The sequence below is a fragment of the Colias croceus genome, chromosome Z (genome assembly GCF_905220415.1).
Source record: "Colias croceus chromosome Z, ilColCroc2.1".
In the NCBI taxonomy this organism is placed as follows: domain Eukaryota; kingdom Metazoa; phylum Arthropoda; class Insecta; order Lepidoptera; family Pieridae; genus Colias; species Colias croceus.
Genome location: NC_059568.1, coordinates 1,262,865 through 1,506,531, shown reverse-complemented (window position 1 = coordinate 1,506,531; position 243,667 = coordinate 1,262,865). Strand labels below are relative to the sequence as shown.

General features: G+C 34.6%; 8 protein-coding genes across 17 annotated transcripts; 4 read left to right on the top strand and 4 right to left on the bottom strand.

Annotated features, from left to right (window-relative positions):
- Positions 1 to 5,234: 5,234 nt before the first annotated feature.
- Positions 5,235 to 125,400, top strand: LOC123705321 (dynein axonemal heavy chain 6; the record flags this gene model as incomplete). The annotated part of the gene is made up of 69 exons (XM_045654061.1): positions 5,235 to 5,323; positions 6,241 to 6,325; positions 6,673 to 6,772; positions 6,930 to 7,146; positions 7,924 to 8,065; positions 8,788 to 9,027; positions 9,410 to 9,627; positions 10,124 to 10,307; positions 10,449 to 11,020; positions 11,327 to 11,559; positions 12,083 to 12,231; positions 12,584 to 12,712; positions 12,947 to 13,053; positions 13,165 to 13,315; positions 13,711 to 13,920; positions 14,398 to 14,610; positions 14,886 to 15,032; positions 15,148 to 15,324; positions 15,668 to 15,922; positions 16,819 to 16,965; positions 18,463 to 18,566; positions 20,253 to 20,402; positions 22,678 to 22,796; positions 24,227 to 24,400; positions 24,694 to 24,853; positions 25,215 to 25,360; positions 27,293 to 27,444; positions 28,184 to 28,376; positions 29,320 to 29,459; positions 34,126 to 34,311; positions 39,953 to 40,108; positions 43,196 to 43,423; positions 43,653 to 43,873; positions 44,106 to 44,317; positions 44,507 to 44,619; positions 44,720 to 44,862; positions 45,083 to 45,275; positions 45,473 to 45,696; positions 46,000 to 46,255; positions 47,110 to 47,300; positions 48,027 to 48,199; positions 48,651 to 48,834; positions 53,133 to 53,298; positions 54,376 to 54,537; positions 59,017 to 59,103; positions 66,849 to 66,938; positions 68,005 to 68,201; positions 77,126 to 77,288; positions 79,768 to 79,850; positions 88,516 to 88,627; positions 90,737 to 90,862; positions 92,352 to 92,512; positions 93,989 to 94,130; positions 94,883 to 95,068; positions 95,388 to 95,560; positions 96,086 to 96,266; positions 97,048 to 97,227; positions 97,712 to 97,945; positions 98,911 to 99,057; positions 99,555 to 99,745; positions 114,003 to 114,204; positions 114,529 to 114,769; positions 114,877 to 115,077; positions 115,951 to 116,192; positions 117,166 to 117,456; positions 120,342 to 120,494; positions 122,051 to 122,248; positions 124,370 to 124,493; positions 125,153 to 125,400. Coding segments are annotated over 69 exons (12,246 nt in total), but the record flags the coding sequence as incomplete, so codon positions are not given.
- LOC123705323 (uncharacterized oxidoreductase YtbE-like) lies at positions 102,178 to 106,823 on the bottom strand. 2 transcript variants are annotated; one of them, XM_045654063.1, is made up of 5 exons: positions 106,292 to 106,823; positions 105,934 to 106,014; positions 104,377 to 104,484; positions 103,500 to 103,795; positions 102,178 to 103,104 (listed from the first exon to the last, which is right to left on the bottom strand). In XM_045654063.1, the coding sequence occupies exons 1-5, from the start codon at positions 106,374 to 106,376 to the stop codon at positions 102,751 to 102,753; spliced, it is 924 nt and encodes a 307-aa protein (XP_045510019.1). In that variant the 5' UTR covers positions 106,377 to 106,823; the 3' UTR covers positions 102,178 to 102,750. The 2 variants fall into 2 exon arrangements, with proteins under 2 accessions (XP_045510019.1, XP_045510020.1); XM_045654064.1 differs by having other exon boundaries at positions 103,500 to 103,780.
- LOC123705322 lies at positions 108,329 to 110,793 on the top strand. Its single transcript, XM_045654062.1, has 2 exons — positions 108,329 to 108,472; positions 109,664 to 110,793. The coding sequence occupies exons 1-2, from the start codon at positions 108,354 to 108,356 to the stop codon at positions 110,508 to 110,510; spliced, it is 966 nt and encodes a 321-aa protein (XP_045510018.1). The 5' UTR covers positions 108,329 to 108,353; the 3' UTR covers positions 110,511 to 110,793.
- A 5,788-nt stretch (positions 125,401 to 131,188) lies between the features above and the next one.
- On the bottom strand, positions 131,189 to 158,992 carry LOC123705320 (WW domain-containing adapter protein with coiled-coil homolog). 4 transcript variants are annotated; one of them, XM_045654056.1, is made up of 10 exons: positions 158,821 to 158,992; positions 158,680 to 158,713; positions 157,957 to 158,191; positions 155,999 to 156,319; positions 148,010 to 148,186; positions 137,026 to 137,171; positions 136,165 to 136,372; positions 135,541 to 135,683; positions 134,282 to 134,409; positions 131,189 to 133,106 (listed from the first exon to the last, which is right to left on the bottom strand). In XM_045654056.1, exons 1-10 carry the CDS (start codon positions 158,859 to 158,861, stop codon positions 133,031 to 133,033), a joined length of 1,509 nt encoding a protein of 502 aa, XP_045510012.1. In that variant the 5' UTR covers positions 158,862 to 158,992; the 3' UTR covers positions 131,189 to 133,030. The 4 variants fall into 4 exon arrangements, with proteins under 4 accessions (XP_045510012.1, XP_045510015.1, XP_045510014.1 ...); XM_045654059.1 differs by having other exon boundaries at positions 148,010 to 148,171; XM_045654058.1 differs by having other exon boundaries at positions 157,957 to 158,188.
- A 2,441-nt stretch (positions 158,993 to 161,433) lies between these two features.
- On the top strand, positions 161,434 to 162,255 carry LOC123705576 (prefoldin subunit 1). Its single transcript, XM_045654428.1, has one exon. The coding sequence runs from the start codon at positions 161,555 to 161,557 to the stop codon at positions 161,936 to 161,938; it is 384 nt and encodes a 127-aa protein (XP_045510384.1). The 5' UTR covers positions 161,434 to 161,554; the 3' UTR covers positions 161,939 to 162,255.
- Positions 162,256 to 170,269: 8,014 nt separating this feature from the next.
- Positions 170,270 to 196,995, bottom strand: LOC123705575. 2 transcript variants are annotated; one of them, XM_045654426.1, is made up of 10 exons: positions 196,617 to 196,995; positions 196,395 to 196,520; positions 196,108 to 196,313; positions 195,701 to 196,027; positions 191,488 to 191,682; positions 180,001 to 180,136; positions 178,677 to 178,816; positions 177,494 to 177,756; positions 175,898 to 176,107; positions 170,270 to 175,583 (listed from the first exon to the last, which is right to left on the bottom strand). In XM_045654426.1, exons 1-10 carry the CDS (start codon positions 196,725 to 196,727, stop codon positions 171,172 to 171,174), a joined length of 6,126 nt encoding a protein of 2,041 aa, XP_045510382.1. In that variant the 5' UTR covers positions 196,728 to 196,995; the 3' UTR covers positions 170,270 to 171,171. The 2 variants fall into 2 exon arrangements, with proteins under 2 accessions (XP_045510382.1, XP_045510383.1); XM_045654427.1 differs by having other exon boundaries at positions 191,488 to 191,664.
- A 4,534-nt stretch (positions 196,996 to 201,529) lies between these two features.
- LOC123705082 (ras-specific guanine nucleotide-releasing factor RalGPS2) lies at positions 201,530 to 232,933 on the top strand. Of its 5 annotated transcripts, none has more exons than XM_045653686.1 (13): positions 201,530 to 201,750; positions 209,169 to 209,334; positions 209,750 to 209,880; positions 211,602 to 211,875; positions 216,214 to 216,377; positions 219,498 to 219,640; positions 222,934 to 223,144; positions 223,426 to 223,629; positions 224,672 to 224,725; positions 227,079 to 227,210; positions 227,796 to 227,960; positions 229,291 to 229,431; positions 230,460 to 232,933. In XM_045653686.1, the coding sequence occupies exons 2-13, from the start codon at positions 209,284 to 209,286 to the stop codon at positions 230,560 to 230,562; spliced, it is 1,773 nt and encodes a 590-aa protein (XP_045509642.1). In that variant the 5' UTR covers positions 201,530 to 201,750; positions 209,169 to 209,283; the 3' UTR covers positions 230,563 to 232,933. The 5 variants fall into 5 exon arrangements, with proteins under 5 accessions (XP_045509642.1, XP_045509648.1, XP_045509647.1 ...); XM_045653687.1 differs by having other exon boundaries at positions 201,543 to 201,561; XM_045653688.1 differs by lacking the exon at positions 201,530 to 201,750 and adding an exon at positions 202,302 to 202,372.
- Positions 206,477 to 206,962, bottom strand: LOC123705360. The gene has a single exon (XM_045654105.1). The coding sequence runs from the start codon at positions 206,960 to 206,962 to the stop codon at positions 206,477 to 206,479; it is 486 nt and encodes a 161-aa protein (XP_045510061.1).
- Positions 232,934 to 243,667: the final 10,734 nt, after the last annotated feature.

Sequence of the window (243,667 nt, the reverse complement as noted above, 5' to 3'; positions counted from 1 at the left end):
TCGTTAGGTCCCCTTTAGTTTTTTTTAAATAATTTTTTAAATTTTAGGTATAAAAAATGCAAATTTAGCACCCCATCCATAGAATTTTGGGTCAAAAATGACCTTAATCGATAGGTCTCCGTTAGGTCCTATAAGTTCCCACAATTTTTCCGTTAGGTCCCCTTTAGTTTTTTTTTTAATAATTTTTTTTTTTCAATTTTAGGTATAAAAGAGTTACACTTTAGCACCCCATCCATAGCAAAATTGGCAAATTTTATCAAAATCGTATTCTTTACCGTTAGGTCCGTATAGGCTCATCATTGAAATTGTTGAATTATTTATTTTATTAAAATTATAAAATAATAAAAACCTGCGCATGCGCCTTAGAGCATTAAGGCATGCGCACATCATACATAAACAGCGCAAAATTTAAAATGGTATCGTTTCATTAATTAAATAAATCTATTGTTCTGAGAGTGCTTATTTATTAATATACGTATATGTATAGATTGACACTACTTAATACACTAATAGTTATTTTAATTCTAGGTTGAAAAGTAGGTTTTACATAATACTTAGTACATTATTTTGATAAAACTCGTAGGGTTCAGCCTGCGTTTGCAATGTAAGCGGAAAACATGTAATTTTTTACGACATCACATTAGAAACCTCAAAAATAACAGTACTTCTTCACTATTTAATGGATGTTATTATACTTATAAACCTTCCTCTTGAATCACTCTATCTATTAAAAAAACCGCATCAAAATCCGTTGCGTAGTTTCAAAGATTTAAGCGTACAAAGGTCAAAGTGACATAGGGACAGAGAAAGCGACTTTGTTTTATACTATGTAGTGATAGTGATAGAGTCCGGCTAACGAATGAAAAGGCGGCAAATTCAAAAAATCATAATATGGTAACTTAGGTTATAGTTGGAAATAAAGTTTTGATACTTTAATTTATTATTACGACCTTTGTTTTTTTGAGAGATTAACAACATCTTCATCTATATAATATTATATATATGTAATCTGGTACAGTTATCTGATACAGATAAAAAAAGAACAGCTAGTGAAAGTAAGAAAAAACATAATAAAATACAATTAAATTTTGTTTAATCAATATAATCATATTAAATCTAAAAGCCGCGTTCAGTCGCGAATAAAGAATAAGAATCACTATCATTATCTCTGACATCATTAACTCTTCCATGTCTGCAGTTATTCCATCTTGTTTTTTTTTGTACTGCTCTTCAACATGAATAACCGTTTGGTCCTAGAATAAATCTCGTCGAGATACTGATTTTGTGTCTTTAAACATTTTGAACGGACAGATCGTTCAATTTTGTATTGTTGCTTGAATAGTTTTTAACTGGATTACTGGTATCATCCATGCAAAATAATAATAATAATATTAAACAAATCATACCTACTTATAATAATGTGCAATGCAATCAAGATGAAAAGCATCAAAATATCAAGTCACACTTAACAATGCATTGAGATATTTCTCGTAAACACTCTTGTTTTTCCTTGAAAACTACATCTCTTTCAAATTGTTTCATTTTAAATTTATTAATCATAGTTTAAAGTTTTCGTCATGTTTTCAACTCAGTTTTCAATAATATTTTTTTTTTAGTTTTTTTTTTTTAGAAATCACTAAAATCCTAAGCTAAAATCGCAGAAAAAAAAAATCACTTTGACAAGCTTTGACACATCAACAACTCAGGTTTTAATGACAGATAACTGTCAAGTGTTGCCAAATAAATTTTCGAAATAAAAAGCCAGTTTCATCTTTCGAACCAGACGTGACTAGTATAGACACAAGATTTATTTATTGATTTAAATTTAATAAATGAAACGATACCAATTTAAATTTCGCATTGTTTATGTATGATGTGCGCATGCCTTAATGCTCTAAGGCGCATGCGCAGGTTTCAATTATTTTATAACTAGTGGTCCGCCCCGTTTTCGCCCGTGGTACATATTTAGTATCCTATATCCTTCTCCTGGCTCTAAACTACCTCCCTGCTAATTTTCAGCTAAATCGGTTCAGCCGTTCTTGAGTTATAAGTGGAGTAACACGACTTTCTTTTATTTAATATATAGATTTTAATAACATAAATAATTTAACAATTTCAATGATGGGCCTCTACGGACCTAACGGTAAAGAATACGATTTTGATAAAATTCGCCAATTTTGCTATGGATGGGGTGCTAAAGTGTAACCTTTTTATACCTAAAATTAAAAAAAAATTATTTAAAAAAAAACTAAAGGGGACCTAACGAAAAAATTGTGGGACCTTATAGGACCTAACGGAGACCTATCGATTAAGGTCATTTTTGACCCAAAATTCTATGGATGGGGTGCTAAAGTTGCATTTTTTTATACCTAAAATTTAAAAAATTATTTAAAAAAATCTAAAGGGGACCTAACGAAAAAATTGTGGGACCTTAAAGGACCTAACGGGGACCTAACGATCAAGGTCATTTTCGACCCAAAATTCCATAGATGGGGTGCTAAGTTTGCACTGGTTCGAAACAGTGATCTAGATTCAATTTCTACCTTCATGAAGTTTAACTATTTTAAATTTTTACATCACTATTTGTCAAAACCACTCAAGTGGTCACAGACTATGTAATTTATTAGAAACAGTTCATATTTTATTATTATTTTATATACAATTATAAAGGATTCATCCTTGAAATAATTAGATACATGAGATTTTCACCTGAAATGTTAATTACATATTTTAATCTTTTGATTGCTTAATTATGTTCTGTTAGGAATCAATTAGTATATAATAAAAAATTGATTTTTAAAGTAGTATCTCGTAAAATGAATATTCATACCTTTATAATATACAAACAGCATTTCTACAATGCATAATATAGAAAAAATATTTAGTCATACCTTGGTCATACCACATACCTTAATATTACAAAATTTATGAGCTTTAAGCAGAACAGACTTCACCAATGTCACTTGACGGAATGACGGAGGCCACAGTTGTCAAATTAGTATTGACGTTAGCCGTACTCTTGACAAGAAATCACAGAACAAATTGTAACGGTGAGACGACTACAAGTCTTCAACGACAACAATAAGTTGAGTTTTTCACCGGCTTCAAACTGGCTACTTCAAATAATTTCAACATGAGTGAAACGGAGACGAGCTTCGATACTTCTGATGAAGATATATTGCTTCTTCAAAAAGTAGTTGCTGAGCAAACTGCAAGAGAGTTGGGACAAGAGCCGAGCGAGTCCCGCGATCGTTCCACCTCCACTTCTTCGCAAAGTTCTACATCGAGCTCGAGCGCCGAGACTTCTTCTTCTTCGTACGATGAGGTATCCGACTTGGAACTGGCTCTGGCATTGAAGAAACTGCACGACAAGGAGCTGAAGCGTCTGCGGCAGATGATAGTTAGCCTCCGCGAGTGCCGCAAAAAGCTGATCGAGGTGCTGGTGGAGAAGAGGAAAATGGAAATCTTGTCTGACAGGGCTAAGGCCGCAGCAACTGAATAAATTCTCCCAGGAGAAACCACTTATTATCTTTTCGGTGTTTACATGTATCTCATATTGAACACAAATCTTCTATGTGTAGCGAGATCTTAATATAATTGTCAATCTAACCACTGTACTTAGGTAGGTTTTAAATAATTTTAATAATTTACAATTTATTATGTTTGTAAAGTGTTTTGTTTTTGCATATTGCGAATTTTTTTTTATTGTTGATATTGTATATCTTAATTTATGATTAATGTTAAGTGCGTTTAGTTTAAGCCTCAATTGTGTTATTTCAATTTTTATTACTTGTGTGTTTGTAAAATTATTTCAGAATTAAAAATTAAGAATTTAAATATCTGGTAATGTAAATTTGGCCCAATCATTTAACCTAAACCCTATACTCCTCAACTGGGTTAGAGACATTTTTAACATATTTGATATGGGAAAGTTAATGGGTGCTAGCGATAAAATCTTTGAGTATAAATTTGATAGAAATTGATAGTACAGTATCCCTATAAGGTTGGTATCATCTAGAAATCGTTAATATATGAACAAAGTGGGGAGGATAGGTTTCAATAATACAAAAATGTAAAGCCAGGCTAAAAGTATATATAATGTTTTTCACATCAAGATTTTTGTTTGCCAAATGCCAAGCCAAGTCGCTGTGCAAATGTTGATTTATTTGTTTGAATAATTTTAATATTTTCTTGTTGTATTTCTATAGAATATAAGACAAATATTTCATAGTAGTAATTATTAAAGGCATTTTTAGTCACATATGTTAAGTATTTCTTACTTATCTATGATAAGTTTCTCATTTTGGTTTTTCAATTGTGATTTTAGTTTATTTCTTGCCTATTTAGTAAATATTAGGCCTGCCATTGGATATTGTTACTGACATTACAATGCTCTGAAGATGATTTAGAAGTGTTTATTAAAATATGTTTTTAAATTTTTTAAACTTTGTAATTTTAAAATTCTTGCCAAAAAAAGTATATTTTTATGTATTTTCTTATAGTATATATATTTCTGTGATTATTATATAAATGTATGCGTACTGAAATAAATAAATGAATAAAACATTGGTAGTTTTATTTTCCCTTATTGCAAAACATTCATTTTCTTGTTTCAAACCAAAATAAAATATTAATGTGATATTATTGCCACAAGCTACTGCTAGGAGAGGATGAATAACAAACAAACAAAAAATATACTAGATAAAACCCACAGATAAAACCATAGGTAGTTTAGACAATTTTATAATATCATAATATGACTTGACTGACCAGTTGGCTTGGTTGGTAGTGGCCCTGCCTTCCAATCCAGAGGTCGTGGGTTCGATTCCCACCCGGGGCAAATATTTGTGTGATGAACATAGATGTTTGCTGTCTGGGTGTTAATTATCTATATAGTTAAGTATTTATTTAAAATTGTATATGTATGTTTATCAGCCATCTGGTTTCCATAACACAAGCGAAAGCTTAGTATGGGATCAGATCGTGCCGTGTGTGAAAAAATAAGCATTTTCTTACATTCTATAACTCAAATGTAGTTAACTGTGATTGGCGGCAATGAAAGCTATCTGACAAAGCGCTCGAAAATTCAAAATTGTTTATTTTTGTTACGCGTTGCTATAGTAAATAATAAACAAATACATAGTCTTGTGATCTTATTTTGTGGATATTGAATAATTAATTTATAGATTCCTTAAGTTGTTGTAGTAATAAATAAAAATCATGACTAATTAAATAATCAAATAATGCATCGTAAGCCATGTACACTGCCAGCGATAGAAACTCTTCAAAGGAATGTTAGGAAGGTTCCTACTTGTTACACGAGGCAAGTTGCTCTTATTTATTCATATTTTTATGAAGAACTGAGAGAAAAGAGACGCTTCAAAGGGTCGCATTTAAATGTAAAATAGACTTAATAGCTCGTACCTAATTACTTTTTCCTTAACCGTTCCGTCTTCACAAAGGAATAAACCAGTTCTTCAGTTGACAAAAGAGCCTCTAATTAATTTATTTTAATATCTACATGAAAGAGATTGTAGTAGGTAGTAAGAATAACATTATGTTAATTTTAATAAGGTCAGGATTTTTTTTTTTTTTTTTTTTTTTTTTTTTTTTTTTTTATAGGACATTATTACACAAATCGACCTAGTCCCACAGTAAGCTCAATTAAGGCTTGTGTTGTGGGTACTAGGCGACGATAAATATAATATTTAATAAATACGTATATAGATAATAACACCCAGACCCAAGAACAAATAATTGAGTTCATCACACAAATATTTGCCCTGACCGGGGATCGAACCCGGGACCGTCGGCTCAGTAGGCAGTTACTTTACCACTGCGCCAACCGCGTCGTCAGGATTAGAAAATTTTTGAGTTGTTTAGCTTTTCAGTTATGAAAATACAGAGCTACCTAATTATTTCTGGGGCACCCATCGATTGTCGTTAAGTCACCAGACATATTTGCCTCCGTGCCCTTTAAACAATTACTTACCACACAAGATTAGGCTAAGTGTCTTGTATGTATAATCTAAAGTAGGTACTTAACTTTGACGCGACTTAAAAAAGGAGGAGTTTCTCCGTTCGATTATATTTTTATTTTTGGCTTTGCTTTCGCAGAACTTTTCGACTGCTTGAACGAATTAATTTTAATAATTGTTTTTTTTAAGGAGAGGAAGGCGATAGCTCCCGGTTCCATTTATATTTGTTTTTTTTTAGTTTACGTAAATTTTTTTTTTTCAGAAAATCAAAAGATATCGGTTTTCATTTACCTCACAGGAAGCTGTTAGATAAGATTGAACATGTAGAAAAAGAACCAGAGCCTTTGGTAAGATTCTTTTTTAAATCTTCAAAATTTGCTAATATAGTTTTGACATCTGTCTACACCACCGTAGCTGTTAAACGGGTGAACTGGTTACGATGCGATTCATAATAGATTTAGCTATTTGCTACTTCTGATTATTTAAAATATAATATGAGGGATGTTTAAGTTGAATAATTATAATTCCTATACTATAATGACCTACGCCAGAACAAATTAACTAACGAATCTCAAATAAAATTAGGGATAGATAATATTATTGTGTTTGAAACTCATGTTAGATAAGCGAAAAGTATATATCCATCTATCTAGAATGTATAAATAAATATGTATTTAAAAAAAATTCATAACAGACCGGTTTTGGTGTGGCTCAAGAAGAAAGATTCAAAAGGGAGAGGAAAACTCATAACTTACATCTTGATCCTATTAAACTAGATGAAGGTAAGATTAATTGTTTTCATTTCAATAAGTAATTTCAAATTAAAGTTGTTCTAAGTAACAAACGTTAACATCGAATTCAGCAAAAGATTACCAGCTAAGCTTGTCTAGTGAGTATTTTCAACTATCTTTTCTAACGAAACTAAGAAAATAATACGTTTTTTTGCTACAGGTAAAAAGAAAAAAGCTATTAAAATACACGAGTCCCGTAGTGACTCTGACGTGGTGGAGCGGGCGCAAGCTACCACAGACCCTCTTAAGGTGAAGCCCGTGGTGGCGTCGCAGAAGGAGGTCATAGACCATGTCCGAAACAACCCGGAGTGTGGCTTTCTGTATATGGTCTACGCTGTGCACCCGCAGAATGTGTATTTCACACCCTATTATCTGAAGTAAATTTTTCATACTTCTTTTGTAGGATGTAATTTTATTAGTTATAATTAAATACACATAGAATCCAGGATCTCATAATCTATCTAGCTATTACATATTATTATAACAAAAATAAGACACGACTTAAAAGTAAATAGGTAATAGTAACGAAAATAAAACAAAACAAATAAGGTTTTACTCAAACATCTGTAAGTTTATTGAGATAAATTCAGTTTATATTCTGTCATAAAGGGCGGGAGAAGTGCATCCTAATTCACCTTGCATACGGTGTCTGTTTTGCTCGACTTATAATAAACTTTATCTGGCTATTATTAATTTTTATACTTGTTCCTTTGTGTCTACATTTTGTAAAGGTAGATTGGAAATTGCATCAGAATGAATAACAATGAGTATTCTTAATGTATAGTAAATATCAAAACATGCGTTGAAATAAAGTCCACATGGTCCAATTTCTTCAATTGAATATATGAGAATGTAGGTTTATTTGTTAAGTAATTCTAGGAATATCGTGCTTTGGAAAATATTTAGTGGTAAACAGATATTTAAAGATTTGACATTATAGGACAAATGGCCATTATGGTTACATAAAAATTAATGATAATGCCATAAACACATAATATTATGATTAAAAAGGAGATAAATTCATTTTGCAAAATATTTCATCTCTATGCCACAATGCTACGCTACTACGCTACGCTATGCTACGAAGGCTACGCGCTCTCTAGACGTTAATTTACTTATAGAAGTACGTAATAAAAAATAAAATACTTATACAGGGTGGTACCATATGAGCAAATTGATAGAAAAAACTACTTGACGATAAGTCCCTGTGGTGTGACGCACTACACCAGTGAAATGGTGTTCACCAAGCTACCAGATTGGGAGCAAGAATATACTATATTTGTACAGCTTACCGATGTAAGAAATTTTTTAAATAATTATCTTGTTTTTCTCGAATACGCCTCTGTATTATATTATGTTTTGATCTCACTGAGACGTGTTGTGGGCGTCAATTAGTCTGATAATGAACGAAGAAAATATCAGTAATCTTCAATATAATTTAGAGGTATTACAGAGGTGTATTGTATGATTGGAGACGTATTATAAGCCTCATTATATTTCCATATTTCCAATTTTTCTTTTCACGATGAAACGCGTTTGATGTTTCAAAACACAATGTGGGTATATTTGTTATTGATGTGCTTTCCTTTTTAACCGACTTCAAAAAAGGAGGAGGTTATCAATTCGGCCGGTATGTTTTTTTTTTATGTATACGTACACCGATTACTCCGAGGTTTCTGAACCGATTTACGTGATTCTTTTTTTGTTCGATGCGGGATGGTGTCGAATTGGTCCCATAAAAATTTTATTCGGATAGGCCTAGTTTTAGTCGGATAGGAAACTAGTTTTTATTTTATGAGCATTTTTGTCTGTATTTGTAAATGTTGCAAGTGCAAGTTTGAAGTCGGTTGTTTTTAACGCAGTTATCACTTGTTCAATCAAAAATATAATCTCTCCTGCCAAACAAATAATTATAATAAGTACCTACTAGCACAGTTTAAACAATAACAAGTTAAAAGTTATACGATTTATGTTTTATTATCAAATGTATATATTAATAAAATAATATCTTTGAACAGATAAAATTTTTCCGAAACTATCGCTACTGGAAAGCGTTTTACGTGTGGCGAAAGTCGATATTATTCAGGAAGTACAGTAGGATACGCAAGAAGATCGCTAAGAAACTGTTCATTCTGACCCCAGTTTTGGGCAAAGCGCTCCTGAGCATGCAAGCAATGTGCTGCGATATGTACATGAAGAGCTTTGCTGATATTTCAAAGGACATGGATATAGCATTCTTTTACTTTATTGAAGTTCAGGTATGCAGAACTTTTAATTCGCTGAGCTATTTGTTCTTTGTTTTACGTAACTGCAAGAGAGTATGAGAATTTGAAATGAAATTTGTACTTCCGTTATCCTATTCTAAATGAAATACAAAAAAATATTGAACAAAAACATAATTCCTTGGTTTTATAAATTACTAGCTGTGCCGCGCGGTTTCACCCGCGTGGCTCCGCTCCTGTTGGTCTTAGCGTGATAATATATACTTAGTCTATATTACTCGTGGATAATGTAGCTTTCGAATGGTGAAAGAATTTTTAAAATCGGTCCAGTAGTTTATGAGCCTATTCATTACAATCAAACAAACAAACAAAGTTTTCCTCTTTATAATATTAGTGTAGATTACAACTCATATTTTAGATGAAACAAGTGGAATACATGCGTACGAAACTTTACGAATTTCGTGCAATAGTACTGGATGTCATAACTACAGCATGCCATGCTGCTCTGTACCAACAGGGCTTTATATACGACGATCGGAACATAGCGCCCTTTCAGATTATACGAGGGAAGCCCCAGGGAGGCATGTCGTATACCGAAAAGGCGAATAAGAGGAACTATTGCGAAAGACTTGCTTGGTATGTGCGATTTACGCAATGCTCCTTTTTATTTGTTAAAACGTGTGTTACGCTCAACGAAGTTGCACAAAAAGCTAAGGCTCTAAATGCTCAACACGTTGTCACTTAAAACAATGGTTTCACAAGAAAACATTCATGAAGCTTTGTGAAACATAGTGACATCCAATAGTGAAATTAGTTGACTACCACATTGCAATATAGCAAAGAAAGAAAGCTAGCTTAAAGAATCTTACGTGCATACCTACTCAGTGAGCGTTTTCTGACTTTATATTCATATCATTCTTACTAAATATTATAAGAATTAATGTATGTTTAATTGTCTCTCTTTCACGTTGCAACAGAGCGACTTATATCATGATTTTTGTGGCTAGAGATAGTTGTGAGGCTAGAGCTTTTTTACCGCGGGTATCTTATCATACTCATAATTTCAGTCCTTCCCTGTAGTTTTCCAGAAAAATAGTATATTATGCATCAAAAATCTTTATATTTTGTTAAGTTTCATAAAACTAATGGACTACATGACGAACTACATGCTGTACCGACTGACGAAGCTGTCGAACTCAATGATGGCGAACATGCTGAGGACGCACGTGCAGTTCGTGCCGGCGAAAGAGTTGCTCGAAGGTTCCGACTTGGATGAGGTGCTGGAAGTATTGCCTAGGGACACTGAGACGTGCAAGGTGTGGGTTATGCTGAATAAAAGCTTCTGTAATTAACAGGATATTGTTCTTCTAACATTTCACTATTATAATTTGTTGTTATTTTCGTACTTTTTGCTATGCTCGCCATTTGCATGGATACATTTATTAAACATGTTTTAGTGGGCTCTCTTTCAAGTTGACGCTTATGTCGTACCCTCGGGAGAAGTAGAACTGAATCCAAGCGAAAAAGTAATATCAAAATATATGCAGAGAATAACTGACTATTGGGAAGAATACGTTCGAACCTTCCACAACTTTCTCAATGAAGATTCATTGCAAATATTCGTTCAGCCAACTATAATGGGGAAGCAAGTCGAGTGGTCCGCTGGCCAGTCACCGAATTTATACTTCTTAATGCACCAAGACAAGCAGATGTTAGAAGATATCAATTTTATACCTCTATGTGTAAGAAATGCCTTCGAAAACTTGTGGACTTTCCTCAAGCGAATGAATAAGTTTATGGATAACTTTAGAGAGGCTCATGAAATGGACACTAACATAATAAGGGAAGAGAGGGACGTGAATGTGTTTAGGAAGTTGTGTGAGAAGTTTGTTAAACAAATAGAGGAAATTGAAGATGTCGTCAGTTACCAGCCACTGGGATTACTGTTTCTCTGCCTGTCTCCATTCCAAGAACTATTCAGACCTCAACCGAGAAGACTATTTGACGTTGTTCATACAACTACACCTGAGTAAGTTTCCATTTTGGATCAATAATGCGTAATAGTAATAGTAGTATTTGTCTGTTAGCTTTTAGCGCTAAACGCTTATAAATTTAACACGCAGACTGATGTTATTGATTTCTCTAAATTTAAGCCTAACCACACTAACTGAATGTAGTGTAGGAGTCCGATTTTGCGAATTTCAATAAATTATTATTATCTTCGCTGTTGAATTGTGGCGTACTACAATCATATTTTATCAACATAAATTTTAAATATCGAAGGTTAACTCCTTTGAGATAATCTAGACAAAAAAAGATACGTTTTTTTTTTCAGTATCGGAAGAACGTGTATAGACGAAATTCTAGAAGGAATAGAAGGCATCAACGATGATATAACTAAAGAGCCAGAAAGCGCGGGTGAACTCGTGGCTTATAACTTCTTACTTGATGGATTAGAACCTCGAGTTGCTAAATTGGAAGAAAGGTTGGAGTATCTAAGGGAATTGTATGATTTGATGGGTGAATTTAATATCGCCATACCACCTGATGACATGACTGAATATTTGGGTAAGTTATTCGTAAAAATTTTAGAGAAGCAGTTCTCCAACTGAATCTAAATAAAGTTGGAATGTAAATAAAGACAGTGCATATAAAAGTTGCTACATGTCCGACATGTCTAGTATTTCAAATAATAGTTCAGTGTTACGAAAATAGGAGGATTGGTTGATTTAACACTTTAAACCATACTATTGATAGAAGGCTGTCATTTGTTCGGTTTCGATATACATTTTTAGCTTTTTAGCAATATTCTTATGATCAGATATTATCATAATAGCATTTACATCATAAAATTTTGAACATTCATTATAAACTTAAGTAGTAAACAACAAAAATGTAGACGACTCGTTTATTAAAGAACTGAAGCATGATTGAATATTTGAAGCAGAATTTTAATTGATTAATTTATCTAGCATTGATACGACCAATAATTAAAATCTACTGTTTTAAGTGTCATATTCAAAATAATATTTATTCTATTTTATCTTTATCTGCCTACTCTTTTATCAACCGAAAAAAAATATATATGCAGGTCTCAGCGTTGCCCTTGGCAACCTACGCACTAATGTAGACGCTAGACTGGAGACCCGGGGCAAATTAGCGGGAATGTTTGCCAGTCAAATAGGAAAGGATATCATGGAGTTGATGCTGGACGTTAATAAACTGCGAGATGAAGTTGCAGTATGTACCTGAAATTATTACTTTGACTTTGTCAATAGAGTTAATGAATATCTCATATCCAAGTCTGCTTTCTAGTCTCTCTAGGCTTTTAGTAGCGTTAGCACTGTCTTGGTCTGTTAGGTGTCAGGTAACAACTCTTCTATAAATAAAATAACATAATACTTTACACCTATATCGGAATAACGTATTCTTTAAATATTAAAAACACTTATAGTGATGTCATCGCACGTTTCATATGCTTTACTCAAATCATCGAATGTATTTTAAACGTAAATAAACCAGTAAAACTAGATGTAGTATGTGTGTGTGTGTGTGTGTGTGCACAAGATTTCTGAATAAATGTCTATTACAGCAACCTTGGCTGTACGATGAAAAATCTGAATACGAGAAGGTGTTGGAAGTTCTAGATGATTTAGCTGAGAAACTCCAAGTTTGTACCGCAAGGGACAAGCAGATACGCGAATGGCAGAAAATATTTAAGGTATGAAAAAGATGTTACATAAAATAACATATTGTAGTAAAATTATTAAATGAATATGCCTAATACTTGTAGAAGATTTATCTTTAAATCATTTTCTTCTTAATTAACGTAAAAATAGATAATGTTAGTGTTGGCTGACGGTTTATAAAATTTTGAACCATAATAACATATACAATAAAGGGTCCTTTAAACTACTAGCAGTAAAAGATATTATTAATTTCGTAATACATTTAGATTCCACCAGCGAGACTGGAGTCGCTGGATGAAGCCATAACAGATGTGCGGCTGCGTCAGATGCTGTGGAAGAATTCTAAGGAGTGGAACGATCTATTTGCAACATGGTACATACCTATTGTTTTCTTTTAAATCGTAATAAATTTAAATACCATATAATGCTTTCTGGTTTCATCCAACTTCAAACTTTTATTATTAATTTTATTTTTTTTCTAAAGGTACGAAGCGCCCTTCAATACGTTGGATATAGATGAGATTCAAACAACAACCATCAATTTCGGTAAAGCTTTCAACCAGCTCGACAAAGGTCTGCCACCTAACAAGATAGTTCCCGGTTGTAAGGAGACTATTGATATTATTAAGGATAAGGTATTTCACAAAATGATACGATAAAATTCAAACTGTAACATATATCATCATAATTCATTCATTCAAATACTGTGATACGTAACTTTCTATTGTATCGTACTTACAACACCTCATTTTTTTAACACTTGTGTGTGTAAATACTGTGCACAAACTCCAGTCTAGAAGCAGGTTCTAAAAATGCTGTCCTACAATTGCAGATACGTCGCTTGTACTCGTACTTGTGTCAGGGACGTAGCATAATATAGTATGCGAAACTTCGTTGCAATTATTTTGTAGAAAAATATCATATAGTTATGACAATTTCAGTGAACGATTGAGATGATTAAAACTGAGTATACCTTACTAGATGTATTTCAAAAATATCAACAGTATTCATTCAAAGTTTTTTATTCTAGTTACCAGTCATGTCATACCTTCGGAACCCAGCGCTTAAACCTCGCCATTGGGTCCGTATAGAGGAGATTCTTCACACACGCTTCACACCAGACATGGTGGTGACCCTGAAGATGCTGGAAGACTTGCAGGCTTTCCAACATGCGGAGGAGCTGATGGAAGTCGCTGGTCAAGCGAGCTCGGAAGCTGGTTTGGAAGCTCTGCTGAAGAAGGTGAGTAAAAAATAATTAATGTATGTCCTCTTCATTGGTTGCTGCTAAAAGAGGATCTGGATTTTAAAATTAGGTTTTGGTAAATTATTTGCATTTCATATTCCGGTGTAGGGTTTGATGATTCACTAAATGGACTACTTAAATATAAAGGAAAATAAAATCAGATAATTTTCTTTACAACTTTTAAATTTGAATCTATACTAATATTATGAAGCTGAAGAGTTTGTTTGTTTGAACGCTCTAATCTCAGGAACTACTAGTACGATTTGAAGAATTATTTCGGTATTAGATAGCTCATTCATCGAGGAAGACTATAGACTATATATCATCACGCTAAACGCGGAACCACGCGTAGCGGGTGAAACCGCGGAGCTATTATAAAATAAATATGAACAGAATCGATTATTTTTAAAATGATGAATGAGCGTGACATTTATAGGTATAACTTTGCGTCACACAAAATATATTGTTTTGTAGGTGGAAGAAATCTGGGCCGCGTTAGAATTCCCCGTCATACTTCACAAAGACGCCCGAGATGTCTACGTCCTAGGTGGACTCGATGAAATCCAGGCTGCTGTTGATGAGAGCAATATCCACATCAGCACAATTCTAAGCTCACGAAACTGTGGACCTATTAGGAGCAGAGTTGAAGAGTGGGCCAAAAACTTGGAGCTGTTTGCAAGAACTTTGGTAAATCGAATATCTTCTTTATCAAACATAATTAGGTTTTTTGTAACTTTCTGTTTTGGTTTTATGCGATTAAATTTCATATCCAGAGACAATATGTATATTCAATTTTACGGAGTATGGATTCAATTTTACGTGTTTTATTTAATTTCGCTTTTATCAACAATGTGTGTTTTTCATTTATTTTTTAAGTATTTTTTCGTATATTTTAATCTTTATCCTTATGGTATCTTCTTTGCCAAAATTCCATACTGATTTTCCAAATCTTGTTATAACAGGAAGAGTGGTACGCGTGCCAACAGACCTGGATATATCTAGAAGTGATATTCTCAGCTCCGGACATCCAACGCCAGCTGCCGAACGAGACGCGGCTCTTCACTATTGTTGATAAATCGTGGAAGGATATCATGAGGAAATTGGCTAAGGTTAGACCATATTAAAGAAATGTATTTGATATCTTTAAGATTTGGTGGTGAATTTAATTTAATTATAATATGCGCTGGGCGATACTAAACCTTGAAGTAACCCTCGAAAACGTAGGTGCCTCTAGCAATGCCAGCAGCGACTCAGCCGAAGCTATACGACGAGTTCGTCCGCAACAACGAGATGCTGGACCAGATCATGAAATGCTTGGAGGCGTATCTCGAGACCAAGAGAGTGGCCTTCCCGAGGTTCTTCTTCCTGTCGAACGACGAGCTGCTGGAGATCTTGGCACAGGTATTGGTCCATTAATATTTTTTTTAAATATAGGTTGTTGTTTTGGATAGGCTTTAGTTTTAATGTTTTTATTTTTTATTTTTGGCGGATAATTCGATTGGAAGATTCTGTAGGTAATTTAGTAAAAGTGCCTGTAAACATTTTTATTTTTATTTTAGTGTGAATTTAATATTACTTACTTAGTCATGTTCAAACGCATAAAAGTATGTTATTTTATAGGTGTTGAAATTATTAATGCATTTGATCTCCGTACAATAAAGAAATTAATCACCAATTTGCAGTATAATAGTATCAAAATACTCAAAATGTGTTAAATGATAATAATGATCAATTCTCTTGGCAGACACGTAATCCACACGCAGTACAGCCACACTTACGTAAATGCTTTGACGCGATCGCGAAACTAGAATTCGGAGTGAAATTACCAGAAAGTGAAATGGAGATAACGGAAGATGGGACTCTGGTTGAGAGAGAAATGTCGTTCGCTACGAGGGACGCTTTGCAGGCGAAGCTGGCTAAAACAGCCAAAGCTGAAGATCTGACTACGGATATTATTGCCATGCTCTCACCGGAGGGAGAAAGAATCAATTTGGGCAAGGTATGTTTATATCTACAGGTGTATTTTTATACGTTTATGTTCACTGAAAAAAATAAGGGCATAGGAGTGGTTCAGAATATGAATATAAGTTATACTATTAAAATACAAAGGGTAGTCTATGATATATTTTTTACACAAAAAACACAAAAAAACATCACATAATAATAATTAATTTTATACACAAAAATTTTACCTGTTTACAGCATTTTAATAAAGCCACAAGTTCATTCACAAATAATGTGTTTCCAAATATTTTGCAAGCCGCTCCCTTTGTTATAGCTACTTGTTTAGAAATGTCAACACATGTAGCGTGACTTTCTGCTTTTTGTTTTTTTTTTGTGTTTTGTAAATAAGTAAGTAGAATCTCAATTTTTTTTCACGATTATTATGTAATCTATTTTTCAGTTTTTTAGTTTTTATCCATTTATTAATGTAAATGGATAAAAACCTGATCGGTAACCTTATTCTTTCATTATTCGATTAAAAACCTAGGAAGTTCTCAATTCGACTGTATTTTTTTTTTATCAGAACTTTCGGATGGATGAATCAATTTTGATGATTTTTTTATTTGAAAGCTAGTGCCTTTCAGTTGGTCTCATTTACATTTTGTTCAGTTTGTTTAGAACGCGTTTTAGTTTTTTGTTACAAATAATTATTTTCATTAAATTCCTCAATTAGAAAAGCTTTTTTCGTCTATACGACGAGAGTTGTCCAGAAGTTATCTTTATAAAGTAAATTTTTTTAATCAGTTTCAACCCGGGCAAAGTGGGAACGAGAGTCTAGTTATCTATATTCTCATTTTATCACTGAGTGAAACTGACGATTGAAATATAAATTATACTGTGCTCTATTTTGTACCAATATCAAGAAAACTCTCTAAATATTGTTTATTTAAGGGTCTCAAAGCGCGCGGTAACGTCGAAGACTGGCTGGGCAAAGTGGAGGAGGCAATGTTCGCTTCAGTGAAGCGCTGCATGAAGTTCGCGTTGAAGGATTACCAAGTTCGCCCGAGAGTCGAATGGGTGGCCTTACATCCGAATCAGGTAATGTATTTTGCAGCTTTTGCAAATGTTTTTGTCAGGTTTTGTGAGGCATATTTTACTTGGATGACATGTTTGATTGTCTTTCGTTGGTCAAAGTAAATAAAAAAGAGCGTGTGTGCCGAGCATAATACCTGCGTGTTAGTAGTGAAACTTCTTTGGCAAGATTCAAAGATACCAAAATCGCCACCTTGCTCCATGAAATGACGGTATTGTCATGACGCGACCTGGAATTTCTCTCAACGCGCCTAAAGAAGTGTCACTTCAAAAATAATGATTGGTTTGACTCTCTGTATCAGTCAACAAAAATCAGTAGAATGTTAAATGACTAAAAAGCATTCAACCACCTGTTGCTTATCTTTTGTATTCCGGACAAAACAAGTACAGCTCCGTAGCTGTACTTCGAGAAGCTTGTATTTGATTAATAAATTAGCATTTCAAATATGTATTACTAGTTATTACATTGAACAGTTTTATCGTCATTTTAAATTCAAATTCAAATTCAAATTTCATTTATTTACAAGAATGTAGTTACAAAAAAGGTGTTGTTACAATATTAAGGCGCTAATACATTCTACCCACTATTTGGGTGTGCAAATATTTAAATGGAAATAAGTTAATTAAATTACACTACACCAACACTACACAAATTCTTCGCGTCACTATAATTGTCAAACGTCACTAATTCCTTCACAGATTCCGCAATGTAATAAGTTCTTGAATATCATAAAATTGTTTCTCCATTAACCATTTCGTCAGTTTCTTCTTAAATATGGGAGAAAACTGGGAGATCCTTAAAGTTATCCGGTATTTTATTATATATTGTAATAGTCATTAATATCACACTATTTTTTTTTTACTGGACAATATCGTGACAATATAGCGTAACTTCTCCATAATTCAAAGCGCAGTGTTTCGTCAATGCACACTTGTTGAATTTGTTTTTGTAATGTATTCAGTTCTGAAAAGCTATTACCGAGAATTTTTATATCTGTGATTCTATATTTCTTCCCTCTCAATATTGATGCAATATAAAACGTAGTAAAGCAATATTCGAAGTATTGGATTAAAATTGCACTTCACATTTTTTCTTGTTTGGATAGCGCGCGCAATAAACGTTATTATAAGTTTTTCTTGGAAGTAAAAAATAGAAAAATGTAAACTTCCGTGCTTCATCTCCAGGCCTGAAGGGCTTGATGAGTCTATGAATAAAATTAATAAACAACTTGTAACAATATTGGCATTTTATGTTCCTGGTTGTGACCTAATTAAAATTTCTGCATATTCGAATTTTCAGGAATAATTGATATCTGGACGAGTACAAACCTTTCTCATTTTTATTTCCGGACATACCTATTTACTTATCTCCTCTTACCCCGAAATAATTAAATTAGAGCTAGTAATTTTTGTGTGATTGAAGTTTATACCAAAATTTTAATTAAAACTTCAAAACCGCTTCAGTATGTTTTGACAAACATACAAACAAAAAGAATGTTCCAGGTGGTTCTGACTGTATCACAAACGATGTGGGCTCGAGGGGTTCACGAGATCTTCGACCTTGAAGTGCCGCTGCGTATTGATACAGCACTGCTTGATTATGAGAGGTATTTGGAATTGAATGCATTACTTTTTAACCGACTGCAAAAAAGGAGGCGGTTCTCCATTCAGCTGGTATATAATTTTTTTAAAGGAAGTAAAATGTGACGGTAATTTGTGATAGGGAATTCGGTTTAATTTTTAAATTCTTCATCTTCATATAGGACATTAAAGAATAGTTAAAAGAAATACTAGTGAATCGTGTGCTTTATATCAAAAGTAGATTATCAAGTAAAGCACACCATTCACTCCATTTTTATTTGCTTTAAATTGTATTATTAAAAACTACGATCTGTTACGCAACGTTATCGTCAGGTGTGATGGAAGACCTTATAGAAAATGGGTACGAATGTTGTAACACAATATTACTATTACATTTTTTATAAATCTATACTTAATTATAATTATAATAATATTATAAAGCTGCAGAGTTTGTTTGTTTGAACGCGCTAATCTCAGGAACTACTAGACCGATTTGAAAAATTATTTCAGTGTTAGATAGCCCATTCATCAAAGGCTATAGGCTATAACAAGTGATAACTGCGTTAAAAACAACCGACTTCAAACTTGCACTTGCAAAATTTACAAATACCTACGGACAAAAATGCTCATAAAATAAAAACTACTGGGCCTATCCGAATAAAATTTTTATGGGACCAATTCGACACCATCCCGCATGGAACAAAAAAAGAATCACGTAAATCGGTTCAGAAACCTCGGAGTAATCGGTGTACATACATAAAAAAAAAATATACCGGCCGAATTGATAAGCTCCTCCTTTTTTTTGAAGTCGGTTAATAATATATCATCACGCTAAGACCAGCAGAAGCGGAGCCACGCGGGTGAAACCGCGGAGCGCAGCTAGTGATATACAAAATTCAAATACCTACATTGAGATAAAGCTACGCAGAGTAAAATACTCCTGTTAATTCCTTATATTGTTAAATTTCTTTCTCCGCTAATTAGGACACAAGATATAATTATTTATTCTGTAATATTCATTGTTCATAACAAGTTGTTTACTTTACCTTGACCCAGCCTAAGCGTCTGTTACAGCTGTTAGCGCCTCCACGGAATAACACGGGAAAGTATATCACGTAGTATTTAATATCCACCACTAATGGTTTCTAGATACACTTTGGCTACAATATTTTAAGGTTTAAGTACTATGTAGAAGTGTCTGTAAGAAATTATGATAAATTATTACATATTATGTAAAATATTTACTATTACATTGACATATAAACATTTTATAGAGTCTCTTCTCTGATAATTGTGCAGTAGGTCTTTAATTCATTTATCTACGTAATTAATTATTATTAAATGACTATTCATTTCTTTTTTCTGTTCTCATCCCGCCAATTAGTGATCATTTTGCTTGCTTACCTTTTACCGTGGTTGCCTGGAAGAGATCACTATTAAGTGATAAGGCCGCCAAAATAGTTGTACTCTGTTCTATGTGTAAGTAGTTATAAGGTTTACAACTACTAAAGTACAACTATTAAAGAGTTAAAATAAATAAATAAAATAAATTAAAAAATTATTAGCGATCGTGTAAGTTACTTTATTGAATACGTTACAAAATCTAGCCTAGTATACAATCTTTGTTATAAACAATATTTCTAATAACAAGAAGGTAACTTTCTATGCTGTGTTGACATTTTATTTTGTCTTATAAAACTGTTCTATTCGAGGAAATGCATAGCGGACCTCAACGACCTAGCGGCGCTAACTCGACAAGATCTCACCTCGCTGTTTCGGAAAGTCCTCTGTGCTCTAATAACAGTCGACGTGCATGCGAGAGACACCATCACGCACATGGTGGAGAAGCATGTGCAGAGATCGTAAGTTATGATGCGATACTATAGTCGAGCCAATTTAATAGGCAACATTTGACGTCTATCAATTTTATCTTAGAAGAGAGGTAACCTGCTTAAAAACATCGATTAAAGTGAATTAATCGATAAGGATTTGAAACATTTGTCAATCGAATTTATTATTTTATGATGATTTTTATTCACAAGTAATCAATGCATTCGATTCTAGATGTCAGATTTCGATTTTTAGAGTAACGTCTCTGGTATTTAAAAAGAAAAAAGGTTTATTGACACAAAATTGTAGCGACGTCAGTTCTTCAATTCAGAAATTTTTTATTATGTTTAGAATGGTTTATCAGTAAAATGAAATCTTAAAATTACTTGTATCGGTCATTATTATTATAAATATGTAGTCGTAATTGAAAAAAGTTAAGCAAATGTGCAGTTCTAACAAAACGAAATATCATGTTATTATATGTCGTCGTTACTAGGTTACGTTGTTGAATTTTGTTGAACTGTCAAATGTTGCCTATTAAAATGGCTCTACTATAATAAGAATGTGTTCCAATTAAGAATAGGAACGTCAATGACCTTTGTCAAATATCATTTCGAAAATAAAAATAGAAATCAATGTTGCTTATCGGGTATTAATATTTATTGTATTGTGTCTGACTTTTACATTAGATGTTATTGATTAACTTCGATCTCTAATATAAAAATGAATCCCAAAATGTGTTGGTAAGCGCATAACTTGAGAACCGATTTCGTTAATTCTTTTTTTATAATATTCCTTGAAGTTCGAGGATGGTTCTTATGTAGAGAAAACGTGAATATGTACCACGGGCGAAGCCGGGGCGGACGGCTAGTTATTAATAAGAATTCACAGTAAAGACGTTCTAAAATCTATACATATAATAAATCTGTAGTTTTCAATATTTTCAATGTACAGAATTGACCCAATTCTGTACATTGAAAATATTGAAAAAATAAATAGCAGGGGGTGTTACTGGATCGATACCAAACGTAAATATGTGATTAAAAAAATTTTTGTCTGTCTGTATGTTCAGGCATCACGTGAAAACTAACTGTTCGATTTCGATGAAACTTGGTATAATTATACTTTATTATCCTGGGCATAAAATAGGATACTTTTTATCCCGGAAAAATACGTAGAAAAAAATAAATCTTAACTTTTCTTAATTTTTCCGCGCGGACTGAGTCGCGGGCGGAAGCTAGTCTGAAATAATATTGCTCTAAGAGCACCTTGAGAAGACTTTCAACGAAGACCGAAAGGTGATCTAGTTCGAAAATGCGCTTTATAAAGCTTAAGTTGTAGACTACCACATTTCTGGGAATTTATTAAAATAACATTTTTCATAAAAGTAAAAACTAAACATACTGTAAATTAAATTAACTTTTCCTCCATCAAACCTAGTTTAAAATAATAACGGTATTGTTGGAAATGTCCTTTTATGCAGCCCCTTAACAGTACTAATGAGCTTTAAAGGAATTTTATAGAAAATAAGCTTTTTCATAGTAAAAATCTAGTTTCATGAAAAGGTACAAGTTAATATTTTATCGATCGGCTTGGCTTGGCTTGTATCAATGAAGAGTCAAAGACCGTCGTACGGGGTCACGTTGCTTTATTATAAAGTGCCAAATTCTTTGTGAGCTTTCAACGTGAGTTGGTTATTTTCACTGTAACGCTTTTTGCTCCTGCAGTGGAAAATTTTATCATAACTGTCTGTTTTAGTTGTAGGAGAATATTGAGGAAAATAAACTAAAAGCTTTAAATCGTATTTATTTCCCATGCGGCCCGCTTTGAATGACGATCTTATTCAAAGCGCTCTCATAATACCTACTTAGCAAAAATAGCTATTCTTTATTATTTAACTAGCTTACCACCCGCGGCTTCGCCCGCTTTGTCTAAAACCTAATAAATTGTACACTAAAACCTTCATCTTGAATCACTCTATCTATTAAAAAAACGCATCAAAATTCGTTGCGTACCTAGTTAATAGTTTTAAAGATTTAAGCATACAATGGGACATAGGGACAGAGAAAGTGACTTTGTTTTATACTATGTAGTGATATGAAATCGATTATACAAGCCTACTGTATATAATTACGATCTAACATTATGTATAATTTCACAACTAATACACTACAATAAATACACAACAATTAAACAGACAACAGTTACTAAACACATGTCATAAACAATAATCGGCTCACTATTGAAATTATGAAAGGCGAACAATACGACTATCGATAAACAATATCTATTATTCCAATTACGCAGGAACGACTTTGAATGGCTGAAAATGATCCGCTATTACTGGGAGGACGACATTGACAACTGCGTGGCGAGGATGTCCAGCGCTATGTACATCTATGGACACGAATATTTGGGTGCTGGAGGTAAACTCTAACTCAACTCAAACTCAAACATTTATTCATTCAATAAGACTTCTTCTAGAAGCGCTTTTAAATTGTCATAACATAATTTTACCATCTGTGTTTTACCAATTACCACTGATTCGAAAAGCCGTTTCTAGAGAGCAAACCGGCAAGACACTTCGTATTTGCTCTTTTAATATACATATAAGAGATCTAAAAATTGTAATCTTGATTGATATTGTCCATATTTATACTAGCTTACCGCCCGCGGCTTCGCCCGCTTTGTCTAAAACCTAATAAATTATATACTAAAACCTTCCTCTTAAATCACTATCTATTAAAAAAACCGCATCAAAATCCGTTGCGTAGTTTTAAAGATTTAAGCATACAAAGGGACATAGGGACAGAGAAAGCGACTTTGTTTTATACAATGTAGTGAAATCCACCTATCGGTAATTATACATAGTAAAAGTTAATTCCCACGGATATTTCACCAAGTTAAAAAGTAGCCTATATCTCTCTCTATCCTCCTAACTATTTCTAGAGTCACTGCGACTTGAAAGATCTCAAAGAGACACATTTTCACATTTATAATATAAGAGCTAGCGCGCAAGAGCAACTTTTGTCTCCGCAACTATTTTGTCTCTCCCATCAACTCTATAGGAAGTTGCGTCGCTACGTGCGCGCACTTTCTTACTAGCCCATAGAGTTGATGGGAGTGACAAAATAGTTGCGGAGACAAAAGTTGCTCTTGCGCGCTAGCTCTTATAGTAAGGATAAGTTTCTCGTAATTAAGTTGGAACTTTGTAGAGGAAAGATAGTAATTAAGTTGCTATGTGCGGTATGTTTGAAATTCTCATATATCAGGGCGCAGTAAATAAAAGGAATTTTATTTTTAACTGCATTGATCTGAGATCTAAAATGAATGAATTATTGAAGTCTCGCCGAATCGTGACAACGTCTGACCTCTTGGACACCTGTATGATCCCAACTCTAGTTATCGAATCTAATCTTTCGGTATGAATGTTATAAAACTAAAATTTATGACATGTCTAGATATCGGCCCGCGGCTTCGCCCGAAAGAAAAGCCCACATAGTTCCCGTATCTGTGGGATTTCCGGGATAAAAAGTAGCCTATGTCTTATTCTGGGTCTTCAGCCAACCTACATACCAAATTTTATTGTAATCGGTGCAGTAGTATTTGCGTGAAAGAGCAACAAACATCCATCCATCCTCACAAACTTTCGCATTTATAATCTAATATATAAAAATCAATGCCACTTTTCGTTGTAATTCCATAACTCGAGAACGGCTGAACCGATTTCGATAATTCTTTTTTTATTATATTCCTTGAAGTACGAGGATGGTTCTTATGTAGAGAAAACGTTAATATGTACCACGGGCGAAGCCGGGGCGGACCGCTAGTATTAGTAGGAAGATGTATTCACCAGGTGTGCTGGTGATCACGCCGCTCACGGACAGATGCTACCTGTGCCTCATGGGCGCGCTGCAGCTGGACCTGGGCGGCGCTCCGGCTGGACCAGCTGGCACCGGCAAGACGGAGACCACGAAGGACCTGGCTAAGGCGCTCGCGATACAGTGCGTGGTGTTCAATTGTTCTGAAGGTAGGGTGGAGCTACGTGTAATTTTAGTGTGAGGTGTCGCAGAAAATTTAATATACATTTTTAGAGTGGTGAAATATGTACGTATCTACTAAATAATGCTAATAAAGATAATTTTTAATATCGTAGAATTATTCTATTTCCTTAATAACCAGATAACAAATTCTACCCTAATTACTCTGTAGTATAATAGCTACATTAAAAATGTTCCTATCGAAACCCATCGATTAGTTTTTAGGAATAAAGCTCTTCATTAATTCAGGGAAAAGTTATTAAAAAACCATGATCTTTCCAAGGTCTGGACTACAAAATGATGGGCAGATTCTTCTCGGGTCTGGCCACGTCGGGGGCTTGGTGCTGCTTCGATGAGTTCAACAGAATCGATATCGAAGTACTCTCTGTAATCGCTCAACAGTTGATCACCATACGGAATGCTAAAGTGGCGAAGCAGACTAGGTTTGTTAATAAATAATAATAAAAATAAAAGTTTAATAATTATTTTTTAAGAAATAAAAACATTGGGCCTCCCGCGCAACCGGAACGTCGCGTCGTGACTGCGCACAAACTGTTCTTAAAATGTATAAAGTCAAGTCTATTAAGCAATTATTGTAAAAACTTACTGGAAACTATTTTACATTTTGAATAGCATTCCTCCTACAGCAACATAACCTGTTAAAAAAAGAACAAGTAATTAAAAAACTGCTTTTTTATTTTAAGGAAAATACTTATTTGAGTCCCGGTTTTCAGTTCTTCTTAATAGTATTAATATATTTTTCAGTTCTTACAATAAAGTATTATTTAAATAAATATTAAATAGATTCATGTTCGAGGGTCGCGAAATAAAACTGGTGCGAACTTGCGCCGCCTTCATCACCATGAACCCAGGGTACGCAGGAAGAACTGAACTGCCTGATAACTTGAAAGCCCTGTTTAGACCTATTTCTATGATGGTGCCTGATTATGGTAAGTATACTATTTGAGTAATAATTTTCCTTACGAATACATTATTAACTTAAACATACCATATTATATACTTACATAGAAAAATAATTAATTTTAAGACTCAACAATTACTTAGTACATGATATATCGAATAAGAATATTTGTAGATACCTAATATTTTAAGTTATAAGTTTTAAATCAACGACGCGGACGATAAAAATTATAATAGATGTTCCGTTAGTAAAAATCTTGCAATCAGAGGAAAAGCTTTCAAGCACAGTGTAGTTTTGAAATTGTAAAGAACAAGTGATAACTGCGTTAAAAACAACCGACTTCAAACTTGCACTTGCAGCATTGTCAAATACAGACAAAAACGCTCATAAAATAAAAACTACTTCCGAATAAAATTTTTATGGGACCAATTTGACACCATCCCGCATCGAACAAAAAAAGAACCACGTAAATCGGTTCAGAAACCTCGGAGTAATCGGTGTACATACATAAAAAAAAAATACCGGCCGAATTGATAACCTCCTCCTTTTTTTGAAGTCGGTTAAAAAGTAAACGTTGCAAGCGTAGATTAAATTGAAATAACGTTCTATAAAATAATTCACTCTATAAATATTATAAGTGAAAGTTATTGTTTCTATAGTCGAGCCAATTTAATAGGCAACATTTGACGTCTATCAATTTTATCTTCGAAGAGAGGTAACCTGCTTAAAAACATCGATTAAAGTGTATTAATCGATACGGATTTGAAACATTTGTCAATCGAATTTATTAATTTATGATGATTTTTATTCACAAGTAATCAATGCATTCGATTCTAGATGTCAGATTTCGATTTTTAGAGTAACGTCTCTAGTATTTAAAAAGAAAAAAGGTTTATTGACACAAAATTGTAGCGACGTCAGTTCTTCAATTCAGAAATTGTTTATTATGTTTAGGATGGTTTATCAGTAAAATAAAATCTTAAAATTACTTGTATCGGTCATTATTATTAAAAATATGTAATCGTTATTGAAAAATGTTAAGCAAATGTGCAGTTCTAACAAAACGAAATATCATGTTATTCTATGTCGTCGTTACTAGGTTACGTTGTTGAATTTTGTTGAACTGTCAAATGTTGCCTATTAAAATGGCTCTACTATAGTGTCGTTAAATAGCATTGAGTTGTACTTAAGGAAATTGTTAAAAACATATACAATAATTAATTTTAAAATACTGAAAATGATATTTGATACTTGAATTGTTAAGTTTACATTTACAAAGTTCTTACTAGAGACCGGATAAAAATTCACTGTTCACACCATTGCGTAGGTACCAATTATGTCAGCATGTAGTTGTACATCATTTAAAAATCATAATCCTTGAAAACAACAAAGCTGTTAATTTAATTTGTGAAACATTTATTAAAACACAATTATCATCAATGCGTACGTATTAATTATGCAACATTTTATATGCGTACTACAAAGCATTAATCAAATCCGATATTTGATTACATTTGGTGCACTCAAAGGTACGGTGGGTTCATTAAATTCTGAAAGCAGAATTCGAGAAAGCAAACCGCAAATATCATCGTCAAAGGGTACCTGGTATTGTCATGTGATTTGCGATGAAAATACAGACTTGTAGATATCCAGTATCCACGTTTGCTGTACACTGCTGGATTGAGCTACAAAGGTTTCCTGGTATCGAAATAGGATGTCATGATGATTGATCGTTAAACTTTAGCAGAATAAACAAGTTTGCTTTGATATCATGATATTCTGTATGCAACATTTGATGAGCCTAGAAATAGCATTCCATATTTGTAAAATGCAACCTGACTTTTGAATTACAATTTAAATTATTTTCTATTTCATCCGTATTCAAGTACCTACTTACGCAATATGCGTATTTTTCAGTTTAAAAAAAATCAATTGTATTGAGGACAAAAACTTGTTCCAGCACTGATAGCAGAAGTTATTCTATATTCAGAAGGCTTTGAGTCATCAAAAGGTTTGGCCAAGAAGATGGTCCAAATGTACAAGCTATCAAGTGAACAGTTGTCCAAGCAGGACCACTACGACTTTGGCATGAGAGCCGTTAAAAGTGTACTTGTAAGTTTAAATTTAATTAAATTATTTAAATACGATAATTTTTAATTTTTTAGAAAATTCGAGAATATTGTATTTTGCGTATTTTTCAATACCTACAAACGAGAACGTAAATCCCCAAAAACTCTTTCAACTTAAGTACGAACTTTTGAAAGTTCACAAAGTTTAGGCTTTTTCTTTACTTACAAATTGCTTTCAGAAAGTCCAAGGACCAAGAGAAAATTCCAGGAAGCTGTAAGGTCTCTTTTTGAACAGCATGCTATTATTTGAATTGTTTTACAGAACATTTCAATGTTTATTTGTGAATAAGTTTCCAGACCGTTCATTATTTTATATTTTATTAATTCATAGCAATCCTTTATTAGCGTTTTTCTACATCGGATAAAAACAGATAATCTTATAAGCCTCTTCATAAATTAGCAATAGTTACCTTATTTATTTATTTTTCTGTTCTGTCTTGCTTAATTGTTTTTACAATTAGTAGACTTAAAGATACCGGCAATAAATAAGGGTAATTTATAAGAATATTTTAACGTGTTCTATACTGTTTAATATTTAAGGTTGTAAGTAAAAATCAAAATTGTACGTATTTTAGTAAAGACAAGTATGGACTTGCGCCAGTTTAAAATGCTATATGATCGAGTCTCCTGAAGAGTGCGCTTCATCTTAGATCACATCTTAGTTTACCAGCAAGTGTGATCGTGATCGAGTTTGTGCGATAAAACAAGCTCACCGTTTGTAGGTAATGGCTGGAGCATTGAAACGCGCCAGTCCGGATCAGCACGAAGAGATGACGCTCCTCTGCGCGCTGAATGACAGCAACTTGCCCAAGTTCCTTGCAGCAGACGCGGTGCTGTTCGCTGGCATACTGTCCGACTTGTTCCCCGGAGTGTCCCTGCCAGTGAGAGATTATGGCGTCATGGTTGATGTTATAGGTGAGTTGAATGTTCTATGGAAATAGGAAAACTACGTGAATGATAGACGATGAGAAAGCGGTATTGTAGAAATACTTATAAAATTCGTATAGGTATGCAATGACTACCAACGACAAATATATGTATATAAAAAATATAAAAAACAATATAAAACTATTATACAAAACTATAATAGGAAAGTCTCTACGCTACGACATAAAAAATACTATAAGTGGATGAGATAGTTAATATGATTGCTCATGTCGCGTATACGTATGCCAGAATTAATTTCGACCCGCAAACATTATTTTTTGTAGAGTAGGTACGAAACTATATAAAATAAGCACCAAAACCAATTTTAATTTGTGGTTGTTTCCGAAAATTTTGAATAATTAATTACTGCACATAATTTAATGCTTTACCGATATTTGTTTGATATAAAATAAATTGAATTAACGTCAATTAATAATTTCCGCTTCCATGAAAATATATGTACAATATACATAATACAAATATACATGTAAAAGAGAAAATTGGTTTTCCTTTGAAACAGTCGGTTACTGGTTTATATTGATAGTTATGTCAAAGCAGTAATTAAAATTTATAGTAAATTTATTATTTTAAATTGTTACCATATTCCTGGAAAATTCGTTTGCGTCAGCAAAACATACAATATGTACCGACATGTAAAAGAGAAAATTGTTTTTCCTTTGAAACAAACGGTTTGAAATTTTCGTGGTATTGATAGTTAAATCAAGATAATAATTAAAATTTAACGTAAGTTTACACATTTTAAATTGTAACAACTTTCATGGAAAATTCTTTGCAGCGAAACCTAAATATAGACACAGTCTTATAAATTGAAGAACAAAGGCACATTGGTGTCCGGTATATGAAAATATCGCAATGTTGAAAAAATATAATTCCAAAAATTTTATATAAGTAATTTTTTTTTTCAAAACAGCGACAATACTCATCGAGCGCAAGTTACAAGTGGAAGAGTGTCAAATAAAGAAGGTGATACAGTTGCACGAAACAATGATCGTCAGGTGGGGGGTCATGTTGGTCGGGCCGACTGGCGGCGGGAAGACCACTGTGTTACATGTAAGATATATTATTATTGTTTCTCTCCATAATACACGGGTACTACCAGAAGGAAGGTACCCGGTCCTTTGGGAGGCTTACGTGGGGACACAGGTCCAACACACAGAGGCCCTTTAGAGAATTTTAATGTGTTGTGGGACACCAGCGGCAGCCTGCCCATGACTGCACTATAGAGATACAGCCCTGGGCAGTCCGCGGCCGATGCAGGACTATTGTAAAATATGGGAATTAAAACTCTGGGTTATGGAAGGAGGTGTTCAGTGGATCGGTACGTTGGGTCTATGGGGACTATGGACGTCTGCCTTTTCAATATTAAAAATTGAAAGTGATGGCAGACGGTGATTCGCCAGCTCGGTCGATGGGCTCCCAAAAAGGTTACCGAAAATGGCAACAAGGGGGCAACATCAGCTGAGCGGCTAGAGGTGTAGAGAGGTGCGGCACCGGTTTCACCATCGCGGGCCCGCAGGCCCGGAGCGGGTTTAGGTCGATGATGACATCAACATCATATTTCATCAAATCGTCACTATCAGTAATTGAATGGTTGCTATCATCATCATCATAAACTTTTATTTCACCATAATAGAAATTCCCCTCACTTACATCACTACCACCAAAATTAGTATTATCATCACCATCAAAAATACCATCATCATAATCATTGTATTCTATTTGTACGTCTGTTACTTATATAACTGTGAACACCGTCTTAAATGTTACGAAAGTTGGGAAGAATTATATTATAAAAGAGCTAGAGCGCAAGAGCAACTTTGGTCTCCGCAACTATTTTGAAAGAAAGAAAGAAACTATTTTGAAAGAAAGAAATAAACAAGTCTCCCGGGAGTTGCGTCGCTACGTGCGCGCACTTTCTTACTAGCCCAGAGTTGATGGGAGAGACAAAATAGCTGCGGATACAAAAGTTGCTCTTGCGCGCTAGCTCTAATAAGTTACCATAAATATAAACTTTATCGATTCTTTCAACCCCCAATCATTTAAAGCCCAATAATGGAAACACTGTTATTTAAAAATACATTCTATATACATAATATTTTAAATATAAATATTTTAAATTATACGATTCACTGCCTGAATAAAATATCTAGTTCCACTCAGTTAAGCTTTATTGAAAATATAACGATTCAGATTATCACGTAAAGCTTAAAAGCAAATGCATTTGTTTATAATAGGATTGTAATTGTTTTAAAAGCATTGATTGATAATTCACTTTACATAGATCTCTATTTGTTCCGGGAAATGTAAAAAAAGCACCTGCGAAACTTTATCAATAGGCCTTATACCATACTAGCTGTGCCCTGCGGTTTTACCCGCAGTGCTCCACTCCTGTTGGTCTTAGCGTGATGATATTTATAGCCTATAGCCTTCCTCAATAAATGGGCTATCTAACACCGAAAGAATTTTTCAAATCGAACCAGTAGATTGAAATCAGACCACAGAATACTTAATTTTAGCTAACGCTATAAAAGACAAAACTCAGACTAACTATAAAATTAATGTTTAATCTAATTTACAGTTACGGGCATATTTTTCTTTTATTAGATTCAATAGATATTAACGGTTACGGTTTATTTAATTTATGTCACATTAATACCACAAATTTAATTTCTCAGTCCACATCTTACTGTTTGCAATAAGCTAGTTTTGACAATTGCAATAGTAATAATGCACTCAAGGCAATGTAGCGAAGCCACAAGTACCTACTCATCCCGGATATAATGCAATTTAGTTCAAATGTCTATTCGATGCATAGCAAATTATTGTATAATCGTCTTTGATACGTATTGCAATTTATAGCAGTACTAGCTTGCTGCATGCGGAATCGACCACTTTGTAGAAAACTTAACAAATTGTATAATAAACAAAAAACTTCCTCAAATAAAGCTCTATCTACTAAAAATACTTTAAAAACCGATGCGTACTTTTAAAGATCTAAGATGAAATTTAGTGATAAAGCTTTATAAGCATTTTGCATATTGCAGTTTAATACACGTATATAGGTACTAGCTTTCCGCCCGCGGCTTCGCTCGCGTTTTCACAGAAAAACCCGCATAGTTTCCGTTCCCGAGGGATTTCCGGGATAAAACCTATCCTATCTCTCAAGTTGGATCGAACTGCACATGGTGTGCGAATTTTATTATAATCGGTTAAGTGGTTTAGGAGTCCATGAAGGACAAACATTGTGACACGAGATTTATATATATTAAGGATTGAAAATTAAACCCTATTTTCTTCTAGATATCCTGAAAAGCCTCTCCAATCAACATCCTTCATCTTTTCGTTTTTAAATAGTAAAAACTTCCACAAAAAAAAAAATAATATTGTCCAGAAAATTGCAACTCCTGTAGCTTTTGACAGTTCGCGCAAAGATAGTACGACGTCTGTCGGATCAGTACCCCTAGTGTGAGTTTGATCGAGTACGAAACGTTACTATCGCGTCTGCGTCACAGCCGATTTAGTATGGGAAATCGAATAGCGCCCCTAGCGGACGTATGGGGAAGCTTTGATTCCCCATACAAATTTCGCTGTGACGTAGACGCGATGGTAACGTTTCGTACTCGATGAAAACTCACACTAGCCACACAGCTAACCAACTTTAAATTGGATTTAGTGAAATGATAAAAATTGCAAAACAATTACAATATTTGTTACTACACTTGTATCATTTCCAAGTAACCTTTGCAATTAAAACATTATAAAGAAAATGTATTATACAGGTCTTATTTTTAGTCAGTAAAGTAATTAAGACGAAGAACCTTCAAAGCGTATTGTGTCGCTTGGATGAAACTGCATCACAAAGTAAAATATATTATAAACGTCTTCCTCAGAAGAAGTTCTCATTTCCTCAACTTTCCCGCAAGTTCTTAAGTCTGTCCTCACCTAGTCCTTGTTTAGTTCATAATAGTACCTACACATAATGACAGCGGCAAGCCGTTTATTTTCAACCGACATTAAAAAGGTTTCTCAGTTCAATTTTTTTTTTGTTACCACAGAACTTAGTTTTGACTGAATGAGCTGATTTTGACGAATCTTTGTTTATTTGAAAGTTGTTTCCTCCCGATCGGTCCAAAGTCGATTTATTTCCGGTAATTGAAAGGCGGTTTAGTTTTTGAAGTGAACTTATATTCGCGCGTTGAGAGTACATCTTAATATATATAAATCTCGTGTCACAATGTTTGTCCTCAATGGACTCCTAAACCACTTAACCGATTATAATAAAATTCGCACACCATGTGCAGTTCGATCCAACTTGAGAGATAGGATAGTTTAAATCTCAAATCTTAGAGAAAGCGGGCGAAGCCGCGGGCGGTAAGCTAGTATTAATATGTTTTCTTAAGTAATTATTATGTAGTAAAATGAAAATAGCTTCCTAATTGCTTACTGGTGTTGTTATGTAACTCTTTTTCTATTTTGCCTTGCTATCAAAATTTCTACACGTGCGTTTTTCATTGGTCAGTAATGAAATTATGTGTATGGTTAGGTATTGCGTAGGTGCACTCTGTAACATCCTGCGATTTTAATGAAGTTATTCCAATATTCAGGGTACCTACTGAATATTTTCAGCAAATGTATTTTTAGCTTTCTAGGTAACGCTGTTATTTTAATGAAGCGTAGGCTGTTATGAAATATACCTGAAATATTGTAAGTTAGGTTTATAGGTTATGTTTTATTTAAACTATAATAATAAAAAAAACATTGACTAGAAAATCTGTTAAAAGAAAAACCAGTAATCAAACCCATGGTCCATCAAATACTAAGAAAAAACAGTCTGTCTCTTTTGCGTAGCTCCGGGCGTGCCTTCCTATTTCATCAAATTTATACTATCCATACTAATATTATAAATGCGAAAGTAACTCTGTCGGTCTGTCTGTTACTCAATCACGCCTTAACTACTGAACCAATTTGCATGAAATTTGGTATAGGGATATTTTGATACCCGAGAAAGGACTTATGCTACTTTTTACCACGGGAAATAGAAAAGGTTTTATCCCGTAAATCCCACGGGAACGGGAACTATGCGGGTTTTTCTTTGAATACGCGGACGAAGCTGCGGGTTGAAAGCTAGTGTTAAATATTATTAGTTTTGCGGGGCATGTGGTATTAATGTAAAATTCATTTCGTATAGAGAGATACATTTTCAAAGCGTATTATGACAATTAGCAAATGTATTATTAATGAAATGCATTTCAACAGCAGATTATATTTTACCTATTGCACCAATGAATTTGGAACTTTACTAGGAATTATATTCAACTGAAATATTTTGCATGGAAGTGGAGATCAAAGCAGAAGTGAAGAATTAAGTCCTTATTTAGAAGCCTTTCTTAAGACCTCTTATAAAACTCCTTAGACATCCTAGACTTTTTAACCGAAAGTCTCAAATATTTTCAACAGACCGACTGACTTCAAAAAAAAAAGACGAGGTTCTCATTTCGATTGTAGACAATTTTGAATTTGTTTTTTTTACTTCAGAACGTTCGATGAAGTGAGTAGATTTTGATAGTAATTTTTTTAAGCTGGTGCCTCACATGTGGTCCATTTAAATTTGGTTTAGTTCTGATAATTTCACGGCGGTATAGGTTATTGTTAAAAGATATATATGCACTATAAATACATTTGTATATTTTATATGTTTTCATTATATTACACACAGGTGTTAGGTGATACCTACACTCGTTTATGTGAAAATGGCGTAGAAGGTCCGACATACCAGATAGTCCACAAGTATATAATGAACCCCAAGAGCCTCAGTATTGGTGAACTGTACGGGGAAGTGAATCTGCAGACCCTGGAATGGCATGACGGCATCCTACCACTGTCCCTACGTACAGCTGTACAGGTAATATTTAAAAGTAATTAATTATTACACGTAAGTATATGAAAACTGTAGGTAAATTAATGGAAATATTATGATAGAGTATTTCAGTTTATTTCAATTAAAATTTTAATTTAAATTCCAATGGCCCGTGAGCCAGGTGCAAATTTGGTTCGTTATTTCCTCTCAAGAGATAATTCGTCAGACGTATAATACACCATGTTGTAACCAGCTGATTTTTTTTTTCGTTGAGATATTGGGTTAGCTACAATTTGACAAATTTTTAGCTGAGAGGAAATGAATGAATGTATTTTTTTTTCCTACATGCGTGGGAGGCTACAACCGCTCACCCCCCAACCGAGCTCCAGCTGACGTTCACGAGACTTCATAATACATGCACATACATACTTAGATGCATTTTACTAATTACCGCTTGAGAGGAACTTGGTCATAAAATCTGTTCCTGGCTCACGGGCTACAATAAATGATTGATGTATTTATAGTTAAAAGCATGCACGCCTTGAATTGTATTAATGTACACGGAATTTAAATATTGCTACGTTTAAAATAAACTTAGCTGGAGCTTTCGATATTAATTTATTTTAAAACACGACCAAGCTACATTTTTGCATGTATAAAATATTAAGTTAAAAGTTTATTATATATCTATGTACACCTGCATAAAGTTTGAGACATTAGTTATTTGTTGAGGATAAACGTACGATAATTTCCTACTTATCTGCTATGAACGCGGTAGGCAATATCCTAATATTATTTATGGAAGATGATAAAAGATTAGACGATTGAAAAATCGAATGACGGTATCTGTAAGTTTCTCCTTACCTACATCATAATTATACCAAACGTCGAGTAACATACACTTTTTTATAATTATATACAAAGCATAATAAAATATAATAATTGCATAAAGCCTGACGTAATACGTGGCAGCCATGTGACCGCGCAACCACCTACGTTCTCAGAATAGCGGGAAATTCTGTCGCCATTTTGTCAACTTCGTGTGGGATGTTTCATGTGATATAAAATTTTATACTCAATGTATTATGCATAATTTTAAATTATGTAAAAATATTATTTATTGGTTACATAATTTATAAAGAAATATCTATCATTAATTCATTATTTATACATACATTTAATTTTAATAAGCTATGTAATATAACATTCATTTGTGCATAAAAAAATTACCATAGAGTAGGTAGAGACAAATAGAAAAAGGTGCCTTAACGGCTTATCAGTGATCGAACAAAAAAGGCTTAGAAATAACATAAACATTCACTAAACTTTATCTTTGCAAACGGATCGTATGTACTAAATCTAAAAAATATCAAATGTATATTTCCCAACAACCTGAATAGGTGTCTTGGAACAATTTAACAGTTTTCGTTACGTACTCTATATCATTTATTGGATTTCCTCCCAAATCACCCTCGCGCGCCCCCCCAATGCCTCACTCTTTGAATGCATTTGAAAATTGTATTTGCCTCAACAAGTCGTCCTGCAAATTTCGAGATGATCGAATCATACTCTCGACTGAATAACGCACAAACATACAAACTTAGAATGTTAGGACTTATGGATAATCGAGAACTGTATCAATTTGTAAAGTTTGCGGTGGATTATTTGAGTGTATCTTGCAGTACAAGGGGATTTTAGATTTGATGTTTTTTTCTATATATCATTGCTAAAAAGCTTGAATATACCTACGTAAACATAATTCATTCACTACTTTTTAACCTACAAAAAAAAGGTTCTGCTTTTTTACATATGACAGTAATATAAATATAACCTATTTTCTGTAAAAACAAACATTGATTTAATTACGGTAGGTAGTCTCTAAACAATACGCATTACCGGCGCCTCTCCTCTAATAGGTACGGAGAGGCAAATGCTGCCTAGTCCACCTAATCACGAATTCGATATTAAGATATTTGAATGTATTTATTGTATTTTAAGATTTTATTTCTTTTTCCATGTAAAGTGTTTATGTAAGTCAAAAATTTTGTAAAAATATTTGTGATTAAACGTATTTTCTTTCTTCTTTCTTTCTTTCATTACAAAGTATGCCGATAGAAAAACCAACAACGGCGTCTAGATAATTAGTCTAGATTATGCCTTATAGGCTTATCCATGCACTAAGTATAGCACTGCATAATATTGAGCCACCTGTTATTATAAAATTATAGAACCATAGTAACACGACTAGAGTCATTAAAATAACATGTGATATTGATTCCCCGTACGCTTCAAAATTACGCTACAAATCGAATTTCTATGGTTTTGAGATTTCTAGAAAATTCTACGTTAAAACTACAATGTTCGCTTCATTTGAAAAGCAATTACTTAGTTGTTTTTACCTTTTTTGAAATTGTTAAGATTACATTTTTTAAGCGAATTTGGAAAAATCTTTATTACCTCTAGTGACTTTTTTATATTTTAAGACAAATACGTTTCACTGAATAAAACTTTATTTACCTATTTTAAAACGTGTTTCAATTCTCTATATCAAATACTAAAATAATATTTGAAATTAACAAGCATTCCTTTATAACAAACACTTATTATAACTACCTAAGGTAAAGGCTCCTAATACGGCGGTAGTCAAAATCGCTTCCTAATACGGTGGTATTTCTTTTTTCGAGTTTTATTCCTGTTTTATAAATTTTAAGTACACCAAAACGTAAGCTATTTATTCCAAATTTATTACTCCATGACTTAACTAACGTTTGCAAGTATAGCACATAGACAACACAACAAGATCAATCAATCTGTGTAACGGCATCGACATGAGAGGTGTTTCCATACAAACGCGAAACAACAAAAGTAAGTACACTAATATTTATAAACTAAGTTTTTCGTATTAAAAAGCCGTTCAAGTTTGTATATGTATTGTTTATTGCATTTTCCTACTATTACACTCACTATTTAAATAGCTTGTTTCATATTTGTAAGTCATTTTCTACCCAAAAAATAAGAAATAAAATACCGCCGTAATACGATACAAATTTTATAGATTAATCCTAATACGGTGGCATAACTCCGAAATAGGAAAAATACTGGGCATGTTTAATTGTTTATAACTTTAATTTTATTTACTTATTGAATTAATTCCAAGATTAGTTGGAATAATTATTAATCTGATAAATTAGAAACCATATTCTGCGGTATGTTTTCTTAATTAGAAATCCAGTTAAATATGAAAATGGTTGAGTACAAAATGTTTGTTTCTTAGAAGGGGTAAAAATAGGAATGTGTATTTTAATGTATCACAAATCATTTATTTTGTATAACTGTTGATTTGAGTTTTACACATCTGAGCCAAAAAACTGTTATCATTTGATTAAGCATTTACATTCTCTTGTTTATCGAATTTTTGATGGGTCAGAATTAGGATTATTAAAAACACGAGTAGTTTTCCTATTACGGTGGTAGATATTTCCAGGTAACTCTGTATTAGGTTATATATGATCTCCTATTACGGCCCTATTTCATAGAACTTAAAATTACCAGATTTAGGGTTGCGTAAATAAATAAGAAGTTTTGTGTCTTTTTTTGTGGATTCTTATTTGATATGCGTGTTTTTTTTCCGATAAAACTAAAAGCATAAATGAAACACATTAAAAGTGAATCAACGTAATCAAACCAATGGTTAATGAATAAAAAACTTACAATTTACTTTACTAACACATTCCTATTATTTAACAAATATAATTTGTACGGAACTTCAATGTATATAATATCTGACCCTCCGTATTAGGAGCCGCCTACCGCAGTATTAGGCTCTGACCAAAATCATACCTCCGTATTAGGGAAAATCGACATGACTATTTAAATATTTTTTTAAAATAAGAAATATTATGAAAATAAACATAGACTCAACAGCAATACAAAATTTAAGTTCCACTTTTAACGATAAAGTGTTTTGGCACCTTTAGAAATACTTACAAATGCTTATTTTTGATACTTACTTTCAAATGTTGCGAAATACCTCCGTATTAGGTGCTTTTACCTTACATGTCGAATAAAAAGAGAAAAGCAAGAAAAGACTGTAGTTGCAGGTAAAACATCTTTCGTACATATGTATTTAAAAGTAATCTTTGAAATAAACAATATATGATATCTCCGAATAAACAAATAAACAAACAATTGAGTCGAGTAAAACCTGTGTATATAACTTAGTTTAAAAGGAATGTCAGGAATGTAAGTTAGTTTGAAAGGAGTGGCTTACCACAAGAGCACCTATAAATACCTAAAAAACCGACTGCTAGCTAAGGATTCTCCAAGTTATCCCTAAAAAGAAAACCACAACCCGCAAGCGAAGGAAAAAGCTTCAACTCAACATCTACTTTTATATTTATGAAATACTAGCGGTCCGCCCCGGCTTCGCCCGTGGTACATATTTACGTTTTCTCTACATAAGAACCATCCTCATACTTCAAGGAATATAATAAAAAAAGAATTATCGAAATCGGTTCAGCCGTTCTCGAGTTATGCGCTTACCAACACATTTTGTGATTCATTTTTATAGCATAAACTAGCGGTCCGCCCCGGCTTCGCCCGTGGTACATTTTTACGTTTTCTCTCCATAAGAACCATCCTCGTACTTCAAGAAATGTAATAAAAAAAGAATTAACGAAATCGGTTCAGCCGTTCTCGAGTTATGCGCTTACCAACACATTTTGCGATTCATTTTTATATATAAGAAGAAGATATGTTAGTTAAAACGTTGCAGTTGAGAAGGTCATAGTGGATTTACAAACTCCATAATATGTCTGCGTGTCTGGAAAATTTTGTAATAATACAAACTCTCCACCCGCGGCTTCGCCCGCTTTGTGTAAATCCCAACAATTTGTTAGCTATCTATTAAACAAAACCTATACAAAACCCCATCAAAATCTGTTGCGGGATAAAGATCTAAGCATACATACATACAGACGGCGGAAAGCGATCTTGTTTTATACTTATGTATTGATAAATGGTATATTCACATCTCTGCAACACAACTATATATCTTTTGTTCGAATATTGCCGAAATATACATTGAGTTACTATGTACTACGTACGTAATAATACCTCAATGGAAATGTACCGCATATTTTGAACACAGCAGCGGAGTCAAAGCAGGACAAAGGCGTCTCTACCTTCCTTGCAGTCCTTTATAAAGTTTTTTCAGCCAATATTTCAAACACACCTTTGTTCGTTTCGTTAGTAAATATTTTTCAATTAAAAATTTATACATACATAAATCACATACCTTGCTTACCTTGAGATGTTTTATCTGTTGTTAAATATTTCTGTATTAAAAATGTATAATAAATTTTACTTTTGAAAAACTTCGTCACACTTTCCCAAAACCTATATTCGCAGTGCATAAAACATCTGAATATATAATATAAACTTATACCTAGGTATACTGTTTCGTATAATAATTATCAGGGGCGTCTGAAAAACAGCGCGGTTTCAAACCTAAACTCTTTTTATTTATTAAATTTGACTTCTTCTAGAAACACGTTTTGTACAGCAATCGCTGAGACGCAGCCTTTTCCTTCTTTGTAAGATCTATAACCAACATAATGCATTTAGTAAAGCATCAAAGCACTGAATCTTTATGGTCAAAAATCTATGAACATTACTGTTCACACAGTGCGAAGAGCCAGACCACCAGTGGCTGATTTGCGACGGGCCTGTGGACGCGGTATGGATCGAGAACATGAACACCGTGCTCGATGACAACAAGATGCTCTGTCTGTCCAACTCCGAGCGGATTAAACTGACGCCCTATGTGCATATGGTATTTGAGGTGAGATTGCACGGTTGAATCGGATACGCTTGTAAATGATGCTTTGTAGTTTGTGGTTATAGTTTATTTTGTAGATAAACTTGAATTTATTTGATGTAACCCATTGAGCCCCAAGCGGACCGATCGGTTTTCTATTGTGCCTGTGGTTCCGGGGCCTGAGTTATAATAATTTTAGAACATTGAAATGAGTGAATTGTAAACTCCTTAGAAAATTCTCTAAACCTATTAATATGTATACTCTAGTTCTAATAATGGTCTAAGATCCGGGATTAGAAAAATATAACCTCATTTGTTAAATGAAACAATTATTTATGCTGATTTTAATATTATGAATTTACAAACGAACCTCTGCCACCATAAATAATGTTCATAAAAATTTATAAACTTTTAATTCCTAATATTCAGTGGTAAGTTTCTATAACTATAATAATTTATGGGCTTTATTAAAACCAAAAAAATAAGTCCATTAGAGCTTATTCGAAATTTATCATTTTCCTAACGCAAAATGGCGCCTATTATAGTCATTAGTCATAGACACGCTTCTCTAGGCTGCGATTACTATGTGCTGGGGTGGAATGGATGTTTAATTTTTTTTGGTCTCTACTTTTAGATACTTAATTTTTATTAACGAGAAATAACTTGATAGTACATAATGTCAGCATAATATATTATCTTTTTATGAATTTATTTTCTTTATATATGTGTTATATTTATAAAAAGCACTCTATTTTCGACTCTACCATGTACACTTTTAATGCTTAAAATTTTATTCGCAAGTTGAAGTGATAATTACAATGTTCTCAAGTTCCACGCAAAGTTTCACATAGGAATTTTTCGTCAAAGGAATATTGTAGCAAGAAAATGTTTAAGCGGGGACATCCTCTTGCAGCGCAAAATGTTTTACTTTGCTATCAAAGTGAACATACTAATGGACTAATAAAATATTAACGGACAATTTTACAACATAGTTCCTAATTCCTTTTGACTTCCTATAATATTAAACTAAAATTATTAACTCGAACAATTACAATCTCAAAAACAACTCGCAAGTAAAAATTACAATGTCGTATGCAATATGGGGGTCTTCAATAGTATAGAGTTAACGGGTACCCTCTAGAGAAGCGCGTAGGTACCATCTTACACCACATTTTAGCTTAACATCAGGCGAGATTGTGGTCTAGCGCTTCCTTCACAATAAAAATAGTGTATGTGCCGAGCACACGTGTCAGAAGTGAAACGCAAGATTCATAGATAACTCAATCGTCACCTTACTCCATGACGTGACGGTTTTGGCATGACGCGACATTCAAATTAAATTAAAGTAATTAAAAAGTACTCGAACGATAGGCGATTGCAAATGCACTTCGTACGTAAACAAGCCTCTTACATTAAAACGTCCCTCCGTCTCTTTTGTTCTGAGACCTTCGAGACTTGTTTTGACGCTAATGTTTTGCTATTATCGCATTCCAAGAATGGCGAGCATTTTTAATTAATAATTAGGGAATTAATTGGAATACATTTTTAAGTATTATGATTATTTTTATAGAATACTAGCTGCCCCGGCAGACGTTGTTTTGGCCCCTTTTGTCCCCTTTTTTGTGTTTCTCTCCATAATACCTTCCTCTTAAGCCTTAACAATCCTATAAAAACAAAACTTTTTAATTATAAAAGTAACAGTTAAATTGGAGTAACACTCTCTTCAACCTCTTTTGAATACATAAATCTGACCTAAACTATAGTTTTTCGTTTAACATATTTTTCAATAGATTCAAAATAAATTCGAAATAATCGTTTGTACAAACCTCACTAGTCAATATGTGAACTCGGTAATCGCTTCGTCAAACTATCTACAAATAGCCTAGACTGAATGGTTTCAAATGCTACCAAATATGAAAATGTAATTCCATATTTGGTTGTATTACAAACGACTAATAACGTCAACATGATTCCCTGTGCTCGGTCGACGAAACCGCCGCGGGACAACATCAGCCTCGTCTAAAACGTAGTCGAAACATCATAATCCCTCAAACACGACGATTGTATTTCCAGCTCCTGTTTTGAACCCTAACTCTGTTTTATTTTTTTTTATATGCATCTTAATTAATGATGCTAATTAAAACAAAAAACTAAAGCAGAGTTAACATTATAATTTATTAATGTTTAATCGATATTAAATACAAATATAGAAGGACAAAATTAATATGTTGATACATTTTTTCAATCAATTGTAATCTTACGAAATATATTATCACTAAATTACACAAGAATTAAGTAGGTATATCGCTTTGAAAGTAAATAGAAAAGTAGCAAAAACTACGTACAAAAGATATCGAGTGCACAAAGTCTTAAATTAAAATCCTGCATGCATTCCACACAGCGCGGCGTGCCACAAGTTATTCAAGAGAGCTAGCTGGACATTTATATTTGTTTGAATGATCGATTGTGTGGAAAATACCCGCTCGCTCCCATAGGACAGAGGAAATATATTTTCTGATACATACATCTTTATACTTAAAATGTATCTTATGTTTGTCATAGAGAAATGGATTCTTCATTAAAATTCGTTACAGTGGCTCACTGTTACATTAAAATCCTTTTACTCTTGGCAGCTGGAATGATGGAGTATGAAATATAACGAACTTTTATACATTGCCTATAAGATACCGACGTCATACTGCATGATTCTTTACAGTTTTTTAATTAGTTTGTCAACCAATTTTGGTGGTGGCTTCTTTGCAATTGTCTTTCTTTTCAATTTTAGTGTTTGTCTCTTTTGTTGTTACTATTTCTTGTTGTGGTGTTTTCTTATTTAACTTTTATGTCTTTTGTTTTAATGTCGATGTACTTGTGTGTGTGTGTTGTGCTGTCCCTGATAAATAAATGTTTCTTTCTCTCTTTCTTTCAATATTTTATCCTGAAATTACTTATCCACTTCCAAGGTTCTATATAACTATCAACACCAATTTATCAAAAATCTATTATTTTTAGATTATAATTCTGCGGTCCATCAAAGCATAACAGAAACCGTTGATGTAAATTGAATGAATAAAACGTATACGTTCTTAAACTTATACCATACAAAACCAGGTAGCAGACTTGGCTCAAGCATCACCAGCAACAGTATCACGATGTGGTATGGTCTACATCGACCCTGGGGAGCTGGGCTATCTACCGTTTGTCAGGTCCTGGCTAGCTGAAGGGATAGACAAGAATCTCTTCACGCAGGAGAACTCCGACTTTCTGTACGAGCTCTTCAAAATGTTGGAGGTTGGATTGACTCACGTGAACACTAAGTGCAGTGTTGGGATCAAACAGGTGTGCGAGTATCCTTGTTCATATTATTTCAATTTGAAATCAATACATATATATCCAGCAGTTGAAACAATTTACTTGGATTCACAATAATCACAAAATGTTGCGCTTAAATCAATTGAGTTATATAGAATTAAAAATTCGCTATTTGAATGTATGATCGTATCACAATCAAAGGAGTTCTGTTGTTGCAGTAAGTTAAAAATCTATTGAATAATTTAAACATCAACAGGTGGACATAAGTAAAGTATCAGCGCAGTGCTGTCTCATGACTGCATTACTCTCTGAACCTGGCGAGAGATTTCCGGACAAAGCAGCGATCAAAACTTATATCGCATACTGTTTCATTTTCTGCTATATTTGGTGCATCGGTGGGAACATTCTTGAAACCAACCGTAAAGCCTTCGAGGAAGTTGTTAAGAGACAATTTGAGGCTTTCGAAGAGGCTGAGTAGTGAGTTTTATTCATACCTAAGTCGCTAAATTGCATTAATATCTCTGATATAATTTGATGGAAATTAAGGACTAGTCGATATTGCCACTGTTGATTGTAGTAAGATCTTCATCATTCTGCAACCACTTACCTTCATGAAGCTGCTTTAAGATATTCTATAAACATTTATAATCACATTCAATCAAACGAGAATGTATTATTGCGCTTACAATCCTTCTTTCCATTGGTACAGTTTCCCCCAAGGTTTCAACTTCTTCGACATGTTCATGGACACGAAGCACCGCAAACTCAAAGTGTGGGCTGAAATCATCCCGGAGTTTTTGTACGATTGCAACAAGCCGTTCTTTGAAACCCTCGTGCCAACAATAGACACTGTGCGATACGGATACTTGTTCCAGAAGCTTCTGGGCGTTTGTAAACCCGTTATGTTTACTGGAAATACGGGTGGGTAATGGGTAATATTTTCTTAATAATTTATCGCAGTAATCATGGAGGTTCTTATGATTCCCTAAGCTTGGCAACCTACGTTATTTTCTCGGTTCATATTTCGTTACTCAGCATAATGTGAACATTTTAAGGTTCATCTTCTACTTCTTCCTCTATCTTAATTTTTTTCCATTTTTCATGACACAGGGGTTGGCAAGACAGTGATAGCTGCAGAGGTTCTGAATAAAATGGCCAGCGGTGGTATATACATACCAGTTATATTAAACTTTTCCGCGCAAACTAGCAGTCCTAGGACTCAGGTATTTTGTTAAGTTTCATGTTAAGCATTAAATATTTAGGAAATTAAACTCGACTCCCACTAAAGCTAAGCTTCTTTTGCTTTTTATTTTTCACAATTAGGAGGTAATAGAACTCCGCTTAGAGAAGCGACCTCGCAAAGCAATAGGGGCTCCTCTCGGTAAGAAGGTTGTGATATTCATCGACGACGTCAACATGCCTCGACTAGACGTATATGGTGCTCAACCCACTATCGAGTTGCTGAGGTAAGTTCTAGAATCTACAATTACAGGCTTTAGGGTAACTGCATCTGTAGAGATTTATATAGTTACTATGCAACCACTGTCAGATCAATTTTAGAAAGTATACTTAAACTAATTAATGGTTGTAATAAAAATGACATTTCTATAGAAGAAATATCCGTGGATTATAGTTAACTTTCACGCACAAGCCAGAACACAATAGCCACGTACATTCTTCCAACAGGCAATTCCTAGATTTCGGCGGTGTATACGACCGCGACAAACTCTACTGGAAAGAGATCCTGGATGTAGTGCTATCGTGCGCCTGCGCACCTCCCGGCGGCGGGCGCAACCCGCTCACCGGCCGCTTCGTGCGGCACTTCGCGATGTTCTACATATCGGCGCCCAATTCTGAAGCTATGAAGACTATTTTTAAAGTCAGTGTTTGAGTTCAGAGTAATTTATTGCATGCACTTTTGGCCCACTATGATTTGTTGTTAGATGTTAAAGAAAAGAGAATAATGGAATGTGATGAAAATTATAAAATCGAAAGGAATAGCATCATAAATGCCATAGGTAGGTATACTCTTTTAGTCTCAGTACACCGCAACCAATAAAACATTTCTACCACCAGGCAATCCTCAAAGGTCACATGGAGGACTTTGTGTCCGAGGTATCAGTACTAGGTGACCCCATTGTCAACGCGGCCGTTGACGTCTACCTGAAGATCTGCGCGGAATTGCTCCCCACTCCAGCCAAGTCCCACTATGTGTTCAATTTGAGAGACTTGTCGAAGTGCATGCAAGGGGTACTGCAAGCCAATGCTGCATACATGAGATTACCGCAAGCTATGTTGAGGTATCAAATAATTATCACACAATATGAAGAGCCAATAAAATATACCCAATCGATACCGTAAACAAGTTGCATTCAGTTTTCATTTATTATTAAGAGAACGGCAAGAATGGAGACTTTATTAACGTTTCAATCGATACGACAAATACGTTTTCATTTAAATCAGTTGTAGAACATGCGATGAAATATTAAATAAAAAAAAATAGAACAAATAAAAGAATCATGCTTTTCCAGCATTTTATCCAAAAACATTTACATTACACAATTTAGCCCTTATTTAGGCGTGATATGAATTCCAAATTCTAGATTGTTCTATCACGAATGCCTGCGCGTCTTCCACGACCGTCTCATCAACATAGAAGACAAGAGCTACTTCTACCACCTGATGTGCACAGTCTGCCAGAAGAACTTCCAACAACCGATCCTGGAGATACCAGAGGATCCTATCATAGAACAACCACCAGTCCTCCTTTTTGGTGACTTCCTGAACTCGGCTGTTCCCAAAGAGAATAGGACTTACCAGGAGATTCCAGATATACAGAAACTGATGGTTGTATTGAAGGTAGATTAATTTTAATATGTATATTAACAAAAAAAAGTTCGATGTAAAAATTTGTTATCAAAATTACGGTACGTATGATGTTATTATGTTCGATAAGCAAATAGTATTAACTATTTACATTCCGATTTTAATTGAGAAAAGAGAAATTCAAAAAACGACGACGTTACCAGATAATCAAGTATCTATTCTCTCTTAAATCTCCCTTTCAATAGTTTTCAAATTACACATTCAATTGACATTGAACTTTAACGTTTATCTCACACGATTGAATATCAAGTGCACATCCCGGGCCTCATTCCGCCCTGCATACAGTAACTTCCACATGTACATTTGATTCTTGTGACCTTTGAGACATATTGATTCCATTTGACCTTTAGTAGGATCTAGCTTAAGGCTAGTTAGAAACTTTAATGAAAAGTCGATAGTGAGTGTGGGCGATCAAATCACTAATGGGGTATCTTCTATCGCATTAAGAGATGTGTATTTCTTTGAAGTGAATTCTATCGAGAATGGATTTTTATATACTGAATTAATATTACTTTTTAATCTTATTTTTAGAGGCTTAATTTGTTTTAATTAAATATAGTAAATGATTGATTTGTATCGTTTAAAATTTGTTTAAAATATTCACTGCCAAATCAATATTTTATAATCAAAAAAACAATTACAAATACATAAGTAGCATTTGCTAAGCTATTTAAGTTGAGGATGTAAGGATATAAATTTTATCAACATTCAATCTTGTTTCGTGAATGTTTACAATATTCTGTCAATATTTTTTTTTTCACAATACTTTGAGAAAAATCGTGAAATAGATAAAATATCAAAAGCTGTCATCCCAATGCTCTGAGCAGGAGTACCTCGAAGAGTACAATTCGACGGCTCGAGCGGAAATGAACCTGGTACTGTTCCGTGATGCGGTGGAGCATGTGGCCCGCGTGGCGCGCGTGCTGCGCGCGGAGCGAGGCCACAGTCTCATGGTGGGGCCCGGGGGCTCCGGGAGACGCTCCGTCGCGACGCTCGCGGCGCATGTTAATGAGTGCAAGTTAGTAATGTAGAGATACTAAGATATAAGGAGAGAGGAGTGGCTACAACCTTATGGTGGGGCCCCGAATTCCGGGGGATCGGGTGACCGTCTACTATATTAACTATATACTAGCGACGTACGTCAATTATTGCAAAAAAATTGAATTGGTGCTTCATAATCAATGATCTTAACCATATTATTTTAGGGAAAATTTCTTAATTAATAAAATAATTTAGTCTGTAAATGGTATTTGCTAAATATGTATCTGATTTCAATTTTGAATTTAAGTCTCTATCGTAATCCAATCTTACTTTGTTATCGGACATATCCTATTAATTGTGTCATACCCTGATCGATATTTCAGTCACCTGAATTGTACATATACAATATACATAGCCTCCGGCGTCCAAACATCAACAATCGGTTATTCGAGATGAACATATAGCGCTATCATCAAACAAGCATATTACCTTCGTACATAAACCGTTGTTCATAATATTGTTCAACAGATTTTCATAAATTTAACTATCTCATGTCTGACATCTGTGACTGCTCTACACGGTTTTTTTAAGCTGCTAGTTGTCATCGTCATATTATGACTTGCTAATGTTTATTGACTCGTGTAGCAAATTTAAAACGATTGCACAAAAGTAATTTAAATGGAGTGCGTTCGTATCACAATAAGGTTTTTCAAATTTAAAATTTAAAATTTTTCTCTTTGCCAAAGACTTTTCTCTTATATAGGTGTATGGGTATGGAGTTGAAACGTAACTACGACACTCCAGAGTTTCACGACGATTTGCGTAAGATGTACATGAGAGCGGGCGTCAGCTGTGAGGACACTGTTTTCCTATTCACCGACACTCAGATCACCAAGGAGGAATTTCTAGAGGACATCAATAACATGCTCAATTCTGGTATGTTTCCCTTCTACTAACTTTAACATGTCTGTTACTATTTATTTATACTACTTATTGATGATGATGATGATTAGTAGACGTTCAGTGTTTGTTATAACGTAGAATATTAGATTTTTGGACTTGTAAATTGTACAATTATTATGCTTTTTAATAACCGGCTTGAAATTTCCTAAGACATTTGTTTATCTTAGCTTTACGTGTTCGTATACAATCTTAGAGTTGAAGGTATTGTTTCTCCATCAGAAAAAACATGGCTGGTGCTAGGCTAGGTGCTTAACTAACCATATAACTGCCTTCTAATGTTTTGTGTAGGTATGTAACATACCTGTAAAGTTGTGTAGGAAAATAAAGAATAAAAAACCAGTAGTTGATTTGCTCCAATAAACGTTTCTGGGAAGTCTATACATGCATGAATAATTAGGACAGTTGTAGTTTCGTTATCTCGCAGGCGAGGTGCCGAACCTCTTCGAGGGTGACACCTACGAGCAAGTGCAGAGCGGGTGCCGCAACGACGCCGCGAAGACCGGCATCAATCCAGCCGACCGGGACGCGGTGTACTACTTCTTTATCAACCGAGTACGGGCTAAGCTGCATCTCTGTGTGTGCATGAGCCCCGTTGGTGAGGCGTTCCGGTGAGTTTTGACAAAATTGGAAAAATTGTTTTTTTTTTTTTAACTGTTCCGCATTGTAATGTTTTAAGTGTGTATGTTGTGTCGATTTTAAGAGTTGATAGATGTGGTAGTTGATAGGATGGTATTCTTGCAAGTTACAACTTTTTTATTGTTTTTTTTTTTTATGTAAAAATGTTATTATTATGGTAAAAGTATGAATGTATAGTATTGTAATTTGAATAATTAAATATAAGATGTAATTCTTTGTCTACTTACCCATTTCTTATTTTGTAAAATAAAATATAAGTATCTTCTCATAATTATTATATAACAATTATTTATTTTCGATTATAATGTGAATATTATCTATAATTATCATCGTCTCTTATTTTACGAACCAAAAATAAATACCATCTCCTTTTTTTTAAGTCGGTTGATAATACGAACGATGAAATCAATAATAAAGCAGAGGCGTAACTCTATTGGTGGAACACTTATTCGTATAACATTTTACGTGGAAATTTACTATAAATTAAGGCTAAAATAACAATAATAGGCAAAAATATAAAATAAGAATATTGTATCTGTAAATTATGAGTACCAATATTCTGGTAAATCTATAAATAGTTTGTATCTATTTATTATACATCAAAATTATAAAGGAGTCCTCGCAGAACATCGTTTTTTGGCTAGTATTGAATAAAAAATATCTCCCTACAAAGTAGTAAAAAGAATACCGACATACTTTAAAGAACACATTTTAAAAACGTTTCAAAGAAATGGCATTTCCTTTGTAAAGTAGTCTAAAATATCGTTTTAATTTTATATGCAGTTACATCGTGTGTTTCACAAAGAAAAAATTGTCGAAAGGTGAAAGTTCATATTCGCCTTAGAGAATTTCAAAACGCTTTTTAGTTCTGCGTCAAAGGGGAAGACGAATTTACGACTTGAAAAGCAGATTTTTAAGCTTTAATGAGTGTTCGATAAATTATTACATTAAAATGTGAAATTCAAAGAAAATTACATTTAAAATTTGATATTTAAAGAATATAAAAAAAAATTAAGTGGGATCACGGGCGGGAGAGGTTAGGCGTTGCCCCGGAATGGCAAAAAGGAGCGGGTTCGAATCCCGCCTCGTGAACGAATTTTACCTATCCATACTTAATATTATAAATGCGAAAGTAACTCTGTCTGTATGTCTGACATGATACCCGAGAAAAGACATAGGCTACCTTTTATTGCGAAATATGTACCACGGGCGAAGCCGGGGAGGACCACTAGTTCTTTATAAAATTCTCACATGACATGTTATTTATGCAAAAACATTTTTGTTAATGAGATACTTGTCTATATTTTCATATAATGCCAGCTTTATAATGCATTTTCTTATCAAGTTTTCGCAAATTCATAAAATGATATTAAAGAGTGCATATTTTGTAAGAGATTTTTTTATATTTTTATTGAATGGGTGTTTATTATGATTGATAATTATTATCTATACTAATATTATAAAGAGAAAAGGTTTGTAATTATGTATGTATGCATGGTTTTCACGCATTAACTACTGGATTTCAAAAATTCTTTCCCCATTAGAAAGCTACATCTTCACTGAGCAACATAGGCTAGGTTTTATCGCGGAAATCCCACGGGAACGGGAACTATGCGGGTTTTTCTTTGAAAACGCGGGCGAGGCCCCAGGCGGTAAGTTAGTTTTATATATATTTTAAATATAATTCATAATGTATAGTTAATATGGCTTGACCACAATCTAGGTACAGAGACTGCAACAAAAAATTATATAATAGCATTTTCAAGTAAATTAATTATTTTTATATTATATTAGCTTATTGCCCACGGCTTCGCCCCCACACTCAAAAGAAAACCCATTGAGTCGTGAAGAAGAGATAGACAGACAAAATATATACTTTCGCATTATTAATATTATCGACTTCGCAATGCACAAATATTAAATTTATTTGCAAGCAAGACTTAAAAATTGCAATTGCGCAATTAAGGAGAGGATTTAGGTAAATGATACAACATTTATTTCCATTTATTTATTTCTCATCTACATCTACATTTGGGAAGTTTACATATTTTTGAAAGAGAATTTAATTTTTAACGGGAGCGGGGGCGTCATCCTTAGCGGGAGCGTCGGCCGTAGTGAGAGCACCAGCCGGAGCGGGAGTCGGAGCCGGAGCCGGAGCTGGAACGGGTTCCTTAGCCTCAGCATTGGCCTCGTTCAAGACATCGTCGTACTTAGGGGGCAGAGGACACTTGTGCGACTTCGGCTTGCCACACCTTTCGCAGCGGTCCGTCGTCAGCACCGCCATGATGTTCTCCACGTCTTGTTGGAGCTCCTCGAGACCAGATCTTACGTGGTACAGAATAGCTTGGCGGCTATAGAGCAGCCCCAAGTTCTTCGTCACCGGCGAGAGACTCGTCTCCTTTATAGTCTCTGAGATGGCGCGGTATATCGCAGCCTCCAACTCAAGCTGCGATCGCGAGCGCAGGCCGATCTCGTGGAATTGCTCAGCTGCTGCGTCGTCATTAAGGAATCGGTTCAAGTCCATCTCGGCCGATAGGTGTATACTATGTAGACAATATGTGTATACTATGTTGACTAGTGCGCGCTTGCTGGGTAGCGGAGAATGTATAGGAGTTGCGTCAGCAACAGGTGCAACCTTCCGACTTAACGGTCTAGGAGCGGATAGATACCGGGGTTGCCGCTCGCCGCCTTTTATTTTGGCCGGGCCTCGCTCACATGTCACACAGCGTCTGCGCGGCGGCCGCCATCGATTTTCTGCTTAACATCTATTCCTGGAATAATACGAGAATGCATATAGTGCATTTAATATTGGTTGGGATTTAAATTAAATAATTATTCTCAATATTTAATTTACGTAGAGCAATATGCGAATCTCTTTTATTTACTAATAATTATGTTTGTGTTATCTGAACTTATTTACAGTTTGCGAAGAATAGTTTAAAATACAAAATTATAGAAAAATAATTTATTTACGATCTTGTTGAATGACATCTTCACATGTATATCATAATCAAGAGGCATTTATCATATTAGGGTCGTTGTGGGTAGTAAATAAATAATACCAGTTTTAATACGTTTATTTTAAAACCACATAATAATTACCTTATTAATTTATACATTATTTTTATACATTTATATGATATTTTTTATATAGTCTTGATCAAAATAAAACACTTAAATAATACTAGTGTCAACCTTAACTACCTACGTCCAGTTTATCTTAAAATCTAATAATACTGAATACTGGTATTAGAGTATATTTCGGCACAAAAAGACCAAGAAGTTGCCACATTTGGGGAACTTTCTTAGAAAAGCTTTTGTGGTGACCGAACTAGAAATTCCTTTCGAATATGCACAGGGTATCTGTTTAGACTAGTTCTACACTATTTTGAGTCAATTATAAAATATAATAATCACAAAAATATATAGTAATTATATGTATAAATTTTCAGGTATTTTTAAGGCTCCATAATACCGTTCCTAATCATTAGCAGTTCGTACCAGATCCGTCCGAAAATGGCCTCTATCTCTCATTGAATTCTGGTTCAATTGTTTATCAAAGAAATACAAATTCTAATCTTTCCTGTTTACAATTTTAATGTAGTAGGCAGGTAAAACTTTCAATTTGAATCTATCAACAAGCGGAAAAAAACATAAATCGAAAGATGGAACCGTGATCTCGGGTTTCAATTTTGACACAATATCTTCCTGGCAATAATATCTCCAGTAAAGTTTTTCAAACGTGAAAACTTTGAGAATTAAATACCTTATTGAAAATGCTCGTAAATTTGCGCTCATATGATGAGAGCTATAGAAATCGATGGAATAAAAATTGAACTGTACATTATGAATGATTGAAATTTAATTTTTATTTATTTATAATTATAATTATAGATTATTTATAATTTTTAATCTATATTCACAAGATTTTAACCTTAATTCATTATAATATTTTGAATGATTATTTTCGACTACATTTATACGCAGGACTCTAAAGTTGCCAAGAGATAAGAATGATTAACAATATCCATAGATATTTCAACGACGTGCCCCGTCAAAGCGTAAACTATAATGTTTAAAGTGACCAGGCGCACGGCATAGTAACGTGAATCATCCTTAAATCGATATATTTCGCAATCCACTATCTATCTAATAAATTTGACTACTCGAGCTAAAATTATAGTATTGAAGTTTTGTTCCTCCCCTTTTATTTAAATCACTCCCTTTTCCTTAAATAACATTCCCCTCGTTAACCTACATTACATTCCAGTCGTCGCTGCCGCATGTTCCCGTCCCTTGTGAACTGTTGCACGATAGATTGGTTCACAAAGTGGCCACCAGAGGCGCTGCTCTCTGTCGCGCAGCAGTGCCTCCAACCGCTCGGCGACCAAGACATAATCGACAAGATATCCATGCTATGTGTCACTATGCATCAGGTAAATTGGGGAAATGAAATATGGAAAACTGAAAAGGGAATCTATAAAACTTTGTTTCCAATAGGTAATTAATAAATGATACCTTCTTAAAACGATGTCTAGACGCAACTAGAATGACCGGTAAAACAAATGATTTTATCCCTATTGACCTACACCTACCATACCTTAAGAAAGTCAGTCAATCATTGAAATCTTGATCGTAGAAAATTGAGAAAAATTTAACACATACCTAGGTAAGATCACACATAGGTAAAAATCACTACTACTACTAAAAATCACACTAGCGTAAAAAATCGTAATAACGAACCACTTTGTCAAATTGTATTACTCTATTGTAAAAGGTTGGAGTTGTTTATAAATGTAGAGAAATAAAATAAAAATAAAATAAAAATAAAAGAAAGAAGTAAAATAAATACCTACTCATGAAACAACAATAAACACGGGCTCAACATGTGGTTGAACAATAAACCAGAAGCCTCTGTTTCAAGTGCTATTATTATCATAATTTGTTAGTATTAATGAACATGAAAATCATGAAATTCTAAAATCATTACGAGAGCGGTCATTCGCAGCGTATCATGCAGCGCGGTAAATGCTTTTCGAGTCACCGCAAAACCACACAAACAGAACACCGAATGCGTAACAATATTTGTTATATCTAAATGTTGTTTCGATATCATTATTTTATAATCCTACTTACAAATGTTAGATGGATAATTAATTTTTGTTCAACGTAAAATTTGGTACAGCGATAAATCGTATAAGATAAACACATAATATTATGCTGCTATTAACGCGGGCATAAGCGAGCTTAGTATGAAATGCTCTCAGCTATGATAATAAAAGCTATATAATTTGAAAAAAAAAATTTAATGTTCGACTATAACATAACGGCTAAATTAGTTTTATATCAACACTATTCAACCAATGCATTACCGGTACGTCATGGAGTAAGACGACGATTACCAAAATCGTCGCCTTACTCCATCGGTCTTTAAACTTTGGCAAAGAAGTTTCACTTCTGACACGTGTGCTCGGATCACGTTCATTTTTATATCAACCATCACACAAAAACAGGACGTGGACATAATGACCGACCGGCTGTACGAGGAGATGCGTCGCCACTTCTACACCACGCCGAGCAGTTACCTGGACCTGCTGAAGCTTTATCTGGGCCTCTTGGATCGCAAGCAGCAGGACATTATACGCGGAAGGGACAGGATATCCTGCGGGCTGCATGTATGTATACTTGTAATTTGTGGATGGTTGGATGGATGTGCCGTGTTAGTCAGTAACGTTTTAGTTTGTGTGTAGATGTTTGGATGGTTGGATGTAGGTATGTATGAATGTTACTTAGCAACCCAATTGCTTTGTAAGTTATTCGTTTGATTGTGGATGTATGGATGATGTTCGGCAATTCAATAACGTTATAAGTTAATCGTTTGAGTGTGGATGTTTGGATAGATGTTTGTTGCTCTCTCTTCCAATATCATTTCTAGATGATAGTGTAAATATATTACTTTTATCTATGTACCAGGTGAAGTTGCGAGCTTTAGCTAGTTTATATTTTACGATTAAAAACTATATAATAAACAAGTTTTTATTAAAATTTTGTAAATACCCTTAAAAATAACTAAATTTATAGAATACTAGCGGTCCACCCCGGCTTCGCCCGTGGTACATGTTTACGTTTTCTCTACATAAGATCCATCCTCGTACTTCAAGGAATATAATAAGTAGTAGGCGTCCCTCCCTTCTTTGACCATCCACTATATTTCAATATAAAATAAAATTTTAATTTTTTTAATTATTTTATAATGAGTTTTCATTTTGAGAGAAATTCAAGATATATTAGAAATTTTATGTTGTTTAAATTAAAAAATGTTTATTAAAATATGTCTGTAATAAATGTTGAGCATATTGTAGCTTATATGCAAATAGAAAATACATAGTCCTATTGTAATCCTTACTATATAATATAGTAGGTACATAGTCAATGAAAAGCTCTGTCTAACTTTATGATGGAATGATGAAATTTGAAATGAAAATAGTTGAAAACTGAGCGTCAAACGTAGCGTTCTGTGCGCGGTTGAAACCACGAGAGAACAGAAAGGAATATTATGTTCCCCGACGAGTACGATATGGGGGTCTTCAAGCGTAGAGTGAACGGGTACCTACTAGGGAAGCGCGTGCCATCTTAGGCCACATCTTATCTTTCCATCTGGCGAGATTGTGGTCAAGCGCTTCCCTATCTAGAATAAAAAAAAATCATGTTGTAACAGTGGCGTAGCGGGAGCCGGGGGATCCGGGCGGTATATGAAAGGGGGCGAAAAAAGGGCTGAAAATGGAAAAAAATGTTTTTTTTTTAGAATAATAAGTATGTCAAATCTAAGTGGTTATTATATTTTTAACTAGTGGTTCGCCCCGGCTTCGCCCGTCATACATATTTCGTAAAAAAAGCCTATGTCCTTTCTCGGGTATCAAAATATCTCCATACCAAATTTCATGCAAATTGGTTCAGTAGTTCAGGCGTGATTGAGTAACAGACAGACAGAGTTACTTTCGAATTTATAAATAAATAAATAATATAATATTAGTATGGATAATAAAATATATTTCTTATATGAAAGTAGATGTTAGAACATTTATAATTTATTTTCCTGGGCATTTCTGATGTATGACGTGAATGTTCTTTAAAGTACTTTAACATGATATTATGTAGTTTATAAAAAGCAAGGGTCGGCGTGTTTCCATTAGGCCCCAGGCGACGAAAGCCCGCGCTACACTACTGTGGTGTTGACTTTTCGATATTAAACTTTTAAATAAGAACATTTAAACGAGTATAGTATGAAAATATAGTTTGTAATAACTAGAAGTACATATATTTTATTTTTGGACATTCAAATATATGTATGAAATTTTATATATTACATATGAAAACTAGCTTACCGCCCGCGGCTTCGCCCGCTTTCTCTAAAACGATTTGAGATTTAAACTATCCTATCTCTCAAGTTGGATCGAACTGCACATAGTGTGTGATTTTTATTATAATCGGTTAAGTGGTTTAGGAGTCCATTGAGGACAAACATTGTGACACGAGCTTTATATATATTAAGATATTATAGTTAGCTCATAAAGAACTTAAGCATTGTCCTTTTTATTTATATTACCTAACACCTTTTAAAGAAAGCAATAGCAAATGACCAATAATCCAATTTTAAACCATTTCAAAATTAATAGCACATTGTTGGATCGAATTTAATCACATTTATTCCGTCGATATTGCATTTACATAATATAATAACAATTCCATTTTATATTTTTTTGGTTTTTATGGCATTCAAATGCTTTATAAATATAAATTTATAAAGAATAGAAAAAATTCGACCACGATTTATAAATTTATAATTCCATTTTAAATATTGTTTCAAAAACAATTTTATTTCTTTTGTAAAAAGGTTAACGAACGAACGGTGAAACTATCTCTATAATGTAATATTAATAGTTAAATCTATCTCTTGTGAGATTTGAATCAGTTTCACCCAATCTAGTCTTTGAATAACTATCCGCAAGGAAATTTCAATCTGGAACAGATGAATGTGCCAGTCAAAGTCAAGCTCAACATGTGGTTTCGCTTTTCATTGTTACAATGAAACAAGTATTAATTGTTCACTTTCGCAAACTACAAGCGGAAGATTACAAATGATTTTATAAATATCAAACAAATAATTTTATAAAAATTACCTTTGTAAAACAAAGATATTATGACCTCTTTTCCGTCAACATTCAATTTTTTCATAAATTTTTATCAAACAGCAAATTTTTTTTCTCCGATTTTCTGAGTGAGAAATATCAAACAACAAAAAAAAGGACTAGGACTGACTAACGTTGGTCTTGCCATTCTCAAATTATAGACACGATGGCGTAATTTTTTCCTATATTCTTTCGTTAACATTTTTATCACCATTCATAGCATTTAGCACCAACATACGTAAGGAATCAAATCGTACCCTAAATAAAGCTTTTGTAATATCGCCTTATTTTTATAAAATGAACATGTCAATAACACATGCTGTAAGTCCACACTGACCTACATAACGATAACAATAGACTGTATGAGACTGTATGTGACAGCATCTTCACATAATAACAACTCCTGTCCGTACCATGATGTTTTTAAGCAGTATTATTTCCAGTTTGGAAAACTGACAAGGCTATATTGGTCATCTAGCGCCGTCACTTTCAAATAATACTGCTACAAGACATCATGGTAACCACCCTGTATCTTTTTTAAATGCACTATATGTTAATTTTTTGTCAAAATAAACGTTTGTTTTCAAAACAGAATTTCGAGAATAATTATTTTATGTTTACCTCACTCGGTCGATTTTAATTAATTTATGTATGAAATTCGGTTGATTAAAATGCGTACTAATAAACCGGGCGAACTCCGTTTCGCCACCAGAGACACCTTTTCTTTGCTATAAACCTCACGGAGCCCGAGACCTTTCCAACCAATGCAAAACCGTGGAAATCGGTTCGTGCATTCCGTAGTAGCATCAGGAAGGAAAACCCGACTTATTTTTATATACTTTGGTAGTAGATTATCGAAAAATTCAAAGAACTTAATTAAAAAAAGGTTCACAAAATCTCATAAGAACCACCATCTTCCTATGTTTTAATAATAATTAAAGTTAACATGAATAAGCATTAACTTTCAAAACATTTTTCCAAGAATCTTATACAAAAGAAATTCCTTTCTCATTTGCAGCAAAGCGCAAGCCCGACTTATTTGTAAAGGATATTAAATTACCAAGTTATAGAATATTAATTCAATATTGACTAAACTTTACTGTGTGAAGAATTAAATTAACTAACATTGTTCAATCTTTATTAATTTGAAATAATTTGGAGATTTATTCGAATTTTCAAATGCAAAAACATTCAAAACAATAAATACATTTGAATTGAGTGCACACAAACATTGATCCTTCTAGAAGAACGTAGACTTTTCTAATTAAAAATTTTGTTTCATTCTATAAATAGAACTAAATGGTGCTATGAAGGCTGTCGCTTGAAGGACGCGCAAACAAAGCCGCGGGAAGCTAGCAGTATAATTACCTTGTCACAATCAGACTGTATCTATTGCAGTAGTGAGCTAATGGACGTATGCATATTTATTGATGCTATTCCAACTTCCATCCATGTTAATTGATTTATTTTTTTTGTACCTTGTATCTACAATAATACCAATAATGACATATTTAATCAAAACCGTGTTTCTTACTCCATTATCCTAAAATGGATATAAATCCGTTTAATAATTTTAGCTTGTTGAAACTTGGATTAGGATAATAATTTAAAAAATGGGAACGAAAAAAAGTCCTGAGTAAAACGAAAGGAAATTATAGTGATAGTATCGCTCTATGCTTATGAAAATATTTTAGCAATTATAATCAACGATAATAAACGGGCTTGTCTTTATTCTTATAACCAAAACCAAATTAAAACAACGCTTGTCTAGTCTTGATTGTAATTATGTATGTCGAAGTTTTCCAATTTCAAATTCATTTGTCTTTTTTTTTCTTATTTTTTTTTCGACCAGCATATTCCCGCTACTATAATATACACATCGCTTTGTTATTTTTTTTTTCATTTTCAGCCAGTATTAAACTACATATTTTTCTTTTGTGTTAATGCATTTTATAAACTCCACAGAAATTATACGAGACGTACGAAGTGGTGGGCGTGATGGAGCAACAGGTGCGAGACATGGAGCCGATTCTCGCCAAGAAAGCTGAAGAGGTTCGTTCAACAAGTTGCGGTATTAGATATATAGATAAGCGTATAGTTACAGGCGAGAACGCACATCAGCACAACACAACAATTTTTAAACTAATTTAATATAATTATATAAATCTCGTGTCACAATGTTTGTCCTCAATGGACTCCTGAACCACTTAACCGATTATAATAAAATTCGCACACCATGTGCAGTTCGATCCAACTTGAGAGATAGGATAGGTTTTATCCCGGAAATCCCACGGGAAAGGGAACTATGCGGGATTTTCTCTGAAAACGCGGGCGAAGCCGCGGGCGGAAAGCTAGTAATAATATAACAAGGAAGAATAAAAAAAAATAATTAATACGATTTTTTTTGTGAAATTTTCACAGTATCGTCTTTATGTTTAAGTTAAAGGTATGTAAGGTTTCTCAAAAGTATCTTCAATTTCTATACTGATTTTAAGTAAGAAAAAAAACACCTTCCTATTGATTAATTACAATGTTTCTTTTCGATTAAACAAAACTTCATAAAGCTTTTATAATTTAGGTGCATAATGTTTTACATTACATAACACGCAAACAAACAAAGCGAAGTTTCGTGTTTATTATATTAATTGGCCAGAAGAGCCGGGATTATATACCCGACCTTACAAACTGCGTATGATGTATATGAGGTCACGAACTGCCCTACAAGTTGGGCCACTAAACTAGCGATAGTTTCAGTTACGTAATAAATTTAATTTTTATGCCCAAACTCTAGAACGAAGAGGATAATAGATATTATGAATTTATTAATAGCCACAACTAAAGCGCTGAATACAAGAAAAATTGTAACATGCTACGCAGCTACACGGCTACGAAGCTTCAAGCTACGCGTGTAAAATATAATTAACATTACTGCTACGCGGCTACACGTGTACATTGCTACGCAACCGCTACGAGGCGCGTGTATTTTCCAACTAATTTTTATGTTTCTTAATTCTTGAAAAATAAAAAATAAAAAATAAAAATTCTTTGTTAGGTGAAAGTACTCTGGGTTATCTAGGGCTTCTACAAAAACAGTGGACTACCGATTAAACTCCACTGTGTTCTGCCGAACCGCTGTCAGTGTAGAGGTCACGTGTTGTTTAGAATTCATCCGTGATATGTTTTATGTTTAATATAACTCAGACTCACAAACCATGCTACTTTACTCATCATGTTAAGTTGGGTATTTTGTTTAGGTTATTTTTTTTTTTCATTTATTGCATAAATATGAACCTGTAGTATAATATAGGAAAACATATCGTAGAACGTTAATAATAATTAATAAATACTTGTAGAGCTCAAACGTTATTCCAGAGTTTTATTTATAACTTTATTTATTGTAAGTAAAACATTCATAGTGAGACAAACGAAACGAAAAGAAAATAATTTCAAATTAAAATCAACGATAAATCGAGCTTATACTTTGTGAAGTATACATTATTATGTATTACGTAGGGCTATAACTCTGAATTTGCAAGTCTGATGATTTAATTAATAAGTACATAGTTGTTAGAGAACACCACAGGTGGCAAATCGTTACAAAGCTAAAAAAAATAATAAAAGATTCATTTATTTATTTGCACTACGTCCTGTAATAAAAAAATAATTATTGTAATAAGTACCTATTACACCTAACCTTTATGTTCATATTTACTAACCACTTGGCCCAATTACCATAATATTTTATTTAGTAATAAATAATATGCAAGTTGTCCTGACTCAAAAATAATAAATATACAGTTTAATGCCGTTATTCGGAAGTTAGGCTGGTTGCAGAGCTTGACCGACCATCAGAGCGTACCATCGGTCCTGACGATACGCATCAACAATGTGTATGACTATGACACTAATGCGCATGACAATACGCGTGCGTATGGTCGGTCTAGCTATGAACGGTATATGAATTTCCATACATATGACAAGCGCGACTGACGTACGCACTGATGGTCGGTCAAGCTCTACAACCAGCCTTATACGTATTACGTACATTCAGACTTCTCTTCGTTTCGGTCGTTTGTTCGTTCGGCACTAACTATATATCTCAAAATGCTATTCTCATTCATAATTGATATATTTTAATTTTTTTGGTTTTCCAATGTTGTGAGGACTACATAAATATTTTATTATTATTTACATAGATCATCTCAGCAATTTCTTATAACTTAAATATGTACAGTCAGCAATAAAAGCAGTTATTATTGTTTACATTCTTAGCGTAGGTCGGCTTCTTATTGTTGTGGTTCTTATATGACCGCATTTCATGTATTCTTTCATTAATAAGAATTCAACGCATGTGTATTATTCTCTCGCATTGTCTTTATAAATCTAATCATTTATTTTTAGTTAAAAAATCAGTTAGAGCAAATTAATAGAAAGACGCTTAGCAATTTGTTTATTTGTAATCACGTCACATAACACAAACACTCGGCTTTGTTAACGTAAATTACACCTTAACCCTATATACATAAGTTGCAATACTCTATCATTTGACACCCGGCTTCCTGGAGCGTATTACAAAGCATTTAATATTCCATGATAATCGACGCGCATATAGGACTGCCTCCTTGGTACAGTGGTTAACGCGTCGCGTAGAACCAACCTTGGTTCGATTCCTGGTAGACGCGAAGAAAAAAAAGTCTCGGTCTGGCAGGCACAGAAGGCTGATCACCTACTTGTCCCTGAGAAAATCGATTAGTGAAACAGATGTATGAATAAAGCATCTGCCCGATACATAGGGGACACGGGACTTCACCTATATTGGACCGGATATGAATGTGCAATAGAATTGTATACAATATGGCCGGCGGATGCAGCCGCCCGACCTGTTTCGGGGCCGCTTATTGAAAACGATGCACACTAGAACGAAATTGAATGTGAGTATCTGAGTTGTGCGTGTGTGAGTAGATATTCGATTTTGAGAAGATAATTAGGTACGAGTATATTGAGCGTGTATTGTCGATTTTGCGATTGCATGATATGTTATCTATATTGTATGATTTTATTGATTTGCAAAGTTTAGTTGTACAGTTTCTGCCTTAACGTTTATATATTGTATGAGTATATGTACATAGGATAATAGGTTATATATGATAACGCAATTTGAATCAATTATACATAAGTATTTGACTTTTTGTGATCTTTAAAGAACATAATTTGTATGCATGAATGAGACACTTTCTTTCTACCAATACAAAGGGACTAAACGACACAAACACTTCATACATTTACGCACAAAAAGGCGTAATCAAATATGAAATTGAACACAAATTGTTCATTGAAATTTGAACTATAAAAATTGTGTAAAGCCAATAATATATTTCGTTGATTTAATAAACATTTGATACCCTTGTTTTTGACAGTGTGTAAACTACAAATATTTCATAGCAGTAAAACTTTATTGAGTTATAGCTGATTTACACAGGGTCAGTAGACGAGTCAGTCGCGGCGCCGAAATTCGGCGCCGCGACTGACTTTAAATGTTTACATAGACTTCAAGCCTCTGTACTGACTTCAAATCTGTTTACACAAGGTTTTTTTTCGGGTCAGCACTGATTTGCCTCGAATTTGTAGTCAGTTACTGACCCTGTGTAAATCAGCACTTACACTATTTTCAGCTTGCGCTAATATTGTATCATATTCTTGGTAATATTGTTATCTCAGTTTTAAACATGTTACGCCCACACTCTGTTTAAACTTACCGTAAAAAATATCGTAAAATATAGCATATAAACATGGATGCCAATTATTTAGAAATTAAATGTTAAAAATATGTAATGACTAATGACGTTTCAAAAGTGCTTCTAGAAGAAGTCTAATTGAATAAATAAACGTTTGAGTTTGAGTTTAAATCATAACCTTGCATTTTTATAGCTTCAGGGGCAATTCGCGGACGGTTAATAATATTTAATTTTATTACTTGATGGGAAAAAGCTTCAAAGGGATTTTATATCATTTCCAAACTCAATCAAAACCCAATTGGCTATCTTATGTGGAAATATGATACATTTTTGTAGCTTCAGTGAAAGGACACCTGTATTGAGTTTAATAAATCGACGGAAAGCTACAAGCCAATCGTTTTCCTTATTATCATTTAAACATTCAATTAAATTTCAAGTCACTTGAAAATCCATGCTTAATATTATAAATGCGAGAGTAACTCTGTCTGTCTGTTACTCAATCACGCCTAAACTACTGACACAATTTTCATGAAATTTGATATGGAGATATTTTGATACCCGAGAAAGCATAGGCTACGTTTTATCGCGGGAAAATAACGCAATCCCGGAAATCCCACGGGAACGGGAACTATGCGGGTATTTCTTTGAATGCGCAGGCGAAGCCGCGGGCGGAAATCTAGTATAATATATTTGTATAGCTTCATTAATTTATTTTTATTTTTTTTTTTATGGTTACAACACAACAGACAACTTACATAATGTAATAACTATAATATGTGGTACATTTATTGTGACATTTTGAACAATGTCTCCTATGCTAGGAAAAAAACCTGTGTTATAGGAGACATTCATCCGTCCTTTGTTACAATTTACGTAAGGATTTATTACTAGGATTAATAATATAATAATCTTTCTTGTCAGGAAAGAAGCAACAATGCAACGTATCCGTTATATCAATATGGACAAATCGTTTGAAAATTCAAGCTATTTCAGAGTGGCTATAGTTCACACGAAAATAAGATTCTGTAGCTTCATTTACATGAACACGTGGATAAATATAGAAACATATTGAATGAAATATAATTTCCTTTCAAATCTTTGTTGTGTCGCAACGGACGCTACGGACGCTACGCTCGAAATCCCGTAGCCACTGGCTACGTTTGTCGTAGAAAATTGGACACGAATATCTAGTTACATTTTTATTCACGAGAATAGTGAATTGAATTTTATTCATCGAAATGTGTAATCAAATTTGATATGAATATGATAAAATGTTACTTTATGTTCGCACTGATTAGTTTCTGCGTAATTGTATTTATATAAACGAGAACTATCATTTTTTTTATATGAAAAATGAAATATTAAATGTTTTCGAACGTGCTTTCGTTACAAATAGAGGCTTATTTGTTCACGCAGATTCCACGCACGAAGATGAAATGGTGCGTATTGTTTTCGTGAATCCTACGCAATCATTGCACTAGAACGTCAGTCCCCGTCCCCGTACCATCAGTCTTAAAGCCAGTGTGGAAAAAAAAATGTTGTGTGGTTTTATGAAACCACGGTAAAAGTGAAACTTTTTTTTCACACTATAGACAATTAACTAAAAATTATCGTATGTGTACGATAATTATCGTACGTATCGTGCGTCACGCGACATGCGCTACACAGACCAAAAAGTTTGAGACGATGTAATAAAAGTTTCACTTTAAAAAAGACAGCGCTATACAGGACGTATAGCGCCATCATTTTCCCACACTGGATATAATACTGCTATAAGACAAAATAGTAAACCAGAGCTATGAATGTTGTTTAATGAGACTATTCGATTACAGACCTTTGCCGCTGACTGCTAAGTAGATAGCAATAGTTCGGAAGCCTAACTAATGAATGTGAAAGGCTTAATAATTGCACTGTTTGATATGGATGAATATTTATGCGTTGCGATATTTAAAATGGATTGTTTGGCTCTAATTTTTTCATCTCTACGCTTTGAAAGCGATCTCCTATATTTTTAATAGACATTGGTACTGTTGTACCTTACAAGTCCGAGACGGGCCGCAGACCGCAAATTGCAACAGCAAACTGCAAGCGATAACACTTGTTTCTATGAACATCTATGAATCGCTGCGCGTTGCATCTGCAGGCAGCAGTGTCACCGCGCTTAGAATCAATTTCATAGATGTTCATAGAAACAAGTGGTGTCGCTTGCAGTTTGCTGTTGCAGTTGGCGGTCTGCGGCCCATCTCGGACGTGTACCTTTAACTTACAGAATATTTATAGGCTTTCAAATCTAAGTATGTTTTATTTTTTGATTTGGACAGATTATTAACTCATATAAAGTGTAAAGAAATAATGGTTAATAACTCTATTTATACACGCAATATAAAATTTATTTACGCACCGTATGGCGCACATAAGCTCTAGGAAGCTTTATCATAATCAGCCGTGTCGGCCTAGTGCGGGTTAGTTGATATTATAAACATAAGTTCATATTATTATGCATTTTCATAGCGGTTTTATTACGTTTTACTTTACCTCTTGCAGCAGTTATAATATTATGAATAATGGAAAGTATATTGATTATAAACAGTTGCTACTATAATATGCTAAATATTATAAACTAGTGGTCCTCCCCGGCTTCACCCGTGGTACATATTTCGCAATAAAAGGTAGCCTGTCCTTTCTCAGGTATCAAATATCTCCATACCAAATTTCATGCAAATTGGTTCAGTAGTTTAGGCGTGATTGAGTAACAGATAGACAGACAGAGTTACTTTCGCATAATAAAGGTAATAAATAAATGTTTAAAAGATTGAATAGAGATTGATTCAATTTAATACACAAAGAAAAATTAAAAAGTTATCTATACTGATAATATTATAAAGCTGAAGAGTTTGTTTTTTTGTATGAACGCGCTAATCTCAGGAACTACTGGTCCGATTTGAAAAATTATTTCGGTGTTAAATAGCTTACTTATCGAGGAAGGCTATAGGCTATATATCATCACACTACAACAAACACGAGTGGAGCCACGGGGGTTAAACCGCACGGAGCAGCTAGTAATATAAAATAGGATGTGTGGCACTCGGGGACTGCCGCGGCAAAGCTATTGCATGCTATGCCTTCAAGCCATACCTCCACCCGTCGGAGTGGGGAGCGTGTTGTTTTTTAATTTCTCGATTCGGTCCCCGCGCTCCAGGCAGGCGATAGAAGCTATGCAATAGCTTAATAAAGATCTTATACTAAGTATGTGTACACTGTACATTATACAACCCACATTTCCCAATTGACGAAAACAACAATAAATTTCACACCGCCCTTGAACAACGTTACAAAGCTTACGAAAATGTTTCCCATAACGTGCGGCAAATTTACACGTGCTCTCTGCTTACGAAATATTGCTCAACAAGTGTCAACTCTCTGTTTCGTCGTGCGAAACTGAAAATTGTATTCGATTACAATAAGTAGCGCCATCTATTGAAAAATATAGGAAACAAAACCAAAAATGCATTCTTTAATAAAAAGTACAATAGGATTCATTATACTCGTATGGATTAGTACAGCGAACAAAGAAATACCAATAAAAAATTAAATATGTTAGATAATCTCGTAATGTAGGTATTGAGTTTCAAATGAACACTTTTTGTAGTCTTATTTTACAATGAGCTTAATGCATTTCTCGTATCTGCCCGGATTATGGCGGTTTTCCTTTTGCTTTTGCGGTTTCAATTAATTATTGAGATCGATACGGTGTTGTTTTGAAATCATAAAGGCTTGTGAGTTTGATGTTAGATAGTAATCTATTGAGATTTGAGATACAATCAAAATTATTTTATAGAATTACACTTATAATGCTTAAGTTGAATTCGGTGTTTTTATTGAACCGTTTCGCACATTTAATTGACTCATATAAAAGTGAATCTATTTTCATAGATTTCTCAAAGCTTAGAATTTAGACTTTAAAAATACTTATCACGTCTTCAAAGCATAAATAATTTCATTTAAAATCAAATAAAAAAAGTCCAAACACAATTGTGTAAATATATCTAAATTTGATGCCAGGGCATGGCGCTAGTGGCTCGCCTGAAAGTGGAACAGAAGGCGGCCGACGAGGTGAAGCAGGCTGTCATGAAGGATGAAGCTGAGGCTAAAGTTTGTATCTTTGTATTCAAATAAAACCTTTTGTAGTTCAGTGTACTTTAATACCTACTTTTATATTACTTAACTAGCGGTCCGACCCGGTTTCGCCCGTGGTACATGTTTGTGTTTTCTTTCCATAAGAACTATCCTCGTATTTCAAGGTATATTATAAAAAAAATAATTTTCGAAATCGGTCCACACGTCCACGCGTGATGCCGTGACCAAGGAAAACGGATTTCATTTTTATATATATAGATTTGCAACAAAATTTCCAAATTAATAATATGAAGATGTCATCTGATAAATAAAATAAAAATAAATAATAAAAAGCCTTTTATTTCCACACACTTTGGATGGTTTTACAATATTAATTTGTGTTAGTTACAATTTAGAAAAAATTTAAATAAAATTTAAAAAAATGTGTTAGTAATATGGTAATATCTAATGTATTATTAATTATTGTTGTGTTGGATCCCACATTGGGTGAAGGCCTCCTCCATCTTCCTCCACTTATGCCGGTCTTTACCGCAGGAAGCCCAGTCTTTCCCAGCTATATTGACAATGTCATCAGACCACCGTCTGATTGGTCTACCTACATTCCTCAATCCTTCTGGTCCTTTCCACCGTGATGTTTCCGATGTCCAACGTCCGTCAGTATAACGGCTTATGTGTCCAGCCCATTGCCACTTGAGTTTCAGTGCCTGTGTGAGAGCGTCAGTTAAATTTGTTTTTTCTCGGATTGATGTGTTTTTAATTTTATATATTTTCCTTAGGTTAAGCATGCTTCTCTCCATGCTGCTTTGTGTTGATCTGATCTTTTGTTTTACTTTGTTTGTAAACACCCATGTTTGGCAGCCATATAGTAGTCATCTGATAAGTTAGTGATAATATGGATTTTTCTAAAAGCATTATTTCTAGTTGTGAAAGCGGAACATTGGATAACAAAACTATAATTATAAATTTTTCAAACCCAGTTATTTCAAACGCAACACAGTCATTGTCCCTAACGTCATTTAATAAGTGCTTAAAATCATAACATGTACTGCTAACATACATTTCTATATATCTATAAATATAGGTAAAAGCTGAAGAAGTGAAGCAGATAGCTGACGAAGCCAAGGCGGACCTCGCGCTAGCCATGCCTGCTATGGAAGCTGCCCAGAACGCGCTCAAGGCGCTCAATAAGGCAGATATAAACGAGCTGAAGGCATTCCAGAAGCCACCAGCTTTGGTTCGGTTCGTGATGGAGCCTGTGTGCATCTTGCTGGGCGCCAAGTTAGTAAATTGTAGTCTGTTGAGTGTAGGCTAATTATATTGTATGTAAAAAGGTGTATATAGGCACTAGGTTACCACCACAACGATCTTCAAAAACGGCAAACTAACGCACACACTATTAGACGTCAAAGTGAGATAGCATGATTCAACTATTGTGAGCGAAAAAGAGGCAACTCAAAAAAAATGTGTCTCTAATTAGCCACATTTCGAACGTGATCTTTACTTCTAAAATCATTAGTGAAATAAGTTTATTTCTAAGTGTCAATTAAAGGTATTAAATCAAAGCAATTTTCTTTAAAACTCATTATTGTTATGCTGAAAACTTTTAATCTTCGTTTTGTAACAGAGAGTTTTCCTCAAAATTGAAATGGAATTTATTGCGAATCATTACCGAATATTAATTTTCAAGCAATTATTTTAAAATGAAACTGCAGAGGATTACAGATATTTCTCTGAACCGATATTATTGCTAGTGGAAACTGATAATTGTAAAAGCATATTACATTTTAATTCTCGGAATCTGATGTTAATATGCATCGTCCATGTTTGTTTTATTATTCTCTCGGAGCATAGTGAAAACGTTACTGGGAATGATTGTGCGCAACGTTATTTTCATTAAAATGTTTCTGGTTTATTATTGGTTATTTTCATTAAATGTTTAAGTTTTAGATGACCTGATATTACTCAAATAATAGATAACTATAAGGGACAGTAGGTAATCATACTTTTATTATAAATGCGAAAGTTTGTGAGGATGGATGAATATTTGTTACTTTTTTTTATATAATATATAAAAAAAACTGACTGACTGGCCGTGAACCGTCACGGAGATTAGTCGCTTTCTAATTTGCTGTCGGATTTTTATTCAAGTTCAAGTGTGTAAATCTAATTTCTTACCTTAAATTTACTATAATTATAAAGTAAACTTCTCTGGCTAATGAACAGTGCAAAATTTTTATATAATTGTCAAGATATATTTAAAGTACAAAGAAAATAAACAATCGTTCAAAACTCGTAACGGCCAATTCATCACTGCAATACGCGGTAAGCGGCCGAGGTGATTCATCGCTAGCACAACGTTCCGCTAAGCTGAGTCGCGCCGCCCGAGCGTCCCGCCCCGCGTGCGCCTATCGCTTGCGCGGTGAACTTTGGACTCGACTCAACCGCAACGTACATTTTAAATACCTAATACAACGATGTCGGCGTCCGCTTCGTGCAGTGGATGCGGTAAGCGAATTGTTACCCTTGAATTTATGGAATGTTGTAAATGTAAGAAATTATATGACCTGGCGTGTCTAAATATAACGCACTCCACTTTCAGTAGCTATGATACCCACTTTAAGGATCGATGGTTGTGTCCACTGTGCCCTCTACCTAAGGGTGACAACAGTGGCACTCCGGTTAGATCGACTAGTGGTTCTGGGTTTAATACTACTTTTACACCAAAGGACACTATAAATATGACCCGTGGTAGCCGCGCCAGAGCCCAAATAAATTCAATAAATTCTGAAATTGGTAAAAACTATAATCCGGAATCAGAGATTCATCAACCAAAAGCAAAAATACAGGAGCCGAGTACGACAAATAAATGTAAATGTATGGATCAAAATGACATAAGAAATATTATAAGGGAGGAGCTGCAAAGTTATTTTGGTGGTCCATTTGTTAGTACATTTGTCAATGAAATAGTTCAGCAATTGATTGTCTCAAAATTGACAATTCAAAAACCAAATTGCAACTTGTCACCAAAACAAAAAGAATGCAGCATTGAAGCGGCGCAAACGGAGCAAGAACATCTTAAACCAGCCTCTAAACAAAAATCGAAGGCAGTACCACCGGTGTTACCATCTACACCTCTGCAGGGCAAACCTAGCCAGGATAAAGATTTCGCTAAACGCACGCTACCTACCCGGTCTAAACCAACGGTTTCATCTCCTGACACAGTCGTCAATTTGGAGCGCTCGGCTGCCGTAGATGATCCGGAAGCAACTACCGATTGGGTCAAAGTTGGTCACAAAAATAACCAACGTCCAACCCGACTATCCAGGGACGTGCTTCGAGGTACAGCAGCGCCTGGTGCAACAATGTTGCACGCTGCTGAGCGTCGCAGGTACCTTCATTTGTTTTATGTACGTGAGGGTACCACTGAGGAGCAGGTGCGTGCCCATCTCGTGAAGATATGTGGAGAAGATGTTTGTACCGTAGAGGCACTTAAAGCTCGCGGCCACTATGCGTCGTTTAAACTAGACGTCCCGTCCAAGCTTTCTGAGTCTGTAATGGCCCCATCAAATTGGGCACAGGACATTTGTATAAAACCTTGGAGGCAGAACTTTCGTGCCAAGCAAAAATCCGAAACAAACTAAAATTATTCAGGTCTTTTACCAAAATGTGCGTGGTTTACGGTCAAAAACGACAATATTTAATAAAAACATGTTGATGAGTGATTTTGATATAATAGCTCTCACGGAAACATTCCTAACCAGTTCAGTACTCTCCGGTGAATTGTTTCCCCCTGGATACGAAGTGTTGCGCGCGGACCGTGCTGGTGACGTAGGCTGGGGTGGTGTGTTACTGGCCGTACGTGACTGTTATGCGTTGCACAGACTTACAAATGTTGATGGGCTTACGTCGGACATGGAGATAATATTTGCTATTGTTAGTTGGAAAAATGTAAAGTTCTTGTTCTGTGTTGTTTATCTTCCACCCAACTATAATGATCACCAATATCTAAGTGTTTTGAATTGTATAGAAAATGTTATATGCCAATATCCTGACCTCGAAATAATAATAGTTGGAGATTTTAATCTTAACTCATGTAGTGTAAATGTAAAAAATAATTTTGACTTCTTCTGTGATTTTTGTGAACTGACTCAATATAATAATGTATGTAATAAGTATGACGGATTATTGGATTTGGTACTGAGTGGGCTTGGATCTAATAATATTTCGGTTTCAGGAAATGTTGAGCCTCTAGTTCAACCAGACGCGTATCATCCGCCGTTATTAGTAAAAGTATCTTTTTTGCGTTGTGAATTGCCAACTGTTCAGTCAGCTCCTTCGACATCTCGACCTAATGCACCACCAAACTGGAACTTTCATAAAGCCGATCTTAGTGCACTCTACTCAGCCTTATGCCAATTAAACTGGTCGAAATTAAAGGGTACTACAGATGTTGACTGTGCTGTTGAAACATTCTATCAGGTATTGTATGAATGCATTAATACTTACGTGCCTCTTAAAAAGCAGCCCCGTTTACGTGACCGATACGTGTATCCATCGTGGTTTACTCCAGAGATCATTCGAAATATCAAACATAAATATTTTCATTTAACAAAATACAAGGCTCAGGGTAAAATGTTTAATAAGGAACTGTTTAAATATTATAGAGGGCATGTTAAAATGTTAATTGACAATGCGTACTCACTGCACATTAAAAAAACACAGAATAGTATTAAAGACGAACCTGCTAAGTTCTGGGAATACGTAAAAGATAAGAGGAAAAGCAGACGCAAGTGTGAATCTTTCATGTGTGATAATGTAAAGGTTGAAGGGGCAGAGGCCGCCGCTGCATTTGCTCGTTACTTTGAGTCAGTCTTCCAGCCTAGTATTCCGCGACTAGATCCTGAAGCAGCATCGAGTTTTTACTCACCAGACTCAACGCGGATTACCATTGATTATCTTCGCGAAAAGGATGTAGATGCTGCAGTGAAAAGGCTCAAACTACGCTCTTCGATAGGACCTGACGGTATTCCAACCTTTCTTGTCAAGGATTGCGTATCTGTGTTAAAAGAGCCGCTTTTATATATATATAATTTGTCGCTCGAAAAAGCAATCTATCCTCAACGCTGGAAGAATTCTAGAGTTACTCCTGTTCCTAAGACGGATAAAAGTGTCGAAATCTCGAACTTTAGGCCTATTGCGGTGCTTTCTGTATTTGCTAAGATCTTTGAATCAATGTTGGATAACCAAATTAATCAACAGGTATCTAACTTCCTGGCTGACTGTCAACATGGTTTTCGTAAAAACCGGTCTACCAATACCAACCACATCAACTTTATTGATTATGTTGCTTCTGAAATGGACATTGGTAACCAAGTTGATACTGTCTATTTTGATTTTAAAAAAGCCTTTGACCTGGTTGATAATGACGTTCTACTCCAGAAGCTGGCTGCGGCAGGTTTCACTCCTAAGCTTTTAAGATTTTTCTCAAGCTACCTGAAGGACCGTAGCCAGTTTGTGCGTATTTCTGGTCATGAGTCAGATGATTACTATACGCGTTCTGGAGTAAGTCAGGGAAGTACGTTGGGTCCAACATTGTTTCTGCTTATGATAAACGATCTGCCTAGTGCCGTACGATCCGCGAGGTGCCTTATGTTTGCGGACGATCTAAAGCTCTTTTTGAAGATTAGTAATGCTTCTGACGCTAAAGTTCTCCAGGAAGACATTAACGCTATAGCTCAGTGGAGCAGTACAAATCACTTGCCCTTCAACACTGACAAGTGTAAAGTTATGACTTTCTCGCGATCGCGTTTTCCTCTTTATATGACCTATAATTTATTTGACGTTCCATTGGAAAAAATTGATGAAATACGTGACCTAGGATTAATCGTAGATAGTAGACTGGACTTCCATTCACATATGATGGATATTTGCAAGAAAGCTAACAAAACCCTTGGCTTCATTATTAGAGTTTCCTCAGAATTTAAAGACTATAGAGTTGCCATGCTTCTATTTAATGCCTATGTGCGTAGCAAACTGGAGTATGGTGCTATGATCTGGGACCCATATGAAACGAAATACTCCTTAATGATCGAGAGGGTACAACGTAAATTTGCGCGATGTATATACAAACGTCGCTACGGATATTACCCACATCTTTATCCATCGATGTACGTATTGGGTATGGTGGGTTTGAATACTTTGGCACTCAGGAGAAAGATTCTGTTGGTGGTGCATTATTACTTGATAATGCACAACAAAATTGATAACCGCGATGTTCTGGAGCGAATGATTCTCGGCCTACCAAGGGGTGGTGGGGACGGCGCGCTTACCGCGCGGCGGCCGCACCGCCTCTTTGCACAGCCGCTCACGCGAACGCACCGCGCTAGGAACGCGCCCACCGCGCGAGCGCGAAAGTTGCTCGGAGACTTGCTTGCCCAGTACCAACATCTTGACTTCTTCACTGACAGTATGACTGTATTTATTCGGTACGCCATTTATTATCTGGATAGCAATTTTTAATTAAATTGAGTAACTTTCTAATCTGTCTGATTTCTTCTGTTTCTGTAAATTTCCATTGTATTGTGTCCTATTATATCTGTATATATTATTATTATTTGTATTGTCATAATGTTAAATTAATTGCAGTTAGATATAAGTATTTTTCTTTTGTATTTTGACTTGTATATTTTACTTGTATGTTAATAATGATTAAATTGTACTGTATAGCATAGTGGTGCTTTGGCGTGACTGTAAGCCACTATGTTCTTGAAATAAATAAATAAATAAAATAAATAAAAAGAGGAGGCAACAGAGCAGACGCGTCACCTGATGTTAAGTGCACTGCGTCGCCCATAGGCACCAGCAATGCCGGGGACATTGTCAGTGCGTTGAGTACGCTCTTTTCTTGAAGGTCCCTAAGTCGTAACCGTTTGGAAATACCGCATGAGGAAGTTATATATTATATTTATATTATAAATTATTATATTATATTCTATTATATATTATATCAAATTATATATTACTTTCACGCAAACACTACTGAACCCGATTTACTTTTATTTTTTACAATGTAATTTGGTATGTAGGTAGCTGAAGACCCCGAACAAGATATAGCCTACTTTTTATCCTGAAAATTCTACAGGAACTGGAACTATGCGGGTTTATCTTTGAAAACGCGAGCGAAGCCGCGGGCGGAAATCTAGTTATTATACTTTTAAACATAAACTACGCGACTATAGGTAATGCAAGTTTAACCTTTAATATTATTTGAACAAAGGCACAAAGTCTGCTGTTAATTTTATTTGAAATCAGGTGAAACCGTAACAATAGCCTAGTTTGCAATAAAAACTATACACAGCACAATACTTGTAACAACATCTATATTCTATTCGTTTCATTGAAGAAGCTTATAAAAGCCATTCGATTGTTATTTAAAAAGCAAATAATAATAACCCACTTGTTACTTTAGCAAATACTTATTGAAACAAGTTATAATTGAAACTATTTTCCGTTTACATCTCGATGTGCATTTAAGTTTAGTCGGCGAACTTTGTACGCGGCGTGGAATAAATAATTTTCTGTTGCTAGGCGAACTTTATACTGCCGTAGAATATATTTCTGTTGCCATAGCAACGATCGTAACGTATCAAACTTGTTATTTTGTTGTTATTTTCTATCTTTCAGCAAATTTTCCACTGACTTCGAAAGAAAGCGAACGTTCTCAATTCAACTTAGGTTTGTTATGTCAGAACTTTTGACTGGATGAACCGATTTAGATGATTCGTTTTTAATTGAAAGTTATTGATTGAAATCAATAATTTTTTGGTTGGTCACATTTAAATTTTGTCTGACAACTAACTTTTTTGTAGCATTTGATTAAAATATGAAACAATAACGGTTTTTGAAGAAAAATAATTATTGTTTCATATTTTTATCAGATGCTACATAGGTAGTTTATGCCATTGGCAGCGAAGGAGATTGTAGTTTAAAGTCACTTAATATTGAGGTACAGGATAGCAGGAAATTAATAAAATCGCTTACACAAAGCAAGCGTCGTCCTTTGTTGCAGATACTATTTCTAAATAGTTTGAAGTGCAAATGCAATTTTTCCCAGCTTGATCCTGTCGCGCGGAATCTCGTATTTACTAAAAGCTCCCTTGATCTCTATTTACAGACTTTAATAAACTATAGCACGCAATATTCCGCTCGAAGAAATTTTATTTTGTAGTTTGTAGGTACTTTTTTACGAAATGCACTCATTTCAGAAAATGTAAACTAGATATTTGCACGTTATGCGGCTTTCGCATCAACAATTTTTGCAGTAATATTGCGCTATATTTACCGACGGTTTTCTAACGGCTAGTGTAACGTTGTACAAAAAAGGGAACAGTATGCAATGTTGAAACACGACCCTATGGAATCTACAGGATTTCATATTTATCACGTACGAAGCTTAGTACGAATTCTAGATTACATACAGTTTTCAGAATAGTTATACACTTGCGTCAGAGGGTGCGATTTCGATCTCCACCCTTGGAAATATATTGGGTGACGACCATGAACCTACAGCTCTCGTTTATGTATTACTATCTTTAAGCACTCGGCTTCACCCGCTTCGTCTAAAACCTAATAGATAAATTAACCTAATACTCTAAAACCTTATATGTATACTTACTAAAACTTACCTTTTGAATCACTCTTGTCTATTAAAAAATTGCATTAAAATCCGTTGCGTAGTTTCAAATATTGAAGCATACATAGGGAGAGAAAAAGCGACTTTGTTTTATATACCATGACGTATACATACCAAAATAATTTATCAACTACTCAAATATGTATGAATCAATTTATCAGTCTTATTCTAATCCGTTAATACCAGTTTTGTACAGTTTGGAAGTAGATGGCGTTGTGTGAAATCTCCTGGAATAGTTATTTCATGTTTTTGTCCTAAAGGATGTAATTCTAGATCCTTGCTAAGATCCTTCAAAGAAGAAACTTTTGTATTGGTGTGCGGGACAAGTTTCGTCTTATTACTATAAACTTTAGCTACGGTACACGGCTCTTAACAGATTTATATTTCCACTTTCATAAAATAAATGTCATATTTTTCCTTTTAATATTCCTCTAAGGAACCAACACATGTGATGGACGTGATGGAATTTATTTTGAATAGACTGCAAGCGTTGCCTAGGTTACAGTCGAGCCCGGAAAAGTGCAGAAATCTTTTTGAAAAATTTACAATTTCTTCGAATAGTGACCGCGAGGAAAATATTAAGTATTTATAGTGTTATGAAAACTTAATATTATTATAAAATTTGTTCGAACCGCACACGTACGCTCATAACTATTAATGAACAATAAAAAAGTAGAAGTAAAAAGTAATTGTTATTGTACGTAAAGTAAAATAATAATTTTTATTGTACCTAACTTAATATTTTTATAGAGAGACTATAGCAAACCGGGCGAACTCCGTTTCGCCACCAGAGACACCTTTTCTTTGTTATAAACCTTACGGAGCTCGAGACCTTTACAAATAATGCAAAACCGTGGAAATCGGTTCGTGCATTCTGGAGTTTAGCGTCACGAAGGAAAACCCGACTTATTTTTATATACTTAATAGATAAAAAAGTAGAAGTAAATTAAATTAAGCTCCGACAGTTGATTGAAATAATAATTGTTATTGAAACTTAATATTTTTATTGAGAGAGATTTTTAGTAACAAAAGTAGAACATTTTCAATACGATGGTATCCTGTTCCATCTCGAGTCCTTTAGAAATAAATATAATATTGGTAATATTATGAATAATTAATTAAACATTTCACCGAAACATTTTGTTTTTTGTTTTGCTGTTTGTACTTATTTGTTATTGATTTTTTTTAGTTTTAATTGCATGTAAATTTTTAATTTATTTTTGATTTTATTTAATTTGTCTCTGATTTTTTTCGTGTCGTGTAACTGTAAATGGAAGACACAGGCTCCTGAAAAACAGTTCTTACTATCTTAGGAGCCTGGGTCGCTCTAATTTGTAAAATGTTTTAAGTGAAATAAATTATTTATTTATTTATTTATTTATTTAATTACCGATCGAAAGACACAACGTTCTACAGACAGACGTCCTATATTTACCTAAAAAGTACCTTTTCACATTTGTTAAATAATATATTTGTACCAAGAACAGAAATAACAAAATTATGACTTCAGGCCAGACTGGGATTCCACAAAGAAGCTTCTAGCGGATGTCAACTTCATCAGAAACCTGGAGGAGTATGACAAGGACCACATCCCCGACTCGCTGCTGAAGAAGATCAAGGTCTACCTCACGCACAAGGATTTCAACCCAGACACCGTGGTTAAGGTGTCCAAGGTATGATGTTTATTTATATATAGTGTATAGTGTGGTGTATAGCAATTGCTATGTCTTGAATGTGTGAGTGTGTGAGTGTGAATGTAATAATAGATAGATTCTTTATTGCACACACACATATGATTTACATAAAACACAGAAAAAAAGACAAACAGGGTCAAGTATGTACAAATGGCGTCAAAATAATATTTTTAATGGAACTTAAATAGTGTCTGTTGAATCAAAGTTGATCAGTTTTATAATAATAAGTAACTAATTTTATTTCTTTGTTTAAAATATATTTATCACTCCCATAATGAAGTGTATCAGAACTCTAATATTATTTAATAAGGACAAATTAAACCAATTAGGACTATTTCTATTATAAATATCTACTATTTTTCTTCTAACATAAATCCGAAGGTGATCATTATTATTATATTTTTGCCTCATGTTACTTTTACAACTGAGAAAACTTTATTGGAAAAATATTTTCATCATTTTATTTTTCCAATTGAATTAATGCTAACTGGAGGAACTAGACATGAAATTTTCCATCGTTAACATTATCATAACAAACTGCCGTCAAGTTATTTGTATTCAATACCTCATTATATCGGAATAAATAAGAAATCAAATAATAAATGCAATATTATGGAATTGTAAAGGCAATCACTCGATTCAATTCGATTGAAAACTTACAAATGATAATGATGTTCGCTGTTGCTTCTTTAAATAGCACAATTATTAAGATAGAAAAATATTATCAATTCACTGAATACTAATGCATAACAATGTAGCGAAAAACTTTATTCAGTGCTTTGATAATATAGCGAACTAAGTTTTCATTGTTTTTTTCCTAATTTTTAGAAAGGAAACTATTTCGTCAAATTTTATTAGGTACCTACTAGCAATTATTATTTGCACAATCTTTTCACGATTATTTTTCAATGAAGTTGAACATTAATCTCACCTTTTCTCCAGAGTACAAAGTTTTCATTATTATTAATAATTTATTGAGAGTTTTTATCTAAAATAATACATATTGGAAAATAAAAAAAAATTAAACTAGTTCCATGTTGTTTCATTTTAACACAAAAATTTACTAACTAACGCGATAAACTATGTTCTGCGAGGACACCCTTATTACCAAAGCTGAAGGTATAAAAAATAGTTTACGAGTTACGACATATTCACAGACCTACCGAATATAATAAACAAAATATTTCATAAAATTCAGTCGTACCTTAGATCTAAGACTATTTATAAAAAAACAAACTGTTGTGATCAGAACCGAAAGTTGCTAAAAAATATTAAAACCAATGGCAATTTTAAATCCATACTTACTTACTTACTTATTATAAATGCGAAAGTAACTCTGTCTGTCTGTCTGTTACTTGAGTAGTTAAGGCGTGATTGATCACGCCTTAACTACTTAATCAATTTGCATGAAATTTGGTGAAGAGATATTTTGATACCCGAGAAAGGACAAAGGCTACTTTTTACTCCGGAAAATAGGATAGGTTTTATCCCGGAAATCCCCCGGCTAGTAGCTAATATATTCAACGATCAATAAAGACCAAGAGAAAAAGCATTAAAAATGTACGGTAAAAATTTTCCATCATGACGTAGTCTGTAATGTGTGGGCGTGTAAACTTGAAAGCAAAACGAATACGAATTGAAACAAATAACTGAAATTACACTCTATTAAAAAGGTAATAGGTTAAAAATTTCTATTCCAATTATTATTCAAATATACAACGTGTTTTTCCTGGAATTATTCCCCTTCGACTATTTAAGTCTCTCTGACCTCTATTGAAAATAAGCTAAATCTATATTGCAAAGTGTCTATTTCGAATAAATTCAACAAAAAGCGGTTTCAGTTTGCGTTTCACTGGCTAATTAGAGAATAATATTCTCCTCAAAGTTAGCGAATATATTAGTTTATGTAAAGGGAATTTCATAGAATCAACGTGTAACGTGATGCTACTAGTGTTTAAGCACTTTAAGCTCGTAATAGAGCTGCCAGGCTTTTGATACTTCCGTATCCGTTAATTCCAAGCTAAAGTGATTTCATTTAATTTCATTCATTTAATACATTTATAATTATATTCTTAACATAATTGAACTAATATTTACTGAAATACTGCGTTGTTCGTACTAGGTACCACTTTGCCACTTTTTATTCATTTATTTATTCAAAGGTTTACCAGTCATTACACAAAACAAAATAAACAAGTATACATAAAAATTAATCTTAAAACTAAGTGTAGGTACAATTTTAGGTAGGTCCATGCATTGCACATTTAAACTTTAAAAGGTCAGTCTTTGTTTACATATGCATATTTTTCCTGCTTATCATTTAGGTTATATTAATGTAAATAAATAATAGATTACATGTTTATAATAATGAATATCAATAATAACAAATAACAAAAATAACAAATCTTATGAACGATTTTTATAATGTGGAGTTTTTCAAAACAAATTTTGCGAGCAGGTATGTCGATCCATGGTGCTCTGGGTACAAGCGATAGACATGTACGCAAAAGTGTTCAGAGTCGTCGAGCCGAAGATTTTGAAGTAAGTACTTAATACGTATGTTTGTTCCAATTCTTTACTCACAATCATACAGTGATACGGGATACCTAACTATCAAATCCTCACAAATATTGAAATGCGCGTTGTTTGTCTTCCTTTCACTTCGCAAGGGATCAATTTTGTTATATTATGATGTATTTTTAAACATCTCATTTCGATGGAAATTTCCTTCAGCTATGCAAGCGAAGCCCCGGGCGAAAAGCTAGTGTTAAATATTTCTAGACACCAAGTTTTCTAAAGTTATTTTTTAAATGTAGCACTTACCATAAGTAAACCTAATTATAAATACTAATTAATAATAATTATTGTACCTAGATGAGCAGACTGAACTATTGTAAGTTTCAAACAACAATCAATACGGTATTAATATTGGAGCTTAGGTATATTCGTTGGCAATGGAATCGCAAAACTCTATTGGAAATCTAAAGGGAATTGCATACATATGGAAACTACAGTAATTTCTTTATTACCACGTTCAATATAAAATAATATAACATCAACTTATAAGCTGCTATAGCACAATGTTGTTTTAGAAGTTATTGATTACCTATGTTTTAATTAGCTGACCTTGCAGTGTGTCCTGTAAGACTATAAGTATATTAAGAAGAGCTGGAACGTCAACACATTTACACATTGCACATGTTAGGCCGGGAGATACTGACACAAAATTTCGGGTCATTTGTAACAGGATGGCGGTCTAGAGGGGTCTTACTTATCCGACGAGTGTGACTTACGCCCACGCGACTAGTCCGCCGGTACCAGCGTTCTGACCATCATTTTTCTTTTTGTCATTGCGTAATAAGACCTCTGTAGAACCGCCGTTCTGTTACAAATGACCCGAAATTTTGTGTCAGTATCTCTCGGCCTATGTATGTGTCATATTTTGCAATTGTTTATAAATACAGGGTGATGTAATTGGTGTAGTACGAATATCTAAAAATCTATGAAGAATTTTGTGATACAGTAAATGGAAGAATTATAGACTATTTTACAGTATTTAATAAAATCATTTAATTTTTTTGTTGTTTGTGTTCAGTGTTTGTTTGAACTTGCTGAGAGTAGACGTCTCGCTCGAGCTACTAAAAAGTGCTAACACATCATAACAACGCCGTCGCTGCGGCCGGCCGCAATGACCTAGTTATTGCGCTCCAATAGCAAAAATAATTGTTAAGGCGAAGTAAGATTCGTTCGCCAAAATAAATAATCATGAATACCGAAAAATCAATAAATCTAAGAACTGAAACTGAACATCTGTTGTTCAAGTGCTACTCCGAAGAGAAAAATGTACGTGAAAAACTTGAAACCCACGTAAGGCATCTGGAGGAACAAGTAAAACTTCTTCAACAAAAATTGAACTCTTTGACTCCAGTGGAAACGGAAATTCCAGAGAAAAAAGAAATTGAAAAGAAGTCCTCTTCCCATGTAGAATACAGCACTGATGAAGAAGAACTTGCCAAAGAAACGGAGTGGATTAGAACCAAGAGCAGGAAAAAACGCAAACTGAACACTTCACCCACTCATATCTCCGATAAAGAAGAGCGAAATGAGGAAAGTAAGGAGAAAGTAAAACCCAAAAAGGTGCCACTTCCTCCACCTATAATAGTAGATGACATCAGGAACTACCAATCGTTCTTTGATCTCCTCTTAGAAAAGTCGCCTGGGGGCGGCTTTACAATTAAAATTATGCACGGAGAAACCGTAAAAATTAATACTGAAAATGAAACAGTATATCGGACCATCACAGAGTTTTTGACTGCCGATGGCTTTCATTGGCACTCCTATGAAAACAAACAATTAAGACCAATACGAGTTATAGCTAAGAAATTGCACCATACATGCAACCCAGATAGAATTGTAGAAGACCTGAAAAGAAAAGGCTTCAAAGTCGAGGAGGCAGTAAACAAGCTGAGGTGGAAAGACAAGACACCTCTCAATATGTTCATGCTTACCTTTAATAACGGAGAGGAAATAAACAAAATCTATGAGATAACGTCTATATTAGGATGCAGGGTGGAAATCCATCCCTTGAAAACCTCTAAATTAGTTCCTCAGTGTAAAAGATGTCAAGCCTACGGGCACACCCAAAAATATTGCTCCAAGGATCCAAGATGTGTAAAATGCACTGGTAGACATCTAACTAAAGATTGTAAAAAGCCAGCAGAAGAAAAGCCAAAGTGTGTGCATTGTGGCGCTCCACATCCTGCAAACTATAGAGGATGCATGGTAGCAAAAGAAATGCAGACGCTTAAAAATAAAGCGACGAAAAAACTAAATATCCCAAATCAGCGGAAAACAGCAGATACAAAAGTGGTTCCAGCTGTGAAAGAAAGCAGGCAAGTAAGTAAGCACATCACCTTTGCACAAATCGCGAGTGGTAACCAGACGAAAGAAAGCAACCAAATGAAAGACAGCGTTGAAGGAAAACTCAACCAAATTTTAAACCTCATGTCCACATTTGACGATAGACTAAGGAAACTGGAAAGTAGCAATAGAAATGCTACATCTACTGCTAGAAAATGACTCAAATACTTAGCATAATGGAATGGAATGCCAATGGGCTTCTTAAACACCACAATGAATTACAAATTGTCCTTGAAATAGAAAATATTGACGTGTGCTTAGTATCGGAAACACACTTCACCAAACAATCATACATTAAATTTAAAGGTTACAAAGTATATCTTGCACTTCACCCAAATAACACAGCTAGAGGTGGAAGTGCAGTGATAATAAAAGAAAAGTTGAAGCACTATGAAATAAGTAAAATCGAAGAACAAGAAGTACAGGCCGTAACAGTATGCGTTGAAACCAAACGTGGTCCTGTATCTATATCAGCCTTGTATTTCCCACCGAGAGAATCTTTTAATAAAGAGAAATACGTTACCCTTCTCAAGAGTTTTGGCGACAGATTTATTGTTGGTGGTGACTTTAACGCCAAACATACCCATTGGGGCTCCAGGTTGATTACACCTAAAGGCAAAGAACTTCTAAGCGCCATGAAATATATGAACTGTAACTTTGCATCTACGGGCAAACCAACCTATTGGCCTACAGATCCAAACAAAATACCCGACCTATTGGATTTCTTTATATATAAAAATATATCATCTAACTATTTAGATATAAAGAGTATGAACGATATGAGTTCAGACCACTCGCCCATAATTCTTAAATTATGTATAAATATTATAAATAAGAATAATATCCTAAGATTAGTAAATAAGAAAACAGACTGGAACAGTTTTAGAAGCGACTTGGACACACATATAAAACTTAATATACCATTAAAAAATTCAGAACAACTTGATGTAGAAGTTGAAAAATTTATGGTAGACATACAACAAGCAGCATGGAGAAACACACCAGATAGTCACTCTTGTCACAGGGGAGCAGTCTACCCGAAGAATATTATCGAACTTTTACGTGAAAAGAGAAAGCAGAGAAACTGGTGGCACCAAACTCGTTTTCCTGGTGATAAAAAGCTACTAAATAATCTCACAAAACAGCTACAAAGAGAGATAAAAAAACTAAATGACGCTAATATGACGTCATATCTCAAAAAACTGACTAACGATCGCAGCACAGACTACTCTCTCTGGAAAGCTACGAAACATATGAATAGACCCGTTCTGCATATTCCACCAATTAAGGAAGAAAATGGAAAATGGGCAATCCACAATGAACAAAAAGCTAAAAGATTTGCGCAACATCTGGAAAATATCTTTAAGCCATATGATGATGACGCAAATGAACTACCTGAAGATCAAAACCTTAATGAAGAATTACAAATAAAGTCTGTAACACCCAAAGAGATTTCCAACGAAATTAAGTTAAGTATTAACCCAAAAAAATCTCCGGGGTTTGACTTAATCACAGGCGAAATAATGCATAATTTGCCACGCAAAGCTATAATTAAATTAACAACACTCTTCAACGCTGCATTTAGGTTAAAATATGTGCCTAATTTGTGGAAAGTTGCTGAAGTTATTATGATATTAAAGCCAGGAAAACCACCAAATGATGTAACATCATATCGACCGATCTCGTTGCTACCAATAGTATCAAAACTTTTTGAAAAACTGTTACTTAAACGGATCATGCCAATACTTGATGAGAAGAAAATAATTCCAGAACACCAATTTGGATTTAGAAAGAAACACTCCACAATAGATCAAGTTCACAGATTAACAAATGTCATCGAAAAAGCGTTTGAAGAAAAGAAAGTCTGTTCAGCAGTGTTTTTAGATGTCGCTCAGGCTTTTGATAAGGTTTGGCACAAAGGTCTCATTCATAAAATAAGAACAATGCTACCAAAACAAATTTCAGATATCTTAGAATCGTATATAACCAATCGAGTATTTAGAGTTCGACAAGACGATGCCTACTCGGACCTCAAGGAAATACGAGCTGGTGTACCACAAGGAAGTGTTTTGGGTCCCATCCTATACCTTTTGTATACGTGTGACATCCCAGTATTAGAAAAAAACATTACTGCAACATTTGCCGACGACACTGCTATCATGGCCACAGGCATCACTTACCAGGAAGCAGGAGATAAAGTTCAAGAAGCTGTGAACCAGGTCTACGAATGGACTCGGAAATGGCGGATAAGATTGAACGAATCCAAATCCGTTCACATAAATTTTACAAACAAAAGAACACAGATTGTCCCGATACTCCTTAATGGCCAACAAATACCTTATGCTAACACGGCGAAATACCTCGGTATGACGCTTGACGCTAAGCTACGCTGGAAGGCTCACGTCAAGAAGAAGCGAGAAGAATTAGGCTTGCGCTATAAGAAATTGTATTGGCTTCTTGGAAGATACTCCCAGTTGTCGATACATAATAAGCTACTCATATATAAACAAGTCCTAATGCCAGTATGGACGTATGGTATTCAGCTGTGGGGCTGTACCAAAAAAAGCAACATTGACATTATACAACGTTTCCAAAATAAAGTACTGAGAGACATTGTAAATGCTCCATGGTACATCCGTAATGGTGACCTCCACCGTGACCTAAAAGTGGACACCGTGGACAAAATTGTTCAAAAACATGCAGAAGCTCATCAACATCGACTTCATCATCACGTGAATGTTGAGGCTATCCAGCTCCTTGACACCACGGACCTAGTGCGAAGACTAAAAAGGACTAAACCTTTTGAGTTAGTGTAGTGATAAGTGAAAAGTGAACAGTGACAATTATCTGTATACCAAAGCACACGAGCAAAGTGACTTACTTCCCCTTAACAGACACTAAGCAAGTGACAATGGACACTCTCTTAGAATAAGTTATTTAGAAATTTAGGTTAACATAAAATTACTTATTAGTCTTGTAGGCTAGATTGTAATTTGTATAAGGTGCTATTTTAATTAGCAACCTTATTTAATTAAAAAAAAAAAAAAAAAAAAAAAAAAATTTAATTTTTTGTTCATTTTCATTAGAAATGTCAATTTTTCTCACCATTAGGTGGAAATTTGGATGATAAGGATCTTGTCAGAAAAATATAAATTTTGACTAAAATCGGCATTTTTTTTTCAACAATCAAATTACTAATTAATAATCAGAGTTATCACCATTTACATTAATTTACAAACGATATCAGTTGTTCTTACTTAAAATTGAATACCAATGTCTTATTGCGGTATGTGTTCTTTGGAAGTGTTCGTAAAGTTGTTGATCCGTAATTAAATTTTGCGGAAAATCTTTTAGAGCGCTTAGTTGTGACATATCCTAAGCATATTCAATAGAATTATAAAATTAACTGCGTTAAAAACAACCGACTTCAAAAACGGAAAAGTAAAAAATAAAAAAGATTTGATATTATTAATTGCTACATATTATTTAGATGTGCTATTTATTAAATAGGTTTTAATAATATCAAATCTTTTTTATTTTTTACTTTTCCGTTTTTGAAGTCGGTTGTTTTTAACGCAGTTAATTTTATTTAATACTTTTTAGTGTAATTTTCAACACGAATCAAACGAGCCCAAACTCGATAAAGTTGAGTCAATATATTACTGAGTTCCTATGGCCACCTTCCGATTCCATCATCAAATCAGCTCTATGTCATGATAATGTTTCATCGCTATCCAATTTACACACTTATACAAAATTTCAGCTCAATCGGTTACCGGGAAGTGAATCAAAGTTACTTGCTACATTCCAATTAAGTCATCGAGTACAGACAAAAATGCTCATAAAATAAAAACTACTGGGCCTAGCCGAATAAAATTTTTATGGGACCAATTCGACACCATCCTGCATCGAACAAAAAAAGAATCACGTAAATCGGTTCAGAAACCTCGGAGTAATCGGTGTACATACATAAAAAAAAAAAAAAAATATATACCGGCCGAATTGATAACCTCCTTCTTTTTTTTGAAGTCGGTTAAAAAGACGAGCGAATATGCAAGCCAGTCTAAAACTTGAATATTTTGGTCTCGAAGAGCGGCCGTTCCCTGTCATGTCGTATGCGAAGGGACATTATCATTCATGAGTAAGAATTTCTGGTCCATTTTTACTTTGTTTGAAACAATACTTTTTAATTAAAGGGAAAGTAGCATCACAAAATGTGAACTTTAACTTGAAAACTGTGGAAGAATTATTTAGAAAGGAAGCAAATGCTATTAGTCTGGATATGTTTAGTGACGTTTGGAGAAAGACGCGAGAACATGAGGAAAAATATATTCAATTAGAACCAAAAGTAGATAATTACACTGACTCATTTATAATAACATTAAGAAATTCCGACGGCGAAACATCGAGTTCTTCGAGCGATGAAAGTTTCAGTGAAGTAGAAGATTACGATTATGATTAAATAGATTCTTCTTCTTCTCTATAGATACCTACTGCTTTCTGAATTGGTGGTATATGTTAAAACTGTTAAACTGTTATGACGATTCAAAAGTGCTTCTATAGAAGAAGTCTAATTGTATTAATGTTTGAGTTTAAAACCAATAGTGTGAAAATTGTAACAATTAATAACATTAACAAAATTGTAACAATTAATAAACATGTAACACATATTTGTTAGCGCGTATTGGTAGGTATTACGTACTTACTACAAATATAATATTTCTTAGATATTTTTACTCGACCAAAGTCAGGACAAGACTGCTCCGCAACTGCAGAAGACGTCCGTTATTTAAATCATTATCAAAACAACCATCCGTGTGTTGGGACTTGGAAGTGAGCGCACGTGTTATTTGTATTGTTTTTATGACCTGAAATTTAATTATTATTTGATAATTGAATGATTATTAATACTTTTATCCAATTGATTATTTTTAGAATAAATAATTAAGTTCATCAATTGATTTACTTTTAAATTATAATTTTACAGATAAATTATGAGAGCTTTCATAATTATATTTGCATATATTTATCTACAACGCACCCATTTTACAATTCAAGTCTAAAATGAAACTAGAGTCGCATTTATTTTTGAACATACTGTAAGTGAAATTGCATAAGTGTGAGTACTGTGAACATGCCAGCTTTCCTTAATTGACCTGTACTATTCGTGGGAAACGGTTACTTTTCTTTTTATGTGTGTGTGACTGTATTTTTGATACGAATATATTATAGAAATATTCTATTCTATTCACTATCTACTAACGCCTAGTGCATGCAGAGCGTTGGACAATGATGTAATTCCGGCCGGTCATAATCACCAAAAGGTCCCAGGATTCAAATCTAATCCACTGGGTCTTTGTGACACTAGTACAAGCAAAGGCCTTTAGACTTCGGCCCGATGGTTGAAATTTGACTAAGTATTCTAAAGCCTTCCATGTTCACTGTAGCCTGTAGGTATATCACAATGAAACACACAAGTCACAAATCTTTTGATAACAGATATATGTAATGAGTATGACATACCTACATCGTTATAATACGCAAAGGAATATAATACTAAAAATTAAAATTTATACAATTAATCGATCCGCTGCATGTGAATACATACCTAGATACATATTTTCAGTCCTTGGTTATAAACAATTCCTCGATTTATTCTAATTTTCCTGCGATTTTTGCTGTCTCCACGGTATGTAGACGTCTACATACCTACTTAATTCATGACCTACATAGTTCTCAATATAATCCAAAAATAGGGCAGCAAAAAATATGTAATTCAAACAGCACATATAATATTCCCAACGTTTAAATAGCTCAATAATCAATATTTAGCGTAGGTAGGTAACTAGGTAGGGGTACCTATACAAAATACAAGGACAGATACGTTTATTGAGTCGTATACACCATGAAGGTAATACCTAAGGAAAGTCTGTACATAAATAGACACTAGCTGGTGCGAGAAATCACGAGAAATCATAGATATATCTATTCAATACGACTATACCAATTGCTATTCGATAATTTTCATATATTAGAGCAATAAATCGTGTATTATTCCATAAAAAATAAAATAGGTAATCGATAAAAATTTACTTCCAAATTACCTACAATTTTACGTTAAAAATCTAGTAAGAAATATGGCTTAACTTTTAAAGCACAGATCGTTACTTATTTAGCTACACGATATTATTAGAATTTCAAGCAAAACAAAATAAATATATCTTAATATGAGCAGTTGCTATAGATGACGACTTAATTAATTACGATACTAAAAATTTATCTATAGACACAAAGAAGCGGCGGCCATTTTGAAAAGTGTAATGGCGGTGCTTCGCGCCAAGCAGAAGGAAGTTGAAGCTATAGAAGCACAACTTGCAAAAATGTTGGACGAACTAAAGGTAATGTAGCTAGTACATATTATGTACAGCAAGATGAGAGAAATGATATTTTTAATCTATACATATAATAAATCTGTAGAAGGGTCAATTCTGTACATTGAAAATATTGAAAAAATAAATACCAGGGGGTGTTACTGGATCGATACCAAACCCAAATATGTGATTAAAAAAATTTTTGTCTGTCTGTCTGTCTGTCTGTCTGTCTGTCTGTCTGTATGTGAAGGCATCACGTGAAAACTAACGGTTCGATTTCGATGAAACTTGGTATAATTATACCTTATTATCCTGGGCGTAAAATAGGATACTTTTTATCCTGGAAAAATACGTAGAAAAAAATTAATCTTAATTTTTCAGTTTTATCCATAGACGTTGTTCTGTAGAACCGCGAACACACGTTGCGTATTATTATAGGCCTAGCCGTATTTGGGTCCAAATTCCAATAGATATTTATAAGATGTCATTGTCAGAGTTACTCAAAATGGAGAAATAAACCATCCACGTGAAGACCGACATCCGCGCGGACGGAGTCGCGGGCGGAAGCTAATATAAAATAAACTTTCTATTAGTAATACCTATATCTTTAGCATTAGTACGTTATATTGCAACAGCCTTCTGACTATTTTTTGTTAAACATTTGAGCTTAAATATCGACCATAATTAAGTCGATTAACTACATCTGTATCATTAAAATATATAAAATCGAAATGCAACATGAGCAAGTAATCGTTAAAGAGAGATTATAGAGGTGTCAACTGTCAATATAATTATTAGGTACCTATATTGGATTCTAGAATGTCTTCTTATATATAATGTAATGTGTTTTTGTGTGTTCCATAAATTAAATAAATATTTAAAACTTTATACCGAAAACATCGGAAGGCTATCTGCCTATTGTGAATTTACCGATATAAAATAAATGAGTACGAACACGAACGCACTGTAACGTCAACATAGGTTACATGTAAACATACAAACACAAACAAATCCTTCGGGCATGTTGATTTAATTGAAACGTAAAATGTAAATCATGGTTATTCGAATAAATTCAATACTGTATGTTTGTTCAAGTTTCACATACAAGGCCTATAATTATTGAAATTATTAACACAATATCATCTCATAACTATAGTACAATTAGGTACTTCGAACATATTCATAACGTTTTAAATTATATTGACGTACTGAAAAGCGTTGCGATAAAAGCGCGCAATAGGGCAAATCTTCGTTTCACATTACTGGCAAATATTTCACTTCAATGTATTATATTCTTATAATCAACTTCAGGGTTTATAACTACTATGTCCTTGTTAACTATAAGGCCGCGTTTCCATCTGCAAGAAAACTTCCGCGAGAAATGTCCGACAGTCTGTCTGACAGCAACTTGCAAGTCTACTTGCAGGTGGAAACGCGGAATTAGACATGCAAGCTACTGTCAGACAGACTGTCGGAACTGCGGACTTGCGGAAGTTTTCTTGCAGATGGAAACGCGGCCTAACAGCTAATTAAATTCTTACCTTCAACTAGATACTATTCGCTATACCAAATAATAACGAAAGCTCCATCCAAGTTTCTAAATACCCTGGATTCAAATTAGATCCAAATCCATTAAACTATAAGTGCACAAAGCAATAAATATTCATAATATGAACTCCATAAAAAGATTACCAAAAAGAGCGTTCGTTGCGCGCACAAACACACTTTTGCCTAAAAATAAATATATTTTCACGGCGTTTATATAATCTTAATATATATAAATCTCGTGTCACAATGTTTGTCCTCAATGGACTCCTAAACCACTTAACCGATTATAATAAAATTCGCACACCATGTGCAGTTTGATCCAACTTGAGAGATAGGATAGTTTAAATCTCAAATCGTTTTAGAGAAAGCGGGCGAAGCCGCGGGCGGTAAGCTAGTAGATTATAATATTATGTCCAGCCTCCAGAGGAGTTACCACGATGTCTTAAAGTAGTATTATTTCCAATGTGGGACAGTGATGGCGCTAGACGACCTATATAGCTATCTCACCTTTCACACTCGAATTAATAATGCTTTAGACACAATGATAGCCCCTCACAGCTTGATAAAATGCTATGTATAAAACGTTAGGTGGTAGAAGAGGAACGATTAAAACTGCAAGCCGACGTGGATTTGGCTGCAGCAAGATTGTCTAGAGCTGGGAAACTAACCCAGGCTCTGGCGGATGAAAAAACGAGATGGGAAGACAGCGTCGAAGTAAGTATTATTAACATTAGACTAGTTCCTCTACATCTACAGACATTTTCAGGTTTTCAGCGGCCTAAATACTTCTTATGTTAGATCTGATTTATTTATCGTTGGTAAAAATTGGGTAGAAGGTTTCAACCAAAAAAGTATTACAATGATCAGAGGTTAAAGACTTACTTAAAATATGTTTATAGAATTACCTACTTTTGGACAAGATCATACTTGTGATACATACGTATTTATTGCAATTAAGCATTATAAATATACTAGTAAACTACCTCTGTATATTAAAAAAATATTTCCTACTGAACTAAATAAATACCTACCTAGTTATGCACGCACTTTTTTATTTTGGTGGACAATGTTTAGTTTGCGCCGATAGTTTTCCACCATTTATTTGCAGAACAAATTGCGCAAATTTGCATATGTTTGCTCTCTCCATTAACAACTTTAGGGCGACGAGTGCAATTTGAAATAATTAAATTATGGAGTACATTAATTGTTTAATGATAAAAAAGCTTGTTCCGATTTTTTTGAGTCATAAATATTATGTGTATTAGGTACCTATCAAGATAATAGGTACTTATACATGGTAATGTAGATCTCTGATGTTTAGTTTTATAGCATTAAGTTGAATGGCAGAAAGACGCGGGTTCGAATCCCGTAATGTTTTCTATTCTTAAAAAAAAAACTTAAAAAAATGTAGCCTTGTAGGTCTTTCTCTAAGGCTCTTACCTTTTTTATGTTAGAGCAGGCAACCGTTTTAATTATTCACAAAAGGAATCACCACCGTCCATGAACATTTACAAAGATAGAGCCTGCAAATGAGATGTCCGCTTTTAAACAAACAGGAAGCAAGCCTCCGGCTTATTTTAATGTTGTTTCAATGACGTTGCTTTTGCTTTAACGTCAATATTTTAATAGTGACATCAAAGGTGATCAAAGGATATTGTATTAATTGCTCGTACAGCAAATAGGATATTTCATTTCTCATGCAAAATGTACACGTCGAAAACAGGTTATTGGAAAATACAATAACATTTGTTTGATCAAGAAATAAACTCCACGTTGGAATTTTATGTGAATCCACAAATAAATAATTAAAAAAAGTTTAGTTGTCCATTCGTATGAACCACAGTTTAAAGTCCAATACACTAATCTATTTTTCACAGCACACGTCATTGTTACAACAGACAAGGCCATAGTAAATGCATGGGAACTGAACCCTTGAACTTCAGATATAATATAGTGCACGAAGATATCGATAGTTTTCGATTTAACTCTAAACTTGATTAAATTAGCTTTTTTTCCACACTACAAAGAAAAATGTTCATTAATATCTACAATAATTAAAGCCAAAAAGTGCATACATATAATTGCATATAACACCAATTTAAAAAGTAACCAAGTTTAAACTAACTCACGAAAAATTACAGCGGTTTATATAGGTACATAAACTCTCATATCGTACCAATTTAACTCCCAACTCCAACCCCAGGCAGCGACATACAAGCTGAAATGCACCACGGGTGACATCATCATAGCGTCCGGCTGCATCGCGTACTTTGGAGCGTTCCCGTCGCACTACCGTCGCGAACTGGAGACCAAGTGGGTGGAGCACTGCCATGAGCTGGAGATACCCTCGTCTGATACCTTTGAGTATGAGTTTATATCGCTATAGACCCATTATTAGCTTCATCTGTATGTTTGTATGTAACTAACTATCTAAAGACTCTTTTAGACTCGATTTTGACCACCTCTTGACTGGCCGGTTGGCTTGGTTGGTAGTGGCCCTGCCTTCCAAGCCAGAGGTCGTGGGTTCGATCCCCACCCGGGGCAAATATTTGTGTGATGAACATGAGATGTTTGCTCTGTGTCTAGGTGTTAATTATCTATACATATTTAAGTATTTATTTAAGCCGTTTGGTTTCCATAACACAACCGAAAGCTTAGTATGGGATCAGATTGTGCCGTGTGTGAAAATTGTCCCGAAATATTTATATCTTTATGGATTTGATATCAACACGCCTTTATTAGCTCCACTTGTGTGCTTGTATGTACCTAATAGACAGGTTTAGACTCGATTTAGAAACACTTCAAACCATAATTGAATTCAAAATTTTTAAGTACATTTTTTTTTTTTTTTTTTTTGTAAGGTGTTTCTCAATGTTAGCCAGAAGGGCTTCTACATTTTAACGCGGACGCGGGGGTGAACTGAAGGTTCACCCTGGTAGCGACATGCACAAGGGCGTCCCCCCTTGACGGGGACCACGAACCTCGGCTTGAGCTGTCGCTTGAGTGGAGGAGGCCAGAAGGGCCCTAATCGGACGGGACACAAGTCATGTTTAAGTACATGAACGAACAAGAATTTATCGCATTAAAGAGTTTTTTTTTTTAACGTGAAAATAAAACCCAAAGGCTTCGTTTAGAAGCTCTTTTGAAAAATATCACAATCAAATTAAGCGCGTCAAAATACAGCTAAATAATAAATTAACCACCCGTTCGAAAAGCATGTTCTTCAGAGACGGCATTCATATTTTTTCATAGGTAATAAGTTAGATCTCTCTAACAAGCTGTGAGGTAAAGGTCGATCCGATGAACTCGAGACTGCCGTGTGTACACGAGCGAATAAGATAGATACATATTATTATATTCAATTGGTTGCAATTGCGAATAAGGTTTTCAATTCTCGATTCTGCTTAAGAAAGCACACTCAATGTTATTTTAATTGCCAATTAGACATCTGGTTATTATGAGTTATCTTATTTGGGCTCTGATTTAATGCGAATACGTCAATATACAAGGAGATATTATGCACTAATTGATGCAATTTTAGGATATTTAGAATTATTATTATTAAACAGTATTATAGTGTTGCGAAAATTAATTTCAAAATAAGGATATATTTTCCTAGGTGATTACAGTTTGAAACTGAAATAAAATTGCTTCTCTTACACACGATTTTAAAACGGCTATAGCATTTAATAATTATGTTCCTTGCTTAATTTATAACACATAATCAATTTAATTGGTAAACCTATTATTTAAAAATTGCTGAATTCATTACTTCGATTACGAACTTATGACAAATAAATTGATGAGAGTTGTCGAGTTTCAAAGCAACCCCTTTCACAGTCTTATATCAGTAATGGCTGACTCGTACACTGTGAGAACGTGGAACGCCCAAGGTCTTCCACGAGACGCTGTGTCCACTGAGAACGGAATTCTGGTGACCAGAGCGGGAAGGTGGCCCCTAACTGTTGATCCACAGGAGCAGGTGATAATACTGAACGAAATTTAAAAGTAACATTGCCTGAAGTCTGCACATTATTAGTAATAAATACTACAGATAAGATTAAAGCGCAAAAGAAGACTTCCCAGCTGAAAGCATAACATGTATCTAATGAAGACTTAAAAATATTTTTCAGGGACTTTGTAATAGTAGTGCTCTTTATAATTAAAAATTAATGATTAAGATATAATATTATATCAATGGGTGGTAAGATTCCTGGTGGTCAACCAGTATAAATTATTATTTTGGCCTTATAAAATATTATTTGAACATTCATTAACGAATATGTTATCCAAACGCTGCAAGTTAACAGTACCGATTCATAAATCTTTTCATTTTAAATTCATTCTGTTTCGTTTTAATTCTACAAATGTTCCTTTTCTTTATTTAATTATTTATCTCAACTAATGATGTTTTGTCTAAGGTTGTTTGTAAACATAAGATGTCGCACTGAACTGAAAATTCGATGTAATTAGAAGTTTCTTCAGTATTATTTACTTTTGTAAAAATGATTTTGTTTTTCTCACAATTTTTCCAATACTGTGTTGGCGTTCATTTGTAATTATTAGTGTAATTAACAATAGTGCTTTTAGGAGTAAGAATAGAAAAAACATCACCGTCGTTAAGATAACGAGTCAACAAGATAATTCTTGAATCTTTGAAAGACATTAATTGTTTATGTCTATTAATGGATCTGAATATTTTGAAATCAAATAGACAATGAAATCTTCTCGCAGGCAAATAGGTGGATAAAAAGCATGGAACGAGACAACGGTCTTCAAATAACGAAACTATCTGACCCTGGCTACCTTCGTATCCTGGAGAACTGTATCAGACTCGGTTGGCCTATGCTCATTGAAGACCTAGGTGAAGCCCTAGAGGCTACTCTATCACCCGTGCTTTTGAAACAGACTTTCCTACAGGTAATCTTGTGATAAAAGTGTTTTTCCAACCCATAGATCTTGTATGTATATCTTTCTTGAACATTTGTATTACAAATTATCCGGTTTACAGCCCGCTTAGTCTAAGGAAATTTCCGTGTGAACTTTATTTCAAAAAGTATATAGTTTCTCTCCACAGTCTAGCCTCTCCATACACAACGATATTCTCATAAAATCGCTCCTTTACATAAAAGGAAGGCAAGCAAACACTCGCACTGCATATCAGATTTTTCTGTATATTGGGTCAATTAAATGTGAAAAATACGAAATTCTATCTAAATTTGATCCGTATTCCCTTTAGGCCGGTCGCCTGCTCATTCACCTCGGCGACAGCGACATAGAGTACGACACGAACTTCCGCCTGTACCTCACGACCAAGCTCGCCAACCCGCACTACTTGCCCGAGATCTGCATACAAGTGACGCTCGTCAACTTTACTGTCACCCTGTCTGGCCTGGAGGAACAGTTGCTGGCGTAAGTCTTGTAGCGTGATAGCTATGTGAAATGTTTTACAGAATTGTGGTAATTTTAAACTCACAATCAAACATTTATTTAGTCAACTAGACTTATTTTACAAGCTCTATTAAGCCACTGGTTTGGAAAGTAGTAGACAACCCACAATAAACTTATTGTTAGCAATGTAAAGCATGTGTATTGTGTATATATTTATGTGAAAAATGTTCTGTATATTGTGAGAAGTTTAATGTAATAAAATGATATTTCTAAATCCTTGAGCTCAGTCCCAATTATATTACGTCGGGTATTACGTCGAGTGTAGATAAAATATCAAGTCAAACGAAAAAATCTGCTCACACATTTGAATAAATGAAGACTAATAAAATCTTACGGATTTTTTTCCTTTATGTTTATATAAATGTTGACTGGTCTTTAATCATCGCATTCCTGACCTCATTCTTACACAAATTTCGCGTTTACCAAAAAAATAATGAATTCTTTCTCGATAAATAAAATAATTATCCCATTAATAATATCATACAGTGACGTGGTCCGTCTAGAACGACCGGACTTAGAAGTACTTCGAACAGAACTCATAGTACGAATTAATGCTGACAAAGCAACGCTACTGGAAATCGAGGACAAGATCCTACGCCTGCTGTATGCTTCCTCTGGAAACATTCTGGATGATGAGGAACTTATAGAAACGTTGAATGAGAGCAAGGTAAGGAACAGAAAAAATTAGTTGTTATCGTCAGGTAGATACAATATACAAAATCACCATGTGAATGTAGTGTAAAATTTGGTGAATTTTAACCGTATTTTTTAAATGAGGTACTTACTTATTAAAAAATATATAATATAAAGATGTATGCTTTCATACAAGTTCAATTTGATTCGTCAATTCAGCACATTCATGTTTTGTGTGGCGTGAATTAGGGTATGTTTTTTAGGAAAAATAAAACGAAGTCATAATATAGTCATAAGTGTTGTGTAATTATTTTTCTCACTTTTCTGGGACATAAGCACGAGAATTTACATCTCAATCCGCCACACTGGTCAAGTGCGGATTGGCAGATGTCACTCGTCATCGCACTTTTTGGTTCTTGGACATGTCGTTCCATCTCTGTCCCGCAATGCTTGACCCATCAGATCAGTAGAGATGGCTACAATTTGCAGATAGATTGAAAAATCTATCCAATTTTTCCGCAGTTCCATAGCTTTTGAGGTCAAAGGCCTTGACCTGCTACTATTTGATAAAGTTGATTTCAGGTGTCGTCTGACAATATTTTCACACATGATAATATTTTCAATACGTAACTAGCATAAATGCAACTTTCTGACATCATCACTTTACACTTAACACCAGTCGGCCAGCCGCTTAGACTGGTAGAGAAGGTGGCCCCCTTTTCGATGGAGAATTCCACTATCGAAGGGACCGGTACCCACCTTCCTTCACAAGTTTTATACTATCAATAAATGCCCAAATGCCGTATTTTATTTAGGAAACGTCAGAGATAATAAACGCTCGTCTAGCGGAGACTGAAGCGACAGAAGTGAACATATCCGCGGCCAGAGAGAAATACCGGACGGTGGCCACTCGCGGTGCTGTGTTGTACTTTGCGGTGGCCCAGCTTGCGGACATCGATCCTATGTACCAGTTCTCTTTGAAATACTTTACACAGGTGATCTGAATGGACAATTTGCATTATTATTTATTTGAATGTTCACTTGACATACACTACCTACTACTACTCTTAGTAGTAGGAGTGTTCACACAAACTTATAGACTGTCTTGCATAGTTATATAATGATTAGGTAAGTTATTGCTAATTGATATTGGCAATAACTGATTTATCGGTTTAAAATGTATTAACAAGTAAAAGCTTTTTGTTTTATGAGAGAACCGTAGCTGGGTTATTTTAAAACACATCAACGGGTTCATTTTTTTTAATTATGCGACAAGCAGAAGCAAGTAAAAGGAAAACAAAGTACTTCGATGTATTTCCAAGAATTTCAGCTGCTCCAGGCAAAGCTTTTAGTCCAACAAACAATGATCTTAGCGACGAAGTTTATTATTCTTTTCTTTATTTTAACAAGAATAACTTTAATAATAAACAATCCCGTTAGAAAAAGCCAATTAACGACGTCATTAATTGTGTATCCCAGGTATTCAATTTAGTTATCGAGAAAAGTGAAAAATCGGATATATTAGAGAAAAGATTGGAAATACTCCACGACGAGATAACCCTGTCGGTGTACAGGAACGTGTCTCGGGGGCTGTTCGAACGGCACAAGTTGGTGTTCAGCTTTCTGCTGAACATGGCCATTTACCTGCATGCGGGCAAAGTGCACCAGGATCAGTGGAACTTTGTTTTGAGGGGACCCGCTGGTACTAAAGTGGTAAGATTTGACATATTATAAAATTTACAGGGTGTCCCACTATTGGTATACTAAGCGCGAAGGGACTTGTAGTTTTGCATACACTGATTACGTAAAAAATACTTAAACAACAAAATTACATCAAAAAACGTTTGCTAAATTTTTCCTGAAAATCCATATTGTTTTCTTCTCTAGCTTCGCGCAACCGGCATATACCGCTTCGCTAATGTGAGCATTTTGTCTATGAAAACATAATCTTAAACGTGTGTATCTACACATAGTTTTTAGAATTCATCTATTTGAAAAAATACTGCGTCTGGGATTTTATAAGTATTTTTTACGTACTCAGCGTATGCAAAACTATAACCTCCTTTGAGCATAGTATACCAACAGTGGGACACCCCGTAAATTTAGAAATGCAAATTTTGCAAATGTTACTATCAGAAATTGTACAGAAAAGCGTGTTTATACCTACATACAATTTTCTTGAATGCATTTAAGAATAAAAGTCGCAACATTAAAAGAAAGAATACTGAAATACTTGTACTCTTTTGTGGTAAAGGTGGTATAAAGCTTCCTCTTCACAGAGCAATTACGAACGATTATGAAATAAAATTATATATCATTGCGGTGAATTTCAAAGAAATACGATTTAATATTAATAGATTGACACGAGTGTTGTACGTGGAATTGGTATTGCACGTGGAATAATTATAATATGTACTCAATAAGCTTATTTCATTTGATTGAGGTCGGTTTCAGCAGTATAATTAATTTCAGTTATTTATAATAGTAAAGTTGAAAGGTACAATTTACTTTGACTCGATTTTATTCTCTTGCTATTTAATTACAATAGATCAAGTTGTTTACGCTATATAATGTGCCAAATAAATATATCTAATACCTACCATATCTACATAATATGTGCTAAATAACTATAGTTACATATAGAATCGAAGATTTCCATCGGATCCGTATTGTCATAGGTACCAGGTAAGAAGCCACCTGTAGAGGCTATGTCGGATCAGATGTGGCTCGCCGTGAACCACCTGAACGAGTCCGACCCGAGCTTCGCTGGTCTGCTTGAAGATTGCTTTAGGAAGATAGACATCACTTTGGGAACATTTACTGTGGTGCGTGTCATACCTACTGGCTACTATTATGGTTGGGCTTAGCCAATTTTATAGATGTAGGTGTATATATTTACGATTACGATTACGATTTACGTGATTCTTTTTTTGTTCGATGCGGGATGGTGTCGAATTGGTCCCATAAAAATTTTATTCGGATAGGCCCAGTAGTTAGCATTTTTGTCTGTATTTGTAAATGTTGCAAGTGCAAGTTTGAAGTCGGTTGTTTTTCACGCAATTAATATCACTTGTTACTACCTAGTGAACTACGTGTTTCATTGCTTAATCGTTAGTAAAAAAATACTAAATTGTCAACATGATTTAAATAGTTTATTTTAAGTACCTATGTATAGATGAACAAATACATATATCAATGTCCATCCATTGATAGTCCGTCAGTTAAGTGTCCATCCATTGATAGTCCGTCAGTTAACTACCACTTTAAAACAGCATTGTCCTTTCGTAAATTTTTAGAGATTCTATTCCCCAAGTTTTTACAGGAGATTCACGTGAACAATAACGATAAGACTCCAGCGAAGAACAATTGGAACGAAACGCTATCACCATTCGAGAAGCTAATGATAATCAGGAGCTTGAAGGAGGAGAAGCTGGTGTTCGCGATTGCTCAGTACGTGAGCACCAGCCTCGGGGCCGTGTTTATAGAGAGTCCGACCGTACAATTGAGTACTTTGTGAGTATCACTGGACAATTAATATTATTACCAAAACCATTTTATTCTCTGGTTTTATTAGGCTTAGGACATATCCCGCGCTGTGAAGTGTAGATTGACAGATGTCATCGCGCATGATTTGACAACAGTACGCACGCCTCGTCCCTGAAAGCGGCTCGACGGAACCGAACCATGATAATATTATATACGCAAACTATCAACGTAACTATATGCACTCTGGCCCTTGAAGCAATATGGTTTTTATTTTTTTGACATTGATATTTTTTTTTCGTTAACCATTTGAGTTCTATAGTTATCAATTAAATAAGTCTTTCAGTGGCTGTAGTATTCACAACCCAAAATCTTGGAAAAACCCGTCATTCTCAATGACTGATTCATCGGCAATACCTATTATGTATAGGTATCTAAATCACTATAAGGAAAAAGCCACTATGAACCATATAACCATATTTCGTTAAAGGAAACCATTTATTGAATATTATTGCGATAACAGTATTTATTAAAGTAGGTACCTAGTACCTACGCGTACGCGACAAAGTTTAAAACACAATGGGAAAGAATACGTGAGTACCTACTTAGGTACTTACAGATTTTAGAGCAACAGTAGGTACCTACAATAACAACCACATCTAACATTGTATGCAAACTAACATAAATAGATTCATGAAACTAAACTTGAACAAGAAAAATAAATTTCTAACGTCTGAATAACAAACGGAATCAACGGAGTGAAATAAGAGGATATTTGTAGCTAGGTACCTACTTAGGTACATTTACTTTGTTTACTTGAAACTGTTCGCGGGTAACGTTTTATTTCCTTACAAAGAGGTCTTTAAAACTTCAATGATCTCAATATTATTCTTGTATTGTTAACAGATTGTTTGCCCATTACTTATAATATTCATGTGCTGTGGTGTCAAGTTGTTTGAATCAAAGTTATAAGTTGCTAATCTACCTATTTAGAAGTTTCTTATTTCATTTTACATTGGCTGTTCCAAACCTTTCCAGAACTGCTACTTCTTACTACTACTTCTACTACTTCTTCTAGGGTACTCTTTACTGACTTTACTCTAAACCTGGTGTTTTAAAAGTAGTGTCTAAATATCTACTATACCGCGTGGAAAATCTGCGAGTCGCGGACATGTGTTTTTGTTTGAATTGATCCAACATAGGTACGAGTAGGTACCTACTCGTATACCTATGTTGGAAATTTGGTGCAGGGCAATGAATATTTTGATCGTTGTGACATGTACACGCAAGCACAAATGTGCCAACCCTAAAGCGTAAACACTCTCATTTGCAGTCTAATGCTAGTGTGACTTTCAAAACGATAATTTTGTATGGACTATGGAGTGTACGGCGTGTGGCATAATTATAATATCATTAAGAAGGTAGTTGAAATTAAAATCTAATGCTACTAAGTACACAACCTGGTCCCATGATGACATACCTACGATCTATCGAAATAATCTATCATTCCATCCCCCATTTTATTGTAAAAAGGCTAAGTCTAAATTAAGTATTCTTATCACAATTATACCTATGTTAAATTAACCAAATGAAATACCGCCACTAATATGTATTTTCCAAATAAAACTTCAAAATGAAGTAATTTCAAGTATCGAACCAAACTTTAATTGCAATTTTTCATCTTCACTTTATCTTATCAAAAAATAATATTTTATTACACCTTATTTTTCAAAAGGATTACATTTAAATAGAAATAGTCTCACCTACATTTGACAAAAATTGTTTAGTGAAAGACCAAGTCTTTTTGGGCTTCAGCCAGACTGAGGAATGACTAGGTAGTCTAACCTAGGAGCGTCGGAATACGGATTACGTGATTTCAATATACAAGTTATCATTTATGTTGTGCAAATGATAAATCCATGAAAATAATGTAATTTTTGAATACATTTTTTGTAAGATACTTTGTTGCTATAGGTAAATACTCGTCAAGAATAAATAATGTTTCGTTTTTGTTTTATTTTTTCTACATACCTAATTTTACGGCCCTTATGGTAAAATTGAAATATTATTATTATACTTATTATACTTATTGGAATCGTAAGTAAAGTACAGACCCAGTATCATTATTTTATTTTAAATAAGCTGCTTCCCTTCAAAAATGATAAAGTTGTAGGTAATAAAAAGATCTAAATAATTTTTTCACAACCTCAAAATTTAGGTGGACAATTTGATGATGACGATTGATGGTAAAAAACTATATATTACATACCATTGTAAATGTTCTCAGAAAAAGAAAATGCATAAAAACAGTGTGATAATGAGCTTTTACTAAATCAGGCACATCCTTTTCTAACCTACTGTGATTTTAATGTGTTTAAAAAAAATCGGCACTCGTTAAATAATAACTACACTCATGAATGTGTGTTATGTGACCAAGAAAAGGTAAAAATAAAACAAGTCAGTTGATTGTTATATTTGTTTCCATCACATTTATTCGCACATAGGCCAAATCGTATCATATGCCATTTAATACATGGTACATTTTTTTTAATTTTTTTAACTACATTTAAGATATAATAGGTAATACTAGACATGTTTCAAACATGTTTAACGTTTACACTACTTTTATACAGTAAAGTTTTAAGAATAAGGGTAATATCTCTGGCGAAATCTTAACTTTTAGGAAGAATCACCTTTTCTATAACAACAAATAGCTAACATTTGAACGTAAAAAAACAGCTATTAACAATTACATCTATTTATATCACAGTTGGTAATAAAGTTACAACTAAACTTGAATTCATAAATTATATAAAAAAAACACAACGAACAATTTAAATTTTTCTAACAGAAATCAATAAAACAAATAAACAACAAAACTAGAAAAAATAAATAATTAAATCTAAATAAATCGAGTACAAAACAAAACTAGAAAAAATAAATAATTAAATCTAAATAAATCGAGTACAAAAGAGAGTTAATTTGATTAAAATTTTGCTAGGGATCCCCAAATCGTATCTATACATTGAAAACATTTAACGGACGTGAGTCGGGTCCCAGGCGTACCGGCTGGTGACCGGAGCTAGGTTGGTGAGACACTTCATCTCGTCCTCATTGAGCCTGAAGTCGAGCTTTATATTCTCCTCGATGTGCTGAGGGCTGGTGGCCTTCGGGATCACCGGGACCTCCTGCTGCAGAGCCCAGACCAGCAGGACCTGGGCTGGAGTAGCCTCATAGCTCTTGGCCAGCTTCTTGACCACGGGGTGATCGATCAGGTCTTTGGAACCAACGGATAGACCCCCGAACGAACAGTAGGCCTGGACGCAGATGTACTGCGACTTGCAATAGCGCAGCAGGTCAGCTTGGTTGCAGAACGGGTGGAACTCCACCTGCGTTTGTGGAATGTTACATTTTGTACTATAATGCCTAAGAATTATTCAAAAGATAGTTTTTTGTCCGATTTTCATGAAACAAAGCAATATAAATAAAATATAAACTGGTTAATTAATTTTAAATAATTAAACTAAGCTTTTCGCCCGCGCCTTCTAATAATAAAAGGAAAACATAAAAGATGATAAAATCTCGCTGTCAATCAAACAAACAAAACAGAAAACCAAAAATCGAACATAAAATTAAAAAAGAACAAAAACTCAAACAGTGACACAAACAAACAAATAAACCCAAAAACAACAAAAAATATATTTATAAAAGAAATGAACGAATCCAGAAGCACCAGCGCGCGCGCATCATCTAAACAAAAAAAATCTGTCACAATATACCATACCTGATTAACAACAGGCAAATCGAGATGGTTGTTCTCAAAGTCGTTGAGATGCGCAATGGTGTAGTTGCTCACACCAATAGCGTTCACTTTGCCATCATCATACAGCTCGATCATGGCCTTCCAGGACTCAGTCCGCAGCCGGGCGTTTTGCGGAGACTGGTTATGCACCCTCGCCGCTCCCGGGAAGTGGATCAAGTACATGTCGATATAGTCCAGTCCCAGGTTATTCAGGGACTTATTAAATGCTTTGGGAACCGCCACAGTACCATGGTCGGCCGGTGCTGAAGCATTTATCGCTATGAGTAAAAAGCTAATATAAATATGCAAAGCAACTCAAGCAGTGATGATGCAAGCCTAAGCAAAGGTCTAGTTAGTCACCCAGTGTGGTATGGGGGTCTTATGATTGTTACTTGGTTCACCTTGATGAGTTATTTGATAAAATCCCTTCAGTACATAATCCTCGTAATGGGTAAGAGGTATACTATGGTAGGGGCAATAATGGCCCCTACCATAGTGTATATATATAGTATAGATTTTGATTTCTACATCTATCTTGCCTCATCAAACTTTTTTAAGTATGGTATAATAATTTTTTCCTCACAAATACTCTAATGTTGTAACTTATGATTGCAGATTCCTATTTCTATAGGTTTATAAATGCGTTGATACATGCCTACTTCAATGTTCCCATTTCATTATGCATTTCAAGTTTCAGGAATTCTAACTACCTAATATCAATCTAATTGAAAACAAGACTTTCATAACTCTTAATACTTATATACCGTTATTTACAAGTGCAATGTGATCATTGGTGATTACTAATAAACACTTAGCATTGGATCCAAACCCGTGCAGTTCACAATAAAGTATTACTTACCAAGCTTAGATGTGATGAATATATCTTCTCGCTCAAGGTTATATTTTGGCAGGAAGGTACGCAGGGCCTGGCCCAGGAAAGCTTCATTTCCGTAGATTGCAGCAGTATCTAGAAATAAATTAACGTTATAAATACACTAGTAACTCCATAATTCATTGAAATAAAGAATCGGTTGAAATATAGGAGGTTATGAATAAGCAAGGAAATAACAATTCAAAGTTTTAAATGTAAAATATGTTTTCATCCTGTATTTCTCCTAAAATGTTCCAAAATTAAAACTTGCAATAAATAGTACCTTTATTGTTTAAATTGAAATAGAAAAATAAAGAAGATTATTCTTAAACAAAGAAATCGTTCTAGAAATTTCTAACTGTAAAAAAAAATAAAATGTAGGTAGTTAAAAAAGGAGAATGCCCATTTTTGGTACTGGTTTTTCTCATGCATCAAGACAACAATATATTTAAAAAAATCTCGGCAATTTAGAGGCCTTCTTACCATCGGAAAATATATTTTGAACAGGGAATGTTTTGTAAAATCTAATAAGACATGTAATTGTTTAGATCCGTTATTATAGATTTAGTGTCCATTACCGTTTACATTTTTGGTACAGGTTTTTTCTCATGCATCAAGATAAAAATACTATTAAAAAAAATCTCGGCAATTTAGAGGCCTTCTTACTATCGGAAAATATATTTTGACCAGGGAATGTTTTGTAAAATCTAATAAGACATGTAATTGTTTAGATCCGTTACCATAGATTTAGTATCCATTACTGGTTACCACGGTAACCAAGCGGTAACTATTATGACATTTACTATGGTAAATAGCTAATATTGTTTTCATTGAATTACAAAAAAATCAATTAACATAAAATCACTCTGTAAGGTATTGTTTATACACTGTAGGTTGTTTTAACATATATAGTGAAGTAAAATAATATAAATATATATAAAAAAATATGATTATGACATAGCTTGTAAGATAGCTTGGAAGGTAACCAGTTATTTCTTATTTGTTTCTTTCTTCGAATATGTAGTGAAAAAATGATTCAAACAACAACAACAATATGTAAACTGAATAAAAACTCTATTGGCATTTTTTAAATATATATTTAGGTTTTCTTGAAATCCGTCCCGGAAGATTTCTGGTGCCTACCTACACATAGCCGATGAACACATAGACTTTGCCTGAAAGCATAAGCGCTACGCATAGATTAAATATTATGTTAAACGAAAAATAGCCTTCAGACGATAAAATACTACCTAAATCACACATAAACCTAACTAAATCGGGTTCATTTAAGTTTTGAGGTTAATTCACATTTTTCTCAATATCTTGAAAACCCCTGTTTTTATCACAAAAAAATGTATCGGTAAAAATCTTTTGAATATCGAAGAACCCTCCAAAACCACTCTGGCATTGACGCAACACTATACTGTGGTCCATACTTTCATGGGCATTCTCCTTTTTCAACTTAAGATTTAAAGATTTGAGATTCAAAGAAGTAAAAGAGTATGTAAATTAACAAACTTATACATTATAAAAAAATAAACTAACCGAATAGCCTGTAGCCAGCCTTCAAACCATTGTCGACTAGAGTGAAAATTTCTTGTTCAGTTCTCACTCTATAAGTTCCCACTGAAACAAATATTATATCTTATGTTATATTTCTAGAATAAATCTAAAAAGCTAAGTTATTTCGTGTTTAAAAACTTCTACACTAAACATTTCAAAATAACCAAAAGTTACAAAGTTTAAAACTTTTAAATGCAACAGGTTGCTTTAGACATGTGGAAGTAACTTTGTTTGAAGTCACGAAAAATATTAGGGGGTTGGTTTAGAATATTAAACAAGAAAAATCTTAAAACTTCCAATAACGTGGATATATTTTATTTAAAAAAGAAGAAGTACTTACTTCCCAATGCAGGCATCTCAATCCCATTGTTGAGGACAATTTTGGCTGTTTTATAATCAGAATCTTGTGGCAGTGAGATAGCCATCTTCTCAAGTCTTTTCAAGTTAGGGCTGATCCTTAATTTCTTAATTCGAAGACTCGCGCACGACTGTTCCGACTGATGGTCTTGCAATAAATGCAGTGTTCGACTGCTTTCGCGGCCTTTATATCGATTTCGGCCGGCCGTTTAAAATGTTAATAATATCCAGCCGCCAAGGTCCCAGGACAAAATTACGTGGATACGTACAATATGTTCCGTATAAAAGTTAAATTTTTTGGAATGTTTGGTTAAATGTACTTTTTTAGTAAAACTACCTGGTAGACGTTAGCACAAACAAAGGAAAGATAAATTTAAACTATTTCCGTTATTTAAACTAAAATATAAGAAGGTAGTGGTAAATTTAATAAAATTGGAAGCCAACCAAATTGAAAAACAACAAAAATTAACTCAGAACTTTATGACAAAACTTGGTACTTGGGAACTTGGTATTGCCACTTCAGTTTGCAAATCTTCCCCATATTTTCTAACACCAATACAGCGAACATAATATTAAATAAAACTAACTACAAAATAATAAATTAAAAACAAATGTTTAGTTTTTAGATCGATCAGAAAAGTTATAATATTTGCTTATTTTATTTATATTTGTAACATATTATCGGGCGTAAAATTATGGATCAATACAAAACTTCTTCATTCATAATTTAAACCATTATCTTACCTGACAAATCTCACTGAAGATGACTTTAAATTACGAATAAAATCATATTCCTTACTACTTCAATTATCATAATTATATTTATTGCGTTTTTTTGGCCTAGTAATGTATGTGTAATGCGTATGCGTAATTTTCATTTAATATGATTAAAGGTTGTCTTTACCTTACATTCTGAATTAATTTTTATCTTTTTCAATTAATGGTTATTAAGTGTATCTCATAATTATTTTCTTTTGCCTAAGATCACAGTGATGATTGTTACACGGTGGCAATGTGCTCGCCTAAATTCATGGACATAAACTTTATATGGCAACATTTATATCGCCATTTTGTTAATTACCACGAGTGTCAATGGATGCATTCCCGCGCAAACGAAATTTTTAAAAATTCTTCAATTTAAAGGCGGGAAAAATATACACATCTAATATAGATAAAAGAAAAGAGAGAAAAAAGAAAACAATAGCTTATAAAAAAAAATTTAAATTGTCTGTAGACTGTAGTTAGTTTTCACCTTGAACCTACGTTTTAATATTACTTAAACATTTTTAGCACGGATTTTAAACGTAATTTAATTTTTTTTATACATATTATCATTTACGACGTAACAAACACACGTGAGCGATTGCCCCCATCGTCTCCGTGGTGCCTAAATGTCTGCCTTAATTAAAAATTAAACATAATAATATATTTGCTATAAAAAAACTTGTATGACACAATCGTTGCGTCGTTTGCGAATTTGTCCGCGAGCGAAACCGCGGGCCACAGGCCTGCACCCAGGGATTTCGTACAAATCCAACGGTGATTTATCGAGTCCCTGAAATAAGTACATTCAAACAAACAAGCTATAAAATTATGTAAGTTAATAAATAGTATAGACTATAGAGCATAAGTATAGATTACTATGAATTATGTAGAGATGCAATGTAAAAATATCAGGTTAAATCATATTGGGATGCAAGTGCAACGTCTGTCACTTTCTGCATGCTTTCTACCTACTTCGAAAAAGCGAACAACTAACCTTGATTTACCTAGGCCTGACCTGACTGAAACTTCAGTGTCTATATATAAATCCTAACTTGCGTACATAATTCATCGGGGATGCCGATTGCTTATTTCATAGGAAATCAATGAAAACTGCTTGAAATATCGCCGTAGTCGTATACTAACTATACGGTTTAACTTGTTTCCAGTTTATGAATTTCTGCGTTAATCGATGAATAACTATAATACGAAATGTGAGCTTATTCTTATGCTTCATGCTAGTTAGTTAGTAAAGTAGGTTCATTAAACGCACTAAATCAGTTATGAGAAATAGATTTTCATTAAAAAATGTAGCACAATTGCAAATTAAAAATAATAGCCTTTTGAAAGAGTTAGATAGATATCATAGGGACTTAGAACATTATAAAATGATGTATGAGGTATAGGTAAACCAGAATCTGATGGCAATTGGGGAAATCAAAATTTTGAGTGTGCAACCCTAGGGAAAATGGACTGACCGATCTTGATACTGCTTATTTTTTATTTTGTCCTCAACATCATTAGTCACATTACATAAGTGAACAATACTGTACCAAATAATGAGATATCCACTTAATATTTTGTAGGTACTACTTACATGTATAATATACATATTACTTTTATCTATGTAATACATATTATTATTTACACATACCTATATTTGTATATTCATTATCATTAAGCCATGTAAAAATATGGATGTAATGATAATGCAGATCAAAACTAGATAATGCTAATATTTTTTTTTTATAAAATAAAATAACAATAAAATAAAATAAAACTATGTTTATTTTCGTAAGTATTAACAGATACACAAATAATTATAAAATTGACTTGGACAGCTTGGACTTGACGCATAGCCGTATTGGAAACTCCTGTAATAAGTTTTCATAAAATTATATTGTAATCAAAAAACAATATTATAGTTACCTACATATAATATTTTATAATTAAAAGTATCAAAGCGGGTAAGTCCAATTTACCAATAAAATCTTCTAAATTGAAAATTAAGATGTGTTTGACCCTTCTTCATCAAATATTTTTCTATACACATTATAAACAACACCTCTTGCTTGTGATCACAGCGGCTTTTTCGACATTTTCGAAGATTTTTTAGACAAAATCCTAAAAATTATTTATCAACTGCAAAAAAGACAAATAATTTGACAACCAATTTGATAGTTGTCAAATAAGTTGCCACATGAAAATCTTTTATTTCATAATTATAAATATGCCATCAGATTCTGGTAGACCTATAGTTAGTTACCTACTTATAATATTTTTAATTTTAAGTATCAAAACGGGTAAGTCCAATTTACCAATAAAATATTCAAAATTGAAAATTGTGATGTGTTTGACCCTTCTTCATCGAATGTTTTTCTATACACATTATAAACAACACCTCTTGCTTGTGATCGCAGCGGCTTTTTCGACATCTTTGAAGATTTTTTAGACAAAATCCTAAAAATTATTCAAGAATTGCAAAGAAGACAAATAATTTGACAACCATTTTGATAGTTGTCAAATAAAATTGCCATATGAAAATCTTTTATTTCTTAAATATAAATATGCCATCAGATTCTGGTAGACCTATAGAAACTACAGAACTTAAGGAGAAAATAGACTCATTAAATGATACATTATATGACCTCAACCAAAAATATTCTGCTGCCCAGTTACAAATTAATGAACACATAAAAGAGGCAGATTATATATTAAAGTTAAGCAATGAAAATATGGAACGCTTTGAGTCTCTGACCAATAACTATGTATGTAAGTGTTCCATAAGTGACAATGAGCAACCGTCGCCCCATAAGACCATTGACTGCACTAACATACATAGTATTCAACCAATGGCAACACTTTCATCTAGTAAAACAAAACATCTTTCCATGCAGGAAATTATTGTGTTGTCAGATAATATAGGTCAGGGATTTGGCGCTTTGCTTAACAACTTAGGGCATAAAGTTACTAATTTTTGCACTCCTAATAGTTCATTTACATATATCATGAATTCATTAGATAATTTTAGTTTTAATGAAAATAGTATTGTTATTATATTATACGGAGATAGTTTTAATTTAAAAAAACATGACATTGATATAGGATTTCAAAAAATGTTAAAAATTAGTGGTGAGACAAAATGTAAATTTATGTTGTGTACATTACCGTATTTGCCTGGTTTGACACAAAATCAATATAGGTTTATCTATAATATTAACTTGAAATTGTATAATTTAACAAATCATCATAGTGATGCATTTATATATTTTGACTTAAATTCCTGTATAAAATCTTTTTGTATGACAAGGAATACAGTGTATCTGCCATTTAGATATAAGAAAGAACTTGCTATGTTAATAGCATATAAAATTATTAACCAGTCTGGTACATGTTCTGTATCAGACCATCGATCTACTATAATTTTATGTAGTAGGTAGTAATTATATACACCAACCTAGGTTAAGTGTTGACAGAAAATTTAGCCCTAAGTTAGATTTAAACTAGTATATAAGACAACAGCTAAGCAGCCTTTTTCCATTGTACATCAAAATATTCAAGGCTTGGCTAGCAAATTATTAGAAATAGAATTATTCTTAAATCATTATAGTATTAAAGTTTTTTGTGTAACAGAACATTGGCTTAAACAATGTCAGTTGTTAATAAATGTTGATAATTATGAGTTAAAAAGTATATACTTTAGGAAACATGCTATTCATGGAGGTTCTCTTATTTTTGTACACAATAGTGTAAAATGCAAAGAACGAACTGACATTGTTAGTCTATCTATAGAACGCACCATTGAACTGTCCTGTGTTGAACTTGAGCGTTACATTATTGTTTGCGTTTATAGGCCTCCTTCCAGTGACTATAATATGTTTGAGACAGTCATGGAAGAAATATTAAAGCGTTTGAGCAGAAGTGAAAAGAAGGTTATAGTATGTGGAGACTTTAATATTGATTTACTTTCACACACACAAACGGCAACACGAATAGTTAATTTATTTCAATCATTTAATTTACATAAACTTTTTGATGAACCCACACGAATTACACCTAGTTCTGCAACTTGTATTGATAATGTTTACTGTGATTGTAACTTTTTAGAAAAAAATATTCTCAATACACTGACTTCGGATCACTGTGGCCAGAAAGTAGTTTTTGAATGGGATTGCATACCTACATTTAAAAGAATTAATGTTAGGCCTATAACTAAAAAAGGCATTCATAAATTTAGAGATAATATTAATAATAAATTGCCTGGCCTGAATGATCAATCCTTTCATAATAATCCTTGTGAAATGTTTACAAATCTTTTTAATTTAATTCATAATGAGTTTGAAAAAATCTTTAAAGTTAAATCTTTAAGTATTACCAAGGATTTACCATTTAGCCAATGGGCAACACCTAGTATACACAGATGCAGGAACGTTTTATATGAGTTATATGGCATGAAGCAATATAACAAAGACATGTCATTTCTTAGTTATGTTAGAAATTATTCAAAAACTTTTAAAAAAGTTTGTTTCACTGCCAAGTGCTTGTATGTCAGAGATAAAATACGCAACTCTGATAACAAAGTTAAAACGGTTTGGTCAATTAATAATGGTGAAATGGGCAAAAGCCAATCAAATAGTACCATAAAACTTGTTAATGCTGGTAGGGTCATTGACAAAAGTGCTGATGTTGCGCTTGCTTTTGAAGATTTTTTTAGTAGTGTCCCTGCTAGTATTACCGAAAAATTAAATTCGTCATCAGCGCTTGCGGAGTCCTACTTGAGGGACCATGTTGCTGAGTATAATGTATTATTTGAATTGCGACATGTGACTGCAGAGGAAATTGTTAAAACTTTTAAAACATTAAACTTAAAAAAAACTTGTGATCTCTGGGGAATGTCTGTAAATTTAGTAAATAATATTATAGAAAACATTGCCAACCACTTAGCGTTTATATTTAATCAATGTTGTGACTTTGGTATATTCCCTGATTTATTAAAGTTAAGTAAAGTAATTCCTTTATTTAAAAGTGGTGACCAAGAAGACTGTAATAACTATAGGCCAATTTCCATTTTACCAACTTTGAGCAAAGTCTTCGAGAAATTAATTTTAAACCAATTATGTAGTCATTTTGTATCAAATGGTTTACTGCACGCCAAACAGTTTGGTTTCACAAAGGGGCGCTCTACTACTGATGCTGGAATAGCTCTTTTGTCACATAATATATATAAAGCATGGGAAAATTCAAAGAATGCTTTAGGGATATTCTGTGACCTTTCTAAGGCTTTTGACTGTGTAGAACATACCACTCTATTACGGAAACTAAATTTTTATGGTATTAAAGGTTTATCTCAGGACCTCATAGCTTCATATCTTCAGAACAGGGTACAAACCGTTGTTGTTAATGGAGAGAAATCTCGCGGTGCGCCGATTAACATAGGTGTTCCGCAGGGATCTATCTTAGGACCGTTTTTGTTCTTAGTATATATTAATGACCTACCTTATTATTTGCAGGATATGTGTGAAATAGTACTGTTTGCAGATGATACCTCATTAATATTTAATGTGGATAGACATGACTCAAACGTTGACGAAGTAAACTCTGCTCTTTTACGCATATCCAATTGGTTCACTGCTAATAATTTATTATTAAATGCAAAAAAAACAAATTGTGTAGAATTTATCCTTCCAAATGTAAAAAAGGTGAAAAGGGATATTATTTTAAACGGGGAGGTATTATACCCTGTGGATTCTACTGTTTTTCTTGGATTGACACTAGATGAGAAGTTACAATGGGGGGCCCATGTTGCCGCCACCGCTGCTAAGCTTAGTTCAGCTGCATATGCAGTTCGAAGAATAAGGCATCTCACCGATGTAGACACGGCTAGATTGGTTTATTTTAGCTACTTTCATAGCATTATGTCCTATGGAATTCTGCTATGGGGCAGGGCTGCAGATATTGAAACTATATTTATATTACAGAAAAGAGCCATACGCTCTATATATAATTTACGTGCTAGGGACTCACTAAGAGATCTCTTTAAGAATACTGGTATCCTCACTGTACCATCACAGTATATATTTAATAATATTTTATATGTACACAAAAACGCAGACTTACACACAAGAGTAGGAGATAGACACTGTTATGGCACATGGAACAGAAATAAAATTGAAATGCCATTTTACCGGTTAGCTAAAGTTAAAAATTAATTTATGAGTCAAGGTATACTTTTTTACAACAAAATTCCTCATAGTATTAAAGAGTTTAGTAGTGCTAAATTTAAGAATTATGTAAAAAACGTCTTAGTTCAGAGAGCCTATTACAGCATTAAGGAATATATGGAAGATAAAAACCCATGGAGGGTTGTCGCGTGAGAACCGCAGGACAGTTCTTTGGCATATTATGATAATATATACGTACGGTTACTTACATATTTTGTAAAATTAAATTGTAATACTGAAATGATTTAAAAGAGCAACTATGGAGTTTCTTGCCGATTCTTCTCCATAGATACTGCTTTCCGAATCGGTGGTAAATGATAAAAATATGTACCTATTGACGTTTCAAAAGTGCTTCTCGAAGAAGTCTAATTGAATAAATAAATGTTTGAGTTTGAGTTTGAGTTTGAATGATTTTGGACTTGGACTCATTAATTACTTACTAATTAATGTTTTTAATAAATCTGCAGTTTTTTCTTACTATTCTTAATGTAAATAGTTAAGGGTTTTCATAAAAAGCATGATTGTCAGAATTAGAACATATTAAAATACGGGAAGCAGCAGCTTTCAAAAATGGAATCAACAAAGCCTTCTTAGTCGAAAAATTCGGCCGTAATAACCATAAAAAATGAACTCCGATAAATGTTGAGATAATTTTCAAATATTAGAAAAAAACCACTAAAATCTAAATAGAATGATAATTATTGTTCTCAGATACGCAGACACAGCAGCGCCAATACCACTGGTGTTCGTCTTGAGCACGGGATCTGATCCGTTTGGAGCTTTCCAGAAGTTCGCCACAGAAATGGGGATGCGGGAGCGGTTGCACTCCATCTCGTTGGGCCAGGGACAAGGGCCAGTCGCCGAGAGGATGATAAACGCAGCGAAACCGAAGGGCGATTGGGTGTTCCTGCAGGTGCTTACATATTATCAAGTTTTTTTTAGAGGGGGAGTGCTTTGTTTAGCAAAATTGACAGCAGTATATAAGCAACATATACAATGTATAAATATAATATCACGTCCGCGTTAAAATGTAGTAGCCCTTCTGGCTAACATTGAGAATCACCACACCAAAAAAAAAGTATATAATATATAGCTGTGATTACCGCATACACTACAGAATTTTAGAATTTCCTAAACTGATTGCTCAAAACACGAGATTTTTTCTTACGAACCTCTCTCTACATTAAATAATACGTAGTAACAACATACAGTTACAATAGAAGAGCTTATTCCACAGAACTGTCACTTGGCGGCATCATGGATGTTGAGTCTCGAAGTGATAGTCGCCCAGATGGGCGGTGAGAACAGTGGCCTGCATCCAGACTTCAGGCTGTACCTTAGTTCGATGCCCACTCCCAAGTTCCCGGTGTCTGTTCTGCAGAACTCCGTGAAGGTCACCAACGAACCACCGAAGGGCTTGAAGGCGAACGTCAAACGGGCCATGATTGAAATGGACGAGGACTTCTTTGAAAATCATGGTAGATACCGTGCCAATTTTAGTTATAGAGAAGAAAATATTTATCTTGAAGGCACATATGAATCTGTCTTGTTACTAATTATGTTCAAATGTACCACTCCTGTCTAGTTCTCGGTCAGGACTGGCGCACCATGCTGTTTGGTATCTGCATGTTTCACGCCATCATCCAAGAGCGCAAGAAGTTCGGTCCCCTCGGGTGGAACATCACATATGAGTTTAATAACAGCGACCGAGAATGTGCCATGCTAAACCTACAAATGTTCTGCGAAGATGGACACATACCCTGGGATGCTCTGGAGTATATTACCAGTAAGTGGAAAATTTCATCAGGAAAATATTTAATTAAAATATAGGTAAATTAATATATCTACGAATTTAGTCCTCTTCTGTTTTTAGGAACATTGGTCACAGGGAAAGGTTTATTGTTTCTGACTTGCCAAACAATTAGCTTCTCGTTTTTATTTAATTTATAACGTAGCATAGTTTCAGGTTTTATGTATGTTTCCTAAACTTTTATACAGCACAAAATTTTTAATTGGACCAGCTTCACCTTCCGACGGGCGCGGATAAAGAAGTTTTCAAATTCAAATTGCTGTAGCATAATATGTAGCACATTATTTCTCACTTACTTCAACAGCACAAATGTATGTCAATGTAACAAAATATTTATTGATTTAAAATACGACCAATCATTATAGCGCTTGACCGACGACCGACGCGGACGGTTTGAATACTTCATGACCACATGCATTTTCGTCTCGAATATTCGAACTTCTGAGTGCTCATGCATTATAGTGAATGAATAAATGAAACACAAGAATATCTATGTCGGACATAAAGTGTATTCAGATATGAACCTCTTTACCAATATTTCGTAGAATCTGCTCATACAAATGATCTAACTCGACTTAACATTGTATTCCAAATAGCTGCTTGACGGGAATTTCAGAAGTCGCGTAGGTAATGAATAGAATTTCAGTTTGAACAGATTCGAGAATCGAGATTACAATTCTCCCATTAGTTTCCAGAAATGTAATGACAAACTTAGTTACAGTTGCTAAGTAGGTATTGTTTTAATAATAATTATTAGAGTTACCATGTATTTTTGTTAAAAAAATTGAATTAAAATAGTATGCCAACAACCTATTGATTGCATAAAAAAGCAAAATCATTTATCCCTAGGTCAAATAACATATGGAGGTCGGGTCACCGACATGTGGGACCAGCGCTGCCTTACCACCATACTGACTCTCTTCTTTTCCGCACCAACCCTCGAACCAGACTATAAATATTCCTCCTCTGGGACCTACTATTGTCCCCGGGCAGACAAATTGGAAGAGGTCCGTGAGTACATCGAAACTCTGCCCGGGATAGAGGACCCGGAAATATTCGGGATGCATGACAATGCTAATATTGCATTTGAGGTAATCAATCGTTAATACCTGTGTGATTGGTCTGTTAATCGGAATGTTATATCTACGTACGTGCGTGTGTAGGGAGGATTGGATAATAGAGATTGCCAATAACTTGATTGCGTATGTCCATTTAATTAAACCACATTGTTAGCTTAATGATACTTAATTCGCTTCCTATAGATATTTGCCGCTACATTTTGTGGATTCAGAAACAATGTTAATCAACCCTCTCAATTTTAGCGGGCATAAATGCACGTCCAGAATTCTCGTGAACAGTGATAGTTTAACATGTCGAGTAATTTTACAATACGCCGAAATACAGGGTGTTCTACATGCGTGATTGTGGGGTTTGTTCCAAGAGCAATTATTGTTCCTGATTATTTAGGCTCCAGTGAAAATTATCTCCTATTATTTCATTCGAGAGCACTATAGTGCTCAATGCGGCCACGCGCAATATATTATGCGTGGCCGCATTGAGTACCTTATTCATACACATTCATGGAGACATTACGTGCCTGGGGTTATTCCTAGTGATCTGATTGGCTTACAAAGTAGTTCTGCTTCATAATATTTAGGCAGCTTTCATAGGACTGCGGTTCAAAGATTTTCTTGAAAGCGTTCATACTTATGTCTTTTTTTTTAAGTTAAAATAGTTAAATGGCTTCCACATTCGCAGAAGTTATACAATATTGACGGTATGCTAAGACGGTATGTCTTTTCCAATGCTAAGACTCGAAACCCACATGATATCGGCAATGCATTTGACACTATTTTTTGTATACAATTTGAAAATTGGTAACTAACTTTATCATTAACTTACGCAGCACTATAAGAACGGATACTAATCCGTTCTTATAGTGCTGCGTAAGTTACCTAATGATAATAGTTATAATAGTTAGGGTATAGTTTCCCAACCAGTATAAGTAAGACCTAAAATAAAAACATCTTTACAAGGCAAATTTAAAGTCAACCCCCTTTGCAGAATAAAGAAACCAGCACACTAGTCCAAACAATAGTGGACGTACAGCCGCGTACAGGCGGCGGTGGTGGGGGAGAAACGCCAGAACAAATAGTCTGGCGGATTTGTGAATCTACTCGCGCTAATGTGGCCACTAAGATAGACAGGACGCAAATACACCCAGACCTCATGGTGCCAGACGATATGGGTCAACTCCACTCACTAACGACAGTGCTCTTGCATGAAACGGACAGGTTTAACAAACTGCTGGTGCTGATACACGCCTCGTTAAATGAACTGCAGAAGGCTATCAAGGTAAGTGGAACCTTGGATATTCTTATAACAATTGAGTTCTAAACATGACCACAGGTTTTGAAAGTTTGGTGGAATGGCAAATAGAAACAAAACATAATAAGGTAATGTGGGAGCATCTGTAGTTCGAGTTAACCAACTTGTGAATCGACTTCTTAATTTCTATCGTTCTAAATTTTATTTAAAATGTCCAGATAACCTTTTTCAGAAAGTTGAAAGAGTTAAGACACATACTTCCGCCTCATAACAGCCCCTTCTTACATAAAACTTGGGTACAGACGCAGTTCGAGTTCCATTGTCTACAATAATCCACGCCATCTATTATGTAACGTATATATCAATTATTTTCCAACATAGGACCACAGACTAATAATAATATACTACGTATACAAATAAGACTCTTCATTTTATCTAGGAACTATTTTATTAATTTATAACATAATATTATCTAATCCTTCCCGGATTTCAAATCATAATCTTAATAGAAATATTCCAAACACATTACATTTTTTCATAAGCACATTCAATATTATTAACAGCTTTTAGGGATCCGTATCTTTAAGCTCTAACTCCCTAAACAGCTGCAACGCCATAATAGAACGCGTTGCCATGGCAACGGTGCGAGCGAGAGCTCCGTATGGAGGCGTGTTCCGCTGGAGAGGAGCGGGGGGAGGGGGGTGAGGGGGTATAAACGGATTTATTCCATCGCTAATATGGGAAACCATATTGATATTTATTCAGCGAATAAACAAGATGGTTTGCGATGCAACTCATCACGGTGTATTCATCTTCCGATACATTGTGCTTATGTTATTAGATACGAACTGTATACCTCCCTTGGCCTGGATTTAAAAATTAGTTTCTTAGAAATCTATTATAATCATCAGTTCATTTGCAAGCTTGATATTAATATTAAATAAGAAAGGAGTATTCAATACAATCATACAATCTGTCTTGAATAGTTCTGACAGAAATCTAAATCTTACAAATATTATAGTTACTTTAAAATACATATACCTAAAAAAACTTTAAAAAATTGCACTAATAATAATTGGTATTTAGATATATGTATGTTTTCTTATTTCTAATCTTATCTTAGTCTTGTCTCCGCTCCGCTACCTTAATGAAACCAAAGCCAAAACTTCACGCTGAGAATCTATCTATTAACTAAGTTTAACTAACTTTCAAACTTTTAAAGTTTAAATTGGATAAAAGTATACCGGTTTCCCGGTATTTATCCTTTGAAAATTCTAGCGGCCTCCTTGCTATAATAATAATTAACACTACTAGCATTGTGGTAGGTAGGTACCAGACATAACAGTTAATAGTCCTAAGTCGATTCCCTACGTTATTTTTATACCTTTTGTATGAAGCAAGATAATTAGCTACGGTACTGAAATAGAAATAAGTGCATCCCACTCGGGGAAAAGATTTCCATTACACCTACTCACTAAAATTTAATGATGTAGGACTACAAATACTTTTTATTCTTCTCTTTATGAGGGGGCAGATCAATACCGGGGATAGCTACATAAAATGATCCAATATTTGAACACAATTTTGTTATAAGTAAATTAGTTACACGTGTCAACAAATAAATCTCCTTACGGAAACCTAATTAAAAATTAATTTATGTACAGAGAACTGATGTTAGAGAATTGCGACCATACTGCCATCTGTGTTCTGATCAAGTGTCAACTCTTAATTCTAAACAAAAAAAAAATTGCGACAATAAATTAAATTGTTTGGCTAAATAGTTGAATAGCTACATGAATGAATATGTATCAACGTTAAGTCCAAAATTAGATAAAAATGAATACCTAATTAAGTAGTATAAATATTTTTTGTAACTAAAATTTATTTTATCAAGCTAATAAAAAAAAATTCTCAATCAAAACATCTCAGTTTTCCATACAATAAAGTCCATCGCATACCAGCTGCCCTCTAAAAAAATCAAACGAAAATTTTGATTACACGAAATATGCATTTTATGAAGTGCGCTGAGCCTAGGCCGGCGGGAGCACTAATCGATGCAGTGGTGCTCACCGCGCATGTCATCTCGCACACGTGTATTCCCCCCTCCCTCCTCCAATTCCTAGAACTTTCAAATGCCCGGGAGATCTAGATACGCTGGTCGCTGGTCTTTTGTGTTTGCTTTGCGAATGGCTAACGGATTAAGTTATGCATTTGTATTTATATAGGCACAATGCAACCGGTATAGTAGCTGTCGAAGATACTGGAAAATAAATTCAAGAAACTTTTCTAATTAAAGTCCTTCTACATAACTATTAGTTAATGAACTTCTTTAAGGCCATTAAATAAGTTACTTTTTGATGTGTATAAAGTTATATTAATACTTTTATAATAGTTTGGTACGTGTTTGAATTTAAAAGGTATATTTTATACGTAGAGCCTTTGAAATGAAACTGGAAGCAGTGAAAGCTGAAATCTAGATTTCTCTCTCGCTCGTTACACAATGGTTATGAAATAGAATGAGATAAAACTATATTATATACTAAAACGTAACATTGTCTTTGTCTCACACAGAACTTAAAAATAAATGGGCGTTTACGAACATATTAGTAACCGGGAAAAACTTTCTAAAACTAACTTTTTGTTTCAATCTTTCTAATACAGAAATCATTAGATGAATATTCACTGTTTTTCTCATTATTTAAATTTTAAACTTTAGAGGATCGGGTAACACGCTGATTACCATTTTTCTCTTGCAATTAAATATACCTAAGTACCTAATTATATCGATAGTTAAAATATGTGTAATTAAGTGTAAAATAGATACACAATATCGTATACATTTCAAAGGAATGACAAAGAAGACAACAATCCATACACATTTGCTCTAAGCTACAACACTAGTTTCTATCCAGGGTGTAGTGGTAATGTCGGAAGCTTACGAGGAAGTATTCAACTCGTTCCTGAACAACAAAGTGCCAGCCATGTGGCACAGACAGGGCTACAACTCGCTCAAGTCACTTGGTAGCTGGATACACGATCTTACGTTGAGGGTTGACTTTATAGAGGTAAGAATTTTAATGTGTGTAGAAGTTTACTTTAATAATATGTTATGTATACTATAATAAAGTTGAAGATTTTTTATCATATGTACAACGGGCGTAGACAGGGTGCACTGCTAACTAGCAGTACATAACTATGTATATGATGCATTATGATCCTAATAAAACTAAATTTTTCAACGCTGGTCAAGATGACTTCATAACTTGGTAGTGTTATTTCAAATGTTCTACAAAACTTAATACAGTACAGTTATAACCCCCATAATTTACTGCAGCGTTCACTAATTTATAATATTTCTATGTAAGATCTCAGATCCTCTCACTAAGTAATATGTGTCATAAGAAACGTACAAGAACCTTTAATTAGATTGTATGCTTCAAATTTTAATTACCGTACACAACGACTATAGGCTTTAGTACTAGTTATAAAACACACACTAGTCATTAATCGCATTCGATTACGATTGATCTCATAAGTTATTAATTTATTATTATTTTACTTTGAAGTTTAAAACTAAATAAACAGGTCCTGTAAAATATTAATAACGAAAGATCTGTGCAAAGCTTAGACTCCTGTTGAATGAAACTGCATTGTAAGAAAGGAGACACTCCTTCGTAAGGAATAGTTTGTAGAATCATGTTTCGAGCTATCTTTTATGTCACGTAGAATACTGCACGTTCTTCGATTTCATATTGTTACCTTTGTAGATATTGCTCAACTTGCTATAGCAGAATATAGAGTACCTACTAGAGAATCTTAGTAAACTTCACACTTTTATATTTCTTAACTTTCAATAACACTTTCAATAACAATCGAATTGAAAAATAAATATTAGTACGTAGTTACACACTCGTCAAAAAGTTATTTAGAACTTAATTAACTGAACAGCTTTCATCGTATTTTCCTATAGAAGAATTCATAATTTTAGTGCAACACACAGTGAGAACCAGTGCCCCGGATCATGTCAGTGGGTTGATGGGTTTATAGGTCAGAGATACACCACACTAGAATTTTATTTCCGAGCAGGATAAGAATTCTATTATATTATTTGTATTGAGCTATTCCCATAATGAACATTCCGTTGTCCTTTATAGAATAAATATACTGAAATGTGAAAATAGAAAAATATGGAAATAGCTAATAGATAAACTTGGAAATTGTCAGATTTCACGATTCGCAATAGCATATTTTTTATGTAAACATTATATATGAAATTCGCAAAAAAGCCCATATTTCTTGCCTATTTATTCTAGTGTACTTAATGTGTATAACAGAATATTTAATTATACTTTTATGAAACTATTTTCAAGTCATATTTCTCTCTAAATCTTTAAACTCAAAACACTTAATATATTATATCAATGTTGATTAATCTATTTAAACTTTTACACACATGTATCTAATCACTATTTTTAATGTCGATTCAGTATATCGAAACTATCGAGAATAATCGGCTACCAACTCGATATTTACTCCTTCTAAAGTATAAAAATCAATTAGCTAACATTGAAAGGAATCCCCTAAAAACCAATATATAAATCATGTGGTGGTGTCATCACAGAAATGGCTTATAGAGGGTGCTCAAGTGAGCAGCTGGGTATCTGGATTGTTCTTCCCTCAAGGCTTGCTAACTGGCTCGCTGCAAGCTTACGCGCGCCGGTATCGAGTTCCGATCGACGCTTTGATGTTCGACTTTGAGCCTGTACCGTTCTTTTTGTCTCAGGAGGACGTGTATAAGTATAATAAGCGGAAGGTTAAGGTATGTTTGTGTTTAAGTAACTTTTGTAGTGAAAAATGGCACGTATCATTAGGGAATGGTATTATTCTAGGAGGTAGCAACGTTGACAAGTGAGCATTTTAGTATAGTTGGTTCTTTGATATGCTGTTCCTCTTGCTATTTCGGTTACAGTCCGGGCTGTCTGGCTGGCCGCAGTGGTTGCGTTTATTAGTGCGCATCTTATCTGCACAGGAAAATATCCTTAATTTAAAGTCATTTTTTAACGCATAATTTTTAATCGTTTGCCTTTAGATAGATCCATTAGACATACATTTTTTATTGCAAGACGTTTTTTTCGTTGTTAAATAGGTGCCAGACGCAATTTTATTTCAAAATAATTAAAATATCATCGAAATAAGTGAAATTCCATCAACATGAGTCCTAGTGAAGGATAAGTAATCACTGTGTTACTTATACTATATATAATATTCATTTTACTATTTACAGTTTTTTTGCAACAATCTACCATATCGCCTCCTTTTTCCCAACGAACCTCAAATAGGACGTTAATGTAAACTTGATAAAAACCAAATATCATCAAGAAATTAAAGACTTTTTAACGGATTTTAAACGCGATTTATTCATTGTATTATTTTCCCAAGTCTTTAATTTCAAAATGTATAATACTCGCGTAAAATCAAACACTAGAAAATACAAATATCATCAAATTCATATTTATACCCAAAAGTGTAATAAATATGAAACCATCTATTAAAAATATTAGTTTACTAATTATTCAATATAAGTATTAAAAAAGGATAATATAATATAAATAATAAAGTTATTACTTACCTTTTAAGCGGACTCATGTTGATGTAATTTCACTTATTTCGATGACATTTTAGTTATTTTGAAATAATAATTGCGTATGGCACCTATTTTACAACGAAAAAAACGTCTTGCAATAAAAAAATTATGTCTGATGGATCTATCTAAAGGCAAAAGATTAAAAATTACGCGTTAAAAAATGACTTTAAATTAAGGATATTTTCCTGTGCAGATAAGATGCGCACTAATAAACGCAACCACTGCGGCCAGCCAGACAGCCCGGACTCTAACCGAAATAGCAAGAGAAACAGTATATCAAAAACCCAACTATACTAAAATGACTTTTTTTTAAACGTTGCTAGCTCCCGTACTATATTGTTGAAGTAAGTTTTGGCACGCTCACAATAATAGTGATTAATTTAGTTTGGTAGTTTTTGTGGAGAAAATAGTGTCTTCTCATTAGGGTATCGTATTATTGTATTGGTTGTATTTGGAGTAAGTTTTATCTACGGATAATAAGTTTAGGTTGTTATATTTTGTGATATAAATAGTATCACTTAACACCATTAGGCAATAGTATTGTTTATAATTATAGGAGTAAGTTTTGGCACGCACGGATAATACAGTGTTGTTTAGTTTGTTAGTTTGAGGTGAATATATTGTGATTGACACATAACAGTGTGTATACACTTTGTATTGTATTTATGTATAGGCCATGTATTGTTTTGGCACGCACGTATGTAATAATTTTAAAAAGAAAGTCTTGTTACTAGCACCACTTGTAACTATGGAAAGGACTAAGTACTTCAGATTTTTTGTTTTATCTCCAATATTACAATTTAAAATTTTACAACGTACAAAAAATACTCTGGTGGTGACAGGGTGAGCTAAGTACTACCTGTACTTGCAATAAGTTTATTATGCCGTAGATTCGTCTGAGGATGTATTTTTGAATGGAGGGCAGGTTCCCCTCGCTTCGATCAATAACACTAGACATAAGCTTCGATCACAATTAGGCTTGATTTTGAACCTTAATTAAATTAACGCAAACAGAAAACTTCGCTTGCTGCATAGAAATCTTAACCTGCAATAAGGCATAAAGGTTGTTTACGTTTTTAAAGAAATTAATGACTTGTTTACGTTTTCATGTATGTTCATATCAGTCGCGTGTATGGTAAATGATTTTAACATTCGCACGATGCAGTGTACTCAAATGTATAATATGACTTATATTTGTTTATTGCCTTAATATGCTCATGCAGTTACATTTTAGCGGCATATTTTGCTGATCTATCCTGTACATTTAATTACATGTTTTTTTTTTGTGTTATATAGGATGATGCGGCAACAGTATTTGGAAATTTGGAACGACCAGAGGATGGGGTGAACATCCATGGACTTTTTATAGACGCGGGTCGGTGGGACACCAAGAAAAATTGTCTCACTGATGCTTTGCCAGGTTTGTATGAATAGGGATATCTATACATAACTAGCGGTCCGCCCCGGCTTCGCCTGTGGTACATATTTACGTGTTCTCTACATAAGAACCATCCTCGTACTTCAAGGAATATAATAAAAAAAGAATTAACGAAATCGGTTCAGCCGTCCTCAAGTTATGCGCTTACCAACACATTTTGGGATTCATTTTTATATTATAGAAGATAAGATATGCATATCTAGTTCTGAATATTCAAGTTACTAAGAAATTTATATATTCTTTTATTAAGTATATGTTTGCTTATGGGCGTTTGAAACCAACATACACAAATATATCAAATAAAACTTTATTAAAAACGCACGTGCACAAAAACTTTTCTCGAAATTCGCATCGCAACAAAGAGAAACATTTCGCAAAAGCATTGAATTTCACACACAGAACTAGTTTGAAACACATTTTGGCGGGCGATATTCCATTACCTATTGTTCTAGGGAATTTAATATTCCTGTTACAGTGTATTCAAAGTGAATATAACGAATATTTTGTGTGCATTTAGAAACCCCAAAATATTATTCTAGGCTTTCAGTTTTGACCACCTTTTTAGCTTTTTTTTTTTTTGTAAAACAATATTATTTTGATCCAGAACTTCCACATTTTTTGACATACTTTTTTTTTGTCAGGTCAAATGAACCCCTCTCTCCCGGTGGTGTGGTTCAAACCAGTGCTGTCCCTGCCGAAGCCGGACCCGCGGTACGAAGCTCCCCTGTACAAGACCTCGGAAAGGGCCGGGACCCTCTCCACCACCGGCCATAGCACCAACTTTGTGTTACCCGTCCTCCTCCCAGCAGACATGCCCTCCGAGTTCTGGATCATACGAGGCACAGCCCTACTCACCCAGATCACTGATTGAATAATAAATATCGCACTCGCAAAATGTTGTTTCATTTTAAAATAAGCCACGTATAAAAAATGGTATAAAACAAAAAATGGTAATCAAATTACAACAAACTTTGCTTTCAGAAGGTATATTTTCTTTCAACAACTTCTAGCTGTCACCTTATATCCGAAAATGCTGCTAAATGTAAACATTAACAACGTCATACGGAGCTCATACGGGCCAGGAAACGTTTACATGTTAGCAACATTCGTCCATTCGTATAATATTGCCAAGCTACTTTGTACTTCGATATTGCTTTTCTTTTAATAAAACTTATTAATCACTTCCGTAGTACTACTATCGATAATTTCAAGTGAGACACGAACTGCGCTATCTGTATACCGTCGAAGTAAACTGATTAAAATAATGACAAATAATAAACCAACCATAGCGGCGCACGTTGCATCTCAATGTACTCGGTTGCAACGCGATGGCGCTCGCATGCAGTCGCAAGATGCCATCTCTTGGACAATCGTTGCAACGATGCGAGGTTGGTTTATTTTTCAGACATGTTCATAAATGGAATATAATACCTTTTACAATTACATATAAAAATTATAAGTATTAAAATGTAAAAAGGAAACCTAGACTAATTAGCGTTATAGAAGTCATTCGTATCACCCGACGAACCGAGTCGCGAGACGCTCAACACTAACCCGGTTCGTCGGCTCGCTTTACACACGTCAACTAAAACATGTCCAAAGTTATCCGAAGATATCTGTTCGCTGCTCTAATATTCCAATAATAGCTCTAACAACACAGTATACAATCCTATTCCACAAGGACCTCCTCGTAACAGTAAATCTCTATAAAACAATACATTAGTGTAACATTTAAAGTTTATTGGTAAACAATTAATACAAATGATTATTTGAAACTGATTTATTAAATCTTTGTATTTCGAACAATGTCTGAAAACAAATTACGAAAACATGCAGAAAAAGAAAAGTGGGCGCGTGGGATGTGGGGCCGTGACCGCGACGTACGGGCTGCAGCCGAGCCACTCGCGACGATTCCATTAAACGTAGTGAGGTATATTAGCGCGCAGTGAATGGTTATCGAAAATTAGTTACACATAACAACTTACCTAAACATTAATTAATTATAATCAATAAAAACGCATTAAGAATCTATCATTTACATTAGTGCTCGTTGCATTGATACTATTCTAATTTATATAAATTTATTGCGACGTTTCATATAGACATATCGTACCGTGACCTGTGTGTATTGCTTTCCGTTCGACATAGTGTAACATCATATAACTAGATTAGTTAAAAAAATTGATTGACCAAATTTTTGTAACGCGACTAGCGTAAATATGAATCACTAACCGAACGTTCGTTTCTCCGGGCGACTGTAAAGTTCGCGCCGCCGCCGCACATAAATAGCGATCTGTACACAGCGCGCCGGCGGCGACCCAACCGCCCAACCGCCCAACCGCCCAACCGCCCCACCGCCCCACCGCCCCACAGCCCCACAGCCCCACAGCCCGCCACTAATTATCCCTATATAAAGTGTCAAGTGAATCATATCACAGTATTTCTGTTAATTTCACGTATATTACACTTAACTTGGTGTCATTGAATCAGCAATACAAATTATAACTCCTATATTAAAAAAATAAAAAGACCTAGAACGTTTTAACCTATCTAGTGAAGACGCAGGCCGCGCTCGACCGCTTACAATTAAAATTAAACTACTACGACTCATACAAAATACTCGATTTTTTTTACAATTTTATACATCGACGGGGGCCGGGCTCTCACACGTGTATAGCGCTATTGCATTCAAATCGGAAACAGATACAAATGTGAACACGCACACAGAACATTCAAAGTTGAATGAATCAAATATCCCTTTTCAATAAAATAAACAATAGAATTTCACCCTTTGTTACTTTCGTTAGAAACTTGAGATCAAATTAACATTATTTACATGAAATATAATCCTGCGCAAACATAAAATGCAATTTTACTAATAGAAAAGTGAAACGTACACGTGTTAATGTAACTAATGACAGATTAAAGTAACAACAACAGATTACAATGCATATTATGTATATCACAGTGTTATTCAGAAGGATGAATAAAAGCAGAGACAAAATAAAACTATCAATATGTAATCAATAAAAATCCATTAAAGATTTTGGAAATTGAGCTTCAGTATGAATTAGCCAAGAACATTAAAACCCATATTGTTTAACTTGAATTCAAGTCAATTATACAAAGACAAAATGAAACGTAACTAAGACCGGATTTGGAACAGAATAACCGACGTTTAAAGTGCTATCGACAGTTTGGAGTCACACAAGACAATAATGTTTGACTGTTACTTTAACCATCGGTTATTTTATTGGAAACCGGTGTTATATTATGAAAGCCGGCCCCATAGTGCGAACGAGCGCGCACCGACGCCATACTAACGCAATCGCTACAAATCTAAGAGCAATTAACCTATAGAGTTCTTATATTAAGACAGAACAAAATACATATTTTCTAATCTACTTACTCTTAGTCAATAACAGCATAAGCCAGATTGAGATAGCGATAGAGTATCTGCACTGTCTTCAAACGTAGCGCGCCGGCAGTCAGTTTGTTTTCCAACCAGCTGGTGGGCTCAGTGCGTCAAGTGTTTTTAACGAAATATTTAGAAAATATAAAGTGTACAGTGTTTCTTTTTATTTGTCAGTGTGCTAAAATAACTATTGTATGTTTAGCAACCGGCTATCACTAGTCGAATGGGAGTTTTAGATAAAAACAATGTAAAAATATCTTTCCATCGGTAAGTGATTTTCAGCAAATTGATAAATATTTATGTTTTAAACCTATTTGAAGGTTTTATCAAGCGCTTTTTTGTAATTTTATGTTGTAACTGTAACATTTACCCACTTTATGGGGTTGTGGAATATAAAATAATGAAATAATTTTTAAAAAACGTCACAATAATATCACGTTTGGCATTTTGTTTACCACCGTAGTGTTGTAACACATCTAGCGTATATTATCGATTTATGACAAAAAATCTATTTCATATTAACGTTGATTTATTTATTTTGTTTCATAAATCAGATTTATATGTAGTTGTTGTTGCAAATAATAGATGTAAATTTTTTACCGCAGGAAAATAAAACATACCACGTGGTTGTTTTATTTGCACTATGTGTTTTAGTTTTCGTTTGTTGTTTATTAATTTCTCTTTCAGATTATTAATAAATTCATTTTGTTTTAGATTTCCAGAGCTAAATAAAAAATGGGTATAAAACGTGAGACATGAGTTGATTGGACGCCGCCACAATTTGCAATATTGTGTTCACTGCATTTCGAGCCTACTTGTTATCAAGATGGATACTCTAGAAGAATTGTGCAATCTTACGCTTACGTTTTTTTTTGTTCCTGTAGATAATAAATACATTTGATTAAAGAGAGTGAATTTTTATTTTGAAATTTTTTACACATAAGTTACCTACTTTAAATGTGTAACTATGTGAAAATTAAACGGTTGATTAAATGACAGTTCTCATAGATGAGAAACTACTATTGAAATACATACTTAATATACATGCGTTTTCAAAGAAAAACCCGCATAGTTCCCATTCCTGTTGGATTTACGGGATCAAAAGTAATTTTTCCAAATTTCATTTTAATCGGTTTAGTAGTATTCGCGTGAAAGAGTAACAAACATCCATCCTCACAAACTTTCGATTTATTAGTAGGATGTTAGGAAAATGTTTTCATTAAGACTGTCCTTTTATTAACTTGTTAAAATGCTGCATGATTCCTTCATGCTGACTGTGCCTTTCTCCTCACTCCTTTAACTTTATCATCATTTCCTTCTTTATTTTAAATTACATTTCAAGTTTTAAAATTTCTTTTATAATGTACTAACTTTCCGCCCGCGTTTTTAAAGAAAATCCTGCACAGTTCCCGTTCACGTGGGATTTCCGGGATAAAACCTAACCTATGTGTGTATGTACAAAATTTCATTGTAATCGGTTCCGCAGTGAAAGAGTAACATCCCTTCTCACATAATTTCGCATTTATTATATACGTAGGATTAAACAAATAATGTATTCAACTGAAATTAATTATAAGTTTTGTTTTTTTATTATTTATTATTTCACGAAACCGTAAATGCAAAATACATTCACGATTTTATCGATTGAAGCACATCCCATCACTATCACCTTCTATCTATCTAAATACGTACCTATAGTAAAAATGGTGCCATGACTATGTTGAAACGTAGCTTGTTGTCTATAGCTGTCTCATTCTTTCATACGACGTTTTCTTTAGATAGAGAGAAACAAATATATGTAAATTGTATACGCTCGATACAAGTACTCTATAGGTTAATTGCTCTTAGCTACAAATAATAATTCCCTATCAAATTATTCACTTTAATAATTTAAACTTTACAATCAACGCATTACAAAACACAATACCCTTATAGCTGACGGTATTCGCTGGCCTCAAGGAATAAAGATTTACATCGCGAGTTACGACTGAAGGCCATTCGTCAGTGTGCAAACATAACTTATTATTCTATTTCAATTCATATGCCAATGTGTATGGTCTGGTGGCACATGCTCAAGTTTCTGGTTCAAATTGCATCAACGCTTCTCATGGTAAATACAGACTTGCAGGCGTATGGATAAAGGCCAAATTCCCTTGATCCACAACTATGCTTCTACTTGATCAAGCATCAAGCAATATTAACAACAAACACGACCGTGTGGGTCCACCTTTGATTGATGGGTAAGTTGCTACTTAACTCTAACTAATGAAAGCTTAAGGTACACTATATAAACAATTCAGCTATTATTCACTATCTAACAAATTATTGTGTAAACCGATCAACACTAACAACTAGTAAGGAATCTTGACTATGTAACACAAAATAGAAGTCATATAGAACTGATGTATTAACGTTATGTAGACGCGCTTTGGTCTTTGGCTTGAAGATAGCTAATTAAAAATCAATTGCTAATTTAAAGACGGTTTATTAATACTAATTTCATGATGGAATTGCAATCTGCAGGTCTATCGACTTAAAACTTTTCCTTAAAGAATAATATTATTGATTTCATCCATCGACCACACAACCTCTAGACGCCTAATATTAGCTTGTATGCACTAAGTTCAATCTGTCAACAACTTGAGGTATGGTGAAGCGGGGCGCTGCATTCTCATTGGATAATTCAGGGTCACCAAATGTCCTAGAGATGAGACATAGTAAATTTGTATACACATACTTTATCGATATACCTAGGTATTTTGTATACACATACTTTATACTTTATCATTGGAAATTGAATACAATGTTCATACATATTAATAAAAACCAGTCCAGCGTGAGTCGGACTCGCGACACTGACGGTTCCGTACAAACAGGCTAAAGAACAACAAATCTGCAAAAAATCGGTCACCCATCTAAATTATGACCCTTGCTTAACCTCGATTTTCATTTTTAGTGTTATAGTATTCATATTATTTTATTACATAATATAAAATGTTATGCAACGTCATTCATGTCATTAATTTTGAAAACAACTAGTATAAAATCGCGAACCTAAATAGTTTTCGATAATTATTATCGATACAATTTACAATCACAACTGGTATGTCACTAGTTACACGTGCCACACCATAGAAGAAAAGGAAGAAAAGGGATGCGTAATCAGGTGCATACGAAAGTTTGTCAATTGACCAGTACCAGCGTAAAAAGAACTCCGATAAAATATTGTTCGTAATTATATTTAAATTATATGCAAACTTAATTATGAAAAGTAATCCCGTCCTTCTGCAAACTTGAGGTTTTACTCGTTTTACCACATTATTTAATACTACAAGGAGCCATTGTTTCTTTTTTTTAAAGGTTTTTTCAGACGTGTTAACAGATCACGGAACTGGCCGAAACTGATAGTTGCGTTTCGTATGGCAGCGGTTATAAGTCCTATTAGACACATGCGTTGACAGAAACAGTTCGTCTGTTATTAGGCGCCTAGTGGTTGTGTTGTCGATGATTTCATCTTATAAACTCAATTAGAGATATGCCATTTCTACTAATCAGTTATAAAAATTACTTTAACACAAATATTATGAGCTACTAAGTGAATATACAAGGACACTTGAACATTTGCTTGTTAGACAAATGACTTGATCGGGCAACAGACCCAATAACAATCTATTGTAAACTACTGTTCAACTCTCGGCAATGTAAAAGTAAAAGATAAAACTGTTAAGCATTCACTAAAACTAATCTTTGAACATCCTCATAACTGTCATAAAATTCGTCAATCTTATTCCTTGCCCAGCGAATGATCTAAACAAATAGAAAAATTAATGATTTAAGCGAACAATTGCTTTTCAATAAATATAGTCGACATCCGAACGGCCAGGTCGGCCAATCACTACACTTCACGTTAAATGATAAAATTACAATGTTCGCAAAAATAGGTCTTTCAATAAATAGATCGAATCGTCTAGCTACATTTATAAATTGACGACTGTCATGCACACGACACTGAAGGAACGGAATGAAAGAGTTTCGTCACAGAACTGCTGTGAGCCCTCGGCGGCCTGTGTGACTCGTGAAGACCAACTGCAGACTCCATAATCTCCGACTCACTGCTCAATCTCCACTCCCCTTCCTCTACACTTTCTTTTCTTATTCCAATTCGCTTGCGCTTCCTTTTTGGTCACATTAAAACTGGATACCCCGGGAATCTTCTTAAATGATTTCCAATGGCCTACCGAACACTGCATCTCAGTTACTAAACTTTCCACAGATTACTTCACAGAAAATCTTTTTCTAATGAATACCGTGTGCTTTTTCTTAACATTTCATACATAAAACGACATCAATATCAATTATTTTCTATTGTTCTTCTGCATTATCAGATGATTAATAAGGTCTCATTGCATATTGCCAAGTTCCACGATTTCACATGCAAGTGTGGTACATGGAACATCATTTTAACCCTATCATATAGTTTTTCTATGTATTCTTAAAACAATGCAGAAAACCTATATTCTATATACTCGGTAAGTCTTGGCCCACTTATCAATATTGCTGAAAATTTCATAGACCTGCACATGTTGGAAACACTCATCGCTGTACCCTTCTTCTATTTAAACAGTACATAGTGAATCTTTGCCTACATCAATGCATCATCAAAAACTATAAACCTGGGAAATCTATTTTAAACTGCATTCGCCTGAACTATGTGAACATACTCTGCACATCTATTTGACACTTCCGACGCTTCTAACTTCGCCACATTACAATCCATGAAACCTTATCCCCACTAGCTCACAAGCAGTCACACACCCCACCGGCCGCTGGTCCTATGTATGTCTAAGCTGTCACACGGTACTGCGATGCACGGTTCGACAGTGTCACGCGTGCGCTCGATTAGCCTACACCGGCTGTGACGTAACTGCGCGCCGATCGCACCGTCAGCCACGACGGTGGTAGCGCATACTTGCCCCGGGCGGGTCGCGGGCGGGCACGTGCGTCCCGCGCGGCGGCCGGGGCGCTACTGCGCGTGCGGCGGGCTGGCCGGCGTGGAGGGGGGCGCGGGCGCGGGGGGCGCGGCGACCACCCCCCACCGCAAACCCTAGTCCTCCGACATGAACGAGTTCTGCGACTTGAGCTCCTCGAGCCGCGATATTTGTTGGCGCAGGTACATTATTCTGAAAATGTCAAAAGAGATGGCCTTAAATTCGTGTACTTTATACAAAGTTTTTCAAATATAATGTGTATTATTCAATTCATAGGACATTACTTCATCCTCAAATTGATCTCATGGGAAATATTTTATCAAGGAAATATAAATGTAACTATATAAATGTATTATAACACTAGTAGTCCCAAGGAGTTTTTTGGAAAATTTTAATAGCTTTTAACCTTTTATCGTAATACAAGTGCAGACAAATCGATTTAGCCGTTCTTCAGTATTAAGTGTGAAACAAACACAATAAGTCAAAGTCTACCAAAAAAACAAAAGTATAAGATTATTCAAGATTGACATCTTTATTCGTCTTTACTAGCATAAATATCAGCTACAAGCCTCCTAACTACTTACTATTTTATTAATACACGGCCTGGAAAAAACATTTAGTCACAAATCAAGCATAGTATAGCAAACCAAGAATGCGAACAAGACAAATAAATCAAGGCAATTTAATCTTAAAGTAAGTTAAGTCTAAGAAATGTTTAAAAAAAATTTGGAAAAACTCTTTTCGAAAACTCAAAAATTTGTAAAAAAAACATTGACCTTGCCTTGACCACATCAAGAGCATACGTGATACGACACAATAGGCATAATTATATACACACACAATTGCATAAATTACAATTTCCACTCGTCTATTCCAAAATATAGTCCAGCAGGTACGAACCGGCTATAGCCGGTAGTCAGTAGGCCGTACACGGGCAGCTCGAGCAGTTAACGGCTGAGCGAAGTACACGGGGCAGCTCAAGCAGTTAACGGCTGAGCTAAGTACACGGGGCAGCTCGAGCAGTTAACGGCTGAGCTAAGTACACGGGGCAGCTCGAGCAGTTAACGGCTGAGCTAAGTACACGGGCAGCTCGAGCAGTTAACGGCTGAGCTAAGTACACGGACAGCTCGAGCGGTCGGTCGTTGACTTGGTACGGTATGTGTACGGTGGTGAAAGAATGACTATAGTTCACCGCACGGTCGCGGCTTCAAGTCATCGGCTTCAACTGCGTGAAGCTGTCAGTGTACAGCCTAATATTAGGGGTATTTCTATAAACACACACTCGACACACACAAGGGTGTGTAATAGCTCAAAAGCACACACAACACACACACACAAACACACACACACAAACACGCAATACACACTTCTGCTCCTGCAGCGTGGCCTGTATCTCGGTGTGGCGCACTATCGAGCGGGAGCACTTGAGCTCGGTGGACACGCGCGTGCACTGCAGGCAGCTGAGTTGGTACGCTTCCTCTGTGTATTTGTTAGCCTGCGGAGTAAATAATAGACATTATTATTTGCATTATTAGATTATTATTATAGCTATAGTCAAACAGTTCTATTACAACAGTAGGCTTACAATACTAAAAAATTACCTAACCCTTGTCCAGGATTTGGATTTAGGCCGGCTTGGTTAAATAAATACCTCTCACAAATAGTGTGACTTTCTATTTGTTTAGCAGTATTAATAATAGGCATGACGACAGTATCCATAAATGATCGTATTAGTGTTTTTAAGGGAAAATGTATAATAAATAAATTCAATATAGTGACTTAAAAATCTTAAAAACACTAAGATTAATGAGATTATCAATAAAATAAAACATTGAAATTCTGCAGTTGGCCATTTTGACTAAAACACGCGTGACGTCACGCTTAAGTAAACAACTCACGTCAGATGTATTTTGTTGTTATGAATATGTTGAGAATACTCATTTTTATTTATTTTCTATTGTTCCACGTATGCTTTATCGACTCAGAACAGAAATATAATTTCGAATTCACGAATACGCGGTTTCGGGGTTCTTCGCGCCTACTTTATACAATCATTTCTTATTATTTTCTCGCTTAAAATAATTACTAACACATTTTTGAGCATTATTTTAATGTGGATTCACACTGCAATACTGCACTACACTTATAAACTTTGAAATTCGTTACTATAACACATATTAAATAAATATTTTTTTAATTTTCTTCGCAATGCATACAAATAATTATGTATTTACTAAAGAGTGACGTCACGCTTACGCCATGACACCTCCGAGCTGTTTTGGCACAGTTGATAAATATTTTTTGAAAAATGGCTTTTATCTTCGTTAAATTTAAATATATTACCGAAATATAGGGTTTTTCTTGTATAGTAAACGTATACACACATTATGGAAGAGGATTTCAAAATCTTTCGTCATGCCTATTAACACTGCTAAAGGAATAGAAGACAATAATTATTGTCACTTAGGAAACCACTTCATCGCTTGCCATACACCTCACAGTACACTACAGCCATTTGAAATCAACCATCAAATTTTTAATGTATTCGGTCATTCCCTGGTGAATTTTATAAGAATAAAATGATAACTGACAGAACATTTGGCAGCACAACTATAATATATCCCACCTGTTTCTCCAGTATGTCCGCCGGCCACCCGGTCACGTGCGTGGTGAGCTCCGCGCGCACGTGGTTCAGCAGCGACGGCGTCAGCATCGGCGCCGCTTGCTGCAGGCTGCCCACTACTGACGAGTAGCTGCCGAGGCACTCCACTGTAACGGAGGTGATACTTTAGTACTGTGCTGTGTAAAATAGTTGTGGATTTAGTACATAATAATGTGTGTGTTTGGTCATTTTTACAGGAACCCTATAGTGTCTATAAACTTAATAAGAGATCCTAATAATCTTTGTTGCAGATTTTAGAAACTATAGTCAAACTTGTCATCTTGGATCTGAACCAACCACACACCGCGCAGAGAGTATGTTCAGACAATCCTATCCCAATTGCACTCTCGATACAAAAAAAAATAGTGTGTATACATATGTACACGCGATAGAAGTTATACTCTCTTTGGCGTATGGAAAAAAAATACTAGAATATACAACTTGAACATGGTTATCAATTTTCATACCACCTAGAACTAACATCATGCTGTTAAATTTAAGTGTCGGTGTGCGCGCGCATCGTAAAAATTCACTCTCATCATTTCTCCATCGCGCCAAAAGAAGTCCTATAACTTAAAAAAAACTCACTCTTCCGTGGCAGCGCGTTGTCGAGGTGCAGCGGCGGCGCGTGCGGGTCGACGCTCTCCGAGTGCGTGGGCGTGGGCGGGCCCGCGTCGCGCTGCGGCGTCTCCGAGCGGCTGCGCGGCGTGCCGCCGTTGTTGCACGCCGCGCCCGACGTCGACGCGCACGGCGCGGCCACTATGCGCGGCAGCGCTGCGGCCAGCAGCGACCCGCTCTGTGTAACACCATTGTATGGATTAACTTTGGTGCCAATTAAGTAAGGAGCAGCATGTAGTTAGCATTGAAATATACATATGGAGACGACACCGCCTACATCACTTATGTTCCGCTCAACATACGCCATATGGCGTAACTGCACGCTCATTTTTTATTTGTTTTAAAGTGAAACGCATCAAATATGCCTTCGTGTGTGTTACGATATTGCACAAATAATACAAATAATACGAAAAAGTGCAAAGGAATTACTTTCATCGGTAAGTACCTAACTAGATAATAATTTTTAAAACTTAGTTAGAGCAAAAATATGGCGCACAGATTTTGTTCGTGGTGTCTCCTCCATACGAAGTTATATTATCTCAATGGTAGTTAGTCGCTCTTTACACGATATATACGAGTTTATTTTAGCACCAGTCGCAAGACAATAGTAAAAGTGAATACAGAAAATACACAGTTAGGTGAACTTTAATATTAGGTGAATTTATTTGACACAAAATTGCCCTCTTCTTTCTTTAAGATTTTTTCTAACATTTATAACATACATTACATGAACAATTAAATTAAAAAGAAGTATTTTTATAGTATAGTTTGTAACATTAATAAACTTAAAAATGTTTTCGTCAACAGAAAGCTACATGAATCCTCACTCACCGTCTGATTAGAGTTATCCAAGACGACGACCGGCGGCACAGCGCCGGGCTCCGGTCTCGGAGGGCCGCCCTCTCTGTACGAGCTCTCCGACAGCGGTGTACTCCGGTCCGGCGATATGTCCATATCCTGCAGCAGGTGGTGGCCATCTGAAAAACGTTACACCTCTTATAGGGGACTATAGGAGATCGCCACGTACGCCCGCCCAGTTTTGCATACCTCATACATAATACGGTCGACGATTTAAATAATTCTTATATAATTTTTTGTCATGGCGTTACGTGTTTATGTTTATTCGGTGTACCTATGCTAATCGATGAATGATATAGAAATATTTTATTGAGTTTGGAGTGTGAAACATCAACTCTGAATAATCTTTACTAACTCAGGCCCCGGAACCACAGACACAATAAAAAATCTATTGTGTCTGGGACCGATCGGGCCGCTTGGGGCTCAATGGGCTAAGATTTGAACATAGATTAAGTGCTTATTACTAAAAAAATGTGCTTACGTCGTTCAGTTAAGTTATAAATAAATAAGATAATTAAAAGTATCTTAAATTTTTCGAGAACGTCCGAAAAAATGTCATTATAAAGCAGTATAAAAAGTATTTTTTTTTTATAAACGACACCCGTGTACATAAGATGTCATGAATGTTAAATTGAGACAAATTTTGTATATTAAATTATAAATGTTATATTCCTAGAAATGAAAATAGATAACACAATCTTAAAAAATAAACAGGTCCTAAAAGAAGGATCTGAAACTAACCTACAAGATATTTAACGAATCCATATTTACATGTTTATCTAACTATAGCTCTTCCAACTTTCCTACAAAGGTCAGCACAGATCAATATTCGATATACCAGTAATGTAAAAAGTATTGTTTCAAGAAAAAAATAAATGAAAAACGCAATCCACGTCAACACAAGTTAAAACTTATAGCCTTATAGAAGAATGTATAACCTCAAAAAGTTATGCGAATTTATTGCGACAAAACGAAAGATAGATCGATTTTTGTCATGTTTATTAATTACTAGCTGCTCTGCGCGGTTTCACCCCCGTGGCTCCACCCCTGTTGGTCGTAACGTGATGACACATAGCCTATAACCTTCCTCGATAAATGGGCTATATAACATTAAAAGAATTTTTCAAATCGGACCAGTAGTTCCCGAGATTAGCGCGTTCAAACAAACAAACAAACAAACAAATAAACAAACTCTTCAGCTTTATAATATTAGTATAGATTAGTAAACTAAAACCAATCAAATAAATTCTGCAATATTACCTTAAAACGCACATACAAAAACAAATATTGTATAAAAGTTTTAAAACACCAATATACGTACTATGGGGCTGCTTCCATATCATTTTTATTCACAACACGTATATTATGCAAAATAAAGAAAAATATATTTATTTGTACACAATAAAACCTTTGTCAAGAAAAAAATCGCAACTATACATCAGCCACAGGAAAATATTATCAAGTACAGTATTAACACAACACGATAACACGAAACGACGTCATTGAAGAATATATAAATAACTAGCTTTCCACCCGCGGCATCGCCCGCGCATGCAAAGAAAAACCCGCATAGTTCCCGTTCCCGTGGGATTTCCGGGATAAATCCTATCCTATGTCCTTTCTCGGGTATCAAAATATCTCTATACCAAATTTCATGCAAATTGGTTCAGTAGTTAAGGCGTGATTGAGTAACAGACAGACAGACAGACAGAGTTACTTTCGCATTTATAATATTAGTATGGATATGGATATGGATTCTCGTACTACCTACATCAATGTGTTATAAAAATCTACCTATCAAAAAGATATTTATTTGCACATAATTAAAAAAATAAGCATGTTATGTATATTGTGATGAACGTATGTACTAAAAATTTATCAACTTTTATGCATAAAAAATAAGATATATTACTGGAATAACATATTTAGCCTATCGAAACGTAAAGGTTGTACCAACTCCCGTGGCCTTGTCATTAATTCAGCTGGAAGGTAAACACTAAACAGTGGGATTTTGTTCGGTAGGAATCCCTCATAACCTACGGCACTTTCCCGGGGGCCGTGGGTTGTCTATGCAAGATTCCCCCACTTTTTATTTATGCCCACTTACAAAAAAGTCTAATATAGACCAGTGTCGATAATTTTAAACAACAAAAAATATATTAGAATTAAACTCACTGAAAACAGAATACTTATAACAAAAAAAGGCAAAAATAATTTACAAGCGATCCGAGGCCGAGAAGTGGGAGTTACATTTCAAAGGTTTTTCAAAATTGTTTTTCTCAATCTCCGGCGATGTCGTACAGAAAATAATACAGATAATAATATTTAAAGATATACAACGTTTTAACTTGTACTTTTTTAGGGTTCCGAACATTGCCGGCGCGGACCAAAATCAGCTTGGAGGAACTCGAGGGCTATATGCCTTCGTCGCAATTTCTGCTCTGCAGGGAGTTTCCCTGTGCAGTTGCTGGGTTCGAGTTCGAACAGTGCTGCTGTTGGCGGCGACGTATGGTAACCAGTGGTTGCGGACGTTTTAGTCCTACTGGGCGAGGGGCTGCTCTGCAGCGGTGGATGGCGATTGCTACAATCGCGGCGCGGCGGGCTGGGCGGCAGGTTTCTGGCGTCTGGTAAGGGGCTTCGGCCTCCCGTCGGGCAACCTGTTACCCGTCGTAGTGTTGTTGTCACGTCTAGCAGCTTCGACGGACCAGGGGGCTTGCCTTAACCGGCCGGTTCGAGAGGAAGGACACCTCATCAAAAACCCTCAAATCTGCGTTTTCAGTCCAGCGGCGTGGATTTCCTGTCCCTTTTGGACAGTTTGGCTCGGGAGTGCGTGAGCTTTAGCTGTGGCCTCCCATGGATACCGCCCGACCTCCATGGTGTATAAGGGTTATCCGGGTGCAGGGGGCACCGCCCGGATGGACTTTTTATATCCCCCATACTCGTGGGAACAAAAATGTCACTTAACCCGGCCCCATTTAATGACGACTTTAGCAAAATAAATATGGACAATGATGGACAATATGATTCGGATGACGTTAGGACAAGAAGGACGAGAGCTGTGATGCTTTCAAAATCAAGCTCAGCCAACAGCGTGGTGGATCTGCAATCCTACGAAAAAGGAAGGCTGTGGCGGAAGAGGTCCCTGGATAGGAGCCGCTCCGGTTCAGATTCAGAGGATGGAATTGGGGATTTAAAAATCCCCTGCCAAAAAACATCAAAAAGAGGGAAGGGCCGCACGCCGGGTACGTGCGCCGCTCGGCGTGCAGCCAAACTGGACGCGGCACGCAAACTGGAGACAGAGTTGCAGGCTGAGCAGGAGGTCGCGGAGTGCGCTGAGCGCATCGAGGCGACGCGTGCTAGCGCTCCCCTCCCCCCCCCATACCAATAAAGGAAGGGAACACGGCGGAGGCTCTTAGCCTCCGAATTGCGGAAAATTTGGCCGCCATTGAGAAGGTGCGGTCCAGGTCAAACAATTTGAAGACCACTTTCAAAAAAGCTCTCAAATTGGCGCACGACGACATTGAATTGTCGGTGGCACAATTCAAGCGGCTCACAGTCTCTGAGGAGACACGGCTTCTGCAGGCGGACAACTCCCGCCTACAGGCCGAGATCGACTCCCTCAAAAGGGAGCTCGAAAAAGTGAAGACGTCGCAAAGCGTACAAGTGTGTCCTCAACCGCGGGAACCTGATGCTGACCTGGTAGCTTCCATTTTGCGCCAGGTTGGAGACATGACTAACGCCAGGTTTGAGGCCCTAGAGGAGCGTCTGCTGCCGGCTAAGCGCTTAAGACCGGCGCTGGCGGCGGATAACAGGAGAGCGTCATTGGAGGGCGTCCAACAGGCGACCCAGGACCTTGTCACTCTCCCACCACCAGCAGAAAAAACGTATGCAATGGCTGCCTCGGTACCGCAACCGGGCATATCGGCGACGGGGTCCACTCCAAAACGGGCCGTGAAGCATGCTGCGGCTTCAGTCGGGAAGACTGCATTAAAGCAGCAAGTGGCGGTACAGGTTGCAGCGACGGCCATGAAGCCGAAGCCGAAGGCCAACAAGAAGAAAAAAGCGGCGTCGAAAAGCGCGGCGAACTCAAAACACGCCAGCAAAGTCGCGCCCTCCACATCAGCCCCATCCTCAGACCCCCTCCCGCAACAGCAGCCAAAAGAAGGATGGACTGTTGTCGGGAAGGGCGGGAAGAAAACAAAGGGGGCCAAGGCTAAGAAGCCTGCGGCGCAGTCTCGCAAAAAGCGACACAAGCTCCACGTTCCCTCTTCCTCGGCTGTCGTCCTGACCCTTCAGCCGGGAGCGGAGGAGCGTGGCATAACCTATGCCAAGATCATGATGGAGGCGCGGCGTGGGATCGATCTTGGGGAGATCGGCATTGGTGCGATGCGCTTTAAGCGTGGTGTTACCGGTGCCAGGATATTGGAGATACCTGGTGCTTCCAGCACAAAGGAAGCGGATGCTCTAGCCACCAAATTGCGGGAGGTATTAGGCGAGGATAATGTGAAGGTGACCAGGCCAGTGAAGTGCGCAGAGTTGCGAATTACTGGCCTGGATGACTCGGCCTCTGCTGAAGACATTGCGGTCGCGGTCTCACACGCAGGGGAGTGTTCCGTCGAGCACGTAAAGTGTGGTGCTCTGCGTTCTGGCCCGCGGGGTGCAATGTCAGCCTGGGTGAGCTGTCCAGTGACCGCGGCGAAGAAGTTGGCGCAGGTGGGGCACGTTCTGGTGGGGTGGGTTTCCGCAAAGGTCTCATTAATCGAGCAGAAGCCCCTACGCTGCTTCCGCTGCCAGGAGCTAGGCCATGTAAGTGCTACGTGCTCATCACTCGCGGATCGGAGTACCATTTGTTTCCGCTGCGGTGAAATGGGCCACAAAGCGGGTGAATGCTCTGCTACCACTGCTCACTGCGCCCTTTGTGCAGAAGCAAAGCGACCAGCAGAACATCGACTTGGAAGCTTAGCCTGTAAGGCCCCCAAGCCAAAAAAAGGCGGAATGCGGAAGCAAGATGGCGCTCAGGTTCCATCACGCTCTGCTCTGGTGCCTGCTGAGGTGCCGCAAACGGAGGCAGCTATGGAAACGCAGTAATGGCCCCACTGCGTTTCCTACAGGCCAATATTAACCACTGTGCTAGGTCCCAGGATCTTTTACTCCAAAGCCTGGCAGAGTGGGAGATTGATGTGGCGATTGTGTCTGAGCCGTACAATGTTCCCGCCTGGGATAACTGGGCGGGTGATCTGGATAGCTTGGTGACACTAGTTGCATAAGGCGGTACACAAATAGAGCGAGTGGTCAGGCGACGGGGCTGCGTATCAGCGGTAATTAACGGATACACCGTCGTGGGGGTGTATTTCTCGCCAAATCGCTGTCTCGCTGATTTCGAGGAGTTCCTCGTCGTGTTGAGAGATATGATCGACCTCGCGCAGCCAATGTCTGTTCTCCTGGCCGGGGACTTCAACGCCAAGTCCGTGTCTTGGGGTTGCCGGGCAGGTGACGCGCGAGGTACTCTGCTTGCAGACTGGGCGGTCGCCTCTGGGTTAACACTTATTAACCGCGGAACAGAGCTGACATGCGTGCGACAGAGGGGTGGCTCTATTGTAGATATCACCTTCGCGAGCCCTGCTCTCGCTCGTTGTATTCAGGACTGGAGGGTTCTGGTGGACGTGGAGACGCTTTCGGATCACCGCTACATCCGGTTCAGCGTCTCCATGCCCTCGACGGCTCACAGTCGATTCCCCACTGGTGAACGCCGTCCGCGCTGGGCGCTTGGAAGCCTAGATAGGGAGCTTCTCATTGAAGCTGCCATAGTGCAAGCCTGGCTCCCGACGCCGCAGGGTGACGGTGTTGATGTGGAGGAGGAGGCCACTTGGCTTGCCGATGCAATGGCGCAAATCTGCGACGCGAGCATGCGGAGAGTGCGGTCAGTTCCGCGAAGGCGACAAATGTACTGGTGGTCCGCCGATATCACCCAGCTACGCGCTTCTTGCGTAGCTGCGAGGCGGGCGTACACCAGGCATAGACGCCGTAGACGGCGTGACGAAGAGGAGGAGGCGCGGTTATACGCCGTCTACAGAGACTGTATCGTGTCTCTCCAGGGCGCGATAGGCACAGCAAAAACTCGCGCATGGGAGGAGATGCTAGAGGGTTTGAACCATGAACCCTGGGGTCGGCCTTACAAGAGGGTGAGGCAAAAGCTTCGCCCTTGGGCCCCGCCCCTATCTCAAACTCTGGAGCCTCGATTTCTGGAGCAGGTGGTGACGTCCCTGTTTCCGAATCGGGGAAGACATTCTCCCCCGCCGATGGTATCCACAATGACTGTGCAGGAGGAGTATGCTGATGAAAATGTCCCGGTGGTCACGCGTGACGAGCTTGCAGTGGCAGTGGAGCGGCTCAAAGCAAAAAAGACCGCCCCCGGCCCTGATGGTATCCCAGGGCGGGCTTGGGTACTGGCGCTAGAATCACTTGGACCCAGGGTGGAACAGCTCTTCACAGAATGCCTTCAACAGGGCCAATTTCCCCGGAGGTGGAAGACCGGGAATTTGGTCCTGTTGCAGAAGGACGGACGCCCGCGCGATTCGCCCTCGGCTTACAGGCCGATCGTGCTGCTCGATGAGGTGAGCAAGCTCTTTGAGCGCGTTTTCGCAGCTCGCCTCATCGACCACCTGGAGGGAGTGGGGCCGGACCTGAGCGAAAACCAGTTTGGATTCCGCCGGGGACGGTCCACCATTGATGCGATCGCTGCGCTGCGTGAACTCGCAGACAATGTGGCTGATGAAGGTGGAGTGCTTTTGGCGGTGTCTCTTGACATCGCCAACGCTTTTAACACGCTACCATGGAGTTGCGTAATTGAGGCGCTCCGCTATCACAATGTGCCCGAGTACATGGTGCGATTGCTGCAGTCCTACCTATCAGAGAGGGCTGTGGCGTACCCCACACGCCGTGGATGGATGGAAAAGGAAATGTCGTGCGGTGTTCCACAGGGCTCGGTTCTTGGGCCTCTCCTGTGGAACATCGGTTACGACTGGGTCCTGCGCGCCACTTATCTCCCGGGTGTAAGCGTGCTTTGCTATGCGGATGACACCCTGGTGACTGCGCGTGGGGCCTCGTATAGAGACGCGGCCCTCCTTGCGACCGCTGGTGTGGCGGAAGTTGTGCGCCGCATTAGAAGACTTGGTCTAGAGGTGGCCCTGGATAAGTCAGAGGCGATTTTGTTTCGTGGCCGTCGAAGGGCGCAGGCTGCTGGATCAGCAATCCAGGTGGGCGGTGCGTCCATCAGCGTTGGTCCCACGTTGCGCTATCTGGGCATCGTGTTGGACAGCAGCTGGACATTCGTGGAGCACTTCCGCCGCCTAGCCCCCCGGCTTGTTGGGGTGGCCGGGGCACTTGGAAGTCTGCTCCCGAATCTTAGAGGGGCTGGGGGTGCGTGCCGTCGTCTTTACACCGGCGTCATTCGCTCCATGGCCCTCTATGGTGCGCCCATTTGGGCTGACTCTTTGAGCGCCCGTACCAGACCCCTATTGCGTAGACCGCAGCGGGTCATGGCGCTCAGAATCGTGAGGGCATATCGCACGGTGTCCTTCGAGGCCGCGTGCTTAATGGCGGGGACGCCCCCGTGGGACCTGGACGCCGAAATGCTGGCGGACGTTTATCGCCGCATCGCCGCGTCTAGATCGCATGGGATCAACCCATATCTGGAGCAGGTCCAGCAATGGAGGGCTGATGCTCTCGAGCGGCGTTTCATTGAGTGGAAACGTCGGCTCGAAGAGCCCAGCGCAGGAGTAAGGACGGTCGAAGCAATCCGACCGGTCCTACGTGAGTGGTGCGACAGGCGGCATGGGGCCATCACCTTCCGCCTGACACAGGTACTGTCCGGACACGGTTGTTTCGGGCGGTACCTGTGCAAAGTCGCCAGACGGGAGCCGCAAATGGCTTGTCATTGGTGCGACTGTCCGGAGGACACGGCAGACCACACTCTCGCCGTGTGCCCCGCGTGGTCAGAGCCCCGTGCTCGCCTAGTCGCAGTCGTCGGCCCTGATCTCTCCCTGCCTTCCATAGTTCGCGAAATGGTTGGCGGCGACAGATCGTGGTCCGCGGCTATCACATTCTGCGAGTATGTGATGTCGCAGAAGGAGGAGGCAGAGCGGGTCCGCGAGAGAAACCCTTCCTCGGATCCGATTCGGCGTCGTCGTCCTATTGGGCGTCGTCGCCGTGTCGCGGCCGCTTTACACGGTCGCGACCTGCCTCCCTGATGATGGGCACCGGATGGTGGAACGGGGATATAATCCATCATCCGGTGCGGAGAGGCGGCGTGAGAAGTGTTCCACTCACGCCGCCCCCCTAGGAAGGTAGATCTGGCGGCCTCCCGCCACATTCGCGTTGGGCCTGGAGATAGGCTGCCGCTGACGGGTCTGCGGACGCGGTTCTACCGAATACCCGCGGCCCCGTCTATAAAGCGGCACGGCGGAACACAGTGGAGTTTAGTCGGTAGGTCCCTGCACTCAGCAGGGTGAGTCCGACATAACCCAGGGCTCTTTCCCCGAGTGCCCTGGGTATGCTTAAATGCATTCTCCACTATAAAAAAAAATAAAAAAAAAAATAAAAAAAAAAAAAAAAAAGGGTTCCGAACATCAAAACAAAAGGAAAAAATGAAACACTTATAGGATCACTGTTGTACGTCTGTCTGTCTATCAACACCCTTTTTCTCAGGAACGCGTAGAGGTATCAAGCTGAAATCTATATCCATACTAATATTATAAATACGAAAGTAACTCTGTCTGTCTGTCTGTTACTCAATCACGCCTAAACTACTGAACCAATTTTCATGAAATTTGGTATGTAGATATTTTGATACCCGAGAAAGGACATAGGCTACTTTTTATCCCGGGAAAATGACGCAATCCCGGAAAGCCCACGGGAACGGGAACTATGTGGAATTTTCTTTGACTGCGCGGGCGAAGCCGCGGGCGGAAACCTAGTATTATAAAAAATGAAACCCGTTTTTCGTGGTCACGGCATCACGCGTGAACGGGTGGACCGATTTCGATTATTTTTTTTAATTATATTCCTTGAAGTACAAGGTTGGTTCTTATGGAAAAAAAACGTAAACATGTACCACGGGCAAGCCGGGGCAGAACGCTAGTTATCTATAGATTAATCAAGTCAGTCCCTTGAAGCTGTGAAAAAATCAAACTTATAAGCCAACGCAATCTAAAGATACAGCCATAAATGATGAATATTTTCGCTAATTTCGACATTCACAAGGGAATCATAACCTACAATGTACTTCCCGTAAACACAAAAGTCTTTAAATTTGGCCGGTTTTATTTCGTATCGTCAAAATCTCAAACAAATGATCAAAAGTTCGAATAACCGTGTTAAATGAATATTTCATTTTACTAAAACTCGGTCAAAAGGAGTCTATACCTTTTTATGTCCTAACCTCCACAAAAATGTTTAAATTCATAATACTCGCTTATGATTTAACAAATTTTTAGTTTTACCTCAATATAACTACTGTCTGACCGGTTGGCTTAGTTGGTAGAGACCCTACCTTCCAAGCCAGAGGGTGTGGGTTCAATTCCCACCGAGGGCAAATATTTGTGTGAATATGTTTGCTCTGTCTGATTATCTTTATGAGTATTTATTTCTAATTATATATATGTATGTTTACCAGCCATCTGGTTTCCATAAGACAAGAGAATTATAGTATGGGATCAGATCGTGCCGTGTGTGAAAATCGTCCAGAAATATTTATTTATTTATGACTGACTTTTTCCATTTTTTAGCATTCAAATGTTGCCAATAATCATCTAAACATATATTCACGCTCACCTAACGAGCAAAATGTGTAAGATATTGCTTACCAGTTACATATCATTTATGTAACCACATTCAATAAATAAAATAACAAGTAGTTCGAAGAAATTTTTGAATGTTAATTTTGTTTATCTCTCTGTTCTTCAAGCCTAAACTACTGAACCCATTTTTCTGAAATTTGTTACAAAGATAGTATAACATCATCACGGTAATCCCACGTTGGCCGAAAGTTATTTTGTGTAATGGTTCATTTACATCAAAGAAGCAGAACATTTTTTCGTGATCTTTAGTGTAAACGAAAGCTCGTATTCAGTTTTGTTCAGAATCAGAACATTGCATAGAATCTTTTCGAACGCAAGAATATTCTACGCGTGTTTACACTAAAATAGTTTTACATAGTGGGGTTAGAAATTAGAATGAGCATTCGTTCGTTTGATGTAAATGCACCGTTATACATAATATGTATAATAATACGAGCACATCTCCTGTTGGTCTTAAGGTGATGGTATATCTTCCTCGATAAATAGGCATATCTAACACCTAAAGAATCTTCAAATCGCGGACCAGCAGTTCCTGACATTAGTGTGTTTAAACAAACAAACTCTTCAGCTTTATAATCTATACATATAATAAATCTGTAGAAGGGTCAATTCTGTACATTGAAAATATTGAAAAAATAAATACCAGGGGGTGTTACTGGATCGAAACCAAACCCAAATATGTGATTAAAAAAATTTTTGTCTGTCTGTCCGTCTGTCTGTCTGTCTGTCTGTCTGTCTGTATGTGAAGGCATCACGTGAAAACTAGCGGTTCGATTTCGATGAAACTTGGTATAATTATACCTTATTATCCTGGGCGTAAAATAGGATACTTTTTATCCTGGAAAAATACGTGGAAAAAAATTAATCTTAATTTTTCAGTTTTATCCATAGACGTTGTTCCGTAGAACCGCGAACACACGTTGCGTATTATTATAGGCCTAGCCGTATTTGGGAATTGGGTCCAATAGATATTTATAAGATGTTAGTGTCAGAGGTACTCAAAATGGAGAAATAAACCATCCACGCGAAGACCGACATCCGCGCGGACGGAGTCGCGGGCGGAAGCTAGTATTAAGTATAGATAAAGATAAGTGACGCACCTTTCCCGTCGTGCGCGGCGTGCGGCGCGTGCTTCGTGCGCGTCCGCTCGACGACGTTCTCGCGCGACCCGCTCCAGTAGCGCTCCGACGTGCTGTTTGCGCGCTTGCTCGACTTCTCCGACTCCCGCCGCCGCGACCGCGAGCTCGATCTCTTGTCGCGATCTAAGGATAACAATGCTTTTAGAAAAATATATATCTATTCCGAGGAGTTACTATTTCTTTTTGTCTATTAATAATAATTTATTTTCCTCAAAAACTTACAACAACCTAGCATATCATAATAGAAATTGAAGAGCGCTGGTGTCTGCGATAGGCAGTCAAACTGCGTAAAGTTTGCCAAGTAGCATTATTAAAAACATGGTATACGTCGTTTAGAGTGTGACACCGCCTACTTGGTACAGTGGTTAACGCTAGCGTAGAACCGAGGGAACCAATAATATCGACATCGTTTGAAGCGATACTATTGGTTCTTTACAAACACATCCCTCGCTACGCATCCTCGCACATCTCTGGAAAAGCACCCTAATACCACCACTCTCCCAAACTGGAATTACTCCTGCTTACGTCATGTTAGATCACCTTTTACAATTAGCCTGTCCGTTTGGACCGAAAACGACCCAGACGTTTATTTTTTCACATTCTATATTCGATTCGAAAAGGCTATGTCTGTGATGATATCATTAAACTCTGTCTGGGTCGTAGTGCCTATAAATAAAGGTGTAGGTTCTCACTCGATTCCAAAAAAAGCTTAGACTCGGGCTGAAGTACCTTGTTTATATTGAAGTATAATGCTTTTCTGTTTAGATAATTTTATTTAAAAGAAGTCGATACCGAATTCTGTTCGAGTATTAATAAATAAACTTTGTTACAATCTGTTGATAGTTTATGGTTTCATTGTAAAACCTATCCATTAGGATAGGTTTTACAATTGATTACAATTTACCAAAAATTTACTAATTAATAATAATTAATTTTATAAAAATCCCTTATCGAAAGATGCATCGTTGTATTATGTAAAACCATTAACGAGAAAGAGCGCCTTCAAACAAGAATGATTCTTCTATAAAGTAAATCCATATTTAACAACGTTAAATTCAACAAAATATGGTGAACCGACAGGAGCGGAAGATCGAATAGGGGAAGATCGAATAATTTCACACCTATTGGCATTTCTTTCGATCGATTGTGCTAAGACTTATTTATTCTAATGAAATAAATACTAGACTTAGTTCTCGTGCTTATACCAAATCAATAAACATCCAACCATTTCGTATTTCACGTCCGTCAAAGGAACCATCTATTTCCAAGTCATTTTCCCTATTTTTTACATCTAAATACATTCACTGAGTCATCATATCTATAAGCAACTGATGAATATTACTTACAATACACGGTAAATCAATAAAATGTTGATATTAAGTTTCGATCAAATTTCTAAGAATCTAACAACCCTTCCTGGCGATTAAATATTAACGCAAAATGTTTTGAGCCACCAAGGCGCCTGGTTTAATTTTCAGTTATGGCTGTGAAATGACGCGCCTCTTTCGATTTATTACAAATTTATGAAAATTAACTTAGATCTTAGGCTTAAATATAAAAAAAAAAAAACGGCATCTATTAAGGATCGAAGTAAGTAACTTGTAGGATTTTCCCACAACGACAATGTTAGCACTTACTACGTATAGTATAAGAGGCAATTTATAAAATAAGCAGAGTTTAATTTCCTCTTTAAATAATTTATTTTAGTATAACTGTAAAAAATTAACATACAAATAACAACTAAAAGCTTATCGTTACAAATAATCTAGAATCAATATTATAGTGATACTGCATTCTATAATGGAATTTCTAAAGACATACGTTCGAATTTACCCAGTCTTAAAAACAAGGTTTAAATAAATATATATAAATAAATCATTTATTCACACCATCATATGTTACAAAAACTTAATGACCCAGGTCTCAATATAGTTGTAAACTGTTTTTCAGGAGCCTGAAACCTACTTACTCTATAATACAATCAAACAACGATCGAATACCGAAAAAAAAGACATAAAAACACAATACACAATTCAGGATAACAAATACCTCATTTCATAATTAAGTACATATTATTCCAACGTAAAATTATACACCGCGGTTTAGAAAATCAAAAAAAATATGCCCTGAAACTACCAACAATTTAAATTTATCACTTTTAATAAACTATTTTATCGAAAAATTAATTTAACAAAAAAGCTACGAGTGGTGGCAGAGAAATGTATATTTTTCAAAAGTACCAACCTGCCATGTCAGGAGCTGGAATAACATTAAAGAAATGGCCATTAAAATTGAGTATTGCCAATAATAGACACAATTTAACGAGATACCCGCGTGGGAAGTTCGAGGAGGGCGTACATCCGCCATCCGAGTGAGGAATCGACAACTTATTTCCAATGTTTATGTTTTCACAATACGTGTGCCAATTAGGCGAGATTACAGATATTATAAGTGTCATTATAGGCTGAGTTCAAAGGAAATCGCGTGTGGAAAAGCCCACATTCAAGCATTATTCGAGCAGTCTATAATCAAATAAATGCCCTTGGGAAGTACAATGAAATAGATATTTTCACAAAAGAAAAATATTGAAGAAAAACAAGCTATAAAAAGTAACGTTACAACAGACTTATTTTGTTTTGACCAACCATTTTTCAACTTGTCGCTCTTCTCCATTCTAGCTGAATTTTGAAAAACAATTCCAAACCAACAAAGATTTTGAAGTTTTATTACATATACGATCGAGGTCCTTTTTACCCACTCCGAGTTCAGTTCATTACTGCCTATATATTACTGCATTTTATTTATGCCCGGGATTTCTCATATATACCTACAAGGCATTTTGCGGTGGAAGGAATCAAACATCAAACGATGAATCAAACGATGCAGTAAACAAATTACGTCCAATCGAAGGCATTCAATTCTAACTTTAGTATCTCAAGTAGGGATGCAACAGTACAATGGTGTTGAACAATACGATATCTATAATTCAGTGTCCAATAGTTGCACTAAATAGTTAGCAACTTGTACAATTGAAGTTCTGTATCGTGTTCTCGTCAACTATTGAGTGAGAAACTCAAGAGATGAGTTTGAGATTAACTCGAGCGTCGCGGGAACTTATTGGATTTCCTAGATAAGATGACAGGAAATGGAATGGCAGGAATGAATGGTTCCATAATGTTTACCTCTTCGTGACACGGAAAGCGAATGCTTGTGTTTTGAAACTCTGTAGTAGGTATATGTTCAAAAAATATAAAAAGCAGACATAAAACATTAACTTTTAAAACAAAATAGGTTACGAACCATGCTATAAGTTGACTTAATAGTTTATGTTATGAATTTTAGATTAATAATTGACCCAATTCAGAAATGTAAAACAATATTGTGTTGTAAATTATAATGCCTTTATAATAATTAAGTTAGGGTCGTATACATATGCCCTAAAGCACTGGCCAATTGTTTGAACTACACAATGGTCTAGTCTCACGACTCTTAATTGAAATAGTTACCTACCACCATTTATCAAATAAGCTATGCGTTCAAAAAGTTTCGTCGAGGAAATCATTTTCTATCGATAAAAAACATCACTATCCGCCCCGTTACGTCCCTGATTTCAACCCACTTACAGCCTTATTACTGTTCCCTGCTGGGCGTTGCAATTCAAAGGAAATGATCGTGAAAGTCCTTAGCTCCATATTTGCGAACTGGGAGATAGACTTCCTTTGAGGGTTCCTATTAAATCACTGCGACACGGTTTCCAGCAAATTGTAGACAGCACTTCCACTTTGAATGGAAATACCGTTTTTCTATTTTAATTTTAATTTTAAAACGTTCTAGACGTAAGCAAACTCCATCAACCTTTTAATATTCATTTTTTTTTTAATCGAGCTGAAAATTATTTTCGTGCAAATATTTTTCCTCCATTGTAAATTTTGAATGTGAATGTAATCTCGGACATCTAGGTATTCATGTATATTAAGGTTTCAAATATATTTTGATATTTAATTCAACGAACCAACTAATACTTGCTTATTGAAATAAAGTGAATATTTTCTAGAGGTGTATGGTACTTATTTAATAAATTATCGAATATTAATAAAATCACCTTTCTACCCACTTCTACCCTTTCCTAAAGCCCTTTCCACTAACTAATATTTATAAACATTATCGTGTTGCCATAATTTGTCTCTTAAGAGTATATAAATTAAAAATCAATATCTATCTTTACATTCAGGGTTATTCAACAGAAGCATGAATATTTTATTGTTCTTTAAATAAATAGGTCGAAGAAATGACGACAGTGTGAAAGTTTCTAGTGACCCTCATTGAATTTATTGTTCTATAGCCAAGAAAAATATATTAAACCTACTAATCCTACTATCCTACTAATATTATAAACGCCAAAGTTTGTGAGAATGTGTATGTGTGTGTTTGTTACTCTTTCACGCAAATACTACTGAACCGATCACTCATGTACTGTGGTCATCCTCTCATCGGTACCAATAAGTAAACAAAGTAGTATTTCCTTATTTCTTACTTCACAAACAAACAAAATAATAAAATAACAATAAAAATTAAACCACGAAAACGTTTAGTTTAATGTAATATAATTGCAAATATATTATACCCTCACGTTTAATATAATATAATTTTATTATGTCGAAAAGCGTGACAACTCATAGATTTTTTTATGGCCAATCAATGCTCATTATTAATTATTTCATATTAGCAACCTCAGACCGACTCAGAATCTCGACTCAAATTCGCTAAATGAAGGAGATAAAAATGTATCAAAAATGATGCATAATATATATTCATAGGATAGGAAAGAGAACCGATGAATGAAGTTCAGAGACATTCTTCAGAGTTGCTATTAGTATCGAGAATCATCAGACTCGACTTTGAATACTTAGTTTCACAAACAAGCATATTCTTATTTAAGTATTTATCAAATCTACATTGAAACTGCGAAACGTACGTAAAATGATTGTGAGGTTGATAAGGGAGAATAAAGCATACATAATTGCGCTCACCGTGGTATACATTCGGTAGAGGCAGGCGACAGTACGTCTTCCATCGTTATAGTTCAACAGGTCACGTTGGGAAAGACAATCAAGGAATCGTGGCACGTGACATCGGTCGCGCTGTTGCCTGGAGAGAGAAGTGTCCGTAAAGTTCGGGGAGTTGGGATTGTGTCGACAGCTCTGGCTCGATCGATGCGTAGTAACTTTTATGTTTTTAAACGCGAACAACGCTCGTCACGTTGCCTAATTTAACGTGAGTTACAAATATTTACGTAATGATAATCCACGTTGGGCCTACTTCGAAAATTTTGTTTACCACAAAATAATTTCGAAATCTAAAGAGATTTACTTTTTTTATTTATTCTACCAAGATGTACTATCTTCTCACTTAAAATAAATAGCAAGTCAGCGCAACGTACGTTTCACAGTACTTTATATCTTAATGAAGGCTTTCCTATAATTCTGTCTAGCACAATGTTAGATAATAAATAAGTCTTTGAACAATGTGCTCTGTGCACCACTATTTATTCCCTTAATTTAATAAAATAAATCCAAGAAGACGTGCTCGCTTCTCTCCATTCAGTCTATAAATCGTAATTAAGTCTTAAGCAAAAGACGGTCTAGAAGCGGCCTTCAATTTAAATCCTAACTGCATTTATTATCGCAGTCGAGGCGGGCTTTACGTCGCCAGCTAGAAGGGAAATTGAAAAATACCTCCGTATTTATGTAAATAGAATTGAATTTAACAGTGCAATAAAACTGTGACATCGGGGCGAGAATTAAAGTATGACGTTTTATTATTATTTGTCGATTAATGAGCGATTCAAGCAAACAACACGAGCGTGATATTTTAATCATCAACTATTGAGCGGCCACAGAAGGGTTGATTGCCGTCGACAAAACCTCTGCCCTAACAATAGGAATTTTCAATGCATCTGATTAAAAATTCTCATTACTAACACCGTTTGTTCCGATGTTGGCTGTTGTTGGTTTGAATTTATCCGTGATTTGGATTGTAATGTAAAAACAGATTTAGAAATCCATCTCTATTCAAGTGTTTATACTCGATGTTTAACTTGAGCGCAATTATAACTTCTTAGCTTTATTTATTTTATATAGGATCGAGATAAAGTTCTCAAGCAAAGTTTACAAGTAATAAAGTATCAAGATTGCTAAAGAGACTAGATGACAAAGACTTTAGACTTTAGCTTTTGTGACGTTGACTTTATAACCCATTACTTATCTAACTTACAAACGGGCGAATGTTCAACGACTAGATTATTTAGATAAAGTGTCAACAATGTCGGGGAAATACCTTTTTTTATCATAATATATAAATTATTCATTTTTATATTATAAGATATATCGGTTTGGGAGAATCCACAATCCAACTTTGCTTAAATCTATGATAATAATATTATAAAGCTGAAGAGTTTTTGTTTATTTGAACACGCTAATCTCAGGAACTGCTGGTCCGATTCGCAAAATTATTTCAGTGTAAGATAGCCCGAGGAAGAGGAGGAAGGAGGAAGAGCCCGATTCATCGAGGAAGGCTATATATCATCACGTTAAGACCAACAGAAACAGAGCCACGCGGATGAAACCGCGGAGCGCAGCTAGTACGAAGTAAATTGAACGAACTAGACAATATCCTTCACTTGTAAAAATAAAGTTGAGAAGGCTAAGTTACTTATTTCAAACACTTTAAAAGAACGTTCAACAGAAAGCTGCTTAACGATATTACAAGACGTTAGCTCAATAGAGCGCTTTTCAGGTTGAAAAATTGCTAGAAAGTCGGAAGCGACCTACATAGATTGTATTCAAGATCAAAGGTACTAAGGGGACCCATCAGAGTAATTAATTATAATGCTGTTGGTAGATTACCTTTATGATTTTTTAAAAAAATAATTTCTACATTTTATGCAAAATTTTAAAGATAAATTAAAATTATATAGGTACATGTGCTTGATGTACAGTTGCAAACAAAATACGTAATGTTTATTTTAGCTGTTGTAAATGTAGTTTTAAACAATTTTGTTTTCTTTATTTTATTAACTTTTGTGTGCTTTGAGAGATCCTCTGATCTGATCCTCTTTAAAACAGCCACATTAGGTGATATTCATATGTTAAAGTAAATCATTGTAGGAAACAAAACACTGAACATTATATAACAAACAAAACATTGGGAAAAGGGACAGCATATCAATTATGTGCACCTATGCATGAAATATGCCAATCTCCTAACAACAGGGTTCCAACAAAACAATATAATGTGGCTGTAAATGAGTTATTTCATATTCATACAAATTATATATAAATATATAATATGAACAATTATTTAAACTCAATGATTTCGTGAGTATATAAACGGAACTTTTACACATATTTTATTTTTATATAAATAATAAGTTAACTGTTTTAGTTACATTTAACAAATTTGTAATCGGCGAAAATCTCAAGAAAATGTCTGGCTGATTTTATTTATTTATTTATTCAGGTCTGAATAGGTTGAAAAATATTTTTTTTGTTTTCCCTGTGAGTGTATCCTGACAAAAGGTGGACAAAATATATTTAGGGAATCTAATTATGAAACAGCATAATTATATAATAGATACTTATATATAAAATATTGACAAAATTATGGATGAGAGTATAGTCTCATGATTATCATTATAACATACCAATATCATCAACATCAACCTTACGTATTTTCATGATCTATTTCAAAAATTATTATATTCTAAAGATCCTCTAATTAAGTATTTCGTTAATTTCTATATTGCCAAAATACGAATATGAATACCACTCGTTTTGCTTAGTATTGTATGTAATTTATTGTGAGAATAAATACAGCAACTTGCACACTTCCTAACCTAATTTCTTTCAGCATTCCTAACAAACGAAATAAGTAAATAAACAAAATACTCACTACTTCTGGATGATGATGATGAATACGTAGTCTGGTGATCTTTGGATGAATTCTTCCTCGAGTCCCACTCCTTGGGCTTCTCCCACTGTGACACTTCAAGCTCACTGTTATAGTAATATTTCTTGCCCGACGAACTAATGTGTTCCGACCACTCACTAGAGGGCGCACTCGAGGGGGGCGCACTCCTCTTATAATATTTGCTACTCGAATTAACACTACTGTTCATTCCACTAGTCCTTTTTTTCTCGGATTCACATCGCTCGTGGTTGTTCTTCTCTCGTTCACCTTCTTTACTGCGTTTCTCCTTCGGTGATCTGACATCTGAAATTTAGACAATTATTACATTTGTATTTTGTTAAGATTTTCTTTCTGGACAGAATTTAACCCATTGAGCCCCAAGTGGCCCGATCGGTCCACGACACAATAGATTTTCTATTGTGTCTGTGGTTCCAGGGCCTGAGTTATTAATAAACAATTCTGTAACTTATTTTACTAAATGCTAAATGAGATCATTTACTTGTTATTTTCATGGTATCTATATTCCATGTATAATGTAATATCTATATATTACAGGTAATAATAGTGATAAAAAGATGGAATAATAATTTAAATAGGAGTATACATCATTTATTCTTCTTTGAAATTACTTCAGAACATATTTGTTGTTTGCCAAAAAATTTATCTACAAATACCTCATGTACCATACTTGTTACTTTCTTAATGAAAATTCGAAAATATAATGGGAATGCCACACTGTTCAAACATAATTTTTAAATTCTGATAATACAATTGCATTGCCTCAGTAATTTATTTAAACATATTATTGCAAAATTTCGCATGGTTTTTTGTCTACAGTAGTACTATTTAAAATAATTAATTGCTGAAAATTATTTTTAGGACAAAATGAATACCATACTACCCTAATGTGAGAATCTGCAGTTATATTCACAGAATCATAGAAAAAAGGTTACTGTTTTCTGTTGCTAATATTCTAAATTCGTTTTTTGTATTAGAGATCATTATCTTCTAAACTTTATGAGGTAATCTGGAAAGTTGTTAAACCTAAACAGCAAAAAGCCAGACTCATTCCTTACTTGTTTTATTTTAATCATGATTAACATGAGATGAGAGAGATAGTATATAATAATAAATAAAATCAACACAAAATTTAGACTTTAGTATCTTGGATTAAACATGAGTAGACATGAAATTATATTTTAACTCATGTAATAAAGGGACAAGTATATGAAAATTAAAATTATTTAAGACAAATGTTGCTATCAAATGTGTTTTATTTGAAATATAGTCTACATATAAAAATTTCGCATTTGCATTATTAGGTTTGTCATATCTTATAGGAAATTTTTAGTTATTGTTATTTTTTAAATAAATAAAATATTATGAAAATAAAAATTATAATAATTCAACTGCTATTGGGATTATTTATTTCTTGAATATAAAATATATGAAAAATATTTTACTTAAATTGTTTAATAAAATAATAGAATGATATAATGTAGTAATATTTGATTAATATTTGTAAATAAATAACTTGTCTTTGTGTATTTATATAATATTCACAATTTCGTTAATATGATGTATTATGAAGTTTGTTGAAAAATCTTGCTAGGTCAAGAATATTATTTATATATTGAAAACTAATCATTAATTCAACAATCTTGCTTTCAACTAGCTTTTCAAAATTTATTTCTCATATATTGGGGTGTTTGTTTTATAATTCAATTTAATATTTTTTTAATAAAATTAATGAAACTAACAAGATACATAATTATTGTGCTAAATACCTTCAAAGATAAACAGTTAGTGTTAATATAACACAAACTAAATTAAGCTAAGACTTATATTGTATAAAAATATTGTAAGAAACTGATAGACAGTAAAGAAATTAGTTTTTGAAATTTTATTTTGGATTATTAAGAAACTTTAAAAATATATACCTGTATACTTATTCCTAGAGGATTTGTAGTCTCTATCTCTCTCCTTTTCTGAACCTTTCTGCATGTAGGAATTTCTAGATGTGACATATCCTCGTTCATCAACCATGTGATAGTGGTGGTGCGAGTGGGCAGAGTGTCCCATGTGCCCGTGGGACATGTTCCCATTGGGGGATCTGAGTGGTGTGTACCGCTCAGATGATCCATACTCATTAGCCCTCTTCGAATTATACTTCTGCTTTAAAAACATGTTTTAATACTTTAATTATCGTCCATATTACACTTACAGTCAATTATATATGCCAAATAAATTCAATATTAACATGCTAACACTATCTGAGATGTGTCAAAACCTTCTGTTACAAACTTTGTTTTGATGCAAATCACGGAAATAACTTTTCAAAGGAGAGTGGTGAGGAACGTAACTTTGATGTATTTACAAATATGACACAAAAACATGAATTTAATTTACTAATGATGCTGTTAGGTCACGTATATATAAGTAATAAAGTTTTCGAGGACGATTGTTGCTATCCATATCGCGTTCGTCCCTTTAATATAATATTATGCATTATCTGGAGCGAACATCGAGTGGTTAAAAGTAGGAAAAGAATGGGCGCAATGTGTTATTACGTAGAGTAGTACCTAAACGAACTCAGTACTTTAGTTCTTGGAAATCGTAATAAGTTAACAACTTTTACTTTAAAAGTTTCCCGTATATCTTACCTGATATGGATGGGCCTGATGCTTCTCAAAGTACCTGAAATCAGACAAAAACATTTAGTCTTCTCATCTGAGTTACAGTAAAACTATCGGCGACCGCCATCTACAGATTGCTAGGTTTATGCATCAAAAAGTTTACCGTACCCATCGCTTATTCGGTGAGGTTTCCTTGCATGCATTACCATCAATGCAAAAATACGATTTTTACGGCCTCAGTAATAAAATTTAAACAGAGACCACTGTCATTAAAACAGATTTACAGGAGGCCGTGATATATCTTGATGGACGCCATGTCACATTCGAGACACTCAAGAGAGAGTCGATAGAGACGCGAAAGAGATAAAAACTAACCAACGACGAGAGAGGAACGACGAGGACATCCGACAACTGTTTAGTTTTGTCTATGAAACATAAATTTGATTTGATTGCATTCTAAAAAATGTTTCAAAATGTTTTAATAAAATAGTAAAGCATCTATGAATAAATGAAACTTTTAGATAATTTTGTAAGCTCGATGAATATGGGCAGTCTTATCGCTCTAAGATTGGCCATTGCATGTTTCGTACGCGAACGTGAAGTCGTGAACGATGATGATTGAAGTTATAATAAAGATTTCCTGATTTCATACAAAATTATTTGCTTGATGTAAGGCTTGATGGTTTAGAATGTTGTCTACTAGCGGTCCGCCCCGGCTTCGCCCGTGGTACACATTTCGCAATAAAAGGTAGCCTATGTCCTTTCTCGGGTATCAAAATATCTCCATCATGTTAATTGGTTCAGTAGTTTAGGCGTGATTGAGTAACAGACAGACAGAGTTATTTTCGCATTTATAATATTAAGTAGGGATATTCTTTTAACTACGCGATTATGAAATATATTGTCTAGATTTGACACAAAGATTTTATCCAGATCCTAAGACATGTTTCTTTATTTGATTACATTGCAAATATTTTTTTTTTAATTTTATTGTTTATTTAATGATCTAGCCATTTCATAATCCAAATAAAATCAGAGAAGGGATCAGGTAGGTATGGTAATTTTACAAATACCAATTTCAAAAATTGTTTTATGGTTGTTTAAGGATAATTTCATTTTTCTCCTCATATGCATTATAGTCCTCATGCAAGGTTTGTGTCTGAATTAAACATAAGTTGTGGCCACGGAATTAGATGACTATAGTTCCATGGTTGTGGCCTGTGGTTGTGGCCAAGGTTGTGGCAAACTTATGGCAACAAGTTTTTTTATGCTACCTAGTGCTACCCGAAACTTTCGGCATGTGGCGAAATTAGGAACTAGCGCCGCGCCGTCCCGCGTCCGCGTCGCGATCACGGCCGGCGGTCGCCGGTCGTAGCTTGGTCGTAGCATAGCCTTCTCTATCTCCTGTAGGTGTCCTCCTCTCCTCTACAGGAGATAGAGAAGGCTATGGTCGTAGCCATTCAAAACTTGTTCAAAACCAAGGCAAAACGCACAGGCAATAATATGTCACGTCTTGATGACAGATCGTTGTATGTGTTGTTTGTGTGGTTATTAAATTTTCCCTATTTACAATTAATATAGTTCAATCAGAGTTCAATCCATCTCATTTAAATAACAGAAACTATCAGTTTATAAACTTATTAATCGAATTCTAGCTTAACGTTGTCGCTCACGCACACCCAAAGAAAATTGAGTAAAATTTCCTAAAAATTAGAACCAGGTACATTTACACCTTGACACCACATAATAAATATCAAATCTAAAATATTTTTTTTAATTACCTACTTATAGTTTTGAAAGCTTTAAAACCTTAAGGCCCCGTTTCCACCTGCAAGTAAACTTCTGCGAGAACTGTCCGACAGTCTGTCTGACAGCAGCTTGCATGTGTAAACTATGTTGCAAGTTCTGTCGCGACAGTTTGTCAAGCGCTTCTTGCGAGAAGTTGCGAAAGCATGTGTAAACATGACTGCGTCTACTCGCGACAGATCTCGCAGCTTATCGGTCTAGTTCCGTATATCTCGCAGCAAGCTGCAAGTATCGCCCGCACGGCTTTTGATTTTTGTTTATTTGAAATTAATGAGTCGTGAATGCTCTTGTGAAGAATGAAGAAACTATAAAGTCAATAGGATTATATGAGGTCTTAAGATGGAATAATGTGATTATTTTTTGAAAATGAAATGAAAATGAAATGAAATGAAAATTTATTTGTTGAATTGTGGTTACAAAGTTTTTATAATAAATTTCATGTCCGCACAATTCACCAACAAATTGGCATACAATATATTTATATTATGCTTATCTAATTTTATAATTTAACTAAGTTAGTACATATTTAAACAATATATTATTTACATTAGTTCATTAGATCATTTTACATTAAATAGTACACATTATAAATTATAGTATACGATTTATTTCACAAAATAGAATAGAAAAATTGTGACAGTAATTCATATCCCGTCACTCGCAAGATCGTGTGTAAACACCTCCGCGATAAGTTGCGATAGTATGATCCGCGAGCTTCTCGCACGACATTTATTGCAACAATAAATTGCAGGATATGTAAACGACATTGCAAGTAACTCATGCAAGACTTCCGCGAGTTTACTTGCAGGTGGAAACGGGGCCTAAAACAATGTGAGGAGAATGGAGCGAACAATGAGGAGAAGTAATGTTAATATTATATTTTCTGTGGGGGAGGTTACTTAATATATTTATCTGTGGAGTATGGATTATTTAGAGTTGGTAGCCCTGATTCCTGACGTCTGACGTCATTTGACATTTCAAGGATTATTGATTACTGAATTCACAAATCACAATTGAATTTAAAAAAAGAGAAGTAAAGTTAACCTTACTCATAGTTGTTAGTTACAGTTATATATTAGAAAAAATAGAAGAAATCATGTCGAAGCCGGTGGATTTAGAATTAAAAAAGGCATTTGCCGAACTCCATGTGAAAATGCTTGAAACAAGTAAGAAAATACAAGTAATTGATACACAAATGGATGTACTAAGACAGGTCATGCGACATGTTGAAATCACCCAACATGAATTGGGCGCTTTACCACCTGGTACAAAAACTTACGAAACCGTCGGCAGAATGTTCCTTCGTACGGACTTGGATGACGTTAAACGAAATCTCAAGAACAAGGTGAATAATTTCCACTCGCGAACCGACGAACTTCGAGAGAACAAGTATTATTTGGAGAAAAGTCTAAAAGAAAGCCAAGACAACCTCAGGGAAATGGTGCAACAGAAAAAGGAAATGGGTGAAAAGGCTACATAAATCCTAGCTAGTAAAACGATCATCAGTTCTTACGATTTGGTCATCACATTTGAGGCAGATATGCAACTACATGACATTATATTTTATTTAACTATTCGAAAAATAACAACTAAATTGAAATCATTGTAACTCACAAACTGGATTCCAAAATCGAGCACGGTTTATTTCAATTCATCAGCCTACAATTTTCTCCAGGTTTATTTAAAGACGATGCCTCAAGTTCTTCATTTATTTCTACTCTCATTGCATATAATTCTAGTTATTAATGATTACTTACATTATTTGTATATTATTTATTAATAAAGAGTAATTAAGAATTTGTGTTATTTTTAAATTATAAAATCCATTTTGTAGATTATTCATTTATTTTCTTTCTGCAACATATACTTAAATTTATCTTATAACAAAGTAAATCTGGTTAGATTCTACACACTTATAAGCTTAATTGTAAAAATGTATGTAAGAAATTAAACCATTTACCTATTGACATAAATGCAACAGTGAGGATGTTTGTTAATTAAACCCTCGTCTGTCGGAACACAGATCTGTGCCAAAAATTTTGTACCCGTAGTCTGTCGGGGCACAGATCTGTGCCAAATCACCGCCGGTTGGAAATTGGCTCATTGTAACGCAAATATAGTTCAAATCTGCATAAACGACTATTTAGATGATAGCTTATGAATTACTGAATATTTAAAGTCCATCCAATAATAATTTGACCGATAAATATTCGAAATATAACAGTAATTATGTCATACTTTAGTCGAGTAACTTTTAACTTTTAAAGTTTTACAAAATGTAAAATTTTGCGGTAAGTTGAAAAACGGTAATTATTTATTGGTCTTTTAATTATTATTGACTATATAACCTAATGATTATGTGCCGAAATAATGAAAATTACCAACAATTATACCATAAATAATGGTTTCAAATATGTATCTATCACTTAACTGTACGTTGCTTAGTTTTTCACCCCTGGTAAATCATATTTTTTTTTACATATTGTATTTGTTCTTTACATCATTTTACGAGAAATTTTATGAAGATTTTAATGATATAATTCAAAATTTGATACTATGTTCCATTTTAGAGATATTTCGTTTTCAAATCAAAACCGACAATAATTTCCCCGTAAAATCCGCATACAGGATGTTCACAAATTCAACGTCACTATTTTTTAAATTTCGTCTTCAATTAAATTTTTCATTTTCATACAAAATAAAATGTACATGATAATATGTTTTGTTTATATTGAAAGGTATCGTTTTTGTGGTATTTATAATTGTCCTCAGGTTAAAAACGATATACATAATCAACTACAAAAATTATAGTCCGTAACCTGCTTACGAAAAAATTCCAGAGACACATTTTCTTTCTTAATTCTTTTAGTTTTAGTATATTATGGTTAAAAGTGTATATATGCTGGAAAAATAGTAAAAAAACCTACAAACAACAATGAACAAGGGAACAATGGTTTTCACTATGACCTATATATAGGACAAAGTGATACTATGTAATTTGTGTAGGACAAACTCAAAAAGAAATTTAACACTTTAATTGTACATATTCTTACCTTCATACAAATACAACATATTATTATTTATTGGGGAACCTTAAGTTTCAGAAAAAATAAAAAGCCGGCCAAGTGCGAGTCGGACTCGCGCACCGAGGGCTTCGTACAAACTTATTTTTTTTATTATGCTGTAGGTATCTTTTAAATTGTAAATCTGAGTTTTAAATGTGAATATCAAGTTAATACACGTAGGCGTTCATATTAGTTGAAAGTTGAAATTATTAAGTACTTTTTTTATTTGTAAATGGCAATTAAAAAATCATGTTCTTTGCAATTATTGTTATATCTGTTTTTATAAAACATTGCTTTTTACCAAATTTAAAGATTTTATGTACTTGGGAAGTACCCTGTCGGTTTTAATTGCCTTGCAAATGTCAAAATTTGCTAAAAATTGCAGTATTAACGGCTGCATCCCAAAGGGTTTGGTTTTTAAGGGTCCAGAACCCTAATAAGATTACGTCTGTCCATCCCATCTGCCCATCTGTCTGTCTGTCTGTCAAGACCCATTTTATAAGGAGCGCGTAATGTGACATTTAACTGAAATTTATATTGATTACTTTAGTCGATTGAAGCTGCGAAAAAATCAAACTTATAAACCAACGCAATCAAAAGATACAGCCGTTTATGCTGCAAATTTTCGCAAATTTCGACATTAGCAAGGGAATCGACACCTACAGGGTACTTCCCGTGTACGTAGAGTTTTGAAATTGGGGTAAAATAAGCTCTTATAGCGCAGATTGAGGAATAATTTCGAAAATCATAAAATTTGAGAGTTACAACATAATAAAAAATTGGTTTGTTCGGAGCCCTCGGTGTGCGAGTTTTTTATTCTTATGTACTATATGTAGTACATTCGTAGGCAGAACGTTATAGATGTAGATCGCTGTCTGAAGACGATTATTTTTTTGCATTCATGACTTTAAATAGGCTTGAAACATTACAGATTTAATAAAACGAATTAAATGCATCATTTGCAGTACGCCTGAAAATATAAATCTATCCTCTCATTTTGTAAATGACTAGCAATAACAATTATTGTATTTTTGGTGTCAAAACTGCTTCTATTAAGTACCCAGAAGAAGAAAGCAATTTTTTTATTTGAAGATATCACATTGCTGTCTAAAACTACATAATCAATAATTACTTATTTGTTAGGTAACCCTAAATAAACTTCCACCTTGATATTTTAATTTTCATTTGAAGATAAAAATATCTAAGTAACTATTTGATAGGATTACCTTTTTCCGATTCGTAAGCATTTGAGTATCAATAAAAGAGAATTCAAATGGAACAACGATCCTTGTGGCAATGGAAGACAAGACACTCCAAGGCTTACTTTAACAATAGGACGTAACAGTATTTGAAATCAAGAAAATATAACTCTGTATACTTTGTCAAATGAACAGATAATAATACTTACACGATCAGTGTCAGGGAATTTGCAGCTTTTAATTCCTGATACCAGGATTCTTCGTGAAATTCTACACATTACGTTTTATTTTATTCCAATCAAAATATTTTTAAGTTCCATGCCGTTTGTGTACTACGGACTTAGTAGTTAGGACTAAACTACTGAACCGATTTTAATACAATTTTACCGATTAGTTTATATCTTAATTACAATATGCTTGGAAATACCGCATGTATTGAAGTAAAATAAAAACTAGATTGGATAGCTTTCATCACTTTCCTGATCAAATTCAAGTGGAACCTCGTGGTAATAAATCGTCGTCTCAAGGCGGTCGTTGTGTTCGATATATTACAAGAAATAATGAACAGAAGTTCGTTCTGTTCGACGTTATTTGTGCTAAGTTGCAAATATTCCTATTAATTGGCCAATGTTGGCGTCAACATCACACACATTACAACCACATGAGTATATAAATAGTACAGACACAAAGCTTCATAACAATTTTTTATAGTGCTATCAGTTAAATAAAATTTATTTAAGTACTTACCTATTATTTCAATCCGTTAGATGATTGATATTTTTTTAAGAATCTCTGTACTATTTATTTACTCATAAGCTAATTTAGCCCACGGACAAAATTATTTGAGTAACGCGTGGCTAAGTTATATGCATAAATAGGATTGGGAGCGTTAATTTTATTAAGGCATAACGTTCATTTTTTTAATAAAACAATAATATGATACGATTCTTTCTTCTATACAACTAGGGACATAATATAATGATTTTCATTTAGTATGTTTTCTGATTCCTATTATTTGTTGATTTTTAGAATGATAAGTATAACATTTAGATGTATAATATCATTTATATGTAATTGTTTATTTATTCTGAATCTTTAAGTTTATTGATTTTTATCCTTTACATAAGCTGTATTTTATAAAAAATGTTTCAAACTCAAATTTCCGTAAATTTTTGATTTATAAATTAAATGTAACGGTTTATAATTAAGTTAAGGTATAATTAAATGTAGATTTCACATTTGTACAGCTTAGACATTTTTCTGAATGGATACAGTGCCTTTCGATTTGTAGTTGGACAACATTTCATATTATACGATTACTAGCTTCCGCCCGCGACTCCGTCCGCACGGAAAAAATTAAGATTTTTTTCTACGTATTTTTCCGGGATCAAAAGTATCCTATTTTACGCCCAGGATAATAAGGTATAATTATACCAAGTTTCATCGAAACCGAAACCTTAGTTTTCACGTGATGCCTTCACATACAGACAGACAGACAGACAATAATTTTTTTAATCACATATTTGGGCTTGGTATCGATCCAGTAACACCCCCTGCTATTTATATTTTCAATATTTTCAATGTACAGAATTGACCCTTCTACAGATTTATTATAATATGTATAGATAATAATTAAGAGCATGAAAGAAAAAAAAAGCATTTCTTCATAATGCTATTGTTACCACAAAAAATATTTGTCTTAAATGCAAATTTTAAGAGAAAATAAATTAGACATGTGGAGACGTTATACATACAGACGTTAGAACAAAGCCCACTATAAGAATAACGTCATTTAGGAATAAGACGATTTTTAAACATTAATAAAAACCTAAATATTTCCAAAAAGTAAAAATTACTGTTAGTTTTTATCTAGTTTTGATTAAAATAAAAATAAAAACAAATAGCAAAAAATTTTGAAATGTTGTCATTTTGGAGCACCCTGTAAAGTCTGTATTTGTATGAACATGATTGGAGATCGCGCCCGCTTATGCTCATGCGTAAACGATGATATTCATAATCAACTTTCTCGAATTTTTATTAAATAAACCTATGTTTTTGTTATATTCACTCAAAAGATTGTCTATTCTAGTATGAAAATACAAAAATAAAAATCTAAAATACCTTGATATTATTTTTTTATGAGTATTTTTCTTTACAATGTAACATTTATTCAAAATGTGTGGGTAAAAATGCTTCTAATAAGTAAAATAAGCATGCCAGGGAGTAAGTAAGGTAACTAATATAAAGTTTGGTTATCTAGTTAGCATCAAAATTTACAAGAGTCTCACAGGTTAAAGTTTATATCACAAATTTTAATATCGAAAAAAATCGGCAAATCAGCGCCGAAAGCTCGAATTTGCCCGACAGACAGCACCTTTTTGAGGCGGCGCGCCGCGACAGCTGAGGGGTTAATAACTTATACAATCATAAAATAATATACCTACTTAGTTGAAGATAAGAAATATAGGTCACATACAAAAAGGGATTTATTTTGAGTATATTTTACATTTAGTTGCCTGGTGAAATTTTCTTATAGGGCAGTTCACTTTATGCTGCATGCCAGATGGAAATAGTCTCCAAATTAGACACTACGTGTGATTGCAAAGTTATAGTATAAATTTAATTTTCAAAAGGATTTCTCTAAACTGTCATTTCTGCGATTTAGTTTTTAGATCATGTGCCTTGAATAAGAGTTGTCTTAATCTGGAATAAATATTGAATATCTTGTCCTTTGAAAGGGGATAATAATAAAGAATAATGTGTGAAAAGATTTTAGTAAATAGACATTCAATGTTGACATGAGGCTGGTAATAGTGCATAAACAATAACTTATGATATTAAACTATCGTAAATAGACATTGAGATAATATTAATATGGAGCAGACACCACGAACAAAATCTGTGCGCCAAGCGCGGCGGCGCGGGGCGCGCGAATGACGGCTAGACAGTCATAGATTATGCGATGTCACCGACTCACCGCTATAGAGGCGACACTTTGTTTCATTCTGTCTATTTTATTGGGTGCCACTCCTTACATGCACGTTGACTTGAAATTTTCTTTGTACTTACTTAATATTTATTTTAGGTATAAACTGACTTTACTACGCGGGGCTAACAATATCTGGCATATAATATAGGATGATGTAAATAGTGACGTCATATGGAATAATTTAATTTTTTTCGTGTTTTAGGTTCAGTCAGGGCTATGGGAAGTTTTATTCCTTACAAATTGAGCCTTTTTTAGAAAAAAAAATAATTTTTCCCTTTCTTCACGGCCCAGACATGGAAACCTTGAATAGAAAAAATATTAATTACTTATCTCTGAACTAGCGGTCCGCCCCGGCTTCGCCCGTGGCACATATTTCGCAATAAAAAGTAGCCTATGTTCTTTCTCAGGGTCTTAAGATTGTCTGTGAAAAAGGAGAATGCCCATGAAAGTATGGACCACAGTACAGTGTTGCGTCAATGCCAGAGTGGTTTTGGAGGGTTCTTCGAAATTCAAAAGATTTTTACCAATTGATTTTTTTTGTGATAAAAACAGGGGTTTTCAAGATATTGAGAAAAATGTGAAATAACCTCAAAACTTAAATAACCCCGATTTAGTTAGGTTTATGTGTGATTTAGGTAACATTTTATCGTCCAAAGGTTATTTTTTCGATTAACATATTTAATCTATGCGTAGAGCTTATGCTTTCAGACAAAGTCTATCTGTTCATCGGCTAGTGTAGGTAGGCACCAGAAATCTTCCGGGACGGATTTCAAGAAAACCTAAATATATACTTAAAAAATTCCAATTGAGTTTTTATTCGGTTTACATGTTGTTGTTGTTGTTGTTGTTTGAATCATTTTTTCACTACATATTCGAAGAAAGAAACAAATAAGAAATAACTGGTTACCTACCAAGCTATGTCATAATAATATTTTTTTTTATATATACATATTTATATTATTTTACTTCACTATCTTTGTTAAAACAACCTACAGACTGTGTATAAACAATACCTTAAAGAGTGATTTTATGTTAATTGATTTTTTTTGTAATTCAATGAAAACAATAATCGATATTAATACATTTAGCTATTTACCATAGTAAATGTAATAAGTTACCGCTTGGTTACCGTGGTAACCGGTAATGGACACTAAATCTATAATAACGGATCTAAACAATTACATGTCTTATTAGATTTTACAAAACATTCCCTGTTCAAAATATATTTTCCGATGGTAAGAAGGCCTCTAAATTGCCGAGATTTTTTTTAATAGTATTGTTGTCTTGATGCATGAGAAAAACCAGTACCAAAAATGGGCATTCTCCTTTCATCAAAATCGGTCCAGTAGTTTATGAGCCTATTAATTACAATCAAACAAACAAACAAAGTTTTCCTCTTTATTATATTAGTGCAGATAAATAAATAATAATTATACGTTCAAGTCAGTAGCTTATACAATATCAAATAAAAACTTGATTAAAATCAATTAACAAAAAAAAATTGGTGATTGAGTAATTGATTTTCATATTTCATGATTTCACCTTTTTTCAATTAACAACCAGTCTATGCTTTTCTAAATATGTAAAATTATTATTTTATACTATAAAAATATACGCCAGCAAATATTACTAACAACACTTATTTCATGCCCAATGTCATATCTTAAATTTTTAATCTATGACAAAATGTCGCCCGCCAAAAATTTTGCTCTAACTAAGTTTTAAAAATTATTATCTAGTTACTTACTGATGAAAAGTTATTCCTTTGCACTTTTCCGTATTCTTTGTATTATTTGTGCAATATCGTAACACACACGTAGGCATATTTGATGCGTTTCACGTTAAAACAAATAAAAAATGAGCGTGACGTTCGCGCCAATGAGCGAGCAAGCGACTGAGTGCAGTTACGCCACATGACGTATGTTGAGTGGAACATAAGTGATGTAGGCGGTATCGTCTCCATATTAAATATTATCTCAATGTAAATAGACATCTAATTTACTAGAATAATATGAATCAAAATTGTGAGGCATTTGCAACACTTTTCCAATAGATATAATTCCAGTAATCCCATAAATGCCATCTAGTTGCAAAACAAAAAACGCTTGTACTATTAAACTAGACAATTAAATTACTTAAATACACTTTTAAATAAATATTAAACACCTAGATATCAGAAAAAGACAATGTTCTTCGCTCCACACTTTTCATGGATGGGAATCGAACCCACTCATGTGGTGAAGATAATATAAATTGTACCAATCAACAACATTCAACATAACATCTACGTAATATTACCTATATGCCAATACAAACTTACTGAAACTGTATCCCTATTTGAGTGAATACAAATCAAAACACTAAATTTACTTGGATCGTCAAAATGGTTTTCTATTACTCTTTATAGTCACTAAAATGAAATTATATACACTTGCATTAAAACTACAAATTGTGATTAATATTTTACTACATTGGGATTCAAATTTTGGGTCATAAAAATTTGCACAAATACATAATGCATTTACTGCATAATGTAAGGTGAAGTTAAATATTCTGAAGCACATTGAAAATCTTTATTTTCATTTTTACACAAAAAATTATTTCATAGATTCTTACATCAATCTTAAGTCTTAACACTAAAATCCAGTGAATTATAATAATATTCAAAATTATTTGTATATAGCGAAAGTATAATTAGGTATATATTTAATAAAACATGATTTAAAACAATTATCAAAATATTTACACAACAAGGTAAAAGAAAATTTAAACATAAAATTTTAATTAATAATAACAAATACATTATGTGACCTTAATAAGCGATAAGTAAATTAAAGCTAAAAGCTTAGAAGCGAAATATTCATAATCATTTATTATAATTATAATATTGAAATAATATGATTAAAAAATTACTACTGATATTGCATGGCCTGCTCAAGAGAATGAGAACATTGCATAAAAAAGTTAACTATAAATGCTAAGTATGCTAACAAAATGTACAAGTAAAATAAGAATAACTTCCTTATACTACTTCAGACGCAAAAATGCTACGAACTGTTTTGTTCACATTTAACATTTATTTATTTAATAATTTACTATATAATAATATTCAAACTGACAGCAAACTACACATTGGGTTTAACATCGATTCGCTTCAACATTTACTCGAGAATATCTTTCGAAATGGACCTAAGAGGGATTTATGCTTGAAACGCTAACATCAATAATTTTAATATAACACGAACATAGAAGATTGCACGTACATAAATATTATGCATAAAAGATAAAATTGTCATGATGTAGAACAGCGATCGTTATTATATTATTATGAAACGTTCGTAAAATTCAAAAAACGTATGGCAAACCTACAAACAATTCAATCTTTCCGGTAACATCCTGAGCATCCCGGGTCGTAACACGCGTAAGTCCACTCGCCTTGAGGTCGGCCGTAAAGCCAATATTATATCCACGAGGAGCGGTTGATGGCGTCGTAGGGCTGGCGCACGCCGAGCGGCGGCGGGTAGGCGGGCGGGTACAGGCCCATGGTCTGCCGCTGCAGCTCCTCCTGGTAGCGCTGGATGTACTGCTGGTACAGCGGCGAGCCCGCGTCGCCGAACCCGTAGCCGGCGCGCACCTGCGAGTGCGCCATGAAGGGGAAGCCGGCGCCGGCCGCCTGGTGCGCCGGCTTGCCCAGCTTGTCCGCGCCCGCCTCGCTGCTGCGCTGCTGGTGCGCCACCGCCGCCGCCATGTAGTTCGCGGCCATCAGCTGGCTCGTGCTGTTCCGGAAGTCGTCGATCGAGAACCCTGCGTTCTCCCCGTACATGCCGCTCAGGGCCATGTTCGTCGACGCTCCGAAGTTAAACGCGGTCGTCGGCATTATGCTCGTCTTGACCGATGTCAACACGTCGTTCCCGCAAGATGTCGGATGTTGGTAAGTTTGCGCGGTGGGAAGAGTCGGCTTCGGGTCTGCGGTCCTCTTTCTTTTCGGTTTCGCTTTAGGATCGATTTGAGCGTTTGTCGGTGTTGTTGTATTTTTGTATACGACATTATTATCCTTGCTCATTGACACGGCGGGTTGCGAATAAATGTTGCTATGAGAGACGGTCGTGTTGACGTCAGAAACTAGACCTTTATTGAACATGTGTGCCATTTGAAATGTTTTGTCGTGGTACAACGACGAAGTAGTGGTGGCGAAGCTGGATAAATAGCGCTCGTCATTAGAATATCTCTCCAACATTTGAGGAATGTTGGGCAAATTTCGGAGTGAATCAATTGGAAGGGTAGAATGAGTGCTGTAAGGGGTTTTATAAGGTATAGAGGAGACGAGAGGATGGTTTTGAGCCAGTTTTTCTGCTTTCTGGGCCTTAGCCATTGCGTCAATATTTTTAGCAATAGCGTCATCAGCACTCGATGTCACAATAGCATTCTCAGGTTTGTGCATTCCCCGAGGGTTGGGAATCCTTAGTTCAGATGGAATATTCTGCGACAATTCCGGCGTCCGTTGGTTGTGTCGTGGCATATTTGCATAGTTATTGTACTGCTGATGTTGCATGTTTTTATAATTTAAGGCTGCTGCAGTGTCAGCCTTGTTCTTTTCTTCATTATTTACTGCATAGGCAGAAGAATAGTCCGATGGTAGGATATCTTGTTTACGCATTTGGTTGGTGTTCTTCCAGTTTCCATAGTCCAAGGCAGTAGACGATGCTATGTTGTTGGCATATAACTTTTTATTGGCCAATTCAATATCATTGAGTGAAAAATTGCTTATCGCTTGACCAGTTGAGTGGTCATATTGATTTTGATGAGCGTGGGCTATATTTTGATTAATGCTCATGTCAGTGTGTTGCCGCTCATGAGAATGCGCTGGAGTCATGTTACAACCGGTTATATTGGGTTTAGAAAGCGGCCTCGGTAACTGTTGGCTGTTCATTCCGAGATTAATAGCAATCGCTTCTATCTCATAACCCTTATGTGCTTGAGAGGATGCTTTTTCTCGTGCCAGATATTCCACTTCGCGATTGTCGGTGCTATTCCTTCTATCTTCTGTATTGAAGTATCCCATATTAACCATGTCCACGCCGTCCTTCTTAGTCATTCCGAGTGGTTTAGTTAAGTCCACATTGTTCATGTCACGTTTATTTGCATGCGCTGGCTCATTATTTTCATAGGCGGGCTTCCGAATGTCGTACTGTTGCCTGTCTGTATATTCAGGCGGGCGCATGTCCCTGGCGTTGTTCAATTTCGCCATTTGAGATCTTTCGCTTAAAGCGAGAGCTATATCGTCCACTGACGGGGCAGCCATCGCCATGTTGTTGACTTGTGTTATCTTAGCGTAGTCATTCTTCGGTGGTTCTGGTTCTTTATGCTGAACAACTTTATCCGGCTGAATTTGCTCGGGTTCGTTGTAAGTACGCTTTTTCACTGGGAACAACGAAGATTTCGGTTCAAGCATCAGTGGAGCATTATGATTAACATGGGAATTAGAATTAGCCGTCGGCTGTGGTGATATTTGGGGTTGTGAGTAATTTGTCTGCACTGGTGAATACTGTGCTGAAGATGGAGAGTATGGGCTATTGAAATGACTGGGATACATTTCAGGCGCTGCTGAGTTGTAATCATCATTGGCTCTAGTCGATTTATTGATAGCTGTAGCTTTAGCTGAATCATAGTAAGGGGGCGCGTTTTGAGTGTACGTCGGTATCGGGGATTTGTTATGGTCAATGAAATAGTTTGGAGTCGCGGAACCGGGTGCGCTAGATGATGACGCATATACGTGTTGAGGATACGGAGAGTATGGAGACTGTGGACCCTCGCGAGGACTGCAACTTTTATCTGGGCTACTCTTAAGAGATGTCGTATCTTGGTAGAAGCCAGCTCGGACTGTGCCGTTAATTATGGGGTATGTGATCTTTTGGAAATCGTCATTTCGCGGAGAAGCCGGAGATCTCAATAGCGGAGATGTGTGTGACATTTGATGTCGCGGTGAATCTAAATCTTGACTGAACGATGATCGTTCAGAAATTGAACTGCCTGTGCTCGTCCTTCTTTGACGAGGTGTCGCCGACATGCTCGGGTGTGGGCTGTCTCCTCCATCAGGGTTTGGTGAGTTCGGATCGTTAGGAGAGTCAAATTTAACTGCGCCCACCCGAGGACTAGTCTTTACTTCATTATTTTCTACTGGTTTCTCTTCATTTTCAGTTTCTTCAGCCTTTTTCTTGGTAGTAGCAACGGGCGCGGTTGTTTTAGGCGCTCCAAACGCTTTGAACCAGGCGCTTAGATTCGGTGTGGCTTTTTCCTGGCTAGGCTTCATCATAAATGGTGGCTCAGTTTCAACTTCTGCATCTTTTTTGTTACATATAGCAGGTATTTTTTCTGGTTCTTTTTCAATAATAATCTCAGGTATGATTACGTCTCCTTCTGTTTCAGTAGCTTTAGAAGCAGTTGTCTGTTCTTTGTCGTTTTCATCTTTACCAAAGTTATGATCATCACCGAGCGTAAAATCAACAGTCGGTAATACAGATCCCAGACTCAGTTTAGGACTCGGTTCTTCATCCTTCGAATCTCGAGCTTTATTGGCTTGACCTGATTGATCAGTGTCGTCAGATTTATCAGCGGTTTTATTAACAAGATTAGTCAATAAATTGCCCTTGCTTTTTCCGGGTTGAAGTCTATCAATAGTTCTTTGTATTTCGCGACGTTTAATCAGTTTAGGTTCGCGTGAAGAGGGGCGTTTCCTTGAAGCTTCTTTTCTGCTGGCGAGTGGTCTTTCTCCTTGCGATAGTTCGTCGTCTTGGCGACTGCTGCTATCTTGTTCTTCAGTTGAGACTGTAGGAGCAGGGCTGTCGCAAGGTGAGCTCGCAGTGGATCCCTTTGGAGCTTCATCGAGCCATTTACTGATATCTTTCACAGCTTCTTCTAATGCCTCAGATGCGGATTCATTCTTGGCTGAACTCTTCTTAACCTGCTTTTTATTTGTGCACTTTCCTTTAACGGTTTCAAGGGGCTCATCATCAGAGCAGTCATCGTCACTATCGTCCTCTTTATAATCTTTTTTCTTTTCCACCCGCCTAGTACTCCGCGGAGTGAACAGACTAGCAAATAGTGATGTATCTTTGTATTTCTCATTTTTAGCCTTCAATTTTTCAATTGTTTCACGTAGCTTTTGATTCTTTTCCTTTTCCGGAATATTCAGATTTTGCTTGTGCTTGTCACTCTTTTGCTTATAATCAAATAGCGATTCCCATACATCTTTGGCTGCATGTCGCCGCCTTTCCTTGATTTTATCATATTTGTCTTTGAGAAATTCACATTCAGCATGATGTTTTGATGTTGCGGGTTGATCATAGTCAACTTTGTCAAATTCAGCTTTGCTGGTGTCTGGTTTGTCGAGTTCTGTAGGAGAAGGAGAGGGAGTGTGAATGGAGGGCAGGGGACTGGCACTGCGACTTCTATTCGAGCTAGACACCGACTCTTGAGAGTCACTACGCTTTAAAATCTCTGGTGGCTCTGGTTCTGGATCTTGATGCTTACTCTTCTTCTTCTTTTGCTTCGACTTTTTGCCTTCCTTGTCTTTATTCTTGCCGTGCTTTTTGCCATGTTTACTCTTGGATCCATGTTCTTTATTCTTCTTGTGATTTTTGGAATGTTTTCCATGCCGGTGATGGTGGCCCTTGCGTTTTTTCTTCCCCTTATCCTTGTGAGATTCTTTAGATTTTTTCGCGTCAGCTTCGTCTTCTTCTTCGTCACCTTTTTCATCTTTTTTCTTGTCGGCTTTATCTTGAGCTTCGTCATTATCATTGTCACTCGCAGGATTTTCTGGCTCGTCATCATCAGATTTCTCCTTCTTGATTGAAGAGGTGCTTGATTTTGGTTCTGTAAAATAACGAAAAAATGATATGATAAATATTATAAAAAAAATACCTACTCATGTAACTTGGGTACTTCATAATAATATCTGCACACTGGCGAACTTAGGAGAATATCTTTCTGATAATAATTTCTCTTGCATAAAAGATAATTGAGTTATACATATATGAACGGTTGCTGATAACATATAAGTAATTAACATATAAGTACCTACATGCCCATTCCACTTACATCAAATTTAACCCAAATCCTTAAAGTATTTTTTTCGAACCACCATCTTAATCATTATCTCTTACTTTATGAACAAAATGTACACCTACCCGCATCTTCGGAATGTGACTTTCGTTTTTTTCTCTTCCCGGGCGCCTGTCTGGCCGGCGAGTCGCTGGCCTTGCGTTTATGGCGCCTGGTTGGAGTCGGGAGCTGGTACTCGACTGCTATCTCTTCATCGGATGAGGACACACGGTATAGATACTTCTCGGTAAGGCGGTCGAACGCCGCTTGCAGGTTGTCCACCATTGCTGTGTATTCTGTCAGGAAAATTCGATTTTTTAGAGTATAACATAATATGTTGAAGGAAGGGTATTTAGGTACAATAATTTATACATGGCTAATTTTAATGTATTAATTTGTAAATAGTTCAGGATACATCGCCCATTTTTGCAAGTGACTACTATCAAGCTGATTTTCCGTTTGTAGCTTTATTTTGATGAGACACCGAATAATTTCGTGTACAAAACTCTCGATTGTGGTAGCTAACAGAGATAACAAGGATAACATTTTTTGATTTGATGGTTCTCAAATATTTATTACGCAATTTGTAGGACAATATGTCTGTTGAATTATATAAACATTATAGTAGAGCCATTTTAATAGGCAACATTTGACAGTTCAACAAAATTCAACAACGTAACCTAGTAACGACGATATAGAATAACATGATATTTCGTTTTGTTAGAACTGCACATTTGATTAACTTTTTTCAATTATGGTTACATGTTTATAATAATAATGACCGATATAAGTAATTTTAAGATTTCATTTTACTGATAAACCATACTAAACATAATAAACAATTTCTGAATTGAAGAACTGACGTCGCTACAATTTTGTGTCAATAAACCTTTTTTCTTTTTAAATACCAGAGACGGTACTCTAAAAATCGAAATATAACATCTAGAATCGAATGCATTGATTACTTGTGAATAAAAATCATCATAAATTAATAAATTCGATTGACAAATGTTTCAAATCCGTATCGATTAATTCACTTTAATCGATGTTTTTAAGCAGGTTACCTCTCTTCGAAGATAAAATTGATAGACGTCAAATGTTGCCTATTAAATTGGCTCAACTATAACTAAGTGAAAACAAAAAAATCAGCTTGTTAGTACGTAATCATTTATGATGACCTCGTTATCGATACACTTTGGAAAGGGGGACTCTTTGAACAAACCATAGATTTTGTAGGACAAATATTTTTTCGAATAATTTAGGTAATTATCTTGAGATTGAACCAAAAAAAAAATTCAGTTAGTAATAAATATTTGAGAACCATCAAATCAAAATTTTTTATCCTTGTTATCTCTGTTAGCTACCACAATTGGAGACTTTCGTACACGAAATTATTGGGCGTCTCATCAAAATAAAGCTACAAACGGAAAATTAGCTTGATAGTAGTCACTTGCAAAAATGGGCGATGTATCCTGAACTAAAATGTTCTGACGATTCAAAAGTGCTTTTATAAGAAGTCTAATTGAATAAATAAATGTTTGAGTTTCAGTTTAATATCTCAAATAAGGTCAGACACCGATCATTTTTATCCATTACAATAAATAAATATTACAATAAGGATATTTGTATTTTTTAATTACAACATATTCCAAACCTACATAAATAAAATATACCCATCCTACCATTATCATGTCCATTGTACAATCTGCAGTTATTGACAATCAGTTTGAAGTCTGCTTTGAACGACGAGAAGTCCGGGTAGAATCCGCTGTCCAGCCTTTCCTCCATCTTGTGGAGGTCCATGGGTCGGCGGATCACCGTGTAGTAGTTCGGAGCGTACTCCTCTTCAACTGGATCCAGGAACGGCCAAGCGTCCTCGTGGTTCGTCAGCTGTTCTAGCACTTTGTACATGTCGATCTGGATGTCTTCGTCCGTCTGGCTAAATCTGTAATCCAATAAAATTAATTTTATGAGATGGAATGATTATTGTGGTTTTAGTAAGCAACAGGAATTGTGACAATTTAGATTATAGACCGGTTTATAGTTCAGGATACATCGCCCATTTTTGCAAGTGACTACTATCAAGCTGATTTTCCGTTTGTAGCTTTATTTTGATGAGACACCGAATAATTTCGTGTACGAAACTCTCGATTGTGGTAGCTAACAGAGATAACAAGGATAAATTTTTTTATTTGATGGTTCTCAAATATTTATTACGCAATTTATAGGACAATATGTCTGATGAATTATATAAACATTAACTAAGTGAAAACAAAAAAATCAGCTTGTTAGACCTCGTTATCGATACACTTTGGAAAGGGGGACTCTTTGAACCAACCATAGATTTTGTAGGACAAATGTTTTTTCGAATAATTTAGGTAATTATCTTGAGATAAAACAAAAAAAAAACTTCAGTTAGTAATAAATATTTGAGAACCATCAAATCAAAAATTTTTATCCTTGTTATCTCTGTTAGCTACCACAATCGAGACTTTCGCACACGAAATTATTGGGCGTCTCATCAAAATAAAGCTACAAACGGAAAATTAGCTTGATAGTAGTCACTTGCAAAAATGGGCGATGTATCCTGAACTATTAGGAAGATCTACCTGTTTGTATCTATTAAATTTTCACATTTTGTGAATCAGAAAACATTCTAATTGACAAAAAAAATCTGCCAGCTGCCACCCGAAATCTGCCATACGAGAATTAATTGTTGTGTTTGATTCAACCGATTAAAAAAAAGGAGAAGGTTCTAATTTTACTGTCTTCCGTCTTTTTTTTATGTTTGATATTTTTTTTTTACTAATACAACACTAAAACATTAATTTCTACCACAATTTTCAAAAACAGTGTCACACTCACATCTGCGACGTCTTCACCTTGCGCCTAGTGCTGTTGACCGGCTCGTCGTTGTCCGGTATCACGATCTGGCCCGTGGCCGACGCGAGCGAGTTGTTCGTCTTGCGCCCGGTGCGTATCGGCTGCTCCGGTGGTGGTTCGCCCTGTGACAAACGTTATGAGTTAAAACGCTCATAAGCAACATCCTATCCTACTTAATATTATAAATGCGAAAGTTTGTGAGGATGGTTGTGTATGTGTATTTTATTTATTTACTTAATTGCTTTAAGTTCGCGGAAATCTTATTAAAATAGACGGAGTTTATTGCAAATGCATTAAAAAGAATTAATCAGCGTAAAAATAAAGTTCTGGTTGAGTTTGTAAAAAACCAGGTTTTAAGCTTATTTTATGCGTGACATAAAAATATTATCTTAGATTTACAAAAACGACGTTAAAGTTCTCAATTAAGAGGAGGCTCTCTAAATTTTATGTGAATTTGCATTAATATTCCGAAATAATAATATAATTTTATACGTGGAATGGAACGTATATGATTTATTGGGTCTTTTTCTTTCCACGTACGTTACGTAATTGTAACATTTTCTCTGTATTCTGGCGACGCGCGACGTTCGGATCATTTGCGGGAAATGCACGGACCGCGGAGTGGCGGGGTGCATGGGGCGGAGCTTGCGTAAAAATTATTTTAGAATGCCTGGTCTTAATAGCGTATCTTTTTAACCACGTTTATATTGTCTTCACCTATATGTTCGTAAGAAAGAAAAATATTTATTGCCACATATTACACACACTTAACAACTACTTATATTACAAAAAAAAAATACAATAGTTTACATGGCAATCGGATCAGACTATGACCATGCTGTCGGGTTTTAACACCTGAACAGCGCTGATTTTCAGTTTGCCCGTAAGTTTTTATTTCCGAGGCTCACTAATGTGTATGTAACCGAGTTCTTTAGTCTCGATTTTTACCTACTTTGTTTCGATAGATTTAATTCAAACTTTATACACTTATCAAACAACAGTGGCAATACAACAATTTATTATATTTACTTCTGTACTGTTGCATTTTAATTTTAAGTTTTTTTTTTTTGCTCTATTTTTTACATTAATTTTCTTATAATAAAAATAAAATCTTTAGATTGATTTCTTTGTTTGTTTAGTTTAAAGTCCTTGATTTTGTTTACTTATTCAATAGTGTGGTATAAGAATAAACACTTTCCTTCTTTCTCGTTTTCTTATTATCCTGGATAATAAAAAAATAAATAAATAGTAATTTTTTTGGTTGATTTTAAATATATTAAGTCTTGAAAGGTTGTTTATAACTTACTTTATGCGTAGCGGATGAGTTTTTTGACTTCTTTCCCTTGCTCTTGGTCTTCGACTTGCTGCTGCTCTTCTGCGGCATCTCCTCTGGCTCCGAGCTGTCGGAGCTGTCTGATGATGACGAGGATATCGACTTGGATCTGGATGTGCAAATAAACAATGTTACTTTGACCCAAGTTTAATACACGCAGATGTTCCATTTCAATTTATTATTTTATGGTACATATACTTGGATATAATAATCATTCATTTTTTTTATTTGAAATTAAACATGATATTACAGTATTCCAAAAGTAATAATGCGCATAGAAATCTTCGTCACTGTTCGGCAACTGTCATATTCTCGGAGCGTCCGAAGATGATATCGATAATTCCTTGTAAGTAAATAGCGAGTATAACCCCACGATTGCGAATATATTATCTTTGTTGGATTGATTTACTTGGAAATTTTTATATAGTACCTTTATAGTGTCTTACTGAAGCTGGTGTAATGATGGAAGAAAAGAAGGTTAAAATAACACAAAATTTATATTGTATAAAGTATGGTTTTTAAATAAATAAAAAAAAGTTTTCAAACACAGGTTTATATTTAAACCATATATGTAAATCTTATCATTAAAATCTCAGTTCAAAAGTATTTAAGGCCGTGTACGCGGTCCGTGCGCTGTTTGGCTCAAATATGTGATTTTTCAAACCAGATTGTCCATCAACCACTTATCTTACAAACATATGAATTACTAATAATTTTAGGGAATTTTATTGTCTATATAGTTAGTTAAGAGTTTTTTTCAATTAATACAGTATTTGTGAATACCATCAAGATAACTGAGCCGATGATTACTTGATTTCACTTTTAGTGTCAATTTCGAAGCTAAAAATATCTGAAATTGCTGACAGATCTAACACACATTTTTTTTAACTAACTGCAAAAATCCTTATTAAAATAGTTAGTTAAAAGATTTTTTTAATTTGGACTCCTAACTTACGAAATTAAAATCCGAACAATGTGAATTTTTTTAGAAATTATACTCGACAAAATGATTATTTTCACCAAGATATTTGACTTAGTTGAATATAATTTATACATATTGCAATAAAAGAACGTATTACTTATAAGATAAAATTTAAAAAATCAACTAAGGTACCTCTATTATTTTTCTACAATTTTTTTTAAAGTACTATAAAACACTGCGCGCGACCCGATTAAAATCAGTCGGCAGCGAGCCTTCCCAGAGAGAGGACATGTTGCTCGGCGCTCTCCTGTGGACCTATGCTGTTCATAGTAAAAGGATAGCGCAAGCCGCGATCTATCGTAATAGATCGCGGAGATTTTGACTTGCGTTAAATTGAATAAGCGCTCTTAAAGTAAGTACTGATCATTCTTCAATATTATGACAATTACAAAAAAAATAAAAACAATCAAAATCAGGGATTATCTTTATTTCTGACATTTTAGATACATCGGAACTCTTCTTCATTTTCACTTTCCCTACTGCCATCACCTGTGTAAATCATTTCATCGATTAATTCAATTCACCTTTAAAAACAAAACCAAGAAGGGTTCGTAATAGCAGCTCTATATAATTCCACACAGAGAGAACACGTACAGTCACCACCAATATTTAAAGACAACTGACGGATTTTTGAGTTTTTTGACTGACAGGCTACCGTCACTATATACAGATACATACAGTAAGGAAACTTCATACAAAATGTTCGAAATGGCTCCCCCCCCATAAAGCGTGTTTTCGAGGGTATTGAGGGGGATCGATAGTAGCGGGTGACACATCCACAGATTTTGAATATAGTGTGGAAAAAAGTTTAAAGTGATGTCATTTCACATTAAATAAATATCGATTGTTTCAGTTTGTAGCCCTTTCAATAAATATACATATATCTGTATCGTATCTGACTACAAGTTAAAAAGAGACTATTTTTTAATTTCTATAGATATGGCAGTATGAGTTTTAAATTATGTTGACATATTTTCTACCAAAATGATAGCTACAATTAATAGTACCTATTAGGAGTCCAGTCTGTTTAAAGACCGCATCTATTTTTTACGCAATCTAGAAGAGCACGAAAATCTAAAAAATGGAAACCTTAAAAAATCTTGTTTAAATTTATGTGCATAATTACGTAAATATTAGGGAAGAAAAAGATAGATATTATAATAATTATTGTATTTTTATCGATACGTGACTTTACCACTTTGTCAAGCACTAAGCCTGTCAAACTATTTTCTTTTTCATCCTAAAACAAAAAGGTTATATAAAAGGAGGTTCTATGTTCGTATAATAATAATTTTAATTTATTTTTGCATATTTTGTGTTTTTTAATTTAATTTAATTTATCGTTTCAAAAATAATTTAGTAGGTATACCTACATACAAGTATTGTTAATTCTGGTTTAAAATAATTATTGAATACTTATATGTATCATACAAATATCAAGCATTATGAATAATTTAGGTATGTACCTACATTAAAATAGCCTTCGGCGTCGAAAAAAGACAAGATTTCGAAATATAGCACTGAAAAAAACGTACCTATTTACTTTTACAAGGTATATATTTTATTGAGATTGTTTCTTCTTGTAAATTCATATTTAGGCTACACTATTTTTTAATTTTAACGGGTTTTAATCTCAAAATTACCACAAAGTCAACTGTGAAAAAAAGCAAACAGAAATATACAGGCCGAATTGATAACCTCCTCCATTTTTGAAGTCGGTTAAATATCAAAAAGGTAACAGCCCTATAGCTATACGTCATAATTTCATCGCAGGGGCTTAGTTTCCTAACTGTGTACGTAGTATATATCTGTCAACTGTGCTACCGTCACCTACCGCTCGATATGTTTTTGATTGTGTATGACCGTGAATTGACTTCTATTTCTTTTGAACAAGGTGTAAAATGCAAGCTCGTTGTTTAGGGCTCTTACGATTCAATGATTCGAGTGTCTTCGGAAATACGACAATTAGCGAAGATTTGCATGCGCATTATTAATTTTGTATTACTGTAACTTACGTGATATAATATATAATAAGAATATAAGACACATTTAGAACAATAATAAACATTCTCTGAACAAATCTATGATATGATAAATAAGAAACAATCTATGAAATTAAAATGCCTACACTATACATTTATTTAAAAAAAATGCCTGTCACCTATGCATTCCACAAATGAAATTGGAAACAAACTTAATAAAAAAAAAATTACCGCGAGACAACATAGACGATCGATTCAAACTGAATCTTAACAAAAACAAAAAGATTTTATTGCACGCCTCATAAGCGAAGCGTTGAGGTGGGTACTACTGTCACTTCGCGCAAAACATCTGATTTTTCAAACTTAAAATGTCTTTATGTATCATACATTGCACTTGTAAGATAATACATACACACACATATTAAGAAAAAACACTATTTTTAACATTCATGATATTTTTGATGTCATTTTTGTTATTTAAACTAGTTAAAAAACAGTTTAAAAATATCTATATATATCAATATAATAAATTCAAAAAGATCCGTTGGTCATTCATCAGTGTGTATAATTTGCTCCCGTTTATTTCATCAATTTAACTATTTAAAAGTGTAGTTTAAGTCTTGAACAGTGTCATAATCGTCAGTAACTATATAAACGAACTATTAGTGAACAATTTAATATCCAGTGTACAGTGTAAATACAAAATAAAAGTATAAAACTATTATAAAACATTAATGTGAGACAGACTTCGAAGTGTTAAGACTGTTTACGATAAAAACGCGTAAGCGACGCTGATTCCCTGGCGCTTACGACCTTTCTGCCGAGGCTATAAATCAGAACATCAGGACGGCAAGTACAGAATTATATTGCTTTGAATCTACTTATACCACTAAACGTACTCATATCGTGCATAGCTTGAAGCGCTACTTTGTCAAATTTTGGACTTGATTCATAATCGCTTTGTCATGTCTACAATAATTAATTGTGCCGGTTGCATGAGCGCTTTTAAAAGCCGAGATGGCCTACAATGCTTTAAGTGCAATCTTTGGTTTGATCTTCTTTGCGCGAATATAACTGAAAGGCGTTTCAAATCAATGCATGCTAAAACTAAGAGTTCGTGGATATGCCCTGGATGTTTAATCAAGGAACCTAAGGTGGATAACACGAATACGCCGGTCCGTGCGGCAAGACTGCCTTCCCCATCTGGGGATTGCGCGTTTCTTGGTCAAGAATTGCAACACGTTCCGGCTGATACAGACAACAACACTTTATTAACCGATTTAAAAAGCAGTTCATTGAGAGAAATTATTAGGCAAGAAATAAGTCAGGCTCTTAGAGAATCGGTTAAGTCCCTATTCAGCGAACAGTTTAATAGAATCAATAGCCTAATAGCCGATTTTCAGCAATCACTTACATTCTACAGCGGACAATACGATGAAATTAAATCAACACTTGAAGAAAAATGTATTATAATAAATAAATTGGAAAAAGATAACGCTTCTCTCATGAACTCATTGAAGGATTTGAGAAGAGATTTAAATTCAATGGAACAACATGCACGGTCTAATAATGTTGAATTGCATTGTGTGCCAGAACATCGCTCAGAAAATTTAATTAATACAGTTCTCCAACTCAGCAAGGTCATTAAATGCGACATAAAAGATACCGACATAATGTATTGCTCCAGAATCGCTAAAATTAATACAAAAAGTAACAGGCCACGATCTGTACTCGTCAAATTTAGCAGCCCTCGGATTCGTGACACCTTTCTTGCAGCTAGCCAGCAGTATAATAAGAACAACAAAAAGAACAAATTGAACTCTGCTGACCTTGGTATTGCATCAGATACACCTTCACCTATTTATGTTATTGAGCATTTATCACCGACTAACAAAATAATTCATGCTGCCGCTAGATTCAGAGCAAAAGAAATTAACTACAAATTTGTATGGGTGCGAGGTGGTAGAATATTTATGAAAAAGGACGAGGTATCTGAGACTATTGTCATAGGAAGCCTGGAAAAATTGAAGTCGGTATCCTAATTGCGTAATAATACTATGTTTATCTATTGCACAAGATTTATTGTTATAATTTTTATATTCGATTCTATAAAAATTTATTACCAGAATACAAGAGGTTTACGTAGTAATTTGGTTAATGTACGTCAGCATATACAGAGTTCAGACTATGATGTCTATGTCTTAACTGAGACGTGGCTGCACGGTGGGATTTTTGACAATGAAATCTTCGATAACACATTCACTGTATATCGTCGCGATCGTGAATCCTCCAATATCAGTAATCATAAGAAATTGGGAGGTGGAGTCCTCATTGCAGTTTCTAATAAAATTTTGTCTAGTCGTATGTCAGATTGGGAGAGTAATTATGAGGATGTATGGATTGCTATTGGTTCCGGTGGCGATTTCCATAATTCTATAAAGATATGCGCTGTCTATTTGCCGCCCCCTGTCACTTATAATATACTAGATAATTTCCTTTGCAACTGTAGTTCTGTCATTGAAAGATATTCGTCTGGTTCTACGATTCTTCTTGGTGATTTTAATCTCCCCTGTATTGATTGGATATACGACAATACAAACCTCTTACTATTTCCTTCTTGCAGTGGTTCTCGTTTAAGAGATCGTTTGGTGGATTTCCTCACTTTGCATGATTTCACTCAGCGCAATGGATTTAAAAATTCTCAAAGTAAAGTCCTTGATTTGGTACTGTCAGACATTGATTGCGTTGATATAACAATATGCCCTAGTCCTATAAGAGAAGTTGACAGGTACCATCCCCCTTTAGTTATCACACCTAATACTAAAATGATTAGAAAATGTAAACCGAAGCCCTCATATCGTTACAACTTTTTTAAAGCAGATTACAATACAATAATTAACGCTCTCGACTGCATTAACTGGAAACATGAACTGAATTCAACAGAGGGAATAGATGGTATTGTTGATAATTTTTATGCTGTTATCAATAATGTTATTAAACAACATATACCGATGACTTTTCGATACCAAGGTGGTTATCCACCTTGGTACTCAAATCACCTTATAAAAGTGCTTAAAAAGAAATTAAAATTACGTAAGAAGGTAAAAAAATATGGTAATCCACTAGACATTCTTGAATTTAGTTATCTGCGTAAGGAAAGTGCCAACCTAATTAAAGTTTGCTACAAAAACTACTTGGACAAGATTGAAAAGGCGGTTAAAACTCAGCCTAAAATTTTTTGGACTCATATTAAGAACTTGCGGAAAGGCGGATCCACTTATCCCTCGCAGATGGTTTTGAATTCAGAAGTCGCCAACAATCCTTCTGATATCGCTAATTTATTTGCAAAACAATTTTCTTCTGTATTCGATCCAACACATACTTCACCCGATTATTCTTCATCCAATGATGTTTCCCTTATTAAAATCACAAATTCTTTTGGCATATCTCAACATGCCGTCTACAGAGCACTCTCTAAATTAGATAGGTCTAAGGGTGCGGGACCTGATAATATACCACCTATTTTCTTGACGTCTTGCGCTCGAGCCTTGTCTTTGCCACTATCGTATATATACAACGCCTCACTTGAGAAGGGAATATTTCCTGCAAAATGGAAACTGGCTCGGATTGTACCCATATACAAAAATGGCAAACGTGATCTGGTCTCTAATTACCGTCCAATTTCTATTCTCTCTACAATGTCAAAAGTTTTCGAGTCCCTTGTATATAACCATTTATATTCCACTGTCCAAAGCACTTTATCTTTCAAACAACATGGTTTTGTCAACAAGAGATCTACGAACACCAACTTAGTTGCCTTCATAAGTGACGTGTCGGATGCCGTAGACCGTGGTTTCCAGGTTGACGCTATCTACACCGACTTTTCTAAGGCTTTTGATAAAGTCAGCCACCGCATATTGGTCGACAAGTTGAAACACTCTGGAATTACAGGAAATATTTTGAATTGGTGCTCGTCTTATTTATGTGGAAGAAAGTCGTCGGTAGTTCTTGATGGAGTTCAGTCCGAGTATTTCTTAGCGACATCAGGAGTGCCTCAAGGGTCAACCCTGGGCCCATTATTTTTTAACATATTTATTAATGATTTACCTGATATTTTCCAGCACAGTACACCATTTCTATTTGCTGACGATTTGAAATTAATTCGTCAAATAAAATCTCGTGCTGATTCCGATTTAATACAATCTGACCTAGATAGACTGACTAATTGGTGCGAAAGAAACGCAATGTATCTGAATTGTGGCAAGTGTTACCAGATATCTTTTACTCGCTCCCAAAATAGAATACTCTCCAAATATCACATTAAGGGTAACTTTCTAATGGAAGTATCTACGATTCGCGATCTGGGAGTGCATTTGGATTGTAAGCTACGTTTTATAGAACATTATGATGTCATCATCGCAGCGGCATACCGTTCTCTTGGATTTATTCTGCGTTGTTCAAAAGAATTTAAAAACACATCTACTGCTCTACTCCTTTATAATAGCTTCGTGCGCAGTCGTTTGGAGTATTGCAGTATAGTTTGGAACCCCTGCTATCAGATTCACAAAAATAGAATTGAAAATATTCAGAGAAGACTTGTACGCCACCTTGCTTACCGTGCTGGTATCGTAAGATCCATAAGCTCTTATGAAGGCAGGCTAAAACACTTTAACATGACATCTCTCGAATCGCGTCGCACTATAGCTGATCTTTCGTTCTTATACAAATTGTTAAACAACGGTCTCGACTGTCCTGCATTACTTAGTAGGCTCTGTATCAATGTACCGTCTAGAGTCCCTCGTCTACCCCGTTCCCTCTTGAGTGCGCCCTCATACAGGACAAATCTAGGCAAAAATTCACCCATAGTGAGACTCTCCCACGAGTACATTAAGTTCACGGGCATCTCGGGAGACATAGACATCTTCGGTCAATCATTAACGGAATTTAAATCGTTGATCCTCAGAATTTGTAATGAGTGATAGTGATAGAAATATTTTGTTATTGTTTTCTTCTTCTTATTAAATGTATTTTATGTAAGGAGTTTGAATGAATTGTAATGAATTTAATTGGAATATTCAAGCACTTTGACATTTAAAATATTATTACATTAAAATTTTAGATTATTATTATATTATAAAAATTAATTTAAATTTATATTATATTATTTTTCAGCAAATTTACATATTATTGAATTTAAAATCTGCAATAGTAATGCTTGTTTGATTTATATAATGGCTCTTTAATTATTATTGTTATATACCTAATATTTTTTTAATAAAATGACAAATTGTAGTTGAATTGTAATGAACATTGAACGTATGTTGTACGCTGTAATTTCCTGTAATTAAAGGTACAGTAGATTATGTATTTTAATAAGATGTAATAAACGTGAACTGTGTCCTTTGTTGGAAATTCTATAATTATAAATAAATAAATAAATAAAAAGTTCTGTCTTGGACGTCCGTGTGTCTGTATGTGCGGAGGATTTTCTTGTTAACACGATAGCGATCGAAATACTTTACGGGTATCATTTAAGCTATCACCAATTTAATTAGTTTTGTGTTTCTTAAATAATAGGGTTTGTCCTCAAAATAGTAGATCTGTCACCAAAATGTAGTCACCAAACAATGCAAAATCTGTTCCACAATAAATCACCTAAAATCCTGAGATATAAGGTCTAGTACCAAATAAATTTTTTTGTATGTATTATAATAGGTGTGTCCTAATAAGTATTTAAGCAAACTAATTTAAAGAGATCACCAATAAATCATATTATGTTACTAAAAGTTAAAATAATCAATATTTATTCTTAAAAATAATAGGTAACCAGTGAATAATCAGCTATGGTTTAATAGCTGGCTAATGGTTAGCATAATTGATGATAAAACTTAATTAAAGTTAAAATAACCAATATTTATTGTCAAAAAACAATAATCACTGAATAATCAGCGCTGGTTTGGATTTCGAAGGGCGCCCCCTTTTTATTTTCTGGTCGATAAGCTCATTTTTTGCTTCTGGTGGGGGTTGGCCAGCTTTAAGCGTATTAGTACGAGATCCGGCTGCAGGATTAGTGCGTTCATCGGTTTTTTGCTGAAAACCGAATTTTTATGTATATTTATAATTAGGAGAATATATATCGACTAGGTTGCCAGTCAAAATTTGGCCGCAAGCATGTTTAATTAAAATTTTTCTAATCGATTTTTGGGAAAAAAATTCGTTCACTTGTTTTTTGAATAAAATGTAGTCTACATCACGGCAAATGATATAAAGATTCTAAAAAATCACGGTTGCCGCTTTTCACCTGGCCGCAACATCTTGGCAGCCTGGTGCAAACAGGTATGATTTCGATTCATTTTTACGTTCATAACGTACATTTATGAATCATATATCAAATCAAAGCTATTTTTTTTTCTATTTATTATCATATATGGTTGCCTAATTAAATCCGGCCGCAAATAAGGGTTGCCGGCTGTTAAAGATGTTGAATATTTAAGGTTGAGTGAAAGAAAATATGTCGTCCTTTTCAAAATGACAAATTTAAAAAAGAAATATTGATTTAATATAATTAACGGCCGATCCTCTCTTTTTCTCGTTGTTTCGCTGCCGCACGCGAATGCGTCGGTGTACTAATAGGCGTAAATATTTATAATTTTTAACAGCCGGCAACCCTTATTTGCGGCTGGATTTAATTAGGCAACCATATATGATAATAAATAGAAAAAAAATAGCTTTGATTTGATATATGATTCATAAATGTACGTTATGAACGTAAAAATGAATCGAAATCATACCTGTTTGCACGAGGCTGCCAAGATGTTGCGGCCAGTTGAAAAGCGGCAACCGTGATTTTTTAGAATCTTTTATATCATTGGCCGTGATGTAGACTACATTTTATTCAAAAAACAAGTGAACGAATTTTTTTCCCAAAAATCGATTAGAAAAATTTTAATTAAACATGCTTGCGGCCAAATTTTGACTGGCAACCTAGTCGATATATATTCTCCTAATTATAAATATACATAAAAATTCGGTTTTCAGCAAAAAACCGATGAACGCACTAATCCTGCAGCCGGATCTTAGACTATATGGCTAATCCGATAGTATGTTTGCACATGTCAATTTTTAAAGCGCGCCAATTTGTCTCCGCCCATTTGATCATTTTTTCATTAAAATTATAAATTGATGTATTAAATTGATAACGAATACTATTAATTTATTATCTGAACGAAATAAAATGTTACTACTGTATTGGTGACAAAATATCAAATAAAAAGGAGTCGCAGTCAGGGATCGATAATCGATTTAATTGGTGACAGATCTACCATTCTGAGCACAGAGCTATTATTTAAGTAACAAAACTGTTATTATAAGAACGAAGTTTATATTCATGTAATGCAATATAATTTTAAAGTGAAACTTTTATTACATCGTCTCAAACTTTTTGGTCTGTGTAGCGCATGTCGCGTGTATCGCGGCTGCCGAGTAGGTATACCTACTCGGCACGCGACATGCGCTACACAAAGCAGTGTTCGGAACCGTTCGAACAGTTTCACTTTTACCGTGGTTTCATAAAACCACACAACATTTTTTTATTGGTTATCGATCTCTTATTTTGCACATATATTAACATTAATTTGATAATTCATACCTGGGAACAATTTTTGTTTATCTGAGAACGAAAATATTTCGTGGTGATAGATCTATTTATTAGGTGATACAACTTGATGACAAATATAAATTTTGGTGATAGAAAATATAGTTCCCATACTTTACTAATCGAGTCTTTTTTTTTCTCTTACGCTTGAGTATGCTCAGGAATAGAACCCTTTCATTTTTCAGGGTCTGATTCGATGTGGTTTAATTGTTATTAAATAAACAAAAAAAATATCGACTGTTCTCCATAATTTTAGTATATCTATATATTATATTCTTTATTTTATTTTATTTATTTTTTTATATTTATAGTGTACTCAAAATTCACCATTATAAACTCGATTCTTTATACTATAAGCCAAGGTTTAAAAAAATAAGTTGGTAGTCAGTCCCTTAAACCTGCGCAGTTTCACATCTAGGTGGGGCCACAAGAAAAATAGCTCAATTATTACGGTACCGCTTTCTTTACTTTTCCAACTGTTTTATTTTATTTCTTTTTTATATTTATAGTGTACTCTTTATAAATAATCAATTTTATTGTAAAGGATGAGATTATGAGGCGTGCACTTTTGGATTTTCCAAACTATTTTTATTTTAAGATAATTGATGTTTTATTATTATTTGTTATTTCCCCGACAATACGTTATAGAAAAACCAAAATCACGATATAAAAATAATAAACAATAACATCGTTGTACTATAGTAATTTAATTTTCCAAGCTCATTTCAAAATAATCCCCGAGACAAAATTGTCGCTACCGAAACCGAAGCTTAAAAACACAAACAAAAACAAAAACTTTTCAAATGAAAACATCACGTTTCAACAGTGAACACTACACTAACCTCAGCAGATTCCTTCGCTTGGCGCGGTTGCGGCGCGCGAGGTCCTGGCTCTCCTTGCTGTCGGAGTCCTTCGACGTGTCCACATCTGTGGTTGCCTTGCTGCTCTCCTCCTCCTCCTTCTGCCGGATCTTCTGCAGCACGCGGCTAGACGTGCGCCGCGGGGCAAGTTCGAGCAACCTTCGAGGCAAACGCAACCTATTAACCATAATTACAAACCGCTCGATACACAGTACCAAAAGGGACACGGTTAATTAAAAAAAAAAAACAACATTTCGCAAGCATCGCGCGCACTCCGCGTGGAAGCCATTGCCATGGCGTTGTGACGGGGTGCGGAGTGGCGCGTTGCGAACTTTTATTCGCAACACATGTGTTCAAAGCCAAGCGTATTGTAAAATCGCGTTGGGTTGAGACAATGTGCTTCACGCACACTGCCACATTATAATGTGTGTGACGATGAGAATGCATCTTGATCGAATTAAAAAAATTATAAATATGATCATTACAACTATTATATTCTATACGAACTATTTTTAAAGTATTGAAAAGCAAGTGTCTAAATTGAAATATACTAGAGGAATTTTTTTGGTTTAATTTTTTGTAGATAAAATAAAAACTTATGAAGTGGTATTTGATTTACTCAAAATTAACCTACACAAGTTCAATAGGAATCTCAAGGACAAGTGTTATCAAATGCTTCCGTTTTGCCATTGTGAAAACATCAGAGTATTTAAAGAAATTCAACACTTATTGCAAGTTAATCTTAAGCCCTTGGCAAGGTGACTTGTCCCTTGCAGCCTATCGTTGAAAGTGAAGCTTTGAAGTATCGACTGCAACGAAGGGAGCTAGCTAATAGCCAAACCATTTAGCTGACTTCATAAACAGCACCCATAATTAATGTGATCGAAGAATAACCCTACACTAGAACTTTGAAACCATATACCTATTAAATTTTAACCATTCCTAACACGCTACCATGTGTTCAAGTTTAAGTACATGGAAGGCCTTCATTATTATGAGAAAACTCAACACGTGCCTTACATTATTATCGAATTTTCTTGACTACCTACGCAAGAGCACCGAGAGTGGACCGTATGGTTTTCTTAATCCTTACACACATTATTTTTAACACACGTAGGTGTATCAACACACGTAGGTGTAGAGTACCTACATGCGTTAAATCGATAATGTTTTTATATAGGCATTTTTTTATATATTTAGGATTATTTTCTTAAATGAAAGACATTTTTATGTGAACTCGATAAAATATCAAACATATTGAGATAACTCCTAAATATAAACTGTTTGAAATATAATTTCATCCGACTCAGAATTTCATTATAGTACTTTCAATAAAGTAACACAAAAAATGTAACTTTGCTGCGCTTTTTGTGCTTTTTGGTCACGTCAAAGGACCGTAGTTTGAAAACTAAAGAGACGCAAAGGCGGTTGAGCCGTTTTTCAAGTACTCTAAGGATGTAAAGAGAGCTTTCAACAGGTACCTTCGCAGGCATCTGTACGTAATTGCGCTCTGTCTCCGGGGGCCATAGTACACTGGTCGCAAACTCTAATTAAAATTAAAACCCCTGGAGCAGAAACAAGCGTCAAAGCGTTTGCGAGAATCGAGAAAATAATATTTCATTCGCGAGCATCCCTCTGTTGTTCCCATAACTTAGCTGAGAGTAAATATTGCATCGCAAGCGGACTTCGGTTCTGGAGTTTAGGCTGTGTTCCTAATCAATAACGACAAGGGCATCTCGCATATATTGTGAACGCACAGCAAAGCGCTGTTATCAATTACGCAGGTCATCGGAAACGTAGATACAGATATGTTGTATCGTGTATTGTAAATTAATTGCCAATGCAACGTGATAACGTTCATTAATAACAACCTGATACGGATATCCCATAAAGAGGCGGCATCATTGATTTTGACCAAATTAATTGATTCATTTAATTTGACAAAGTACCACTAAATATCATATTATCAAAAATGTAACACTTTGTTGTAATATTAAAAAAACGTGATATAAAAAATCTAGCAAATTATAACTAGTTAAGTTAATACAAATTAGAAAATCAAATCATATCAGGAGAAGCAATAATATTATTATTTCCATAATGAACAATGACATGAAAACTATTTGCGCATCAGGCGAATTGAGCTTTCGCTGAAATGTATTGACGCTCAACTTTTGTATTTTAAATACTAGAAAATATTATTATAATTGCAATTAGTTTATAGAAAACAGGATGAATAAAAATATGATGTTTATTTCGCTATTGATTTTGTTTTAGTATGAAAGAGAACTGGAAAAGCTCTTATGATCAGAGTCGGTAAACAAAATTACGTCCAGTGGATAGAAAAGGGCCACACTAAAGTTCATTTTGATACAAAATGCTTTCACATAATGCTCCCACGTGGCACGTGGACGATGGAATACATGCCGTATGGTTTCCTTTACAAGTCCAAATGTGATGCGCAATAACATTTCTAATAGAAAACTCGCGCATTTTGTGGTAAAATCGCATTTACTTGTCCGAGTTTGAATACTATTATGCGTTTTTATGTTTTTTTTTTGTCCTAGAGATCAATATTGATAAACATTCAATTAGAATTGTAAAAGAGTTCTACGCGGAATCACACAGCATTGTGTTTTATTATCAACAAATTTATTGCTCTGTTGTCGGAATCGTCATTTGTCTTAATCGGAATTTCCAAATTTTCGATCAAAATATATCTTTCGCAATTTCGCAAAATTCATTTTGCTGCTTGCTGCAATGCTTTCATATGGCTATTAAAAGTGCGTCATACTTAATAACATTCGCTCAAAATAAAAAAGTCGCTTTGCATATAATGTTAGTCACAAACATAGTAAATGGTTGGCAAGCAGTATCAATACTTGATGGAAACAAACAGCTAACAGCCAGGTGCAGGCTGCATCGGTAATCGCCTGCATTACTTACGTCATCGATTTTCAATTATTCTAAATATTTTATTGTCTCCAACAAGTTAGTAAGTTAAAATCGATGGAAGTACGAAAATAGATGCAATCGTTAGTAATATTATACTTAATAAAATATTGCCTTTGCCATGGGGGTGGAAGTATGGCGGTTATGGCAATGTAATGATCAAGTGTTATAGAAATATTAGGTGAAACATTCTAGATGCAGATAAAATATAAGTTACTGAACATTTATTAAAATCTCCTAAATTTTAAACATCATCTTAAGCTTGTAGTTTGGCTCCAATTAATTATGTTCTGATTTAATTCACACACATACAAAATTTTACAATTTATGTGAAATATATGTAACTATATCTTATTACAAATATTTCTGACGCATTAAGTTTCATGAAAGAGACAAGTAAGGTATATTTATAGGACATACTAATCTAGGTGCTATTGTAATATGAAGGAACATTGAAAAATAACAAAGAATGCTTTGCACAAGAATAGTGATAACAAAAGAAAATGCAAACTTGTGTTATCCAATTACATCCTTTCAATGAGTTACATCTTAACAAAACATTTCTTCTCCTATTTTAGTAGAATATAAATCTGATATTCTAAGAACAGAAAATTGAACAAGTTCAGTTTTCTATTACCTAGAATCAAGTTGCATGTTCTCATAATAAAATTATTTCTATACTAACTTCCGCCCGCGACTCCGTCCGCGCGGAAAAATTAAGATTTATTTTTTTTTCAACGTATTTTTCCGGGATAAAAAGTATCCTATTTTATGCCCAGGATAATAAGATATAATTATACCAAGTTTCATCGAAATCGAACCGTTAGTTTTTACGTGATGCCTTCACATACAGACAGACAGACAGACAGACAAAAATTGATTTAATCACATATTTGGGTTTGGTATCGATCCAGTAACACCCCCTGGTATTTATTTTTTCAATATTTTCAATGTACAGAATTGACCCTTCTACAGATTTATTATATGTATAGATTAAATTCAATGAAACCACAAAATTTCCTCAGATTATTTTTGCTACTTTATCAAATTTAAAATAGATTTAAGTCTTCAGTCCCTGTCATTAAAAAAAAAATTAAAAATCACATTTGGTCAATGTTGATTATGGCCTTTACCTTCAAAGGAGGCCTAATCCTGTGAAGTTGGAACATAATGGGCTGATGATGATGATGATCAAAGAGCGCATTTCAATGTGTTATGTACATTATATACATATTTAACTTACCTTTTCCGCTGTAGACGTTCCTTCTCTTGAAATAGTCTTGGTATTTCTGGCATAAAATTCTGCGAAAGCGATCGGAACAGTTCCTTCTCAACCTTGCTGGTGGCCTTGCTGAACTTCTGTGTCAGGTGGGTCCAATCCTCTTCCGTAAAGCACACGACCTGCCACACCCTCTCTGTTTCATCATCGTTCCACTCTTCCCCATGTAGCCAGCCGCGCTTCTTATCCTTGCTCTTCTTTTTCTTTTTTCCTTTTGGCTTCTTCACTATATCCTCTCTATACAATCTTGTGCCGTAGAAATACCAGTAAGCTGAGTCATTGTCATCCCATCTAAACAAGGAAAATCCCACCTGAAGTATTTGTTTCTCATACACATTGCAACTTTTGTACTCAATATGTTAATTACTCACCCGAGTGGTTCCACCCTCAGGCTCTCGGCTTCCAGGTTCTTAAACAAATCAAAAACATCCTCAGCGTCCAATCGGAAATCACATAGTGCATACAGGATCTCAACTTTTCTGCGCAGCGGCAGAAACTGAAAGTCAATGTCAGTATTGAAGGGGTTGTATCGTCCTGATTCCTGACATTTTTGCCGGAATAGACGTCTCAAATACATCTGAAAAAAAAGGTTCAGTTGGTCCTATATCTAGTACGTAGTACGCGAAAAAACATATGTTTACAGTATTGGGTATATTACCTGATAATTAAACGCTGAGATGTCATTGTTGCCCAAACACCCATTTAGGAGTCGAACAATTAACTCTGTCAGCAAAGAACTACCTGAGTCCTCGGTTCCGTCTGTTAGAAGAGCTTCCTCGAGCTCCTACAATATGTTCATATTTTTTGTTTATAATTATCAATAAATAAGGTCTATAAAACGTAACAACGTAAATATATGAGAGTTAATGATTTTACTCACTTCAATGTCAAAATCCAGAAGATTGAAAGCAGTCCGAAATAATGAGCAAAAATACGCAATACTTGGTACTTCCCACCATGATTGTATGTCAAGGAACCGTGAGAAATTCATTCAGGGATGTTGTGTAGAGAAAAACACAAACTGATCCTCTTTTTTTCACAGAATCCTATCTAGAACTCGATAAAAGATGGTAACATAACCTTAAATCACTATTCCTTCACTGTACGATGAAGGAATCTATGCGAAACGCGCTTCCATATTATCGGGGTTGCTTCAGAATGATGTAATTAAGTTTTGTTAAATTTATTTTTTATTCTCAAACACAGACACGAATATGCGTTGTGTATTGGAGAACACAAACGCCATAACAGTTTACAAGTTATTCAAGTACAATACTAGCACGAGAAGATAAATCATCTTCTTGTCCTAGATCTGATCGTAATTTAATTTATAAAATCTTAATATATTTTTTACAATGTTATAATTGTCTAATTATGTTAAATCTTATCCATAATATTACTTTTGAATAAAATAAAGCACTCAACGATTTCAGTGCCAACGGAAGTTATTATAGATAAGTATATCTTGTTTTGTTTTATTTTTGCTCTGCCTCTATAGTCTCTCATTTCATTGATCACAAATTCGTTCAATACAACATAGACAATTTTAGTATTTCCAACACAAAATCTAATATATAAAAATCAATGCCACTTTTCGTTGTAATTCCATAACTCGAGAACGGCTGAACCGATTTCGATAATTCTTTTTTTATTATATTCCTTGAAGTACGAGTATGGTTCTTATGTAGAGAAAACGTTAATATGTACCACGGGCGAAGCCGGGGCGGACCGCTAGTTTGTTATATATTACTACAAGAAAACACAGAAGAGAAAATTACGACAAAATATGTTTTTTTCTCTTAAAAATTATAGAACTAATATACTATATTATTTTTTGTTCACGACTTAACGGATTTATACACCAGTGCAAACTTAGCACCCCATCTATGGAATTTTGGGTCGAAAATGACCTTGATCGTTAGGTCCCCGTTAGGTCCTTTAAGGGCCCACAATTTTTTCGTTAGGTCCCCTTTGGTTTTTTTTTAATAATTTTTTAAATTTTAGGTATAAAAAAATGCAACTTTAGCACCCCATCCATAGAATTTTGGGTCAAAAATGACCTTAATCGATAGGTCTCCGTTAGGTCCTATAAGGTCCCACAATTTTTTCGTTAGGTCCCCTTTAGTTTTTTTTTTAATATTTTTTTTTTAGTTTTAGGTATAAAAAAGTTACACTTTAGCACCCCATCCATAGCAAAATTGGCAAATTTTATCAAAATCGTATTCTTTACCGTTAGGTCCGTATAGGCTCATCATTGAAATTGTTGAATTATTTTTTTTATTAAAATTATAATAAAAACCTGCGCATGCGTCTTAGAGCATTAAGGCATGCGCACATCATACATAAACAATGCGAAATTTAAATTGGTGTCGTTTCATTTATTAAATTTAAATCAATAAATAAATCTATACTAGTCACGTCCGAAAGATGAAACTGGCTTTTTATTTCGAAAATTTATTTGGCAACACTTGACAGTTAACTGTCATTAAAACCTGAGTTGTTGATGTGTCAAAGCTTGTCAAAGTGATTTTTTTTCTGCGATTTTAGCTTAGGATTTTAGTGATTTCTAAAAAAAAATTTTGAAAACTGAGTTGAAAACATGACGAAAACTTTAAACTATGATTAATAAATTTAAAATGAAACAATTTGAAAGAGATGTAGTTTTCAAGGAAAAACAAGAGTGTTTACGAGAAATATCTCAATGCATTGTTAAGTGTGACTTGATATTTTGATGCTTTTCATCTTGATTGCATTGCACATTATTATAAGTAGGTATGATTTGTTTAATATTATTATTTTGCATGGATGATACCAGTAATCAAGTTAAAAACTATTCAAGCAACAATATAAAATTGAACGATATGGGTCCGTTCAAAATGTTTAAAGACACAAAATCAGTATCTCGACGAGATTTATTCTTTGACCGAACCATGTTAATCATGTTGAAGAGCAGTACAAAAAAAAAACAAGATGGAATAACTGCAGACATGGAAGAGTTAATGATGTCAGAGATAATGATAGTGATTCTTATTCTTTATACGCGGCTGAACGCGGCTTTTAGATTTAATATGATTATATTGATTAAACAAAATTTAATTGTATTTTATTATGTTTTTTCTTACTTTCACTAGCTGTTCTTTTTTTATCTGTATCAGATAACAGTACCAGATTACATATATTTAATATTATATAGATGAAGAGGTTGTTAATCTCTCAAAAAAACAAAGCTCGTAATAATAAATTAAAGTATCAAAACTTTATTTCCAACTATAACCTAAGTTACCATAATTATGATGATTGACCCTACGCAGAAACGCCGCGATGTTATTCCAGATAGTGTGATCCTGTGGCCGCTACAAAAAATATATATACACCATAGATTGACACTAATACACTAATAGTTATTTTAAGTCTAGGTTGAAAAGTAGGTTTTTAATAAATAAGCACTCTCAGAACAATAGATTTATTTAATAAATGAAACGATACGATTTTAAATTTCGCGCTGTTTATGTATGATGTGCGCATGCCTTAATGCTCTAAGGCGCATGCGCAGGTTTTTATTATAATTTTAATAAAAAAAATAATTCAACAATTTCAATGATGAGCCTATACGGACCTAACGGTAAAGAATACGATTTTGATAAAATTTGCCAATTTTGCTATGGATGGGGTGCTAAAGTGTAACTTTTTTATACCTAAAACTAAAAAAAAATATTAAAAAAAAAACTAAAGGGGACCTAACGAAAAAATTGTGGGACCTTATAGGACCTAACGGAGACCTATCGATTAAGGTCATTTTTGACCCAAAATTCTATGGATGGGGTGCTAAAGTTGCATTTTTTATACCTAAAATTTAAAAAATTATTAAAAAAAAACTAAAGGGGACCTAACGAAAAAATTGTGGGACCTTAAAGGACCTAACGGGGACCTAACGATCAAGGTCATTTTCGACCCACAATTCCATAGATGGGGTGCTAAGTTTGCACTGGTGATTTATACAAAGTAAATTTTATAAATATTTTCCTCATATTACATTTATATAATACTATAACCGACTAATAAAAACAATAATATTTTAAGCACATCAGACATTTTTAATTTGCATCGATACTTTCGGCAATAAATTTTTGACTGACTTCCCCGTTTCCGCTTCAAAACTATAAAATATTATGTAAAGATAGGTCACAAACACAGTCACAAATTACCACAGAAATTACAATGGCTCTATGTTTATTTTTGATGCGATCGGTCAGATGGTGCAAAAATATGGAACATAATCTTGACAATTTTGTAAATGGATTTAACTATTATACAATATTCCTAGCCTGTTGTAAACTTCTCGGTAACCATAGGTCATATTCTTGTCATATTATATTATGATCAAATCTGTGGATCAAATTATGATCTACCGAGTATAATACTACCCGTCGGTGAATGGTGAATAGGAAGAACATTATTTTTGTTTGAACTTGCACTTTGTGATAAACCCAAATACCCACCCATGGGTCTGTACTGAAAGAATTTGCGCTACATTTTTTATTCGTGCTAAATATTACTAATAAAAATATTTTGAAATAGTTTATAATAATATATTTATGAAATTAAATTACACCAAAATTATAAAAAGAAAAGATTTTTTACTGCATTGACTATGGGCTTCTTAAGTATTTAATAATATAATTATTTTCAGTAATGGAAAGCTACAAAAAGTAAAGTATCAAAAGAAAGTTAGGTAGGCTTCATTTTGAACTTATTTTATATGTAGGATAAATCCACGATAAATCGATACAATTAAAAAAAAAGTATTTTATTTTAAGAGCGGGCGCGCACGAGCAACTTAGTTGCCCGGCAACTATTTTGTCTCTGTCGCTGTCTCCTCGCAAAGTTTTGAACGATGCGCACACGAAAGCGACAGCAACGCAACTTTTTCTTTAAAATTTTCTGCATTTATCAACATGGATTTCGAAGAGACGGTTGTGGTCTGTGCTCTTGTCCTTAGAAACCGAAGACGGTTTTAACGAAGTAATTTTTATTTAATACTTTTTAGTGTATTTTTCAACACGAATCAAACGAGCCCAAACTCGATAAAGTTGAGTCAATATATTACTAAGTTCCTATGGCCACCTTCCGATTCCATCATCAAATCAGCTCTATGTCATGATAATGTTTCATCGCTATCCAATTTACATACGTATACAAAATTTCAGTTCAATCGGTTACCTGGAAATGAATCAAAGTTACTTGCTACATTTCAATTAAGTCATCGAGATCAGACAAAAATGCTCACAAAATAAAAACTACTGGGCTTATCCGAATAAATTTTATGGGACCAATCCCACACCATTCTGCATCAAACAAAAAAAGAGTCACGTAAATCGGGTCAGAAACCTCGGAGTAATCGGTGTACATACATACAAAAAATATACCGGCCGAATTGATAACCTCCTCCTTTTTTTTGAAGTCGGTTAAAACTACTGTGTACGAGAATAAATACGTTGACATAAATACGTATTATCGCTACGCCGGTTACGCGGCAACTGGCCGGCGGCCGCCGACAGGCAACATTTTTGTCGCATTTTTTACTCTAGAACCTGTGATTTTTTGACAAACCAATTCATCTAAAACTGTGTTTTACTCCACCTACTGTGACGGTGTGACCACTTTTAATAGATTTTGATTTATATGTTCCTACATTATCTGTAGACCTTAGTTTCGTTCTGTAGTTCTGTGGTTTCGGTGGTTATCAACATCAACTTCAACATTTTTAATTACTGCCAAGCACAGTCAACAGTGCCAAGTGCCAAAATTTAGATAAAAGTACATAGGTATAAAATTTATTTTTAGAAAAAAGAAGAAATTGTTGTAATAACAAATACAGCTTGCATTATCTAAATCTATTAAAAATGAGTGGTGATGTATTACAAGTGAGCCTTAATTGAATACGGCTTTCTAGGGAGTAACCCATCCAAGGCATTGAAATGTGTAATCAATAATAATTTATCGATGCTAATTGTGTATGTACCTATTTTATTTGCATTGACTACTGTATTTCTTAAATGTTCTGTAAAATACTATGTAGTCCTTATGTCATAATATGTAAACATTAATTAAAGTTATCAATCTGTTTATACATCCAAAATCCGCTGAATCCATATTTTAGTAGTTTACCAAAATATTTATACTTGCAACAATGTATCCACTTTGTTGCAATAGTTCTGATATGTAAGGAAGTGATTACGAACAATAGCCCATTCTTACCCTAATCATTTCTAAGAAGACGCGATCTCTAGATCGTGGTACTGTTTAAACATAGAATAAATCAGTAACACACTAAACATCTTATTGTACAGACCTTAATTAAATTCATATAAATTAAAATATATTTTTTTAAAAGACATCCCGCGGTCGCTGAAACTTGACTGGCGCAGCCGATTTTCGCGTGGAAATCCTTAGTCAGTAATCCTTATATTACTGTTTTTCGCGCAAAAACTCCAAACTCAGTTTTACGCGAATATCTATGTAAAAGGACTGTCTACACGCAGATGCGAAAATTCCCAACCAAATAAATTCGTCAAGTGATTGTGTGAAAGTGTCGTGCAGTGTGTGTAACTCAGGAAGAATGCAGAGGAGCAGTTTGTGAGTAAACCTTTTCACTTCCCTATTTGTCTCATTTTCCACAATTTCCAATCGGCATCATCATTGGACCATAACATGTTAATCTAATTTTGTTAGCAAAAAAATAGGCTTGCATAATTTATAGCTACATTCTGTAGTACTAGGTTAAGTTAAATAAAAGTAAAGTAAAATTGTTTTTTATATAATCTAAATTATTAGCTGGTGTCCCTCAAGGATCTGTACTAGGCCCGGTCTTATATAATATTTTCACTAGCGACCTTCCCCAACACCCAGGGGTATCTATAGCAACATTTGCCGATGACGCCGCATTTCTAGTATGCAATCCAGATCGAGAGAAAGCTAGCTATATTCTTCAAAATCAGCTAAATAAAACCCAAGATTGGCTAGATAAGTGGCGCATAAGAGCAAGTGCGCCTAAATCACATCACATCACATTTGCACTTAGACATGGTCTCTGCCCGCCTGTCCATTTGGGCCAAGAAACTCTACCACAGTCTAATTGCGTGAAGTACCTCGGCTTCTACTTGGATCGTAGGCTCACCTGGAAAGATCATATAAAGAAGAAGAAGACAGAAGTTAACTTCCGCTTCAAAAACTTACTTTGGCTCTTAGGTAGACAATCCACACTTTCTCTAAGCAATAAACTTAGAGTGTACTGCGCAGTAATAAAACCTATTTGGACATATGGTATTCAACTCTGGGCCTCCGCTAGCGAATCCAACCTAATGTGCATGCAAAGGGTGCAAAACAAAATCTTAAGAGTGCTCACAGCAGCTCCATGGTTCACTCGCAACTCTGAAATTCATGAGTACTTAGAAATGCCTACAATTAAGGAAGAAGCTACTAAATACCTCAAGAAGCATAAGCAAAGACTTGTAATGCATCCAAATCCACTCTCCCAGCAATTGCTTAAACTAAAACCCAGGAAACGTCTGAAAAGAGCTAATGTTGATGTTGAGCTACATTAGAAAGGGGAATTAGGGCACTGGTTCTAGTTCTCAAATCGCCAAATTATTCTGTCCAAATATCTGCTCATAGTCCGTTGACTGATCGCAGATGTCAATTAATAAAAAAAAAAATATAATCTAAATTATGATTCCGCAGGAAATATTAAATATTATACCTAAATATGATGGTAGCGAAAGCTTACTGAACTTATTTATAGCAAAAAGCGAATATGTAATAAGAAATTTTAATAGGGATCAAAACAAATACTTATTTCATGTGTTTTGGGAAGAGTTCGAAAATATACTTTCCCCACATTTCTGTGATACAAGATCCAAAGAGTGCATAGCGCTATGGCTAGAGTCATTACAAATTAAACATGGTGAATCATACAACCAGTTTTGTCAGAGAATACAAAGCATAAGAAGTAGTTTAGCATCTTAAGTTAATAGGCTAACTGACACAGGTATAAAATATTAATTTCATTTCAAAAACTGTAATATATGATAACGTAGATCTAAATGTGTTTTTATGTAACTTACCGGAAGATTTGATAAGAAATATGATAGAAATCCGTTAAAACCTGAATTACAATTATCGCCAACTCAAGAATATCCTTTTCAATAATTATTTATAGACACATTAAGAGACACATTTACTAATATTACCTAACTATAGTAAGCGCTTTTAGTAAATTAGGCCAAGCTTTTGAAATTGATACTAGATCAACCCCCAAAGTTGTTAGAGCATTAATTAAATATTTTTCTTATTTTTTATTGTTCTTTGGCATATTATGATAATAATGTTACATATTTTGTATTTTGTAAAATTAAATTGTAAAACTGACATGATTAAAAAGAGCAAATATGGAGTTTCTTGCCAGTTCTTAGATACTCCGTAGATACTGCTTTCTGAATCGGTGGTTAAATGTTAAAAATATGTAATGACGTTTCAAAAGTGCTTCTCGAAGAAGTCTAATTGAATAAATAAATGTTTGAGTGTGAGTTTGTTTCAATATACGGTGTTCCACTTCCATCGAAAATAAGCGCAGACCCTGGCGCCGAATTTAATAATAACTTATTAAAAGAATTGTTATCATTTTATAAAATTAAAATACATATAGGTATTTACACCGCATAACCCTAAATGGGAATCGTAGAAATTTTCATTCCACTATTTTAAAGATACATATTATTATATAGATACACTAGCTTACCGCCCGCGGCTTCGCCCGCTTTCTCTAAAATGATTTAACATCTTTTAATACATACAAGTACATGTACGTATTTTAATTATTGAGTTTCATCTAGCAAATGTTGAAAGGAACAGATATTATTATGTATTTAAAATCATTCTTATTGTAGGTATGTTTATTAACATTTCCCTACCCATCCCTAAACTCGTATATTACGTTTATTCGTATTATTAAAACTTCAAGTAATTTTTAATTAATTTGTATTTCAGTCGCTTGTTTCATGTTTCGGTGTCAAGTTGCTATCGTTTGCGTTAGCGGAAACAATGTGGGTTTTCCTTTGAAAACGCGGGCGAAGCCGCGGGCGGAAATCTAGTAATAAATAATATAAATGAGAAAACATAAATATTAAGATATCGCTGCAGTGCTGATACAAGTAAATATAGCCCTTATGCGTCGCAACTACAATTGATGACGTTACAGCGCAGTAGTTTACTATGCAAACATAGTTTTTCAGATAGTTATTGTAAAAATTATCAAAATTAAATATTTTTTTTTTGTTATCGATAGTGCCCTATCAATAACAAAATTTTTTATGAAAGGTGAATGTTTTTTATTCTATAGACAAATCAAGTTTTCACTAGTTAATTTGGATTTTTTTAATTAATTATAAATAAATTAATAATTATAGAAGTGAACCAATTACTGATTCTGATGGAGCATTTAAGGAGCAATTTTTTGAGATATTAATAATTAAAAAAAAAACTTACCGAGCTAACTTCCTTCCGGTATTAAAAAATGAAATTAAAAAATTTCTGATATCGCAAGAGCAAAATAAAGAAAAGAAAGTTTTTTTTTTCTTTCATGGCCTTATAAAATATGAAATGTTGTCAATTAACAAAATCCGTAAATAGTTGTTTTTATTAAGAATTTTGATTTCTATTTTAAAGAGGCACAAATTCAATCAGATTCTATGACTATTAATAAATATTGTTTATATATTGGTTATTAGTGCCATCAGTTAGAATAAAACGTGGTTTAATTACTGGTAATATGGAGAATGAAGATGCCATAAAATATGAACAGTTAATTAGTAAATTAAATAACAAGCAAAACGCCTATATGTATTACAAGGTGACTTTTATTACAGAAGTGATGGGAAAACTTAACAATATTATAAATGTTACAGGAAGCAATTTCATTCAAATTAAAGAAAAACTTAGTGAAATTATTACGAAATTAAATAAGACAGAAACATTATTAATTATTATTAAGTCATGAGATAATTCATTTTTATAATATATTTACACATAATTTTCAAATTATTTATATTAAACTGAATGAGATTGGGACCGCATTAGCTTTTGTAAAAATTAAACTTTTGCATCCATCAATTATTGATACCGATGAACTTATGTATATCCTTAAAGAAATATAAATTACAAATAAGTTAGTATATCCTGTAAACTTAAAAAAATATTGTTTAAATACAGCAAAGTATTGAGCTTAAAGCATATGTAAAACAAAATCAGATTAAACTCATCATGCATATACCGTTAATTAATAATCAAATTTACAATTATTATAAATTATTACCGTTAAGTATCTGTCCAAATTGATGTTGATAATCAAACTTCCATTATCCTTCCTAAATATCCTTATATCCTAGTGAAAGGGTTGAAAGTAAGTATGCTCACGCAGTCCTGTTTAGCACTCGACGAAGCACGTTTCTCATGTTCAGGACTTATGTCCTGAAATGGAAACCACATCCTTGCTGCAGAGCGAATGTATTACAGAACTTATTAATTTTTCATCAAACATAAGTACATGCCGTTCATTACCCATTATTATTGGATATTTAAAGATTGAACGTTTACAACTCAATCGATGGCTCGTTTACACCAGAACTGAAACTATTATTTTTTTTTTTATGTATTAGCGGGCAAACGAGCTGGCGCGTCATCGGATTAATGCGATGATTGGCGCCACCCATAATCACCCACAAGACCTGTACGGTTGCAGGTGTGTTGCCGGCCTTTTAGGGAAGAGTACGCTCTCTTTTTGAAGTAACCTAAGTCGTATCTGTCCGGAAATGCTGAGCTCGGAAGGTCGTTCCACAGAGGAGTGGTGCGTGGCAGAAAGTTCCTCCTAAATCGCACGGTGGATGAGCGCCAAGTATCCAGATGTTGAGGGTGATATTTCAACTTGTGGCGAGCAGTTCGATGGTGAAATTCAGCAGCTGGTATTGTTCCGAACAGTTCGTCAGAGCATTCGCCGTGGTAGATGCGGTAAAATACGCAGAGAGATGCAACATCTCTACGGAGAGCCAAAGAGTCCAGCCGATCAGTTATACGAGGGTCGTCCACTAATCGTGTAGCTCGTCGCTGGATTCGGTCAAATGGAAGGAGCTGATACTTAGGTGCTCCGGCCCAGAGATGGGAACAGTATTCCATGTGCGGCCTGACTTGAGCCTTGTAAAGTTGTAGGCGTTGGCCGGGTGTGAAATACTGTCCCGCTCTACAGAGCACACCAAGTTTTTGGGAGGCTAGCTTAGCCTTTCCTTCCAGATGACAACGAAACTGGACATCATTCGATATTTCGACTCCAAGTATACTAATGCTGGCTGAGACTCTGGTGGGAATGCCGGGAACGAAGGGAGTTTTTTTGGTGGTAAACGCGCAAACTTGTGTCTTTTTTGGGTTGAACTCAACAAGGTTATGTTTTCCCCAATTGGAGATCTCCACAAGAGAGTTCTCGATTTGAGACACAAGCTCCTTTCGGTGCTCAGTAACGGTATCCCGAGAAATATTGCATCGGCCGGTATAATGTGCGTCAACAGTGCTATCGTCTGCATAACAATGAATGCCACTAGGCAGTGCATGTCATTGATATGCAGAAGAAACAAAGTTGGAGAAAGAACGCAGCCTTGTGGGACCCCAGCATTCACAGGCTTAGATTCGGAGCACGAACCGTCGACAACGACTTTGATACTCCGCTCTGTGAGGAAACTGGTGACCCACTGACACAATTTCTCGGGAATCCCGTATGATGGTAGCTTGGAAAGGAGTGCCTTGTGCCAAACCCGGTCAAAGGCTTTCGCTATGTCCAGACTGACTGCTAAAGCTTCACCCTTGCTCTCAATAGCAGTCGCCCATTTGTGAGTCAAGAGCGCCAAAAGATCGCCAGCTGAGCGACCCTTACGGAAACCGTATTGGCAATCGCTAATCAGCTGGCGCTCCTCAAGAAACTCTAGAAGCTGGCGATTGATAATGGACTCCATTACCTTTGAGAGCAGAGAGGTGATAGCAATAGGTCTATAATTGGACGGGTCCGAGCGATCGCCTTTTTTGGGAATGTGATGCACTAGGGAGGTTTTCCAAGAGCTTGGGACTATGCCTGAAGAGTATGAGCACCGAAAGAGACGCGTTAAAACTGGAGTTAGTTCTGGGGCGCACATCTTTAACACAATAGGGGGAAAAACCGTCGGGACCACATGATTTATTCACATTTAGAGAAAGAAGGGCTTTACGTATAGCTTTTTGCGTGAAACGGATTTTATTATGTCGAAATTTTGTAATAATGAGGTAAGCCATGAAAAACTCAGTGTTACCTATGTTAGAATACAGGACCACACTTTGAGAAATAAACAACCTCAAGGAAAGAACATTGTTTCCGCCAGTATACCAATTATTAACTTACCGCATATATGGAAAATAGCATTAAACGGTGAAAGGAAACCGTTAAAGTTAAAGGAAATTGACCTCACCGATATTCAGCTTTTAAACCTAAATACTGAAGAAAAGTGAAGTGATAAGTGAAAAGGCAATTAGTGAAAATAGTGGAAACAGTGCTTTAGTTTTTAAGAGTATAAGTATAGAAAAAAAATTGTTTTAACAGTTTTAATTTAATTATTTGTCTTGTTATCAGCTCGTTTGCCCGCTAATACATAAAAAAAATATATATTTGTCTTGTATTCATAGTTTATAAGATAAGAAATCGTATAAAAATGTAATTAGAAATAGGAATGTTCGAAATCATCCCCAACCCCATGAGGATAATCTCGAAACGGAGGGAGGAGTTATACATCCAACATCCGCTGAATCCATATTTTAGTAGTTCACCTAAATATTAATACTTGCAACAATGTATCCACTTTGTTGTAATAGTTATGATATGTAAGGAAGTGATTACGGAGAATCGTCCACTCAACCGTCGCGATGACATCCCTAATCATTTCTAAGAAGACGCGATCTCCAGATCGTGGTACTGTTTAAACATAGAATAAATCAGTTACACACTTAACCACAGGGGCGTAGCTACCGCTACTATCTGCCGTATCAATTATACGGGGCCCCCGCGGCAAGGGGGCCCCCAACGTGCGTAAGCAAAAATTACTAAAAACTTTCCAGAAAAGAAGAGAAATCTTTACCCTTCCTTAGGGCCACCAAACAAATTTTTATACGGGGCCCGGCCAAGGCACGCTACGCTTCTGCTTAACCATCTTATGTTACAGACTTTAATTAAATTAATTTAAATTTAAATATTATTTTTTTTAAAGACATCCCTCGGTCGCTGGACCTTGACAAATATTTATTATTTAATTAGCGCTTATCAGTCGTTACCGGCGGTAGATGTAAATATATTTTTCATTTGTCTCAGACTTGTGGTGCGTTGAAAGCGCGTGGTGGTAACTGCAGACAAATATCAGTGGCGTGAAAAATAAATCTATAACATTAATCAGTTTTCGAACTATGCATATACATGAAAAACAACAATGCCTCGGGATATATTAAGTGATAGCCTAGCTGTATTACGTATTGTAGAGGTAATATCTAAATCTGTTTTCTTAAAATTTCCTAAAAGTTCTCATTTGAGTTTAATCACTTTTATAACTTTGAATTTTAAAATATTGTTTCAAACTTCTTGAAATGAGTTTTACTTATTTAAAACAAATATTATCTTGCTATTGTAGGATAATATTGTGTTTGCATTGGAATCACATGGAAGATGTGAATAATAAAAAATATAATCAATCATATTACTATGCTATAGATACCATAAAATAATTCGTTTTTCAACCTAGATTCTATTTATAAATCGAAATTAAAAATTTTAGATTTATAGGTAGTTTATTTGTTTAATAATATATTTTATTTTAATGTATTTTTTTTATTTAAAAATTTATGACTACACATGACTTATTGCTTGTTTGTTAGTAAAATAACTTGATTCAATTTTAGCATGAAGATGAAGAAGATTGGCCACTTGATGATAAAATGTCGTGCAAACAAACAGCAAAGAAGCCAGTGAACGCAGCAAGCAAACCACAGGGACCCGCCAAGGATGACTGTGCCTGTTATTACAACTATGGGTATGGATCTCTTCAATAACTTGACTTATTATCTAACAAAATATTAAATAATATAACACTATTAATGTTGGTTATAACATTAGATCATTCCTTTATTGTTCTTGCAAGGAATCTGCTAAAGTAATCAAACTGTTATTAATTATTATGTTTCTCACATGATTGTAATAAGATTGTGCATTTAGTAATGTGCTTTTTTATTTTTTAACTTAATAAATTAGGTCCAATGTTAATTATTGTTTAGTTTTCTTTCTTCTTTTCTAGTAATGCCATTATACATATATTATATTATGTATAATGCAATATATCTTCTTATATAAAAAAATGAATCCCAAAATGTGTTGGTAAGCGCATAACTTGAGAACGGCTGAACCGATTTCGATTATTCTTTTTTTATTATATTCCTTGAAGTACGAGGATGGTTCTTATGCAGAGAAAACGTAAATATGTACCACGGGCGAAGCCGGCGCGGACCGCTAGTATACTTAAAAAATACCATCCTATCTCATTATCATACATATTTTGGGGAGATTAAGGTTAAATAGTTAATATAAAAACAATGCATTTTGTAAGAATAAACATGTTTTCTTGAATATATTGGGTTACACATCTTGACAAGATTTCTCGTTATCTCAAATCTCTAAACACCCACATTTAGCAGTCAAAGGAAGCAGTTGATTTGTTGAGTTAGTATTTATGTATCATGAAGTCATGCTCATATTATGTAGATTGTTTCTAAACCAAATATGTACTACATTTTTAGTCCTTAATATATTATATCCATCCATGTAAATACAATAGTAAGTAGGCATGACGAAAGATTTTGAAATCCTCTTCCATAATGTGTGTATACGTTAACTATACAAGAAAAACCCTATATTTCGGTAATATACTAAAATTTAACGAAGATAAAAGCCATTTTTCAAAAAATATTTATTAACTGTTCAAAAACAGCTCGCAGGTGTCATGGCATAGGCGTGACGTCACTCTTTAGTAAATACGTAATTATTTGTACGCATTGCGAAGAAAATTAAAAAAATATTTATTTAATATGTGTTATAGAAACGAATTTCAAAGTTTATAAGTGGTGTGTAAGTATTGCAGTGTGAATCCACATAAAAATAATGCTCAAAAATGTGTTAGTGATTATTTCAAGCGAGAAAATAATAAGAAATTATTGTATAAAGTTGGCGTGAATTCGCAATTATATTTCTGTTCTGAGACGATAAAGCATACGTGAAACAATAGAAAATAAATAAAAATGCGTATTCTCAACATATTCATAACAACAAAATACATCTGACGTGAGTTGTTTACTTAAGCGTGACGTCACGCGTGTTTTAGTCAAAATGGCGAACTGCAGAATTTCAATGTTTTATTTTATTGATAATCTCATTAATCTTAATGTTTTTAAGATTTTTAAGTCACTATATTTAATTTATTTATTATACATTTTCCCTTAAAAACACTAAAACGATCATTTATGGATACTGTCGTCATGCCTAATAATACTTTTTCATAACAAACTAGTAATGCACTCTTGATTGTGACTACATATTATATTGTTTCATAATTCTTAAATGATTACTGAAACAACCAAATAAGCCTGAGTAGAAAAATGAATCCAATAATTTATATTCATTAATCTATACCTGATTCAGAACTAAGTTGACAATCATACAATTGTTATCATTACATATTCTAAGCTTATTAAATCATTTCAGTCTCGGAGATGCCACAACAAACAGACAGAATGACCCTGTATACCAGTACAAGACCAACAGCCTGCCAACGACTGGCATTATACAAACATGGGATAACCTGGTGTGTTCTGCGTTACGAATATCACCAGAGGATATAGCCAATCAGCTGTCGTTGTTGGATCTATCTTGCTTCAAAGCGATACGGCCAGAGGAGTTGGTTAACTGTGGGTGGACTAAAGTGAACAAAGCTACCGTGGCACCCAATGTTGTGGCGTTCACGAAGAGGTTTAATAGGGTGAGTGGTCTTTATAATCTATATACACATAAATTTGCAATTACAAACAATAAAATAACATCTGTCTTACCACAAAAGAGCTTTAGACCGAGTTTTTCTTTACGTGCGGGTTCTCTTTAATCTGGTTTTGTCGTATTTCACATCGACAACTATTAAAGTGACAGATCCCTGGTTTAAAGTTAGACTTGTGTTTAAACTGTTTTGTGGTAATACCACATAACACTTATGATGCACTATTTTCGATAGTTCTTGTACTCAGGCTCTGCTCAATAAAACAAACCAATTAGGGTGACTTCTCAATCTATGACGGAATTATTGATAGATGAAAATAGCCCTTTAATTATATAAATATTCAACATAGATGCTTACAATGAAAATGAATTGAATTTATTTCTTGTAGCGTGTAGGTATTTGTTATTGATAACTGTGCGCTTATAAATACGATTTGTTAATTTTCAACCATGTTATACTAAATCAAAGAAAACCTAATTTGTTAATGGGTATCATAAACAATACATTCTTGACACTATTATATTCCGATAAATAATTTCATAAGCAATTGTATGATGAATAAGGAATGTATTCATAACATTTTAAAACGATATGCCTTATCATTTAGATGGTGTGTATTCATTACAAATTAATAATGATTTTGAAGGCATGCCAAATGAAATGTATTACAGTTTTTAAATATGTAGGTCAATTAAGAATACCCCTTTTTTATTTAGATAGTTTAAATCTATGATATATAAAAGAGCTAGATACGTTACCCGCTCTCTATTTTGGCAAGAAAAAACTCAGGTAAGTGCCCGAGTTTCACTTAGTCACGCACCATTCAGCGTCGTGGCTGGACGTTCTTTTTGTATTTTAATCGGCAGTTGTTATTACGAAGTACATGAGTGAGACATGTATTATGTCTCGTGCGTGAGAGTGAAAGAGAGAACAACTGTATTGGTGATAATGCGTTAGTAAGTAGGTATGTATTAATTACGCTGTTTTTTAGTGCAATGATGTTGGCGTATGCCGCGTCTACTAGTATAATAGGTCATTGGTTTAAATCATAATATTAAATTTAATTTGAAGAAATCAGTATCTAGTTGCTGTTTTGCTATTTGTACTGTACCTACTTAAAACAAGGAATAAGTATGTTCGGTGTTGTCGTAAATAGTGAATAATTCCTGTCACATCTATCTATATAATATACTAGCTTTCCGCCTGCGGCTTCGCCCGCGTTTTCAAAGAAAAACCCGCGTAGTTCCCGTTCCCGTGGGTTTTCTGGATAAAACCTAGCCTATGTTACTCGTGGATAATGTAGCTTACGAATGGTGAAAGAATTTTTAAAATCGGTCCAGTAGTTTATGAGCCTATTCATTACAATCAAACAAACAAACAAACAAACAAAGTTTTCCTCTTTATAATATTAGTGTAGAAAAATGAAACCCGTTTCCCGTTGTCACGGCGTCACGTGTGAACGGCTGAACTGATTTCGATAATTCTTTTTTTATTACATTCGTTGAAATACGGGGATGGTTCTTATGTAGAGAAAACGTAAATATGTACCACGGGCGAAGCCGGGGCGGATCGCTAGTTACCTACATATAAATATTGAGTGAACTTCATCTTCTAACAACTACTATCAAACTTAGTATTATTACTCGTAATTTCTCTAATAACTTACTTTAACATGATAGTAATTAATAACAAATAGTATTATAGATTAATTATATTATCAGTCGCTATTTTTTGTCTAAATAATTTTCTAATTAATCATGAAAATATTTGAGTTAGTTCATAATGATCATACATCAATATCTCATTACTTTAAATAAATTATAGCATATTAAATTCCAGAAGATTAAAATGTAGACCAGGACGTAAAGAATATTCCATCCCTATCCTGTAGTTTTTCACACGAGCAAATGTAATCGTAAATAATATAATAATGTTATCAGTAACCACCCACTTGTGAATCGTGGGTTATGACTGATTCTTTGTTTGTTTCAAGGTAATCGGTTGCTTCCTTGTTTTATTTGATTTTGGTCTATATACGATCGTTTATTTACTTGCTAAATTATTGCTAATTAGTTGAGTATTTTGTGTACAAAGTGGGGTTACAAGCGGGTCTTCGTATTTTTAGGTTATGAGATAGTTAACTTATAGCAATGCTTTTATCAATATATTAAACTAAGTTTCCGCCCGCGGCTTCGCCCGCGTTGTCAAAGAAAACCCGCATAGTTCCCGTTCCCTTTGGATTTCCAGGATTGCGTCATTTTCCCGGGATAAAAAGTAGCCTATGTCCTTTCTCGGGTATGAAAATACATATCTCCATACCAAATTTCTTGAAAATTGGTTCAGTAGTTTAGGCGTGTGTGTGTGTGTGTGCGTGATATGTGTCATAACATGTCATAACATTTTCCTGGTCCTGTGACTGTCCTGCCCACCCACATTTCCTCCCCGTTACCAAAAAAGGCAATAAGTTGGCACTGACAATATACCGGAAATTGCATTTTATTTTTAACCGACTTCAAAAAAAAAGGAGGAGGTTATCAATTCGGCCGGTATGTTTTTTTTATGTATGTACACCGATTACTCCGAGGTTTCTGAACCGATTTACGTGATTCTTTTTTTTTCGATGCGGGATGGTGTCGAATAAAAATTTTATTCGGATAGGCCCATTAGTTTTTATTTTATGAGCATTTTTGTATGTACATATTTGTAAATGTTGCAAGTGCAAGTTTGAAGTCGGTTGTTTTTAACGCAGTTATCACTTGTACCTTGTTATATTATAAGAAGAAAAAAAACAATGTTTTTGATGCGTAGTTTTGCATAATTTATCTGTGTCAAGACTAGAAATTTAACGGGATCAGCATTCGATACGCGTCGGTCAATTATTGAGATTTACGTCTAATAATTCGCGAAAGTTTTAAATGTTTTTTTTTTTAAATATCTCATGATCTACTATTAGTTACTGTCTTAATCTTAGGCTTATTTAATAATAAATCTTTTAGCTTTTTAGTGTAAAAATACTTTTAGCAAAAGTTGCATTGTTTAATTTAGAATTGTATCTTTAATAGATTAGAATATTTTACATGAGTAGGTAATGTAAGAGATCTCAAAACAACCTGATCTTGTTGACTTATTACTTGGAATGTCTATTCGGCATACCCATATAAAGACTAATATCTAATAACAATAACATTTACCTACACTGTAATAAGAGATGTTTACATTTGAAGTTGATGCGAAATGTGACGGTCATTAACTTATAATCTAGCGAGACTAAAATATTCAACCAATGCTTATTCTTTTGCGCTTGTAATAATAGGGATGTATTTAAAATACTTGATCGTAGTTATAATTTCATAGAGAGTAATTTTTGTAACCTTAAATTGAACTTTAATTCCTCTATTTACTGTATCATAAAATGCCTTCTAGATTTTTAATTTAACAATACAAAATATTATTGACTTTGGTTCTAGTCAAATATTCATCAATGTCAAACACGTATGTAACGTATGAAAAATCAATAATGGGAATTTCTAAGCTAGTTTCCGCCCGCGGCTTCGCCCGCGTTTTCTATTAAGAAAAACACGTATAGTTCCCGTTTCTATGGGATTTCCGGCATAAAATCTCCTATCTGTTAATCCAAGTTACCCTCTATATGTGTGCTAAATTTCATTGTAATCGGTTCAGTAGTATTTGCGTGAAAGAGTAACAAACACACACACACACACACATCCTCACATACTTTCGCATTTATAACGAACTTTCGATTAAACGAAGGCCATTGTTATATTTTGATTCAATTTAGTTATTATAATACTTGAGGCCAAAAACAAATATTTCTATAACTCATGTGTTCTGGTATATAAGCTACAACACTGCCGAGTATTGTCAAAATACCTTTAGATCGTGAATGACAAACAAACATACATAAATAAATTCTCACAAACTTTTACGTTTATAATCCTTTGCGTTTTAAAGAAATAACCATACAAAGTCGCTTTATCTGTCCCTATGTAGGGAAAAAGGGTCAGTTTTATACTATGTAGTAAACTTTAAAAACTTTTTTGTACACATACAATAAAAATCTTACAAAATAACATTGCAATTTGTCTTTCTTAATGCCTTATACATAGTATATATTATAAATTGTCTTTTTTAATGATTTATACAGAAAAATTTCTTTTTTGGAGATTACATTAAGACAGTTTCTTTTTTTATTACAATTATCTACCTATGAGAATATTAATCTATTTTAATGATGATGATTTCTAAGTAAGATATTAAGATATTATAAATTTTTGAAAGTATTAGCCAATTATAAATGATTTTCAGGTAAGCTTCTGGACGGTGCAAGAGATACTGAACGGGCAGTCACCGAAGGCGAGGGCGGAGACATTGGCTCATTTTATCAAAGTCGCGAAGAAGCTGCACGATCTGAACAACTTGCACTCACTTTTCGCGGTTATATCAGCGCTCCATAGTGCAAGCATCTACAGGTGAACATACTTGTATATTTGTGTATTTTTACTTGCTGTGTAGTTCTATGAATCTTTTTAAGTAACTCTTTTTAACCTTAAGACTTTCGAGTGCGTGAACCGATTTTGGTGAATCTTTTTTTATTTCTAGCTAGTGCTTACCGGTTGGTCCCATTTAAATATTGTCCATTTCTGACCATTCGAAGGCAGTTTAGTTTTTGTTAAAGAACAATGATATAGGTACTTTTATTCATATGTGAATTCGTTTATCTTACGGTGTATATAATTCCTGTGAAAATTGTTATTGATATACAGGGTGTAATCGTTAAGTGTGCACAAGCGATTATTCCGTAACTATTGCAGATACCAAAAAACTTTAAACTGATATCGAAAGTACTTAACCTAATGAGTAAAATGGCCATAATAAATTTTTAAAAATAAAACGAGAAATATCCAAAAATGTTACATTAAACGCTCCCATACATTTTATTTCCCATACATTTTGTATTCATAGCAGATAATCGAAGTGATGTCCTCATTGTGCAATACAATGAGGAGCTCTATTTACAGTTTCTAAATGAACTTCCCTTCAAATTTGCGAAGTAATTAAAGCAGAAAACCAAAAAAAGAAAGAAAAAGCTAAAATCTTTCATATTAAATGTACTAGGTTGATCCAAAAGTAATGATAATTGGGTATTTCCTGTGCACATAAAAATATAAAATAAATGTTTTTTGCTTGCTCATGTATTCACTAAGTAATCACAAAAAAATCATATCAAACAGGCCACGTTTCCAATTATTTACATTAATTTGAATGTGAACCGTGCCTGCCAGAATGTTTCCGGACGAAAAGAAGAAACAACGATTCGACATGTAGAGGGTAAATTTCTAAATTTTTAATGATATCAGGATAATTTTTTGTCACGTTTTGTGATCATGGACGTTACCCGAGTTTACCATATTTATGCTGAAACCAAAAAACAATCAATGTCCTGGATGCGAGCTTCCAAAGTGACGATGAAGAAATTCAAAGTAAAAATCAGTAGGTTAGATTAAAGCGGTAGTTTTTTGGGATGCTGAAGGAATAATTATGGTGGAATATTTTAAAAAGGTAGCCACTTTATTGGGCTCTTACTAAACAGACCAAATTAAAATATTGCGGTAGGTTAGTAAGGAAAAGAGACATGGCAAACTGCGGACCTGAACGCTGTTTCACCAAGACAACGCACCAGATCACAAAGCGTCAGTTGCGATGGCTGCCATTCAAAAATCGGCATTCCAAATGCTTGAACACCTACCCTATTTTTTAGATCTAGCTCTTATTTACTTTTATCTCTTTCCTCGGCACAGGAAACACTTTCTTAGCAATAAATTATTTTAAGACGACAGCGAAGTGATGGCCGCGTGGAGGGGGTTTTGTGGATGAAGTCAAAGTTTTTTTTTTTTTAAGTTTAGGAAAAAAAATATTGAAGTATATTTTCTAGTTAAAAGACTATCTAGAGAACTACATAATTATTATAACTGTAATGACCTTGTTTAATATTGATTATCATTACTTTTGGATCAACCCATGTACATTGGATATTCGTATCTCATACTAAATGTATGGGAGGGTTTCAAGTTAATTTTTTAGATATTTCTCGTTTTATTTTTAAAAATTTATTATGACCATTTTACTCATTAGGTTAAATACTTTCGATATCTGTTTAAAGTTTTTTGATATCTATAATAGTTACGGAATAATCGCCTGTGCACACTTAACGATTACACCCTGTATATACGAGACAAACATCGAACATTGCGTCCGTAAGCAAAAGGAATTGTAAAACAGGATATGATTAACATACGTCCCGATGTTTATTCTTTGCACAAAGACACGGTGGCTTTTTATTGCAGATTTCAAGACTTTTTTTGTGTTTGAAATATATTAATATTATGAATGCGAAAGTAACTCTGTCTGTCTGTCTGTTACTCAATCACGCCTTAACTACTGAACCAATTTTCATGAAATTTGGTATAGAGATATTTTGATGCCCGAGAAAGGACATATGTTAGGTTTTATTCCGGAAATCCCACGGGAACGGGAACTATGCGGGTTTTCTTTGACTGCGCGGGCGATGCCGCGGGTGGTAAGCTAGTAATGTTATAAATGCGAAAGTAAGTGTGTCTGTCTGTCTGTTACGCTTTCCCGCTTAAACCTCTAAACCGATTTGGATGAAATTTGGCACAGACAATCTTTAGACCCTGAGAAAGAACATAGGCTATTTTTTATTGCGAAATATGTACTACGGGCGAAGCCGGGGCGGACCGTCTTTATAATATATTTCTTGATTTATTTAATTTGATATATTTTTTATTTAATTTTTATTTATTTAATTTGATATACAGTTCCTTTTTATAGTTTTTCGCGATTTCTGACTTTTCTAGTACTCATACCTCAGTTGGTCTTTTAGAGTGTTTTGATCCCCATGAGAAACTGGATCGATTGGCATCAAAAAAAATTTTTTTTGAAAACTGCCGATTTCCTTGCTGACCGTACATTTTTTCAAAAATCTGTGAATGCAGATTAAAATTTCTCAAGAATTTAAGGATAGTCTCCTAAGAACGTTTTCATGTAGCTACAACGGTTAAGGTACCTGCTCTGTACCTGCCCCATCTTAACCTTCCACCCTGTATACATATAAATCATAATATAATAAAAAATCAACCGCTTTCAAATTGTCAGAGCTAGACAAAGTTCAAATGGGACCAACCAGAAGGTTTGTGTCAGCTTTCAAATACATAATATAAGATTAAAGAATCTTTTTTTTTTTAATTCAGATAGGTAGACATTTGACCACAGTCCCACCTGATGGGAAGCGGTGACGCGGTCTATGGTGGTAAATCATGTCTACCTAGAAAATGCCTATTTATTCGCCTCTTGAAGGAACCCATATTGTAGTTCTCCGGAAAGACAGACATCATCATCATCATCGAAATAGGTTCATTCATTCGAAAGATGGTAACAATCTTTAAAAAAAAAAGTCAAAAGAACCTACCCCTTTCTCTTAACTTGTAAAATGGTGATAACAAATTATGGAGTTTAATATCGTTATTTTATTTATTTTATGCAGATGTCTAATATTTTGCTTTATTAAACAGATTGTCGAAAACATGGGCGTGTCTATCGAAAAAGGACAAGCAATCGTTCGACAAGATGGCGGAGTTGTTCGGCGAAAAGGACAACTGGACCGCGCTCAGAGAGTACATGAGGAGTATACCCTTACCCTGCATACCATATTTAGGTAATACTAGCTGTGCCGCGCGGTTTCACCCGCGGATGAACCCGCGTGCAAAATCATATAGGTCATGTGTTATTCTGATGTTTGGATCATATTCCTGTTAAGTTTCATCAAAATTCGTCCAGTAGTTTTTTCGTGAAAGAGTAACAAACATTCATACATCCATCCATCCATCCATACAAACTTACAAACTTTCTCGTTTGTAATTATTGTGTTAAGAGTAACTTGTATTGCTCATATAAAACTAGCTATATGTTCGCGGATTCGCCCCACGTTGTCTCAGTCTTAGCAAATTATGTACTTATAAATTCCTCTAGAACCACGCTACCCATTGGTGAAAACAAAATTGGAATTCGGTGCAGTCGTTTTTGATCTTTTATTATTAGAATTTTGCGTTCTACATTTTACTATTATTAGCAAGAAAAATTTCTTGTACTTATACTTATTTGGGTTTATTTCAAATCTAAAGACATTACAATTATGTATATGTAATGATGTAATCCATACTTTTTATTGCATTAGACAGGGTCAATATAACTACAATAAATATCGGCATTCAGTAGGATAGTGGAACAGACTCTTATCAAATAATAGTCTCATGACATTCACGGGGATTTCCCTAAGATAAAATGTATATTTAAATAAGGAAAATTTATTATACCCAGTTTTATATTTATGATGTATTCTGTACTAGCTGTTAGCCGCGGCTTCGCTCCCGGTGTTATCAGAAATTCCCAAAGCCAAGAGATTTTTCACCGCAGTAAAAAGTAGACTAAATCACTCTCTAGCCTCCTAACTATCCTCGAACTATTAAATTTATCCGTTGCGACGTGAAAGAGAGACAAACAAACAAATTCCAACATTTATAATATTAGTAAGTCAAGTACCTAAGGATGTAATTGCAGCCATATTAATACATTTTAAAATGCATTTCTAAACTGCAGCTTAGTTTAGAATTATATGTATATAAGAAAAAAACTAACATAGTTTGTCGACGCAACAGGATATCTATTTATTCAAATATGTTTATAGTTCCCGTAACAGATAAGAGAGTTATGTGTGTTTGTTCGTTATCGATGTGGCCGCATATCTTTTGCGTATTTGATTTTTTTTCTGCCGTATTTATCGGTCAAATGGTTCTGTTTGATTTTTTATAAATTGTTTATTGGTGAAGATAATATATTTGTGGCCTGTTAGATTGAAACTACTTATAGGATAAAAATAACTGCGTTAAAAACAACCGACTTCAAAAACGGAAAAGTAAGAAATAAAAAAGATTTGATATTATTAATTACTACATATTATTTTTATGTGCTATTTACTAAAAAGGTTTGATGTCGGTGCATGGGCTTAATACTAAGTGCTTAGTGTTTGGCACCGACTTCAAACCTATTTAATAAATAGCACATTAAAATAATATGTAGTAATTAATAATATCAAATCTTTTTTATTTCTTACTTTTCCGTTTTTGAAGTCGGTTGTTTTTAACGCAGTTATTTTTATTTAATACTTTTTAGTGTATTTTTCAACACGAATCAAACGAGCCCAAACTCGATAAAGTTGAGTCAATATATTACTGAGTTCCTATGGCCACCTTCCGATTCCATCATCAGATCAGCTCCATGTCATGATAATGTTTCATCGCTATCCAATTTACATTCGTATACAAAATTTCAGCTCAATCGGTTACCGGGAAGTGAATCAAAGTTACTTGCTACATTGAAATTAAGTCATCGAGTACAGGCAAAAATGCTCATAAAATAAAAACTACTAGGCCTAGCCGAATAAAATTTTTATGGGACCAATTCGACACCATCCCGCATCGAACAAAAAAAGAATCACGTAAATCGGTTCAGAAACCTCGGAGTAATCGGTGTACATACATAAAAAAAAAAAAAAAAAAAAAAAAATATACCGGCCGAATTGATAACCTCCTCCTTTTTTTGAAGTCGGTTAAAAATGAGGATTTAAGAAGTTTAACTTTGAAATAGGCTCACTTGATACCCACAGATTGGATTTTAACAAAAAAATTATGACGGATCCAATACTTGCACCTGAAAATTTGATGTCAAATATTCCTATAAGCCAGGAGGTGTGCAGTATTTTACTTTTTTCAAACAATATTATACACTTATTGACTAACTCAATCCTTATTAGCCAATTTTATGATATAATTGTTTTGTGTTGAAATAGAGAGTGACAAAGACTTTTTACCGCGTAAATTGTACACAGTCAATAAACAATTTACATATTATAGGTATTTAGTTAAAATAGTTCAGTTATTTCCGTAAAACAAGCAACAGACATCCTCATACATGCGGGTTTAAAATAAAATAATAAGATAAGAGAGGTTATCTGCAGTGTTATCTCAACCTTATTATATGCATTGTGCATCTGCGTACGAAAATTGACGCGTATGACTAAGCTAGTTCTTCATAGAAATAGATTTATTTATCTTTATTGTGTTTTCTTTGTGAATAAAAAAAGTTTTCTTATCCTGATATATTCTGTTCTTAAAATAACTGTAAGTCAGAAAAGTCTTGTGGTTTAAATTAATTCTTATACTATGACGTATGTACTAGTCGCTCATCCCGGCTTCGCCCGGGCTGGTATGGGATAAAAAGGAATTAAAATACAATTTATCTGACTCAGGAAAAATGTAGCTTTTTGCTGGTGAAATAATTTTTATCAAAGCATTACAAACATACATACAAAAATAGAAATGTTTCCCATTTTTAAATTGTATAGATAGCCCAAGTTTAAGTTTTTGTACGCGGTGTTTATAGAATTGTAAACTAGTTATAGATGATACTTAGGGCTGATTTTTCAATCCTTGACTAAAACTTATTCATCGAATAACGTATTAAACTACCATTTCAAAAATGTATTCTAATTGTCCGTATCGGTATATGTGACATTTTAAAATGTTCGTGTAATACTTTATTGGACGGATAAATTTTAACCAAGGATTGAAATATAATAGCGATCTGTTCCCTTTAATTGATGTAAAAATACATAGCTCGAAGTTTAAATTGTTTATATATTTTACCATCTATGAAATTTGTATTCCATCTGTCTTGAAATCTTAGACAAAAAGGATATGATTTTTTTTGTTAATAATTTTTAAAAACATGGTGGTTATATTAAAAATTGTATTTGTAGTTTTAAAAATATCCACTGCTCATCTACTACCACTAAAGAAAATTAAATATAAAAATAAAAAACATCAATCAGTTCACTGAATTTCAAACCTTTCAACACGCGATCTAACTAATAAAACAACACAATTGTTCCAGGCATCTTCCTCACGGACCTAGTGTATATAGACATGGCGCATCCCGCGGGTTCTCCCCACCGGGCCACCAAGATGGCGGTCGTGCTGAAGGCCCTAGAACGGTACCAGACCTCCGAGTACGAGATACCACCCGTTGCACATGTGGCCAACTTCCTGAACAGCGTCCGGTATATTGAAGAGCTCCAGAAGTTTCTGGAAGACGATCAATATAAGTGAGTTTGTTTTGAATGCAATAAGCATGCAATAGATCAACAGAATTCCTCTACATTACCAATTTACAATTAACTTACGTTCTGGTATAGTATACTATTTTTAAACCAACGTCCTAAATACGACGGAAGTTCAATAAAGCCTGGAATCGTCAAAAACCTTTTGCTCACAGCTTCAGCCCATATATTATGTTCGCATTGCTAGGACACGGGCTCCTATGATACAACCCACCACAATGGCCAAGTGCGGGTAATATATATAAAAAATGCTACAAAATTTTCAGGTTATCCCTAAAGCTGGAGCCGCCGTCCCCTGTAGGCAGCCGTTCAGGGTCCAAAGATTCCATCATCAAGGAGGCCCCAGGGTCCAGCCCGTTAACGCTGTCCCCGTCGCACCGGCAGGGCTCCGGGTCCCTGCGGGGCCAAGGGACCTTCACGCAGAACAAGTTTGTGCCGACCCACCGGAAATGCAGATCGCTAGGATCCAAGTGAGTGATTTTTTGATATTTTTTGTAGTTCTTTTTTGGAATTCACGTTTTTTTTTTATAATTTTTTTGGTGTGATAATTTCTTTATTATATGGCAATTAGTAAATGTAAGGTTTTCGTGCTGAATTAGGACTTAAAACAGATTTTGCAATGAGATTATCTTTGTAGGTACTTATAGATTACTCAAGAATATTTGGGACCTAAAAATTTAACTAAATTAATTGCAAACAAATAAAACTTAATTTACTATTGAAATTGATAGTATCATTTGAATATAATATGCTTAATATTTTTAATTTCTCTTTCCAAAACAGTCCCGTCAATTTTGTGTGTTTGTTCGAAGGGTAAGAAAAAAGTCCAAAAAATGGCTGTGTGCATACATCGAACATTATGCTCCTTTCAATTAAATCTTCATGTCTCATTAGTGACTAATTTTATCTATTGTGTGGTGTGTTGTCAAACTCTTCCTTGGCCAAATATATCGAAACTGTTACATTTTCGTAAAAAGTGGAATGATTTTAATAGAAAATCGAAGATTTATTGGTTTTCCAGAAATAATATTACTGCATTATTTTGCGCTATTAATTCATTTTACAGTTTTAAATTAAAAAATGTTCTAGGTAGGACTTCTAGACCTTTTTTCGATATATTTGGTCAAATGTAACATAAGTCTTTGATCCTTTCAGCCCTTCTTATTGTTATTTGTTGTTAGTTAAATCCACTTAGAACCGAGACATAATCATAGTGACGTTGTATGGTTTATTATCTGATTGAATATGGCTTTAATATTATTGATTGGTTATTTTGTTTATAGTTAAAAAGTTGATAAATATTTGTTTGAAACACTTTTTGTTAAAAATCACAGGAACACAAGCCTTACAACTTAGAGGCAGTCTTGTCTCAACCTTCGCTAAAAATACCTGTTACACTCATACTTAAATCCTATTTTGAAAAACGTAACAAAATCTAAATTAGCCAGAAAATGAAATGAGTCATTTTCCATTGGAATTAACCGTACAATTGTTTCAACAACCACCTACTAGGATTCGAAGTGCGAGCTTGCCAAGAAATTTTCACAAGGTCAATTTTGGTGTTGGGTGAGTCGAATATGCTATAAGCCTGTGTATTGGTGTTAGTTTACGATAACGTGACTTGGTATTGGGAATGCGATATTGGCGCCAAAAATTGTAATTGCGAGATTTCTGCAATGATTTACGATGTAAAAAAGTTTTCTTCGGAAGTTCAGTGTTAGTCAAATTAGATTTCTAGAATGTTCTATGATTTCAATCTTCGTTTAAAGAGTTAAATGTTTTCTTTGTATTGTGTAAGTACGTCAAAATATGTTCGCGGTATATTGTTAACTTTTTCGTCTGAACAAGTTTAAGCGGTGGGGATGGAAAAAGTCAAGCTTTTGAAAATAAAACTTTTTTAAATTCTTAAAAATAATAATTTGATAACGATTCTATGAAGATATTTTGATTTTGAGAAACGTTTTAATGTTACATAACATGCATGATTATTGATTATATACCATCATCGCTGTTACTAATTGTTATTTTTTGCAATTAACAAAACACATCATGATACGCTTCTTGCTTGTGGATATTAACATTCACTTGTTTTATTGTGTTTTTGGCGCCAAATTCATCGCTTTTTTAATTACCAAGAGAGCATGCTATTCGCCTATTGGGGAAAATCATACGATGGCTCAGTTAAATAATTATCAGATATGACATAATTATTATTAGATATGGGTTAGCACGGCTTATAAATACATTATACACAAAGTAACATGTTGTAAAAGGTATGCTTTTAAATCGCATTTTGTATTATAATAATGATTGCTAGGTATTTTAGATTATGAGTTCGCTTAACGTATTTAGAGGTATTCTAAGAAGTTTTGTTAGGTTATTAAGATTTTGTAAAAGTTTAATATATTGAATTCTAGACGAGTGGTGCTTTTCTTAGTTTTTATTGTATTTTATTTTTTATGAAGTAAAAGAAATTAATAATGACTTGCGTTGGTTAACAATTTCGGTTTTTAAGTATAATATTTTTAAAATAAATATAATTATTAAATAAATGCTTATATGAAAATATGGTTATGTCTTGTGATATTAATATATCGTATATGTTATTTATGCATGCTTGTTATCATTATTACCATCATTCAATTGCTTTTTCATATTCACAATTTTCATTGCTTTTTTACAATAATACAAAATATTCTTTACTATACTTCAAACTGCTAAAAATACAGCGTCATTGAGAGAGTTCAAGCTGATCACTATAATTTCTAATTTTATTGCAATAATTGTTGAGTGTAATTTCTTATGTTATGTATAAAAAAGGTCATTGAGGTATTTTTAATTTAATATCAAATATTTGATAATTTACACAACATGTTTACTAATAAAAAAAAAATAATTTCAATGTGTGTGTTGTTCCTTGCATTATGTTCTTGCGTTTTATTTTGCATGTATGCTTTTTATTCTAGATTTTAGATTTTTCAGTACTTAGGTAGTTAACTTAGTAGTATGAAAGATTGAGTAATAACATGCATTTTTATTTTATTATTATTTAACCATTTATTGTGAATATCAGCATGGCTTGCCTTGAATGTATGTAGGTTTAAAAACTTCAAAACAAATATATTTTCCTTATTGCTAATATATTTTACTAATGCATATAATCAACTTAGATAACTAACCTCATTATAACATATCTTAAATAATATTAACTAACAGCAGAAGTTCCAACAAAGTTAACTCTAATAATATCAACTTGGTTAAGTTAAAACTGGATTGTAAATAATGGTAGATTAGTGTAGTTTCGTGATTATATGACAATTACAATGAATGTGTAATTTAACATTAAAGAGAGATGAACTAAAATACTAACAGATTTTATTGTGACATCATTCATTTTTATACTTTAACATATTAAAAGATGTGAACAATTTATTACAGTAAGTACATAGGAGGTTTTTCGTATCATAATATTATTAAATAGCATATTAATGATAGTCATATTATAAATAATATTAATGTCGAAGACTAAGAAAGCATGTGTATGTGGCTCGGCAACTATTTGGGTCACAAAAGCTTTGAGCCTTTGTGGTCAACCGATCTTGATATTATAATAAGTTCGATAATAATTGTGTAATATATTGTTAATATGAGATCGATTTTAAATTTACATTTTCTAAATAATTTGTTTCATGAATTATTTCAAGACAACGATATGAAATGAAAATTTTCTATACTTGTGGTGGGTATTATAGTCGGGTAGTATAGGATATTAAAGTAATCTTTTACTATCGTATTTTAAATCATTTACATAATAACAGGTCATCACAACGTAAGTTCTCTATTATCATGGTACTATAGTAATCTATACTGTATTACCATTGTATAAGATTGAAAATTACAAGTACACATAATTTCGCAGTATATTCGGCAAGGGCCACTCGGAAGACAAGGATGGCAAGACGCCTGCCGGTTCAGTTAATTTATTGGATGATACTCTGCTTGAATCTCCCAGCTCTATGGTGGATAAGATGTCGGAATCGCTGCCTTTTACGTAAGAAACTTTAAATTATTCCAAACTAGCTTACCGCCCGCGGCTTCACCCGCTTTGTCTAAAACCTAATAAATTTTATACTAAAACCTTCCTCTTGAATCACTCTATCTATTAAAAAAACCGCATCAAAATCCGTTGCGTAGTTTTAAAGATTTAAGCATACAAAGGGACATAGGGACAGAGAAAGCGACTTTGTTTTATACTATGTAGTGATTTTAAGGTAATGTTTGTGTGTTCATGCTCTGATGATCAAATACGATCAGTTTCTATTAGAGATTGAAAAAGTGAAAATAATTTATGACACCAACAAGTATTTCACAAAACGATAAATAAATTCCATTTTGTGAAAGAGTTACAACAATTAACAGTGTCCCCTACACAGGACTTTTCAAATATGCTCAAAGTGACTTGTAACTGGTCCTAAATAGTGCTGTTGATCAATTGTAGATTCTGACTTAAATCCTTTAAACCTTTTTTGCCAATTTGAATTCTAACTGCACTCACTATTTAGGATCAGCTATTAGGAGTCATAGCATCAGATGTCAATCATAAATTCTTGGCTTAAACTATTTTTTCTCCATCCAGCGATCTCTCAACGGCAGAAGCAATAGGCTGCGACTACCAGAGCTTCGTGCGACGGAAAACAATAGTGAAGGATGGAAGGAAGATTTCACTGTCTTCTTGGCAACGCTATTGGTTGCAGCTCACGGCCAATATCATGATATTCTTCGCGTCCAAATCTTTTAAGGGGTGAGCGTTTTTTTGTATAGATATTAAATAGTTGTATGTTCTATTTTATATGGTAAATGCAGATAAAATACATTGAAATTATATTTAACCCATTGAGCCCCGAGCGGCCCGATCGGTCCACGACACAATAGATTTTCTATTGTATCTGTGATTCCGGGGGCTGAGTTATTAAAAAGAGAAAAGCTATGTGCTAATGTCTTGATCAATTGGCATTTTTGATCTTTGAGCGTATCATATTATACATACACCATGTCATCTATACTAATATTATAAAACTGAAGAGTTTGTTTGTTTATTTGAACGCGTTAATCTCGGAAACTACTGGTCCGATTTGAAAAATTCTTTCGGTGTTAGATGGCCCATTTATCGAGGAAGGTTATATATTATGTACATATAGGTTATATATTTCATCACGCTACGACTAACAGGGGTGGAGCCACGGGGGTGAAATCGCGCGGAGCAGCTAGTCAAAAATGTAACGAACAAAACCGTTCCGTGAGCTGAGCGTGAGCTCACGGAATGCTCATGGGTTAAGTGGGATGTATATGGATACATCCCACTTACTTACGTAACTAACTACCATAGAAATCTAAATAACAAGACACATAGAAGTGCTATAATGTCATAATTCGTATGAAAACCGCTGTCGCCAAAATCAACACATTTAAACGGATAGCTAAACAGTACACACAAGTAAACTATGCCTTTTATTGGACAGCTTGATTTTAGTGAAAACTAACTTAAATATTAAATTAAGTTTAATTGAATATGTATCCTAACGCACTAATTTATGGTTTATTTTGGAATAACTCCCCTAAGTATATGAGACGTTTTGTTTCTTTTTGTTCCAATACGAAAAAATTCGGCTTTTCTACAACAGAGGTTGTCAATTTTCAATAGATATAACTTTGAACATAAACTCATAGAAATAAGGTTGAAATTTGTGTTAAACGTGATAATAAGAATGGTCGGCTGTGTCATTCATTGTTATTTCGATTACTATGGTGACACTCGTAATACTTGTAAATATTCTTTAATTTTAAGGAAAAATGGCATTATTTCTAAAAAAAAATATTTGCCGATGAAATGTTATTCCTTTATTAGTATAATTACAACTTGTGGAAGTATTTCCGCAATGGGAAATGCTGAAACACACCATGTTTACACACGCACGTCTCTAGAGCAACTGAACAGCGACGAACGCACTTGTGGTATGGTTACCACCTGAGCGGCGACAATGTCACGCGCGCTTACGACTTCTAGTGTCTTGTTATTTAGATTTCTATGGTAACTACACTTACTTAATTAAAGCACAATTGTCCATCCACAGCACAACCCGCAGCGACTTCAGCAAGGAGCGCTGCAAGGTGCTGACGCTGCACGCGGGCTGGCGAGCCGTCTGGCTCGAGACGGAGGCCAGCGACGCGTTCCAGTTGCTCGACCAGCACGCGCACACCGTGTACAAGTTCAAGTGAGTGTCGTAGTCTAGTCACTTCAGCAACAAACGAAACACAAAAACATCATTACAATGTTCTATACAGGGTTACTTGTTAAACACCAGCAACCTCACAGGACAAGATATCTAACATCATAAGTAACAACATTTGTTCTACGACTTTTGATAACTTGTTAGATTTTATTTTCATACAAAAATAAATATTAATTTAATTTTCCGTTTGAATATTATAAACTCTACGCGCAGCCCAAAAATTACGTAAACAAGAAGCGAACGAGAGTGGGAAGGGGGCGTCGCGTCGTCCTTTCGATAATGAATAGAACATAGACTTACAAATGTTAAGAGAGTACAATAAAAGCTTAAAAAATCATTTAAAAATAATTTATTGAGTTATTATAATTAATAGTCGTAGAACAAATGTTGTTACTTATGATGTTAGCTATCTTGTCCTGCGGGGTTGCTGGTGTTTTACAAGTAACCCTGTATCATAATAGGGAAATAAGAATTTTGGGCTAAATTTGGCGCATATATCGGAAAACCGACATACCCATGTAAAAACTTCTATTCTGATATCCTAAAACTGTTCTCAAAATAACTACGACTTGAAGAACGGAAAAGTAAAAAATAAAAAAGATTTAATATGTATTATTAATTACAACATATTATTTAGATGTGCTATTTACTAAATTGATTTGATGTCGGCGCATAGGCTTAATACGAAGTGCTTAATGCCTTAAACTAAGGGTCTTGCTTTGTCAAATAAGGCATATGATAAATTTAAACTTTTTATTAGCACTAACGGCCTTACTAATAAAAAGTTAAACAATGGATAAATTCTACCATAACTGTGTCCTGCTGTTGCTCACATGAAAAGTCAATCAAAAAACAAGACAGGGTATAGATAATCCATTGCATAGCGAATGGGTAACATTTTATTAGTAAGACCGAAAGTATATACCCTTAATAAATTTTCGCCAAACTGTAAAACAGTTTGTTGACGAAAAAGATTTTATAATTATGCTAATATTAATTTTTGTCCCCAGAACCGGGTCAGAAGCGATTGCAAAACAATGGGTGATGAAAATAAACGGCGTCACGAACAAAATGGTGCAACCCCTGCCGGCGAATCTCATGTCCTTCGAGTAGCGTAAGCACTAGATTATGTTACTTAAGTGCAACTTACGTGCGACTTAATTGCAACTTAAGTGTGTCTCAAGTTATCACGGATTGCTACAATATAGTACACGGAAAAGTAATTTACGCAACTTTTTTGTAGATGGCAGGATACTGAGTTTCGTCCCGTGTTTAATGTTTAATATGAAATAAGCAATGTTTGTGTATAATTTTATTGTATCGGTTGATTTTGCATGTTATTTAATGTATAATGTGCTAGGTCGGGTTCGTTAAACACGAATTTATACACAGTATCTTCGAAACTGTGACGTGTTGAGTTTTTAAGGCGAGAACTTTCTGGAATTTTCTAGATATACAGCGAAGAGAAATTGTTTTGGTCAATGTGTTGCATGAATGAAATTGTCGATACGGCAGTCGCTAAAAAAAGTTGCATGGATAATGAAATTGAAGCGATAATTTTAAATACGATATTATACGTCAAGCGCTTGGATTTAGACAATAAATCTATCATACAAGCGTTGAACAATTTGTATAAATATTTAGCGATAAGTTATTACTTATATGGGAATACTTTCGATTTAACACTATAATATTATTTTATGCATGTAGATTATAATTATCAAGAGGCTTAATCTAGGTTATAAGTGCAAATGTGTTCGGAATCTCAGATTGCATTAGTGTGCAATGTGTCCGCTAGGTGGCGTTATTCCTAATTACGAAAAACATGATTTTTCGTATGCCCCTATGTATGTTTGCGGTTTATGAATGATATCGGAAACTAATATGCTTGCCAAAAAATTATTTCGCACGGAAAATTAAAAGTACAAGTGGTTTTTTTACCTTACGTATAATATTATCTGTGCACTGTAGAAGTTATTCTTTTGTTTCTATTTCGATATTATTTTGTTTGTTTAAATTTATGTTTTTGTTTGAAATTTGTGTTTAATTATAATGAGCTACTGATTTTCTTTTTTTGGTTAAAAAGAAATCGGAATTTTTTACGTAAATTGTCTCAAATTAATTTATAAATACGGATATGGCAGCCAATGATTACCTTTTATAAACAGTTATAGAGGTCGCAGGTTCGATTCAGCAAAATAGTTATTTGAAATCTTTTAAAAACAAATGATTTATTCCATATTATGTTAAGGGTAGATTTTTCAATCCTTAGTTAAAACTTATTCGTCGAGTATCGTATTAGACAACCACTATAAAAATGTGTTACTTGCCCACTTTTTGACAGTTTTTAGATGGCATCTGTATATTATTGTGTAATACTTTAATGGACGGATAAGATTGGACGGAGAAGACCAATGATTGAAAAATCAGCTCTAAAACATTTTATTGTCCGGTATATCGCGTCAATTAACTACTGATCTATTAAATGTCAAAATTCTCTTAGTGAATAAATATTTTTTACGTTTGTACAGAACGAAATATTATGATCAATAAAGGGGAGAAAGGGGTAATGGGAGTGTCTTATAAAAACACCTCATAGTCTTGTTTTTTACAGTCTTGTATTATATTTTTCTTTCCTCTCATATATCTGTTTTATTTTTCTTGTCTTTTCTTAATTTCTTTTGGCTTCTCACATATCGTTTTTTACTTTTCTGTCGCTGCTTTTTTTTAATTATATTCTTTTGTGTAATTCTTAAAAGACTTTGATGGTACCGTGCTGTAAATGTAATGGCACTTTCAACATTTTACAAACCTAATCGCATATTGCTATTCAAAATTCAAAAAAAAATATTTTTCAATTATTATTTTATTCGACTGTATTTTTTGTTTGTTACCTTACTTTTGACTGATTTTGATGATATTTTTTAATATTACTGAGTGGACACAATCATACCTTCCAAGCGCTTGGCGTAAGCTTAGCGGACTGTGGCAAGGGTGTTGTGACCACGATGGCCCACTGACTCCCATCACTTCTCTTCCTTTACTTCGATTGTGATATTCGTAAATCTGTTCAAATTCATTGTCACAAATGTAGATTATTTTTAAAGTAACTGTATTAAATAGTTTATTTCGGAATAAACTTTCAGAGATAATTACATATACTTCAATTAGTTTAATAATTAATAAAAAAGTAATTGACGTAGATAAATTTCATATTCACTTTGTCACTTAACATAAAAAGTACACTATATACCGTCACTTTAGTGAAAAGATAACTTGGTTCACTCGAATACGTATGGTGTTATTTTTTGTTTTTTTTTGTTATGTTTATCCTAAGTGCTAGTGACGTCACTAAAATTAATTTAAAATTATCTCGGTCTAATTTTGTGCACTACTGATTTTAAATTAAATTTAGTTTGTCACGTTATACTCAACTCGAATGTTTTTTTCTATTTAATAAATCATATATTTTTGTATCATTTTATTTTTGTTTTTTTTTTCTTCCTTTCCTTTTATTTTTTTGGTATGTTTATAATTTATAAGAATAAAAAAAAGAAATTTGATACTAGATATTTGTTCACTATTAACAAACTTTTTTGGGAAGCCTTATAATAATGTCACAAGTGTCGATGTTTTATAAATTACTGAACCAAAGTTTTAATCTATAACCTAAAGGTATTGACACAAATATGAATGTTCAAAATCGAATTGCTATTTATATAGTATACGCATGATTCTGATGAATATCTCCATTGACACATGAAATCCAATTTTGCGTATGATTTGTATTAAATTACCGTATTAATTATTTCGTTTCTTAAAATAATTTTTTGAGTTATATTTTAACGAAATTTCGCTTCTCTATATTTTACTATATTTGCAAGCAAAATATGTATTATGTACGGTCAAGATCTTAAAAACCCCCGTCTTTAGATAAAGTATCTGTAGATACCTTGGTAGATACTATACGAAGCATACGAGCGAAATTATCTATTAAATAATTCACGCCCAAATATTCTAGAACATTCCAGAACTTAAAAAAGTCGGTCAAATTGGAACGTAAACTAAGACATAATAGTTTAAAAAGTTTACGCGAGCAAATGGCGCGAAGCGGATTGTATTGCGAAACTAAATAAAACTGCGTGAAATGGAATATCGCCAATGGAAATGGTGCTTGCTTTTTAGATATTCATTTGATTTAATTTTCATACTGTAAGGTTTGCTTTTATCATATTATTTCAATAAACAATTAAAGTTGTGATATTTATTCTTCAAACATATTATATAAGAAGAGCGAGGAGATATCGAAAAAAATGTATTCCCTTTTCTTTTGGAAAGCTCGCGACGTTCGTTAGTCGCATAGGTCTTACTAACCATAAAAATACCTACATATTGATTAGTTGGAAAAGCGAAGCTCAAAGAAAAATCAGTCTAGTGTAATATCCCTCGCAATAAATGTTGTTTCAAGGATCACGACATAGTGCACAAATGTGTCTCGACTGCAGAATTTAATTAACTAGGTAGTCGGATGAAAGGAAATCCGATAGGACTACGAATTTCTACACTTCGTTCTATTTAGTTTATCAATCAGATTACGTAGTCTTTCTATGTTTTATAATCTTAATATATATAAATCTCGTGTCACAATGTTTGTCCTCAATGGACTCCTAAACCACTTAACCGATTATAATAAAATTCGCACACCATGTGCAGTTCGATCTCAGATCCAACTTGAGAGAATAGTTAGTTAAAATCTCAAATCGTTTTAGAGAAAGCGGGCGAAGCCGCGGGCGGTAAGCTAGTTTCTCTTTAAATTAGGTATGTTTAGTATCAAAATTCTCATTAATGATCAAAGATGAAATCTATAAGAATACTAATTAGACGTAATCATTAAATAATATCAATCTGTGATCAATCTTATATAATTTTTAAAATATCAGTGTCATATACATACAAATACGTAGGTACCTAATTCTTAATCAGTTTAAATAAAATCCACCAAATAATTTCTAACATATCCCAGAAATAGAATTACAAAATGTACTAAGCGTTTATAAAATCCAGGCTAAACGTACGATTAAATTTACGTCACTATCTACTATGAATTTCCGCTCTTCACGTCATATGTAGGTGACCCAAAAGCCTATAGGCTGAACAATACCTCAATGGGGTCGGATAACGCAAAATTGCAAAGCTTTTAAAAGCTTTACGAGAATGCATTCTCATAATACTTGGGTATATCGAATATAGAGGGATTTGTGAACGAAGTGTATAGTTATTCCGTTCATATTTTCTATTGTATTAAATTGTATAACCCAACGAGGTGAAATGAATAATTGCGATTAAAAAAATTGCTGATATAACCATAGGTTGGATATAGAAAGACGAAGGCTATAGTGTATTAGTGTCGATTGTTAACAATATGGAATTTGGCTAATCGCTGGCAGGTGTATTAGTGTTATAAATACCTTCTTATTACTTACATTAACTCTTCAGACCAATATAAAATGAAAATACAAACACATCAATGCTGCTTAATGGCATTGCATTTTATGATTAAAAAACACGTCACAGTTCCATTACAGTTAATGGATATATGATAATTACTTATCGTACTGGGCCATATTTTAATAATTTTAATGCATTTTAACATTAAAATAAGTGATTCTTGTGACGTGCATCATGATATTGATGTAACCAATGGTTATCGATAGGCACAACATTCGATCTTTAAAAACGGCACACTAAACGCACATAATATGATTAGACGTCAGACCATGATTCGTGAGCGAAAAAAAGACAACTGTACATTCATCACAAATATATCAGCCACATTTCGGCGTCTCTCCCGGAACGCTAATTACCTTTCTACACTTTTTACTTATAATATCATCGGATGTCGTATTCATTTTTATTTATTTCCTTGTCCTACGTTCCCGGGACCTACAGTCTGATATTATGTCCTGATGTTAGCCTGAATCAAATTATGCATCCAGGTATAAACGACCACATTTAAGTCAAGTACAAATTACTACAGTTGCAATCCCGGACGGTAAAGTTGTTCAAGCCTTTAGGTATTTTGCATTCATCAATGATGTTTCGATCGAATGCACAATTGGCATTATCATCATTGTAGTAAAGTAAGTAAGTTACATTACAGTTTCTTGTATATGTATGTATTTATGCACTATCTACCTTTTTACTGATTTATTTTTCCTATATCCCAAGGTTGCCTGGAAGAAATCGCTTTTAAGCGATAAGGCCGCCAAATTGTACATTTATTATATAAGTAATATCGTTTCTGTAAATTTTGTTTTTGTGTGCAATAAAGTGTTTTCTATTCTATTATATTCTAAGTTGTAAGTATCAAAAGTGCTTCTAGAAGAAGTCTAATTGAACATGTTTAAGTTTTGTGCATCGCTCCAGGCCCCTTACATCTATGTACCTACAGTGTACACGTCATTAAAAGCGCTTCAGTTCAAATACTGCTTAGTGACTGTCAATACCGCACCCTGCACATCGTTTAGCAGTTCGCTAATGAGAACGTCGATTTCAATGTGCACTGTAATGTATGTATGCTAGGGAAAATCTACATTAGAAAACCTACGTAATTGAGTAAAAAACAAATCTATGTAGCTACAGAAGCTGTAGAAAAACAGCACATTACTTAAATGTAAACTAATAAATAATTATGCCGGATATAAAATTGTGGCGTACCAAATTGGGGACTTAAGCCTACCTATCTAAACAATAGATATTATTCATTGAAGCTTAAGAATATAATACTAAAATATCTTCTAATCTTCTCATTCATAGATAACAATTTATATTTTCATTTCACACTTTCAAACTAAAAAAAGAAACGCTTATATGTAAATGATGCCCTAAAGCAGGCAATTCCACCTGAAATGATCCTGCTCGGCAAGTCCGTTAAGGTTATTAAAATTCGTTGCACTATTTCCAGCAAGATTGAATCCTGTTCCGTTCCACTGAATCCAATCTGTTTGAAACCTCCAAAAGCAATTCATTCGAACTTTTCAGCTTATATCTTAGTTTACAGAATGCTCTTTTACATTCCCGAAAAGTTATTCCGGGTATAAGTTTATCAAGCCGAGGTGTAGCTCGGGTGATATTGGCTTGTTTTTACTTCGTGTCTTCGTATGACCTATTTTCTTTTGCACGGTTTTAATACTTACATTATTATAACCGAGCTGGCCGATTTCTGTAAAAAAATCTTATGGGTCACTTCTTATGGACCCAGCGTCTTCAACTATTTTAATTATATTCACTTGGGATAACTTTTTCAAAGCCTTAAGATAGTGTATGTTGTTTTTTGTTTCATAACTTTCGACATCAAAACAATTTCAGTGTTCTTTTTTATTTCATTCAAATTAGACAGTCTCATTAAGCATAAACTTACCTTACCAAAACGTTGACCAAAACTAAACCGAACTGTCAATTACTCGTGTCACAGTCATCACTCACTGAGTCACTAGTGACCCGACATTATTAACCCAAATATTTGCGGTATATTTAGTACAAGCCCAAATACCATTAACGTTTTAATATAAATTCCACCTACCGCTCGGTTAGACCTAAATGCAATCAAAATCACCTGTTCGCTGCTGCAGCGTGGGGTAGGTCAGACATGTATTGACTGTACGATTTAAAATGTATTTTGAACTTTACTACGCAGGAATTGGATTTAAAATCGAACGTAAGGCGAACGTATTGTGGGAGCTCAACGTCGGCACTTGATCCCGTTATTAGAAGGCTTTGTTGTATTTTACACAATAAATAATTTTTCATTCAGAAATGTTTCTTTGTTAGCTTATTAGGACATTGCAGGTTGAAGCTGAGAAAATAAAGGTAAACAGAAGAGTGTAGTTAAAAAACTAAGAAGCAGATAAGAAAAGGATAAAAGGAATAATTAAAATTGCAGTCTTCTTGTAAACTTATTACGTTAATCAACTCACTCAACTCATTTGCCACTTAGAAACAATAACAATATAACATAAGCATACATGACATCACGTCAATACTATAATATATTTTTTGCTTTTCCCAAACATCCATCAACCTAGTTTATGAGGTTGTCATTGCGAAAAGTTGGAATTCGTGCGCTTTTGAGTCTGAATTATAAATATAGATTTATTTTTAACGCAACACAAAATTTGTGTTGCTTAAATAACGATGTACTGTTGATACGAATCGAATACATACGTCTTATCCGAAAAGATACCATTTTATGGGTAAATTTTTACAACTGAATCACTTATTGTGTCTATTATTTGCTCATAATATTATTATGTAGTTTTACGTATAACAACGAATTACATGATTCTTTTACAAAACACAATTCGAAAGAATTCAATATTTACGGTGTAGTTATTGGGGTTATTACCACATATCCTCGTATAAGTCGTAAATAGAACTTGCCTTAATATAACATTTTTAACACTGCCTTTCCTTGGTGATCATGTGACGTCACAATCATGTTCATGTATAGGGTAAAAGTACTTATTCAATTATGTATTATGTATACAAATTCTATATGTATAGAAAAAGGCTAGATATTATAATTGTTTAAATAAAATTAGCGTGAGAAATGAAGCGTGTTTTGATCGGTTTCATTTATAGATATACTTCCTACAGTCTACAACTGTCAAAATAACGTTTTACGCATAGATGTATTTTGACCCTAAGATAACTAACGTGCATGACCATTGTATTCAGTTATAGTGATACTATTCAAGAAGATTCAAGAATGTTCTACAATAAGTTTAGATATGTATATGTAGTGTACCTATATGTGCTATGAAAATTTAGGTTAGGTATATACAATTCTGGAGCAGGTTTCTCCTCGCACCGAGATGCTTTGTCAAAGGAATGATTGATGAGTTTGCTTTTAGCAGGAACAAGAATTTAAAATTTTATACCTCATCATAGAAATATGAAAACCACGACTATCTCGGGAAATAAATAAATGATCGAAAGGTATGACGTTTAATGATGCGTAACGAAAGTGCAATTTAATAGATTTAAAATAACATATTTAAATAAAACTTAATATTGTAATGGATGTATTTAAGAATCTGTCGTCTTTTTGATATTTCATTGTTTTTCTCGTCAAAACCAACTCCTATTTGAACTTTACATTTGAATTCATTTTTAGTGCCATCTGTAAAACATAGTCACAAATCCCCATATATTTTTCTATTGAATTTTATAAGTAATCCTGGCGTTCGGGAACAATATTTTAATAATTTTATGGATATTTCATGCACTTACGGTCAAAGCGAGGTCGTTGCTAGTACAGATGACATTCTAGCATATTTTTATTAAAGAGATATAGATTTTAAATCATGTTATCATGCGCATATTAAAAGGTAGGAAATGCATTTCACATCTGTTCTGTAAAAGTAGTTTAAAAAAAAAGATTTATATACCTAGCATGCACAAATATATTTATGTTATTTGATATTAAGGAATATCTGTGCTATAATAAGTAAATAGATATTAATCTTTATCGTTTGGTTTGTGGTCAACCCGTCAAGTTGATCAAAGCATCAAAAGCGTTTGAATTAACTTACTAACTACTGACAACTCAAGAGCTTTGCGTGTTCCTCCAAAGTATGAAGGCGCCAACCGAAATTCGCCATCCAATTCTGTCCGCGCTTGTGGTTGCTTAACCCCTAGATTATATACCGACTATTCATTGCAACTAGCTAGCTTACTACCATTTAATAGACGTAATAATTTCTGATATTCCATTTTTTACAACTATTAAAATGTATGTGTTCTGACTAGCTACGACATTGCTCAACAAATTTATACTAAAACAGATTTATAACAGATGGCAAGTCACTATGTATCGTAGTTTATACTCTCGTCACTATTTTTATAACACTGTTATTTGAACGGACATTGAATAAATTATAATCATAAACAATATTTATTGATGCACGTTCACAAACAAACATAGCAGATACAAATCAATTATTTAAATAAACACAACTGTCTAAACCGTACCTGATTTTCCTAACAAAATGTATTTTTAAATAGAGATATCGCAGCATATAAATTATTCAATGTCCCACGAGAACCAAAGGGAATGTATTTTAAAGTTTATAAAAGGAATCTTGATAAGAACGAACGTATAATGTTGTCGTAGTACGATATTTTCGATACAATAGATGCGAGGAAATACCATGCACGAATGGGTATTACAAAATAGTGTTGTTTTGCTCATCCGGCTCGCAATCGAGTTATTCGAAGCCTTCGGTGCTTTTCCAACTATTTCAGATTGCGTTCGTATAACTAGCAACCAATAAATTGGTAAACTTGGGTATCTTGTTACCTATCCCTGGATATAGATTTGTGTTCATTATTTTTAATAAACGACTATACACTATGTAGTAAATACTCGAATGTATTGTGAAGTATTCGCGCATACGGTATGTTAACGTATTTATTGTCGTTAATATAAGAAAATGCATATTAAGTACCTTTAAGATATATCGTCTTACAAGCTGAGATTCTATTTGTACGGCAAGTTAGTTCTTCGTATTTAGTGATTATATTTTTCACTATTTATTATTTATAACAATTTGGCACATTTAAGTACTTATATTCGGATATTTGTAACCATTTGGCAGCCAATAAGGGCAATATAGACGTCGGTATGGAACCTAAAAAATGGCTTATAATAACGGAAGCTGTATTGTATTATTAGTTTGTGTCTCGTCATATCAGCGAAAATTCAGCTATTCGGGCCTTAGGTAAGGGGTGAGGGGGTCCGCGTTTAATATGTAATCAACATGCTCGAAACTAACAATCGTAAGTACCATTCACATTTGTATCAAAAAGTGAATTGAAAATACTTAATACTTTCTGAATCTAAAACAGTCACGATATCGAGAAGGTAAATACCTATGTATTTGTGATTTTATACGAATTATTATCGTTAAATACGGTTGTAATGAGCATTTAAATGATATTTTAGAGGTAACATCAGGATGTTTTTTTATTGAGCAAAATTTTTCCAATCGTGTTTTGGAAACAGTCATCCCATCACACATACGTTCTGTAATACATAATATTAAAAATTTCAGTGTGAAAAAATTTCAATATGCTCATAGAAAAGAGTCCATTTTGCCGTTTTCACCTACTAAGGGCCCTTAAGTGAACAATTTGGTATAATGTTCTTCTCAGAAATTACATAAAAGAAATATATCACACGGCGTTGAAAAGATGTACGTAATTGGTTTTACCCGGCAACGCGCTGTAACAATATGAACGAGAAAATTAGATTTCTATTCCTTTTTTCAATCTGGAACGTAGGTAAAATTAACGTTATGAAAAATAAGCTAGCCTCAGAAAATACTCGTTAACCAATACATTTATTAATACGCTTTTTATGTTGACGAAGATCCAATTTGATATTTTCCCGTATTAATTATCTACAGACTCTCAGAAAAATCTCTTCATATAATATATTCAAGAATTTTCCAGGAAATGTTTATTAAAATCTATATTGCAGTGAAGGAAAATACAGCCAATCTCAATCTCGTCATGTTATTAGATTGTATTCTTCACAACCTTTTGAAGTGAAACTTCTTTAGGCGCGTTGAGAGTAAAATTTCAAGGTAGCGTCATGGCGATACCGTCACGTCATGGAGTAAGGTGACGATTTTGGTAAATTTAAATCATGCCAAAGAAGTTTCACTTCTGACACGTTCACAGGCTCTTTTTTAATATGTTTTGGTTCACTAAAGTCCACAGAAAAAGTAGAACAGATAGACTTTTATTTGACTTTATTTCTGCAAAACGGTTTTGCTATAAATAGACGAACAATTACCTCCATTGTGCGTACTCAATGCGAAAAAATAAACCTTTTGTATCTCACACCGTTTGTGTGAAATATTTCCATTTATACAGTGTTAAATGAAAATATTGAATTTCACAGGTTATTGCTGTGATCGATTCTACTAGTTCAAATTAAAATGAAGCGTAGTTAATATTAGCACATGTTGCTACCAAAATATATCGGATTGACCTTGTACGTTGATCTAGATAATCCTCTTTAGACGGACTCTAGCAAAAGAATAGAACGGAATATATTACTTTAATGGTCTAACTTTGTTATGAGAATCAAATGTTACCTAATATTGAAACGAATCTGTAAATCGACACAATTTAAAAAATGTATGTTTACAATCGGTTTCATTTTTATTAGATAATAGCTGTGCCCCGCGGTTCTACGTGCATTTCGGCTCCTATTGGCCTTAGCATGATGATAAAGTAGCCTAGCCTTCCTCGATAAATGGGCATTCTAGTCTATGTACTTATTAAAAAAAAGACGTGTGGCACTCGAGGACTGCCGCGGTAAAGCTCTTGCATAGCATGCCTTCAAGCCACACCTCCGTGCGCGTCGGAGTGGGGAGCGTGAGGTTTTTTCGTTACGGAATTTCTGGATTCGGTCCCCGCGCTCAAGGCCTGCGATAGAAGCTATGCAATAGCTTAAAAATAATAATTATTATACACAAATCTACCTTCTGAAACCTCTGATTGTTGATTATTTCAAAGGTGCTTTTGAGGGTCTTAGTTGAAGGAATTACGCTCGCTCGAATTATACTTAATAGTTACGACCCTAGTTGAAGGAATATTTTAGTAATTTATAGAAGTAAAGTAACTATTATTTACTTCAATAGATCACATTCTAGCAATGAAGTCATAATATTATGAATAAACTTTTGCGGGTGGTAAAACGAATTTATTATCACAAGGTTTTTTAAGACCTCACCATATAGTAAAAACCCTACCTTTTTCAGCAAGGTAAACCAAAATAAATATCGATAATATATATTTTACATAGTATGACGTCACGCGAGACCTGGCCCCATACGCACGACGAGGTTCCCAACAAATCATTTATGCATGGTTGCTTACTTGGCTAGCATCCAATTTATTTAGGTGAAGCCTGTATTTAGTGGTATGTGTATGTACATAATTGTGACGATCTATATGTATATTATGGTTCCATACTGCGCACATACATATTTTTTCAAATGTAGTAACTAATTACCTACATAGTGAAGTCCCGTGTCCCCTAGTGTGGTAAGGGGCAGATGCATTATGCATACATCTGTTTCACTGATCGTCTTTCTTTAGGGACAAGTAAGTGATCAGCCTGTGTCCTGCTAGACCGCGAAATTTTATTTTTCTTCGTCTCCACTGGGAATTGAAGGTACCTCTCGGTTCTACGTTCATGCGTCAACCACTGTAACAAGGAGGCGGTCAACTAACTAATTACATATATAGTCGTAAATGAGAGAAATGAACTTCCCATTTTCAAATTTCAACTACATTAGGTTCAGGCGTGATTAAATAGTTTGCTTTCATCCATCATAACTTTCAAATGAAACAGTAGACATTAATATTGTTCTATATTAAATGTTGTTACGTATTTGCACTACGTACACCTGCTAATTGCTTCGTTCAGAAACTTAACAATTACCGCAATTTGAATAATTATACTTCGTCGTAGCACTGCTACGGTGCGCGTTGAAATCACAGAAACAATCCTAATCGCTTTAAAAATAAAAGGTTTCACAAAAAATATTTCTTTGCTTTGTTTAGAGTTAAGATTAAAAGAGTCACTTGGTCAACTTAGTTTTTAGGTCAGTGAGGTCGACGACTTATCTCCAAGATTGAACTTCATCCAAGTGACGATTAAGAATTCCGGTCTAAAGATGTAGAGTCTAAAAATATAAGGCAAGCTAAGTTTGGTGTGACTTTGCGAAATGCAGATGGCTGAGGAGAGGCCATTGAAAAGTACCTTTCAACGCCTTTCAGAATTGTTAATGTCGCGATACTACGGAAATGATCTTTGAACGGGAGAAAAATGTTTAATCTTTATTTATGTTGTCTTAAAATACTGTGGTATTTATAGTTTGTACATGGTTTCATCTTAAAAATATTATAACATATTAAAGTATTTCTTATTTCTACATTGTACAAGCATCTCAATTTGTATTCTATGAGGATAAGTATTACGACATAAAACCTGCCTCTACTTATGAAATTATTCAATTTATGTATTAAATATAATTTTAGTCAGGTTTATATTTAACTTTAAAAATGTTCCTTTTGGTTCAACATTAAATACAACAAATTATGTATAAATTGTAATCGCTTCGAATAATGTAAATAAGAT

Coding starts and splice junctions, on each gene's coding strand:
- LOC123705323 (XM_045654063.1), bottom strand. CDS start 106,376: ATGGCTATCTCACTGCCACAAGATTCTGATTATAAAACAGCCAAAATT. Junction 104,485..105,933: donor GGCTGGCTACAGGCTATTCG/GTTAGTTTATTT, acceptor ATTTATTTCTAG/ATACTGCTGCAATCTACGGA. Junction 103,796..104,376: donor ATTCATCACATCTAAGCTTG/GTAAGTAATACT, acceptor TTTTACTCATAG/CGATAAATGCTTCAGCACCG.
- LOC123705322 (XM_045654062.1), top strand. CDS start 108,354: ATGAGAAATAGATTTTCATTAAAAAATGTAGCACAATTGCAAATTAAA. Junction 108,473..109,663: donor TATAAAATGATGTATGAGGT/ATAGGTAAACCA, acceptor TGGTAGACCTAT/AGAAACTACAGAACTTAAGG.
- LOC123705320 (XM_045654056.1), bottom strand. CDS start 158,861: ATGGTAATGCATGCAAGGAAACCTCACCGAATAAGCGATGG. Junction 156,320..157,956: donor CTCTAGGAATAAGTATACAG/GTATATATTTTT, acceptor TCTAAATTTCAG/ATGTCAGATCACCGAAGGAG. Junction 148,187..155,998: donor ATCATCATCATCCAGAAGTA/GTGAGTATTTTG, acceptor TTTTTCTAAAAG/CATTGTTATCCTTAGATCGC.
- LOC123705576 (XM_045654428.1), top strand. CDS start 161,555: ATGTCGAAGCCGGTGGATTTAGAATTAAAAAAGGCATTTGCCGAACTC.
- LOC123705575 (XM_045654426.1), bottom strand. CDS start 196,727: ATGAATTTCTCACGGTTCCTTGACATACAATCATGGTGGGAAGTACCA. Junction 196,314..196,394: donor TCTCAGCGTTTAATTATCAG/GTAATATACCCA, acceptor CTTTTTTTTCAG/ATGTATTTGAGACGTCTATT. Junction 191,683..195,700: donor GAACGTCTACAGCGGAAAAG/GTAAGTTAAATA, acceptor TATGGTTAATAG/GTTGCGTTTGCCTCGAAGGT.
- LOC123705360 (XM_045654105.1), bottom strand. CDS start 206,962: ATGGAATACTGTTCCCATCTCTGGGCCGGAGCACCTAAGTATCAGCTC.
- LOC123705082 (XM_045653686.1), top strand. CDS start 209,284: ATGCCTCGGGATATATTAAGTGATAGCCTAGCTGTATTACGTATTGTA. Junction 216,378..219,497: donor CATAGTGCAAGCATCTACAG/GTGAACATACTT, acceptor TTTATTAAACAG/ATTGTCGAAAACATGGGCGT. Junction 227,211..227,795: donor TCGGAATCGCTGCCTTTTAC/GTAAGAAACTTT, acceptor TTCTCCATCCAG/CGATCTCTCAACGGCAGAAG.